Consider the following 288,358-nt stretch of genomic DNA (forward strand, 5'->3'; position numbering starts at 1 on the left):
CAGCCAATTAACTCATTGAACTCATTTGGTTGTGCTGATGGAGCAACGTTGGCCCATTGAACTCATTGGGTTGTGCCGATGGAGCAACATTGGTCCATTGAACTCATTGGGTTGTACGATGGAGCAACGTTGGCCCATTGAACTCATTGGGTTGTGCCGATGGAGCAATGTTGGCCCATTGAACTCATTGGGTTGTGCCGATGGAGCAACGTTGGTCCATTGAACTCATTGGGTTGTGCCGATGGAGCAACGTTGGTCCATTGAACTCATTGGGTTGTACCGATGGAGCAACGTTGGCCCATTGAACTCATTGGGTTGTGCCGATGGAGCAACGTTGGTCCATTGAACTCATTGGGTTGTACCGATGGAACAACGTTGGCCCATTGAACTCATTGGGTTGTGCCGATGGAGCAACATTGGTCCATTGAACTCATTGGGTTGTACCGATGGAGCAACATCCATTGAACTCATTGGGTTGTACCGATGGAGCAACGGCCATTGAACTCATTGGGTTGTGCTGATGGAGCAACGTCCATTGAACTCATTGGGTTGTGCCGATGGAGCAACGTCCATTGATCTCATTGGGTTGTACCGATGGAGCAACATCCCTTGAACTCATTAAGATTTGCTGATGGAGGAACGTCCCTTGAACTCATTGGGATTTGCCGATGGAGGAACGTCCATTACGCCATATATAGGGGGGAATGACAGTTTACTGCAGCCTTGGTTTCTCTTGAGTCTCGTGGAAAGGGTGGAGATTCCCCTCAGGGTTCCAATGGAAGATGGGAGTGATGGGGTCTAATAACGCAATGAGGGAGATGGAGGGCTGAGCCAGGTAGACAGATTGGGAGGAGGATCGGGGATCGGGCCTATGACTGGTCTGAAAATGGGGGATGAAATGTGGGAAATGTTAAGCCATGCTTCAATATTATCCAGATATTAAATCAATATAATGATTGTAATACATATATATCTGCATACATATATAACCATTATGCTACGTGCATTATATTAGCATCCTTGTACTGTGTGGTTTAGATATCAGATATTATCCAAGGGAAAAAAGGAAGGTAATAGCCAGCAGCTCAAGAAACAGGAGATTAAGAAACTGATCTATAAGGAAAGTTATTGTTCTAGATGCCCAAGTAAGGATAAAATGCTTTGCTGCCCAATGACAATAAGCGACCTGACAACCAGGATAATAAAAAGTTCTGTAATTGCCAGTAGGGGAGGTCTCTCCAGACGGCTGAATGCTTATGGATTCTGTGCTGGATCGAATAAAACTTCCTTCTCTGATGAAATACTTTCTGCGACTTGGCTGAAGTTCTGGGGGTTACTCACCCCGTGATTATCAGGACCAGAACAGAAACCAGGGTGAAAATATTGATTTAATTGTTAAGAATAGTGGAGACGCCAGTGAAGGGGGAGATGGAGGTATCTGAGTTAAGGCATCAATGGGCGGCTGAGGGTTGAGTGAGGAGATGAACTGGATACTCTTTGTGGCTATTTGCCCACAATTCATTCTACCGCTGTGTACTGTATATACTCGAGTATAAGCTGATCCGAATATAAGCCGAGGTACCTAATTTTACCTAAGAAAACTGGAAAAACGTATTGACTCGAGTATAAGCCTAGGGTGGGAAATGCAGCCGCTACTGCTAAGTTTCAATAATCAAAATAAATACCAATAAAATGACATTAATTGAGGCATCAGTGGGGTATATGTTATTCAATATTTATTTCAAAGAAAAACAGTAAACTAGCTCTGTAAGCGGAGAAGAGGGTCAACAAAAACAATATGAGTACTACCCTACACTCATTGCGCATTGGCAAACTGGCAGCAGACCCGGTCCCGGAGGGATGTAAGGGGAAATAAGTATTGCTAGTGGAAGCCTAGGCCAGGGCACTGGAGGGTCTGGTTGCGGGGGGCCTAATTTGCACACAAAGGTCAGAGGGTGCTAGTCTAGAGGGACCCATGGCACCCGACTCGAGTATAAGCCGAGGGTGACTTTTTCAGCACATTTTGGGTGCTGAAAAACTAGGCTTATACTCGAGTATATACAGTAATTATTTCTGCTGCTCTTACCCCCTGAATTGGCCATGCCCAAGTGGTTACCAGGCCACATTAGTGTGCCGTTCCAAGGTGCAAAATGGGCAGCCGTTGGGTGCAAGGCCCATCGGACTGGCTAAGGGCAGCCATAAGGTAAGAGGGCTAGGAGCAAACAACACAGACGAGCACTTGTAGGTTGCACTAGAGAAAGGGTTTATGTCAAATGTGTATAAAGCACTAATGGGCACAATGTTTGTAGAGTGAGTAGTGGAAGTAGTAGGGAAGGTAGGGAGAGGTAGATACATGTACTAATGGTGAAGCAAAAGTAGACCTGATGCTTATGGGAAAATTAGGGACTAAAGCACCTACAGTATTTGGCCACAGAAGCAAAACTTTATTGAGTAAATAGGTGATATCAAATAAAAGAAGCCTGGTCCTTACACACAGCTTTGGTTCTGGCATTAAGTAAGTGGCCATCATTCTTAGGTCCAAATACAGGGTGAGGCAGTTTATTTGGGCTTATGGGGGACATAATGAAGAGCTAATGGGAGTTTTCCCAGGCTGGGGCCCAACAGGGCTAGGAGTTAGCTGTGAAAAAGACATTTAACCCTGACATTCAGCCCTTTGAGACGCACGTCTCAACCAACTTTAAAAAGTAACCAAGAAAAATATGGGCGAGACAAAAAAGCCGCCGTAAAAAACGCTCATTGATGCATTTGGAGTAAAAATAAAAAGAAAAATTTGTTGCATGTAAAAAAAAGTCGCAAATGATTATTTGTAAGTTGTAATTATTTAGCTTTTTGTTCAGCAGCTCTTCATTTTTCCATCTGGTTGCTAGGGGCCAATTTAACCTGGCAACCAGGCAGGGGTTTGAAAAAGAGACTGGAATGTGTCAAAATAGGAATGTCTAACGGTCAGTTCACAAACAGTTAATAGAAAGGCATTTCAGAGAGTTCTGTTGGGAGCTATTTGCAAATTGCAGTTATTTTTAGTTTCCCAGAACCAAATATTTTGACAAAATAAAACCCTAAATGGCTCGCTAATCGCTGGTTATCAGGAAAAAGAGAAATTCCTGCTTTCTTAAGCTCAGGATCTATAGAAACATTACATTCCTCATGCCCTGGGTTTCTATGAAAACTACTAACCTTCTGATACCTAATACTGTCCCCCTGTTGGCTTCATTAAAGGGGAAATATTGCGTGAAAAACAAAATTGTGCCAATGAATTGTTTAAATATATAACGAATGGGCAAGGACGCTAGCCCCGCCCATCTGTGCCACTTCCTGCTGCCTCCTTTCCCAGGCTGGGCAGGGTGGGCGGCGGCACTGTAGGATAGGAACCAATCAGCAGCTAGGCTGACCTGATAGGGAACTGAAGCCTGTCTGTGCTTGTGTGACTGCAGGGCTGTGATTGGCTCTCCCCCCTCCTGCTGTGCTTCTGGCAGGGACCGTTAGGACACGCCCACCCCTCATTTGAAACACAGACAGGGACCTGTGAGGATCTATAGGGAGCTCCAATAAAGGAGCTATTTAAACCTCTCCCACCAAAGTGCAAAAGAAATGCAGGAGGGTTCCAAAAGTTCCTTTTACTCCCCAAAAAGGGCCTAGGGTTGCTAACTGGCCAGTATTTCACTAGCCTAGGCAGTCAAATACCAGCCAAGGTCAGGCCCGATCTTTCGACCCTCATCTTGCCCCAAGATCAAACAGACCTCTGAGGAAGTCCCAACAACTTTTACAATGGGGTGGGGCTTACAGGGGGAGGAGGAGCCTGATGGCTACTGTCTGTACTTGTGTGACTGCAGGGCTGTGATTGGCTCTCCCCCTCCTACTGTGCTTCTGGCAGGGACTGTTAGGACACGCCCACCCCTCATGTGAAACCCAGACAGGGACCTGAGAGGATCTATAGGGAGCTCCAATAAAGGGGCAGTTTAAACCTTCCATAAATCTCTACCACCAAAGTGCAAAACAAATGCAGGAGGGTACCAAAAGATCCTTATACTAGGTTCCTTTACTCCCCCAAAAGGACCTAGGGCCAGTATTTCACTAGCCTAGACAGTCAAATACCAGCCATGGTCAGGCCCAGTCCACCTGCATCTTGCCCCAAGATCAAACAGACCTCTGAGGAAGTCCCAACAACTTTTACAATGGGGTGGGGCTTACAGGGGGAGGAGGAGCCTGATAGACATACCTCTCCCTTCTAGATTTGTGCATAGACCCAAAAGAGTCATTTTACACCTGGGAAAAGGGTAAAAAGTATGTTGGGAATTGTAGTCTAGCAACCAAGGCGTAAAGTTTCCTATCCCTTTAAGCACAGATGCCGGTACCATAGGATTTAATTCTACCTATATCCCTTGATGAGAATTCAGCCCCCTCGCCGTCGGATTAAAGCTGCATAACTTTCCTGTGCAGAGAGAGAGAGGCTTATACAAGGGTCACAATAATATTTTTACATTTGATGTGTGTGGCCATAGAAACCAGGGGGATGAATTTACCTGGAGCCTGAGAATTAATCCGGAATGGAGTAGGAGAGAGCCTGCCTCTGTGCAGCGGTGGATGTGTTGTCATGGCAGCTATCGTGTCTGCAAAAAAATATAATTATTCCTATATGACTTGCAGTCCAAAAATATATGATGTGTCGCTTCCGGAGGGAAAAAAAAAATCACATTACAAGTTGTAGCGCAATATGAAGTTTGCACTAATGGTGCATGTTGGGCTGAAAGCCGCAGGTCGGGCAGGTTGTGGGCAGACAGGTTGTGGGCAGGTAGCGGAACTCTGCCAAAGACCCTCACTGTTTGCGAGGTCAACGTCCCACTGTCCCTCTGCTGGTTGCTTATTGGTATACTCATTCCTGCCAAGCCCGGATCTATGGCGAGGCCACAAAGGCCCAGGCCTAGGGCGGCATAAATTTAGGGGCAACATACCGCCCAGCCGCAGGTACAATTTGCTCAATTACGGAGCACTGGGGACAGGACTCGGGGTGGAGAATGGGGGCAGCCTTGTGGTACCCTAAACCCAAATCTGGCGCTGATTCCTGCCCCCTCCAATGAGTTCAGAGGTGGCTGGATGGCCAGGTTGGGAGCAGGGTCAGACTGGGTTGGCAGGACACCGGGAAAAAACCTGGTAGGAGCTTGAACTAGGGTGGGGGGCCTTCAGCTAGCAGCCCCAGTGGGCCTTGGACACCCCAGTCTAACACTGGTCAGGAATAGGGTTGCCACCTTCTAATATTTTTGCCTTTTTTCCCTATTATTAACGTTGGCATCAAGCACCATTTTTACCGGCCAGGCTGGTAAAATATCACCATAGAGCAGGTTAGGGTGGGGGACACACACTTCTATGCCTGTACCACCAACCAGTGTCAGACTGGGACCCCAGGGGCCACCAGAAAACCTTAGACCCTAGGCCCACTCTCCAAACTATTTTTCCTCATTTCTTCACCCAACCTCTTTATTCTCCCAGTCTCTTATTTACATGCTAGCATCTATCCTTCCATCTATTTCTCCTCTTTCTTCCCATTCAGAAATAGGGAATGACCAAGAAATGGGCCAAATGGTCAGGAGCAGGAGGGCCCATCGACACCTGGGCCCACTGAGAGGCCAGTCCGACACTGCCACCATCCCGGCTCTAGATGATGATGCCTTGTTGGACTACAGAGATCTCAAGCTGGAGGAACATGTTTTGCTGCCCTCTTACAATCAAGATATAAAACATATTTTTTTTATTTCTTCCAGCTTTCTTCAATAAAAGTTAACACAACCTGATATTGTGAGTATCCTATTTGCCAAGACCTTGGGGGCATTTACTAGAGCCTGGGATTAAGTGCAAGAACACTATGAAGCACTGGGCTTAGCTGTTCCCTGCATCTTGTGCCGCACAAATCATCCAAATGCCCATAGGTTGATATCTCCATTTCCATAACTCTGACCGGTCAAACTTTTTGGGGGTAGAGGGAAGGGTCAGCCAGTGTTAAAGGAACAGTAGCACAGTTTGCCCCTGTCCCACTGCTCTGCACTGTCATTGCTTTATAGGTAAGATACGTAAGTTTCTAGGCAAGTTACAGAAGTTTAATTGAAGTTATGGAAGTTTTATAGTAAGTTTATTTATATGCAACATAACTTTGTACCCAAATTAAGATTAAAGTTGCACTGGACAACTGTCCCCCATCTTCCCTCCTGATGTTGGCCCTGCTTGTGCCTAAACATTCTACCCCACACTTCTGCCCCCCCAACCTGTTCTGATACCACTCACTGAAGGTCCTTGCATCCATAGATGCTCCTTGTTCTTCCCTATAGTTGCCCCATTGTATCTGTCCTGCCTCCTCTTCTAGACTGAGCACAAGGCGGCCATAATGATGGGGGTCCCTGGAGCCTCCACTACTTCACATTTGCTGAATTCATGATTTCATTGGCTGAGTTCTGTTGAATTCATTGGGTGGCCATAACGTAAAAGTGTAAGAGTTTCAACTCATTCATGTCCAGAATCCTTAACAATATGGCTGATAAAAATGTCGGTGGATATTTATCATTTATCATTATGATATTATACAGAGGAACATACATATATCCACAAATACAGACACAATATGTAGAAATAAGGGAGCCGGCACGTATATTGGTCTCCAAACGTGATGGAACAATGAGTAGAAAGTCCATGTACTCAATAGTGCAAACCTTGTTATCTATTAACAACCATGAAATCTGAGGTTGGAGAATGGAATTGGTTCAGGTCAAGACAAATAATAACATAAACAAATACCCTTCCTGTGTGATCTGGTGCAGAGCAGCTCATTTCCATTACATTATAAACCTTCTTGCTCTGCTTAATCAACTGGTCTCTTCCCATGGAGAATTGAGCCTCTTGATCCTAATCAACATTGCTCCATAACTGATACGTACGGCGCCCACTTGGCATATTTATCAGCCACTTTGGTGGATAAAATTACTCAGTTCCAAGTATGTTTGTACATTCAGAGCCCGTGTAATAACCAGCTAATTAGCCTGGGTTTCTCTTATATTAGTTCATTCACTGCTGAGTAGGTTACCACTGAAAAACGCCAGCGGAGAATATGCCTTATAGTTAGTGATGAGCGAATCTGTTCCGTTTCGGTTAGCCGAAAAATTCGCGAATCTTTCAAAAGATCTGTGCAATGGCAAAAAATTTGTGAAACGGCGAAAATGTCGTGCGACAAAAAAAAAGTTTTCGCTTGCAACTATTCTTTTATCGCCCGGCTATTGTTTAGTCGCCCGTGGCTATTATTTTGTCGCCCGAGGCTATTATTTTGTCGCCCGAAACTATTATTTTGTCGCACGGCTATTATTTCGTCGCCTGCGGCTATTATTTTGTCGCACGGCTATTATTTTGTCGCCTGCGGCTATTATTTTGTCGCGGGGCTATTATTTCGTCACCCGCGGCTATTATTTTGTCGCCCGCGGCTATTATTTCGTTGCCTGCGACTATTCTTTTGTCGCCCGCGGCTATTATTTCGTTGCGCGGCTATTCTTTTGACACCCGCGACTATTCTTTTTTGACGCCTGCGACAATTTTTAGACGTGCGGCAAATTTTTCTGCAGCAATTTTTTTCATCCATTTCGCGAAACAATCACCGCGAAATTCACCGCGAATCCATGCCTGGCGAAACATTTCGCCCATCACTACTTATAGTATCTTAACAAGGTATTGGTGGTACAAACAGGCAACATTTTCACTAAACCAAAACCTACTTGTTAGCTGTTACCCACAATAAAGCTCCAACATCAGAATAGTAAGAAACTAATGATAAATTCATTTTCTACCATTTTTATAAATGAAAAGGGTTGAGGAGACCGTCTCATATGTATGCAAATAAACACAAGGAATTCTGGGAACTAATCCCAAAGAGCATTTGGGATGCATTTGGGTTTATCCTATAGACTAAAGCTAATCCACTAGGGTTTTTAAAGCAGATGCCTGGATAATAATGATTTGTTTGTGAATCTACACTCTTGTCTCTCCCTAAGCTGATCAGAAAACCCTGCACTACACTGATGAGCTCCAAGATGGGCAGAACTGGTCTGTAGTTGGGAATCTGATCAGCTATTATCCTGGCTTCTGCTTTAAAAAACCCACTGGGTCACCTTTAGCCTTCAGGGTAAACCCATGTAAATGGGATTTTCTTGGAGCTCTTTGGGGTTAGTTCCCAGAATTCCTCAAGGACAAACTGTGGGGCTTGATCCCTTGGGTTGGGTTGGGTTGGTGCCAATGCCATTTTGACTCCTAGATATACTTGAAAGCCCAGCTTGAAGGTCAATTAGGATGGTATTCGGGGAGAAGAATTTCTACCTGTTCTATGAGCTAAGGGGGACCATGACCAAAAGTTGGACCTTTACGGTTGGACCTTCAAGTGGGGCTTGAATTATGAAGATCCTGGACGGAAGTCACCCCACTTTCCGTATGTAGTGCTGCCTGTAGTCTATAGAAGCACAACAAGATATGCTGAGAACATGGGTGTCCTCTGGTGTACCCCCAAACTTGAGCATCATTTAATTACATTGTTACTACTTGCAGGCTTGGACTGGAGTACAGGTACGGGACCTGTTATCCAGAATGCTCGGGACCCAGGGCTTTCCAGATAAGGGATCTTTCTGTAATTTGGATCTCCATACCAAAAATTCATTTAAACATAATTTAAACCCAGTAGGATTGTTCTGCTTCCAATAAGGATTAATTATATCTTAGCTGGGATCAAGTACAGGTACTGTTTTATTATTACAGAGAAAAGGGAATCATTTAACCATTAAATAAACCCAATAGGGCTGTTCTGCCCCCAATAAGGGGTAATTATATCTTAGTTGGAATCAAGTACAGGTACTGTTTTATTATTACAGAGAAAAGGGAATCATTTAACCATGAAATAAACCCAATAGGGCTGTTCTGCCCCAATAAGGGGTAATTATATCTTAGTTGGGATCAAGTACAGGTACTGTTTTATTATTACAGAGAAAAGGGGATCATTTAACCATTAAATAAACCCAATAGGGCTGTTCTGCCCCAATAAGGGGTAATTATATCTTAGTTGGGATCAAGTACAGGTACTGTTTTATTATTACAGAGAAAAGGGAATCATTTAACCATTAAATAAACCCAATAGGGCTGTTCTGCCCCCAATAAGGGGTAATTATATCTTAGTTGGGATCAAGTACAGGTACTGTTTTATTATTACCATTTAACCATTGTGGACAAAGTGGACCAATAATATTAACTATATTAATTGTAATAAATAACAGCAAAAAATTCAGTGAAAATAAAACCACATTTTAATGGCTCAAAGATTTTTTCAAAACATAATACAAAACAAATTCAAATATATACTATACCAAACAGTGACAAGGTGCATCCTAGTGCCTCTCGTAACGCGTTTCGCACAAAGTGCTTCATCAGAGGAGGTATTGTGTGTTGATGTCACTTCCCTTTTATACCCAACAGCATCTCCCATATACAGTGTGCAGGGTTGATGCTATACCTTATAGTGAGCATATATTATAACAATTCTTAAAACATACACATTCCAGGGTTTAATTAATAAATTAATTAATTGCCCTTAGTCTCTATTTTATCTGAAATCCAAATTTAAGAAGAAGAAGCCCAAAGCCAATGATTTGGACAGATTCGGCTCCCCATATATTTCATACAAAGCACATTAATTGCCGGAGCACTGTATGCGGTCATTTGCGCCACTTCTCTCCCCTGCGCCGAGTCTCATATCTGCCAAAAAGAAGCCCAAATTGTGCGTTCCTTTCACTGGAGTTGATTATGGCCATTGTGTTGGGACAAAAAAGCAATGTTCTATTGACTTTACTACAGTACTTAAATAGATTGATTAAGCCCCTCCTCCCCGCTGCGCCGCCCGGGATTGTGAAGATGTGTCATTTTAGCCCAAACCGCCGCTATTATCACAAACACAAAGAGCGGCATGTTTTGTATCCTGCTCGCACTAATTCCCAACCAGAGGCAATTTCATCCCATTCTGAGCGCTGAATAATCACAACGTCTCTGGGAGGAAGAATGAAACAGTGGTATTTTTCAAGTGCACTTTATTTTCCTTTGTATAAATGTCCTCGTTTCTGGCGACGCACACAAAAAAATAAATAAAATAAAATGGAATTTCAGCGACGGCCGGTGCATTGTCCGGATAATAATAGTCGAGTGTTGTTCCAAACTCCACTGTGGGTCCAAATAATGTAGCGTTGAATGGCGGAGTGAAGGAACATGGGAGCTGGCATTTAGCGAGTGCCTGGGTGGCTACCAGGTGACTGAGTTCAACAACAGCAATGGCAACTTAATAAACTTCATAAACAAGAGACTTAACATTTAAGCTTTGTGTAAAGGGAAACTATACTCCCAGAATGAATACGTAACCAACAGACAGTTTACATTATATTAAGTGACCTATTAAAGAATCTCCCCAAACTGGAATATATATATCAGTAAATATTGCCCTTTTACATCCTTTCCCTTGAGCCGCCATTTAGTGATGGGCTGTGTGCTCCCTCAGAGATCAGCTGACAGGAAGTGATGCAGCTCTAACTGTAACAGGAAGTAGTGTGGGAGCAAAAGGCAGAACTCTGCCCATTCATTGGCTGATGGGGCCTAGCATGTATGTGTGCCTTGGCTTGTTTGTGTGCACTGTGACTCCTATGATCCCAGGGGGCGGTCTATTTGGATATCCCTCCTACTATCTCCCGATGGTTTGTAGAGTGGAGGCTTTTTTTTAAAGAAACATCAGTATTGCTAATTAGATATAATTGTTGTTTTTTACCCCATGTAACTTTTATTTATAAACATGAGTGAAAAAGACGGCAACATTTCCAACTACCGTTCAACTATTGCTGCCTTGGCTTCTTCCTCGTCCTGACCTAGCACTGACTCTTCTTCCTCTCTTTCCAACATGATATTGGACTCTATCAAAGCTTCATAGATATAATGATCTAGAGCAGTGATCCCCAAGCAGTGGCAACATGTTGCTCACCAACCCCTTTGATGTTGCTCCCAGTTGCCACAAAGTGGCAGCCATTTTGATATTTCTAACTTGGAGACATGTTTTGGAAGCCCAGAGACACAGTTTTACCTCAAGCAGAGCAGATAATAATCCCATAGAAATGAACAGAAAGTGGGTGAATTTTCCTGTGATATCTATAATATAATCTCACAATTGATATATATGCCCTAAGACTTGGGCCCCATCAGTACATGTGGGCACCCCCTACTTGTCCTCTAGCTTGCACTTCATTCATTTTTGCAGAGCACAAACGGAGCCGGGACAGAAGTACTCACTGAATGCCCATTACTGCTCTTGCACTGCTAACTGGGGTCTTTGGAAATGACTCCAGTTGAATTGTCATCATCATATTCACCCCAAATCTCAATCTAGCTGACCTTCTTCCTGGGCTTTCAGGTGTATCTAGGACAGCAAATGGCTATTTTCCTCTTTACTCACCCTACCTGGCCTTCAGGCTGAGTGCCACCTGGCGCTGCTCCAAGCCCTAGAAGTTCCTCAGGCTTTGTGGCCAGGCCCCTTTCAACCAAACCAGACCCAACCAGCCCCATAACTTGGGAGCCACTCCCTCAATTCTCTTTTTAGGGTGTCGTTTATACTTAGCACAAGAGGTCCTCTGCTCACCTTCTTGATATACTTGTTGATACATCTGCAGATATCACTATGTCAGTCATTTCCCATTTCCCAGGCCTGATTGGTAAGTTACAGACATCGTCGCAATCTTCCTAAATGTTCAATTCATCTCTTATACCTGAAATTGATGTTTCCTCCTATTTTCTTGCCATTGAATTAAGACCCACATGGATTATGATTTTGTTTTATTCTCTATGTTCTCAAAGGGTAACTGTAATAACTCAATATCATTGTAAATGACTTTCTGTTTTCAGATGAGAAGGTATTATCTATAATAACAGTGCAGTTGGCTAGGTGCTGAGCAAGGCAGAGGCATGTTTCATAATATATTAGAGTCTGTTGATCCAATGTACAAGCTGTAAGCCTTTTATAAATCAATGAGACTGTGTTATGGTGACTGTTACCCAGGTTTCCCCTGCAGTTGAGGCCATTTACAACATGGAAGCCAGGCTGTAAAGTGCCAAAAATGGACACAATCTGCTGTTTTTGCCCTTTGTTCCCTGCCTTCCAGCCTAGATAAATTGATATCAGCAGTAATGTACTCATAAGGGTCGGATGGAGTAAGGTACATAGGGGTTAAACCTCTGTCCCTCTACCTTACCCACATGGACACATGCCACTATAGGTTCCTATATTGAGGCCTGCCTATGGCTGATGAATAGAGCACTCTGCACCTCCCATCTGATTTTTTAACTCCTCCCCCCAGACAAAATTGTATGAACACTAAAGAGCACACTATAGCCCCACTACTATAGCTATAACTTGGCTATGTCTTGGAAATTCGTAAATGACCTCTTGGTGTTAGTTTTTAACACTACTAATCAGCTCTTCCTCTTCAACAGCTTATCTGCCCATGTATGGGCACCCCGATGGGCCTACCCGACTGATATCTGGCCTAAAATTGGTTGGGTAGATCTCAGGTTTGATTTTCCATTGGACCGGGGTACCACATCGGCTCGCTGATGTGTCCTCAGCCCCACGGCCCCTATGCCCCCGTTGTAATTCTATTGTTAGCCTTATATTGCCCATTGGGCACATTGGGAGAAGATCTGCATGTTTGGTGACTAGTGATGAGCGAATCTGTTCCATTTCGCTTCGCCGAAAAATTTGCGAATCTTTCAAAAGATCCGCGAAACGGCGAAAAATTCGCGAAATGGCGAAAATGTGGTACGGCAAAAAAAAATGTTGCCCGCAGCTATTATTTTGTCGCATGGCTATTATTTTGTCACCCACAGCTATTATTTTGTCGCCTGTGGCTATTATTTTGTCGCACGGCTATTATTTTGTCACCCACGGCTATTATTTTGTCACCCACAGCTATTATTTTGTCGCCCACGGCTATTATTTTGTCGCATGGCTATTATTTTGTCGCCCACAGCTATTATTTTGTCGCCTGCGGCTATTATTTTGTAGCATGGCTATTATTTTGTCACCCACGGCTATTATTTTGTCACCCATGGCCATTATTTTGTCGCCCGTGGCTATTATTTTGTCTAACGGCTATTATTTTGTCGCCCGCGGCTATTATTTCGTCATCTGCGGCTATTCTTTTGACGCCCTTGACTATTCTTTTTTTCCGCTGCAAATTTTTCATCCGTTTTGCCCATCACTATTGGTGACCTCACCAAATGAGCAAATTTTATTGTGTATGGGTATGTTGGCAGGTTCTTCTGGTTAAGTGCCTCGGGCGTGGGAAGGAAATATTGATTCTGAAACCACATGCCCCACATTATTAATTCACTTTGAAAATCAGGGTTTATCTTCAAAATGTTGTTCTTTGCCCTATTTTACTCTCTTTGCATTTGTGTAAGTAAATGAGCCCTTGTATCACTTTCCCTTTGTCCTCTTGACCTGTATCTCAGGGGAATGAATCCGGCTGGTAATGAAGAATTAATTTGTATGTTAGGTTAACCCACTGCATTAAATTAGCACAATATCAGACACAATAGCCATGTTTTGAACCCCAATGCAGTGTGTTTTTCCCCATAATTCCAGCATCAGGGGGAGTTGTACTTACCCTGGCGATACTGCCCCCTTCTGAAGTCTCTTAGCTCCATGGTTCCACTGCCAAATTCTTCATTTTGTCATCGGTGAATATTTTTGCATTAACGGCACAAAATTTCACTGCATAAAAACACCCATAGACGCCAATGCATTCTGTCACCTGTGTGTAATTGTAATAGTGAGCTCCACAAACGCCCCAGTAATGATGAACTAATCTGTCCCGTTTGGCTTCTCTAAAAATGTGAGTGAAATTGCCGAAAGTTTTGCAAAATTGCGAAAATTTTGTGAAACGCGGCTACTCTGCAACTTTTTTGACGCATCTGTGACTTTTTTGACGCAACTTATTTGGGGCGTCTGTGACCTTTTTGACACAACAGCGACCTTTTTGACGTGACTGCGACAGTTTTTTTATGCATTCGCGACTTTTTCCTCACTTGGTGAATTTTTGTGGTGGTGAATTTTCTATCTACAGCAAAAACATTTACCAATGGCGGACTGCGAAATTTCCCAGCGAAGCCATACCTGGTGAAAGATTTCCCTCATTGCTATGCCCCAGTTATTTTTGGTAGTGATAAGCAAATCTGTCCCATTTCGCTTTGCCTAAAAATCGTGAAACTTCATAAAAATACGCACAACGGCGGAAAATTTGCGAAGCGCCATTTGTGACGCACACGACCTTTGTTGAACCCATTTTGCAAAACAATCACAGGCGCCCAAATACGGAATTTCCTTGTGTATCCATGCCTGCCATCTCTAATTCTTAGAAGTGATGAGCGAATTTTTTCCCCAGGTGTGGAGTCGCATTGAATTTCCACATTTCGGCATTTCGCAAATTGTTTTGTGAAACTTCCGTGAAAATTTGCCACGGAAAAATTTGCTGCGTATAAAAAAATGTAGCCGTGTGTCAAATTAGACGCGGTCGCGACACAATTGGGTGCGGTCGTGCCAAATTGGACACGTCAAAATTGGGCGCACTTGCGTCAAAGAAGGGCACGGTTGTGTCAAATTGGACTTGGTCGTGTCAAAAAAGAGCTGGCGACAGGAAAAAAAAAAGATGCAGGCGACAAAAAGATGCAGGCGACAAAAAAGATGCGGGCGACAAAAAAGATGCGGGCGACAAAAAAGATGTGGGTGACAAAAAAGATGCGGGCGACAAAATAAAAACGTGCAACAAATGCATTTAGCAAATTTTTTGTCGTTTTATGAATTTTCTTGCCGTTTCGCAAATTTTATGGCGAAACGGGACAGATTCGCTCATTACTATTACTTAACAATTTTGGGCACAATTGTGGGCAGAGGCTGTGGTGCTCGTTAGCTACAAACAATTAACCAGCAGTTAGCGCCCAACCTGCGGGAGAAAGAGTTAAATAATATCCGTATTTACAGACTGCGGTTTCCACCAAATGAACGTAATAGGATTTTAATATCAGAAGCAAAGAACTCTGATAACAAAGTCTAATTAAATCAAGAGATTGAAATTAGATTGTTGCGAAGGCGCTGAGGAAAATGACTAATGAAGGAATGGAAAGGCTTATTAACCAGGACAAGATGCAGCTTTGTGCAAATGGATTCTCAGCTTGGGAATGTTCCATTCTATCTCCCCCCATAAGCACCGAGCCCTAACTGGGAGTGGGAATGACTGACACGTGTGTGCTCAGCTACATGCGTGTGTAACCGGGTTATTTATCACATACTAATACTCGGTATTGATAAAAGAGCCGGGTTTAATTCAGTTAATATGGGACACGTCTGGTTATATTGACATAAAGGAATACTGTCATGGGAAAACATGTCACACTTTACTGCTGCGCTGCAAGTTGGAGTGATATCCCCCCTCACCCCCAGCAGCCGATCAGCAGAACAATGGGAAGGGAGCAAGATAGCAGCTCCCAGTAGGTATCAGAATAGCACTCAATAGTAAGAAATCCAAGTCCGGCTTGGGACTCCTCCAGTTACATGGGAGTAGGAGAAACAATAGGTTCGCTGAAAGCAGTTCTAATGGGTAGCGCTGGCTGAAAGCTCAGACTCAGGCACACTTTACTGCTGCGCTGCAAGTTGGAGTGATATCCCCCCCCCCCCCAGCAGCCGATCAGCAGAACAATGGGAAGGGAGCAAGATAGCAGCTCCCAGTAGGTATCAGAATAGCACTCAATAGTAAGAAATCCAAGTCCGGCTTGGGACTCCTCCAGTTACATGGGAGTAGGAGAAACAATAGGTTAGCTGAAAGCAGTTCTAATGTGTAGCGCCGGCTCCTTCGGAAAGCTCAGACTCAGGCACACTTTACTGCTGCGCTGCAAGTTGGAGTGATATCAGATCGTGACACTGATTTTGATTCTCTAAATCATGAAAAGAGAGGGAAGTGTAGTCCAGTATTTATGTTTTTAAGGGGTGTTTAGGTCAGACTGTAGCTGACATGACCGGATGAATGGATATAACTGTAGACAAGCTGGGGTGAGATTTGGTAAGAGAGCTTTCCCACTCACTTATTTACTCACTAACATCGCTGCTCCACCCACTTTAGAATTAAGCCCCTCCCCTACCTATTGCCTCTGCATCTCCCGCTAGTTCCAGCCCTACATCTCAATTAGACTTCCAGAGAAGTGGTGAGATAGGAAGGCAGAATATTTTAGTACACAGAAGCCATGGATATGCTCTTAGCTCCCAGAATGCAGAGGAGATCATCTATTATATATGGCAAATGCTATTTCTCAAGAGGCCGAGGATGGTCCGTCGAGGGGGGAAGGGGTTTGGTCGGCCGCCATACTTTCCCTAGGACGAGTGCAAAGAGAGTGACATGACAACAAGTTCACATCCTATTACTGTTCATTATTCATTTATTTATAGCGTGTTTTTTAAACTCAAGCTCTTCTGAATCATTTTCACTCCCGAGCATCCAGTCCTAGCGGGTTCTGTAGGATGTACCGCAAGGAATTTAAAGGGGAAATATTGCTAAAACCTCTCTTTCTGATGGCAACCAATCCCTTTGAGAACATCCCACACAGGGACAATATATTTTGCCTTTTTCCATTGCAAAGGCTGATGTTCTAGATCTACAGCAGGGATCCCCAAAGAGTTGGGGAGCAACACAAGCATGAAAAATGTTCCTGGGGTGCCAAATAAGGGCTGTGATTGGCTATTTGGTAGCCTCTATATGGACTGGCAGCCTATAGGAGACTCTGTTTGGCAGGTCACTGGGTTTTTATTCAACCAAAACTTGCCCCCAAGTCAGGAATTCAAAAATAACTCCCTGGTTTGGGGGCACTGAGAGCAACACCCAAGGGGTTGGGGAGCAACATGTTACCCCTGAGCCACTGGTTGGGGATCACTGCTCTAGAGACTGTGGGGGGAGCCATGTAGGGCCGTCGTCAGGGGGGCACAGGTTGGACAGTCATCCCGTGCTACAGTTTTGACTAGCTCGGGCCCCCTTTAATCAATTACGGGCCCTGTCATCCGTAATGCAATCTGATTGGTCACGCCCCGTGTGTAGGTGTGATGTCAGTACGCACTGGGCGTAACCTTATAAAATGGCTGGTCTCGCTGAAGAGCCCGAAGTTGCCGGAGCCGCTGCCGTCGCAGAAGGAGCCGCCGCAGAAGAAGACAAAGAGCTTTCTGGATATCGGGTTTCCGGATAAGGGATCGTATTAGAATTTTTTAATAAACAAGCAATATCGACTTTCAGGTTCATATTTTCTTCACAATTTGAATGTTTTTGCGCAAAAACACCTACATTCAAACTGAGATTTCTGAAACTTGAATGGTTAAAATATATTAAGAACCAATAAAAAAGCCTGAGAGCCCATTGAAATTAATGAATAAAATGGGAATTTAATGCGTTTAATTTTTTTTTATGGTTTAATCCGATCTCTTTTTTTTTTTTTTGTTATATTCAAATCTGGTAAAATTTTGAGTTATTTGAATTGAAAAAAATCCCCCGTTTGCAAATGAATAAATAACCGAAGATGTGAGTGACATTAGCAATAACATGAGAGGGTCTGGGCCCCCCGTGCTCCTCACTGTCCCGCTATGGCCGAGTGTCTGTGCAATTGACATTTAATGGTTTGTGCCTCCATCCCGCGCTACACATGACTGGCAATGGGAATACGCATACGGGGAAATGCTCATCTGACAATCAGATACGGGTTATTGCTCTGTGCCGGAGCGGCCCCCTAATAGCCCAGTTCTGCCCCGAGCCGCGCACATCACAAGCCTTTCCATTCGCCCCTTTCAGACGTGAACTCGGCTCTTTGAATATATTTTAAGACGTGATTGAGCAGCAGCGACGGAAAGGCAGTGTGACAGTGTATACTTACCCGCTGACTTACCGACTCACATGGTATTTATAGCCCAGAGTTGAGAATTAAATATTAAAACCTAACAAATAACTACACTTTCTACTCTTTAGATTTATACAATCACTTCTAAAATGATATCTATGTATAGAGATTGGCCAGACTGGGGGTAAATGAGTGTAGGACTGGCCAGACCGGGGGTGAGTGAGTGTAGGACTGGCCAGACCGGGGGTGAGTGAGTGTAGGACTGGCCAGACCGGGGGTGAGTGAGTGTAGGACTGGCCAGACCGGGGGTGAGTGAGTGTAGGACAGGCCAGACCGGGGGTAAATGAGTGTAGGACAGGCCAGACCGGGGGTGAGTGAGTGTAGGACAGGCCAGACCGGGGGTGAGTGAGTGTAGGACTGGCCAGACCGGGGGTGAGTGAGTGTAGGACAGGCCAGACCGGGGGTGAGTGAGTGTAGGACAGGCCAGACCGGGGGTGAGTGAGTGTAGGACAGGCCAGACCGGGGGTGAGTGAGTGTAGGACAGGCCAGACCGGGGGTGAGTGAGTGTAGGACAGGCCAGACCGGGGGTGAGTGAGTGTAGGACCGGTCAGACCGGGGGTGAGTGAGTGTAGGACCGGCCAGACCGGGGGTGAGTGAGTGTAGGACCGGTCAGACCGGGGGTGAGTGAGTGTAGGACCGGCCAGACCGGGGGTGAGTGAGTGTAGGACCGGCCAGACCGGGGGTGAGTGAGTGTAGGACTGGCCAGACCGGGGGTGAGTGAGTGTAGGACTGGCCAGACCGGGGGTGAGTGAGTGTAGGACTGGCCAGACCGGGGGTGAGTGAGTGTAGGACAGGCCAGACCGGGGGTGAGTGAGTGTAGGAGGGGCCAGACCGGGGGTGAGTGAGTGTAGGACTGGCCAGACCGGGGGTGAGTGAGTGTAGGACTGGCCAGACCGGGGGTGAGTGAGTGTAGGTGATGCTGATCTGCCCCCTGTTCCCCTCATTAGTGCAGCGATAGTTAATCATTCTATAGTGCAGTTATTTCCAGTTTTTATTCATTTCCATGATATGCTGGGAAATGTAGTCCTGTCAAGCTCCATAGAAAATAGAGGTTTCTTCTTGTGGGAAGTTGCCGTTTATACACACAGAGTCCCTCTTACTAGTGATGAGCGAATCTGTCACGTTTCGTTTTGCCATAAAATTCGCCAAACGGCGAAAAATTCACAAAACGCATTTGTTGCATATTATTATAATATATATTATTATAAGGGATAATGTACCCCCTACTGTAAATGATAAGGATATTAGCAGTCACTGAGGGGTTCTGTGCCCATATAAAGGCACAAGGCTGCAGGCTGAGTTATACAGGGAACTCTGAGTATCACTCATGTATTATAAGGGATAATGTACCCCCTACTGTAAATGATAAGGATATTAGCAGTCACTGAGGGGTTCTGTGCCCATATAAAGGCACAAGGCTGCAGGCTGAGTTATACAGGGAACTCTGAGTATCACTCATGTATTATAAGGGATACTGTACCCCCTACTGTAAATGATAAGGATATTAGCAGTCACTGAGGGGTTCTGTGCCCCCCATATAAAGGCACAAGGCTGCAGGCTGAGTTATACAGGGAACTCTGAGTATCACTCATGTATTATAAGGGATAATGTACCCCCTACTGTAAATGATAAGGATATTAGCAGTCACTGAGGGGTTCTGTGCCCATATAAAGGCACAAGGCTGCAGGCTGAGTTATACAGGGAACTCTGAGTATCACTCATGTATTATAAGGGATAATGTACCCCCTACTGTAAATGATAAGGATGTTAGAAGTGGAGTGAAGAAAAGTCTGGGCAATATACCCCAAACCCCAGCCATGTATACACAGTATTCCGGAATCTTTCTGCCCATAACCACTGCTATTAGTGTAAGTCATTAAGTATTCTTGTTGCTGTATGGATATTTCATTTATTGCTTCATTCATTTTTTCAAAGCTCAGAGGAGCTGAATAATGACTGGAGCAATCATAGCAATTTAGAAGTTAAATTGATTTATACGACTCTAAGCGCCTTTTACTTTGTCTTTACTAGATTTAAATGTATTATTCCTACATAAAGGCCGAACTAATATTCATTGTTATAATTTGTATGCTGGGATGTCTAAATAGATATAAACATTGCTAAACTGCTACAGTAAATAAATAGACTCCCCAAGATTAATGACACAGAAGTGTGATATAAAAGAGAAAATTGAAAGGACAATGGCTGGTATAGTAGGGAGAGATGGTACCTATAGTAGCAGTGGGGGGATAATAGCCTCTGGGAAGGGACTGGGGCTGTGGGATAGCAGGTATAGTAGGGAGAGATGGTGCCTATAGTAGCAGTGGGGGGATAATAGCCTCTGGGAAGGGACTGGGGCTGTGGGATAGCAGGTATAGTAGGGAGAGATGGTGCCTATAGTAGCAATGGGGGGATAATAGCCTCTGGGAAGGGACTGTGGCTGTGGGATAGCAGGTATAGTAGGGAGAGATGGTGCCTATAGTAGCAGTGGGGGGATAATAGCCTCTGGGAAGGGACTGTGGCTGTGGGATAGCAGGTATAGTAGGGAGAGATGGTGCCTATAGTAGCAGTGGGGGGATAATAGCCTCTGGGAAGGGACTGGGGCTGTGGGATAGCAGGTATAGTAGGGAGAGATGGTGCCTATAGTAGCAGTGGGGGGATAATAGCCTCTGGGAAGGGACTGGGGCTGTGGGATAGCAGGTATAGTAGGGAGAGATGGTGCCTATAGTAGCAGTGGGGGGATAATAGCCTCTGGGAAGGGACTGGGGCTGTGGGATAGCAGGTATAGTAGGGAGAGATGGTGCCTATAGTAGCAGTGGGATAATAGCCTCTGGGAAGGGACTGGGGCTGTGGGATAGCAGGTATAGTAGGGAGAGATGGTGCCTATAGTAGCAGTGGGGGGATAATAGCCTCTGGGAAGGGACTGGGGCTGTGGGATAGCAGGTATAGTAGGGAGAGATGGTGCCTATAGTAGCAGTGGGGGGGGGGGGGGATAATAGCCTCTGGGAAGGGACTGGGGCTGTGGGATAGCAGGTATAGTAGGGAGAGATGGTGCCTATAGTAGCAGTGGGGGGGGGGGATAATAGCCTCTGGGAAGGGACTGGGGCTGTGGGATAGCAGGTATAGTAGGGAGAGATGGTGCCTATAGTAGCAGTGGGGGGATAATAGCCTCTGGGAAGGGACTGGGGCTGTGGGATAGTAGGTATAGTAGGGAGAGATGGTGCCTATAGTAGCAGTGGGGGGATAGTAGCCTCAGGTATAGGTGTTTAGCACACGGAACCTGACATACAGTGGCTTGCAAAAGTATTCGGCCCCCTTGAACTTTTCCACATTTTGTCACATTACAGCCACAAACATGAATCCATTTTATTGGAATTCCACGTGACCAATACAAAGTGGGGTACACGGGAGAAGTGGAAGGAAAATCATACATGATTCCAAACATTTTTTACAAATAAATAACTGTAAAGTGGGGTGTGTGTAATTATTCAGCCCCCTGAGTCAATACTTTGTAGAACCCCCTTTTGCTGCAATTCCAGCTGCCAGGCTTTAGGGTATGTCTCTACCAGCTTTGCCCATCTACAGACTGAAATCCTTGCCCATTCTTCTTTGCAAAACAGCTCCAGCTCAGTCAGATTAGATGGACAGCCTTTGGGAACAGCAGTTTCAGATTTTGCCACAAATTCTCCATTGGATTTAGATCTGGGCTGTGACTGGGCCAGTCTAACACATGGATATGTTTGGGTTTAACCCATTGTTGCCCTGGCTTTATGTTTAGGGTCGTTGTCCTGCTGGAAGGTGAACCTCCGCCCCAGTCTCAAGTCTTTTGCAGACTCCAAGAGGTTTTCTTCCAAGATTGCCCTGTATTTGGCTCCATCCATCTTCCCATCAACTCTGAGCAGCTTCCCTGTCCCTGCTGAAGAGAAGCCCCCCCAGAGCATGATGCTGCCCCCCCATATGTGACAGTGGGGATGGTGGGTTCAGAGTGATGTGCAGTGTTAGTTTTCCGCCACACATAGCGTTTTGCATTTTGGCCAAAAAGTTCCATTTTGGTCTCATCTGTCCAGAGCCCCTTCTCCCACATGTTTGCTGCCCCCCCCCCCACATGGCTTGTGGCAAACTGCAAACGGGACTTCTTATGGTTTTCTGTTAACAATGGCTTTCTTCTTGCCACTCTTCCATAAAGGCCAACTAATAGTTGCCCTATGGACAGATTCCCCCCCTGAGCTGTAGATCTCTGCAGCCCCCCCAGAGTCACCATGGGCCTCTTGGCTGCATTTCTGATCAGCGCTTGTTCGGCCTGTGAGTTTAGGGGGGCGGCCGTGCCTTGGTAGGGTTACAGTTGTGCCATACTCCTTCCATTTCTGAATGATCGGTGGAACAGGGCTCCGTGGGATGTTCAAGGCTTTGGAAATCTTTTTGTAGCCTAAGCCTGCTTTATATTTCTCAATAACTTTATCCCTGACCTGTCTGGTGGGTTCTTTGGACTTCATGGTGTTGTTGCTCCCAATATTCTCTTAGCAACCTCTGAGGCCGTCACAGAGCAGCTGTATTTGTACTGACATTAGATTACACACAGGGGCACTCTATTTAGTCCTTAGCACTCATCAGGCAATGTCTATGGGCAACTGACTGCACTCAGACCAAAGGGGGCATCATGTATGATTTTCCTTCCACTTCTCACGTGTACACCACTTTGTATTGGTCTTTCACGTGGAATTCCAATAAAATTGATTCATGTTTGTGGCTGTAATGTGACAAAATGTGGAAAAGTTCAAGGGGGCCGAATACTTTTGCCAGCCACTGTAGTTAGTCTGGGACAGGCTGAATAGAATCCTGTTCCAGTCACATCAGGGCATTACTCCGACACTCAAACCCACGGCTGCTTCTCAGAAATCCATTACCAGGAAATCAGTCCGTCGAGGCACAAATTATAAAACATTCACAGTTTGTTTTTTCTTTTATACTGAATTTACTCAACATTTTATAGCACTTTCCATTCAACTCAAAATGTCACAGCTTCTTCCACGAATACCTTTGTGAATGCTGAGAAATAAGTCCACTTTGCCTTGAAATACCCACTAAGAGCAATTATACTTTAACAGTTACCCTTATATGCACTGGGAGGGGCTAAAGCATTAAAAGTTTCATCATCATTTTTAAAAAGATATTTTTTTTAAATATAGTTCTGGCTCCTTCTGAAAGCTCAGACTCAGGCACACTTTACTGCTGCGCTGCAAGTTGGAGTGATATCCCCCCCCTCACCCCCAGCAGCCGATCAGCAGAACAATGGGAAGGGAGCAAGATAGCAGCTCCCAGTAGGTATCAGAATAGCACTCAATAGTAAGAAATCCAAGTCCGGCTTGGGACTCCTCCAGTTACAGGGGAGTAGGAGAAACAATAGGTTAGCTGAAAGCAGTTCTAATGGGTAGCGCTGGCTGAAAGCTCAGACTCAGTCACACTTTACTGCTGCGCTGCAAGTTGGAGTGATATCCCCCCCTCCCCCCCAGCAGCCGATCAGCAGAACAATGGGAAGGGAGCAAGATAGCAGCTCCCAGTAGGTATCAGAATAGCACTCAATAGTAAGAAATCCAAGTCCGGCTTGGGACTCCTCCAGTTACATGGGAGTAGGGGAAACAATAGGTTAGCTGAAAGCAGTTCTAATGGGTAGCGCTGGCTGAAAGCTCAGACTCAGTCACACTTTACTGCTGCGCTGCAAGTTGGAGTGATATCCCCCCCTCCCCACCAGCAGCCGATCAGCAGAACAATGGGAAGGGAGCAAGATAGCAGCTCCCAGTAGGTATCAGAATAGCACTCAATAGTAAGAAATCCAAGTCCGGCTTGGGACTCCTCCAGTTACATGGGAGTAGGAGAAACAATAGGTTAGCTGAAAGCAGTTCTAATGGGTAGCGCTGGCTGAAAGCTCAGACTCAGTCACACTTTACTGCTGCGCTGCAAGTTGGAGTGATATCCCCCCCCCCCTCACCCCCAGCAGCCGATCAGCAGAACAATGGGAAGGGAGCAAGATAGCAGCTCCCAGTAGGTATCAGAATAGCACTCAATAGTAAGAAATCCAAGTCCGGCTTGGGACTCCTCCAGTTACATGGGAGTAGGAGAAACAATAGGTTAGCTGAAAGCAGTTCTAATGTGTAGCGCTGGCTCCTTCTGAAAGCTCAGACTCCAGTACAAAGTACATTTATTGGTTCAAGAATAATATATTACATTTGTGACATAAAGAGTGTCATTTAGTAATTAAAAACTGCACCATAAAAACCATGACAGAATCCCTTTACTATTTGTATTTATAACTATTTGCCTCTCTCCCAAGACCGAGTCTAATTGGAACTGCTGCCTTGGCTCCGGGGTCAGTGACCCCCAGCAACAGTTGGGTCAGCGCAGTGATCGATGTTCATTAACATTTATAATCTATCACGTTTCTGGGGGCGGCTCAGCTTCTATTCTGGTACTGAAGACTCAGCATTGGTTTCTCGGGTCACTGACACTGGGAACAGAGCAGCGGTTTAAATGTCAGATTGGATATAAAAAAATGCATAATTCATAAACCACCAATGGGAAAGAACGAAGGGGGGCAGCCCCTCATTGTCCTAGAATATCAATGGCTGCCTCATTAGATCAGAAGGAGTAGCCAATGTCAATACAGGTATGGGATCCCTTATCCGGAAACCCCTTATCCAGAAAGTTCCGAATTACGGGAAGGCCGTCTCCCATAGACTCCATTGTAAGCAAATTCTCAATTTTTTAAAAATGATTCCCTTTTTCTCTGTAATAATAAAACAGTACCTGTACTTGATCCCAACTAAGATATAATTACCCCTTATTGGGGGCAGAACAACCCTATTGGGTTTATTTCATGGTTAAATGATTCCCTTTTCTCTGTAATAATAAAACAGTACCTGTACTTGATCCCAACTAAGATATAATTACCCCTTATTGGGGCAGAACAGCCCTATTGGGTTTATTTAATGATTAAATGATTCCCTTTTCTCTGTAATAATAAAACAGTACCTGTACTTGATCCCAACTAAGATATAATTACCCCTTATTGGGGCAGAACAGCCCTATTGGGTTTATTTCATGGTTAAATGATTCCCTTTTCTCTGTAATAATAAAACAGTACCTGTACTTGATCCCAACTAAGATATAATTACCCCTTATTGGGGCAGAACAGCCCTATTGGGTTTATTTCATGGTTAAATGATTCCCTTTTCTCTGTAATAATAAAACAGTACCTGTACTTGATCCCAACTAAGATATAATTACCCCTTATTGGGGGCAGAACAGCCCTATTGGATTTATTTATTGTTTTTTAGCAGACTTAAGTTATGGATCCAAATTACAGAAAGATCCCTTAATCTGGAATACCCCAGGTCCCTAGCATTCTGGATAACAGGTCCCATACCTGGAGTATAAATAACATTTCTAATAGCTTTTATCCATTCACTTAATCCCTTATTTATTTCCATATGGGCGGGTTCGGTATATACAGATATATATTGGCGCAGCCGTACGGACGCGTTGGCATTGCAGTTTTTCCGCGTTTCGTGCATTCATTTACATCCAGATGAAATTTTTATTACACATCATAGAAGTTTATACGCCTGGCTATTCTCATATTGTACGAGGTTCCTTTCCGCACACATTCCCCTCGCCGCCAGGCACGGTTTTTCAATTATTGCCGTATTACAGGGCATACAAAGTCATGTCAATATAAAGCATAACAACATGATTTATTTAACTGACATTCTCGGAAAAAAAAAAGAAGGGGGGTGGGGTGGGGAAATGCATGTTCTGCTGGCTTACATTTATACTATGTGTTCCCATGTTACAGGGAAATGTTCCGGTTATTCCCACTGGTCAGATTTGCATTGTGCTGGATACATTGATATTCAATGCAGTCAACGCGTTTCGCTGGGTTCAAAGGGGGTTTTCAGGATAGGCAGGCTGTAGCTAAAGGCAGTATACAGAATGTAGCCCTTCTCAGGCTGAAATCAGTGTAGGTTGAACATTAATGTGTGGGGGCTCAGAGCAGGGGGGCCCCCCAACCAGACTATATAGCAGACCATGTATCCTGGCATTATCATGGCAGCGCAGCACTATTATCACTTTATTTATATATACAGTGCGTTCCTATCTGTCCCGTTTCGCTTCGCCATAAAAGAAGAACAAGAACATTCGTGAAATGGCGATAAATCCGAAGTCGTTGCGCAACTTTACTGTCGTCCGTGTCTTTTTTCGTTGCCCGCGGCTTTTTTGACGCAACCGCGCCCGGTTTTGACGTGACCGCAACTTTTTTTGACGCACGACAAGTTTTTCCGCTGTAAATTTTCAATGCCGAAAAAATGTGCTCATCACTATTTATGGTTCGATCGATTTCTGACCAAACCTCAAAGGTTTTGGGGCTTATTATCTGGGATTACAAATGTGATCGATGTTTTTGGCCACATAGAAATGACCTGGGTACAGGGGGGAGGGAAGCGCCCCCCCGAAGGTACCAGAGGAGGTAACATGTTGTTCCCGAACCCCTTGGATGTTGCTCTCAGTGGCATTAAAGCAGGGGCTTATTTTTGAATTCCTGGCTTGGGGGCAAGTTATAAAAAACAGCTGTACAACCAAACAGAGCCTTCTGTAGGCTGCCAGTCCACATAGGGGCTACCAAATAGCCAATCACAGCCCCTATTTGGCTCTCCGTTAGTCTTGCATATGGAGCACTGGGGACAGGACACTCCCAGCGCGCCTAGGCTCCAGTGCTCCATATGAAAGCGAAGTTTAAGCATGGCTGGGCCTTGCCCCAAATCCGGGCCTGGAAACTGGAGTACCTAGAGGACACACTGGGTCGGACTGGGCCACTGGGACACCTCGCCAGCGCTTCTCCGGCCAACGCGTTAGACTTATGTGCGCTCAGGGGTTGGGTGGGGGAGGCTCAGAGGGGGTTGGGTGGAGGAGGTTAGGGAGGCTCAGAGGGGGCCTCTGCGAGGGGGGGGGGGTTAGGGGGTGCAGGGGACATGGCCGGTGGGGACACCTGCAGGGTCCCTGGGGCGCTCAGGGGTTGGGTGGGGGACCCTGCGGGGGCTTAGGGAGGTTCAAAGGGGGCCCCTGCGCGGGGGGGGTTAGGGGGTGCAGGGGACACGGCCAGTGGGGGCACCTGCAGGGCCCCTGGGGCACTCAGGGTTTGGGTGGGGGACCCTGCGGGGGGTTAGGGAGGCTCAGAGGGGGCCCCTGCAGGGGGGGGTTAGGGGGTGCAGCGGACATGGCCAGTGGGGGCACCTGCAGGGCCCCTGGGGCGGCAGTAGGCCCTGCACTCTCCAGTCCGACCCTGAGGACACCCACAGACATTGGTAATTCTGCCCCTAAGGGATGTACTAGGATCCTGTTTCATTATAATCTGCAGCTCAATCACTTGGGGGGCCATTTACAAACGGTCATTTCCCCCCCCCCCCGATTCTGTTTAGCTCTAAAAGTAGCAGAAAAAAAGTCTCAAATTTTTCAAAATTTACTATACGTCAAAACAGCTAAAGATCCACTTTTTAGTTTAATAATAAAAAAAAAGGTGTATTTATGTCCGGCGCTGCCCTTGACCTAAATACGCCCCAATATTGTGCGTGGACGTCACTTCTGCAGAGCCCGCACCCCCTCACCCTTCAGCTCTGTCGCTGGGGGTATTTTTTTAATAAAGGGCCGCCTTATTATAAATAGGCCCCCGACAATCAGCTTTGCTATGTGATTTCACTGCTATAAATACGTAACCAATAACAGGGGGTCTTGCTTAATAAAATGATTGATATATAGAAGTTACCAGGTATCGGCATTAGTATGTCTGTGTATGTCACATAATACCCCTCCCAGGCCCCCCGGGGGCATTTATTGCTCATTTCCCCCCCAAATCCTTCATACTGTTAAAATTGCTGTTTCTTTTTAATCTTCAGTGTGGTGGGTTACCATGGCAACTGTATTGACAGATAGAAATGCCGTATTCCAAAGGAATTCAGGCCAAATTTACTAAAGATCATTCTTTATTCTGTTTTGAAGTGTGGCAGATTTTTTTAAAAAAATGGAGGATTGAGGATTGACATGTCTTTTTTTGTCCCCCATGTCTTTTTTGTCGCCCACGTCTTTTTTTGTCCCCCATGTCTTTTTTTTCGCCCACGTCTTTTTTGTCCCCCATGTCTTTTTTTGTCGCCCATGTCTTTTTTTGTCGGCCATCTTTTTTTTGTCAACGTCTTTTTTTGTTGCCCTAGTCTTTTTTGTCCCCCATGTCTTTTTTTGTTGCCCACATCTTTTTTGTCCCCCATGTCTTTTTTGTTGCCCACGTCTTTTTTTGTCCCCCATGTCTTTTTTGTCCCCATGTCTTTTTTGTCGCCCACGTCTTTTTTTGTCCCCCACGTCTTTTTTGTCGCCCACGTCTTTTTTGTCGCCCATGTCTTTTTTTGTCCCCCATGTCTTTTTTGTCGCCCATGTCTTTTTTGTCCCCCATGTCTTTTTTTGTCCCCCATGTCTTTTTGTCACCCATGTCTTTTTTTGTTGCCCATGTCTTTTTTGTCCCCCATGTCTTTTTTGTTGCCCACGTCTTTTTTTGTCCCCCATGTCTTTTTTGTCACCCATGTCTTTTTTTGTCCCCCATGTCTTTTTTGTCGCCCATGTCTTTTTTGTCCCCCATGTCTTTTTTTGTCCCCCATGTCTTTTTGTCACCCATGTCTTTTTTTGTTGCCCATGTCTTTTTTGTCCCCCATGTATTTTTTGTTGCCCACGTCTTTTTTTGTCCCCCATGTCTTTTTTGTCGCCCACGTCTTTTTTTGTCCCCCATGTCTTTTTTGTCGCCCATGTCTTTTTTGTCGCCCATGTCTTTTTTGTCCCCCATGTCTTTTTTTGTCCCCCATGTCTTTTTTGTCGCCCATGTCTTTTTTGTCCCCCATGTCTTTTTTTGTCCCCCATGTCTTTTTTGTCGCCCATGTATTTTTTGTCCCCCATGTCTTTTTTTGTCCCCCATGTCTTTTTGTCACCCATGTCTTTTTTTGTTGCCCATGTCTTTTTTGTCCCCCATGTCTTTTTTGTTGCCCACGTCTTTTTTTGTCCCCCACGTCTTTTTTGTCGCCCACGTCTTTTTTTGTCCCCCATGTCTTTTTTGTCGCCCATGTCTTTTTTGTCCCCCATGTCTTTTTTTGTCCCCCATGTCTTTTTGTCACCCATGTCTTTTTTTGTTGCCCATGTCTTTTTTGTTGCCCACGTCTTTTTTTGTCCCCCATGTCTTTTTTGTCACCCATGTCTTTTTTTGTCGCCCATGTTTTTTTTTGTCCCCCATGTCTTTTTTTGTCACCACGTCTTTTTTTGTCGCCCACGTCTTTTTTTGTCGCCCACGTTTTTTTAGTCACCCATGTCTTTTTTGTTGCCCACGCCTTTTTTTTGTCACCCACGTCTTTTTTTGTCCCCCCATGTCTTTTTTGTCACCCATGTCTTTTTTTATTGCCCACGTCTTTTTTTGTCACCCATGTCTTTTTTGTTGCCCCCGCCTTTTTTTGTCGCCCACGTCTTTTTTGTCCCCCATGTCTTTTTTGTCACACATGTCTTTTTTTGTCCCCCATGTCTTTTTTGTCGCCCACGTCTTTTTTTGTCGCTCACGGTTTTTTTTGTCACCCATGTCTTTTTTGTTGCCCACGCCTTTTTTTGTCCCCCATGTCTTTTTTGTCACCCATGTCTTTTTTTGTTGCCCACGTTTTTTTTTGTCCCCCATGTCTTTTTTGTCACCCATGTCTATTTTTGTCGCCCACGTCTTTTTTGACGCGACACTGCCCAATTTTGACACTCATCACCACTTATGGTTTGATTGATTTCTGATCAAACCTCAAAGGTTTTGGGGCTTATCTGAGATAACAAATGTGATTGATGTTTTCGTTCATATAGAAACGACCTGGGTACAGGCAGCAGCGCCCCCGAAGGTACCAAGGGGGGCAAAAAACTGGTCCTGGTTTTTAAAATGGAAATTCAGCTTTGCTACTGCAGAGAACGCAATTGTGCCCTCTACACTAGCAATGCGGCCCCCGGACCCCCTCTGGCGCTGTAAACGGGGAATTTAAAAAAAAAACCACAAAAACCCAAATTCTGAAACTCAATACTTTTTATAAATAAAATCATCTATACTTGTTATACATTTATTAAAAAATCTGATTGACAGCTCAGATTTTTAATTACAATTACTTTATCTTCCCATTCAGCACTTCCTAGATATCACCTAGATGGCAAATGCATAAGATTTTGGGCGGATACAAAGCTTTGCCTTAATAACAGTGTAGACAAAATGGCGCCGGCCTGCTGGCTGTAAATTCCAGGACTGAAGGGAAAACAATTGAAATAATGTATACAGTGTAAGTAAAGTTTATTTGGCTCTACTAACCTGATAGAAAAGGATTTGGAATTATTTCTTAGGGTGACAGGTCTCCTTTAAGCAACAACAATTGACAATGGAGTTTAAGAATGTAAAAAACATTTAGGTATCATTTGTCATTTAAGTTTAGGGGGTTATTTATGCCGCAACCTTCCAAACAGTTATAGAGTCTGTCTGTGTCCCATAATGCACTGGGTATTGTGCCCCACACGTGTAACTCCCCAGATGGGCAGGAAACCAGCTGCCCCGTGCCCTGACCTGCCCGTAGGTGCGGAACATACCAAAGAGCAATGTAATAAAACTAGAAATTCCAATTGTTACTGGGTAACAGGAAGGAGAGGTTCCGCCCATGGAACCCACAGGCTTTGTATCACTGAGGATTTACTGACATCGCTAGAGCAGACCAACCGAAATAAATCCAGCTGATAGGAACTGGTGCTAAATGAATTTTTAGTTCTGAGCACTGCGAAATCCATTTGTGGCAGAGCAAAGGACAATATATATCTAGAAGATAAAGATAGATAGATAGATAGATAGATAGATAGAAAGATAGATAGATAGATAGATAGATAGATAGATAGATAGATAGATAGAGATAGATAGATAGATAGATAGATATAGATAGATGATAGATATAGATAGATAGCTAGATAGATAGATAGATAGATATAGATAGATGATAGATATAGATAGATAGATAGATAGATAGATAGATAGATAGATAGATAGATGATAGATAGATAGATAGATAGATAGATAGATGATAGATAGATAGATAGATGATAGATAGATAGATAGATAGATAGATAGATAGATAGATAGATGATAGATATAGATAGATAGATAGATAAATAGATGATAGATAGATAGATAGATAGATAGATAGATAGATAGATAGATAGATAGAAAGATAGATAGATAGATAGATGATACATAGATAAACAGATAGACAGATATGATCTGAACAATATCTATCTAAAGCAAAGGACAGATAGAGATAGATAGATAGATAGATCATAGATAGATAGATAGACAGACAGACAGACAGATAGAAATAGATAGATAGATATAGATAGATAGATAAATAGATAGACAGACAAACAGATAGAGATAGATAGATGATAGATAGATAGATAGATAGACAGACAGACAGGCAGACAGACAGACAGCCAGATAGATAGATAGACAGACAGACAGACAGACAGACAGACAGACAGACAGATAGATAGATAGATAGATAGATAGATAGATAGATAGATAGATAGATAGGTCTTCTTTCCACCTACGGGCCGGCGGCAGATCGTACCAGGAACACTTACAGAGAGGAATGTGCTACAGAGAATGATACTGGATGGTTATATTTTCAGGTAATTGAACGGCTGAGAATCGGATGTCGTTGCTCTGAGTGTCCCCCTCCCGGCCCTGTAACTGTTCCTGACAAGCCGCTGCCGACGGCCCCGTACTTATAATAATAAAGGCTGTAGCGCCTCATCGCTTACCGCTCTATTCTTCCCTCTCAGTTTGTATTGAGAACATTCAGCCGAGAGATCCCAGGTCCCATTCCCTGCCGGAGCGGCCTTTATTGGCTCAGGGGCTGCAGCAACCCCCCCCACCACCGCGCCTTATTAACATGGCCACACCTTTTTCCGAAGCAGCCACACCTTTTTCTACACGCCCGCGTGTAGTTATCACTACTAGTGATTTTTTGCCTTTGGAGCAGGGGCGTAACTACAGAGCAAGCAGACCCTGCGGTTGCTGGGGGGCCCGGGAATGTAGGGGGTATTGATGAGCTGTTCCGTTTCGCTTTGCCGCTTTTCAAAAGATCCGCGAAATGGCAAAAAATTTGCAAAACAGCAAAAATGTTGTGCGGCAAAAAAAATTGTCGCCCGCGGCTATTATTTGGTGGTGCAGCTATTCTTTTGACGCCTGCGACTATTCTTTTTTGGCGCGGTCGACAATTTTTGGACGTGCGGCGAATCCATCCCTGGCGAAACATTTTTAATATATCTTGATAGAATAGGTCAACTTATGTTTTGGTGCCCAAAATAGATTTTGCTGTGGGGCCCAGTAACACCTAGTTACACCTCTGCCTTGGAGGGCCACATCCTGCCCATAGGCCTCCGGTTTGACCACCCAGACTCGCTTGAATAAGCCCCACAATAGCTTCTGCCCATTAAATGGATGAAGGAGACACTGCCGTATGGTGAAATATTGATTCAATCCCGCAGGGATTCTCATGGCTTATAGACGCCCCCCAGCGACAGACTAAAGACAAGGGAATAAGCCTCTCTCACTCAGTACCTTGGTTCTGTAGGAAATGGATCACTGGGAGGACAGTAACAGTAACTGCTGGGATGTTCCGGAAGTTTCTGCCAGAGATGAAAGGGAAAGATACAAGAAGGGAGTGAAACAGCCTCGGGCAACGCTCTGTTTGTTGGACACGGTAAAAAAACGAAATGGTTTTGAGGCGACTAAGTAGCGATGAGCACATTATTTAGGCAGGCGAAATTCTGCATTTCCCCATTGGCGAATTTTTTTCAGAAACTGCAGCAAAATTTCGGCAAGACAAAAAAGTGGCTGAGAAAAAAACTGTCGCTGAGACAAAAAATCCACCGCCAAAAAAACGCCCATTGACTTTAATGCAAATTCCGCATTTCACCATTGTACCTCTGTCACTTTATATTGTCTCTGGAACATCTATAGTCACTTGTTGTAGTATTTATAAGGTCGTTGCCTCGGCATCGGTAGTAGCCACTGGCCATGTATCTATCCATCCCAAGAGCAAACCAATGCGTACCCGTATGCCCCACTTTGGCAGCGTTATATAATCTACCTAAGCCGCTGGAAGGGGTAACACAGCAAATGCCTTTTTGGGGGTCTGTGTAATGTATATAATGTATATAATGTATGTAATGTATAAATAAAACTTAAACCTAACCTAAACCTGTCCTTACATGCTGAATCCTAAAATTGTGCATTTAGTGCACCCATACTTGTTAGCCACCCCCAGGGTCCAAAGGCGCAAACATTTTAGTCAACCCAGTGAGACTTTTTAAACAACAATCTGGCCCCATGGTACTTTCATGCAGGGAATGGCAGAACCATGTTTTCTTTACTCCCGGGGTGTCCTTGGAGACAAGAGGGCTGATTCACTAAAGTGCGATACATTTTATTGCACGCTTTTTTGCGTTAAATAAGTCGCGACAATTAGCGCGCGATTCACAACAGTATTACCGCGTGCGTTAAGTCGCATATCGCATGTGCTAATTTTCGCACGACCGCATGCGGTAGTTTTAATGCATGCGTTAATTAGCGCGCAGAAAAGAATACTAACGCATGATTCACAAACAGTAAGATGCGCTAAATATCGCATTAGGCTATTCAAACTTCAGGCAGGCGATAATTATAGAAAAGTACAGTTCATGAACTTTTGGCAATAAAATATGGACTTACAGTGTTATTTATTGAAGTCTGTGTTTCCTCTAGAGTAACGCAGCCGCCAGTTTGCAGCGAAATGGTCATTTTTAATACAGTAATTTTCCGCAAGTATTGGCGTGTATGGCTAACATGCCGAGCGTTTATTCGCATGATTATTTATATGCGGCTAAAAGTGATGAAATGTTTCGCCAGGCATGGATTCGCAGCGAATTTTTGGACGTGCGGCAAATTTTTTCATGCGTTTCCCAAAACAATCTGCCAATGGCAAAACGCATGAAAAAATTTGCCGCAGAAAAATTCGTCGCACGTCCAAAAATTGTCTCAGGCGTCAAAAAATAATAATAATAATAATTTTTGCCGTTTTGCGAATTTTTTGCTAAAGATAAACGGAACAGTTTCGCTCATCACTAGCGGCTACTATTTATAAGCAGCTACCATTTATATGCTACTATTTATATGTGGTGACAATTTATTTGCGGCGACTATACACGGGCGTTGATTAGCGCATGTACCATCAAATACGGAACGAAAATAGTCTTCGCGAGTAAAATAACGCATGCAATATTGCGAATAAATTAGCGCAAGTGTGCTTATAGAGAATTGTGCGTTAAGTCGCGAAAATTTAGACGCAATAAAATTTTTAACGCACGCTATAAATAGCGCACGTTTTAACGCACTTTAGTGAATTAGCCCTAAGATTTCTTCAACCTTTTTCCGCAGGATTGGTTTGGCCAAATCCATGCCTCTGAAGTGCATGAAGTGCACGGTTCTCTTTTGCCTTCCTTATCCTAATTAGTATTTGCAAATTAGGATTCAGTTTCGGTTCGGTATTTGGCCAAATCTTTTGCAAAGGATTCATGGTTTGGCTGGATCCTAAAATTGTGGATTCGGAGCATCCCTACCATGCACCCTGCCCAAGGGACACCCCGGAGCCCAGAAAAAATGCATCTAAGCACCATGATTTTTCTCTGGGGGGTTCTTAGAAGTTGGAACCCCACTTTCTTTGTCCTGTAATCAGGATATTTATGTCCCATATAGTATGTGACTATCTATTCACTAATCTATGGCCGACACTCCATTGTTCCACTAGGCTGTCTCACAGAGTGAGCGTCAGCTCCTTGAGCCGTAATTACCCCGTGATTTCAATTAGGTGTCACGCCACCCGGTCTCGTTAGATATCACTGAGCCTCATCTTTAGAAGAGTTTAAACAGCCATTGGGGGGGGTTGGATTGATGTTGGGTTTCCTTTGGAAATTCGGCTGATCGCTGGCGCCATTGTCCTGATATTTCCTAGGAGAGGATTTAGGAACTCGGTGACAGACGGAATGCATTAGACTTAACATGAAGGATTATGGAGATGTCCCAGAGAGAAAAGAAACCCCAGGCTGTTTGATGGGACTGACACGGGGATATAAAGAGGAGACAGCCATGCATGGAGAAATGGTTCTTGTTCCAGGTGCAGAGAATAAAATGGGGGAAATTACAGCAGAAAGAGCTTTAGTGAGGCCACTGCTTCCTGCTATTCCCTAAAGGGCAAGATCAGCAAGGAGGAGTCTTGGAGGGGGGTATTTAAAGGTATAATTAGGGTATCCGGAACCCCCCTTGATCCCTAAGCTCAAATACCTTGATCTTAAACTTAAGGGAAGATTCAAACATGTGTTGCTTTATGGCACGTTGCAGTAACAATGGAGTTTTGTCTGTTCTTATGATAATTGATCTCATCAATAAAATAGGTCTTTAGGCAAAGACACCAGTGCTAGTACCCCGCCTACTCACCCCAAGGGTAAGAACTGTATGAAAGGAGATCCCCTAAGGATCACTGGCAGGGCGACCATCATGAATAATTCCCTGAGAAGGTTTGGGAGCCTAGTGGAAATGTCCGTGTAACAATTGGTACTGATTAGAAATATCATGGGTCACTGTTTAGACCGCATAGATAGATAGATAGATAGATAGATAGATAGATAGATAGATAGACTCATACAGTATATGGAATCCCTACACTCATACAGTATATGGAATCCCTACACTCATACAGTATATGGAATCCCTACACTCATACAGTATATGGAATCCCTACACTCATACAGTATATGGAATCCCTACACTCATACAGTATATGGAATCCCTACACTCATACAGTATATGGAATCCCTACACTCATACAGTATATGGAATCCCTACACTCATACAGTATATGGAATCCCTACACTCATACAGTATATGGAATCCCTACACTCATACAGTATATGGAATCCCTACACTCATACAGTATATGGAATCCCTACACTCATACAGTATATGGAATCCCTACACTCATACAGTATATGGAATCCCTACACTCATACAGTATATGGAATCCCTACACTCATACAGTATATGGAATCCCTACACTCATACAGTATATGGAATCCCTACACTCATACAGTATATGGAATCCCTACACTCATACAGTATATGGAATCCCTACACTCATACAGTATATGGAATCCCTACACTCATACAGTATATGGAATCCCTACACTCATACAGTATATGGAATCTCTAGACTCTTTCCCGGATTTATAATCTCCCAGTATAAGATATATATTCTCCGTAACACACACAGGGTTAATCAGTAAGTCGGCGCCAGTTTGCCCCACTGCAGGGACTTATAGATCAACCAAAGGGCAATTTGTTGTTAAACAGTCTTTGCCCGGAAAGCATGTTATTCCCGGCGCTATGTTGCCTTTATAGATCTATTGCTTTTAAGGAGGACTCTACAGTAATGCCGGGTATGGTTGCCATGGCGACTCTTTGGTTCACACGGAAATTATGGTTTCATTTTTTTGAGTCTCTCTTGTGATAAATTGCTGTAAACATCAGTGCTGGGACTTATCATGGCCCTTGTAGGAGAGGCGGCGTGAAGCCTCCATAGAGTGTCCAGTAACCCCCCCCCAGCACCGGGGTCTGTAGGAGCTCTACATGGGGGGAACATGGAGTCTATGCAGATACTCAGTATACGGTAGAACCGCAAGTCTACACTTCCCAGGGGACTGCGCCAAAACGGGGTAAATTCTGGGAAATGTTAAAATCCATGGATTGTACAAGTCTAGAGATTCCATATACTGTATGAGTGTAGGGATTCCATATACTGTATGAGTGTAGGGATTCCATATACTGTATGAGTGTAGAGATTCCATATACTGTGTGAGTGTAGGGATTCCATATACTGTATGAGTGTAGAGATTCCATATACTGTATGAGTGTAGGGATTCCATATACTGTATGAGTGTAGAGATTCCATATACTGTATGAGTGTAGGGATTCCATATACTGTGTGAGTGTAGGGATTCCATATACTGTGTGAGTGTAGGGATTCCATATACTGTATGAGTGTAGGGATTCCATATACTGTGTGAGTGTAGGGATTCCATATACTGTATGAGTGTAGGGATTCCATATACTGTATGAGTGTAGAGATTCCATATACTGTATGAGTGTAGAGATTCCATATACTGTATGAGTGTAGAGATTCCATATACTGTATGAGTGTAGAGATTCCATATACTGTATGAGTGTAGAGATTCCATATACTGTATGAGTGTAGGGATTCCATATACTGTATGAGTGTAGGGATTCCATATACTGTATGAGTGTAGGGATTCCATATACTGTATGAGTGTAGAGATTCCATATACTGTATGAGTGTAGAGATTCCATATACTGTATGAGTGTAGGGATTCCATATACTGTATGAGTGTAGAGATTCCATATACTGTATGAGTGTAGAGATTCCATATACTGTATGAGTGTAGGGATTCCATATACTGTGTGAGTGTAGGGATTCCATATACTGTATGAGTGTAGGGATTCCATATACTGTATGAGTGTAGGGATTCCATATACTGTATGAGTGTAGGGATTCCATATACTGTATGAGTGTAGGGATTCCATATACTGTATGAGTGTAGGGATTCCATATACTGTATGAGTGTAGGGATTCCATATACTGTGTGAGTGTAGGGATTCCATATACTGTATGAGTGTAGGGATTCCATATACTGTATGAGTGTAGGGATTCCATATACTGTATGAGTGTAGGGATTCCATATACTGTATGAGTGTAGGGATTCCATATACTGTATGAGTGTAGGGATTCCATATACTGTATGAGTGTAGGGATTCCATATACTGTATGAGTGTAGGGATTCCATATACTGTATGAGTGTAGGGATTCCATATACTGTATGAGTGTAGGGATTCCATATACTGTGTGAGTGTAGAGATTCCATATACTGTATGAGTGTAGGGATTCCATATACTGTATGAGTGTAGGGATTCCATATACTGTATGAGTGTAGGGATTCCATATACTGTATGAGTGTAGGGATTCCATATACTGTATGAGTGTAGGGATTCCATATACCGTATGAGTGTAGGGATTCCATATACTGTATGAGTGTAGGGATTCCATATACTGTGTGAGTGTAGGGATTCCATATACTGTATGAGTGTAGGGATTCCATATACTGTATGAGTGTAGGGATTCCATATACCGTATGAGTGTAGGGATTCCATATACTGTATGAGTGTAGGGATTCCATATACTGTATGAGTGTAGGGATTCCATATACTGTGTGAGTGTAGGGATTCCATATACTGTATGAGTGTAGGGATTCCATATACTGTGTGAGTGTAGGGATTCCATATACTGTATGAGTGTAGAGATTACATATACTGTATGAGTCCTTCTAGACCCATACAGTATATGGAATCCCTACACTCATACAGTATATGGAATCCCTACACTCATACAGTATATGGAATCCCTACACTCATACAGTATATGGAATCCCTACACTCATACAGTATATGGAATCCCTAGAGCATCTGTGCAGGAGGTGAGTCTGCACAACAGATTATTCCTTCAGGGGAACTTTGCTCATTTCACTCCTTATTCCCCTGCAGACTCGCTGGTCTATAAAGTACAGCAGGTGTTCCATTCTGCGTGTGTTACAGTGAGAAGCCAAGGGAGCGAGATGTTAATACGTTCTGACTCTCCCCTGTTAATGTAGCAGGAACGGCACATGGAGACAGTCAGGCAGAAACGTCAGAGCGACATTATCTGATTTACCTGCATCTCATTTTGTGTACCAACAGCCAGGGATTCCCCCAGTTGTATAAAACATCCTAGAGCTACTGCCACCTTCAGGCTGGGGCAACTCCAGGTTCCCATAGTGATCTGCCCCAAGTGGATTTGTTGCGGAATTGCCACAATCTTTGAAAAGTTTCAGCAACATTGCAGACATTTGTGATGCATCTGGCACAATTGCATCACATCCCACCCAATCATGCAAGAATTGAGGGGAAAAAATGATGCATTGTGGGTAGAAAACAGGGCTCATTGCATCCAGAATTGTCCTTCGCACTCACGTATATATTACACACGTATAGGACCCATTATTCCGAATGCTCGGGACCGAGGGTATTCCAGATAAGGGTTCTTTTCATAATTTGGATCTCCATACCTTAAGTCTACTAAAAAATCAAAAAAAATTAATTAAAGCCAATAGGATTGTTTATATCTTAGTTGGGATCAAGTACAGGTACTGTTTTATTATTACAGGTATAGGACCCATTATCCAGAATGCTCGGGACCAAGGGTATTCCGGATAAGGGGTCTTTCCATAATTTGGATCTCCATACCTTAAGTCTACTAAAAAATTAATAAAACATTAATTAAACCCAATAGGATTGTTTTGCATCCAATAAGGATTATTTATATCTTAGTTGGGATAAATTACAAGGTTCTGTTTTATTTCTACATAAAAAAAGGAAATCAGTTTTAAAATTCTGAATTATTTGCTTATAATGGAGTCTATGGGAGACGGGCTTTCCGTAATTCGGAGCTTTCTGGATAACGGGTTTCCGGATAAGGGGTCCGATACCTGTACAGAGAAAAGGGAATCATTTAACCATTAAATAAACCCAATAGGGCTGTTCTGCCCCAATAAGGGGTAATTATATCTTAGTTGGGATCAAGTACAGGTACTGTTTTATTATTACAGAGAAAAGGGAATCATTTAACCATTAAATAAACCCAATAGGGCTGTTCTGCCCCCAATAAGGGGTAATTATATCTTAGTTGGGATCAAGTACAGGTACTGTTTTATTATTACAGAGAAAAGGGAATCATTTAACCATTAAATAAACCCAATAGGGCTGTTCTGCCCCCAATAAGGGGTAATTATATCTTAGTTTGGATCAAGTACAGGTACTGTTTTATTATTACAGAGAAAAAGGAAATCCAGTTTTAAAATTCTGAATTATTTGATTAAAATGGAGTCTATGGGAGACAGGCTGTCCATAATTCGGAGCTTTCTGGATAATGGGTTTATTAGGGACACGCTAAATCACTTTCATCCACATTTATCCTCCGTTTGTCCAAATCCCAAACCGAATGCAAAATTTTCCAATTTCCGTGGTCATGTGGTTTAAAGTCACATGATTTGGGTTTTAATCAATCTTGGATTTCCTCGAATCAGATTCCTGCCCAATAAAGTCTCAGATTTGTCTAACTCCGGGATTGGCCGCATCCCTAATTACAATTTAACGAGTCTGCATAGGATAATTATCCTTCAACAAATCTACCTATATAGAGGGGGGACCAGCACACAAAGGGGATGAGCAGGGGGGTAACTACAGGGGTAACAGACCCTGTGGTTGCAGGGGGGCCCAGGAATTCAGGGGGGGCAATGAAGCCCTAATTAATGAGCAATTCTAATACATCTAGATCCAGATCTAATTGTTAAAATCATCTATTTTATTGTTATTCTTATTTTTTTATTGCTTATCTGTCTTTTCATTTCGGCCTCCGTGCAACTTTCATTCTGACTACTAAACTGCTGCCTGGTTGCTAGGGTGAATTGGACCCTAGCAACCAGACAACCACAGAGTTAGTGCAGATTGTTTAAGAGTAATTCTGCGAGTTGTAGTTTGATAACAGCTGTACATTTGAACATTTCTGATATTGTTAATTTTTTTTACTGCCGTCTTGCCTTGCCCAGGGCCCCTCTCTGATTAACTAGAGCGCAATACGCACCCCATTACCTGCCCAAGGTCATTGATCTGATTGTCATGTCAGCGCTTTACTGCTATTGTGCTCTGTACTATACGTGCCCACAGCATCCATAGGGAAGCAGATTGCCTTTAACCTCTCGTTTCCTATTGTGAAGAACAAAAAGCTTGTTAGATACAGCTGGCAATTATCTTTAAAGGGCCACGGCACACTAACACAGCTAAGATCAAATGTAGGGGCTGTTCCTGCTGAATTGTGCTTAGTACAGGGGAATCCCTATGTGCCATAGTTTTATGGTATCTCTCTGTACAGGCTATGAGCAAACTTAGGGGGCTGTTCCTGCTGAATTGTGCTTAGTACAGGGGAATCCCTATGTGTCATAGTTTTATGGTATCTCTCTGTACAGGCTATGAGCAAACTTAGGGGGCTGTTCCTGCTGAATTGTGCTTAGTACAGGGGAATCCCTATGTGCCATAGTTTTATGGTATCTCTCTGTACAGGCTGTGAGCAAACTTAGGGGGCTGTTCCTGCTGAATTGTGCTTAGTACAGGAGAATCCCTATGTGCCATAGTTTTATGGTATCTCTCTGTACAGGCTATGGGCAAACTTAGGGGGCTGTTCCTGCTGAATTGTGCTTAGTACAGGGGAATCCCTATGTGCCATAGTTTTATGGTATCTCTCTGTACAGGCTAAGATCAAATGTAGGGGCTGTTCCTGCTGAATTGTGCTTAGTACAGGGGAATCCCTATGTGCCATAGTTTTATGGTATCTCTCTGTATAGGCTATGGGCAAACGTAGGGGGCTGTTCCTGCTGAATTGTGCTTAGTACAGGGGAATCCCTATGTGCCATAGTTTTATGGTATCTCTCTGTACAGGCTATGGGCAAACTTAGGGGGCTGTTCCTGCTGAATTGTGCTTAGTACAGGGGAATCCCTATGTGCCATAGTTTTATGGTATCTCTCTGTACAGGCTATGAGCAAACTTAGGGGGCTGTTCCTGCTGAATTGTGCTTAGTACAGGGGAATCCCTATGTGTCATAGTTTTATGGTATCTCTCTGTACAGGCTATGGGCAAACTTAGGGGGCTGTTCCTGCTGAATTGTGCTTAGTACAGGGGAAATTTTTGTTTATTGAGTTCTTGCATCCTAATACAATAAAGCTTAAAATAACATAACAAATAAGCAAAAGCATTAAATAGATTTACATGCAGTAAACATAATTAGCTTATCCATAAAACGTATCCGCTTGCTCTGTGGGCAACTGTACAAATGTTACAAAGCTGATGTATAGTTGCACCTGAGCTATACAACGCTGCTCAATTTCCAACTTTAACTCAACTTCAATGAGCGGCTCAGCCTGGCTGGGGGCCACTCTACTATAAACAACTATATACACAAAACATGGCTCTGACTCCAGGAAGGCAAAAGATTGGGCTACTCACCTAAAACTGTATGAAGCCCCATCAGAAAAATACGACGAAGGCAAAAATCTAAGGGGGGTGAAAAGAACTAGCCCAACACCAAAGAGACATCAGAATTAGCAAGAGACTCACGGTGGGTCAAACTGAATGCCCCTCCACAGACCCTTCCACCTTGCTTCATCCATCCTTTGTCTCTCCAAAGAGCGTATCTTCCCGAGCTCACCCAGTACCATATCCACCACCACTGGACAGGGGAGGACTTCACGCCTGAGAGAAACCTTGCACCGTGTGTTCCAGGTGTAAAAGCGGACAACAGAGCTGACTAAGAAAAGAGTGCCCAAATCATACCCCCTGTGTCGCTTGAATGCCCCATAGGCCCACTCCTGGTAATTACAACCAGAGAGGCAAGGAATGCCCAAGGCAGCAGAGACTTGTTTGTAAACATCTATGTTAAAGGGGCACTGAAGCAAGAAGTGGTCCATCGTTTCCACTTCCCCAGAGCATTCCTCTCGTGGGCAGTCACGGTCATCAGTGCGTCTGTACTTCAGATTCCCATTAACATAGAGCTTCCCGTGGAAGGAGCGCCAGACGACATCCCTGAGCTTCGGGGGAACCCTTGGGGAATTGACTAAAGAGAGCCCTGATCTCAACACCTCGTCTGGACAGTCTTTCAGGGCCAGTGATGCATGAAAGTAGGAACCCAAGACTCTCCTATCGATGTCCCTTCTTGGAGAAGCCCTGATCTCCCCAACAGACACACACCACCGCCTCATCACCTTCAGACTCACGGCAACATAAGGCGGGAGAGGGGCATGAGGAGCACGCACGCTCTTTACCAAGCCGCCTCTCTTCCAACACTCAAGAAAAGGAAGGGCCCAAACTCTGAAGATCTCCACCCACAAAGGAGGCTTCTCCAACAGGAGGTTGTTATAGTTATACTTAATAAAGGTGTTCACGAAGAACACAACGGGGTTCACCATACCGAGACCCCCCTCCTTCCTTTGTAGGTAGGTAATATTTCTTTTGATGAGGTTTGTCTTATTCCCCCATAACAGTTGGAAGAAGAGACCTTTGATCTTAACGTAGAAAGCTTCTGGCAAAAGGCACACATGGCTGAGATACAAAAAGATTGGAATCAGGTAGGTTTTGATAAGATCCACCCTTTCTCTGAGGGTAAATTTCAACCCTTTCCACCGGTTCACCAGAACAGATGCGGTTTCCAACTTGCCCTCCCAAATTTGCTTGGCATAATCGCCATGGCCAAATTCGATACCAAGAATTTTAATTTTGGGCTGGGCCACTGGGAAGACATCCGGAAGATCGAAGGCAGGATCTCCCTTCCCCATCCAGAAAGTTTTGCACTTATTCTGATTAATCAAGGACCCAGAGGCCCTTGAGTAGTCCCTTAGCACCCGTGCCACAGTCTCTGCCTCCTCCCCACTAGACACGACTACTGTGACATCGTCTGCATAAGCGGAGACCTTCAGGGCCCTCCCGGGAGACAGAGGAACCCCTGCTAATGCATCGCACTCTATCCGCCTTATGAGGGGATCAATGGCAAATACATAAAGCAAAGGGCTCAAAGGACAGCCCTGTCGGACCCCAGAAGAAACCCCAAAGCTCTCCCCGGACCAACCATTCACAAGTGGGAAACTCTCGGCCCCTTTATACAAAATCTTTAGCCAATTAACAAATTTACCCGGAAGACCGTACCTGTCAAGGAGCAACCAGAGATACTCGTGGTTTACCCTATCGAAAGCCTTTGACTGATCCAAAGTCAGCAGATACTTACCCCACTCGCAGATCCTGCACCGCTCTAGGACCTCCCGGATGCCAAGGACAGCGGAAAAGGTGCTGCGGCCCTTCACTGTGCAGTGCTGAGAGGGGGAAAGAAGCCTTTCTGCAAAAGGAAAAAGGCGGTTGAACATGACCTTTGCCAGAATCTTTCGGTCTGTATTGAGAAGAGCGATGGGGCGCCAGTTCTCAACCTTAGACTGGTCCAAACCCTTGGAGAGGAGAATAAGAGCTGAGTGTCTCATAGAGGGAGGGAGTAGGCCCTCTTCCAGGGTGCTATTGAATACCTCTGTGAGACGAGGGGCCAGGACATCAACAAACTGTTTATAAAATTCGGCTGTTAAACCGTCAGGCCCTGGAGACTTTTTGAGGCCTAAGCCTTCAATTGCCTTCCTGACCTCCTCAACTCCAATCTCACACTCCAATTCATCAAAAGAAATATTCTCATCTTGCAGAATAGGGGTCTCTTCCAGAAAGGAAGACATACTGGCCCGGGAGAGCCCCTGCCCCTTCAGGAGTTTAGCATAGTAGTTCTTAACAACTCTGAGAATACCAGGGACCGAAGTCTCTAGCACCCCAGCCTCATTTTGTAAGCCGTGTATGGACTTGCGGGAAAACACTTCCCGGCAGTTTTGGTAAGGGTCGGGCGAGTGGTGCTTCCCGTAGTCCCTCTCCAAAACCAGGGAAGAGTACCTGTCATACTGATACTCCTTCATGAGGGCACGGACCCTGGCAACTTCCCCACCTTGGGCCCCATCAGACACCAGTCTGTCTAACTTTCTCCTGAGAGATTGGTAGGCACGATCTTTATCAATTTGTATCTTGTTTGCTAGGCCTCGAAAGAGTCCTGCTGCCCTCTTTTTGACCATCTCCCACCACTCCGCCTTAGTGTTGCACAGATCTAATAAGGATTCCTGAGCCTGAAAGAACTCCCTGAAGGACTGATTTACACACTCCTCCCCCAGGAGGGCCGAATTCAGGCGCCAAAGACCCCTTCCCCTCTGAGGGGACTCTGAAACATTCAAGGACACACTCACCATACAGTGATCGGAGAACTCCACGGCTGTCACCTCAGGAGGAGACACTATGAAGTCCTGTTTAACAAAAAACCTGTCTATCCTACTTCTACATGTTCCTCTATAAAAAGTGAAACCCGTGCGGTCAGGGAAGTGGCGAATGTGCACATCCTCTAGGCCGGCCTGACTAACTATGCTATTCAGGTAAATGCTATCGTAGCCCAGCCGACCTGCGGCACCTCCCCTATCCATAGGCCTAGTCACGGTGTTAAAGTCACCGCCAAAAATTATCGGCCGGGCTGTAAAAAGAAAGGGCTTAATCCTGCTAAACAGGTCCCTCCTCGCCTTTAGGGTCTGAGGACCGTACACATTAATAAGGCGAAGATTCTGCCCATTCAGCAGGACGTCTAAGACCATACATCTGCCCATCTCTACCTCAATCACCCGTTTGACTGTTACCTTACTGGTCTTAAAAAGGACCGCCACTCCGCTGTACATCTCGGCCGCAAGAGACCAGTAAGAAGGACCGTGCACCCATTCCTTCTTGGCCCTATGGAGCACCTGAAGATTGCATAATCTGGTCTCTTGCAAAAATAAAATGTCTGCCTCAACTCGGGAGAGAAAAAAGAAGGCCGTGTCTCTTGCACCTACAGACTTAACGCTCGCGACATTAATGGTCACGACGCGTATCGGAGGGGGAACAGCCATTTACAGGGTGATTAAGATGAGGAGGTTTCCACCCTCCTTTTTACCTTCCTATCATCGTCAGAGCATTCCCTCTTTGCAGAGAGACCAGATGGAAGCTTTTCAGCTTCAGCAGGACTTATGTCCTCAAATTCCGAAGAGGAAGAGTTGGCGTTATCAGACTGGCCAAGCTCCCTGTTTAGCTCCTCCTCCTCCTCCAACTCTGCCCTCTCCCCCCAAGATAAAGGAGCAAATCTGTTTACGGATAAAGGAAAGGGATCAGCCCCCTCCTTTGTATGGGCACCCTCTGCCCTCTCCTCTTTCTTTCTGTGATTCCCCCCACTCGAGTTGGTAGCCTTTTGCTTGGCCAAGGTGGCTTTCTGGGGTTCGCCTACTTTGACCCAATCCCCCAATGTGTTGTTAGCCGCACTAGGCCGCTCAGAAGGGGGGGTCTCCTGAACTACCCTTTGGGACATTAGTGACCGTCCACTAGGTTGTCCTCTCCCCCTTCCCCGTGTTGCCCTAACGGATGTGGAGGACTGCGGGGCTTGGGAAGACTGCGGGGCCCGGGAAGACTGCGGGGCCCGGGAAGACTGCGGGGCCTGGGAAGACTGCGGGGCCCGGGAAGGCTGGGGGCCCTGGGGAGGCTGGGGGCCATGGGAAGGCTGAGATGAATTATGGGGGATGAACGGGGGGTCAGGATCAGGCACAGGCTGAGTTTCCCCAACCACCTGACCCTGTGTGGCCTCGGACTCCAGCACCCCCATTTCCTTGTGGTATTCCTCATCAATGCTTTGCCACGACATAGGACAGGAACCGTACGCATGGCCGAGCTCTCCGCACAAGTTGCACCGGATACTTTTGGGACAGTGCTTTGCCACATGACCTACCCCAAGGCACATGGCGCATTTCAGTACATCGCAACTAATACTGAAATGCCTGGTGGAGCCGCACTTCCAACATTCCCTGGGCTGCCCGGGATAAAAGCAGCAGACTAAATCCCGGCCAATGTATGCGGAGCTGGGGATGTGCTGGGTGACATTGCCTACTGTGCGTAGGCGCACCTTAGCCTGCCAGCCCCCCGTCCATATCCCCCTGTACCCAAAGTCCCTCTCCAGCTCCCCTATCACATCCCCATACCTTCTGAGCCAGATCTTAAGGTCTGCGGGGGGGATGGACTCATTCTCTATTAGAATGGTGACCTTGCAGACCCCCGGCCTAGACACGGGCACTGCCCGAAACCCCTCCCACATCCCTGTGGCATCCCTAAACTTTTCCCAGAATTCATCTAACTCCTGGGGCCTCATGAAGCTGATGGTATAATCTTTGAAAACTTTGTTATGCACAAAACAATAAATATCATTTGCAGTGAAGCCCATATCACAGATCTTATCAATAACATTATTTCCCTCAGGCAAGGGACCCTCCCCCTCCCACTGCAACCGCACCACATTCCTGCGCCTCCCCGAGTCTGCGGGGTAGATCCTCCCACGTCGGGGGTAATTCCCCACTGCAGGTTTGTCACCCACACGCGCCCCACTCACTGCCACCTTCGCCACATTCACACTGCCAGGCACTTTAGCCTTGCCACGGACAATATTAGCAAAGCTTTGGCCACTCACTCCCGCCACCTCATTCGCTGCACTCACACCCGCCGCTGTGGCATTAACTGCACCAGTTGGGTCATTCACCCCTGCACCCACAGCACTTGTACCCACACCCACAGCACTCATACCTGCACCCACAGCACTCGTACCTGCACCCACAGCACTTGTACCCACAGCACTCATACCTGCACCCACAACACTTGTATCTGCACCCACATTCACCTCTTGCACAACAGCATTTGACCCTTGCACAGTTGGACCCGAGCCCCCCAACACTTTCCCCCCACACACATTTACACCCACAGAATTCACATTCCCAGTGCACTCACCAGCCTCAGGCAGTCGCTCACCGATCCCCTCACTGCAGTCACGCCCACGCACACTTGCACCATTGGAAATGGCAGCAGTTGGAATTGCTGAACTACAAGAGTCCGCTGCAGAGTCTTTTGCAGCCGCCTTCTTCCTGCCAGATTTAGGAGCAGGCTTGGTCTTCTTCTTCTTCTTTCCCTTTCGCTGTTCCTCCTGCTGCTCAGCGACTGCAGCTTTGCCTTTATGGTTCCGCTCCGAGTTGTTCCCATCACAACTGGCTTTTTCCTGCTCTGGGAGAGACACAGTAGTGGATGTAGTGGCCTCTGGCTGCTGTGAGATGACACCCTCAGGGCCCGCTAGTTGTTCTGCACCGATATTTGCAGCAGTGTGGCAAACTGATTCCCTTTCAGCCATGTTCTGCGCCGGCTGCCCTACATTCCTCCCAGATGGCAGATTCTCACTTTTCCCTGCTGTAGCCATATTGGCATTTGCTTTGTGTGCCCAACTGGCCAACGCAGCAGGGGCTGACTGCACCCCAACATCCTCAGCTGACTGAGGGGCAGCCTGGGAGACACCCATAGATATAGGCTGATTTTGGGGTGAGGGCAGGACAGGGAAATCAGATTCTGTGTAGACAAAGCTACTTACTTCCAGCTGCTGTTTCTTTTCCTTCGCTTTTACCTTTTCCTTGGGGTCAATATCTTCAATTTCTTCCATAGAAAAGACCATTTTTTGCGGTCTCAGGGAGCAAGGAGACTCCACCTGCCTGATCTCCCTTAGGAGGCCCGGTGTACCTGAGGGGGTACCAGTGGGGGGTACCAGTAGGAGTGCCAGTGGGGATCCCAGGGCTCTTTGGAACTGGCCGGTTTGGCTGGAGGGCCCCAGAGCTTTCAGGCTCCTCATCGCTGGACACCTCTGTAATGGCTCTGCTTCTCAGCGATGCCCTGTATTTTTCCTCCTGGCGTCTCTGCTCCATCTCCCGGAACCGCTCGGCATTATCAAAGGATTCCTTTACCGCGCCGATTCCCTTGCCAAGGAAGTCCAGCTCCCGCTCCAGAGTGCGCTGTTTGTCGCACAGGGCAGCAATCTCTACCTTCTTGCGGGGCCGGGCCAGGCTGTAGGCCTTAGCGCACTCATACCTCTTGGTCTTTATTAGAGATTTCAGAGCCGCAAGCTCAGCCCTTTTCTCCTTAAACTTCTGAATTCCCTTGGCCAGATTTTCCTGGAATCCCGGTTCATGCGGCAGCATGTCAGGGTCAAACCCCGCAACTTGCACTGGGGACTCCGCTTGGGGCCCCTCAGAAACTCCTCCTTCTGCAGAAGCACCCCGAGGCCTAGGTGACTCAGATGAGGCCTGGGGCTTTCCTGGATCAGCATCCCTGGGCGCACCACACCCTCCAGGGCTGCAATTGCTCATGATTGAGCTCAACGAGCACCACACAACCTGCGATCAGCACCCAGCAGCACACACGGTCAGGTGAGCACTAGTGGGCGGTTCCTGCTGAATTGTGCTTAGTACAGGGGAATCCCTATGTGTCATAGTTTTATGGTATCTCTCTGTACAGGCTATGGGCAAACTTAGGGGGCTGTTCCTGCTGAATTGTGCTTAGTACAGGGGAATCCCTATGTGCCATAGTTTTATGGTATCTCTCTGTACAGGCTATGAGCAAACTTACTAACTGTGTTGTCACCACCTCAACCTACTGTCACCCTATTGCCCTGCTGCCCCCATCTGCCTGGGGGGGGGGGGCTGGACACCCCAGTCTGACCCTGCTCTCATCTCCCTGCTTCTACCTGTTTAATTATATATCCTTGTAAAGATGTAGTGGTTAGTAACACATTAGCTGGGCCTATATAGTACAGTGTATCCATTCCCCTTATATTAGTGTCCCCTTGGGAAGGGATGGGACCACCTGCAAGAAGCGTTGGAACATTAGGACTGCAGCAGCCAGTGGGGGGCGACAGGGGGGCCCAAACCGCAGGGTCTGCTGTATTGCAGTCCCTCTCCTACCTTTATTTTTAAATAGTGGCACGGCATGTTGTGTCCTGGGAGGTGCGACATGAGCAGGCTGGGAGGGGGGTGGGAGAGGAGGGACTGTTCACCCTGAGCCCCCTTAAGAGATTTTTTGCAGGGGGGCCCCCAAGTTACACCACTGACAGCAGCCTCAGTGAGGCAGGGATAATGCAGGCCAGACCCTGGGTGGGAGACAGCACTGAAGATAAAGCTTTGTAGCCAGGGTTGGACTGGGGCTGCTGCTGGGCATCCCCTGCACCCCCTAACCCCCTGCAGGGGCCCCCACCCAAAGTCTTTCCCTGAGCGTGTGTAAGTTAAGCGCGTCAAGGGAGGAAAACAGTCGGCCGGGGATCACCGGCAAGGGTTGGGTCTGGGTCGCCGGGGCCCACCGGGTTTTTCCCAGTATCCCGGCTGCCCAGTCCGAATCTGCTTGTAGCTCAAGGTCTCAAGAAGAACCCAAATTAGGGACAATAAGAAGCAAGGGTTTATTCAGTGAGTGGCTATTGGCTCCACCCATATTGGGACCCGAGTGGGTGATGTTCTCTCCGAGTCTATGGGGACTATACCCTCAGCAGGCTGCAATCCCAAGCAACTTGTATGTATGTATGTATGTATGTATGTATGTATGTCTTTATTTATAAAGTGCTACTTATGTACCCAGCGCTGTACAGTAGAATACAGTAATACAAACAGGGGGTTATTAAGATAATAATAGATAAATACAAAGTATAACAATAAATACAAATAAATAAAAGATACAGTTGCAATAAGTTTAGAGTCAAAGACACAAGAGGATGGAGGTCCCTGCCCCGCAGAGCTTACAGTCTATATCCCTTTTCCAATCTACGTTCGTTTAACATTTGAAAATGCTGCTCAGAAATCTCATTGTTACCGAGAGCCCTTTCTGCCTGGCTGCTTATAGTCTGCACTGCTGGTTCTGACTTCAGACAAGAGCCGACCTGCCAATGTCAGCCACGTCGTTTCAAGAGTCGTAACCAGAGAACAGAGTGGGATAAACAGGAAAAGTTGCCCAGAATGACATTTTTGGTGCAAAAAATAAATAAATAAAAAATTAGATTTTGTTTTAGGTATTACTTTGCCTTTAAATTATAAATCTCTGCGGTGCTATGTTCCCACTTCCCACTGACTCATGAGCGGCTGTTGGAGCAAACAGACGAGCCAGAACCCAGAAAACATAGCCCATAGCCCAGAACCCATAGCCTTTAGCCCAGAACCCATAGCCCATAGCCCAGAACCCATAGCCCAGAGCCCAGAACCCATAGCCCATAGCCCAGAACCCATAGCCCATAGCCCAGAACCCATAGCCCAGAACCCATAGCCTTTAGCCCAGAACCCATAGCCCATAGCCCAGAACCCATAGCCCATAGCCCAGAACCCATAGCCCATAGCCCAGAACCCATAGCCCAGAACCCATAGCCCATAGCCCAGAACCCATAGCCCGTAGCCCATAGCCCAGAACCCATAGCCCAGAACCCATAGCCCATAGCCCAGAACCCATAGCCCAGAGCCCATAGCCCAGAACCCATAGCACATACCCCATAGCCCAGAACCCATAGCCCAGAACCCATAGCCCATAGCCCATAGCCCAGAACCCATAGCCCAGAACCCATAGCCCATAGCCCAGAACCCATAGCCCATAGCTGGTGCTGCACAAATGTGAGGTCAGACAAGAGCTGACCTACAGATTTCAGCCACGTCGTTTCAAGAGTCGTAACCAGAGAACAGAGAGGAATAAACAGGAAAAGTTGCCCAGAATGACATTTTTGGTGCAAAAAAAATTTCTGGAGACTCAGTGTTTTAGGTATTACTTTGCCTTTAAATTATAAATCTCTGCGGTGCTATGTTCCCACTTCCCTCTGACTCATGAGCGGCTGGTGGAGCAGAAAGAGGAGCCAGAGCCCAGAACCCATAGCCCATAGCCCAGAACCCATAGCCCATAGCCCAGAACCCATAGCCCATAGCCCAGAACCCATAGCCTATAGCCGGTGCTGCACAAACGTGAGGTCAGACAAGAGCCGACCTACTGATTTCAGCCACATCGTTTCAAGAGTCTTAACTAGAGAATAGAGAGGAATAAACAGTCGTAACCAGGGAACAGAAAGGGATAAACAGGAAAAGTTGTCCAGAATGACATTTTTGGTGCAAAAAAAAAGATTTTGGAGACTCATAGCCCATAGCCCAGAACCCATAGCCCAGAACCCATAGCCCAGAACCCATAGCCCAGAACCCATAGCCGGTGCTGCACAAATCTACGTTCATTTAACATTTGAAAATGCTGCTCAGAAATCTCATTGTTACCGAGAGCCCTTTCTGCCTGGCTGCTTATAGTCTGCACTGCTGGTTCTGACTTCAGACAAGAGCCAACCTACTGATTTCAGCCACGTCGTTTCAAGAGTCGTAACCAGAGAACAGAGAGGGATAAACAGGAAAAGTTGCCCAGAATGACATTTTTGGTGCAAAAAAATAAAAAAATTAGATTTTGGAGGTATTTCTTTGCCTTTAAATTATAAATCTCTGCGGTGCTATGTTCCCACTTCCCTCTGACTCATGAGCGGCTGGTGGAGCAGAAAGACGAGCCAGAACCCAGAACCCATAGCCCATAGCTCAGAACCCATAGCCCATAGCCCAGAACCCATAGCCCAGAACCCATAGCCCAGAACCCATAGCCCAGAACCCATAGCCCAGAACCCATAGCCCAGAACCCATTGCCCATAGCCCAGAACCCATAGCCGGTGCTGCACAAATGTGAGGTCAGACAAGAGCCAACCTACTGATTTCAGCCACATCGTTTCAAGAGTCTTAACCAGAGAATAGAGAGGAATAAACAGGAAAAGTTGCCCAGAATGACATTTTTGGTAAAAAAAAAAGATTTTGGAGACTCATAGCCCATAGCCCAGAACCCATAGCCCAGAACCCATAGCTGGTGCTGCACAAACGTGAGGTCAGACAAGAGCCGACCTACTGATTTCAGCCACGTCGTTTCAAGAGTCATAACCAGAGAACAGAGGGGAATAAACAGGAAAAGTTGCCCAGAATGACATTTTTGGTGCAAAAAAATAAAAAAAATTGATTTTGGAGGTATTACTTTGCCTTTAAATTATAAATCTCTGCGGTGCTATGTTCCCACTTCCCTCTGACTCATGAGTGGCTGGTGGAGCAGAAAGACGAGCCAGAACCCAGAACCCATAGCCCATAGCCCAGAACCCATAGCCCATAGCCCAGAACCCATAGCCCAGAACTCATAGCCCATAGCCCAGAACCCATAGCCCAGAACCCATAGCCCAGAACCCATAGCCCATAGCCCAGAACCCATAGCCCAGAACTCATAGCCCATAGCCCAGAACCCATAGCCCAGAACCCATAGCCCAGAACTCATAGCCCAGAACCCATAGCCCATAGCCCAGAACCCATAGCCCAGAACCCATAGCCCATAGCCCATAGCCCAGAAACCATAGCCCACAGCTGGTGCTGCACAAATGTGAGCAATGGAACAAATCCACTGCATCCATCAGCCCCGGCAGAAGAGCACAGGCAGCACAGCAATTCAGCCTATAGACCCAAACAGGCTGGGGGGGGAGCAGGTTCCTCTCTGGAGTTGTATCTGAATGACTGAGTTTGATTTAAGAGGCTGATTTAAATAATCCAAGCCCATTCCTGCCCTAATTGGCCGAGTGGAGTGGGGGGAATGTGTATAAGGGGGGGCTGAGTGGAAGCGATTGGCTGCATTGCTTTGCCTTTACTGAAGGGTGGTCTTGTGCTGCTGGCAGGATCCGTCAGGTTTCCCCTACGCTATTGTATAGTGAAAAAAGGACCAGCTATTCCCTGTGAGCTCAATTCACACACACACACACTATCCTCCGCTCCCCGGCTCTGCTCCATCTCTCCCCCAGGAGCGGCTGCCGCTGCCGCATTCCCAACTTATGTGAGCAGGGACGTCGGATTTTCTCTTGTGCAAGGGAATTCCTTCAGGAAAGAAATATATATATATTTTTTATTTTTTTGCTCATCTCTCCTTGCGAATAAGGGATTGACCCGCGAGGAATTTTGTGCCGACAGTTGTGCCAGTAGCCTCCTCTGTAAATGCCAACATCAGGACCAAAACTTCTGCTTCTCCGCCTGCTTTGGAACTGAGGGTTTTCGTGGGAGGGGGGCAAGAGACGCTGTAGCCGGATTTGGTAAGTCAAGTGCCGCGTCAAATGTAAGAAAAAAAGTCATTTGCCTTTGCTGCAGATTTGCCCTGATGGCTAGGGCGCCCCCATTGCCGTGCCATCACCTTCTCCCTTGTTTACAAATATCCGCAGAAGCCGCAACCAGACCCCCCCCCACCCCTATTGCATGTGTTGGTGCCCCTGATTATTTGCATTTACCCCCCTTCTTGTAGCCACGGTAACATCAGTGGTGGAAAGGTGCCTATTGAATTGGTGCAGTACTCCGGCACTGGCTTGGGATGAATCTTAAACAGCCCCCCCGTTGAATGCAGCGGCATCCCTTTGCCCCCCTTTCCTTTTAAACCCGCAATTGTTCTATGGATAAAAAAAAAAAAAAAGACTTTGAAAAATGGGTCTGCGTCTCCGCCGAAACCAGCAGCCGCCCAAGGCTGGGGAAAGGGTTAAATTGCCACTCAGTATTCCACTGCAATTGTCTCACTGTAGTAGCCGGATTGTTGATGGGGATCACGTATGGGCTAATGCAATATGGCTGGTGAATATAAAAAAAACAAAACAGGTTTAATTTGCCTTTAGTAAGACTGAAAGAATTTCTGTTTGCCGGATCGGAACGCGGCGCCGGTTATGGCAAGAGATTTGAAAGCAAAGTTGGCAAAATTAGCGTTAATATATATCCAGTTGCATTTGCCAGTTTCTCGTGGGAATGGGGAAACTGATTGAAAAAGGAAAATTCTGTAGGCAAATGTTATTGTCATATAGATATATCTATATAGAGAGATGGTGGTACAGGTATGGGACCTGTTATCCAGAATGCGTGGGACCTGGGGTTTTCCAGATAAGGGATCTTTCGGTAGTTTGGATCGGCATACCTTAAGTCTACTAAAAGATTATTTAACCATTAAATAAACCCAATAGGGCTGTTCTGCCCCAATAAGGGGTAATTATATCTTAGTTGGGATCAAGTACAGGTACTGTTTTATTATTACAGAGAAAAGGGAATCATTTAACCATTAAATAAACCCAATAGGGCTGTTCTGCCCCAATAAGGGGTAATTATATCTTAGTTGGGATCAAGTACAGGTACTGTTTTATTATTACAGAGAAAAGGGAATCATTTAACCATTAAATAAACCCAATAGGGCTGTTCTGCCCCAATAAGGGGTAATTATATCTTAGTTGGGATCAAGTACAGGTACTGTTTTATTATTACAGAGAAAAGGGAATCATTTAACCATTAAATAAACCCAATAGGGCTGTTCTGCCCCCAATAAGGGGTAATTATATCTTAGTTGGGATCAAGTACAGGTACTGTTTTATTATTACAGAGAAAAGGGAATCATTTAACCATGAAATAAACCCAATAGGACTGTTCTGCCCCCAATAAGGGGTAATTATATCTTAGTTGGGATCAAGTACAGGTACTGTTTTATTATTACAGAGAAAAGGGAATCATTTAACCATTAAATAAACCCAATAGGGCTGTTCTGCCCCCAATAAGGGGTAATTATATCTTAGATGGGATCAAGTACAGGTACTGTTTTATTATTACAGAGAAAAGGGAATCATTTAACCATTAAATAAACCCAATAGGGCTGTTCTGCCCCCAATAAGGGGTAATTATATCTTAGTTGGGATCAAGTACAGGTACTGTTTTATTATTACAGAGAAAAGGGAATCATTTAACCATTAAATAAACCCAATAGGGCTGTTCTGCCCCAATAAGGGGTAATTATATCTTAGTTGGGATCAAGTACAGGTACTGTTTTATTATTACAGAGAAAAGGGAATCATTTAACCATTAAATAAACCCAATAGGGCTGTTCTGCCCCCAATAAGGGGTAATTATATCTTAGTTGGGATCAAGTACAGGTACTGTTTTATTATTACAGAGAAAAGGGAATCATTTAACCATTAAATAAACCCAATAGGGCTGTTCTGCCCCAATAAGGGGTAATTATATCTTAGTTGGGATCAAGTACAGGTACTGTTTTATTATTACAGAGAAAAGGGAATCATTTAACCATTAAATAAACCCAATAGGGCTGTTCTGCCCCAATAAGGGGTAATTATATCTTAGTTGGGATCAAGTACAGGTACTGTTTTATTATTACAGAGAAAGGGGAATAATTTAACCATTAACTAAACCCAATAGAGAAAGCCTTTCCGTATTTCAAAACTTTCTGGATAACGGGTTTCCGGATAACGGTTTCCAGACCTGTATATCGTTTAAATTCTAATGAAAAATGTAATAATTGTGGTCAATATTGGCTGTATATGATATACTATCAACAGTTTGGGGGTGAAACGTGCATATATCTGTGTTTCTATGGGGTAAAGGGGGGTTTATCAATGAAATTATTGGAGTATTTTTAAAAAGTTTACTGGCTTGGGGGCTGAATTCTCTGTATATTTTCTCTGGGCACCACTGCAGTGTCAGTACTATATACACATGGGGGTTCTGCCAGGCATGGGCTGCTGTTATATTCCGTTTAACGGGATTGGTCCAATCTAGGCATAGGGATTGAGCCTGAGCTCTATCAGGGAATGCAGCAATTGATCAAGTTCAGTATTTATTATATTTGTGACCTTGGCTTTCGGCATGATCCGGTCACGGGAATGCGACCATTGCTCTCGTGCATTGTATGGGCAAATGTATAGTAATCTGGGATCGACTACTTCCAGTTATTTCCCTACTGCGGGTATGATGGATACGGCTGGGGATTGGGGCCATTGATTATAGCCGTATTGGGGAAGCGGAGCTGAGCGAGGCAACTAAGTTGAAGGGGAGATTCGTAGATGAACCCAATGGGAAGTTCTTAAAGGGGACCTGTCACCTTAAGGAATTATTCCAAATCCTTTTCTATTGTGTTAGTAGAGCAAAATTAACTTTATTTACACTATATAGATTATTTCATTTTTTTTCCCTTCAGTCTTGGAATTTACAGTCACAGCCAGCAGGCCGGCGCCATTTTGTGTGCACTGTTATTAAGGCAAAGTTTTGTATCCCCCCCAAAATCTTGTGCATTTGCCATCTAGGAAGTGCTAAATGGAAAGATAAAGTAATTGTAATTAAAAATCTGAGCTGTCAATCATATATTGCCTGCCCCGCCTCTATGCCTTCGGCATAGAGGCGGGGCAGGGAATATATGATTGACAGCTCAGATTTTTAAATACGTTTATAACAGGTGTGGATGATTTAATTAGAAAAAAAAATTATGTTTCATGTTTAATTAATGTTAATGTTTTATTATACAGCTTTGTATGTGTGGGTAACAGTTCCCCTTTAATATATAAAATATTAGGCTAAAGCTTTGGCTATTTAATTTCAGTGTTCAATAGGGCTGTTCTGCCCCAATAAGGGGTAATTATATCTTAGTTGGGATCAAGTACAGGTACTGTTTTATTATTACAGAGAAAAGGGAATCATTTAACCATTAAATAAACCCAATAGGGCTGTTCTGCCCCAATAAGGGGTAATTATATCTTAGTTGGGATCAAGTACAGGTACTGTTTTATTATTACAGAGAAAAGGGAATCATTTAACCATTAAATAAACCCAATAGGGCTGTTCTGCCCCAATAAGGGGTAATTATATCTTAGTTGGGATCAAGTACAGGTACTGTTTTATTATTACAGAGAAAAGGGAATCATTTAACCATTAAATAAACCCAATAGGGCTGTTCTGCCCCAATAAGGGGTAATTATATCTTAGTTGGGATCAAGTACAGGTACTGTTTTATTATTACAGAGAAAAGGGAATCATTTAACCATTAAATAAACCCAATAGGGCTGTTCTGCCCCAATAAGGGGTAATTATATCTTAGTTGGGATCAAGTACAGGTACTGTTTTATTATTACAGAGAAAAGGGAATCATTTAACCATGAAATAAACCCAATAGGGCTGTTCTGCCCCCAATAAGGGGTAATTATATCTTAGTTGGGATCAAGTACAGGTACTGTTTTATTATTACAGAGAAAAGGGAATCATTTAACCATTAAATAAACCCAATAGGGCTGTTCTGCCCCAATAAGGGGTAATTATATCTTAGTTGGGATCAAGTACAGGTACTGTTTTATTATTACAGAGAAAAGGGAATCATTTAACCATTAAATAAACCCAATAGGGCTGTTCTGCCCCCAATAAGGGGTAATTATATCTTAGTTGGGATCAAGTACAGGTACTGTTTTATTATTACAGAGAAAAGGGAATCATTTAACCATGAAATAAACCCAATAGGGCTGTTCTGCCCCCAATAAGGGGTAATTATATCTTAGTTGGGATCAAGTACAGGTACTGTTTTATTATTACAGAGAAAAGGGAATCATTTAACCATTAAATAAACCCAATAGGGCCGTTCTGCCCCAATAAGGGGTAATTATATCTTAGTTGGGATCAAGTACAGGTACTGTTTTATTATTACAGAGAAAAGGGAATCATTTAACCATTAAATAAACCCAATAGGGCTGTTCTGCCCCAATAAGGGGTAATTATATCTTAGTTGGGATCAAGTACAGGTACTGTTTTATTATTACAGAGAAAAGGGAATCATTTAACCATTAAATAAACCCAATAGGACCGTTCTGCCCCAATAAGGGGTAATTATATCTTAGTTGGGATCAAGTACAGGTACTGTTTTATTATTACAGAGAAAAGGGAATCATTTAACCATTAAATAAACCCAATAGGGCTGTTCTGCCCCAATAAGGGGTAATTATATCTTAGTTGGGATCAAGTACAGGTACTGTTTTATTATTACAGAGAAAAGGGAATCATTTAACCATTAAATAAACCCAATAGGGCTGTTCTGCCCCCAATAAGGGGTAATTATATCTTAGTTGGGATCAAGTACAGGTACTGTTTTATTATTACAGAGAAAAAGGAAATCATTTTTAAAAATTATAATGGAGTCTCTGGGAGACGGCCTCTCCGTAATTCGGAACTTTCTGAATAACAGGTTTCCGGATAAGGGATCCCATATCTGTACTGATGTCCTCTAAACCCACTACACACAGATATATATATATAAACACCCATCCATCACATGGGGCTCACTGGACACTGGGCAAATTAGCACCTGGGCAGTAACCCATAGCAACCAATGAGTTATTAGCTTGTTTTTTTTTCTCTTCAGCTAGCTACAAGTTGAACAATTAACATCCAGTTGCCATAGGTTACTCCCCAGGTTCAAATGAGCCCCAATACATTACACACACATACACCCCCATAGGACTATCCCATAGCCAAGACACTTGCCTTTTGCAGGCATTTATAGATATCCCAGTTAGAATGCAGTAAAACACACACACACACACACATATATATATATATATATATATATACACAGTACATATACAGTAGATATATATATATTTATGTATATATTATACAATGCAGCAACATTTCACCACGTTGTTTTATAGCCGCCGTAATATTTTGCACTGTAATGTAAATGTTTCTTATGATCAGGGCCCCACTGTTTAGTCGTATTGTAAACGCTGGAGCCGCTGGGCTGTGTTTACGCGCCGGGGGGCTGGGGGGCCGGGGGGCCGTGGGCCGTGGGTACAAGCTGACGGGGCTCCGGCGGATTCTTGTCTCCTCTCTGCTTTATGTCTGCACCATGGCAATTGCCTCCTGGCTCCTGGGATGCTGCGGTGGAGGCACGCCAGTGGCTTAGTGCCCGTGTAATGATGTTTCCAATAGTAAAGGTTTATGGGGGTTACATACCCCCCCCCCACACACACACAATATCACTAATACACTTTATTAGTGCCCATAGCAATGCACAGTACATAGAGTTCAGCTTATAATGAAGGCTGGATAATTAGTACGGCACACAGACAGCACGATCAGGCCATGGTATATCCTTTCTCTAAATACCCTTAATTGCCCTCTTTCTACCAAATGCCAACCTGTGTGCAAATGCCACCTTGATTTGCCTTCCTCTACTGACTCTTTCCAGTTTGTAAATGGGGGCATCCAAAAAACGATTATATATTGCTATTGTTACCTTTTATCACTTATCTTTCTATTCAGGCCCTCCTCTGTCGTCTCTCTTTCAAACCATGGCCTGGTTGCTAGGTTAAATTGGACCCTAGAAACCAGATAGCTGCTGAAATTCCAAACTGGAGAGCTGCTGAACAAAAAGCTAAATATTTCAAAAGCAGCAAGTAATAAAAAAAGAAAAGTAGCACTCTCTACATCATATATCTATGTATATCTTTATTTATAAAGTGCTACTTATGTACCCAGCGCTGTACAGTAGAATAGATTAATACAAACAGGGGGTTATTAAGATAATACTAGATAAATACAAAGAACGGGTATAGGACCTGTTATCCAGAATGCTCGGGACCAAGGGTATTCCGGATAAGGGGTATTTCCATAATTTGGATCTCCACACCTTAAGTCTGCTAAAAAATCAATAAAACATTAATTAACCCCAATAAGATTGTTTTGAATCCAGTAAGGATTAATTATATCTTAGTTGGGATCAGTTACAAGGGAATTACAGAGAAAAAGGAAATCGGTTCTAAAATTCTGAATTATATGATTAAAATGGAGTCTATGGGAGACGGGCTTTCAGTAATTCGGAGCTTTCTGGATAACAGGTTTACGGATAAGGGATCCCATGCATGTATAACAATAAATACAAGATACAGTTGCAATAAGTTAAGAGTCAAAGACACAAGAGGATGGCGGTCCCTGCCCCGTAGAGCTTACAATCTAGATAGGTGAACAGCCCCTTTAATATTTGGGTAAGAGGGGTATTGGTAGAGACAGGGGTGCCCACCATCAACCACTTGATCTGTTGAATGCCCCTGCCTGATTCCCCTCGAGCACACAGTGCCCCAGGCCAGGTAGGAGATATATATATATATACAGTATATATATATATATATAATAATAATAATATAGTCAAATGTGTGACTATTAATTGGGGTTATGGGAGTCCTGCCACTAATTTGTTCGGTTGTGGGCTCTTTGCTCCCCCATAACTTTTAGTACGTTGTAGAATGGCCAATTCTAAGCAACTTTTCAATTGGTCTTCATTATTTATGTTTTACAGTTATTGAATTATTTGCTTTCTTCTTCTTCTGCCTCTTTCCAGCTTACAAATGGGGGTCACTGACCCCGGCAGCCAAACTCCTATTGCTCTGTGAGGCTAAAATGTCATTGTTATTGTTACTTTTCATTCAATTATCTTTCTATTCAGCCCCTCTCCTATTCATATTCCAGTCTCTCATCACAACCACTTCCTGGTTGCTATGGTATTTTGGACCCTAGCAACCAGATAACAGCTTATATCCCAAACTGGAGAGCTGCTGAACAAATCGTAAAATAATTAAAAAAACTACAAGTAATAAAAAATGAAGACCAATTGCAAATCGTCTCAGAATATCACTCTCTACGTCATGCTAAAAGTTAACCCCTTTGAAGCTACCCTGGCAATAACGTCCCTCACTGATCCCAGTTAACTCCTGTAATGTCTAAACCAAATACGACTGGGTAAAAGGTGGAAGAAACGTTGCCGTGTAGCAGGTCTTAGTAACGAGGATTGTAGACTCCCTGTGTAGATTTCAGCTGAACACACTGCTCAATTATTCCCAATGGATCTTCGTTAGTTTTCCGCGGGTATAGATCTGTTGTGCTTTATTGCCACTCAATTAAACAGCTGAAAGGATGGAATTGGTCTCCATGCTGGCTCCAGCGGCCGGCCAATCAATGTCCAGCCAATAACTCCCAGTCCCCATGGGATTGAAGCAGTTGGTCGGGGCTCGGTGATAAATATTGGCTTCAATAAATATGCGGCCTGCAATATATTACACTTAATTCAGAACAATATTGATTTTACCAAGTCGCTGCTTTAAATACAGTGTTTTTTGTTATAAACATAATAATATGGGAAGAACATCCCATGAAATGAATCTACCGCCATGAAACCCACCATTACTATATTCCTCAAGGTTGGTCTATTGACTTTAGACACATATCATCTTTTCAAGTGTAAATTTTCTGATATCTGCTCATGTAGCCGACTAATGTCTTCTTGCCTGAGTCGTTTCCCATTTAAGGACCTCGGATGGGTCTAAAGGAAAAGGAAAGGGAGGAGTTACAAAAAGGGTGAATTTTTTTGAAGTTCTCTTTAATGGTAATGTTTGTTCTTCTGGAGATTTTAGCCTTGTAGCATGTTGGTTTAGATCTGAGCTCTATTTTTGAGGTATTTAAGATAAAATGTATTGCTTAAGGCTGGCCTACTGACATTGTTCTGAAATGCCTAAGCTTAAATCTAGTTTAGTCTGGTTTGGTCATTAATTTTACTTATTTACCAGATTGTAATGCGGTGGATTCTTGGGAATGCATGGACAGATGATTGGCCAGTTAGGATACACTCACTTGTTGGTAAATTAGCCAGTATACTGTAGGCCCAGGTCCACTCTATGACCATCACCAGAAGTAATAGCTAAGGCTTGAAAGCTGTTTATGTGATGTCTTCATGAAGTCAGATCCATCTAAAGAACTTATTGTCACTGAGCAACGTTAGTAGCATGGCAGATAGAAAGGCATAGGGCAAAGTGGCTAGGATGTACAGGATAGAATGGTAGATAGAATGGTGTTTTGATTGTTAGAATGCAAGGATATAACAGTGAGAATGTGCAGAGTAAAATTAAGAATTAGTGGCTAAAATGGTAGAAGAGCGTATGATGGAATGCATAGAAATGCAATGTCTAGGACTAATGGGAAAAAAAGGATATCATTTTCAGGATAGAATGGTGCACCATACATGGGCAGATTTCAGCTGCCAATTTGGGTCTTTCAGACCGATTCGGCAGCTTATCTTTCCATGTATGGGGCATTACGATAGGCCTCCCCGACCAATATCTGGTCAAATGTCATCGGGCAGACTTGATTTTTCTGTTGGAACTAGGACCGCATTGGCTTATTGATGTGGCCCTCACTCCAACATTTAATACTCTCTTCATTGTAATGAGATTGTTTGGCCCTAGGGTCCCCTCCTATGGGTGGGTGATATCGGGCAAATATAGGCTAATTCGATCGAATTATAATGGTGGCAATGGCACAGACGGTTTGGGGACTGCATCAATGAGCCGATGCGGACCCGATCCAACGAAATCTTTTAACCTGCCTGATTGATATCTGGCCAATTTCAGGCCAGATATCGGTCGGGCAGGCCCCTCGTTCCTGCCCCTAAACGGGCCGATAAGCTGCCGAATTGGTCCAAGGGACCCATATCGGCAGCTACAATTGGCCCGTGTATGGCCACCTTAAGTGTATAGAATAAACTGAAGAAAAGGTGTTGCATACAATACTGGAAATGTGTGAGCTAGAATGACTGTTTTCTACAGGATAGAATGATGAGCATGACGTATGACGTACAGTATGTGGATGTTAACTGAGTAGATTAATGAGACAGAATGATAAAAATGTTAGACTGATGAAAATGTATGGGACAGAATAATTCAGTGACTGTCACATGATCGTCTTGCCAGTTTAGTGATAACTATAACCCAACCGGTGCCCATGTGATTTAACTCAGAAACCAGATGGAATGAATGATATCATTGGTGGCTGGGGAGGAAATGATTTGCCATGACTGAAGCAGAAAGCTATTATTAATCCGCGTATTTCCTCGAGGACGCGGTCTTAAATTGTAATAAATATCATTGCCTCCCTTCATGGTTAATAGGGAAATCAAATCACAATTAAACACAAATGCCATTGCAGAGGTCAGTCCATCTCGGCAGTGTGTGACCTTGTATAGTACGGATATTGCCAGAACACAATGCCTTCCACTGCAGAACAAAATAATGGCTAAATTATCTCCCTGATTGGACTGTAATAGAATACAATATCCCCAACTTGTCTACATGATACAAATGACTGTTTCTATCCAGTACTGTGGCGTATTGCTTAGAAACCCTCAGTTATGAAGGCGGCGCTATGTAAAAAAGGGCAATTTTTGGACACCAATCGCCGTGTTTTTGTAGATTTAAGACCACAGGGTAGTACATAAATGGACATACCGTATTTTTCGCCCTATAAGACGCTCCGGAATATAAGACGCACCCAATTTTAAAGGAGGGAAAAAAGATTCTGAAGCAAATACTGTAGTAAAATATTTTATATCAACTGTATAAAGTTAATTGTCTCTGGGCTCGCACATAATGAGGCTTCCCCCAGGGCCCCCCCCAAGCATCCTTCAGCTTCCTCAGGGCCCCCCCCAAGTATCCTTCAGCTTCCCCCAGGGCCCCCCCAAGTATCCTTCAGCTTCCCCCAGGGCCCCCCCAAGTATCCTTCAGCTTCCCCCAGGGCCCCCCAAGTATCCTTCAGCTTCCCCCAGGGCCCCCCCAAGTATCCTTCAGCTTCCCCCAGGGCCCCCCCAAGTATCCTTCAGCTTCCCCCAGGGCCCCCCCAAGTATACTTCAGCTTCCCCCAGGGCCCCCCCAAGTATTCTTCAGCTTCCCCCTGGGCCCCCCCAAGTATCCTTCAGCTTCCCCCAGGGCCCCCCAAGTATCCTTCAGCTTCCCCCAGCCCCCCCCCCAAGTATCCTTCAGCTTCCCCCAGGCCCCCCCAAGTATCCTTCAGCTTCCCCCAGGCCCCCCCCAAGTATCCTTCAGCTTCCCCCAGGCCCCCCCCAAGTATCCTTCAGCTTCCCCCAGGCCCCCCAAGTATCCTTCAGCTTCCCCCAGGCCCCCCCCAAGTATCCTTCAGCTTCCCCCAGGCCCCCCCAAGTATCCTTCAGCTTCCCCCAGGCCCCCCCCAAGTATCCTTCAGCTTCCCCCAGGGCCCCCCCAAGTATCCTTCAGCTTCCCCCAGGGCCCCCCCAAGTATCCTTCAGCTTCCCCCAGGGCCCCCCCAAGTATCCTTCAGCTTCCCCCAGGGCCCCCCCAAGTATCCTTCAGCTTCCCCCAGGGCCCCCCCCAAGTATACTTCAGCTTCCCCCAGGGCCCCCCCAAGTATTCTTCAGCTTCCCCCTGGGCCCCCCCAAGTATCCTTCAGCTTCCCCCAGGGCCCCCCAAGTATCCTTCAGCTTCCCCCAGCCCCCCCCCCCCAAGTATCCTTCAGCTTCCCCCAGGCCCCCCCAAGTATCCTTCAGCTTCCCCCAGGCCCCCCCCAAGTATCCTTCAGCTTCCCCCAGGCCCCCCCCAAGTATCCTTCAGCTTCCCCCAGGCCCCCCAAGTATCCTTCAGCTTCCCCCAGGCCCCCCCCAAGTATCCTTCAGCTTCCCCAGGCCCCCCCAAGTATCCTTCAGCTTCCCCCAGGCCCCCCCCAAGTATCCTTCAGCTTCCCCCAGGGCCCCCCCAAGTATCCTTCAGCTTCCCCCAGGCCCCCCAAGTATCCTTCAGCTTCCCCCAGGCCCCCCCCAAGTATCCTTCATCTTCCCCCAGGCCCCCCAAGTATCCTTCAGCTTCCCCCAGGCCCCCCCCAAGTATCCTTCAGCTTCCCCCAGGCCCCCCAAGTATCCTTCAGCTTCCCCCAGGCCCCCCCCAAGTATCCTTCAGCTTCCCCCAGGCCCCCCCAAGTATCCTTCAGCTTCCCCCAGGCCCCCCCCAAGTATCCTTCAGCTTCCCCCAGGCCCCCCCCAAGTATCCTTCAGCTTCCCCCAGGCCCCCCAAGTATCCTTCAGCTTCCCCCAGGCCCCCCCCAAGTATCCTTCAGCTTCCCCCAGGCCCCCCCAAGTGTCCTTCAGCTTCCCCCAGGCCCCCCCAAGTATCCTTCAGCTCCCCCCAGGCCCCCCCCAAGTATCCTTCAGCTTCCCCCAGGGCCTCCAAGCATCCTCCAGCTCCCCCACGGCACCCCCAGCATACTTCAGCTTCCCCCCGGGCCCCCAAGCACCTTCCATTTCCCCCCAGCGGCCTCCGGCTCCCGTGATGCCTTCCTCTCTGTGCTGCGGCTCCCAGCTGCTTCTGTGCTTTTATAAGGTTGCGCCCTGTGTGTGTGACGTCAGTACGCACGGGCGCAACCTTATAAAAGCGAGTATGCAGCAGAGAGCCGCGGCACAGAGAGGAAGACGCATTTGCCGTATAAGACGCACAAACTTTCCCCCCCCAGTTTTGGGGAAGAAAAAGTGCGTCCTATACGGCGAAAAATACGGTAATCGTTGCACTATTTGATACCATGCGTTAAAGGTCCAATGCAGCTTCTCACAGATGCGTCCATCCCATCTCCCATGTAGCCTCGCATAGGAATAAATGAGCCCAGTATTGTAGCCACAGTTCTACTCTTAATTTCTTCTGGATCACTTTATCTGCCCGACGCTCTCCCACAATAAGACAGTAATATATGACCCCCCCAGGCTACAGTTCCTTGATAACTTTATCTTTTCTTGTCCTTGGTGAATTCAGCCTCCCGTTAGCTAATTATCCTCACATCTAGGCTTTTCCAGCAATGCAGCTCTCATACGGTGGTCCTGTTCTCCCATCGCTCAAGGCTTTGTGTGTTTGCCGTCATTGTCTAAATAATTGGACTCTTTTCTTCCTCGACAGTCCAACAAAACCCTAAGAAACGAGAGTTTCCACTATAAGACAATGTCTGATCTTTTCTCCGTCAAGTTTCCTTCAGCCAAACCTTGACAAGCCTCCGAATCTACAGCTGAAAGGCCCTTTCCCCCATTCACTAACCCACAATGGCTGTTTTACCATCTACATTTCTGGTGTAACTAGATATCCACATAAACATTCCAAATAGCGCCACTATCATACGAGCGCCAGAATCTTCTCTCCCACCGTGGTCTCTACTGTGTCCTCCAGCTCTCCTTTCTAATTATCTTCTGTCACTCATTTCACTTTGCTTTCTTCAGCTGCATCGTTTAATTGAAATTCACGGCTCATATGATCTGTTTTTGCCCCCAGCTTCCAATTCTATTGAAATGTTTCTTTTACAATTACATTGCCTTCCTGAAAATTTACCCGGATACTGCCTGAAATAACTTACCTGAACCTTCCAAGCAAGTTTGCATAATGACAACTCTACTTGGCAGGTTCTGGATCCGCTGGGCATGTGTAGAAATGTTTTCCATGGTCAAAACATGACATCAAAGAGTTCTGAAATAAACCTCATTGCTGGGAAGGTTAATGCAAATCTCGTTGGTATTATCTCTGTTGTTTGGGAATCACACAATTTCTATGTATAATAATTGGGGTGGTTGGTAGTGAAGAGAGGACCATAATAGTGCTGAGCCCTTGGTTATGGTGGCTGATCTCACCACTTCACAGGGAAGTTGGGAGAAGGAGAAGAGGACTTGAGAGGGTTGAGTGCAGGTTGGGAAGTACCAGGTTAAGGTTGGGTTGAAAAATTTCTGAACTCCTGCTGATGACTAGTGGGGGGTCAACTGGATACCCCGTGTTTGGAGTGTTACAAAATGTTGCTTTGTGCAAGACCCCGTCAAGTGCCATTAACCTTAAAGTTCTGTGTATGGTTCTGTGTACTGTAATGTTCTCAACTCTATAGCAGTGTCTCTCAGCCAGGGCGGACTCAAGTGGGTTGCCATTACCTCCTGTGGTAGTAGCATTCCTACCTCTTTGTAAAGACTATAATAATTGGCAGTCTCTTCTTCTACTATACCAAATTGGTCAGACAAGCCCCTTATTGGCGTGGTTCAAGTGAGTTGCTTGCTCTTGCTGTGTGGTAGGAGTGTTGAATAGTTCCAATCTTCTCTTGGTCCATATCTAATCCGTCAGGCCAGACTCCTATTGGTAAAGCTGGGTTGCTGGCCCCTGCTATGTGGTAGTAGCATTTCCACTTCTTTGTAAAGCTTAACTTAGTGCCATTCTCCTCCTCTACTATGCAGATTGGCCAGGCCAGCCCCTTAGTGGGGTGACTCCAGTGAATTGCTTGCTTCTGCCATGTAGAAGTGTTAGAAGTGTTTCCAGTTCTTTTAGAATAATGCCAATGTCCTCTTGTTCCATGCCAAATTGGTCAGGCCAGACTTCTATTGATGAGGTTTAAGTGGGTTGCCAGCTACTCTTATGTGGTAGTAGCGTTGCCACTTCTTTGTAAAGCTTATAATAAGTGCCATTCTTCTCTTCTTCTATACCAAATTGGTCACCTCAGCCTTGAACTGGCAAAGTTTGAGTGGGTTGCTTACACCTGCTATGTGGTAGGACAATTGCCATTCCTTTGTAAAGCCTAGAATAGGGGCAATCTCCCCTTCTTCCATAACAAATGGTCAGGCTAGCCTTCTATTGGCAAGGCTTTGCTATGTGTCCTATGTGGGAGGATCATTACCACCTCTTTCTAAAGGCTAGACTGTTGCCGATCTCCTGCTCTTCAATACCAATTTGGCAGGTGAACCTTCTATTTATGAAGTTCAATTGGCTGTTTGGTCTTCAGAAGAGGAAGTAGCATTGCCACTGCTTTGTAAAGTCTATAATAAGTGCCAGTCTCCTCTTCTTCTATACCAAATTGGTCAGCTCAGCCTCAAACTGGCTCAAACGTTGCTTACACCTGCTATGTGGTTGGACAATTGCCACTTCTTTGTAAAGCCTAGAATAGGGGCAATCTCCCCTTCTTCCATACCAAATGGTCAGGCTAGCCTTCTATTGGCAAGACTTTGGTATTTGATCCTCCCACCACTTTGTAAAGGCTAGACTATTTCCGATTTCCTGTTCTTCCATACCAGTTTGGCCAGGTGAACCTCCTGTTGATGAAGTTCAATTGGCTGTTTGGTCTTCATAAGAGGAAGTAGCATTGCCACTGCTTTGTAAAGTCTATAATAAGTGCCAGTCTCCTCTTCTTCTATACCAAATTGGTCAGCTCAGCCTTGAACTGGCAACATTTGAGTGGGTTGCTTACACCTGCTATGTGGTAGGACAATTACCACTTCTTTGTAAAGCCTACAATAGGGGCAATCTCCCCTTCTTCCATACCAACTGGTCAGGTTAGCCTTCTATTGGCAAGTTGTTGTTATTTGTCCTCCTATGTGGGAGGGATCATTGCCACCTCTTTGTAAAGGCTAGACTGTTGCCGATCTCCTGCTCTTCTATCCCAATTTGGCCAGGTGAACCTCTTATTGATGAAGTTCAATTGGCTGTTTGGTCTTCATAAGAGGTAGTAGCATTGCCACTGCTTTGTAAAGTCTATAATAATTGCCATTCTCCTCTTCTTCTATACCAAATTGGTCAGCTCAGCCTTGAACTGGCAACGTTTGAGTGGGTTGCTTACACCTGCTAGGTGGTAGGACAATTACCACTTCTTCGTAAAGCCTAGAATAGGGGCAATATCCCCTTCTTTCATACCAACTGGTCAGGCTAGCCTTCTATTGGCAAGACTTTGTTATGTGTCCTATGTGGGAGGATCATTACCACCTCTTTGTAAAGGCTAGACTATTTCCTATCTCCGGCTCTTCTATACCAATTTGGCCAGGTGAACCTCTTATTGATGAAGTTCAACTGACTGTTTGGTCTTCATAAGAGGTAGCAGCATTGCCACTGCTTTGTAAAGTTTATACTAAGTGCCAGTCTCCTCTTCTTCTACGCTAAGATGGAATATTCCTCCATACTACAGTGATTCTACAAGGGCAAAGTCAAACATAACCGCTCTATGGTACAATCGGCAATTCCCTCACCCCCCCCCCACCTCTTGTTTTAGGTGGCATCATTATCTCTCTTTGTTGTTTCCGACTCCCTAATGCACTTTATGACATAACAAGTGTGTGTGTCTGATGAATAATTGAGAATGTGTGTTTAATATTCATTAATACTAAATGGCTACCCCCTCCACTACGGAATTCATTTGTTAAGTAATGAGCGCGAGCAATCTCTGACAGCCAACGCGGGGTGTTAATGATCGGGGGGGGGGTTTAATCCGAGCTTTTCCCCCGTTGTGTGACATCATTCTGCTTCGTTGCTGCGTTTCTGACTCACGATATTCAGCAAAACTCAAAGTCATTGGTCAGCTTTGTGTGTTGAATTGTTGGAGACTCCGCTCGCGGTTTAATTGCTTTGAGGCCTTGGCAGACATGGGAGAATTGAGGATAGCATGCAATTAGATGAATTCCACACATTTCCGTGTCAGCATTTAGTGCTCTGCTGTTATTATATAATGCGGTTTGTACTGCGCCAGCACTTTCTTCGCTATCTGTTAGGGCTGTAAGGGGACCTTCTGGCTGCAGATGTTCAATAAGATGAGGAGAGAGTATCACTGGTACCTCTAACTAACATTTATCTCGCTTATTGCTAAATATCACGCTATGGAACTGCTAACAGGGCCACCAACAGAAATCAGAGGGCCCCTCACAACAACATTTTCTGGGCCCCCTTCCCCCAGGGCCCCTCATATCAGTACAAAGGACCCACAGACATAAAAAGTATTAGGGCCCCCCTACCACAGTGCCCCCTAACTCTATACTGGCCAGGGCCCCCCTAACTCTATGCTGGTTAGGGCCCTCCTAACTCTATGCTGACCAGGGCCCCCCTAATGCTATACTGGCCAGGGCCCCCCTAACGCTATGCTGGCCAGGGCCCCCCTAACTCTATGCTGGCCAGGGCCCCCCTAATGCTATACTGGCCAGGGCCCCCCTAACGCTATGCTGGCCAGGGCCCCCCTAACTCTATGCTGGCCAGGGCCCCCCTAATGCTATACTGGCCAGGGCCCCCCTAACGCTATGCTGGCCAGGGCCCCCTAACTCTATGCTGGCCAGGGCCCTCCTAACACTATGCTGGCCAGGGCCCCCTAACTCTATGCTGGCCAGGGCCCCCTAACTCTATGCTGGCCAGGGCCCCCCTAATGCTATGCTGGCCAGGGCCCCCCTAACGCTATGCTGGCCAGGGCCTCCCTAACTCTATGCTGGCCAGGGCCCCCTAACTCTATGCTGGCCAGGGCCCCCCTAATGCTATGCTGGCCAGGGCCCCCCTAATGCTATGCTGGCCAGGGCCCCCTAACTCTATGCTGGCCAGGGCCCCCCTAATGCTATGCTGGCCAGGGCCCCCCTAATGCTATGCTGGCCAGGGCCCCCCTAATGCTATGCTGGCCAGGGCCTCCCTAACGCTATGCTGGCCAGGGCTCCCCTAACACTATGCTGGCCAGGGTTCCCCTAACGCTATGCTGGCCAGGGCCCCCCTAACGCTGTGCTGGCCAGGGCCTCCCTAAGGCTATGCTGGCCAGGACTCCCCTAATGTTATGCTGGCCAGGGCCCGTCTAAGGCTATGCTGGTCAGGCCCCCCCCAACTCTATGCTGGCCAGGGCCTCCCTAACGCTATGCTGGCCAGGGCCCCCCTAAGGCTACGCTGGCCAGGGCTCCCCTAACGATATGCTGGCCAGGGCCTCCCTAATGCTATGCTGACCAGGGCCCCCCAAAGGCTATGCTGGCCAGGGCTCCCCTAATGATATGCTGGCCAGGGCCCCCCTAACTCTATGCCGGCCAAGGCCCCCCTAAAGCTATGCTGGCCATGGCCCTAATGATATGCTGGCCAGGGCCCCCCTAACTCTATGCCGGCCAAGGCCCCCCTAAAGCTATGCTGGCCATGGCCCTAATGCTATGCTGGCCAGTGCCCCCAATTGCCACATAGACAGTACCCCCATACACAGTACCCCCATACACAGTACCCCCATACACAGTGCCCCCATAGAGAGTACACCCATTAAAATAAACCATACCAATTTTTTGTTTTTTTCAAGGGGGAAAGCCTCCAGGGAACTTTAAGGGAAACTACACCCCCAGAATGAATACGTAACCAACAGACAGTTTATATCATATTAAGTGGCCTATTAAAGATTCTCCCCAAACTGGAATATATATATCAGTAAATATTGCCCTTTTACATCCTTTCCCTTGAGCCGCCATTTAGTGATGGGCTGTGTGCTCCCTCAGAGATCAGCTGACAGGAAGTGATGCAGCTCTAACTGTAACAGGAAGTAGTGTTCTGATCTTCTGATCGGTCGCCATGGGTAACTAGACATTTTCTCATGTAACATTACCACGAGTCATTCGTAAAGACTTTCCTATTTTATTATGAATACATTTGTTTATGGGGGCAGTAGCCAACAGGGAAACTCCAAGGGTCGGGAAGTCAAACTAATAATGAATATGGACAACCCCACATTAACCCCACATTTGCCTACCACCTTGCAGTAAAGCCAATGAATAAGCTCAAGAACATGTCACAAGAGCCTGGCCTAGGGGGTCTAGTGAGCAATAGAAGACCCCCACCATTGTGCCCTAGGCACGTGCCTCCCCTGCCCTAGTTCCGGCCCTGGGGCATTGCAATGGCTGCAACTCTGGGAAAGGCTTTGCATTGGAAATACATTTCAGCCTTATGATAAATAGCAGGGGGTGAGGAAACCAGACTCACATCTTTCATTCCCTGACAGTGGAGACTAATCACTAAATAAAATATATTGATATCAGAGGGAGCGGGGGGGGGGGGCGAAATGCACATTAGAAAGTCTATGGGAAGCGTGTACCTGATAACATAGTAACACGCAGCCTGGCGTGGGGGTTAACTCTCGCATTGTCTCGCCATGCATAATTTACCATTGCATTTATGTCTCCGAGGCTGAAGGACTCTAACATGACTTTTTCTCCCGCTTGATGCATAAAGTGTATGTAGATGCATGTACTGTAATAACAAGTGTGAGCCTGATGGGATCCTGGGGGGGGCTGTCTGACAGCACATTGGCCAAGTAGTCTCTTAAATGTAAGTGCCCACTTATCAAGGTGACGTGCAATAGAAATCTATGGGGCAAAGAGAGTTCAAGCAAGCCAGCATGACTGGGCCAACAGGGTACCAGGAGAAAACCCGGTGGGTCTCCCTGCCCTCATGGGACACCTTGAGCCAGGCAAGAAAAAAGCATATGGCACTCAGGACTACAAACAAGGGTAATACCCTTTTAAAAGTTTATTGCGGAGGTGCAACGTTTCGGGGCTATGTGACCCCTTTATCAAGCATCACCTTGAGCCAGGACCACTGGCTTACTCCCTCCCTGCTGGCCAGGATATGGGGGCCCCTCTTCTGGGTGGTGTGGTGGAAATTTTTGGGACCCAGGACCACTGGCTTACTCCCTCCCTGCTGGCCAGGATATGGGGGCCCCTCTTCTGGGTGGTGTGGTGGAAATTTTTGGGACCCAGGACCACTGACTTACTCCCTCCCTGCTGGCCAGGATATGGGGGCCCCTCTTCTGGGTGGTGTGGTGGAAATTTTTGGGACCCAGGACCACTGACTTACTCCCTCCCTGCTGGCCAGGATATGGGTCCCCTTTTCTGGGTGGTGTGGTGGAAATTTTTGGGACCCCGGACCATTGGCTTACTCCCTCCCTGCTGGCCAGGATATGGGACCCCTTTTCTGGGTGGTGTGGTGGAATTTTTTGGGACCCCCGGACCACTGGCTTATTCCCTCCCTGCTGGCCAGGATATGGGGGCCCCTCTTCTGGGTGGTGTAATGGAATTTTTTGGGACCCCAGACCACTGGCTTACTCCCTCCCTGCTGGCCACGATATGGGGACCCCTCTTCTGGGTGGTGTGGTGGAAATTTTTGGGACCCAGGACCACTGACTTACTCCCTCCCTGCTGGCCAGGATATGGGGACCCCTCTTCTGGGTGGTGTGGTGGAAATTTTTGGGACCCAGGACCACTGACTTACTCCCTCCCTGCTGGCCAGGATATGGGGTCCCCTCTTCTGGGTGGTGTGGTGGAAATTTTTGGGACCCCGGACCACTGGCTTACTCCCTCCCTGCTGCCCAGGATATGGGGACCCCTCTTCTGGGTGGTGTGGTGGAAATTTTTGGGACCCTGGACCACTGGCTTACTCCCTCCCTGCTGGCCAGGATATGGGACCCCTTTTCTGGGTGGTGTGGTGGAAATTTTTGGGACCCCAGACCACTGGCTTACTCCCTCCCTGCTGCCCAGGATAAGGGACCCCTTTTCTGGGTGGTGGGGTGGAAATTTTTGGGACCCCGGACCACTGGCTTACTCCCTCCCTGCTGCCCAGGATATGGAGACCCCTTTTCTGGGTGGTGTGGTGGAAATTTTTGGGACCCCGGACCACTGGCTTACTCCCTCCCTGCTGCCCAGGATATGGAGACCCCTCTTCTGGGTGGTGTGGTAGAAATTTTTGGGACCCCAGACCACTGGCTTACTCCCTCCTTGCTAGCCAGGATATGGGACCCTTTTTCTGGGTGGTGTGGTGGAAATTTATGGGACCCCGGACCACTGGCTTACTCCCTCCCTGCTGCCCAGGATATGGGGGCCCTCTTCTGGGTGGTGTGGTGGAAATTTTTGGGACCCAGGACCACTGGCTTACTCCCTCCTTGCTAGCCAGGATATGGGACCCTTTTTCTGGGTGGTGTGGTGGAAATGTATGGGACCCTGGACCACTGGCTTACTCTCTCCTTGCTGGCAGGGGTCTTGCTGCAGGACCTCACACTCCCCCTGCTGGCCAGAATCTGAGGGCTCACCTCCCCCCCCCCACCCACCCTACCCGCTAAGATCTATGGGCGTGGGAGGAGAGAGAGGGTAAGCAGCAGGGTGGAAAATTGTGATGGGGTAAGTGGGGGGGGGGGTTGTTAATGGGGTTAAGGCACAAAATGGTGTCCTTTCAAGTGCTATTCATGATACATGATCCTATAGACTAGCACCTTATGCCAAACAGCTCGTTGCCTTCCCTTTATGACCAAGGGGCAAGGTGCTAATTGCAGGGTGCTCAGAGGCAAGGGAGCCCTGGAAGTAATAACTCACATGTTGCTCCTGAACCTCATAAATCCCACTCTGAAGACACTTTGGGTGCTGCACATTGTCATGTTAGACGTAACGGAAGATGCCCCCAATGATGCAAGCAAAACGCCCCCACGTAAGGGGGGTATAACTGACCTTTACATTGAATTCTGTACAATGCCACGGGTAGATTGCCCAGCCATTTCATGTGAAGCGGTTACTCTGGGCTTTCTGGAGCCCAATCACTTTTGGGGCCATTGGCTTCCAAGTTAAAACACATTATCACATTTAGCATGATTTTTTAATAACTAGTGGTCCTCAACATTCTTCCATGTTGTCCTTGTCCTGAGAAAATGCTCTACCATTATCTTCGCTGCAGTATATCAGCAGGAATGTTCCATCTGTAGGTGCCCTATGGGTCCTACCAGCCGAATCCCAAGCTGTTCACTAAAGGTCAAGGCTTCTGAAATGTGGCTGTTATACATATTTATGACCAGGTTGGACATCTCTTTAAATCAATTCATGGTTCACTCTCAAGAGGCCTCAATCCAGATCCAATGAGCTTGATAAAGCATCATAACATGTCCACCTAAATACTGGTCATCTTGACAACATATGGTCTTTCCTCTTTATAGAGGTCAGTACCATCCAAAATACAATGCAGACCCCCCCATGTAAGGCCCTATTCTTCTCAATTCCGGCTTTAGCCTCTGTTTCAAGCATAGATCAAGGTGGCACCAAGGTGATATATGGGTTGGATGTTCTATCTCATCGTCTTGTCCCTCAAGCATTGCTTCCTGTAGACCCCCACGCTCCCATGTAAGTGCATTTGTGTTGCTTTGCCGTATTACAGTACATGCTCTTTGTGTTTCTCATGCATGACTCAATGTAGCTCTCCCTTGTTTACCTCTATGAAAGGCTGAGTATAAGGAGCCCATCACAATGATGAATGTGCTTTACAGGAACATCTTATTGATCAGATTTAATGAGAAGCAGAGCAGGGCCGGGGGATATTAATGGGGGCTAAAAGAGTCGAGGGAAAATGAAAGCTTATTTTCTTTCTGTGTTCAATGGAAAAGCACAGTAGGAGGAGAAGAAGGAGAAAGGGCATTGAAAACCGTGCTGCCATTATGGGCAACAGGAAATTGTATGTTATGGAAAGCAGCCACGCTCTCGTTCCAGCTTGTTTCTGCTCAGAGTCAAACAAGTGCAAACGATGATACACTAAGAGGGGGAAAAATTGCCACTTTACGTACCATATGCAGGGTATTTATGTCTGTACAAATGAGATACAAAATTGTAGGCCTTTTGACAGTAGTCAGATTAGGCAATCCCAGAGCCCAAGTAACTGGAGTCACTGGATTTTGTTGAAGGCCCTAGGGACTAGGACCTGGCCCTCAACTACTAGGTGCCACCAGGTCTTGAGAACGTATGAGAATCCAGAGACTCCCACTGGGTTGTGTGTGGGACTCCATCAACTGGACAGCCCAGACCAGAACCAGATCAAGAACCATAAACTAGAGATCAAGAGACAAACCAATGTCAAGGGAGGAGCTTAGTACTAAAGACAGGACCAGGAGAGAGAGATCAGTGATAAAAATACAAGGGTCAGGATTCGGAGCACCCAGGCTAGAGCAGTGTTGACCTTCAACAGACATAAAGGAACTAAAGAAGCTAAAGATTATATAGGAAATTGCTGATGGGAAATCTAACAGTGGCCAGATAAGTATCAGCTGAGACTAAACCTACCTGAAAACTCAAGCATTGAAGAGAAACCTACTATAGCTCATATAGATAGAGGTAGTGTAGGCTACTCCATAACCTATAGGTCCATAATTTAGATGTGACACACCCTCCCTCTTTGATAGCTGCTAAATAACAACCAGAAAACAACATTGCTGTAGTGGCCAAGGTAGATCTTTGGATGGTGATTAGCAGTTCTTGAGCAGCTAAAGGCTACATACTCCTGTTAGTGCAGATATCTCAAGTACTTTAGAAATAAGTGGGTTAAATAGAACAATGTGTATTTACCCATAAATTATAGTGATTAAACTGTAACAGGATCTAATGCTGCAGTGATGCCTGATCTTGATGGGATTGAGCATCACTAACAGTGGATCCATGGTAGGTATGGGTACCCCTCGTAGGTATGGGCACCCCTGCTATATAGTGTTCTCAATTGGAATGGAAAAGACTGTAGCTCAGTCAACATTGTTTCCCACCCTCATGTGATTAGGTTTCTCTAAAGGAGACACCAGAAACAGCCCAACTGGCCATTGCTATAAGGGGCCCTGATGCCCAACTGGCATAGATGCCCAACTGGCCATTGCTACAAGGGGCCCTGATATCCAACTGGCATAGATGCCCAACTGGCCATTTCTACAAGGGGCCCTGATACCCAACTGGCATAGATGCCCAACTGGCCATTGCTACAAGGGGCCCTGATAATCAACTGGCATAGATGCCCAACTGGCCATTGCTACACGGGGCCCTGATACCCAACTGGCATAGATGTCAAACTGGCCATTGCTACAAGGGGCCCTGATACCCAACTGGCATAGATGCCCAACTGGCCATTGCTACAAGGGGCCCTGATACCCAACTGGTGTAGATATTTCCATTGCACTTTTTCCCATGTTGTAATGGTTTCTGATTGGGAGAACATTAACGCTTCTCCTCGTGTTGAGCCACCGCAGCCGTGGTTTTGGCACTTTGATCGACGGAAGAATGTGAAGTGACAATCAGATGCTATTGTGTCTTGTATTATTGTTTGCTGTTTGAGTAAAACATCATTTGTATGCGTTGCCGACTGTGCGCACACGCGAGCCGAGACAAAAATCCAGTGTGGGAAGTCATTATATCGCGTTCTCCTTATGATTTCCAGGCAGCTATTTATTAAAGGTGACAATTGCACCGTTATTACCCTCAATGCAATCACGTCCATAATGTGTTATTGGAAAATACCAGTAGTCGTTGCTGCCGTGTAATAATAACGCTGGGGATTAGGTACCTCCTGCTGTCATTTATAAGGATAGGAAAGTGAAGCCGTTCCGATGTTCCTGTTGTCAGGAACAGGATGCATATGGATGAGGTTTGTGGAGGAGATGCCTAAAGGGTTGAAACCGGACTTTATCGATGTGGGGGTCACTTTCAATGAAGCTATCCTATCAGATTCAACTGCCTCTAGTGTTACCATGGAAACTGTAACTTCATTGCATTACGTCATCAGAAAACACGTATTGTTGGTTATGGGAGAGGCCAACACTTCCCTCTGCGCTACCCACAATCCCCAATATGACCAGAAGCAAGCACAGAACCGGGGCTGTATTTTGGTCCAGTGCCACCCAAAGAACAGGATCTCAGCCCTTGATCAGTGAGTATGTGCAGAATGACCTGATCACAGAGGTTCCTATGATTTATTAATCACTTTCCTGATATAATGGGAAATACCTAGAACTTTCTTTTTTCCATTGAGCCAGAGGGCAGCAGTTAGGATACCAGTTTCTCCCAGTGTGTGGGACAACCAGGAACACAGCAATAACCCACCTCTATAGGTTCCATACTTGTTGCAGTTGGTGTGGGGGGGTGCCTTTTAATTAAAATGGGCAGTGGCTGTGGCCCTGGAGGGAGATAGATTATCGTAGATGGGGACTTGGATAAGAAGCAAGACCTAGGCCTTAGGCCTAGGGCGCAAGTTTGATAGTCTTGGAGGATTTGTGGTGGTGTTGTTACTGCTGTTACAATAAGCCAAGGTGGTTTGTATATAAGGTGGCCTTCTCTTCCCAGTTGTTGAGTCCAGTGTTCAGTTATTGGATGGGGGTGCAAGTTAAGGTGGCCATACACTTGGTGAGGTTGCCAAGCGAGTGGATCTTCTCCCGATATCCCCATTTACGGGTGGGCGATATTGGGAAAATGCAGGCCCTGGGGCCAAACAATCGGATTATAACGGGAGCAATGGGCGCAGTCGGTTCGGCGACTGCATCGGCTCATTGATGCCTGCATCTGCTCCTGATCCGACTAAATCTTTTAACCTGGCGGATCGATATCTTCCCAATTTCAGGCCAGATATTGGTTGGGCAGGCCCCTCGTTCCTGCCCATACACGGGCTGATAAGCTGCCAAATTGGTCCAAGACCCATATCAGCAGCTACAATAGGCCTGTGTATGGCTACCATGTATGGGAGGGGTACTGCAGATTTAGATGCTGGACTTGTCATGGACACATTCTGGGCTGCTCTAATCTACTGGCCACAAACTCAAGATCTACTGGTACATTGCAACCTAGCTTTCTGGCACCCATGGTTTGAACCCTTTTAACCAGCAACAACCAATCATCAATTAGCTTTTACTAGCCAGTTGCAGTTCGAATACCGAAAGCAAACACCTAGTTGGCTGCCATGAGTTATTATAGAAGGTCTTTGCTTATATATAATACAGATGTACTGTATGTGCTTATTATAGTACTATTTACAATGGAATTCAGCCTATAGCCACATAACCCCATGGCATGTAATATCCGATGTGCCTCCTGCTTCCATACTACATACAGGCTTGTCCTGAAACAGACTCACGGGGCCCCAACTGATTTACAGCTCCAGACCTAACGCTAACTATAATATTTATGATGATGTGCCCTTTGCACTTCAGCATTCCTGCCGGTGCCACAATCAGCCGTTCATTTTTACAGTTACGTAGGCCTCGCTGGGAATAGTTTAGCAGATGAGCCCCCTAGGTCCTTACTTGTGACATCACAGGCAGGTCTAAAGCGATTGGCTAATCTGTTACGTGACGGCTTGAAGGTTCCTCATGGAGAAAGAAGCAAGAGCTGACAGTTAATGTTCCCTCTGGACCGTAGGCTTCTGTTTATATGGAAACTCATTTAGGAAGCTCCAAAATTTGTTGGACCATTTCTGTTAGTGCCCTATTTGCCAAACAATTCGTATTTTTGGACCGATTTCCTTTTAATCTAAAACCTGTCAAGATCATGTAGAAGTCAATTGACAGTTTCTTTGCTTCAAATTTTCTCATTTTTGACTTTGGCTTTGAAAAATTCAGAGTAAAAATTGGAGTAAATCTGCATCTTGGGGACCCATTTACTAAAGCTTGTGGGTTTTTTTTTATCCACAATTCTTATTTTTCTTGAGCAAAAATAAGATTTTTTCATGGGAAGAAGAAAACAACTTGTTTTCTCTAAAACCATAAACGTCAAGTGATTTATCAAAACAGCCTTTTAAAAAAAGCGCAAAAACAACAAAAAAAAAACCCTTTTTCATTTTGTCACACAAATAAAAGCATCGAAAAACCCAGAAAACCTCTAAAACCACAAAACCAGGAAAGATTATTCAATTGAAAAAGGACCCCTGCCATTGACTTCTACGCAATCTCGACAGCTTTTAGATGGAGGATAGTGATGAGCGAATCTGTTCCGTCTTGCTTCGCCGAAAAATTCGCAAATCTTTCAAAAGATCCGCGAAACGGCAAAAATATTTGCGAAACTGCGAAAATGTCGTGCAGCCCACAGCTATTATTTTGTCACACGCGGCTATTATTTTGTTGCACGGCTATTATTTTGTCGCCTGCAGCTATTATTTTGTCGCCCACGGCTATTATTTTGTCGCCCGCGGCTATTATTTTGTTGCGCGGCTATTATTTTGTTGCACGGCTATTATTTCGTTGTGCGGCTATTATTTCGTCGCGCGGCTATTATTTTGTCACCCCCGGCTATTATTTTGTCGCCCGCGGCTATTATTTTGTCGCCCGCGGCTATTATTTTGTTGCGGGGCTATTATTTTGTTGCACGGCTATTATTTTGTCACACGGCTATTATTTCGTCATGCGGCTATTATTTCGTTGCACGGCTATTCTTTTGTCACCCACGGCTATTATTTCGTCGCGCGGCTATTCTTTTGACGCCTGCGACTATTCTTTTTTGATGCCGGCGACAATTTTTGGACATGCGGCAATTTTCCAGGGGTGAATTTTTTCATCCATTTCGCGAAACAATCCACCAATGGCGAAACGCGGAAATTCGCTGCGAATCAATGCCTGCCGACACATTTCGCCCATCACTAATGGAGGATATTAACTTTCGGATTTAAAGCTGGTTTGATGCATAATAAATGGCAAAAAATCACGTATTTTTGTGCAAAAAAAATATGAATAGTGAAAAATAAAAACACCACCTTTAGTAAATTGACCCCAGTGGCCGCGGTCCTTTTTCAACTGGATAATCTTTTTTTAAGCAGTCATAATCTTTCATAACTAGATCTCCTGCGTATCTCCTGTATATGTCCTCCCCCCCAGCAATCCTGCCTTGTGGGCACTATGGGCAGCGTCACACTCTTTGTATGTTTGTTAATCAGATACTCTGAAAGAATGCGAGGAACATGACTGAATTACTGAGAAGGTTTCAGCAGGAACTGCACTCTTTAAAATACAATTTCTGGCTGAAAGTTGACCAGGCTACGTATGGCTATTGGGGGTGGTTTTGTGTGTGTTTTGTCTGCTTTAATTCCTTGATTCTTATCTTTCCTTTTTTTTTTAAGACTGAACATTTCTGAAGATGTTGAAGTTGTATCTTAATATATATCTAAAATCTATTGAAAGATCTGGAAAGCCAACGGTGAATTGGCACAGTCATTTCGTCTACAATGAATTTGCTACTGGGCTTAGTGTTTCTATTGTTTCCGCACCATCTGGTCTTCCTAGTGAGATAAATATATACATGCAAAACTCAGTAGCAACAAGAGCAAAGAAGCAGCACTTTCATGTTGTGTATTTTCCAATTTATTGCCAGCAACATTAACCCCATCCCACTCTGATTCACCAAATCTGGTTCTACTCAGAAGAACCTAAGGGGTTGCGTAAAACGAGGACCTTTCTCTTCTCCTTAGGATGTATTGACTATGCTTATTTCTTGACCTTAAGCTTCTAGCCCTAGATAAAGTAAATAAATAGGCATTCTCTCCAAATCTAGATCTTCAGTCTGGACCCTACAGCAATGGATTAGGCCCAACTGGGGCAGGGAAAAGGCACCGATGTTATTGAACCATATTCTGAGGCTTTTTGCTTTACTATGTTACCACCTTCACAGATATGAAACCAAGGGTAGACTAACCCCTTCCATTGCTTGAGATAGAGCATAACCTGGCCTCGTAGAGCTATATTCCTACTTTGGAGTATCTCCACCACTTAGCGTTATTATTCTCCCCCTTTACTCCCAAGGGGCACTTCATATTGTGAAGCAATTAGGAGAACTACGATTCTAGTGAGATAAATATATACATTATCTTTGCGTAAGATATGATACAAACCATTGTTCCCTGGTATGATTTATCAGAATGAATATCAAAAGGAGTATAGAACATTCTGGTAACTTTGCCCAAGGCTACTTTCAGCAGTGAATGGAGGTTGCTTACTCTTGTGGTGCTCTTCACTGTTTTACAACAATTCATGGAGCACCAGAGGTTCCATGAAGTACCTAGAAGACCTAGTAACTTTGTGAAAGCCACATGGTTCATGCAAAACTCAGTAGCAACAAGAGCAAAGAAGCAGCACTTTCATGTTGTGTATTTTCCAATTTATTGCCAGCAACATTAACCCCATCCCACTCTGATTCACCAAATCTGGTTCTACTCAGAAGAACCTAAGGGGTTGCGTAAAACAAGGACCTTTCTCTTCTCCTTAGGATGTATTGACTATGCTTATTTCTTGACCTTAAGCTTCTAGCCCTAGATAAAGTAAATAAATAGGCATTCTCTCCAAATCTAGATCTTCAGTCTGGACCCTACAGCAATGGATTAGGCCCAACTGGGGCAGGGAAAAGGCACCGATGTTATTGAACCATATTCTGAGGCTTTTTGCTTTACTATGTTACCACCTTCACAGATATGAAACCAAGGGTAGACTAACCCCTTCCATTGCTTGAGATAGAGCATAACCTGGCCTCGTAGAGCTATATTCCTACCTCGGAGTATCTCCACCACTTAGCGTTATTATTCTCCTCCTTTACTCCCAAGGGGCACTTCATATTGTGAAGCAATTAGGAGAACTACGATTCTAGTGAGATAAATATATACATTATCTTTGCGTAAGATATGATACAAACCATTGTTCCCTGGTATGATTTATCAGAATGAATATCAAAAGGAGTATAGAACATTCTGGTAACTTTGCCCAAGGCTACTTTCAGCAGTGAATGGAGCTTGCTTACTCTTGTGGTGCTCTTCACTGTTTTACAACAATTCATGGAGCACCAGAGGTTCCATCAAGTACAGCTCAGTAGACCCAGTAACTTAGTGAATTAATAAGTTACTTTCAAGCCACGTGGTTCATGCAAAACTCAGTAGCAACAAGAGCAAAGAAGCAGCACTTTCATGCCGTGTATCTTCCAATTTATTGCCAGCAACATTAACCCCACAGTAGCTTCCATCCCACTTTGATTCACCAATATCTGGTTCTACTCAGAAGAACCCAAGGGGTTGCGTAAACCGAGGACCTTTCTCTTCTCCTTAGGATGTATTGACTATGCTTATTTCTTGACCTTAAGCTTCTAGCCCTAGATAAAGTAAATAAATAGGCATTCTCTCCAAATCTAGATCTTTAGTCTGGACCCTTTTGATTCACCAATATCTAGTTCTACTGAGAAGAACCCAAGGGGTTGCGTAAACCGAGGACCTTTCTCTTCTCTTTAGGATGTATTGACTATGCTTATTTCTTGACCTTAAGCTTCTAGCCCTAGATAAAGTAAATAAATAGTCATTCTCTCCAAATCTAGATCTTCAGTCTGGACCCTACAGCAATGGATTAGGCCCAACTGGGGTGGGGAGAAGGCACCGATGTTATTGAACCATATTCTGAGGCTTTTTGCTTCACTATATTACCACCTTCACAGATATGAAACCAAGGATAGACTAACCCCTCCTATTGCTAGAGATGGAGCATAACCTGGCCTCGTAGAGCTATATTCCTACCTCGGAGTATCTCCACCACTTAGCATTATTATTCTCTTCCTTTACTCCCAAGGGGCACTGCATATTGTGAAGCAATTAGGAGAACTACGATTCCCTACATTTACATTAATATATTCAAGTAACAAATTCACAGTGATATGCAAACCTTTGCTTACTGCATAATACGCAATTAGGCCGACTAAAGGCCATAATAAAGCAGTCTGGTGTAAAGCACTTACATGTGTGTGTGTGTATAAGCTATAACGCTCACAGATTCATTATGACTTCTCTAATGAACTCTTGGTCCCTGGTGGTTGATACCCAACACCGGCATCTTGGTGAGAAGTTGGAAATTAATTGTTTCAGACTATAGTAGAATCCAGGTAATTAGCTGGGTGAAGGGGTCACATACACTTGTGACGGTCCTTCTGGGGTCTTTAGCACCAATCGGGAATAGATTTATTCTAAGTAAAGAGAAATAGTAGGTCTTTTCTGTTGGAGTAAATCCTCGTGGAACGTTTATTTTTGCTTCTGTTGTTAGAATGTACACATTGAGGGCTAGAGCTTTTATGTACTAACAAACAAGTTGAAAATAATACGGGGATAAATGACTGAACATTTTACGACACACTTATTGCCCGCCCCTCCAGCCAGAAGATCCAGGGACCTCTTTTGTGGGTGCTTCTGCCATAGTCAAGCCTTACCTTCTAGGGTTTGACCAAACTGGACCCAGTTCTACTGTATATCTGGGTTCTAGAACATACAACTATGGGGGCACTGGGTTGCTGTTCACTACACTGCCATAACAAAATGTCAAAATGTATTAGTTACAGGCTTTAGTTGACAAGATGAGCTACCAAATAATTATAGGTCAGGGGTCCCACCCTTTTTATCTGTAAGCTACCGATGGCCTGCCCGACCAATATCTGGCCTGAAATTGGCCAGATCTCGATCGGGCAGGTTAGAAAATCGAGTCGGATAGGGGACCGCATCGGCTCGTTGATGCGGTCCCCGGACCAACTTTTCCTATACCCGTTGTTATAATTTGATAACGACAGGGCCAAACGATTGAATTAGCCTGGATTCTCCCGATATCGCCCACCCGTAGGTGGGGATATCAGGAGAAGATCCGCTCGCAAGAGCACAAGCGAATCTATCCCTACTTGCTTCAAAAGAAACACCTTCCCATAGACAATGCAAGACAAAGACAGGATCAGATAGAAGAAGCAGAGATACAATGGCAGGGAGATAAAGAGAATGAAAAGAGGAGGGAGATTGATAGGAAGAGATTGAGAGAGACATCTACTGGTCTACAAGGAAGGGTCCAATCTCTTACCCACCTTGCCCAGGACTCTCCATATGTAACCTATACATCACCATCTTTCTGGACAGGCATTCGGAAAGGCTGCTGGCTGGTTCTCTAGCAAATAAAGATGCCTAATGGTTAATTACATACAATCTATAGTGGCTGTCACATCTGCACCTAGGTCATACACCTGGTCATACAGCTGGTCAATGTCATCAAGGGGGATAGTAGTCAATCAGAAGCGACAATGCTACATCTAGAATTGATGTTAATGGCATATATCTCTATATTTATACCCATGAATACATTTTATAATTACCCCCCATGCATTTGTAAAATCTGGTGACTTGACATAAATACATATCATGAAGATGTCCCTGGCTCCTGGTTATACCCTGATATATAAAGAGCCACAATACAGATTTTCTAAACGAGATGTTCTTCTGTCGCTTAGCAACTGTAGTTCACGTCCTATAGTAACTGCCGGTGAATGGCAGTTCGCTCTCCATCTGCAGTTTTATCACACAAGGACCTGAGGGCCCACGTCCATCATGCTGAAGCTTGCGGCCATCCCATCCATACCGATGCCGACCAAGCAATACACCATCATGACACTTTAACTGCAAAGGAATTGACTAGGCTGACAAACCCCTTCTTGATCCCAGACAGGCAATACGATTTCCTGCTAATCAATCGGTATTTGATTATTTAAAGCGGTATAACCTTGAGAAACCTTCAGCTGCCAAGATCCTATTTGATAAGTTCATTACATTCACCTACTGACTCGCTAATGCAACCTCCTTATCTGAAGGAGCACCTTGCTTCTGAACGTGTATGAGTTTTATTGTCCCTCAGCCCACAAGTTTGTTCATATACGGTTAGAGATGGGAGAATACATGAGAAATTGGGCGTTGTGTGTCCATGTCTGGCTTTTTCCATTATGTGCCCTACATTTATTCATTGTATTACTCAACTTCCATTATATCATCCCTTCTTCTTGGCAGGGCCACCAAGAAACTCAGGTAGACCACTTCCATTCCTTGTATTTTTTATATTTACCGTGGGGGGGGTGGAGTTACCTGACATCACATGGGACTAATAAAGGATCTCTGTCTTCATTCGGGATATGGTTCTTCTACCTTAGGCAGCCAAAGAGAGGTTCCATATCCAAGACTGCCTTTTGGGGCCCACCCAACAATAATAAAATGGACATTAGGAAATGTATGTTTTTTTTAGGATACTCTCTTCGTTGAGTTATACCGTCCTTTACATGGTAACATAGTAAGTTGAATTGAAAAAAGACGTATGTCCATCACGTTCAACCATACTGCCTATATATAACCTGCCTAACTGCTAGTTGATCCAGAGGAAAGCAAAAACCCCATCTGAAGCCTCTCTAATTTGCCCCAGAGGGGAAAAAATTCCTTCCTGACTCCAAGATGGCAATCGGACCAGTCCCTGGGGCAACTTGTACTAAGAGCTATCCCCCCTACCCCTGTATTCCCTCACTTGTACTGAGAGCTATCCCCCCTACCCCTGTATTCCCTCACTTGTACTGAGAGCTAACCCCCCTACCCCTGTATTCCCTCACTTGTACTGAGAGCTATCCCCCCTACCCCTGTATTCCCTCACTTGTACTGAGAGCTATCCCCCCTACCCCTGTATTCCCTCACTTGTACTGAGAGCTATCTCCCCTACCCCTGTATTCCCTCACTTGTACTGAGAGCTATCCCCCCTACCCCTGTATTCCCTCACTTGTACTGAGAGCTATCCCCCCTACCCCTGTATTCCCTCACTTGTACTGAGAGCTATCCCCCCCTACCCCTGTATTCCCTCACTTGTACTGAGAGCTATCTCCCATACCCCTGTATTCCCTCACTTGTACTGAGAGCTATCCCCCCTACCCCTGTATTCCCTCACTTGTACTGAGAGCTATCCCCCTACCCCTGTATTCCCTCACTTGTACTGAGAGCTATCTCCCCTACCCCTGTATTCCCTCACTTGTACTGAGAGCTATCTCCCCTACCCCTGTATTCCCTCACTTGTACTGAGAGCTATCCCCCATAACCCTGTATTCCCTCACTTGTACTGAGAGCTATCCCCCCTACCCCTGTATTCCCTCACTTGTACTGAGAGCTATCTCCCCTACCCCTGTATTCCCTCACTTGTACTGAGAGCTATCTCCCCTACCCCTGTATTCCCTCACTTGTACTGAGAGCTATCCCCCCCTACCCCTGTATTCCCTCACTTGTACTGAGAGCTATCCCCCCCTACCCCTGTATTCCCTCACTTGTACTGAGAGCTATCCCCCCTACCCCTGTATTCCCTCACTTGTACTGAGAGCTATCCCCCCCTACCCCTGTATTCCCTCACTTGTACTGAGAGCTATCCCCCCTACCCCTGTATTCCCTCACTTGTACTGAGAGCTATCCCCCCTACCCCTGTATTCCCTCACTTGTACTGAGAGCTATCCCCCCTACCCCTGTATTCCCTCACTTGTACTGAGAGCTATCTCCCATACCCCTGTATTCCCTCACTTGTACTGAGAGCTATCTCCCATACCCCTGTATTCCCTCACTTGTACTGAGAGCTATCCCCCCCTACCCCTGTATTCCCTCACTTGTACTGAGAGCTATCCCCCCTACCCCTGTATTCCCTCACTTGTACTGAGAGCTATCTCCCATACCCCTGTATTCCCTCACTTGTACTGAGAGCTATCTCCCATACCCCTGTATTCCCTCACTTGTACTGAGAGCTATCCCCCCTACCCCTGTATTCCCTCACTTGTACTGAGAGCTATCCCCCCTACCCCTGTATTCCCTCACTTGCTAAGAAGCAATCAAGCCCCTTCTCTTAATAACAAAATCTAAATCAATGCGGACACAAGAGCTGTTATATTGTATCCGAGGCTTCTGATTGGTCGCGCTAAACCCATTGCATTAACCTGCCTTGCTCTGTAGCTAATTGCAGGATTTATGAATTTCAGCCAATTTTGGATAAATTAGAAACAACGTTATAATGATCTCCGTCCCCTGCCTTATCTCAAGACATTTCCAATTGTTCCGACATTTAGATAAAAGGTTCATCCATCACTGTGAGACGGAATTTTATCCCTAGCGCCAGTCACATACAATGAACTAAAGATACGAATAAAAGGCCTCCTGTCTTCTCGTTTTTTGACATAATGGCGTTGCTTTACCTGCCGAGGCCTCTGCCATTGGCGAGCGATACTTTATTCTTTAGTTTTTCCATTGTCAAATACCAATAGTTTAAACACAACTTATATAAGAACTTGTAGTGTTTTCTTGCCGCAGAGGGAGTTTGGCCTAGTGGTGAGCGATGGTATTGCGCTTATAGAAGAACTTGTAGTGTTTTCTTGCTGCACAGGGAGTTTGGTCTAGTGGTGAGCGATGGTATTGCGCTTATAGAAGAACTTGTAGTGTTTTCTTGCTGCACAGGGAGTTTGGCCTAGTGGTGAGCGATGGTATTGCGCTTGTATAAGAACTTGTAGTGTTTTCTTGCTGCACAGGGAGTTTGGCCTAGTGGTGAGCGATGGGATTGCGCTTGTATAAGAACTTGTAGTGTTTTCTTGCTGCACAGGGAGTTTGGCCTAGTGGTGAGCGATGGTATTGCGCTTGTATAAGAACTTGTAGTGTTTTCTTGCTGCACAGGGAGTTTGGCCTAGTGGTGAGCGATGGGATTGCGCTTGTATAAGAACTTGTAGTGTTTTCTTGCTGCACAGGGAGTTTGGCCTAGTGGTGAGCGATGGTATTGCGCTTGTATAAGAACTTGTAGTGTTTTCTTGCCGCACAGGGAGTTTGGCCTAGTGGTGAGCGATGGTATTGCGCTTGTATAAGAACTTGTAGTGTTTTCTTGCTGCACAGGGAGTTTGGCCTAGTGGTGAATGATCGTATTGCGCTTATATAAGAACTTGTAGTGTTTTCTTGCCGCACAGGGAGTTTGGCCTAGTGGTGAGTGATGATATTGCGCTTATATAAGAACTTGTAATGTTTTCTTGCCGCACAGGGAGTTTGGCCTAGTGGTGAGCGATGGTATTGCGCTTATATAAGAACTTGTAGGGTTTTCTTGCCACACAGGGAGTTTGGCCTAGTGGTGAGCGATGGTATTGCGCTTATAAAAGAACTTGTAGTGCTTTCTTGCTGCACAGGGAGTTTGGCCTAGTGGTGAGTGATGGTATTGCACTTATGTAAGAGCTTGCAGTGATTTCTTGCTGCACACGGAGTTTGGCCTAGTGGTGAGCGATGGCATTGTGCTTATATAAGAACTTGTAGTGTTTTCTTGATGCACAGGGAGTTTGGCCTAGTGGTGAGCGATGGTATTGCGCTTATAGAAGAACTTGTAGTACTTTCTTGCTGCACAGGGAGTTTGGCCTAGTGGTGAGTGATGGTATTGCGCTTATATAAGAACTTGTAGTGTTTTCTTGTCACACAGGGACAAAAGCTTTTTAATTGTATTTATGGTTTTGCAATGGATCCAAATACAGTGCCACTTAGGTGTTGCAGCTTGGGGCACTGTTAGGGTTGGGTTGTATGAAAATGAGCTATGAATGTTAAAAGATGAATATTTGACATGTTATTGCTTTACCTTTACTACCCATTACTCCTAGCAATTGGAATCTGATCATTATCTCTGTATAAACAAACCCCTTCCTTCCCTTTCCATTACACAAAGCCTCAGCCCAGGGCACCAATAACGGCTTGTTTTCCAATTTATAAACTCAGCAACAGTCAATAGCAGCATAAATCCTGCCCGAATGCCTTTCCCCAGCTCCATGACGTACAGCTAATGGCAACGGATTAATTGCGAGGAATCATTCGATTCTTAGATGACGCCGTGGGTAGTTTTGAACCAGGGATACACTGTTACAACCTATTATAATAAAAAAGGAAGACATTACACATATTCTTGTAAAATGAGTAATCTTCATGAAAACACAGGTCAGATACAATTAAGTATATGATGTAGGAATTTTAAAGGGAATGTTCACCTTTGATCAGTATAATGTAGAGAGTAATATTCCGAGACAATTTGCAATTGGTCTTCATTTTTTATTTTTCCCCTCATTATATGGTCTCATCTCACTTATCACCAATGTTTTTCCTTATTTGCAACATAGGCTATATAATAGAATGAGATGTATCACTGTAGAAAATACAGAAGGCTATAAAGATTAGGAGCAGTAGCGCATTCCTGTGCCCAGTGACAGCCCCATCGCTTCTATGGAAATGTCACCCCGCTAATCCCTCTGACATTCACACTTAGAGCAGCCGGAAGCCTCGAGCTGTTCCCTCTGAGCCTGGCACTAACGAGCTCTAATTACTGATGAAACCAAACTTCATTTAACCTGCTATATAAAAATCTATCTATCATCTATCTATCAATCTATCTATCTATCATCTATCTATCATCTATCTATCTATCTATCTATCTATCTATCTATCTATCTATCTATCTATCTATCTATCTATCTATGTCTTAGATTGTAAGCTCTACAGGGCAGGGACCTCCTTTCTACTGTGTCTCCCTGTGTATTTATACTTATTTATTATAACACTTGTCCTCCCTCCCCTATCTATCTATCTATCTATCTATCAATCTATTTATCTATCTATCTGTCTACCTATCTGTCTATCTATCTATCTATCATCTATCTATCTGTCTACCCATCTATCTATCTATCTGTCTACCCATCTATCTATCTATCTCTGCTATCTATTCTATCTATTTCTCTGTCTGTCTGTCTATTTATCTATCTATCTATCTATCTATCTATCATCTATCCCATCTATCTATCTATCTATCTATCTATCTATCTATCTCTGTATCTATCTATCTATCGCTGTCTATCATCTTTCTCTCTCTCTCTCTCTCTCTCTCTCTCTCTATCTATCCCATCTATATATCTATCTATCTATCTCTGTATCTATCTATCTATCTATCTATCTATCTATCTATCTATCTATCTATCTATCGCTGTCTATCATCTTTCTTTCTCTCTTTTTCTCTCTCTCTCTCTCTCTTTCTCTCTCTCTCTATCTATCTATCTATCCCATCTATCTATCTATCTATCTATCTATCTATCTATCTATCTATCTATCGCTGTCTATCATCTTTCTTTCTCTCTTTTTCTCTCTCTCTCTCTCTCTCTCTATCATCTATCTATCTATCTATCTATCTATCTATCTATCTATCTATCTATCGCTGTCTATCATCTTTCTTTCTCTCTTTTTCTCTCTCTCTCTCTCTTTCTCTCTCTCTCTCTCTCTCTCTATCTATCTATCTATCTATCTATCCCATCTATCTATCTATCTATCTATCTATCTATCTATCTATCTATCTATCTATCTATCGCTGTCTATCATCTTTCTTTCTCTCTTTTTCTCTCTCTCTCTCTCTCTCTCTATCATCTATCTATCTATCTATCTATCTATCTATCTATCTATCTATCGCTGTCTATCATCTTTCTTTCTCTCTTTTTCTCTCTCTCTCTCTCACTCTCTCTCTCTCTCTCTTTCTTTCTCTCTGTATCTATCTATCTATCTATCTATCTATCTATCTATCTATCTATCTATCTATCTATCTATCTATCTATCTATCTATCCCATCTATATATCTATCTATCTATCTCTGTATCTATCTATCTATCTATCTATCTATCTATCTATCTATCTATCTATCTATCTATCATCTATCTATCTATCTATCTATCGCTGTCTATCATCTTTCTTTCTCTCTTTCTCTCTCTCTCTCGCTCTCTCTCTATCTATCTATCTATCTATCTATCTATCTATCTATCTATCTATCTATCCCATCTAAGTATCTATCTCCATGTACCTCTCATATAGCCATAGGCAGAAATATAGACAGATATTACATATATTACATGGATTATGAATGATCTTTATTCAGCACACAGTAGGTTACATGTACCCTGCCCGGCACAGGAAGCCAATGATGGCGCCCCCTGCTGCTGAGGTCTCTCACACTCCCAGTTCAGGCTGAGCCCCCCCTGTTGGTAGGGAAGCAGTAGCGCAGTTGTTTCACCCGACTTCTCCCCATTGTGCTTTGCTCAGAGTCGATGCAGAATTATCCCGTCCAGAGCTCAAACCCTGATCCACATTCTCCTGTGACGGCTGCACACAGATCCTACCCCTCTCACTAGCCCATTGAGCCTTGGTCAGGCATCTTGCACTGAGTTTTGGACTCTGAGCCTTTATATAGAGAGTGGAAATGGTTCTGCGCTCAGCAGCACGGCGCTCAGTGGCGTAAAGAGGCGTTACTGGGCCCCACAGCTAATTCAATTTTGGGCCCCAAAGTTAACCTATTCTATCAAGATATATTAACATTGCTCATTTATTAGGGCCCCTACATTCTCGGGCCCCCCAACAACCGCAGGGTCTGCTCTGTAGCAACCATCGCTTTGTATGTTTCCCATTCGCATTCCTTTAACCAGATAAATGCCGGCGGTGCGCGCCGACTTCCCCTCTGCTATGCGGAGACGCGACTCCCTATTTGTTTTAGTGACAGCGGCGCGAGACGTGTGCGGCATCCAATCGCCGGCCCGGCCAGCCAACCGGCGCGGCTATAAATTACAATGTGAATTAGGGATGATGGGGTTGCCTGGTAACCAGCTACATGGAAACTTAAAAGCCCATGCCAAAACAGAGACGAATGAATGTTGTTTGCATCGTGTTCCCTGCGCGGCAAAGCTCAGGAATGGGAATAATGCATCAATATGCTCTGTTACTGGGGAATGAAGGAATCGGGGGGTTGTGTACATGCCTGTTATAAATAATGAATGAAGTACCCCCTGTTGTAACATATAGGGATATTATAAGCCCCCGAGGAGTTCCTTATAATATATAGTGAATAAAGTACCCCCTATTGTAACATATAGGGATATTATAAGCCCCCGAGGAGTTCCTTATAATATATAGTGAATAAAGTGCCCCCTATTGTAACATATAGGGATATTATAAGCCCCCGAGGAGTTCCTTATAATATATAGTGAATAAAGTTCCCCCTATTGTAACATATAGGGATATTATAAGTCCCCGAGGAGTTCCTTATAATATATAGTGAATAAAGTTCCCCCTATTGTAACATATAGGGATATTATAAGTCCCCGAGGAGTTCCTTATAATATATAGTGAATAAAGTTCCCCCTATTGTAACATATAGGGATATTATAAGCCCCCGAGGAGTTCCTTATAATATATAGTGAATAAAGTGCCCCCTATTGTAACATATAGGGATATTATAAGCCCCCGAGGAGTTCCTTATAATATATAGTGAATAAAGTGCCCCCTATTGTAACATATAGGGATATTATAAGCCCCCGAGGAGTTCCTTATAATATATAGTGAATAAAGTACCCCCTATTGTAACATATAGGGATATTATAAGCCCCCGAGGAGTTCCTTATAATATATAGTGAATAAAGTACCCCCTATTGTAACATATAGGGATATTATAAGCCCCCGAGGAGTTCCTTATAATATATAGTGAATAAAGTGCCCCCTATTGTAACATATAGGGATATTATAAGTCCCCGAGGAGTTCCTTATAATATATAGTGAATAAAGTGCCCCCTATTGTAACATATAGGGATATTATAAGTCCCCGAGGAGTTCCTTATAATATATAGTGAATAAAGTGCCCCCTATTGTAACATATAGGGATATTATAAGCCCCCGAGGAGTTCCTTATAATATATAGTGAATAAAGTGCCCCCTATTGTAACATATAGGGATATTATAAGCCCCCGAGGAGTTCCTTATAATATATAGTGAATAAAGTACCCCCTATTGTAACATATAGGGATATTATAAGCCCCCGAGGAGTTCCTTATAATATATAGTGAATAAAGTACCCACTATTGTAACATATAGGGATATTATAAGTCCCCGAGGAGTTCCTTATAATATATAGTGAATAAAGTGCCCCCTATTGTAACATATAGGGATATTATAAGTCACAGAGGAGTTCCTTATAATATATAGTGAATAAAGTGCCCCCTATTGTAACATATAGGGATATTATAAGTCACAGAGGAGTTCCATGGCCATATAAAAGCACGAGGACAAAAGCTGAGGTTGTGGAACTCCTCGGGGACTTCTAATATCCTTATATTTTACAGCCAAACCCTATTGCTCTGTGAGACTCCAGTTTTATTATTATTGTTACTTTATATTACTTATCTTTCTATTCAGCCCCTCTCCTATTCATATATGAGTCTTCCATTCAAACCACACCCTGGTCGCCAGGGTAATTTAGATCCTAGCAACCAAATAGCTGCTGAAACTCCAAGCTGGAGAGCTGCTGAACAAAAAGTGAAATAATTAAAAAACTACAAATAATAAAAAATGAAGACCAATTGCAAACTGTTTCAGTATATTACTCTTTACATCTTACTGAAAGTCAGCTCAATGGTGGACAACCCCTGTAATGACTAGTGTGGCTTACACTGTTATTTAGTATATTTATGGGAAACACGCGGGGACTGTACAGGGGAATGTGCAAACCGCCTTGTTATTGTCATTCTGTTCTGCTCCTGTTTATAAATTCCATATCGTTCAACTACGTCGTCCATCATTCGCTATTACTGCCCCTCGCCGGCTCCTTTCTGCCTCCCCGTATGTGAAATGACAGGTAAATTGATTACAACATAGAAACGCTGTTTGCGCTTAGTCTGGGAAAGAGGCTCCATATGGAGAGCGTATTTAGGGCGAGGAGACCACACAAACCAGCCGGGAACCGACAAGGGGTAAAAATGTGAATGTGCGAAACGGCAAAAAATGGGCGTTTTTTCCACGGCAGCAGCAACAATTTTTGTCTTGGCGACTTTTTTATCTCAGCGAATTTTTCCGGGGAGAATTTTTCTGCAGTTTTGGGAAAAAAATTGCAGATGGCAAAATGTGGAATTACGCTGCGAATCTGTGCTTGGTGGAAAATTCATGTATCGCTAGTGAAAGCAAAAAGGGGGATTGCATTTTTAAGCTCTATAAGAAGAGATGTCTCCTGGTCTGTATTTAACTGTCTAGCCGCTAAATCACCAGTTAGGGCCGGCACCAATATTACAAGTCCCTCCCCTTTACTTACTTTCTCTGTGATGATTAGCCTTTATAATCACAGGCCCACCTTAGCCCTGCCCATTTCCTCACCCAGTCTGCCCATATCCCCACCCAGTCTGCCCATTTCCCCACCCGGTTGCCCATATCCCCACTCGGTTGCCCATTTCCCCACCCGGTTGCCCATTTCTCCATCGGGTCTTCTCATTTCCCCACCCAGTCTGCCCATTTTCCACCCGGTCTGCCCATTTTACCACCCAGTCTGCCCATTTCCCCACCCAGTCTGCTAATTTCCCCACCAGGTCTGCCCATTTCCCCACCCAGTCTGCCCATTTTGCCACCCGGTCTGCCCATTTTCCCACCCGGTCTGCCCATTTACCCACCCAGTCTGCCCATTTCTCCACCCAGTCTGCCCATTTTACCATCCAATCTGCCCATATCCCCATCCAATCTGCCCATATCCCCACCCAGACCACCCATTTACCAGTCACATTCACCCTTTCCCCACCCAGTCTGCCCATTTGCCCCCCCTTGACTTCATAGCCCCTCCCCAAATGATGTCACTGCCCGCCCCCAGCCTGAAGGCCGGTATTATGCAAAACAACATGCTGGACATTTAGGCCACTGCTGTAATCAGGAAGAAAACAGTAGGCCAAATTTGTCCAAGCTTGTTACCATAGAGGGAGGGAAGCTGCAGAGCTGTATTTTCATGGTGCTTAATGTAATAATATGGTTTGGAACAATCGCCTAAGCACCACCCCCTGTTCCCTAAGCCCCGCCCCTATTCCCTAAGCCCCGCCCCATGTTCCCCTGCTGATCTGGCTGATTACTTTGAGACTTAAATAAAATGTAACAGTAGTTGCCTGTCCTCAGCCTGCCTCCTCCCAATCCCACAATCCCCTGCTGCACACGTGATGCCAATAAGGAACATCCCAATGCAATGCATTGTGGGTGATGTAGTTCCTGCATGCTGTCTGTAAACTGTGGATAAGCTTATGGATAGCGATATTCCCCTTCACCATTGTGAAGGTCTTGTACTCTGGGGCTGGGTACCTTGTTGAGTAGAACAAATGGCTGTAACTACTTGGTGAGAGTAAGTTGGGATGTTATTGAAGGCCTGTAAAATATGAGCCTTGGGTTAGGAAGCCTCTTCTCCATTGCGCTAGTGAGGAGCCACCTGAGAAATAGAGTCACATGTAACAAGTCAACTACACGGAGCGGAAGTGGAAGCAACCCATCAGAGCAACATGGCTTCCAAAAAGCTTTAACAATGGAAGAGTAAACGTGAAGCCCTTAGCCCTTAGTCTATTTGACGATGAAGCTTAATATTTTATAAGCTCAACATGGTATTTCATCCAATGGGGAGCAATGAGTTACCATGACATGTTACTGTTACATTTCTATCTACTTTCCAAATGGAAAAGATCTTTAATTGTACGTGTAGGCGACTGCCTGCCCCCGCCGCTGCCCTCGGCCTAATCCCATTATTTAATGAAACCTCTCCATGGCCCAAGTCTGAGTTTATCCGTCACTTTGCTGGAGATGTCAGTTAATGTCTGAGTAATGAGCAGGGCGAGAGCAGATCGTCTGTCGGATAATTCCACCGCGCCTGTAGGGGACAAGCTGTTTCCCATCCCTCCGTCCCAATCAGGGGGGGAAATCTTCTCTTAAATCCCCTTCCTGGCAGCAAAATGGAGACACGGCCGTTGCAGGGTAATTACATTGCTCATTCCTTCTGTTTGTCTTCATAATGCTGAAGCCCAAGCCCATGCTTTTAAAGGGAAACTTGTATCTTCTGCGGTGTATTTACCCTTTTTAATTTTCATGGTGGAATATAGAGTAGATACGGATACATTAGGCAGCTGGTGATATCTTGGTTCTTCTGCCTGTTATTAAGAAGGGAGCTATTAGGGAGTAGAAATATTCTCTGCAGAATACAATGGATACTGGTGAGGAACCAATCCTAGAGTAGCCCAAACTGGGGCACTACATAATGGTTGTTTTTGGTTAGTTCCAAGGTTTTAGCTTTTTTAAAGCCAACATAAAACCAACCAGACCCATAACTAATAGCTATAACTTTGCTGGAATTACCCCAGGGGCTATAGAGGGGGCATTATAACAAACCCTACATGTCCCTACCATGTATATAAGTCGGGCACATCTCCCCTGCCCAAATCACACCATTTGTATTACATATATCCCCTCTGTTCATCAGCACCATCACATTTTCCTAAAACGTATAGCATGTGCTCTGTACAGTTCATGCAATGAAGAATGCAGGCTTACACAGGCAGAACTTACATGGATAAAAAGTCCAGATTGGACTGTGCCCCGTAAGGGTTAAACTGAGCTCAGGAGAGGAGGTTGGGAGAAAAAAACATGTTTCTCCAGCAGAGTGCACAGTGGAATCATTTAACCATTAAATAAACCCAATAGGGCTGTTCTGCCCCAATAAGGGGTAATTATATCTTAGTTGGGATCAAGTACAGGTACTGTTTTATTATTACAGAGAAAAGGGAATCATTTAACCATTAAATAAACCCAATAGGGCTGTTCTGCCCCAATAAGGGGTAATTATATCTTAGTTGGGATCAAGTACAGGTACTGTTTTATTATTACAGAGAAAAGGGAATCATTTAACCATTAAATAAACCCAATAGGGCTGTTCTGCCCCCAATAAGGGGTAATTATATCTTAGTTGGGATCAAGTACAGGTACTGTTTTATTATTACAGAGAAAAGGGAATCATTTAACCATTAAATAAACCCAATAGGGCTGTTCTGCCCCAATAAGGGGTAATTATATCTTAGTTGGGATCAAGTACAGGTACTGTTTTATTATTACAGAGAAAAGGGAATCATTTAACCATTAAATAAACCCAATAGGGCTGTTCTGCCCCAATAAGGGGTAATTATATCTTAGTTGGGATCAAGTACAGGTACTGTTTTATTATTACAGGGAAAAGGGAATCATTTAACCATTAAATAAACCCAATAGGGCTGTTCTGCCCCCAATAAGGGGTAATTATATCTTAGTTGGGATCAAGTACAGGTATTGTTTTATTATTACAGGGAAAAGGGAATCATTTAACCATGAAATAAACCCAATAGGGCTGTTCTGCCCCCAATAAGGGGTAATTATATCTTAGTTGGGATCAAGTACAGGTACTGTTTTACTATTACAGAGAAAAAGGAAATTATTTTAAAAAATTTGAATTATTTGGTCAGAATGGAGTCTGTGAGAGACGGCCTTCCTGTAATTTGGAGCTTTCTGGATAACGGGTTTACGGATCCCATAACTGTTGTATCCAATATCCATAAGTAGCTTCTGACTGTCAAAACACAGAAGTCTATTTCAAGGACTAAAGAGCAGATGTTACACTACACAAATGGTGATTAGGAGAGAGCCTGTCATGCTGAAAACTAATTACTGATGTTACAGAGGATGTAACTGGAAAGATAATAGATATGTTCCATGCCGTTGTCTTTAAAGGGAAACAGAACCTATTCCTAAGTATGGCTGTCTCCAAAAATGTATCTTTAAGTTATTTGGCCTCATTTATTCGCATATCCTTACATATTAATATAAATGGGAGCTGAACCCTGATTGGTCTAAAGAAAATAACTGTGGGAGGAGTGGGAGGAGTTTCAATATAGCTTATCTTAGTAAAGTCCTTTTTTGTAAAATTACTGTTATTAGTGTGAATTCTAGAACATCTATATTCAATAATATAATGGTAGGATAGGTTTATACTGAAATACCTTAGACAATGAGGGGGGCATTTATATATATATATATATATATATATTATATTATCTATATTTTTTTTTTTAAAACCACAACTTAACTCATTCCATTTATCAAAAGATACGAATGGAAAAAAGACGCAGAAGAAACTTGAATAAAACTTAATGAAATCATCCATACTTGTTATAATTGTATTTAAAAATCTGAGCTGTCAATCATATATTGCCTGCCTCGCCTCTATGCCTTCGGCATAGAGGCGAGGCAGGCAATATATGATTGACAGCTCAGATTTTTAAATACAATTACTTTCACTTTCCATTCAGCACTTCCTAGATATCACCTAGATGGCAAATGCATACAAAGCTTCGGCATAGAGGCGAGGCAGGCAATATATGATTGACAGCTCAGATTTTTAAATACAATTACTTTCACTTTCCATTCAGCACTTCCTAGATATCACCTAGATGGCAAATGCATACAAAGCTTCGGCATAGAGGCGAGGCAGGCAATATATGATTGACAGCTCAGATTTTTAAATACAATTACTTTCACTTTCCATTCAGCACTTCCTAGATATCACCTAGATGGCAAATGCATACAAAGCTTCGGCATAGAGGCGAGGCAGGCAATATATGATTGACAGCTCAGATTTTTAAATACAATTACTTTCACTTTCCATTCAGCACTTCCTAGATATCACCTAGATGGCAAATGCATACAAAGCTTCGGCCTAGAGGCGGGGGAGATAATATATGATTGACAGCTCAGATTTTTTAAATACAGTTACTTTCACTTTCTATTCAGCACTTCCTAGATATCATCTAGATGGCAAATGCATACAAAGCTTCGGCCTAGAGGCGGGGGAGATAATATATGATTGACAGCTCAGATTTTTAAATACAATTACTTTCACTTTCCATTCAGCACTTCCTAGATATCACCTAGATGGCAAATGCATACAAAGCTTCGGCATAGAGGCGAGGCAGGCAATATATGATTGACAGCTCAGATTTTTAAATACAATTACTTTCACTTTCCATTCAGCACTTCCTAGATATCACCTAGATGGCAAATGCATACAAAGCTTTGCCTTAATAACCGTTTACACAAAATGGCGCCGGCCTGCTGGCTGTGACTGTATATTCCAAAACTGAAGGAAAACGAAATTCAATCATTTATACAGTGTAAATAAAGTTCATTTTCCTCTACTAACATGATACAAAAGGATTTGGAATTATTTCCAGGTCCCTTTTAAGTGCAACGAAGCATTGTGGGTAAATAAAATGGCACCTAGTAAATGAGTCTTGTTTAAAACTGCTTTGAGTTTTAACAATCCATTGTGGTCATGACCAACCCCATTGAGGGGCTTCTCAATGCCACTATCATTGTGGCCCAAGAACACACAAGTGCATAGGTGGCACCTAGCCCTGGGAAACACCCAGGGGTTTGATAAACAGAGGTAGGTGACCCAACCGAGCCACCAGACTAAGGCTAGCAGAGTAAAACACAATGCCAAGAGCAGGAGAACCACCTCTATTGTAACTGAGGTTCTGGCCAATAACTGGCCTCTATCTGTAGATGGCCTTATTCCTTATGACCTTGGGGAAGAAGGAGATTTTCCTTTCCTTTTGTGTCCTTGGCTTTTACATCTGCACTAATAAGGTGACAGTTGCCTCCTTAGCACCCGCTTTTTCCCTCGGATACGGCACGTACTCGCGGTCCTGCTAATGAAGTTAGTCTCGTGAACCAGAACCACCGAGAATGTCACCAAGGACATCTTCTGCCCCGGCTCTGGCAATGTTATCTGTCTCTCTCCGTCTCGCTTTCCGAGAGTGCGCCGGAATGGCAGCTTCGGAATTAATGAGATTCTGCACTTGCACCGAGGACATTTCTCCTTCGTTTAAACAAAGTAAATGACAATTTCTGTCGGTTGACAAGAGACTTCATTATATGGAAGCTTAATGGCAGTAGGGGGGTCAATGCAGGGCTTCAGTGCACAGACAGCAGGGAGCTGCCGTTGTATAGACATTGATGCTCTTACTAATTACTATTGTGGGGGTTTTGGCTTTCAGCAATGTTTCCGGGCTGCAGTTTAGTGGGGTTTTGGAAACATATAGTAGATTGAAGGTCTAAAGTAGATTGAGAAAATATAATAGATAAAGCTAAAAAGGCTTTCTATGAAGGTAGAAGGCTATCTAGGAAAGGCTATCTTCATTCAGGTCATGCTATGTGTGTGTAGTGGTGAATCTAAATCAATGCTCCCCAACCAGTGGCTCATAAGTAACAAGTTGCTCACCAACCCCTTGGATGCTGCTCTAAGTGGCCTCAAAGCAGGGAGTTATTTTTGAATTCCAGGCTTGGAGACAAGGTTTAGTTGCATGAAAACTATGAGAACCACCAAACAGAGCCTCCTGTAGGCTGCCCGTTCACATAGAGCAGTGATCCCCAACCAGTGGCTCAGGGGCAACATGTTGCTCCCCAACCCCTTGGGTGTTGCTCCCAGTGCCCCCAAACCAGGGAGTTATTTTTGAATTCCTGACTTGAGGGCAAGTTTTGGTTGAATAAAAACAGGATTTACTACCTGTAAGCTGATAGGGTGCATAGAGGCCCCTAATAGCCAATCACAGCCCTTATTTGGCTCCTCCATGAACTTTTATGGTGCTTGTGTTGCTCCCCAAGTCTTTTTACATTTGACTGTGGCTCCCGAGTAAGAAAGGTTGGGGACCCCTGACATAGGGACTACTACATAGCCAATCACAACCCATATTTAGCACCCACAGGAACATTTTTTTATGCTTGTGTCACTCCCCAAATCTTTTTACATTTGAAAGTGGCATTTGGGTAAAAAAAGAAAAAGGTTGTGGACCTCTGGTCTAAATCAACCTTCACCACTCATCAAAACCAAAGAAACCACTTGGATCAGTATCGGCAATGACTTCTTCTAGATACTTGTAGATACAACATAACAGGATTTCAAACTAAACCAGTGCCATGTTTGTGCTCATACATGTCTGTTTTGTCTGGATCAATTCATTGCTGTTTTCTTCATTTTTTTCATATTTTTAATCAGCTAGAAGTTGGGTAGAAAGTGAGGGGTTGAGGCAACAATCTCAATCTATTGATTCATGTCAAAACGTGAGCGCCATTGTGTGCGTTTGGATGCATTGGTGTAAAGGTACCTGGTGGTCTAGTGGAGTGGTAGGGACGACCACCCCCTCCTGTGTGGGGACACCCAAAGCCTTTCTCTTCATCGTAGGCCAACGTAGGTCTATTCTAGATTGTTCCTAGGTGCTCTCTTAAGGTCCCCATACACAGGCCGATTGTAGCTAGCGATATGGGTCCCTTGGACTGATTCAGCAGCTAATTGGCCAGTGTATGGGCACTACCGATGGGCCTGCCCGACCGATATCTGGCCTGAAATTGGCCAGATATCGATCGGGCAGGTTAAAAAATCTAGTCGGATTGGGGACCGCATCGGCTCATTGATGCGGCCCATGAACCGACTTTGCCTATACTCGTCATTATAAGGACCAAATGATCTAATTAGCCTACATGTTCCCCAATATCGCCCACCCGTAGCGATATCGTAGTGAATCTTCACATGTATGGGGACCTTTAGTCTCTTTCTATGACTACACTTACCATTTTCCCATTCCTCCTGTTACCCGTAGTGGTTCCCTTGCCTGCCCAGGACCCGCACATTGGTTCTCTCAGTTTAAGTCGTGGTGGCATTCGAGTTCCGAAGTCCTCCTCCCGATGAGAAAGGTGCCTGTTATAGGCAGAAATGTGGGCTGTGACTAGAACCTTGGCATCTGTTCTGGGTTTTGGGATACCAGTCATGACAATTGGGCTTAACAGACACAGATGCATTCTGGGTAGAAAACATGGTGAATTGCCTATTAGACATTGCTCTTGACCCCATAAATGACCCCTTTAGAGACCCGGCGACAGTTATAATAAGCATGACCCCCAAATCAATCAATAAGGCTAAATTAATTTGTGTATTTTAATAGAATCTTCCAGCACTGGGTACGTGGTAGTGGTAATAATATCTCCTAATATGATGGAATTAACACCGGCACACCTGGGGCTCTTTGAGTGTTTTGATCACATGATATTGTTATTAGCCAATTACTGGTGAGGTACATTGAAGCCCAGCTTGTATTGGGAACAGACAAGTCATCACAGTCACATTAGGTTTGTATCATGGGAAATGAGAAGGGAAAAATGAAACACTGTCACTCAGCCAAAGCAGTTTGTCCCCCCCCCCCGATGTTATGTTTCATTATCATGAAGCCAAAGTGACACAATGTGTCTATGAAGATTCTCATTCATCCAGGTCATGATATACAGTATCTAGTAGAATTAAGTCTAAAACAACTGGACTTTTCTGAGTTTTTTCCTTGAAAACGTTTCACCGCTCATCCGAGTGGCTTCTTCAGTTCAAATGACTGGTAGAGAATTCCCCGGTATTTAAACTCTTGATGGTAGTACAGTCACAGACATCCAATCACAATGGTTCCATTGAACTTGTTCAGTTAGGTGTTGGCTGAAACTGACAGGTGTAAGAAGGTATGATCCAATCACAATGGTACCAAGATTCTCATTGATGAAGGTGTTAATCCTTCAAAGTACATGACTGGAAGTGTGAACTGTTGTGAAACTGCCGGGGTAAGGATGTCAACGCGCCATTGTATGTTGGTGACAAGCGGTGTCTCAGGCCCCCTCCTCTGTTCAGGGATGGTTTTTCCAGGCTGGCATAAATGGCCTCTTTCACACCTCTTTCAAACCATCTGTCCTCTCGGTCCAAAATATGCACGTTACTGTCCTCAAAAGAGTGACCTTTTTCTTTGAGGTGTAGATAGACCGCGGAGTCTTGTCCTGAGGAGTTTGCCCGCCTATGTTGGGCCATTCTCTTACAGAGAGGTTGTTTTGTCTCCCCAATGTATAAGTCTGAGCACTCTTCACTACACTGGGGGGCATAGACCACATTACTTTTCATGTGCTTGGGTGTTGGGTTTTTCGGGTGCACCAGCTTTTGTCTCAGGGTGTTGCTGGGTTTGAAAAACACAGGAATGCGATGTTTGTTGAAAATTCGCCTAAGTTTTTCCGATGTTCCAGCAACATATGGAATGACTATGTTGTTTCGCCTGCTGTGTTCCTCCCTTCTGTTTGTAGGTCTGGTCTTTCTGTTGGTCTTTGATTTGGTTTTGATGTAGGCCCAGTCTGGGTACCCACAAGTTTTCAGAGCTCCTTTTAGATGTTTATATTCTTTCTCCTTGGCCTCTGCATTGGGTGCCACAGTTTCAGCCCGATGATGTAGAGTCCTAATTACACCCAGTTTATGTTCCAAAGGGTGGTGGGAATCAAACAGCAAGTACTGGTCTGTGTGGGTGGGTTTCCTGTATACTTCAATATCCAGGTCCCTCCCCTCTTTGATAACTATAGCACAGTCCAAAAAAGCCAGTTTGCTGTCTTTCACATCTTCCCTTGTGAACGTGATGTTTTTGTCCACCGAGTTTATGTGTTTGGTGAAGGCTGGAACCTCGCGTTCTTTAATTTTGACCCAGGTGTCATCCACATATCTGAACCAATGACTTGGTGTTGTTCCCTTGAAGGTGTCCAGGGCTTTCTTTTCCACTTCTTCCATGTAAAGGTTCGCTACAATTGGAGACACAGGCGAACCCATGGCACAGCCATGTTTTTGTCTATAGAAAACTTCCTTGTGCTTGAAGTAAGTGGTATTGAGACATAGGTCCAGTAAGGAACAAACTTGTTCTGGGGTCAGCTTTGTTCTGCTGCTGAGGGTGGTGTCTTGTTTCAGCCGTTTCCTCACTGTATCAATTGCCTCGGCAGTGGGTATGCATGTGAACAGAGATGTTACGTCCTACAAACAGAAGGGAGGAACACAGCAGGCGAAACAACATAGTCATCCCATATGTTGCTGGAACATCGGAAAAACTTAGGCGAATTTTCAACAAACATCGCATTCCTGTGTTTTTCAAACCCAGCAACACCCTGAGACAAAAGCTGGTGCACCCGAAAGACCCAACACCCAAGCACATGAAAAGTAATGTGGTCTATGCCCCCCAGTGTAGTGAAGAGTGCTCAGACTTATACATTGGGGAGACAAAACAACCTCTCTGTAAAAGAATGGCCCAACAAAGGCGGGCAAACTCCTCAGGACAAGACTCAGCGGTCTATCTACACCTCAAAGAAAAAGGTCACTCTTTTGAGGACAGTAACGTGCATATTTTGGACCGAGAGGACAGATGGTTTGAAAGAGGTGTGAAAGAGGCCATTTATGCCAACCTGGAAAAACCATCCCTGAACAGAGGAGGAGGCCTGAGACACCGCTTGTCACCAACATACAATGGCGCGTTGACATACTTACCCCGGCAGTTTCACAACAGTTCACACTTCCAGTCATGTACTTTGAAGGATTAACACCTTCATCAATGAGAATCTTGGTACCATTGTGATTGGATCATACCTTCTTACACCTGTCAGTTTCAGCCAACACCTAACTGAACAAGTTCAATGGAACCATTGTGATTGGATGTCTGTGACTCTACTACCATCAAGAGTTTAAATACCGGGGAATTCCCTACCAGTCATTTGAACTGAAGAAGCCACTCGGATGAGTGGTGAAACGTTTTCAAGGAAAAAACTCAGAAAAGTCCAGTTGTTTTAGACTTAATTCTACTAGATACTGTATAAAGTGACATAATGATCTCTGTATGTAAGATGACAAAAAATGATGGGTGAAATGTTTCGGAAGGCATGGATTCGCGGTGAATTTCCGCGTTTCGCCATTGGTGGATTGTTTCATGAAACGGATAAAAACATTCACCATGGAAAAATTTGCTGCGCGTCCAAAAATTGGCGCCAGCATAAAAAAAATTGTCATGGGTGACAAAAGAATAGCCACGCAACAAAAGAATAGTCATGGGCGACAAAAGAATAGCCGCGCGACAAAAGAATAGACAGGCGCGACAAAAAGAATAGCCGCGCGACAAAAAAAATAGTCACGGGCGACAAAAGAATAGCCGTGGGCGACAAAAGAATAGCTGCGCGACAAAAGAATAGACGGGCGCGACAAAAAGAATAGCCGCGCGACAAAAGAATAGTCACAGCCGACAAAAGAATAGTCTCTGGCGACAATTTTTTTTGAAGAGTGACATTTTCGGCGTTTCGCGAATCTTTTGAAAGATTTTTCGGAGAAGCGAAACGGGACAGATTCGCTCATCACTAATAACAAAGTCTCACTGGGGCTTTCTCTTTCCTCTGTAATTATTAGGGATGCACCCACTTTTTTGGGTTCGGCCGAACCCCCGAACCAAATCCGAATCCTAATTAACATATGGTAATTAGGATCGAAAGTGGTTAAAAATGGCTGCGCTGTGAGTAGCATATGCTAATTTATGCTAATTAGGATTCGGATCGGCCCGGGACCGCGGATTTGGCCGAAACCGAATCCTTAAAAAAAACAGGATTCGGTCAAATCCCGAACCGAATCCGGGATTCGGTGCATCCCTAGTAATTATGTTTTGGTCAAAAACTAGGGGGTGCAATGGGACAGTTTAGTGGAGGGTGTGAGACCCCTTTAAAGGGGAAGGAAAGCTGCTGATGTAGTTTCTTCCAAATAGATGATCCACAATAGTGCAAGCTAGAACCCTGTATTTATTCTGTAGAAAGCTTTACCATACCTGAGTAAACAGCCCTAGAAGCTCCCTATGTTTGTTTAAAAGAGAAGGAAAGGCTAATAAAGAGTTAATCCCAAGCTGCAGGCATACCTTCAGTTCTCGCAATAGTGCCCTTAAGTCTCCCCATATTTCTCCCGTTCAGATGATCAGAAGCCGGAAGAAAAAAAGTTCCCATAATGCCTCACTCCTGCACCGAGACCGAGACCAAGTGTACATGCTCAGTTAGTTAGACTATGAGTCTGTATGAGTCTATAGACTATGATTGGCTCAGATCCACATTCCTAAGGGGGTGGGTAGTGAGTTCTTAGCACTCTTGAGGGAGGGGGGAGCAGGAGAGAGGAGAGAGCAGAGAGCTGCGTGTCTCTGGCACATGAATTACAGACAAAGGAAATCTTTTGACAGAGAACTTAGTGCAGCGTTTCTGTGAGTGCTTATGGCTGTATTTACACAGACCTTTCTGATAAAGCTTACTGAGTTTGGAGCAGGAGAAAGGAGGGGGGAGGGAGGGGGAGAGGGAGAGGGAGAGAGGAGAGAACTGAGCAGACTCGTGCCCCAAAGCAGAAGGAGGCCAAAAGGAGAGGAAGTCTGACATAGAAGAACATGTTTACAAAAAACAAGACAAGAAATCCTGTGTTTCTTTTGATAGAGGACTTCTGTGAGTGCTTATGGCTGTATTTACATATACCTTTCTGATAAAGCTTACTGAGTTGTTACCTTTCCTTCTCCTTTAAGATAGCAGCTGCCATTTTAGATTGGTCTGGTGTCACTTCTTGCCTGTTCCTCTGTGCTCTGGGCTCAGATTACAGCAGAGAGGAGATGGGGTTGGAGGGAGAAGGGAGGGGGAGAGAGGATCAAATTGAGCATGTTCAAGCACAAGCCCTGGAAGTTTGAGCTCAGATAAGGAAGTCTAATACCAAAGAACATGTGTACAGAATAGAAGGAAAGAAATCCAATGTTTCTTTTGACAGAGGACTCAGAGCAGCATCTCAGTAAGCGTTTCCTTCTCCTAAGCAATCAAAGGCCTTTAGACCGTTCTCCGGCCAACAAGCAATGCTCTCCGACAACGATTTAGCTTCCCATGGCATTTTTTGCATTGCTATTCCGAATGCAGTTGGCGCTACACAGGGAGAATGAATAATGGATAGAGATGTAGCGCAGGTCTAAAGTCGGACGGCGTCAACGCAATATGTCAATATGTTTAGATGTGTTGCAGTCGCTATTATTTGCCGTCTTGCATGAACACTTACCATTCGCCGAGCTTTCCCAGAGAAAAGAAAAAAAAACACAATATTCCGCAGTTCAGTCCCACTGTCATTTCTCCGTTTCTATTGCTATAATTTACCCGCTATTCCCAGGAACTCACATTTCTTTCCTTTTGTTACACAGGCCGGCACTGAGATCTCAAGCCTTTGTTGAAGAGATAATTTTGTTCTCAGAGAATAAGCGGAGGGTTTATTTCCAGATATAGTGTGTATATGCGCCTCTGTCGGAAATGGCAATTACACTGAGACTCTTTTGGCTTCTGGGTTTCTTGGCTTCTCAGGTGAGTGTTCAATTTTCTTTCCTGTAAAAACATTAAAGATACTGTATAACGTCTTCATGGTTGTAGGGCTATATTGCCTTGTCCTTTAGAAATAAAGTATAGTATCCAACCATCTCTCCCTACTATACCTGCTATCCCACAGCCCCAGTCCCTTCCCAGAGGCTATTATCCCCCCACTGCTACTATAGGCACCATCTCTCCCTACTATACCTGCTATCCCACAGCCCCAGTCCCTTCCCAGAGGCTATTATCCCCCCACTGCTACTATAGGCACCATCTCTCCCTACTATACCTGCTATCCCACAGCCCCAGTCCCTTCCCAGAGGCTATTATCCCCCCACTGCTACTATAGGCACCATCTCTCCCTACTATACCTGCTATCCCACAGCCCCAGTCCCTTCCCAGAGGCTATTATCCCACTGCTACTATAGGCACCATCTCTCCCTACTATACCTGCTATCCCACAGCCCCAGTCCCTTCCCAGAGGCTATTATCCCCCCACTGCTACTATAGGCACCATCTCTCCCTACTATACCTGCTATCCCACAGCCCCAGTCCCTTCCCAGAGGCTATTATCCCCCCACTGCTACTATAGGCACCATCTCTCCCTACTATACCTGCTATCCCACAGCCCCAGTCCCTTCCCAGAGGCTATTATCCCCCCACTGCTACTATAGGTACCATCTCTCCCTACTATACCTGCTATCCCACAGCCCCAGTCCCTTCCCAGAGGCTATTATCCCACTGCTACTATAGGCACCATCTCTCCCTACTATACCTGCTATGCCCCAGCCCCAGTCCCTTCCCAGAGGCTATTATCCCCCCACTGCTACTATAGGCACCATCTCTCCCTACTATACCTGCTATCCCACAGCCCCAGTCCCTTCCCAGAGGCTATTATCCCCCCACTGCTACTATAGGCACCATCTCTCCCTACTATACCTGCTATCCCACAGCCCCAGTCCCTCACTGTACTGTATATATATATATGCTGTGCCTTTATTTTTAATCTACTCATGGGGGTAAAAAATTATTTTAAGAGCCATATTTATCCTGTGTTAGGGATGTTGAGTTTAGGTTGCCAGGTAGAGCTTTACTTTTCTTTCAGATTTGTAGTTTATTCCTATTCTCAGCCTTTATCTGTATTTACTGAATGCTATTTATTCTCCGTGGGCCGTGCTGTTATTCCGTGAGTGCAATGGAAGTAATGCATTTACGCTCCATAGGAACTTTCCGTGAAGGAGATTTCTTTCACATTATAAAAGGCACAAAAGGAAAACAATGAAATCCGTGAGTCGTTACATTGGGAGAGAAGTGAATCCCAAACCCCACTGCAATGCAGGTTTAGCAGCAGCTGTTTATTTGGGAAAGACAGGAGATACCGTGTTTGAGTCGGGCCGAAAATTATATTTCAAGTTGAACTTAATTCTTTAATTACCATTATATTTTTCCCCATGGATCAAAATGATCATTCGGGGAAAATGATCTTCTCCAGCTTCAATATTCGACATTTGATTTAAAGCAGAAATTCAAAGGGAAAGAATAACAATATTGAAAGTGATAATACTGTATATACTCGAGTATAAGCCGAGTTTTTCAGCACCAAAAATGCCCTCGGCTTATACTCGATTCTATGGATTTGAAGATGGCATTCATTGCACCTGCACCCCCCCCCGTGTACGTACGTTTGTGCACTCCCACACACGCTCGCACCCCCCCAGAAACATACATTCGTGCGCTCATGCATGATTAAACCACAGCCATAGAGATTTTAGGGGGCCCTAGATAATTAAAGGGGTATTTCTACCTCTTTCCAGCTTTCAAATGGGGGTCACTGACCCCGGCAGCCAAACCCTATTGCTCTGTGAGGCTCCAGTTTTATTGTTATTGTTACTTTTTATTCCTTATCTTTCTATTCAGCCCCTCCCCTATTCATATTCTCATCTCTCATTTAAACCATTGCCTGCTTGCTAGGGTAAATAAGACCCTAGCAACCAGATTGCTGCTAAAATAATAAATGGACAGCTGCTGGACAAAAAGCTAAATAACTGAAGACCAGTTTCAAATCGTCTCAGAATATCAATGGGAGAACATCGGTGGGTGCTGGGGGCCGCTGTATGTATGTATGTATATCTTTATTTATAAAGTGCTACTTATGTACGCAGCGCTGTACAGTAGAATACATTAATACAAACAGGGGGTTAATAAGATAATAATAGATAAATACAAAGTATAACAATAAATACAGATAAATACAAGATACAGTTGCAATAAGTTAAGCGTCAAAGACACAAGAGGATGGAGGTTCCTGCCCCGTAGAGCTTACAATATAGATGGGGGTTAAGGGTGCAGTGGGGACCCCTGTGGGTGGTGTGGGGGACATGCCTGGTGGGGCACCTTGGGGGGTATGGGGCCCCTGGACCCCCCAGTCCAACCCTGTCTCCAGAAAACCACTGTTACTGTAGGAAGATAGACCTCTTCTTATAAAGTCTTGTTGACTGAAGTCATTGAGACCTGCCTATTGGGATAAGTCCTTGCACGGCCACTAAGGCATTATGGGTTGAAACAGCAAGGAACTTTATCAATAAAATATGGAACCCGGAGTCTATGAAGCTAGAACAGGACAATGAGGCTTGGACAGTATGGTGATGGGTTCCAGATCCTTGTTTTGGAAAGTAGAACTAACATTGTGTGACTGGAAGCAGAGACAGTAGGCAACTAGATAAAGGTTCAGCCAAGACTCTGGGTTTTTTTACAGTTAATAAATGCAGGAAATAGAGAATGGCAATTCCGCCTGAAGAGCTTGAGGTGCAGTATCGCTGTGAGGAGACAATGCCTCGCTGATTGCTGGCATCCGGATCTAACGGAAGCTTTAGCCCATGCACCGTAATGAAAAGATTGCGTCTCCATTCATGAATCCATACAGATTAACACAATGGCAACGGGAATTATTTGATTACACTTGGCATGATATTAAAAAAGAGTGTCATGGAATCAAAAGAGAGAGAGAGGGAGAGAGAGAGGGAAGAGTGAGAGAGGGAAGGGAGAGAGAGAGAGAGAGAGAAAGAGGGAAGGGAGATAGAGGGAAGAGTGAGAGAGGGAAGGGAGAGAGAGAGAGAGGGAAGGGGGAGAGAGAGAGAGGGAAGGGGGAGAGAGAGAGAGGGAAGGGAGAGAGGGAAGAGTGAGAGAGGGAAGAGAGAGAGGGAAGAGTGAGAGAGGGAAGGGAGAGAGAGAGAGAGGGAAGGGAGAGAGAGGGAAGATGGGGAGAGGGAAGGGAGAGAGAGGGAAGGGAGAGAGAGAGAGAGGGAAGGGAGAGAGAGAGAGAGAGAGGGAAGGGAGAGAGAGGGAAGAGTGAGAGAGGGAAGGGAGAGAGAGGGAAGGGAGAGAGAGAGAGAGGGAAGGGAGAGAGAGGGAAGAGTGAGAGAGAGAGAGAGAGGGAAGGGAGAGAGAGAGAGAGGGAAGGGAGAGAGAGAGAGAGAGAGGGAAGGGAGAGAGAGGGAAGAGTGAGAGAGGGAAGGGAGAGAGAGGGAAGGGAGAGAGAGAGAGAGGGAAGGGAGAGAGAGGGAAGGGGGAGAGAGAGAGAGGGAAGGGAGAGAGAGGGAAGGGAGAGAGAGGGAAGAGTGAGAGAGAGAGAGAGGGAAGGGGGAGAGAGGGAAGGGAGAGAGAGGGAAGAGTGAGAGAGAGAGAGAGGGAAGGGGGAGAGAGAGAGAGGGAAGGGAGAGAGAGAGGGAAGGGAGGGCGGAGTGTCTAGATGTTGCACTGAGAAATATTCTGTGCAGAATAATGAAGGTTTAGGAATTCTTATCCCCCCTATCTGACTGCCTTATATATGTACAGGTATGGGACCCATTATCCAGAATGCTTGGGACCTGGGGTTTTCCGAAAAAGGGATCTTTCCATAATTTGGATCTCCATACCTTAAGTCTACAAAACAATTATTTAAACAGTAATTAAACCCAATACGGGCTGTTCTGCCCCAATAAGGGGTAATTATATCTTAGTTGGGATCAAGTACAGGTACTGTTTTATTATTACAGAGAAAAGGGAATCATTTAACCATTAAATAAACCCAATAGGGCTGTTCTGCCCCCAATAAGGGGTAATTATATCTTAGTTGGGATCAAGTACAGGTACTGTTTTATTATTACAGAGAAAAGGGAATCATTTAACCATTAAATAAACCCAATAGGGCTGTTCTGCCCCAATAAGGGGTAATTATATCTTAGTTGGGATCAAGTACAGGTACTGTTTTATTATTACAGAGAAAAGGGGATCATTTAACCATTAAATAAACCCAATAGGGCTGTTCTGCCCCAATAAGGGGTAATTATATCTTAGTTGGGATCAAGTACAGGTACTGTTTTATTATTACAGAGAAAAGGGGATCATTTAACCATTAAATAAACCCAATAGGGCTGTTCTGCCCCAATAAGGGGTAATTATATCTTAGTTGGGATCAAGTACAGGTACTGTTTTATTATTACAGAGAAAAGGGAATCATTTAACCATGAAATAAACCCAATAGGGCTGTTCTGCCCCCAATAAGGGGTAATTATATCTTAGTTGGGGTCAAGTACAGGTACTGTTTTATTATTACAGAGAAAAGGGAATCATTTAACCATGAAATAAACCCAATAGGGCTGTTCTGCCCCCAATACGGGGTAATTATATCTTAGTTGGGATCCACTAACACAAATTTTACCTTCATCCCCTGTAAAAAGATCTATTTACACAGAGAAAAATTACTCATAATAAGATCATTAATAGACCGCTTGACTAATCTATGCTTTTACGTATATAAACACAATCAGATAGCAACCAGTGAGATTTTTGTATGTAAAGGGCCTCTGCTATGATAATGACTTTTTATTTCTAAATGACACTGTTACACAGCAAATAATTCCCTCTGCCATTTAACCTTTTATTCTTCAACCAACAAATGTATTTGTAGCTGTAATATTGGTGTGTAGGCGCCATCTCAGTGCCTTGTGCCTGAGTCTGAGCTTTCAGCCAGCGCTACACATTAGAACTGCTTTCAGCTAACCTATTGTTTCTCCTACTCCCATGTAACTGGAGGAGTCCCAAGCCGGACTTGGATTTCTTACTATTGAGTGCTATTCTGATACCTACTGGGAGCTGCTATCTTGCTCCCTTCCCATTGTTCTGCTGATCGGCTGCTGGGGGGGAGGGGGGGGGATATCACTCCAACTTGCAGCGCAGCAGTAAAGTGTACCTGAGTCTGAGCTTTCAGAAGGAGCCGGCGCTACACATTAGAACTGCTTTCAGCTAACCTATTGTTTCTCCTACTCCCATGTAACTGGAGGAGTCCCAAGCCGGACTTGGATTTCTTACTATTGAGTGCTATTCTGATACCTACTGGGAGCTGCTATCTTGCTCCCTTCCCATTGTTCATTAGCAAATGGCGTTTGTGCCTCGTTAGCAAACAAACTGGGGATGTTCATCAAGTTGTTGACAGATGAGTGTCTGAATGAACTGGAGAACGGAGAAGGAAGAACTTCCATTGCATATGGCAAAGCATTCATCACTACGCACTGACATACAGTATATTATATATATAATGGGCCATTTCTACATTATACACAGTTTGGCCTCAGGATTTGTAGTTCAGTGAGACATTTAGCAGAACGGCTCCATTACTTGGATATTTACAAATTACATTTATAATATCACTTACTGTTTCTTCTAAATTTCCCAGTTTGGCAGCCGCTTCATTTCTAAACCCTCGTGTCTCTTGAAATATTAAAGAGTCCCAGATGTGAGTTTTATAACAAGGAGAAGAGAATACAGTCTAATCCCATGCAGTTTCTGTTTGAGGCTGGAAATTCTCTCTCTTATTTTTTGTTTGTACCAAATGTTGGACTTGGATCATTTATTGTGAAATAAAGTTCATGATTTATGAGTGGAGAGGGTCTAAAAGGTTCTTATCATAGAGCTCCCAACCCATGGGGATGTATAATGTAATGTTCTAGGCAATGGAACCCTCGTAAAAGCACCTAATGTTCTAGGGAGGACACTTTGTTGAGTAGTGATCAGGGTGTGCTCTGATAAACTTCAGTCACACTTTACTGCTGCGCTGCAAGTTGGAGTGATATCCCCCCCCCCTCCCCCCCAGCAGCCGATCAGCAGAACAATGGGAAGGGAGCAAGATAGCAGCTCCCAGTAGGTATCAGAATAGCACTCAATAGTAAGAAATCCAAGTCCGGCTTGGGACTCCTCCAGTTACATGGGAGTAGGAGAAACAATAGGTTAGCTGAAAGCAGGTCTAATGGGTAGCGCTGGCTGAAAGCTCAGACTCAGGCACAAGGCACTGAGATGGCGCCTACACACCAATATTACAGCTACAAATACATTTGTTGGTTCAAGAATAAAAGGTTAAATGGCAGAGGGAATTATTTGCTGTGTAACAGTGTCATTTAGAGATAAAAAGTACCCCATAAACATCATGGCAGTACCTCTTTAAGTATGTGGAACGTTGCCAAGCTCAGACTTCTCCCTGGAATAGGAAACGCTTTTGACGGGAGATTATCACCATTTGCAGATATAGAGGCCAGGTCAATGCAAATAGGTCTCTTAAGGGATCTCTCAGGCATTTAATGAGGACTAGAGGCCATCCCATGAGAGGTAATTTTATCCTTAGCCAAGTTCTTACTCTCAGAGCAGGAGAATGATGGAACTGACTAGCGGGGGAGACTGAGTTAAATACAGTAAATTCATTCTATGGCACCTTGTTAGAATGGGAAACCCAGAACTATAGAAATCAGTAGTGGGGCAGATTCTTTTGTATTAGATTGCGAGAGTAAATGCATTAAAGTCAATGGGGCAGATTTACTAATCCACGAATTCGAATCCTGAATGGGAAAAATTCGGATTGGAAACAAAAATTTCTGAAGATCGTAAATATCCCGAAAATGCTTACGAAAAAAATCGTATTAGTCACGAAAATATCGTATTGGAGACCCGAAGTCATGAAATTTTCGTATCGAACCATTGTAAAGAGCAGTAAAACCTTTCCGAATTTTTCATCCAAGCGTACGAAAAAGTCATGTGGCGTACGAAAAAGTTGTGCGGTGTGCGAAAAAGTTGTGCAGTGTACGAAAAAGTCGTGCGGTGTGCAAAAAAAGTCGTGCAGCGTATGAAAAAGTTGTTCGGTGTGCGAAAAAGTCGTGCGGTGTGCGAAAAAGTCGTGCGGTGTACGAAAAAGTTGTTCAGTGTGCAAAAAAGTCGTGCGGTGTACAAAAAAGTCGTGCGGTGTACGAAAAAGTCGTGCGGTGTACGGAAAAGCCGTGCGGTGTACGAAAAAGTCGTGCGGTGTACGAAAAAGTCGTGCGGCCACCCGAAAAATCTGGCAAGAATACGCTTGGAGCGTTCGTGCTTTTGTAAATGTGCCCCAATGACTGGTTTTTTAACCCCTTCCGATCCTAATCAACATATAATAATTAGGATTCAGATTCGATTCGGCAGAATCCTACTGGGTGGGTTCGGGGGTTCGGTCAAACCCAAAAAAGTGGGTTCGATGCATCCCTATCAGTAATAGATAGTAGATAAATCGATAGATAGAGATAGATATTTTCTTTATATTTGCACAAATGTCTAGATAATTAGAAAAGCAATAGCACATTGCTAAATGGGAAGGTAGGGGGCTGCCCCCCCCCCGCCCCCAGTAGGCCCCACCCCCAGTAGGCCCCGCCCCCACCCAGTATGCGCTGAAATCCATCAGTTTCTGTTACACTGACCCATATAATAAGGTGAAAAATTGAGAGAAAAACAAAACATATTTGCTGATCCCCATTGTCCCTTTCGTGCTGTTTATCCGGCACAAAACCCATTCTGTCTGGAATTGCTGTAAATGGGATCTAATTTACCAGACACAAAACAGAGGCTTGTTGGGAAATTAAGGCTGATTTCATTTTCCCTGATCCAATTGTACTATATATCTGATTGGGCCTTAAAACTCATTTCTAAATCTGGTTCTGCCTTAATCGCGCGGAAAAGCCCGAAGCGAGGAAATTTCCCCCCCAGTTTCATCAATTTCAGAGTCATTTTTCTTTAAAGGTATTTTTGTGGCCCATTATTTATTTATATAAACTCCTAAGAATTTTTTTTATTAACATTTGATCAATGATGTATTTATTAACAGCCATGATAATTTGTTTAAATTTTATGTTATTTTTTATTGAAATTTTTTTTTTCTCTAAAAATTTGAGAATTTAATATTTGAGTATAGGGCAGTATACAGAGCCGGATTTCTAATCCCCGGGTGCCCCGAGGCCGCCCCCCATTCGTTGCAACCCCCCCTCCCCCGCCAGGAGCGTGCATGCGAGAACAGCACCCCATGTGGGGAAGTCTGCAGTCACATACGGAGCTGTGGGGAGAGGTTCCCATTGCTCCGTATGGGAGAAAAATGTAAAGATTTTGGTGCGTTGGGGCAGCATGCAGCCCCCAAATTTGTGCTGCCCTAGGCCTGGGCCTTTGTGGCCTCGCCACAAACCTGTGCCTGGCAGTATAGGGCCACATAGGACAGTATAGGGCGGCATAGGGCAGTATAGGGCAGCATAGGGCAGTAGGGCAGTATAGGACGGCATAGGGCAGTATAGGGCGGCATAGGGCAGTATAGGGCAGCATAGGCAGTATAGGGCAGCATAGGGCAGTATAGGGCAGCATAGGGCAGTATAGGACGGTATAGGGCAGCATAGGGCAGTATAGGGCAGCATAGGGCAGTATAGGGCGGTATAGGGCAGTATATGGCTGTATAGGGCAGCATAGGGCAGCATAGGGCAGTATATGGCAGTATAGGGCAGTATATGGCTGTTTAGGGCAGTATGGGGCAGTATAGGGCTGTATAAGGATGTATAGGGCAGTATGGGGCAGTATATGGCTGTATAGGGCAGTGTAGAGATATTTAGGGCAGTAGAAGGCTGTATAGGGCAGCCTAGGGCTTTATAGGGCTGTATAAGGATGTATAGGGATGTATAGGTCAGTATAGGGCAGCATAGGGCAGCCTAGGACTTTATAGGGCTGTATAAGGTGGTATATGGCTCTATAGGGCTGTATAGGGCAGCATAGGGCAGAATAGGGCTGTATAGGGCAGTATGGGGAAGTATAAGGCAGTATGGGGCAGTATAGGTCTGTATAGGGCAGTATGAGGCAGTATGGGGCAGTATAGGTCTGTATAGGGCAGTATAAGGCAGTATGGGGCAGTATAGGTCTGTATAGGGCAGTATAAGGCAGTATGGGGCAGTATAGGTCTGTATAGGGCAGTAGAAGGCAGTATGGAGAAGTATAAGGCAGTATGGGGCTGTATAGGGCAGTATAAGGCAGTATGGGGCAGTATAGGTCTGTATAGGGCAGTATAAGGCAGTATGGGGCAGTATAGGTCTGTATAGGGCAGTAGAAGGCAGTATGGAGAAGTATAAGGCAGTATGGGGCTGTATAGGGCAGTATAAGGCAGTATGGGGCAGTATAGGTCTGTATAGGGCAGTATAAGGCAGTATGGGGCAGTATAGGTCTGTATAGGGCAGTAGAAGGCAGTATGGAGAAGTATAAGGCAGTATGGGGCTGTATAGGGCAGTATAAGGCTGTATGGGGCAGTATAGGTCTGTATAGGGCAGTAGAAGGCAGTATGGAGAAGTATAAGGCAGTATAGGTCTGTATAGGGCAGTATAAGGCAGTATGGGGCAGTATAGGTCTGTATAGGGCAGTAGAAGGCAGTATGGAGAAGTATAAGGCAGTATGGGGATGTATAGGGCAGTATAAGGCTGTATGGGGCTGTACAGGGCAGTATAGGGCAGTATAGGGATTTATAAGGCTGTATAGGGCAGTATAGGGATTTATAAGGCAGTATAGGGCTGTACAGGGCAGTATGGGGCAGTATAGGGCAGTATAGGGTGCAGTAATATATTACGGAAATATCAGTTGGAGAACATGATTAGCCTCAGCATATAACGAGTTGCTTAATTATATTTAAGCTCGGGCTATTTTTACACAACGTATGGGGATAGTTCCAATGCAGGGATCTAAATTAAATCATCAGCTCAAATTGGACGCACAGACCATCATTTCTGCCCTTTAATGGGCACCTACTTGTTGCGTACATTCTGCTCCGTACGTCTGTTCCTGCGGAGACTGATGTCTCTTCATCCCTAATTACGCTACTAATAAGCATGAATGTTGTCTAATTAATGTGAAAGGCTCTATGTATGGACATTGGGTGATATGGAATTTTCTGAAAAGGAGCTAATTACGGCCGCTCAGGCTGCGGAACTATCCAGTATTAGAGACAGCGGGACCCAAACCACCTGCCATCATGTTAAACCCTGGGCTCTCATAGCGCTCTAATTAGCGACGAGCGAATCTGCCCCGAAACGCAGGTACCTCGTTACTTTTTTGACGCTTGCAGTTACACGAAACAATGGCGAAATGCGAAATTCCAAAACGTGGAAACTCGCTTGGAATCCATGCCTGGTGAAAAAATGTCTCATCACTAGTTCTAATTTATTTGTTCTGCCCCCCCAGCTAAACTTGATCCCAACTAAGATATAATTACCCCTTATTGGGGGCAGAACAGCCCTATTGGGTTTATTTCATGGTTAAATGATTCCCTTTTCTCTGTAATAATAAAACAGTACCTGTACTTGATCCCAACTAAGATATAATTACCCCTTATTGGGGGCAGAACAGCCCTATTGGGTTTATTTCATGGTTAAATGATTCCCTTTTCTCTGTAATAATAAAACAGTACCTGTACTTGATCCCAACTAAGATATAATTACCCCTTATTGGGGCAGAACAGCCCTATTGGGTTTATTTAATGGTTAAATGATTCCCTTTTCTCTGTAATAATAAAACAGTACCTGTACTTGATCCCAACTAAGATATAATTACCCCTTATTGGGGCAGAACAGCCCTATTGGGTTTATTTAATGGTTAAATGATTCCCTTTTCTCTGTAATAATAAAACAGTACCTGTACTTGATCCCAACTAAGATATAATTACCCCTTATTGGGGGCAGAACAGCCCTATTGGGTTTATTTCATGGTTAAATGATTCCCTTTTCTCTGTAATAATAAAACAGTACCTGTACTTGATCCCAACTAAGATATAATTACCCCTTATTGGGGGCAGAACAGCCCTATTGGGTTTATTTAATGGTTAAATGATTCCCTTTTCTCTGTAATAATAAAACAGTACCTGTACTTGATCCCAGTCCGACCCTGTATATAACAAACTTTGCACCTTATATATATTCCCCTAAGAATTGGAAATCTATAAGGTATTTGTTTAGCCGCTTCCCAGTTTGGTACCTACGCTCTCTAGTTGCTAAGGCAATGGAATCTTTCTTTTTTTAATTCTAGGTACTAATACTAAGGCAAAAGCATAAATAAATAAGCAAATAACCCATTGCTAAAATAATTAAAATCGTTCCATCTGTAACATATTTAATTTATTTAATCATTATTATTTTTTTTAATTAAAAAAAATCAAATTCTAATAAATTCTAATAAAGTAAATAAATGATCCAACCAAGACAATGTGACGGGGAGCTGCTCACAGTACATATTCTTGGGTGTAATTATGCTGATATCTTAGACTTGAAATACTAATAAACGACTTAACTGAAGGTCATTTCATATATTAATGTATAAATCGCTGTTTAAATCATCACTTGGGCTCCCCGCTTGGCATGTTCCAGACAGCAGGGGGTTAATTTGTTGAATATTATGTGTATTATGCTCTATTTCATTATAAAACAATATTATATACACTGAACAGTCACAATATCAATCTCTCTCTCTCTCTCTCTCTCTCTCTCTGTATATATATATATATATTTATATATATTCTGTGAATGTATATATATGCACATACACACACACATTTGTATATAAGCCCAGATATTTCATAATATCTTTGTATCTATATACATTTATACTATATATATATATATATATATATATATATATATAATATCTATAACCTATTGTTACCCTACAACAGACTTATCACAATGTGAGTTCAGAGCTTAATACATAAAAACTCCCCCACGTTCTATTCATTCCTATGGGATTTTGAGAAGTCTTTTTTATCAAATGGCGGTTTCTAATTTCCACCCTAAAAATCCTAAAAATCCCATAGGAATGAATAGAAAATGGGGGAGTTTTTATGTATCATGCTATAAACTCGCACCCCAGTGACGAGTAAATCTGTAAATCCGTACAATTCGTGAAACTACAAGAAAATCCGCGAAACAACAAAAAAAAATCAGTGAAACACGTTTGTTGCGCAACTTTTTTGTCGCCCGCGTCTTTTTTTTTTTTTTTTTTTGCCCGCATCTTTTTTTACGCAACCGCACCTATATTGCCATTGCCTTGCCCATTTTGCAACTTTTTTTGACACACAACAAATTTTTCCCCACCAAATTTTCGTCAAACAGTTCGCAAATGGGGAAAGTGCAGAAATTTGCGGAAACGTCTCAATTTATCTTTCAAGAAAGTTTGATGATATCACAATAATGGTAAAAACACAGATTGACACAATGGGGCAGATTTACGAACGGACCGAAAGCGTCCGAACGCTTTTTTTTTTCGTAATGATCGGTATTTTTGCGACTTTTTCGTCACCGTTGCGACTTTTTCATATGTCCAGCGATTTTTTCGTCCTGGTTACGACTTTATCGTATATTTTCCGCGATTTTTTTGTCGCCGTCGTGAGAAAATCGGATTGGTTTTTTCCGCCGTTTATAATTGCTCAATATGAAAAAATCGTGACGGCGACAAAAAAAATCACGCAAAATACGAAAAACACGTGACGGCGATGAAAAAGTCGCAAAATTTTAGTTTCCATTGCGAATTTTTTCCCATTCGGGATTCGGATTCGTGGATTAGTAAATGTGCCCCATAGATTCCTTGTTGAAGTCCATGTTTTATTAATACCCTAGAGAAGACTGTTATTAATGCCTAGATAAGGTGCTAAAAGAGGGAAAAAACAAAGTATTTTCAGAGAGAGAGTTAATGATAGGATTGGACAGGGGGGTGCAGGACCCACCGGGGTTGCCATCCTATAGGCCCCTACCTGATCCCCTCCCCCGAGTGCCTGTAAATCTGCAGACCAAGGAGCTATGGTGGGGATTGGGCACTGGGACCCACTGGTTTTTTCCTAGTGCCCCGCCCAGTCTGACCCTGGTTAATGATGTCACAATGTTGGTTAATGTCACAATAACATTTAAAACAAACTCCTTTTGCTTACAGCAGTTGCCATTCTTTTAACATCTAAGGGGAAGCCCATTGTAAGGCAGTGATCAGAAACCCACTCTTCCCTCCAAGACCAATATAAGAAAATTAGTGCCCCATAATTAGTGATGGGCGAAATATTTTGCCAGGCATGGATTTGCAGCGAATTTCTGCGTTTCGGCATTGGCGGATTGTTTCGTGAAGCGGATGAAAAAATATGCTGTGGAAAAATTAGCTGCACATCCAAAAATTGATGCCCGCGTCAAAAGAATAGTTGCGCGTCAAAAAAGAATAGTTGCGCGTCAAAAAAGAATAGTCGCGCGACAAAAGAATAGCCACAGGCGACAAAAGAATAGCCACGGGCGACAAAAGAATAGCCGGGGACAAAAGAATAGCCTCGCGACAAAAGAATAGCCGGGCGACAAAAGAATAGCCGGGTGACAAAAGAATAGCCTTGCGAGAAAAGAATAGCTGGGTGAAAAAAGAATAGCCGGGGGCGACAAAAGAATAGCCTCGCGACAAAAGAATAGCCTCGGGTGACAAAAGAATAGCCACGGGCGACAAAAGAATAGCCTCGGGTGACAAAAGAATAGCCGCAGGTGACAAAAGAATAGCCGCAGGCGACAATTTTTTTGACGCGCAACATTTTTGCAGTTTCTCTAATCTTTTGAAAGATTCACTACCCATGATATATTATGGGTCCTGAGATTTCCCATTGTATAGATCAATAACTGGAATTATTATAGAAAATGACAATTATTTTTTATTAGAAAGAAGTACCAAGCGGCTCTAATGGCCCCACCTGATTATCTCCAGAAGCTTCCGCGCTACATGCAGCCACAAGAGGAGACAAGGGGCAGTCCTTTATCCCGACTATTCCATCCGTTTAATAAAAATCCATTTTAGAATCAGAACATCTGAATGAATCAGGGCTCCTTTCACAAATGTATATGATTTTGTCTCGTCGGAAAGTAATAAAAAGAAATGACTAAATCACTTTAAAAAAAAAAAGGGTTCAATTGTTCTTTCATTTCGGCTAAGAGCCTGAAAAATGACGGTAATTTAGAGCACTTCATACAATATTAAAGGATAAAGCTTGAAGTCACTCGGAATCACGGGGAAGAAGCCGAGTGCATGACACATTTTGACACCGCGCCTTTGTGGTGCTCACACACATACACACAACATTGCACAGCAGAGACATCCTTCCACAACTCCATCAATGAGACATAAACTACTTGTCGTTGGGATATGTTGAAAATGTCAGCAGTGCTCGCTGGGGCAAATCTAAAGTGTCAACCCAAAAAAATTGCTTTTCTCCAACCCCATTTTACTTACACCAAATAGTGATGAGCGAATCTGTCCCGTTTTGCTTCTCCGAAAAATTTGCAAATCTTACAAAAGATTCGCAAAAGATTCGCAAAACAGCTATTCTTTTGTCACCCGTGGCTATTCTTTTGTCAACCGCGGCTATTCTTTTGTCAACCGCGGCTATTCTTTTGTCAACCGTGGCTATTCTTTTGTCACGTGGCTATCATTTTGTCGCCGGCGGCTATTATTTTGTCGTGCGGCTATTATTTTGTAGCCCGCAGCTATTATTTTGTCGCCCGCGGCTATTCTTTTCACGCGGACGACAATTTTTTCCGCGAATCCATGCCTGGCGAAACATTTCGTCCATCACTAACACCAAACTCTTCAGTAATGGCTGCTACATTCTTGAGGGTGGAGCTGCTATAAAATTCATGGCGGAAGAGGTGTCAACGGTTAACACAGGTAACATACATAGTAACAAAGTAAGTTAGGTTGAAAAAAGATGTACGTCCATCAAGTTCAACCATACTGCCTATATATAACCTGCCTAACTACTAGTTGGTCCAGAGGAAGGCAAAAACCCCATCTGAAGCCTCTCTAATTTGCCTCAGAGGGGAAAAAAAATCCTTTCTGACTCCAAGATGGCAATCGGACCAGTCCCTGGATCAACTTGTAGAGCTATCTCCCATAACCCTGTATTCCCTCACTTGCTAAGAAACCATCCAGTCTCTTCTTAAAGCTATATAAAGTATCAACCGGGAAGGAAATAGGGGGCAGGAACAAGGTTGGGGGTTGGTTTCAGCACATTAGAATAGAGCCAAACTAGTAGTAGTTTTAAGCTTGTATCTGTTGAGGAAAGCATCAACGAAGCATATCAGGTAAGTTCCCAATGGTCCTCTTCACCCCTGGACCCCATAGCAACTCCAGGTTCTTCTCCCCATATTGTAACATTAGAATAGAGCCAACCTAGTAGTATACAGTTTAATGGTAGAGAAGTTTTAAGCTTGTATCTGTTGAGGAACACATCAAAGAAGAATATCAGGTAAGTTCCCAATGGTCCTCTTCACCCATGAACCTCATAGCAGCTCCAGGTTCTTCTCCCCATACATTCCTGGAAAATTGATACTGCCATTTTGTTAAATGCAGGCAGCACTTATAACTGGATAAGCCCAGAGATCTGTAGTGGTATAGCAGTCTATTATTGTGTCCTAAGACTTTGTAAGGTACAATATAAAGACAACAACAAAGTTTGCTTAACCCTTTAAGTGCCAGCCGAATTCGTCATTTCGGTTCCCCCCAGTGCCAGACGTTTTTTAAGCATTTTGTACTCATTCACTTTAACAATGTTTTTTGGTAGGAAAACCTCCACGAAACTAGGGAAATTATATATCGTTTTTTTCGTCACTAATTGGGCTTCGACATACATACCAAATTTTATAACTTTTCTGGAGATATGATGTGTATTTTGGGTGAAATATGTAAAAAAAAAATAAAATTATGAAAAATTTCTGTATATTTTGAGGTTTTTTCCATAGAAAAGTTAATTTTACTCACTTTTTTTATTGTTTGTAAAAGCCCTGATACTCCCAATTCCAACGATACCAAATATGTGGTGGTACCCCACAGTTCCTGTCCAGAAGTAACCCCCAAACTAAGGCAATACTTAGTACAATATCACACCAGAACAAAGCAGAAAAGCGCTTGTAACAGTTAATGCAGCATAACTTATATGTAAATCTAAAATATCCCCTCATGTTTGGTATCTTTAGAAACTACAGACCTTCAGGTTTCTAGGTGCAATGTAGTTTTCACTCAAAAGCCAAATACCTTTTGTCAGTGCATTGTGAAATTTGGAACTTTTTATGACATTTTTTTTTTTTTCTAAAACGTAAACTTGGACGCATGATCAAATGTGGATTTGACAAAAAAAAATCTCATAAAAATTTTCTAGCAAAGGCATATTTGAAAGACAAACTTCTCCTGAATAAAATGATGCCCCATATGTATGGGTGCACATAAAGACATGGGCACCAAACACTCCAAAGCAGGGGCAATGCACAAGGGCAATTACAGCTAAAAATGTGGGGGCTGCGCTCTATGTGCACTTCCTGCAGTTTTTCAGTGTTAACCCCCCCTACCTGTGAAATAACCCCCACAAACTATATATTTCTGAAAAGTGCACACCTTCAGCTATTCAGAGACGCCACTCTCCTCTTTCTACATGGAAAATTGTGGCCGCAGTCCCTTGCAGAAGTTAGCGCTTTGGTCAGAAATCAAGGAAAAACCAGATACAAACCTAGATTTCTCCCCAAAATCTCCATGGCAACTACCAAAAACTTACTAACCATCAATCTGCAAGTTCCCCTGAATAAAACGATACCCCATATGTATGGGTGCACATAAAGACGTGGCCACCAAATGCCCCCAAACAGGGGCAATGCATAAGGGCAATTTCAGTTGAAATTTTGGGGGCTGCGCTCTATGTGCACTACCTGCAGTTTTTCAGTGTTAACCCCCCCTACCTGTGAAATAACCCCCACAAACTATATATTTCTGAAAAGTGCACACCTTCAGCTATTCAGAGACACCACTCTTCTCTTTCTACATGGAAAATTGTGGCCGCAGTCCCTTGCAGAAGTCAGCGCTTTGGTCAGAAATCAAGGAAAAACCAGATAAAAAACCTAGATTTCTCCCCAAAATCTCCATGGCAACTACCAAAAACTTACTAACCATCAATCTGCAAGTTCCCCTGAATAAAACGATACCCCATATGTATGGGTGCACATAAAGACGTGGCCACCAAATGCCCCAAAACAGGGGCAATGCATAAGGGCAATTTCAGTTGAAATTTTGGGGGCTGCGCTCTATGTGCACTACCTGCAGTTTTTCAGTGTTAACCCCCCCTACCTGTGAGATAACCCCCACAATCTATATATTTACGAAATGTGCACACCTTCAGCTATTCAGAGACACCACTCTTCTCTTTCTACATGGAAAATTGTGGCCGCAGTCCCTTGCAGAAGTTAGCGCTTTGGTCAGAAATCAAGGAAAAACTAGATACAAACCTAGATTTCTCCCCAAAATCTCCATGGCAACTACCAAAAACTTACTAACCATCAATCTGCAAGTTCCCCTGAATAAAACGATACCTCATATGTATGGGTGCACATAAAGACGTGGCCACCAAATGCCCCAAAACAGGGGCAATGCATAAGGGGAATTTCAGTTGAAATTTTGGGGGCTGCGCTCTATGTGCACTACCTGCAGTTTTTCAGTGATAACCCCCCCTACCTGTGAGATACCCCCACAATCTATATATTTACGAAAAGTGCACACCTTCAGCTATTCAGAGACACCACTCTTCTCTTTCTACATGGAAAATTGTGGCCGCAGTCCCTTGCAGAAGTCAGCGCTTTGGTCAGAAATCAAGGAAAAACCAGATACAACCCTAGATTTTGGTCAGAAATCAAGGAAAAACCAGATAAAAACCTAGATTTCTCCCCAAAATCTCCATGGCAACTACCAAAAACTTACTAAACCTCAATTTGCAAGTTCCCCTGAATAAAACGATACCCCATATGTATGGGTGCACATAAAGACGTGGCCACCAAATGCCCCCAAACAGGGGCAATGCATAAGGGGGGGCTGTGCTCTATCTGCAGTTATTTAGTCTAAACACCCCCATACCTGTGAAATAACCCCCGCAAACTATATATTTCTGAAAAGTGCACACCTTCAGCTATTCAGAGACGCCACTCTCCTCTTTCTACATGGAAAATTGTGGCCGCAGTCCCTTGCAGAAGTTAGCGCTTTGGTCAGAAATCAAGGAAAAACCAGATACAAACCTAGATTTCTCCCCAAAATCTCCATGGCAACTACCAAAAACTTACTAACCATCAATCTGCAAGTTCCCCTGAATAAAACGATACCCCATATGTATGGGTGCACATAAAGACGTGGCCACCAAATGCCCCCAAACAGGGGCAATGCATAAGGGCAATTTCAGTTGAAATTTTGGGGGCTGCGCTCTATGTGCACTACCTGCAGTTTTTCAGTGTTAACCCCCCCTACCTGTGAGATAACCCCCACAATCTATATATTTACGAAAAGTGCACACCTTCAGCTATTCAGAGACGCCACTCTTCTCTTTCTACATGGAAAATTGTGGCCGCAGTCCCTTGCAGAAGTCAGCGCTTTGGTCAGAAATCAAGGAAAAACCAGATACAACCCTAGATTTTGGTCAGAAATCAAGGAAAAACCAGATAAAAACCCTAGATTTCTCCCCAAAATCTCCATGGCAACTACCAAAAACTTACTAAACCTCAATTTGCAAGTTCCCCTGAATAAAACGATACCCCATATGTATGGGTGCACATAAAGACGTGGCCACCAAATGCCCCCAAACAGGGGCAATGCATAAGGGGGGGCTGTGCTCTATCTGCAGTTATTTAGTCTAAACACCCCCATACCTGTGAAATAACCCCCGCAAACTATATATTTCTGAAAAGTGCACACCTTCAGCTATTCAGAGACGCCACTCTCCTCTTTCTACATGGAAAATTGTGGCCGCAGTCCCTTGCAGAAGTTAGCGCTTTGGTCAGAAATCAAGGAAAAACCAGATACAAACCTAGATTTCTCCCCAAAATCTCCATGGCAACTACCAAAAACTTACTAACCATCAATCTGCAAGTTCCCCTGAATAAAACGATACCCCATATGTATGGGTGCACATAAAGACGTGGCCACCAAATGCCCCCAAACAGGGGCAATGCATAAGGGCAATTTCAGTTGAAATTTTGGGGGCTGCGCTCTATGTGCACTACCTGCAGTTTTTCAGTGTTAACCCCCCCTACCTGTGAGATAACCCCCACAATCTATATATTTACGAAAAGTGCACACCTTCAGCTATTCAGAGACGCCACTCTTCTCTTTCTACATGGAAAATTGTGGCCGTAGTCCCTTGCAGAAGTCAGCGCTTTGGTCAGAAATCAAGGAAAAACCAGATACAAACCTAGATTTTGGTCAGAAATCAAGGAAAAACCAGATAAAAAACCTAGATTTCTCCCCAAAATCTCCATGGCAACTACCAAAAACTTACTAAACCTCAATTTGCAAGTTCCCCTGAATAAAACGATACCCCATATGTATGGGTGCACATAAAGACGTGGCCACCAAATGCCCCCAAACAGGGGCAATGCATAAGGGCAATTTCAGTTGAAATTTTGGGGGCTGCGCTCTATGTGCACTACCTGCAGTTTTTCAGTGTTAACCCCCCCTACCTGTGAGATAACCCCCACAATCTATATATTTACGAAAAGTGCACACCTTCAGCTATTCAGAGACGCCACTCTTCTCTTTCTACATGGAAAATTGTGGCCGCAGTCCCTTGCAGAAGTCAGCGCTTTGGTCAGAAATCAAGGAAAAACCAGATACAAACCTAGATTTCTCCCCAAAATCTCCATGGCAACTACCAAAAACTTACTAACCATCAATCTGCAAGTTCCCCTGAATAAAACGATACCCCATATGTATGGGTGCACATAAAGACGTGGCCACCAAATGCCCCCAAACAGGGGCAATGCATAAGGGCAATTTCAGTTGAAATTTTGGGGGCTGCGCTCTATGTGCACTACCTGCAGTTTTTCAGTGTTAACCCCCCCTACCTGTGAGATAACCCCCACAATCTATATATTTACGAAAAGTTCACACCTTCAGCTATTCAGAGACGCCACTCTTCTCTTTCTACATGGAAAATTGTGGCCGCAGTCCCTTGCAGAAGTCAGCGCTTTGGTCAGAAATCAAGGAAAAACCAGATAAAAAAACCTAGATTTCTCCCCAAAATCTCCATGGCAACTACCAAAAACTTACTAACCATCAATCTGCAAGTTCCCCTGAATAAAACGATACCTATGTCTGGTTGCACATAAGTACATGGCCGCCAAACCTGAAAATGCATAATATTGGGGCTGCACTCTATGCACCCCTTTTTTTTTGCCTGCACCCGAATGAATGGGATACGCTCGGGTGCAGGCACATGTAGCCGATATACGCATGAAAACGCGTGAGAATGCAAAGTCTCGCGTTTTCATGCGTATATCGGCTACACGTGCCTGCACCCGAGCGTATCCCATTCATTCGGGTGCAGGAACAAGTAGCAGGCGTAGGGCTGAATTTTCGGCAAGCGTTTTTCCACTTGCTGAAAAAATCAGCCCTACGCCTCGTGTGGCATCAGCCTAACCCTTGGCAATAGAAACTACCAGAACAATCTTAGCACCTCTGGACCTTTCTAGAACAACTGAAATCAAATGGAATAAAACCACTAAAAGCAATCAAAGAACAATAGTTGCAATGAAATCGGTAAGAGCCCTGGATCCACCAATGTCACTGCAAAAGCAACCTTTTTGGGGGCACTAAACACACAATAAAGAACAATGCAAAGATAAAACACCGTAAAATCCAATAAAACCACCTAAACCAACAGAAGAACAATAATTGCAATGAAATCGGTGGTCAGAGCCCTGGATCCACCAACGTCACTGCAAATTCAGCACCAAATAGCAATAAAAAAAGTTACAGTGCAATAGAATAATTCAAAAACAGAAATCAATTATGAAAATGCCAAAAAAAACACTAAAATGCAACCAAATAAATCAGATAATTATAGAGCAAGATCAGAAATAAAGTTTTAGTAAAAAAAAAGACTGCCAAAGAAAGCAAAGACAGAAAGAAAAGAAAAGAAAGAAAGAAAAAAAAAAAAAAAAAAAAAAAAAAAAGTGTAAGTGTAAGTGTGTGTGTAAGTGTCTGTGTGTGCTTGGGAAAGTTGTAAATAAGTGTGTATGTGTACAAAAGTGTAATAATGACAAAGATAGAAGAAAAAATGCAAAAAAAAAAAAAAAAAATTTTTTTAGACAGTTGAGATAGAAATAAGCAAAATAAACAGTGGTAGAGAGTTGTAGTTCAGCTTACCCAAGGCAGGCAGACGATCAGGGGCGATCAGGGGCGATCAATCCAGCAGGAAGGCAGCAGGGGAGCTCCATCTTGTCCCAAGTGCGCAGCAGGAGTGAGGGAGCCGACAGTAGGCGGCGCTATTTAAAGGGACAGCAGTGGACACGTCATCAACGCGTGTCCACTGCTGTCATTGGCTGGCGACGCGATCGGTGCGGCTGGGGGACCCGGATCGGTAAGTATGTCTTCATTGCTCGTTGCCTAGGGGGATCTGAGGGGTTTACAAGCGCTGCGCTGCTTTAAAAGCGAGCGCAGCGCTTGTAAACCCGACAGTGCCATTGGACGTAGATTCTACGTCCCATGGCACTTTGGTCCCTTGGTACCTGGGACGTAGAATCTACGTCCCTTGGCACTTAAAGGGTTAATCCTTCCCATTCTTGTAGCTCTTGTAGACCAAGATTTTAAAAAGGAAACCTTTTCAATCAATTTTCTTCTACACAGAGATGTAAATATGAATTGATCCGCATGTGATGGTCTTCACTGCTTAAATACCCCCAGGCTTCAAATAGGAATAGGCAATAAAAGCAACTCTGTGCTTAGTGATTGGATAATTCTACCAGGAGATGCCTCCTCACTCCCTCTTTGTTTTACAGGTTGGGGCAATGCATCCTTACTGCATAATTAAGAAGGAGGAAGAAGCTTGTTTGGAAAAAATTCAGAGATATGAAATTGAAATGTGGAACGACACACAACCTGGTGAGTAGCTCTGTCCTCATATAGTCTGCAGAGATAAAAGAATGACACTTTTGCCAAGTGCCAACTTCCTACTTAGTTGCATTGAGTCTTCTCAGTGGGAAATGAGCCTAAAGTTTGCCCAGAGAAGACACAAAGGCCTGTATGTTTTTGGAGTGTTGGAGGAAACAGGAATACCTGAAGGAAACCCACACAGACATGGGGAGAACATACAAACTCACTTACAGATATGGCCCTGGCTCAGGACCCCCGTTCTACAAGGCAGTAATACCAATTGGCCACCAGTTAGCAAATAAAAACCCTTTTGAGAGGAGCCAATGCCCACAATGGGTGTTCAGAACTCATTCTGGGCTTCATGGGGGGCCTTTTTGACAAACCACCTTGTGATCCTGTTAGAATCCAAGTAGTAGATGTCATACCTGGTCTATGGAAATTTGTTTATCAACTGGGTAGTGACTGAGGTTGAACCTTCTTCCACTAAGACCCACTTATTCCAGTGATTAATAAGTGATTGATTGGCTTAGCTGCTAGCCTTAATGGGAGGCCATTTTGACAAACCACCTTGTGAACCCAATAGAACCCAAGTAATTGATGTCATACCTGGTCTATAGAAATTTGTTTATCAACTGGGGTTGAACCTTCTTCCTCTGAGATCCACTTATTCCAGTGGTTAATAAGTGATTGATTGGCTTAGCTGCTAGCCTTCATGGGAGGCCATTTTGACAGACCACCTTGTGATCCCAATAGAACCCAAGTAATAGATGTCACACCTGGTCTATAGAACTTTGCTTATAAACTGGGTTGAACCTTCTTCCTCTGAGATCCACTTATTCCAGTGATTAATAAGTGATTGATTCGCTTAGCTTCAAGCCTTCATGGGAGGCCATTTTGACAAACCACCTTGTGATCCCAATAGAACCCACGTAAAAGATGTCACACCTGGTCTATAGAAACTTGTTTATCAACTGGGGTTGAACCTTCTTTCTCTGAGACCCACTTATTCCAGTGGTTAATCAGTGATTGATTGACTTAGCTGCTAGCCTTCATGGGAGGTCATTTTTACGAACCGTCTTGTGATCCCATCAGAACCCAAGTAATAGATGTCACACCTGGTCTATGGAAGTTTGTTTATCAACTAGGGTTGAACCTTCTTCCTCTGAGATCCACTTATTCCAGTGGTTAATAAGTGATTGATTGCCTTACAGTAGCTGCCAGCCTTCATGGGAGGCCATTTTGATAAACCACCTTGTGATCCCGTTAGAACGCAAGTTATAGATGTCACACCTGGTCTATGGAAATTTGTTTATCAACTGGGGTTGAACCTTCTTCCTCTGAGATCTATTTATTTCATTGGTTAATAAGTGATTAATTGGCTTAGCTGCTACTCTATGATAAAGGCATGTTCCTTAGTATGCACTGATCAAGGGTCATAGTAGCATTAGGACTGATCAAGGGTCCTAGAAGCATTAGGACAGCAAGAAACTGATAATCAAACATAACACAAACCTTAAAGATAGTAAACGCAATCTGAAACATAAAACCCATCCCATTGCCAATCAGATATCAGTTTGCAATGGTGTTCATAGTGGTTTTATAGACTAACTGCCTACAAGGTCATATAGGATCTCCTTTAGACTGTACGTTTCAACTTTAACCTTCTTTTAACTTGTCTGGGAACCTTGTGGAACGTGAACATTCCCCCAGCTATAAAACAGCAAAATCTTCATTAGTAATCGGAAAATTCTGTGTGGCTTTATGTCTGTTATAGCCCGTGGGCTGAGCACCAATGAATGATGGAAGCATACAGATATTATACAATAAGTGCCCCCTGGGAAGGAGATGACAGTTAATCAGCATCTTTCTAAATATGAATGCGTGTTCCTGCATATGACCCTTATCCTTATTGTAAACCAGAGGGAGATTATCTAAGATATAACCGTTGGCAGAGGATAATTTCATTACAGTCTTCTCATTAACATTAAATGGCAGGAGCTGAGGGAAAAGAAATGGATTCCAACACTTACGTTGCACGTTCATATCACCATTCTACTAATGGGAGCTGCCTTTCTTAATAGAAAAAGATACTCTGTGGGAAAAGTAGACACAAAAAACCCCAAAATCCTTATTGACTTCAACATGTTTCGGAAATTTTTCGACGGGACAGATTTACGCATCAGTAGTTCAGACGCCGCCAAGCAGTAACACAGTGCTGAGAATCACTGAGCAAAATGGCAGCCGATGTTGTCCCCCTATGTAAATTCGGAGTAACCACGACAATTTCCGATGTTCTAAAATGTCACGAAAATGCTTTTATCGGTCATACGAAAATATTGTAATTGCGCTCCGAAAGTCACAATTTGTGATGAGCGAATCTGTCCTGTTTCGCTTCACCATAAAAATTCGCGAAACGGCAAAAAAATTCGCGAAATGATGAAAAATATGCTAAACGCATTTGTCGCGCGATTCTTTTTGTCGCCCGCGTCTTTTTTGTTGCCTGCATTTTTTTTTGTCGCCTGTGCTTTTTTGACATGACTGAACCCTTTTATGACGCAACTGTGCCCAATTTGATGTGACCGCGGCCAATTTTACATGCAACGGAATTTTTTTACGTACGGCGAATTTTTCCGTGGCTAATTTTCACTGAAGTTTCGACGGGACAGATTTGCGCTCAGTAGTTCATAAGCAGTAACACAGTGCTGGGAATCACTGAGCAAAATGGCAGCCGATTTTGTCCCCCTATGTAAATTCGGAGTAACCACGACAATTTCCGATGTTCTAAAATGTCACGAAAATGCTTTTATCGGTCATACGAAAATATTGTAATTGCGCTCCGAAAGTCACAATTTGTGATGAGCGAATCTGTCCTGTTTCGCTTCACCATAAAAATTCGCGAAACGGCAAAAAAATTCGCGAAATGATGAAAAATATGCTAAACGCATTTGTCGCGCGATTCTTTTTGTCGCCCGCGTCTTTTTTGTTGCCTGCATTTTTTTTTGTCGCCTGTGCTTTTTTGACATGACTGAACCCTTTTATGACGCAACTGTGCCCAATTTGATGTGACCGCGGCCAATTTTACATGCAACGGAATTTTTTTACGTACGGCGAATTTTTCCGTGGCTAATTTTCACTGAAGTTTCGACGGGACAGATTTGCGCTCAGTAGTTCATAAGCAGTAACACAGTGCTGGGAATCACTGAGCAAAATGGCAGCCGATTTTGTCCCCCTATGTAAATTCGGAGTAACCACGACAATTTCCGATGTTCTAAAATGTCACGAAAATGCTTTTATCGGTCGTACGAAAATATTGTAATTGCGCTCCGAAAGTCACAATTTGTGATGAGCGAATCTGTCCTGTTTCGCTTCACCATAAAAATTCGCGAAACGGCAAAAAAATTCGCGAAATGATGAAAATATGCTAAACGCATTTGTCGCGCGATTCTTTTTGTCGCCCGCATCTTTTTTGTTGCCTGCATTTTTTTTTGTCGCCTGTGCTTTTTTGACGTGACTGAACCCTTTTATGACGCAACTGTGCCCAATTTGATGTGACCGCGGCCAATTTTACATGCAACGGAATTTTTTTACGTACGGCGAATTTTTCCGTGGCTAATTTTCACTGAAGTTTCGACGGGACAGATTTGCGCTCAGTAGTTCATAAGCAGTAACACAGTGCTGGGAATCACTGAGCAAAATGGCAGCCGATTTTGTCCCCCTATGTAAATTCGGAGTAACCACGACAATTTCCGATGTTCTAAAATGTCACGAAAATGCTTTTATCGGTCGTACGAAAATATTGTAATTGCGCTCCGAAAGTCACAATTTGTGATGAGCGAATCTGTCCTGTTTCGCTTCACCATAAAAATTCGCGAAACGGCAAAAAAATTCGCGAAATGATGAAAAATATGCTAAACGCATTTGTCGCGCGATTCTTTTTGTCGCCCGCATCTTTTTTGTTGCCTGCATTTTTTTTTGTCGCCTGTGCTTTTTTGACGTGACTGAACCCTTTTATGACGCAACTGTGCCCAATTTGATGTGACCGCGGCCAATTTTACATGCAACGGAATTTTTTTACGTACGGCGAATTTTTCCGTGGCTAATTTTCACTGAAGTTTCGACGGGACAGATTTGCGCTCAGTAGTTCATAAGCAGTAACACAGTGCTGGGAATCACTGAGCAAAATGGCAGCCGATTTTGTCCCCCTATGTAAATTCGGAGTAACCACGATAATTTCCGATGTTCTAAAATGTCACGAAAATGCTTTTATCGGTCGTACGAAAATATTGTAATTGCGCTCCAAAAGTCACAATTTGTGATGAGCGAATCTGTCCTGTTTCGCTTCACCATAAAAATTCGCGAAACGGCAAAAAAATTCGCGAAATGATGAAAAATATGCTAAACGCATTTGTCGCGCGATTCTTTTTGTCGCCCGCGTCTTTTTTGTTGCCTGCATTTTTTTTTGTCGCCTGTGCTTTTTTGACATGACTGAACCCTTTTATGACGCAACTGTGCCCAATTTGATGTGACCGCGGCCAATTTTACATGCAACGGAATTTTTTTACGTACGGCGAAATTTTCCGTGGCTAATTTTCACTGAAGTTTCGCAAAACAATCCTCCAATGGCGAAATCCCTATTTGGAAGCCTTCCATAGGATTCAATGGCACTCGACAGACCCAACCTGGCCAAAAGAGAGTCCTGATGAAAGTTTAACCAAAGCTTTAATTTATGCCAAAATGTTCGTAGTCTTTGCGCAAAGTATGATTTTTTCATGGAACTTTAACGAAAACCACAAAAAGGTTTTCGCATACACTCCGAAATGTTCTATAAGTTACAAAAAATACAAATTTATCTCATAAATAGTGATGAGCGAATCTGTCCCATTTCACTTCACCGAAAAATTTGCGAATCTTTCAAAAGATTTGCGAAACAGCGGAAAATTCCCGAAACAGCGAAAATGTCGAGCGTCAGAAAAATTGTCGCCCACGGCTATTCTTTCGTTCATGCGGCTATCATTATGTCGCCCACGGCTATTGTTTTGTCGCGTGGATATTATTTTGTTGCCCGCAGCTATTCTTTTGGACGCGTGGTGAATTTTTCCGCAGTTAATTTTTTTATCCGTTTCGCGAAACAATCCGCCAATGGCGAAACGTGGAAATTCGCAGCGAATTCGTGTTTGGCGAAACATTTCACCCATCACTACTCATAAATGCTTAATCGGTTTTTAGTAAATGGGACCCATAGTGACGAGCGAATATGTCCCATTTCGCTTTGCCAAAAAACTGCTGAAAAATGTGTGAAATGGCGGTAAATTAGCGAAATTGGCGCATGTGACTTTTTTTGATGCAACTGCAACTTTTTCCTCACTCGGGAAATTTTTGTTGCGCCGAATTTTTTTGCATAAAAAGTTAGCCAATGGCGAAATACGGAATTTCGCAGCGAATCCACGCCTGCTGACAAAATGTGCTCATTACTAGCTAAACAGATTCCTATTATAAAAATATTTATTTTTATTATTATTATTATTATTATATTATTATAGATCCTACAGATGGAGCAACGTCCAAATCTTCCCTGAACATCTCTCTGAAAATAAATGGAATTTTCTATAAACTCTACAAATCTGGTTTGTGTCGAATCCCCTGTTGTGCCCGGAGTCCGCCCAAGCCGGTTACTTGCATCCCCACCCCGCGGTTTCTAGTCCAACCACATCAGTTATTTTTACGGCATTATCTACAGCCTGTTTAATTAAGAACGAAGCGCGGCGCATTATTCCCACTGATACCTGCAGAAGGGGAATCTATAAATAATAATAAAAGCAGGAGCCCGTTGATGGATTTCTGGCAAATTTCTATCAGCGGAAATAAATCTGTGTGTGATTACGCACTATGCCATGGCTCACAAACACCTGTAATTTGGGGAAAAAAAACGCTGACAAATTACCTGCATGGATCATTAGACTCTCAACATTAATGTGTTGTCTATAAACAGCCGCAGCGGGGGCAGAAGGCGCCAGTTGTTTGTAGGGACACGTGAGAATAAGGCGACACCTGAGCCCCCCAGGATATCAGTCCAATCTCATTGCTCCTTAGGGCTGGAGAGTTTCATTAGGTGTTTTGGGGGATTGGTGTCCCCCTACTTAGTGTCCCCCTACTTAGTGTAGTGTAGTTACAACCTTCTTGGGTACTGGCCCCAGAAGGAAAGGGGCTGGAGTAAGGCTTGCCTGGCCTTTACTTGCCCATCTGTTTGCAGCTGCACCGGGTGTCCGGCATGGTGGACAGCCCATTCACTCCTGTGGAGTTCTGGCAAGCATTCCCGTAGAGTTGGCAATTTGAATGACAAGTTATTGTGTTACTGATTAGTGATGGGCGAAATGTTTTGCCAGGCATGGATTTGCAGCGAATTTCCGCGTTTCGCCATTGGCAGATTGTTTCGCGAAATGGATGAAAACATTTGCCGCGGAAAAATTTGCTGCACGTCAAAAAATTGGCGCCAGCGTCAAAAAAGAATAGTCGTGGGCGTCAAAAGAATAGCTGCACGACTAAATAATAGCTGGGGGCGACAAAATAATAGCCGCGCAACAAAATAATATCCGCGGACAAAATAATAGCCACTGGTGACAAAATAATAACCGCGCGACAAAAAAATAGCTGCGCAACAAAATAATAGCCGCAGTTGACAAAATAACAGCTGCAGGCGACAAAATAATAGCCACGCGACAAAATAATAGCAGCGGGCGACAAAATAATAGCTGCGCAACAAAATAATAGCCGCGGGTGACAAAATAACAGCCGCGGGCAACAAAATAATAGCCACGCGACAACATAATAGCTGCGGGCGACAATTTTTTTTGCCACACGACATTCTCGCTGTTTCGTGGATCTTTTGAAAGATTCGAGAATTTTTCAGCGAAGCGATATGGAACAGATTTGCTCATCACTATTACTGATCCATGTGTTCATAAAGCTGTGGCCTTTCTATTACCACCCTGGGCCTCAGTGTGTTTATGTTAGAGGAAATTTTAAGTAGTTGGGAACCAGTTGGTTTGGTTATGTTAATTTGGTATGACCATTGACCCTGGTCAATGTAAAGGACAGCTAGGCACAGCTCAATGTAGGGGGATGCAAAGAGGGGTGACTAACCTAGATCCTACCCATAGAGAGGCGCCACAGAGCCGTCATTGTAGGGTAGACTTTAGTTTGGGACAGACACAAAAGTGTTGGAAGGTAACTTGCATTCCCCTACAGAAATATACATTTTTCCCAGGTTAGAATTCCTGTGTCACTGTGAGTGCTTGCTTCCATCAGATGATCCAAATGTAGAGGCAGATAGTTGTCTCCTTTGGTACCGTGTACACGCCTGGAACCAATTTCTTGCAAGGCGTTAGTGTGCGCTTCTCTGCCTTATCGCTAAGATCAAGTGTATCTGTTCTTGAAATGAGTGGGCCATAAATGGAAACTATGTGCACTTTATACTCAAGAACTTTATCAGTACATGCTCCTTCACACCCAGACCATTCAGTAGTGGGAGTAATAGAAATTAGTGATGAGCGAATCTGTTCTGTTTTGCTTCGGCAAAAAATTCGCGAATCTTTCAAAAGATCTGCGAAAGGACGAAAAATTCGCGAAATGGCGAAAATGTTGTGCGACAAAAAAAATTGTCGCCTGTGGCTTTTATTTTGTCACACAGCTATTCTTTTGTGGCCCGCGGCTATTATTTTGTCGCCCGCAGCTATTATTTTGTTGCCTGCGGCTTTTATTTTGTCGCCCGCGGCTATTCTTTTGTCGCTCGGCTATTATTTTGTCGCCCACGGCTATTATTTAGTCGCACAGCTATTCTTTTGTTGCCCGCGGCTATTATTTTGTCGCCCGCGAGTCGCGACTATTATTTTGTCACACGGCTATTCTTTTGTCACCCGCGGCTAATATTTTGTTGCGCAGCTATTCTTTTGACGCCCGCGACTATTCTTTTTTAACGCCGGTGACAATTTTTGGACGTGCGGTGAATTTCTCCACGGCGAATGTTTTCATCTGTTTCGCGAAACAATCCGCCAATGGCGAAATGTGGCAATTCACCGCGAATCCATGCCTGGCAAAATATTTCGCCCATCACTAATAGAAATGTTACCAGCTGAAAGGCTGGGGCGGTTACACTGTCAATTTTAATTATTTTACTTATTTATTGACACTTCTGTTTTGTCACTTTTCACCTTTTATTTTGGCCATTAGGCTCCTTCCCCCCTAAAACCTGGGCCTCTGCTCTTTGAGCTTCTGCGAAGAGACCGAGGAACAGGGAACCCCCTAGCCTTGAGGCGAAGGGCATCCAAAGATTCTGCTGCTTCGTACCTTTTGGCCTGGTGGAGAGGATACCCAGACCCAGACTGTTTTAATTCTAAGGATCTAGTAGGATCTAGTGCAATAGACACTCATGAACAAATGTCCAGGGGGGGATGAGTGGCCATTTGGCTCCTTCCCCCCTAAAAGCCCCGCTGTGGGCACATAAGACTGGAGACCCTTTCTTGGATGAACAGATGCCTCTACTCTTTGAGCTTCGGTGAAGAGAGCAAGGAACAGGGAACCCCCTAGCCTTGAGGCGAAGGGGATCCAAAGATTCTCCTGCTTCGTGCCTTTTGGCCTGGTGGAGAGGAAACTCTGACCAAGACTGTTTTAATTCTAAGGATCTAGTGCAATAGACACTCATGAACAAATGTCCAGGGGGGAATGAGTGGCCATTAGGCTCCTTCCCCACTAAAACCCTGGCCCCGCTGTGAGCACATATAAGACTGGCGACCATTTCTTGGATAAACACGCCTCTACTCTTTGAGCTTCTGCGAAGAGAGCGAGGAAAAGAGAAACCCCTAGCCTTGAGGCAAAGGGGATCCAAAGATTCTGCTGCTTCGTGCCTTTTGGCCTGGTGGAGAGGATACCCAGATTCTTCCTTTTTTAAGGAGTGTATATGTTTTAATTCTAAGGATCTAGTGCAATAGACACTCATGAACAAATGTCCAGGGGGGGATGAGTGGCCATTAGGCTCCGTCCCCCCTAAAACCCTGGCCCCGCTGTGGGCACATATAAGACTGGAGACCCTTTCTTGGATTAACAGACGCCTTTAGTCTTTGAGCTTCGGTGAAGAGAGTAAGGAAAATAGAAACCCCTAGGGGATCCAAAGGGGATCCAAAGATTCTGCTGCTTCGTGCCTATTGGCCTGGTGGGGTGTCATTGCACCCTTGCACTTTCCTTATGTTTCATGCACTGCTCTTTGCACTGGATGATTTAGATTTTTTGAAGCACATTCCGGCTTCAAAAAATAAGAAAAAAAAAGACAAACAACAACAAAAAAAATAGTGTGCAACTGGTGTTAAGGGGCTTTGGCTGGATTGGTGTTTGGTTTACTGGACACACGTCGGTTGGGTGTGTAGCTACTATACTGTAGATATATTACTGTATATAAAGCAGAATGTAGATATATTACAGCATATCTGATATTCTGCACAGTATATTGTAACTGTGGGGGACTTTTTTTTTTTGTAAAATGTCAAATCCTTCCCTTTCTCTGCAAACATGTCGGAGCTGGTAATGTAATGTACAAAGACATGTCAGCTTAGTATAAAGACTTGTCATATTAGAGTTTTTTTTCCCAGTTTTTAATTTTCTCCATTATCTGCTTTTAAGCACAAATATATATTCACGCAGCGGCGCAGAGTGAATCTCCCTCGGCTCGTTGTGTTTACAGGAGCGGAATAGCAAAAAACGCTCAGTATCGGACCAAATAGGACAACTATCGGGGTTGGGTTGAGAACGGCCAAAAGGAGCAAGAGATGCTGGCAAAGCCTCAGACCAAGGAGACCACCCATTTGACCCCCCATACCAGTCATTATGGTGTCTGATTGGCAATAAGGAATCCTGAAAGCTTGGGCAATAAGAAATATTAATATTTGTCAAGTTGACCGATCAATTGGATTGGCCATAGGATGAGGTCCTACTCCTGTATGTTTCCTACGGGAAACATACAGGAGTCCCAGTCTAAACTTTCCTTGTCTGAGAATCATCTTATGACTATGAGGGGCCAGCAGGGGGCATGGTCTGTAAGTCATTAAATGTATATTAATATATTAATAGTAATAGTAATATGATCAGGCAAAAACGTCCGGTCCAGGCAAAGACCAAGAAAGCAGCACAGAATGAGTAGATGTTCTCCATGAACAAACATCAACATCTCTGAACAGAGAGATAGATATGATAGATATTTCCTTGTAATATACATAATTAACCTTTTAAGGTTTAGTCCCTCTGTCATGTGATCATATCCCATAACATGGAAACCCATAGCATTCTCAGGTCATTGGAAGACAAGGAACTATTTACTTATATACATGGGAAAATGACACTATCCTTTCCATCAGTTTACAGATAAAGGCAAATCTTCCAAGGGATCTAACAGCCTACAATCCAAGCTTTGTTATCCAGCCCATAAATACATCCTAGCGGGGCCATTTATCAGTCAGCAAATTTGTACCTGGGCAGTTACCCATGACAACCAATCAATAGTGTTGAGCGAATCTGTCCCATTTCGCTTCGCTATAAAATTTGCGAAAAATTTGCAAAACACTTTTGTCTCAATTTTTTTTGTGGCCCGCTTTTTTTTTGTCGTCTGTGTCTTTTTGTTTTTTGTCGACCGCCCTTTGTTGATGCAACCGCGCCCTTTTTCTGACACGCCCACGCCCAATTTGATGCGACCGTGCCTTTTTTTACACGACCGCGCCCAATTTTTTTTTCAGAACGACACATTTTTCCGCTGCAATTTTCACAGAAGTTTCACGAAACAATTCACGAAATGCGGAAATTCGCTGCGAATCCATGCCTGGCGAAAAAATTCGCTCATCACTACCAATCAAGCTTTTGTTTTCATGGGTTTTCTATGGGTTACTGGCCAGGTGCAAATTTGCCCAGGGCCCATGTGTGTCTTTTTGCCCCATAAAGTTATTAAAGAATATAATTTGTCCCTGAGCTTGTAGAACCAGAAAACCAGACGGTCCAACTACATTATAACCCATTAAGGGACAAAAAAAACCAAAATCCATTTTCCTTTAGTAAAAAAAATGCTCCGACCCAGGGAAAATGTCAATCCCAGTGCAGGGCCACCATTTTGCTTTCCCAGTTATCCCTTGGATAGACTTAGTTTTGCACATGTGCAGTAACATTAAGTCTATATATTTTGCTCTACTGCAAATAAAGTCCAACCAATAAAGAACCAAGCAAGATGGCGGTGTTGGTTACATTGGAACATTTACCAGGCCGGTAGCTTTTCTTTCTTACTGGGTGTGTCTAACATATTAGAACCCCCCCTGAATTTGGGTTTCCTTGTCCTTTACTCTATTTAATGTCTTCTGAGGTTGGGAGAGTAAGTAATGTAGCATATAGAAATGGCTTTAGCTCGAAGAGAGGAAACAATTCTCAGTTTGAACTGTAGTGGAAATCATGGTGCACGTTGTTGGCATCTAGAGCTTCTGTGTATCTGTATTTATGGATGAATATGTACATTTAAAAGAAAATCTAAGTTCTACCAACTAAAGAAAAGTGATGAGCGAATCTATTCCATTGTGCTTGGCCAAAAAATTTGGGAATCTTTCAAAAGATCCGCGAAACGGCGAAAATGACGAGCGGCAAAAAAAATTGTCGCCCGCGGCTATTATTTTGTCACTCGTGGCTATTATTTTGTCGCCCGCGGCTATTATTTTGTCACTCGTGGCTATTATTTTGTCGCCCGCGGCTATTATTTTGTCGCACAGCTATTATTTTGTCACCCGCGGCTATTACTTTGTCGCCCGCGGCTATTATTTTGTTGCACGGCTATTATTTTGTCGCCCGCGGCTATTATTTTGTCGCGCGGCTATTATTTTGTTGCCTGCGACTATTCTTTTTTGACAATTTTTGGATGTGCGCCGAATTTTTCCGTGGCAAATTTTTTTATCCGTTTCGCAAAACAATCTGCCAATGGCGAAATGTGGAAATTCGCCGCAAATCCATGCCTGCCGAAACATTTCTCCCATCACTACTAAAGACTAATCTAAATGCTCCTGCAGCAGCCTCTTGCTTTATGCACCATTCTACATAGGAGCTGGATTCTCAGGCTGAAGTCCCCTGCACCTTGATGTGCCATTAATGGGACCGGGGGACGGAAGCCAACAAATAGCTGCTTTGATTTCCAATTCGTTGGCTGAATTCTGCGGCCGCGCTTCTATTAATTGCTCAGCTGGAGTTTAACACTATCAGCCTCCACTTTCCATTCACTACAGTCAAGTATTTTTCTTCAAAGAATGTTTGATGAGCAGCGAACGCTCTCTCCCATCCCCAGCCGCACACTGACTGACTAAAGTAGGAAAATGCCGAGCGGCCACCGCTCTCTCTTTCTTTAAGATGCTAACCTGCATGACAGCTCGACGAGTCTTTGTTAGATCCAAACATCAAGAAGAACTGACCCAGAACTCACACGTTTCTCTCTATTTTCAGGTAAAACGGTGTCTCGGTGCAGTAACTCATCGGCACAACTTGCTGAGACTCCACATCTCGCACCAATTTCTTTCTAGAATTCAACATTAAAGTGATCTTTTAGGATGAATGAAATTACGTGGGCCAATCAAAGCTGCTACTGGAAGCTTATTGGCTGCCTGTGGGCCAAGCAGGTTAGGTTGAGGAACATAATGGCTCAATGATACCATCCTCACCCCAATGGCCTGAATTTATAATCTTTTTGCCAAACGATCAGATCGGCCAGTTTTGTCCAGTTTCACGTGGACGTATTGGGACCTCGCCAAATGAGCGGATTGTTAGGTGTATTGCCAGGATAATGTATGGTTTTCTTTCATTCTTCCTCTCTCTTTCTCTCTTTACCCTCACATATAAAATACTGTCTCTGTTGGGTAAATAGCAACTAGAAATCAGATTAGCCTCTGTATTTCAACTCTTTTCTCCCTATTCCTCCCGTTAGGCAAGTGGTTCCCAAATTTGGGGCTGGCCATCCTAGGTGGGGCTCAGACTATATACCAACTGGGGTGTCATTGTGTTGTTAGAAGTGCAAGTTATATCCCCCCCCCCCTCACCCCCAGCAGCCGATCAGCAGAACAATGGGAAGGGAGCAAGATAGCAGCTCCCAGTAGGTATCAGAATAGCACTCAATAGTAAGAAATCCAAGTCTGGCTTGGGACTCCTCCAGTTACATGGGAGTAGGAGAAACAATAGGTTAGCTGAAAGCAGGTCTAATGTGTAGCGCTGGCTGAAAGCTCAGACTCAGGCACAAGGCACTGAGATGGCGCCTACACACCAATATTACAGCTACAAATACATTTGTTGGTTCAAGAATAAAAGGTTAAATGGCAGAGGGAACTATTTGTGTCATTTAGAAATAAAAAATCATGGCAGTCTCTCCTTAATACAAAGAAAATGAACGGGAGGGAAAACACAGTAACAAGGAGGAGGAAGCCTCCGTCAGTATCAGGGCAGACAATCCATCAGCCAAACATATTTCAGGAAGGATCTAAATATAGGAGACATTTTTCAATGCAAAATCCAACATTTAACACCGACCCGGCCGCGCATCCATCACGGAGATGACAACATTGGTGTAAATACGCAGCGACGATGAAACAGGATTTATCCTTCTGCACCAGTGGCGACGCAGGGAAACTTGTCACTTTAATGGATCCCGTCGAGTGACTGGAATTAATAGCCCAGCCCGGGAGCAAAGGACTAAACTAATTTTTTTTTTCTTGGATTTACGCTTCAGACTCAAGGAATTCAGTGCCTTGTTTTAAATGTTATCAAACCCGAACGGGAAAGGTGTTCAGGGAAGAAAGTAGGCACAACTTACCCTTGAAGTTGGGTGAAATAACGGCCAATGAGAAAAGTCTGCTAGGCCAATGAGTATACAGTATCTGCAATTGCAAGGCAAATTTCCCTAAGCCCTGCCCCTGTTCCATAAGTCCCACCCCCTGTTCACTAAGCCCCACCCCCTGTTCCCCAAGCCCCGCTCTCTGTTCCCTAAGCCCCACCCCCTGTTCCTCAAGCCGCGCTCTCTATTCCCTAAGCCCACCCCCTGTTCCATAAGCCCCACCCCCTGTTCACTAAGCCAAACCCCCTGTTCCCCAAGCCCCAGTCTCTGTTCCCTAAGCCCCACCCCCTGTTCCTCAAGCCGCGCTCTCTATTCCCTAAGCCCACCCCCTGTTCCATAAGCCCCACCCCCTGTTCACTAAGCCAAACCCCCTGTTCCCCAAGCCCCAGTCTCTGTTCCCTAAGCCCCACCCCCTGTTCCTCAAGCCCCGCTCTCTGTTCCCTAAGCCCACCCCCTGTTCCATAAGCCCACCCCCTGTTCCATAAGCCCCACCCCCTGTTCCATAAGCCCCACCCCCTATTCCCCATATGATCTGGTTGACTACTTTGTGACTCAAATACAATGTAGACAATGTAGACAATGTTGACAAATACAATGTAGACAATGTAGACAGTAGTCACCTGTCCTCAGCCTGCCTCCTCCCAATCCCACAATCCCCTGCTGCACACGTGATGCCAATAAGGAAAGGAACATCCCAGTGCAATGCATTGTGGGTGATGTAGTTCCTGCATGCTGTCTGTAAGCTGTGGGGAAGTTGTTACAATTTGTAACATCAGTGTTTTAGTCCCTCCTCCCCTGCCAGGATTTCCAATGATGCAGAAAGAGTAGAACAGTTTTGCAGCTGGATTTCAGCATATAAACATGGGATTTATTCCTACTGTTTGAAGGAACAGATTACAGAGATAGGGATATTATGGGTTTCTATGTTGTGTGGGGCTCTTTAACAATTTTAGATGCTCTTTAAAATATTCTGAGATAGGAGAAAGTATGGAAGGGGCAGCACCAAGTATTGCTCATGTTCCAGGGTCTCGGGGAGTCGCTTAACCCCCCCGCCTGTATTTTCTGGGCCCAGGCTTAATGAGACAGCTAACATTACTTCCCCTCTTCTCCATGGAATAACAGAACTCTAAACTCTGACTCCTATATGACACTCTAATTACACAGACTGTCTGGGAGTCGTATATCACGGCAGCGGCTGTCACTTGGCTGAGGCATTAGCCCAGCATGGTTCCAATTATCCTGCTTGTGATTGGGGGAAAGCACGTGTTAGAGCACTGGGAGTGACAGGGGTTAGTTACCGCTACATATGGGGATTGATGGGTGGGGGGGTAATTAGGCAATAATGAAAGGAGGGGGTGGCAATACGTGGGCAACGGTGATCAAAATAAAATGAAATGCGCTTTTACATTGAATTTGTGGGCAGAAATGCAGTTGGTTAGAATCTTCATTTTAATATTTTGCAGCGAATGGGGTGGTTATGTTATAGAATGGGCAATTCTTAGCAACTTTTCAATTGGTCTTCATTTTTTATTTTGTATAGTTCATTAACTATTTGCCTTCCTCTTCTAACATTTTCCAGCTTTCAAATGGGGGTCGCTGACCCCAGAAGCCAAAATCTATTGTTCTATTGTTATCATTGCTTTTTATTACTTATCTTTCTATCCCAGCCCTCTCCTATTCGTATTTCGGTCTCTCTTTCAACCCACAGCCTGGTTGCTAAGGCAAACCAGGCCCTAGCAACCAGATAGCTGCTGGGCAAAAAGCTAAATAATTTAAAATCTACAAATAATAATAAAGGAAGACCAATTGCAAACTATCTCTACTTAATAAAGTAAACATTCTGATTAACTAGTTAAGTTCTACTATAGGTAAATATGACTTGCAGGTCAGCGAGAGTTTTAACAGATCCCTGCAGCACCTATCCCCAGTTAATGATGCAATGTATTTAGCCTATCGTATTTTACTGTGCTATTGCAACCAATAATTGCTATGGTTGCTATGGGTTACTATACCTGAAACAAAATTTTATGCCCTTGTTGGTTTTTAACTAGATAATTTGACAAAATGTATTCAGATCAAACAGGTCAAACCTTACTCTGCTGTCAGCCCAGGGTTCAGTTGTCTCTCCGCCATAGTAAAATCAGGGTGCCCGGTGCAATAAATAGGCATCATCTGCCATGTCCCCTGCCCTGTAGGTAGAAAAATAGCCCCAGGCAGCAGTGCTGTATTGATGAGGGGCAGTCTGGGGGGGCATGTAGGTTCATCCTTCCCATCTGCTCTCCCTTCCATAACCTATAGGCCTAGGGTTGCCATCTGTCCGGTTTTGACATGGACAGTTTTCGGAAGGCTGTCTGAGATTGACGTGGCAATTGGACAATCACCCCCTGCAATGTCATAGTCCCGCCCACATCATGCCACTGTCCCACCCAGTGATGTCTCGATCTGCCCCCCTGTCCGGAATTAGCCACCGCAAAAGGTGGCAACCCTATGTGGGTCATACAAGTCACAAATTGGCACAGCATAGCCCTGCCCCTGTGACATCATAGCCCCCGCCCTAGCAACATCATAGTCCCACCCACGTGATGTCACTGTTCACACCAGTGACTTCTCAATCCAACCCCCTTCCTGGAATTAGCAAAAGGTGGGCAACCCTATGAGGGTCATTGGGGCCAACAAGTCGCCAACTGGCACATCATAGCTCTGCCCCTGTGACATCATAGTCCCACTTTGCAATGTCATATCCCTGCCCAGGTGATGTCACTGTGCCGCCCAGTGACATCTCGATCCACCCCCCCCTGCCTGTAGTTAGACAATGTGAAAGATGGCAACCCTATGTTGGTCATTGGGGCCTACAAGTCGCCAATTAGCACATCATAGCCCAACCCCTGCAATACCATAGCCCCGCCTATGTGATGTCACTGCCTCACCCAGTTACATCTCGATACATCCCCCTGGCCAGAGTTAACCACCGCAAAAGGTGGCAACCCTATGTGGGCCATTGGGACCTGCAAGTCGCCAATTGGCACATCATAGCCCCACCCCTGCAATGTCATAGACCCGCCTATGTGATGTCACTGCCCCTCCCATGCCCGGAGTTCACCACAGTAAAAGATGGCACCCCTATGTGGGTCATTGATCTTATAATGGTGATATCGTTATCTTTCCTGGGAAATACGTACAAGCCGGAAACATTCATTGTGTTATTTTTTTTTTTCATCAACCAAGGACAGATGTTCTTTGGAACTCTTGGGGGTCGGTGAGGGATGAGGGCAGACTGTTTGGGGACTCGCGGAGAATAAAATAAGTGCTCCACGCGGCATTCCTGTCACCGTATTCGATTTATGTGAGCGCTTTCCATAATTACAGAACTAGAGGGAACGAGGGACACATCGATGTATAAACAACGGGAACAGAACGGGGGCTGAGAGCCTCACAAATTTATTCCCCAGTAGCGATGGAACCCGTCAGTGTGCGCATTTACTGGCTGCTTCTGCAATGGATTTGATCTGCCGAGTACCATTGAGGCCTATGGAGGCTTTAGAATAGTAGAGGAATAGTGACAGTGTCATTGACACATTTTCAAGGGGAAGTCAATCACCTGATTGTTCTCTATTTCACCCAGTTTCAAGGGGAAATTAATCCCATCATTGTTCTCTATTTCATCCAGTTTCAAGGGGAAATTAATCCCATCATTGTTTTCTATTTCATCCAGTTTCAAGGGGAAATTAATCCCATCATTGTTTTCCACTTCACCCAGTTTCAAGTGAAGCTTAAACACATTATTGTTTTCCAAGAACGAGCGCCAGTGCTCCTAAAATGGCCGCTGGAGCACTTCCTGTTTGGGAATGAATAAAGAGGATTTATGGAAACAAACGTTCATTTAAACTCGAATTCTTCATGCGTTCCCCAATGAAACTCGCCTGCGGCACGCCGGAGGGGAGGGAGACCGGCAGATCACAGGAGCACCCTGGGGAGTTTGGGTCTTGGCCGCCGGGGCCCACCGTATTTTTTACAGCCCAGTCCGACGCTGTACAGATGTGGGGCCATAAGTAGTGATGAGCGAATCTGTCTGGTTTCGGCAAAAAAATTGCGGAACGACAGGAAAATTCACGAAACTGCAAAAAATCTGGAGTGGAACTTTTTTTTGACGCGATCGCGCCCAGTTATACATGACTGCACCCAATTAGACGTGACTGCTAGTGATGAGCGAATCTTTTCCGTTTCGCCAAGAATTCGCAAACCTTTCAAAAGATCCGCGAAACGGCAAAAAATTTGCGAAAGGGCGAAAATGTTGTGCGGCAAAAAAAATTGTCGCCCGCGAATATTCTTTTGTCACCCGCAGCTATTATTTTGTCGCCCGCGGCTATTATTTCGTTGCGCGGCTATTCTTTTGACGCCCGCAACTATTCTTTTTTGACGCCGGCAACAATTTTTGGACGTGCAGCGAATTTTTCCACGGCAAATTTTTTCATCCGTTTTGCAAAACAATCCGCCAATGGCGAAACGCGGAAATTCCCTGCGAATCCATGCCTGGTGAAACATTTCGCCCATCGTTTTTTGACGTGACCGTGACTTTTTTTTTGACACGCAATGAATTTTTCAGCATCGAATTTTCGCTGAAGTTTCGCAAATAAATTCGCCAAATTGGTTGCGAATCCATGGCTGGCGAAAAAAAATTTGCTCATCGCTACCCATAAGTCCTCTCTCAGAGGGTTTTCCCATACAGCTGAGTTGTGTGCTGCAGTATCAAGGGATAGACATGGGGGCTATTATCCGCAATGCTTGGGACCTTCCTAATCTTTTCATAATTTAGACTATTAAAAAACATATAAACCTTAAACAACTCACTTTAGGCTGTTTATAAAGCTATAAAAGCCATACAGTGGTACCCACATATGTTGGTGTAGATGTGCTACATCCCAATATCTTCCTTACCCCCATGTGTAATAAAAGGCACTAAGTCTACCTGGTAGCAGTAACCCATAGCAACCAAAAGATGTTTGCTTTTAAACAGGGGACCAGTAAATTCTACCAGCTGATTGGTTGCTATGGGTTACTGCTTCTGGGCAAACTTAGTGCCTTTTATTACATAACTGCATATGTTTATGGGTCATTATGTTGACCTTTTATGACTGTATTCTCCCCAGCTTGATCTACCAACAAGATTCTCAGGCCAATTTCTATGGACATCAAAGACAACACCCCCATCAACATAGCTGTTCAGGTCATGTAGAAGTCAATGGGAGATGCCTTAGGCGAATTGTATCAGAACCAGAATTTTTTTGGAGTTCTTGTATGGAATTTTCCGTGGATAACTAGAAAGCACAGTCTGTTTTGCAATGAAATAGCGGAAAGGGGAGATGGAGGCGTTGGTCTTAATGTGAAAATCGACGTAAATATCAGCAGTGGAAAGAGAAGAAAGTGATGGGAACATATGTGTAACTATAGAAACCAGGAAGAAGGCTGCTTTTCAGTAGGACTCGTTTATAGGCCCCTATAATAAGCATTAGAGGAGGGAATATAATAACACTCGGGGGATGGGGGGGCAGGGGATGATGGGGAGAAGCTGCTGCACTCGAATAGGACTATTGTGAATTTTTGTTGTGGCAGTTTTGCCAAAAAATGAGCCAATGTCGAAACCCATAATTTCACAGCAAATTCCATTCGCTCATCACTAATGGTGATAAATCTGCCCCTTTGTCTCCCATGAACCCCCTCCCCTGCATAAAATCAAATGCAAAGCCCATTCTAAAATGCGATATCGATTTTATGGTACTTTCTTTATTAATGAAATCAAAAACTCACTTTTATAAAAGAAAAAGTCACGGCCGGGTAAAAAAAAAGTCAAAACAGTTGTGGTTGCCTCCAAAAAAAATCTGCCTCTATCAGTTTTTTAATTCATGACATAACTTCCTAGGTAGAAATGAGCTGCGGTGATTTTTTTTTGGTGAAACCGCTACAAAAATTTGGCGCTACAAAAAATTCGCTAGTGGGGGCCCAGACCCGATCCCTGTTGTATTTCCCTTGGCTGCCGATGTCCTCCCCTTATGTGTTTCACTTACGTCCGCTCAGGGGAGGATGTCGGGCGGGGGGCCCCTACAGGGGGTTAGGGGGCGCGCAGGGGCCCCTAGAGGGGGTTGGGGGGGTAGCGTGCGGGGGACCCCTACAGGGGGTTAGGGGGTGCGGCGGGAGCCCTGTGGGGGGTGCTGGTGATGTGGCTGGCAGGGGCACCTTGGGGGGTGTGGGGGAGTTAAAAAAGTTGCCATTGCATCAAAAAGGCAAAAGAAATGGGATTTCAAACCACTCTGAAACTTGCCAGGTGTTTAGAACGTTTTCCAATAGGAGCGATGTATATATGTCTTTGTAAGCAACGCTTGTTGCCATGGCAGCTGAAGCGGTTCAGCCTCTCCCACCGCCATTATATTTTGGGTATAAATCAGTCATAGATGTCTCTATGGTTCCAACTAATCCTCTCGCCATACAGTATCTGTCTCTAACTAAGATATAATTACCCCTTATTGGGGGCAGAACAGCCCTATTGGGTTTATTTCATGGTTAAATGATTCCCTTTTCTCTGTAATAATAAAACAGTACCTGTACTTGATCCCAACTAAGATATAATTACCCCTTATTGGGGCAGAACAGCCCTATTGGGTTTATTTCATGGTTAAATGATTCCCTTTTCTCTGTAATAATAAAACAGTACCTGTACTTGATCCCAACTAAGATATAATTACCCCTTATTGGGGCAGAACAGCCCTATTGGGTTTATTTAATGGTTAAATGATTCCCTTTTCTCTGTAATAATAAAACAGTACCTGTACTTGATCCCAACTAAGATATAATTGCCCCTTATTGGGGCAGAACAGCCCTATTGGGTTTATTTCATGGTTAAATGATCCCCTTTTCTCTGTAATAATAAAACAGTACCTGTACTTGATCCCAACTAAGATATAATTACCCCTTATTGGGGGCAGAACAGCCCTATTGGGTTTATTAAATGGTTAAATGATTCCCTTTTCTCTGTAATAATAAAACAGTACCTGTACTTGATCCCAACTAAGATATAATTACCCCTTATTGGGGCAGAACAGCCCTATTGGGTTTATTTAATGGTTAAATGATTCCCTTTTCTCTGTAATAATAAAACAGTACCTGTACTTGATCCCAACTAAGATATAATTACCCCTTATTGGGGCAGAACAGCCCTATTGGGTTTATTTAATGGTTAAATGATTCCCTTTTCTCTGTAATAATAAAACAATCTATATATGTTTAGCGGCATTGGTATAATGTTCCAAACATGACACAGTATCTGTATTTGCAGGATGCCCCGGTATGTGGGATAACATTACGTGCTGGATGCCGGCCGAAGTGGGCAAAGTGGTATCTATCCGATGCCCGGCGCTGTTCAGCATGCTCGGCTCAGAAGATGGTAAGTGGCCATGTTTGTTACTGGCAATAGCTGCAATATTGGCTCTGTGTCAGGGTTATGAGCACATAAAGGGGCAGAATTGTGCTTTGTACAGGGAAATCTAATATAATGTGAGGCTAATATCCTTATCATTTACAGTAGGGGGTACATTATCCCTTATAATACATGAGTGATACTCAGAGTTCCTTGTATAACTCAGCCTGCAGCCTTGTGCCTTTATATGGGCACAGAACCCCTCAGTGACTGCTAATATCCTTATCATTTACAGTAGGGGGTACATTATCCCTTATAATACATGAGTGATACTCAGAGTTCCCTGTATAACTCAGCCTGCAGCCTTGTGTCTTTATATGGGCACAGAACCCCTCAGTGACTGCTAATATCCTTATCATTTACAGTAGGGGGTACATTATCCCTTATAATACATGAGTGATACTCAGAGTTCCCTGTATAACTCCCTGCAGCCTTGTGCCTTTATATGGGCACAGAACCCCTCAGTGACTGCTAATATCCTTATCATTTACAGTAGGGGGTACATTACCCCTTATAATACATGAGTGATACTCAGAGTTCCCTGTATAACTCAGCCTGCAGCCTTGTGCCTTTATATGGGCACAGAACCCCTCAGTGACTGCTAATATCCTTATCATTTACAGTAGGGGGTACATTATCCCTTATAATACATGAGTGATACTCAGAGTTCCCTGTATAACTCAGCCTGCAGCCTTGTGCCTTTATATGGGCACAGAACCCCTCAGTGACTGCTAATATCCTTATCATTTACAGTAGGGGGTACATTATCCCTTATAATACATGAGTGATACTCAGAGTTCCCTGTATAACTCAGCCTGCAGCCTTGTGCCTTTATATGGGCACAGAACCCCTCAGTGACTGCTAATATCCTTATCATTTACAGTAGGGGGTACATTATCCCTTATAATACATGAGTGATACTCAGAGTTCCCTGTATAACTCAGCCTGCAGCCTTGTGCCTTTATATGGGCACAGAACCCCTCAGTGACTGCTAATATCCTTATCATTTACAGTAGGGGGTACATTATCCCTTATAATACATGAGTGATACTCAGAGTTCCCTGTATAACATGTTTGGTTGAAACATAAGAGTTAAATCCTGTCGATATGAGAGAAGAAATAAAAGAATTGGCTTACTGGAGAATTACAGTGATTAGAGAAACAGTGTTGCCATGGTAACCTGTGCCATTAAAATTACAAAGAGCAAAGCCTGCGGCAAATACCCCAGAGATGTGGGCAAGTGATTCCCAGGTATGCGGGGTGGGTTTGCGCCGCGGTTACACGGAATTCCGGCGTTGGCGGGCGCGGACGTCAGATGGACGCTGTCAGGCTCGGTAATTAAAAACATAAACATGTGACTGAGAAATTGGAACCAGGGAAATATTTAGAAGATCTGAGATTTGCAGGATTTCAGCAGAATTTTATAAACATTTACAGCCCAGATGTGTAACTGAGGATTTCCATGCAACGTGCCTTCATTAACCTCTCCTGCTCGTTAAAGGGGAAGCTAACCATGACATTATAGTTTAGTTTCATCTCTGCTGCCTTGTTGCTATTGTAGTTACCCCTTGGTTACCAGATAACCATTTATGTTCCAAGCCTGAGACCGGCAGAACGAAAAATAATAAATAGTAGAATAGTAGAGGAATAGTCAGCGTCAGCCTGACCATGACACATTTTCAAGGGGAAGTTAATCCCCTCATTGTTTTCTGTGTCATCCAGTTTCAATGGTAAATTAACCCCATCATTATTTTCTGTTTCACCCAGTTTCAAGGGGAAGTTAATCCCATCATCGTTTTCTACGTCACCCAGTTTCAAGTGAAACATAAACACATTATTGTTTTCCAAGAATGAGCGCCAATGCTCCTAAAATGGCCGCTGGAGCACTTCCTGTGACATTTTATAAATACAACAATGATCGAATTTAATTTGAATTGATACCGTGTCGAGTTTATACGACTTTCAAGGCCAGAAAAAAAACAAATTTTAGTGAATCAGCCACTTAATGTTGGACATAGTCAAGTAGAGAGGGCTCATAGGGCTCCTTAATGCCCCCCACCCCACTGGGAATGCAGTGCTGACACCCCCCATTGTGTATGAGCGGAACCCTGTGACGGTGCCGAGGCGGCACTCAGCATATTCCGTGTATACACTGATATCACAAAGAACACAAACACGGAACTATTTTCTTTGTGGGGTGCCATTGTGCCCAATCTCTCTCTCTATAGAACGACAGGTTTCTTTCTGCCCGGAAGATGCTGAGAGCCCAACTGTGCAACAGAATGCCTGGGAAACACAACGGGAAAATGTCAGCTCCCTTGTTGTTCCATTGCGGCTGTACTTTCCGCCTCTGCACCAGATGCCGGGGCTCACCTCGGGCCCTCGACAATGAAACCATAAAGGGCCGGGAGACTGCGCTTTATAAATCACTCAAGGGAACGCGATGCAACTCCATAAATAGTCATTCCTACATTTCTCATTCCAGCCAGAATGTCAGACTCACAGGCGTCGAACCAGTGTGGTTCCGTTCCCTACTGGCTGAGCATGCTGGGAAATGTATTTTACATCAACAACAACAGGGCTGCAAGTTTGACCTTTCTGCGTTTATTGAGGCAGCCTGTGCCAGCTCCATGTGCCTCACACTCCATGCTGTGTTGCCAGTGCCCATTATAACACTAAGCAGGGTTGCCTTTTCTATAAAAAACATATCTTTTTCAACTATTAAAGGGGAACTTCACCCAAAAACAACTCAAGCTTTTTGAAAAGTAAACACACTTTGCAATATACATCAGTTAAACAATCTGCAGCCTTTCCATGATGTTTAATGTAATAATATGGTTTGGAACAGTGTTTTAGTCCCTCCTCCCCTGCCAGGATTTCCAATGATGCAGAAAGAGTAGAACTGTTTTGCAGTTGGATTTCAGCCTATAAACATGGGATTTATTCCTACTGTTTAAAGGAACAGATTACAGGGATAGAGATATTAGGGGTTTCTGGGTTGTGTGGGGTTCAGAAGCCAGAGTTCCCCTTTAATAACATTGGCATCAAGCATTATTCAGGTCTGTCAGGCTGCTGCCTTGTGTTACAGTGTTTCAGGGGTCAGTCTCCCCCAGCGAGTCAGGTCTGTCAGGCTGCTGCCTTGTGTTACAGTGTTTCAGGGGTCAGTCTCCCCCAGCGAGTCAGGTCTGTCAGGCTGCTGCCTTGTGTTACACTGTTTCAGGGGTCAGTCTCCCCCAGCGAGTCAGGTCTGTCAGGCTGCTGCCTTGTGTTACAGTGTTTCAGGGGTCAGTCTCCCCCAGCGAGTCAGGTCTGTCAGGCTGCTGCCTTGTGTTACAGTGTTTCAGGGGTCAGTCTCCCCCCAGCGAGTCAGGTCTGTCAGGCTGCTGCCTTGTGTTTACAGTGTTTCAGGGGTCAGTCTCCCCCAGCGAGTCAGGTCTGTCAGGCTGCTGCCTTGTGTTACACTGTTTCAGGGGTCAGTCTCCCCCAGCGAGTCAGGTCTGTCAGGCTGCTGCCTTGTGTTACAGTGTTTCAGGGGTCAGTCTCCCCCAGCGAGTCCGGTCTGTCAGGCTGCTGCCTTGTGTTACAGTGTTTCAGGGGTCAGTCTCCCCCAGCGAGTCAGGTCTGTCAGGCTGCTGCCTTGTGTTACACTGTTTCAGGGGTCAGTCTCCCCAGTGAGTCAGGTCTGTCAGGCTGCTGCCTTGTGTTACATTGTTTCAGGGGTCAGTCTCCCCCAGCGAGTCAGGTTTGTCAGGCTGCTGCCTTGTGTTACACTGTTTCAGGGGTCAGTCTCTCCCAGTGAGTCAGGTCTGTCAGGCTGCTGCCTTGTGTTACACTGTTTCAGGGGTCAGTCTCTCCCAGTGAGTCAGGTCTGTCAGGCTGCTGCCTTGTGTTACAGTGTTTCAGGGGTCAGTCTCCCCCAGCGAGTCAGGTCTGTCAGGCTGCTGCCTTGTGTTACATTGTTTCAGGGGTCAGTCTCCCCCAGCGAGTCAGGTCTGTCAGGCTGCTGCCTTGTGTTACACTGTTTCAGGGGTCGGTCTCCCCCAGCGAGTCAGGTCTCTCAGGCTGCTGCCTTGTGTTACACTGTTTCAGTCAGAGCCCCCAGGGCAGGGAATAGAGAGGGACAGACACTGCTTCTAATAGCAATTTTATATACAAATAAGTCAAAAACCATTGCAAATTTGTAATGAATGTATATCGCAAAGTTGCTTAGAATTATGTTTTCTTTATTAGGCAAAAATATATATATTTTGGGTTGACTTGTCCTTAAGAACAAGACGTAGATTTATCCCTAAGGCAGGGTGTTTGGAGGCTGCAACATCAGGGGAATTGTATGGAACAAGAGGCACAAGCCCCCCCGCAGAGAAGCCCCCGCAGAGACGCCCCACACTCCAACAGGAACGATCATTTTGAAATGTGAAAGTGCTTTCCTGGCAGTAGGAGAAGCTTTTGTTGGAGTGTCTCTCAAACACGAGGATCCTCTCATTCTCTCCAGCCGGAAAGGAACTTCACATAATCTTAGGGGCTTAAAGCTTGAATTTACAAGACACGGCTGGAAAATGGAGGGACGCGTAAGTCTTAGCGATATTTGTCTCGGCGATTAAAGGGCAACCGGTCCAGCACATCCATAGGCATGAGTAGGCCCAACTAGCTAGGGGCAAGTAAATGTGGCTTCCATATAAACGTAACAGGTAATATATACAACTAATAGACATATTTATAGTGGGGTTGCCACTTGGCCGGTACCATCCTAGCCAATACAACACTTGCCAAGGCCTAAATTTGCAATATACTTAAGATTAACCCCTGGGATGCCCCCAATTCTCCCAGGAACCACCTCAATCTGCCTAGATCTCACCTTATTTCTACCTGGATGCGTTTTATTACCCTCCCTCCAGTAGTTGGCAATGTCATAGCTCCACCCATTTTACATCATCGTCCCCTCCCCACCTGCCAGTTAGAACTAGATAGGCGGCAACCCTAATTTAGAGATGCATAAATGTCATTCCCATGATACTTTGCAACCCTTTCCAATGCTTTTCTATTAACTAAAGGGGTGCACTGAGAGCCAGTGAGATCTTTAGATATATGAATGTGGCAGCAAGTGTGGTCTCACTAAAGTGTAAGTCTAAATGAATTAGCCATATTCTTCATTTCCCAGGGTTCCACAGCCGTGTGACCTGTGCTCTGATAAACTTCAGGCACACTTTACTGCTGCGCTGCAAGTTGGAGTGATATCTCCCCCTCCCCCCCAGCAGCCGATCAGCAGAACAATGGGAAGGGAGCAAGATAGCAGCTCCCAGTAGGTATCAGAATAGCACTCAATAGTAAGAAATCCAAGTCCGGCTTGGGACTACTCCAGTTACATGGGAGTAGGAGAAACAATAGGTTAGCTGAAAGCAGTTCTAATGTGTAGCACTGGCTGAAAGCTCAGACTCAGGCACAAGGCACTGAGATGACGCCTACACACCAATATTACAGCTACAAATACATTTGTTGGTACAAGAATAAAAGGTTAAATGGCAGAGGGAATTATTTGCTGTGTAACAGTGTCATTTAGAGATAAAAAGTGCCCCATAAACATCATGGCCGGATCCCCATAAACACCCGCTACTGTTCAGTGGAATTTCAGGCAATGTTAGACACAAGGCAAGTCCATTTCTTCTGTTTTAAAAAGGCTTTCACTGTATAAATAAATGATGGTAATGATAAGCTGTGCCGGAACGACATGCACTGTTATACTTCATACTTCATCCAAGCGTAAGCTCTGGAGTCGCTGCCGTCCCATTCCGTATTATATGGTAACTACACAGGGTCAGACTGTCCGTGTGTCCTAAACAAGCCGTCTGTGTGTATGTTACATAGACAGAATTTACTTTTACTCCTAAACAAGATGGATGCTGGAAACTGCTCGATGGTAGATCTAAAGTGATGCCCTGAGAACATCAGTTCTAGCCCAAGAGCAGACGCTTCTTATCCCGGGAATTTACAACTAACATGGCGCCGGTATCTGACACAATGTCGCCATCTAGTGGTGAAATGTGAATAACGAGGTGGTTTTGATATAAACACATAAGACCCTATAAGGCAAAATGGGTGAGACTTGGGGTTTTCTAGATAAGACATATTTCTGTAATTTGTAGCAACCATGTCTTAAGGTAACTAAAGATTTAAAAAAAATTTAAAACACAGAAACCCCTAATATCCATATCCCTGTAATCTGTTCCGTCAAACAGTAGGAATAAATCCCATGTTTATATGCTGAAATCCAGCTGCAAAACTGTTCTACTCTTTCTGCATCATTGGAAATCCTGGCAGGGGAGGAGGGACTAAAACACTGATGTTACAGATTGGTACAACTTCCCCACAGCTTACAGACAGCAGGCAGGAACTACATCACCCACAATGCATTGCACTGGGATGTTCCTTTCCTTATTGACATCACGTGTGCAGCAGGGGATTGTGGGATTGGGAGGAGGCAGGCTGAGGGGAGGCGACTACTGTTACATTTTATTTGAGTCACAAAGTAGTCAGCCAGATCAGCAGGGGGTGGGGCTTAGGGAACAGGGGGTGGGGCTTAGGGAACAGGGGTGGGGCTTAGGGAACAGGGGCGGGGCTTAGGGAACTGTTCCAAACCATATTATTACATTAAAGATCATGAAAAGGCTGCAGATTGTTTAATTGATGTATATTGCAAAGTTGCTTGAAATTGTGTTTACTTTTCAAAAAGCTTAAGTTGTTTGGGGTGAAGTTCCCCTTTAAACATCACTTTTAATTCACCTGGTAAGTGATGATTTGTGGTAAATGTTCAATGGCTAAAAAGTCAGTCTGCAGTCCATTAAGGATGATGATGAGTATGGTACCTACCCTTTTAATGATACAATTTATTTCTTTCTTTTGTAGAAATGGACTTTGTTGATAGAAGCCTGGGTAAGAACACATGGCAACTGTATTATTGTTTTTTCTATTTTGACTACTATGTGTAAAAACCATGGCATTGCTATGCCCAGCCCCTTTACTCCACCATCAGGTTAGGCCTGGATTTGCGGGTAGTTACGGCGGCCTCTGGGTCCAAGAATTCTATATCAACTTTCCTAGCAGCTGCTATTGGTGCCATCAGTAGACTAGAAAGAAGATGGACGTCTTCAAAGTGCTGGGAACAAATATGTTATGGTGGGCTGTAATACCTCAGGATGGGGGCGCGTTGGTTGCTGCACACTTGTTTTGTGGATATAGTTGTAAATGCCCCGGGGCACTTTAGCTTTGTGGCACCTCTGAGATGTCACAGTGGCATAATATTTTATATAGATTAAAGTGTTGTTTTAGCTCTTATGTAGAAGGTACTGTAGAGGCCATTTGGAAAATCCTTACTGTGAATCATCTCTATTCCCATGAAGCAATAAACTCTGTAACAGGTGTAGGCTTATGGTAAATTAGCCCTTCTATTGCCCCAAGCTTCACTGTATTTTACCCAGGATGAGACTGTATCCTTCAGGGGTGAACCCTCGCTTGATATGGAGGCCAGGTAGATGTGTGTTGTATTTCTCAATAAATGGGCCTGCTCAGGTAGAGACTTCACAAAAATGGCCTCCAGCCTCATGGCTCTCAGCCTTTTATACCACAGTGCCACCTTATGGCCAAACTGTGGAACTGCACAAAAGGTCATGCTATGACCCAGGAACAGGGACTTACTTCCCATTACATTAAGGACCCTTCATAGCTGTCCAAATACTAGGGGACCACAGAGTTAGAAAAGGTACAATTTACCAGTTCCCTACACAGGCTAACATGCATTTATTGTCCATTCACATTTCTCCAAAACAAGCTAAATATGTTTTATGCTTTCTACTGTATAGGCTGGGCTCCAGAGAACCTTGAGGAGCAACAATCAGGTAAAATGCTATGTTATGTCTATGTGACCTTTAAACTATTTAAACACTACATATGAGATGTTTGTTAGACTCATTTCCAAACCTTAGAAAACCTCCGAATCTCACAATGGTTTAAACCAAGTTCCATACCAGCAGAACATCAACCAGCAGAACATCAAGTTGCCTTAACTATCTCAAACCCACTTGGTCTCATCTCATTATATCTATGTGACCATTAAAAGATATTTAGACACTACATATAAGATGTTTGTTAGACTCATTTCCAAACCTTAGAAAACCTCCAAATCTCACAATGGTTTCAACCAAGTTCCATACCAGCAGAACATCAACCAGCAGAACATCAAGTTGCCTTGACTATCTCAAACCCACTTGGCCTCATCTCATTATATCTATGTGACCTTTAAAATATATTTAGACACTACATATAAGATGTTTGTTAGACTCATTTCCAAACCTCGGGAAACCTCCAGATCTCACAATGGTTTCAACCAAGTTCCATACCAGCAGAACATCAACCAGCAGAACATCAAGTTGCCTTGATTATCTCAAACCCACTTGGTCTCATCTCATTTTTGTATGAAATCCAGAGCAAGATATGACATACAGTTCATAAATATTACCCCTTTGTGGATATTATGTTTGCCCCATGTCTAGTAACCAACCAGCCAACAGGAGGCAATTATTGTTTCAGAACAAACTACCCTATTGGTGGGGGTAACTAGACCTGGAGCAAACTTTGTGTTTATTATACCATTACCCTCTCAAAATCTTCCTTTCCCACCACCTTCTACTGACTGCTACATGTTTTATACAGCTGGAATAATCACCAGGAACTGCACAGAGAATGGCTGGACGGACCATTTTCCTCATTACTCGGAGGCCTGTGACTTTGATATCAATGAAACGGGACCAGACCAGGTAAGAAACAAAAAAAGGTGAAAACTTCTTTCTTGTTCATAAAAAAACCTTTTCTCCTCTCATGTATTACTGCCATGGTGTCAGAATGGAGACTACTTGAGACCCCAAAAACTCACCTTCTGTGATCATCATGCAAAGTTCAGCCCTAAAAATGAGGGTAGTCCCTCAGCTTCCATTGTAATAGGGCTCAGTGGGGGTCTCTAAGCTCAATGCCATGGGGCTGATATGGGCAAATCATTGCATTGCGGCTTCACAATAAGTCAGACACTATTGCCCCCAATGAATGTTTTAGACAAGCGCACTTGTGCAATTTAGCAACTATCTTTTTTTGTAATGAATCACCATTGGTATACAAGGGCCTCCCCATTCCAGCTAACATTAGTGGTGCACCAGAGGCATCAGTCAATGCGCTCCATCTGTACTTGATATTATGGCGTTATTTACTCTCGTATTGATTCATGTCTTGTCTCGTAGGATACCTACTACCTGTCTGTAAAGGCTCTCTACACCGTGGGGTACAGCACCTCCCTCGTTGCACTTACGACAGCAATGGTAATTCTCTGCCGATTCAGGTAAATAATATATTACCATAGCTTACAATAAGTTAATACTACCCCTGTCAACCAAAACCCAGCCTTAGACTAAACCTCCACAACTTATGGCCTACTGTGCCTCCTTGCGCCTAAGCCCCTTATTTTAAAATCCCCCAAATTACTATGCGCAGCCCCCCAGAATAACATACCTTTCCCTGCATGCAAACGTATTGTGTTTCTTTATTACAAGCAGCTGACTTGCAGCTCTTTTACTCACTTCCTTGTCTAGCATGATGCTCCACCTCCTTTTGCTTTGTGAGCCCTCCTTTTCTCGCCCATGAATACCTCAAAGAGATGCCTGCTGGGTATGTTCACTGGCTCTGCTCCAATTAAAATCAATCAGGCGTGCACAGGAGGCACCTCCTTGAGCAGAGACAAAAGGAGGGCTCAGAGAGCAGAAGGAGGTGGAGCTTCACACTAGACAAGGAAGTCAGTAAAAGAGCTGCAGTTAAACTGGCTGTAGTAGCGAAATAACTACTAATGCTTTATCTCCCTGACATGCAAGTGTTTCCCATTTATATTTTAGTCTGAAATAATATATTTTTTTTCCTCATTCCAGAAAGCTTCACTGCACAAGGAACTTCATCCACATGAACCTATTCGTCTCATTCATTCTGCGGGCGATATCCGTATTCATTAAGGACGAAGTGCTCTACGCCGAGCAAGACAGCAACCACTGTCATCTCTCAACCGTAAGGAGGACTTATGGCAGATATGATTCCAATTAAAGACGCAGGCAGCGCTGCCTAACGAGCTCAGATTAGATTGGATCTGGTCTTTGTCTCTCATTTCCCATTAGATAGAAGTGACATCTCTTTATATTGCTAAACTGGATGGGTTTGGGAATACAGTGATAGCAGAGAATGCATAACTGTTTACCTCCATGTAGCAAATATATAGGAAATATTATATATCTTGCTGTAAATTATATAGGGAGTAATGTACCCCCAGCTGTAAATTATAAGGATATTAGAAATCACAGTGACCTATTAAAGAATCTCCCCAAACTGGAATATATATATCAGTAAATATTGCCCTTTTACATCCTTTCCCTTAAACCGCCATTTAGTGATGGGCTGGGTGCTCCCTCAGAGATCAGCTGACAGGAAGTGATGCAGCTCTAACTGTAACAGGAAGTAGTGTGGGAGCAAAAGACAGAACTCTGCCCATTCATTGGCTGATGGGGCCTAGCATGTATGTGTGCCTTGGCTTGTTTGTGTGCACTGTGACTCCTAGGATCCCAGGGGGCGGCCCTTAGTACCTAAAATGGCAGTTTCCTATTTAGGATTACCCAATGGCACATACTGCTAAAGTATATTTATATGAAAATGGTTTATTTAGATGAAGCAGGGTTTTACATATGAGCTGTTTATGTAATATATTTTATAGAGACCCACATTGTTTGGGGGGATAGTTTTCCTTTAAGATGAAGGATTACACATACAGGAGCTTGTACCCTCGGCGGATCATGCTTATGGTTTATTCCAGTAAATGGACCAATGAGGTGCAAGTATGGTCTTTAGGGAGACACTTATTTATGTTGAGCCACAAGGCTTTGAGTGCAGCAGATATAACAGAACATTCTTAGCCTACATGAGTGATATTCACTATGTGACTCCGCAAAATTCTCTGTTGGTTGATGATCTCCAACAGGAGCTTGTACCCTCAGCAGATCATGCTTATGGTTTATTCCAGTAAATGGACCAATGAGGTGCAAGTATGGTCTTTTGGGAGACACTTATTTACATGTCGACAGAACATTCTTAGCCTACATCAGTGATATTCAGTATGTGACTCCCCCAAATTCTTTGTTGGCTGATGATCTCCAACAGGAGCTTGGACCCTCAAAAGATCATGCTTATGGTTTTTTCCAGTAAATGGACCAATGAGGTGCAAGTATGGTCTTTTGGGAGAGACTTATTTACATGTCGAGCCACAAGGCTTTCAGTGCAGCAGATATAACAGAACATTCTTAGCCTACATGAGTGATATTCACTATGTGACTCCCCCAAATTCTTTGTTGGTTGATGATCTCCAATAGGGTGGTCCATCTGTCACCAACTGTTAAAAAGTGGTGGTAAGACTGTCTCTCTAATGTAACTCCTTATAATAAAGAAGTCATGAGTCCATTCAGTTCAGAGAGTGGTCATCGGACTAGTTATTGAGCCAAAATGGCAAGTTACCCACAAATCCTCAAAAAGACTATGGTTATGGGATGGTTCCGAATATTTCTACTCATCGTACTTCATTCTTTGCTTGTTCTTTCAGGTGGAATGCAAAGTCGTGATGGTGTTTTTCCACTACTGTGTCATGTCCAACTATTTCTGGCTTTTTATCGAAGGGCTTTATCTCTTTACACTCCTCGTGGAGACCTTCTTTCCAGAAAGGAGATACTTTTATTGGTACACCATAATTGGGTGGGGTAAGTGTCTTCTTTATTTGTTTGTTTGTTTAATCTTCATCATTGGTAGAAACAAGTATCTACCATATATAACAAAAGGGGTAAAGGTTTCCCAGACTTAAGGTCCCCATACACGGGCCGATTATAGCTGCCGATATGGGTCCCTTGGACCGATTCGGCAGCTTATCGGCCCGTGTAGGGGCAGAACCGAGGGGCCTGGCCGACTGATATCTGGCATGAAATTTGCCAGATATCAATCGGGCAGGTTAGAAAATCCAGTCGGATCGGGGACCGCATCGGCTCGTTGATGCGGCCCCCGAACCGACTGCCCCATTGCCGCGTGCAGAATTCGATTGTTTGGCCCCAGGAATTCGCCTACATGCCTCCCCGATATCGCCACCCGTAGGTGGGGATATCGGGTGAAGATCCGCTCGCTTGGCGACATCGCCAAGTGAGCGCATCTGCTCGTGTATGGTCAGCTTTAATAACCCATACCCACCAATGAGATGTTTCCTTTTAAACACATGACCATTCAATGCTACCTGCTGGTTGGTTGATATAGATCAGGGGTGGGCAAACTTTTTCCATCAGCAATCGACCAATGACTCCTCCCCCAAGATGCAGCATACGTACGCATTCACACCACAATTCCGCATCCCCCGGCTTCGTCACGGTCCACCAGAAATCCACGGGGGATCTACTGGTGGACCACGATCGACTTCTTGGCCACCCCTGCTATAGAGGAACATGTCTCACCCTAGGTGTTATTTTCTCTTGAAATGAACACTTAAACAATTGACTAAAGGATGAATCACACACTTTTAGAGCATTCTCTATCATTGCTATGATGATTTCATTGGCATCATCTCGATGACTTCATTGATTTTCATCAACCTCAACATATATAATTAACACATCTCCTCTCATTATATATGCATTGGAAGATTATGGTTGCACTACTGTATGATGGTCTCAGTCAGAGTTGGACTGGGGAGTCCGGGGCCCATTAGGGCTGCCACCTCAGGGCCCAACCAGGTTGTCCACCCCAGTCATAAGGTCACCACCAAGTTCTCCAAAGAGTTCACAATGCCGCAACCCCCCTTGCCCATCGCACATACTTTGTAATCTCCCATGCAGAATTGACCTGGGGGGAGGTCAGAGGGGAGCAGGTCTGGGTTGGCAGGGCCCAGTGGCCCTGTCTGACGTTGGTTCCAGTAGGCACCACTAAAGCTAGGGAATGGACACATCCAGTTGTCCAATCAATGGGTATTGACACTTGTGGTTTCTGTGTTTCCCCTTTATCCCAGAATAGTGATGAGCGAATCTGTCCCGTTTTGCTTCGCCATAAAATTTGCGAAACGGCAAGAAAATTCGTGAAACGGCAAAAAATTCACGAAACGCATTTGTTGCACAATTTTTTTTGTCGCCTACGTCTATTTTTTGTCACCCTCGTCTATTTATTTGTCGCCCACGTCTATTTTTTGTCACCTGCGTCTATTTTTTTTGTCACCCACATCTATTTTTTGTCGCCCGCGTCTATTTTTTTTGGCCCCCGCATCTATTTTTTGACGCCCGTGCTTTTTTGCCATGGTCGTGCCCAATTTTGGCACAACCGCGCCTTTTTTTACACAACCGTGCCCTTTTTTGGCGTGATCGTGCCCAATTTGACGCGGTCACGCCCTTTTTTGATGTGCCACAAAAAAAAATCTGTGCGACAAATTTTTCCACAGCGAATTTTCACTGAAGTTTCGCACAACATTTCGGCAATGACAAAATGCAGAAATTCACTGCGAGTCCATGCCTGGCGAAAAAATTCGCTCATCACTATCGCAGAATACTACATATCTACACAGCCAATCAACACCGTGTTATGTGTTGCAAGTTATTATATTCCTAGCTAGAAGGATTACATATAACAGTATTTAATATAGTGGGGCTCATTAATAACACTGAGCCCATTTGCCAATGGGCAGTAACCAATAACCACCAATCAGAGATTGTCTTTTTTTCAGTCAGCTGCAGGTAGAACAAAAAAAAAAACACAATTTCATTGGTTGCCATGGGTTACTGCCCATGGGCAAATGTGTCCAGAATCGATAAATGAGCCCCGGTATGTTTTAAATGACTTTAATCTAGGGTAGCCTAATAAATAATTCAAATTAATAAGCATGCACCATGTGACTGGAGTGGAATATTAATTACGAGGTACTCATCAAAAGGAAGGATCCTGCCTCAGTGGATTTATTCTGCTCCAGTAGGGCCGTATTTGCATATCAAAGTGCCGTCTTTATGTGAACTGCGCTCCTTTCTCGAGAATTCCCCCTGATGCACTTAGTGCACTTCATACGCACTGCGCCCAATTCCCTTTCCTTCACGTCTCTTTGAAAGTGCAGCTCCGCCTGGCGTGCATTTTCTGCAGTTTTTTTTCCGGTAATTTGAGCAACTTTTTCGGACGAATTTTACACGACAAAATCGTATTTATCGAGTAGGAAAGTTTCGGATCCATTCAAACTTCGGTATGGTGACTTTCCTTGGGCCGGGTTGGATCTGCAGAGTGCCATTGAGCCCTATGGGAGACTTTCCTTGGGCCGGGTTGGAGCTGCAGAGTGCCATTGAGCCCTATGGGAGACTTTCCTTGGGCCGGGTTGGAGCTGCAGAGTGCCATTGAGCCCTATGGGAGACTTTCCTTGGGCCGGGTTGGAGCTGCAGAGTGCCATTGAGCCCTATGGGTGACTTTCCTTGGGCCGGGTTGGAGCTGCAGAGTGCCATTGAGCCCTATGGGAGGCTTTCCTTGGGCCGGGTTGGAGCTGCAGAGTGCCATTGAGCCCTATGGGAGACTTTCCTTGGGCCGGGTTGGAGCTGCCGAGTGCCATTGAGCCCTATGGGAGGCTTTCCTTGGGCCGGGTTGGAGCTGCAGAGTGCCATTGAGCCCTATGGGAGACTTTCCTTGGGCCGGGTTGGAGCTGCAGAGTGCCATTGAGCCCTATGGGAGACTTTCCTTGGGCCAGGTTGGAGCTGCAGAGTGCCATTGAGCCCTATGGGAGACTTTCCTTGGGCCGGGTTGGAGCTGCAGAGTGCCATTGAGCCCTATGGGAGGCTTTCCTTGGGCCGGGTTGGAGCTGCAGAGTGCCATTGAGTCCTATGGGAGACTTTCCTTGGGCCGGGTTGGAGCTGCAGAGTGCCATTGAGCCCTATGGGAGACTTTCCTTGGGCCAGGTTGGAGCTGTAGAGTGCCATTGATCCCTATGGGAGACTTTCCTTGGGCCAGGTTGGAGCTGCAGAGTGCCATTGAGCCCTATGGGAGACTTTCCTTGGGCCGGGTTGGAGCTGCAGAGTGCCATTGAGCCCTATGGGAGGCTTTCCTTGGGCCGGGTTGGAGCTGCAGAGTGCCATTGAGCCCTATGGGAGACTTTCCTTGGGCCGGGTTGGAGCTGCAGAGTGCCATTGAGCCCTATGGGAGGCTTTCCTTGGGCCGGGTTGGAGCTGCAGAGTGCCATTGAGCCCTATGGGAGACTTTCCTTGGGCCGGGTTGGAGCTGCAGAGTGCCATTGAGCCCTATGGGAGACTTTCCTTGGGCCAGGTTGGAGCTGCAGAGTGCCATTGAGCCCTATGGGAGACTTTCCTTGGGTCAGGTTGGAGCTGCAGAGTGCCATTGAGCCCTATGGGAGACTTTCCTTGGGCCGGGTTGGAGCTGCAGAGTGCCATTGAGCCCTATGGGAGGCTTTCCTTGGGCCGGGTTGGAGCTGCAGAGTGCCATTAAGCCCTATGGGAGATTTTCCTTGGGCCAGGTTGGGTGTGGTCATATCATATCGGGCACGGTTTTGTCAAATTGGGCATTGTTGTGTCAAAAAAGGGCGTGGTCATATCATATCGGGCGCGGTTTTGTCAAATTGGGCATTGTCGTGTCAAAAAAAGGACATGTTCGTTTCAAAAAAGCAAAAAAAATGAACACAGACGACAAATAAAAAATCATGCAACAAATGCATTTCGCTAATTTTATGGAACGGGGCAGATTCGCTCATCACTATTGCTGGGAACATGTAGAAGTCAATGGCAGGTTTCCCTTTCTTGAAAGATCCTTCTCTTTGTAGGTTTGGGATTTGCAATTACAGTTTTTGTGCGACATTTTTTGGGGGGCATTTTTTGGGGGCACCAATTCAAAAAAGTTGCTGTTTCTGTGACTTTTTCAGTTTTTTTATTTTTTTGAGTTTTAATAACTCTGCCCCTAGAACTGTTGTCATTCCAACTCTGAGAATTTTAGCCACAATGGGTCCCGATTTTCCTTAAGAAAAAACCTTGAAGACCAATTGAAGTTGTTCCGCCATTCCTACTGTGGGCATCAATGATATGAGCCCCAACGTCCCCCACTCCATAAAGTTACCTTGTGATTAGACCTACTGCATAGGTTTAACCTCTGGATTCTCTGGATTAACAGTTTATTTCAGGCTGTAAGTAACTACTATTTGTAGTAGGACAGGGAAGCATGAGTGGGGGATCGGCTAAGGCCTTGGGCCGGAACCAGGGCACCTATAATGGGAAGCAGAATATTTATATTTATATTTTTTCCTATATACAAGTTCTCATACATAGTTACAATTATTGCCAATGGTTACTTGCCCTTTAACCTTGGGTTTCCATGCTGGGGTTTCCAACGTTGCTGAAGCTCTAACTTGCGTTGTGATGCCCTTGATGGACATTCCCTATTTGGCCGGTTATTGGCACAGGTTTTAAAACTGGCTCAGTGCCCGGTGCCCTTTCCCACCAACCCGTGTGTTGGAGCCGGAACAAGAAAAACAAACATTCATATAAATGTGTCTAAATTCGGCTTTCGACCATTTTTGAAAATGATAAAAAGTAAAAAAAAAAACCAAATATAATATAATAACGATGGGATTGCTGAAGAGTCTGTCATTGTTTATAGAAACCGCTGATCTGCCCTCGCTCACATGAATTGGCCCTTTTGTGACATTTTGCTCCCATACGGAGCAATGGGGTTGGGTCTGGGCTGCTAGGGCCCATTCGGGGCCCACCAGGTTTTTTCCCGGTGTTCTAGTGGCCCAGTTTGACCCTGTGGGAAACCAAAGAACCCAGAAACATAAATTCAGTGGTATCAGCAGTAGTGATGAGCAAATCTGTTCCATTTCACTTCGCCATAAAATTCGAAATGGCGAAAAATACATAAAATACGCTTGTCACCCGCATCTCTTTTTGTCACCCACGTGACTGCGCCTATTTTGGCGTGACCATGCCCATTTTGCTGTGACTGCGCCCATTTTGAAGCGACCGCGACTTTTTTCTGGCGCACAACAAATTTTTCCACTGCAAATTTTCACGGAAGCTTTGCGAAACAATTCGCCAATGGCAAAATGCGTAAATTCGCTGCAAATCCATGCCTGGTGAAAAAATTCCCTCATCGCTAAACAGAAGTACAATCCCTGTTGGTGCTCTTCCACCGGCAGGCAGGGCCGGAACTAGGGGTAGGCAGAAGAGGCAGCTGCCTAGGGCGCAATGATTGGGGGGCGCCAGAAGCCTCTCCTGCCTACCCCTAGTCATTGCCTCCGCCGCTTGTCATTAGTGGCAGAGGCAATGACCGATCTAATCGCCCCTCCCGCGGGGAGGTGGGCGGAGTTGGCAGACCGGGTTGCCTAGGGCGCCCGGACGGCTTGGCCTGCCCCTGCCAGCAGGTGTCCCTCCCCTGACGCGTTTCACTTGCGCACGTCAGGCAGTGGCTGGGGCCCCTATTGGGGGGGGGTTAGGGGGTGCGGCGGGGGCCCCTGCAGGGGAAGCAGTCTGCAGGGACACCTTGGGGGGTTTGGGGCCCCAGTGGGCCCTTCACCCCCCAATCCAATCCTGCTTTCCCATGTGTTTATGGACTAGAAACCCCATCAAAGACTTTAGCCTATAGTGAAAATACTCCTCCTGAAACTCCTTCTTAACTCAAAACAATTAATAACGATAATTGCTTATCCTACAACAAAGCTGCGGTTTCGCTGATTCAACAGTCTATAAAAATTCATCATTTAATTAGGAAATAATGAAGCTAAATTTGCTCGGAATCCAGGGTTGATTATCTTGACACCTGGCTCGTTATAGCTGGGAATTTCTGTTTCTCCAATTGCAGATCTGATTATTCCAAAACATTTTTAGACAGTTAATAGAACGTGTAACCTATTTTTAGTCCCCCTCTCGTTTTTCCGTGATTATTGGTTCTTATCCGACACAGGAAGCTGCTCGTGTAGTAACAAAGGGCTGGAATTTTCTATCCGGCGTAACGGACAGACATGAATGTGGTTTGTGCTTCTAGGATTAAAAACAATATAACAAATATAACACTATGGAGGTTATTCATAGTGATGAGCGACAAAAAAGATGCAGACGACAAAAAAAAAATCACGTGACAAATACATTTCTCTCATTTTTCGTTGTTTCGCGAATTTTCTTGCAGTTACGCGAATTTTATGGCGAAGCAAAACCGTGAAAAATTAGCAAAACGCATTTGTCGCGTGAATTTTTTGTCGTCTACGTCTTTTTTGTCGCTCGCATCTATTGTTTGTCGCTCGCGCTATTTTTTGGACGCAACCACACCCAATTTTTTTTTGTTGCTTGTGTTTTTTTGATGTGACTTTGCCTATTTTGCCGTGACTGCGGCCAGTTTGTTGCGACCGTGTCTATTTTGACGCGACCGCACCCAATTTGACGCAGCTGCAACTTTTTTGACTCGCAACAAATTTTTCCTCTGAGAGGATGTTTCAAAACAATTCACCAATGGTAAAATTTGGAAATTTGCTGTGGATCCATGCCTGGCGAAAAAATGATCTCATCCCAAGTTGAGATCCCAGGGCATGGATTCGTAGCGAATTTCTGCATTTTGACATTTTTCACGAAACACCAGTGAAAATTGTCATAAAAAAATTAGTTGTGCGTCAAAAAAAAATGTTAAAGTAGGCGTGGTCACATCAAAATGGACACATAAAAAAAGGGGGTTTTCACCTCTCACAGGCATTTTGTGCTTCTGCAATACCGTAACAAGATGTCAAAATGGGGTGGAGCTTAATGGTGTTATTAAGGTGTGGTCAAATGAGTCTGGAACATATGGGTAGTGAAATGAATGATGTGCTTAACTTTTTATACTGTTTATTTGGGGATCACAAAGTATTTCCTTCTGTTGAATGCAGGTACTCCCCTGATTTGTGTGACCATATGGGCAGTTCTGAGACTTCACTTTGATGATGTGGGGTAAGTATTGGATGATATTGCTGATGGCATTGACCTCACCTAAGTAGTTATGGGCGAAATGTTTTGCCAGACATGGATTTGTAGCAAATTTCCACGTTTCTTCATTGGCAGATTTTTTCACAAAATGGGCCACAAAATTTGACGCGTGACCAAAAATTCTCATCCATGGCAGAAAAATCGTTGCGTGTAAAACAATTTTTTTGCCCGTGTAAAAAAAAAAATGAGTCTGGAACATATGGGTGTCAACAAAAATGAGTCTGGAACATATGAGTGTCAAAAAAATGAGTCTGGAACATATGAGTGTCAAAAAAATGAGTCTGGAACATATGGGTGTCAACAAAAATGAGTCTGGAACATATGGGTGTAAAAAAATTAGTCTGGAACATATGGGTGTAAAAAAAATGATGCACGTGACAATTTTTTTTTTAATGTGGGACATTTTCACCATTTCACCAATTTTTTGCCGTTTTGCAAATCTTTTGGAAGGAACAAGAAATAATTGAGAGTACGGGTAGAACTACCGATGCCTCAGCAATTGCAGATTGTTTGGAGCCTAATAGTGATAAGCGAATCTGTCATATTTCTCTACGGTGAAAAATCTGCGGGGGGTGAAAATGTTGTGTGTCAAAAGAATTTTGTGCGGGACAATTTTTTTTGACACAGATGACAATTTTTTTTCGCGTGGCAAATTTTTCCACAGAGAATTTCGTCGCCCGTTTCACTAAAAAATCTCGAATCCAAGTCACTTTTTTTTCTGTGACTTTTTTTGACGCGTGACAAATTTTTTCCCACCGGATTTGCACTGAAGTTTCGCAAATGGCAAAATGCGAAAATTCGCTCTTCACTAGTCGAGTACCATTGAGGCCTATGGAGGGTTAGAATAGTAGAGGAATAGAATAGTCAGTGACAGCCTGTCCTTGGCACATTTTCAAGGGGAAGTTAATCCCATCATTGTTTTCAGTTTCACCCAGCTTCAAGGGGAAGTTAACCCCCTCTTTGTTTTCTATTTCACGTGGTTTCAAGGGAAAGTTAATCCCCCCATTGTTTTCTATTTCACCCAGATTGAAGTGAAACATAAACAAATTATTGTTTTCCAAGAATAAGTGCCAATGCTCCTAAAATGGCTGCTGGAGCACTTCCTGTTTGGGAATAATAAAGGGGATTCATGGAGACGAACGCCTATTTCAACTCAAATTTTTCGAGTTTTAAGAATACAGTACTTTCAACTCGAAAAATTCGGGATTTTCCAATGTAAACTTGAAATTCTCGTACATACGATTCAAGCATTCTCGTGACATTTTTTAAATACAGCAATGATTGAGTTTAATTTAAATTTAAACTATGTCGAGTTTATACGACTTTCAAGGACATAAAAAAACGAATTTTCGTAAATGTGCCCCTATTTATGTCATCTCCAGAATTGATTTTTTGATGGAAATTTAACAGGTTTTCCTCATCCGCTTTTTCTCGTAGATGCTGGGACATGAATGATAACTTTGCTCTGTGGTGGGTGATTAAGGGTCCAGTTATTGGATCAATAATGGTATGTTGGATATCAATACTATCAATATATATTAAATACAATTCAAGTTATACTAATATTTTATTTATACCCCGTAATTAATATAATTAAGTACCCATACCCCATATTTTGTCTTTTTACAATGTCCCAAATGTTTATACATCCAAGATTTGGCCTTTTTCGGCAGGTTACGGATTCAGCCTAACCCACGCTCCTGGCCGAACCGAATCGAAATCCTAAAAGTCACATGACTTTTTGTCATGAAAACACAAAAGTTGAAAATGAAACCCTTCCAAACCCTAATTAGCAGATGCTAATTATGGTTCGGTATTTACCCAAATCCTTTATGAAGGATTCGGAGGTTCATCCGAATCCGAAAAAGTGGATTCGGTGCATCTCTATTAGTAATATCTACCCACAGTAACCAATGATTGCAATGACAACATTTTAAAATCTATAGGGCAGATTTATCAATATTTGAATTTGGGTTTTTATGACAATTCAGGGTTTCATGGCAAAAGTTGCAAATTCGAAAGTTTGAAACTCTATTTTCTTTTTTAATTTATTAACCGCAAAACGTAGAAAAACTCAAATTGAAAATTTAGCATGTAAAAGTTGGTGAATTCATGTAAAAGACAATTGTAGTTGTACTTTTTTAATTAATTTGTGTACTAATGTACTAATTTAAATTTTAAGGTTTTTGTTTGTTTAAGATTTATTCAAAATTTGGCAGCTTTGTTGAAAATGAAGAGTAGAAATTGATTTTGCTGTGTTTGAGGGGTTTCCCCCCCACATTTTTTAAGCAGTAGTTATCAGGGATTAAGATTTTTCTAGTGCATATTTGACATTTTTTAGTTTTTTTTAAAAAAAGATTGAAGTTTCAAATATTAAAATTTTTATAAATCTGTCTCTAACTGTATAAAACCCATATTCTGCTGTGTTTGAGCTTTTTATTTTCCACATTTTTTTAAGCAATAAAGTTATCAGCGATTAAGATTTTTCTAGCGCATATTGGACATTTTTGAAAATTTTTTTTTAATTGAAGTTTCGAAAATTTTAATTTTTATAAATCTGTCTCTAACTGTATAAAACCCATATTTTTCTGTGTTTGAGGTTTATATTTTCCACATTTTTAAGCAATAAAGTTATCAGGGATAAAGATTTTTCTAGTGCATATTTGACATTTTTAGTTTTTTTTTAAAATTGAAGTTTCGAAAATTCTAATTTTTATAAATCTATCTCTAACTGTATAAAACCCATATTTTTCTGTGTTTGAGGTTTATATTTTCCACATTTTTAAGCAATAAAGTTATCAGGGATAAAGATTTTTCTAGTGCATATTTGACATTTTTAGTTTTTTTTTAAAATTGAAGTTTCGAAAATTCTAATTTTTATAAATCTATCTCTAACTGTATAAAACCCATATTTTTCTGTGTTTGAGGTTTATATTTTCCACATTTTTAAGCAATAAAGTTATCAGGGATAAAGATTTTTCTAGTGCATATTTGACATTTTTAGTTTTTTTTTAAAATTGAAGTTTCGAAAATTCTAATTTTTATAAATCTGTCTCTAACTGTATAAAACCCATATTTTGCTGTGTTTGAGGTTTATATTTTCCACATTTTTTAAGCAATAACGTTATCAGGGATAAAGATTTTTCTAGTGCATATCTGACATTTTTAGGTTTTTTTTTTTTTTAAATTGAAGTTTTGAAAATTCTAATTTTTATAAATCTGTCTCTAACTGTATAAAACCCATATTTTGCTGTGTTTAAAGTTTTTATTTTCCACATTTTTTAAGCAATAAAGTTATCAGGGATAAAGATTTTTCTAGTGCATATCTGACATTTTTAGGGTTTTTTTTTTTTAAATTGAAGTTTCGAAAATTCTAATTTTTATAAATCTGTCTCTAACTGTATAAAACCCATATTTTGCTGTGTTTAAAGTTTTTATTTTCCACATTTTTAAGCAATAAAGTTATCAGGGATAAAGATTTTTCTAGTGCATATTTGACATTTTTAGTTTTTTTTTAAAATTGAAGTTTCGAAAATTCTAATTTTTATAAATCTGTCTCTAACTGTATAAAACCCATATTTTTCTGTGTTTGAGGTTTATATTTTCCACATTTTTAAGCAATAAAGTTATCAGGGATAAAGATTTTTCTAGTGCATATTTGACATTTTTAGTTTTTTTTTAAAATTGAAGTTTCGAAAATTCTAATTTTTATAAATCTATCTCTAACTGTATAAAACCCATATTTTTCTGTGTTTGAGGTTTATATTTTCCACATTTTTAAGCAATAAAGTTATCAGGGATAAAGATTTTTCTAGTGCATATTTGACATTTTTAGTTTTTTTTTAAAATTGAAGTTTCGAAAATTCTAATTTTTATAAATCTATCTCTAACTGTATAAAACCCATATTTTTCTGTGTTTGAGGTTTATATTTTCCACATTTTTAAGCAATAAAGTTATCAGGGATAAAGATTTTTCTAGTGCATATTTGACATTTTTAGTTTTTTTTTAAAATTGAAGTTTCGAAAATTCTAATTTTTATAAATCTGTCTCTAACTGTATAAAACCCATATTTTGCTGTGTTTGAGGTTTATATTTTCCACATTTTTTAAGCAATAACGTTATCAGGGATAAAGATTTTTCTAGTGCATATCTGACATTTTTAGGTTTTTTTTTTTTTTTAAATTGAAGTTTTGAAAATTCTAATTTTTATAAATCTGTCTCTAACTGTATAAAACCCATATTTTGCTGTGTTTAAAGTTTTTATTTTCCACATTTTTTAAGCAATAAAGTTATCAGGGATAAAGATTTTTCTAGTGCATATCTGACATTTTTAGGGTTTTTTTTTTTTAAATTGAAGTTTTGAAAATTCTAATTTTTATAAATCTGTCTCTAACTGTATAAAACCCATATTTTGCTGTGTTTAAAGTTTTTATTTTCCACATTTTTTAAGCAATAAAGTTATCAGGGATTAAGATTTTTCTAGTGTATATTTGACATTTTTGAATTTTTATTTTTTAAATTGAATTTTCGAAAATTATAATTTTGATACATTTTTGCTAAGTCTTTCAGAGTTTGTCGTTCTTTTACCTACAGATAAACTTTGTGCTGTTTGTGGGAATCATCATCATTCTTGTTCAGAAGCTTCAGTCCCCGGACATTGGCGGCAACGAGTCCAGTATATATTTGTAAGTATCACTTAAAAAAATATATAAAAAATATAATAAAATAAAACACAAAAGTGCCCAGTGCAGGTATATACTGCAATATTAATACATATGACAATGTGCTATTATATTTAATAATGATTTTATTTCCTTTGAAAACAATATATTTTTGAAACTTTATAACTTTGCAAACTACAAATAAGTAGGAATGGGTTTATTGTAAAGACGTAACTAGAAAACGATTTCCATATTATCATAATAACGACCTATTTACTGTTATTTCTTATAATAAGTAACTTTGCATTTAGCGATTGTATGTAGTTTGGCATTTGGATGCTAAGGCTGATTACTCTAGCAACCAGAATATCAATGTTATTCTTGGTGAGATTTGCTGAAAATTTTCATAAATCTGAGCTAGACCTTCAGGATTAGTGATGGGTAGTGATGAGCGAATTTTTTTGCCATACATTTGGGGGCACATTTACTAATCCACGAACGCTCCAAATGCGTCCGAATGCATTTTTTTTGTAATGATCGGTATTTTTGCAGCTTTTTCTTCATTGTTGTGAGTTTTTTGTATTTTCCGCAACTTTTTCGTCGCCGTCGCAAATTTTTCGTATATTTTCCGCAACTTTTTCGTCAAAAGTTTCCTATTCATTCAAGCTTCGGTATGGTGACTTTCCTTGGGCCAGGTTGGAGCTGCAGAGTGCCATTTATTCCTAAGGGAGGCTTCCAAAATCATGCAAAGTCGGAAAGGTTTTTCCACCATTTCCGATCGTTCAATATGAAAAAGTTGCGACGGCGACGAAATAGTCACGTAAAATACGAAAAAATCACGACGGCAATGAAAAAGTCACAAAAAGACAAAAAAGTTGCAAAATTTTCGATCCAATCTGAATTTTTTCCATTCGGGATTCGAATTCGTGGATTAGTAAATGTGCCCCATGGATTAGCAGCGAATTTCCGCATTTCGTCATTGGCGAATTGTTTTGTGAAACTTCTGTGAAAATTCACCGCAGATTTTGTTTTGTTGCGGGTCAAATTGGCTGCATAAAAAAAGGCACAGTCGCGTCAAAAAAGTCGCGGTCGCTTTAAAAAAAGGTGCGGGCTACAAAAAAAAAAGATGCGGGCTACAAAATATAGACACAGGCGACAAAAAAAGATGTGAACAACAAAAAAATAGTGCGACAAATGCATTTCGCTAATTTTTCGCCGTTTCGCTCATGACTAGTGATGGGCAAAATTTTTTGGCAGACATGGATTCACAACCAAATTTCTACGTTTTGCCATTGCCGGATTTTTTCGCAAAATGGGTGCAAAAAATTAACCAAAACAATGTCGGCCACGTCAAATTAAATTGTCTTTTTTTATGTGCGCAACAGTTTTTTGATGTGAAATAAATTAGTTGTGCACGTCATTTTTTTAACACACACATCAAACAAATGTCGTGCTCGTTAAAAATTTACGATATTTTTTTATGCGGGCAATATTTTTTTGAAGTGTACTACAATTGACTTAATATGCAATCATTTTTTTTGCATTGTGTGTCAATTATTTTGCCGCAATTTGTTTCGATGTGCGTCATTTATGCCGTTTCGCGAATTGTTTCAAAGATTCAGTCATTTTTCGCAGAAGAAAAACGGGACAGATTCGCTCATCGCTATTCAGGATGAATTTTGTTTTACAGAATCCAACCCCATGTTTATATGTGCCGCCATTTAGTGAAATTTTGGGATTACTTAATAATTAAATATATTATATTTTAGTAGTCTGATGTAGTCGTACGTAGTGATGAGCAAATTTTTTTCGCCAGGCACGGATTTGATGTGAATTCCCGCATTTTGCCATTGGCGAATTGTTTTGCGGTTCGCAGAAAAATTAATAGACGTGGTCGCCGCAAATTTCGTGCCTAAGGGGGCACTTAGCCAGACCGTGGCAGTTAAATAAATCAGTGTCTAGAAGTAGTAATAATGCTGCAACAAAATAGGATACACTATGGGGGTTATTTATCAAAAAATAAGTTGGCGTTTTTCTGGATTCGATTTGTCGCTTTTTTCATCCGATTGTATTTTTTTCTTAGTCTCAACAATATACTGTACATACATTTGTACAGATAGTCGTATGTAACAGCAGTGTTTTTCACAAACAGGGAACGCATTCAATGGGCAAACTTGTCTTTTCTGTGAACACTAATGTAACCCTTTCTTGGCATGATTCTGCAAATGTTGGATTGAGCTTAGTCCCCTGAGCCCCCTTTGCAATAGTGTAAGGATACTGGGAAACTGGGATTAACAGCGCAGTGCCGCCACCTAGTGGACAGTGAGGAGAGAACACCTCAGGGGAAATTCCACTAGGAAAATAATTACCACGCACTTTGCCGCAAGGATAACTTGAAATAAAGTAAAGAACAACTATATGGGTAACTGAGTATCCTGCCCTGGGGAACCTTTGCAGTCTATCCACTCGCGCAGGATCAGAAAGGGGGGATAGGGCCCACCGGTGCTCCTGCCCCAGGGGTCCTGCAGGTGCCCCTGCCAGCCGCATCCCCTAACCCCCCCACAGCGGACCCCCTAACCCCCCGGCAGGGTCCCCCAACCGACATCCTCCCTGAGTACATACATTTAATGCATCAGGGGAGGAACGGTCGGGTAAGGGGAGCGTCAGCAAGGGTCAGGTCTGGGCCGCCAGGGCCCACTAGGGTTGAGGCCCACCGGGATGAACCTGCAATCCCGACACAGTCCCGGCTCCAAAATTAGGCACGCCTCCTCTCCCCCAACAGTGCACTGGGGCATCCAGCCAATCGGGTTTCTTCCCAGTCTGTAGCCGGGCGGGATGATGTCACAGACAGAGATACAGGGGAAAGAGTTCTCTGACCCCATACACTAACATTAGGGCTGGAAGCTCCACCCTTCTGTATTAGGGTAACGTGTCCGGAATGTCTTTATCCAAAGGTGAAGAAAGGAATTAGGAAGTGGAATTCTGTGTGAAAGTCAATTTAATGAAGTATTCTGCTTGAACAGTCAACATTTTTGTAAGGGTGTTTGGGTGAACTTTGGGTCATGTGATCACCTTGAAACCCAAGGGGCAGAGTTTGTAAAGGCAAAGAGACACATGACTCCTCCCCCACGTTTTATTTCTATTTGGTGGTTGGGGGATGGGTGTTAGAAAATTGTCTGTTAATCATGTTTTTTTTTAATGTCATATTTTTATTTAAAAAAAAATAAATAAATAGTATAACACAATGTAATACATTTTTTGATTACCCACAATTTCTTTTTTTTTAATTACCTTTCTTAACCTAATTAGTATTCTCATTATGATTCAGTATTCAGCAGAATACTTTACAAAGGATTCGGGGCGTTTGGACAAATCCAAAAAAGTGGATTCGGGGGGCACCCCTAATTTCTTTATAATTAGTGATGAGCGATTTTTTTTTGCCAGGCATGGATTCGCAGCGACCATTGGTGAGTTGTTTCGCAAAACTTTTGGCGAAACTTGGCGTGCGTCACAAAATTCCATTGCGCGCCATATTGGGTGCGGTTGCGTCAGAATTGGACATGATTGCATCAAAATTGGGTGCGGTCACATTAAAAAAGGGCGTGGTGGCATCAAAACTGGGCGCAGCTGTGTCAAAAAAGGGCGGGCAAAAGAAATTGTGCGACAAATGCGTTTCTAGAATTTTTTGCCACTTTGCAAATTTTCTTTTTCGGGACAGATTCGCTCATCACTATTTATAATTAAATATAACATGTAAAATATATTTCATGATAAATTTGAATTAAAAATGAGATAATTCATTAATATTTACAAATCACATTCAGATAAGGGTCCGGCACTTAAAGTGATACCTCATCCGTCACACATTATGCGGAATCACCTACGCAATGGGGACATGTTCTACTAAGCAAAATATCTGTTTTACAAATTAAAAAAAAATAGTAGAGTCATTGTTTTATATTATGAAATCCGTTTCCGTCACAAAATGGAACTTTTTTGGTGAAACAAAACTTTCAAAATATTTCAGAATAAAAGTATCACTTCCCCTTAGTTGCAGTATATTCAAGGGAAAGACTTCTCCAGAAAATGTTGTGTATCATGAAAAAAAGAAACTCATTTAACTTATCATTGGGGCTCATTTACCAACACTGGGCAAGTGTTGCCCATGGGTAGTGATGGACGAATCTGTCCCATTTCGCTTTGCTGACAAAATTTGCAAAAAAATTGCGGAATGGGAAAAAGGGAAAAAATTGTGGCACACGTCATTTGTTTGACGCAGATGTAAAAAATGACACACATAAAAAAACGCGTGCAACAATTTTTTTGACGTGCTTCATTTTTTTTAGGGGAGAACAATTTTTTTAAGCGCACAACAATTTTTTTTATGCAGGCAGCTATTTTTTTAATGCATGTAACAATATTTTTTTATGCATGCAAAAATTTTTTATGCGGGCACCAAGTTTTTTTAAGCGCACAACATTTTTTTTTATTCGGGCAACTTTTTTTATGCACAGAACAATTTTTTTTGTGTGCACAACAATTTTTTTACTGCAGGCCACAATTTTTTTTTATGCACGCAACAATTTTTTTTATGCATGCAACAATTTTTTTTATTCAGGCAACATTTTTTTTTATGTGCACAACAATTTTTTTCTGCGGCCCACAATTTTTTTATGCGGGCAACAATATTTTTTATTCGGGCATCTTTTTTTAATGTGCACAACAATTTTTTTAATACGGGCCACAATTTTTTTAATACGGGCCACAATTTTTTTATGTTGGCCACAATTTTTTTTATGCGGGCAACAATCTTTTTATGCGGGCAACAATTTTTTTTATTCGGGCAACAATTTTTTTTATGTGCACAACAATTTTTTTATGTGCACAACAATTTTTTATTTGGGCATCATTTTTTTATGTGCACAACAATTTTTTTTAATACGGGCCACAATTTTTTTTATGTGGGCAACAATTTTTTTTTATTCGGGCAACAATTTTTTTATGTGCACAACAATTTTTTTATGCAGCCCACAATTTTCTTATGCAGGCAACAATTTTTTTAAGCACACAACAATTTTTTTTATTCGGGCATCATTTTTTTTATGTGCACAACAATCTTTTTAATACGGGCCACAATTTTTTTTATGCTGGCCACAATTTTTTTTTATGCACGCAACAATTTTTTTTTATTCGGGCATCATTTTTTTTATGTGCACAACAATCTTTTTAATACGGGCCACAATTTTTTTTATGCTGGCCACAATTTTTTTTTATGCACGCAACAATTTTTTTTATGCATGCAACAATTTTTTTTATTCAGGCAACATTTTTTTTTATGTGCACAACAATTTTTTTCTGCGGCCCACAATTTTTTTATGCGGGCAACAATATTTTTTATTCGGGCATCTTTTTTTAATGTGCACAACAATTTTTTTAATATGGGCCACAATTTTTTTATGCTGGCCACAATTTTTTTTATGCGGGCAACAATTTTTTATGCGGGCAACAATTTTTTTTATTCGGGCAACAATTTTTTTTATGGGCACAACAATTTTTTTATGTGCACAACAATTTTTTATTTGGGCATCATTTTTTTATGTGCACAACAATTTTTTTTAATACGGGCCACAATTTTTTTTATGTGGGCAACAATTTTTTTTTATTCGGGCAACAATTTTTTTATGTGCACAACAATTTTTTTATGCAGCCCACAATTTTCTTATGCAGGCAACAATTTTTTTAAGCACACAACAATTTTTTTTATTCGGGCATCATTTTTTTATGTGCACAACAATCTTTTTAATACGGGCCACAATTTTTTTATGCTGGCCACAATTTTTTTTATGCGGGCAACAATTTTTTTATGCGGGCAACAATTTTTTTTATTCGGGCAACAATTTTTTTTATGGGCACAACAATTTTTTTATGTGCACAACAATTTTTAATTTGGGCATCATTTTTTTATGTGCACAACAATTTTTTTTAATACGGGCCACAATTTTTTTTATGTGGGCAACAATTTTTTTTTATTCGGGCAACAATTTTTTTATGTGCACAACAATTTTTTTATGCAGCCCACAATTTTCTTATGCAGGCAACAATTTTTTTAAGCACACAACAATTTTTTTTATTCGGGCATCATTTTTTTTATGTGCACAACAATCTTTTTAATACGGGCCACAATTTTTTTATGCTGGCCACAATTTTTTTTATGCGGGCAACAATTTTTTTATGCGGGCAACAATTTTTTTTATTCGGGCAACAATTTTTTTTATGGGCACAACAATTTTTTTATGTGCACAACAATTTTTTATTTGGGCATCATTTTTTTATGTGCACAACAATTTTTTTAATACGGGCCACAATTTTTTTTATGCTGGCCACAATTTTTTTTTATGCACGCAACAATTTTTTTTTATTCGGGCATCATTTTTTTTATGTGCACAACAATTTTTTTTAATGCGCACAACAATATTTTTTAGGCGCACAACAATTTTTTAAATTGCATAACAATTTTTTTATTTGGGCATCTTTTTTATGCGCAGAAATTTATATTATGTGCACAACAACTTTTTTTATGCGCGCAACAATATTTTTTATGTGCACAACAATATTTTGTTGTGCAGCTAATGTTTCCGGCCGTTTCGTGAAATAATCTGCCAATGGCGAAACGCAGAAATTTACTGTTAATCCATGTCTGGCAAATTATTTTTCCCATCACTACCCATGGGCAGTAACCCATGGCTACCAATCGGTAATTTGCTTTTTTCAGCCAGCTGCAGGTAGAACAATGAATGCAACAATTTGATTGGTTGCCATGGGTTACTTTCCATTGGCAATTCTGCCCAGTGTTGATAAATGACCCCCATTGTCTTCTTTATCTCCTGTAAAATAAGGGAAGGTTTTAGTTAAACGTATTGGTCATTAAATATACATGTCTTACTTAGTCAATTCCACTTATGACTATTACATGTAGAGGAATGGACAATTCTAGAGAACGACCATAGCTCTATAAAATGTTCTTAAATATGTAAGAAAACCAACTCAGCCAGTTGCTGATTGTGTAAGTTCCTCTCAACAATGATCCAGGCCATGTTGAAATATCTGGATAGAATTGAATATATCGACCTTGACCTGGGTTCCCATCCGTTACATGTCTAGTTGTCCTACACCCCTTCTATGTCCGTTGATGATGATAAGATAACGCTCTCTTTTCCGTCTCCTCGAGTGCGTTTCTCATGAATTTGAATGTTCATTGTGTTTTGAGATTTCCATTCTGTGCTTTTGTCCTTGTACCTTGTGTTGAATAGATGCCTGCCCAGCTCATACAAAGCTGACAAATGCTAATCTTGTCATGTTCAGCAGCTGCTTTCAGAAATGCTTCTGTAAGACTAAGAGGGCTAACGAGCACTCTTTCAAGATGTCAGAACTGTCCATCATTACACTGTAAGTGTGCACAACCCTGTGGCATTTCTGTGTTTGTGAAGCATGACTCCAATGATACCTGTTCTAGATATATATCCAGCCCAGATAGTCCTACTGCATGACAAATTGATGTTCTATGTGTCTGTAACAATGTCATAACTATGTCCCACAGCAGTGGACTGAGATGGCCGGGGCCACCAGAAAACCCTGGACCTTAAACTCCTCCTCTCCTCCTTCAAACTCTTTATTCTCCTTGTCTCTTCTCTACATACTTTACTCTATTCTTCCATCCATCAAGCTTCCTTGTTCCCATGCAGAAATAAGGAATGACCAAGAAACTGGCCAAATAGAAGCAAGAGGGCCCACTGACACCTGGGCCCACCGGGAGTTTTCCTGGTATCCTGGTGGACCAGTCCGACACTGCCCACCAATAGTGATGACCGAATCTGTCCCGTTTGGCTTCGCCATAAAATTTGCAAAACGGCTAGAAAATTGGTGAAACGGCTAGAAATTGGTCAAAACATTTGCGAAACGCAGTTGTTGTGTGATTTTTTTGTTGCCTGCGTCTTTTTTTGTCGCCCCCTTGTTTTAATTTGTCGCCTGCAACTGTTTTTGACACCCGATTTTGACGCAACTGTGCTCATTTTTTATGCAACCATGCCCAATTTGACGTGACCACAGCTTTTATTCCAGCGGATTTTTCCACGGCGATTTTTAACATAAGTTTCACAAAATAATTCGCCAATGGCGAAATGCGGAAATTCGCTGTGAAGCCTGGCAAAATAATTTGCTCATCACTAGTGATGAGCGAATCTGTCACGTTTCGCTTCGCCATAAAATTTGCGAAACGGCAAGAAAATTCGCAAAACAGCGAAATATTAGCGGCATGCATTTGTTTTGCTTTTTTGATGCGACCGCACCTTTTTTTTTAAACAACCACGCCTTTTTTACACAACCACGCCTTTTTTTTTTACACGGCCACGCCGGTTTTTATGCGACTGCTCCCAAATTGTCAATTTTTCCGCTGCGAATTTTCGCAGAAGTTTTGCGAAACAATTCGCCAATGGCGAAATGCGGAAATTCGCTGTGAATCCATGCCTGGCGAAAAAATTTGCTCATCACTACTCATCACTACCCACCAATGAAATTCCAAAAATGCAACTCTCTAGATAGTGGCTAATTAAAGTTTATAGGTAGCGATGAGCGAATCGCTGTTGCCTTCGTCAAAAAAATGCACACGTCAAAAAAAAGAATGTTTTGCCGCTTGTCTATTTCTTTAGATGTGTGACGTTTTTTTGCCACGGTGACAATTTTTTTTTTTTACCGTTTCGATGATTTTTCTGTGTTTTTACAGATCTTTTCAAAGATTTGAAAATTTTTTGGCAACCCAAAATGGTACAAACTCGCTGCAAATACATGCTGAATTATTTCACTCATCGCTATATACAGGTATTGATGAATGAATTTTTTCACCGGACATGGATTCGCAGTTAATTTCCGCGTTTGGCCATTTGCAAAACTTTCACGAAACTTCGGCCCAGAAAAATTTAGTTGCGTAAAAAAATTGCGTTTGCATCAAACTGGGCGCAGTCACAGCAAAATAGGTGCAGTCGTGGCAAAAAAAGACACAGGCAACAAAAAAAGTCCTGGGTGACAAAAAAGTTGCATGGCAAACGCGTTTCGCTGATTTTCCGCCGTTTCCGGAATTTCCTGTCGTTTCTCGAATTTTTCGACAAAGCAAAACGGGACAAATTCGCTCATCACTATTTATAGGCAGTGTCATCAATTCATTGACTTGTTCTTCCCCTAGAGCGCTAAATATAGCAGGTTCAATTGTTTTTGATAAATACATAAATAAATATAAAAAATATAAAAAATATTATTAACTAATTAGGATATTTTAGTAGATACAATGAAATAATGATGTACATATAGGATTTGCTATAGGACATGAAAAAAAAAATGAAAGGAGAAAAAAATAAGCAAAAATGTAAAACATATATATATGTGTGTGTTTGTTTAATGTTACAGGGCCACTTAAGTCACCAAAAATATTAAACAGGAATATTTCCCAATTTTACATCATACTCGATAATAAAGTGCCTAACAACTTTGTATTTTTTATTGTAGACATTTTATGGTAACGCTTGGCAAACATACAGTAAAATACCCCCATAATGGCCTACTGTACCCGCAGTGGCAATTGCCCTCCACAGACACGTTTGATGGACAGATGGGGCAGCCAACCAGCACTATATTTTGTAGAAAACAGACTCAGATCACTCCACCCCCACAGCCGATAAGCACTTATTGAGGCCATTTTACCATGTCCACCCTTACTTTCTCCATTAACATTTCTCCATAGCCCTAACATTGGTCTATCTCTGACTCTGGAAAATTCTAGCTGTTTACCAAATACGTGCAGACTCCAGAAAGATGCAAAAAAATCCCAAGCTCTGAGAACAGCTCCTTTCAGATTTCCTTTAGCTCCACCCGGCCCCATTTATCAGGGCAGCTTCTCCCAAGCCCGGGGCCCTTCCTCAGTCCATCTAGTTCCTCTAGTTATTGCTTCCATGCCTTTCTCTGGTGCCAGAACCTCCTGGGCACACACTATACGATTATTTGCCTTGAGGGGAGCCTTGTTATTTTTAAAGATGTTTTGAGCCATGGCCCCCCCCCCCCACCCCAGAGCTCTGGAGATGAGCTTGTAACCAGGCATCCCCATGCTCAGCCTGGATTCAGTCTAGTAATTTCCTCCTTGTATCTGCCAGAATGCTATCAGGTTATCCTTATGGTGCTACTCCCTGATGCCCATCAGAATTTGAAGACCCCTCCATGATTACATACCTTGTACCTTGGCAATGACCCCCCACCCCAGAGCTCTGGAGATGAGCTTGTAACCAGGCATCCCAATGCTCAGCCTGGATTCAGTCTAGTAATTTCCTCCGTGTATCTGCCAGTATACTTCCTGGTTATCCTTATGGTGCTACTCCCTGATGCCCATCAGAATTTGAAGACCCCTCCATGCTTACATACCTCCCTTGTGACCTTGGCCTTCTGACCCTTGCAGTCTTGCTCATGGTTCCTCACTTTACTCCTGGCTACAGACATGGTGCTTCCAGTCCATGGAACATTAGCTCCCCTAGAGGGCCTGGAGCAGTGCTTGGAGGGCTTTGTCTGAAGGCCACTTTGGCCTCCTTCAATATATCCAAAAAGTCCAATAAAGTGGGATTTAGGGTAAAAGCTTATTTGCTGGAACTATTTTTGAACTGATGATCCTGCAGTGTTTTCTAATATCTCTTGCTATAAGCCAATAGAAGCCCTCGCTAAAAGACCAACCTTCAATGGGTGCTTGAACCAAAGAAGTCCAGCAACTGTTGCTATAGAGGAATCCTTTAGGGAAAACAGTTTTCAAACTTGAGTTATAAGGATTTATTAGTTATCGTTACTATCATTGGTTGATGGGACACACTACTACTAAACTTTGATCCGTAGACACATTTCAGTCAGAAGACCCCCCACCAATGATGAACAAATTTTTTCATCAGGCATGGATTTGCAGCGAATTTCCGCATCTCGCCATTTTCACTTCCGTGAAAATTCGCCGCTGAAAAATTAGTTGCACAGAATGTTCTTTTTGTCAAGCATGGGCAACAAAAAAAATAGATGCAGGCGACAAAAAAGACGTGGGTGACAAAAAAAATTGCGCAACAAATGCGCTTCGCAAATTTTTCACCATTTCGCCAATTTTCTTGCCGTTTCGCAAATTTTTGGCGAAGCGTAACGGGTCAGATTCGCTCATCACTAGCCCCCACCACTGACTGAAAGTTGGCATTTTAATTTTTGTTTATAATAAATCCATTATATTTTTACATATATATAACACAACTGGTGCAGATTTATCAACATTCAAATTCAAGTTTTTGCCACAAATTGAGTTTTCAACAGCAAAAATTGTGGATCTGAGTTTCTGAAATTCAAATTTTTTATATTAAGTAAAAAAAAAACCCGTAAAAACGTGAAAATAAAAATTTGGCGACTTAAAATTCATGTAGAAGTCAATGTAAGTTGTATTAGTGAAACTGAAGCTGTTGTTCCATTCAAGTTTTCAAGATTAATTCAAATTGGGTGAAATGTAATTTTGGGTGGAATGTAATTTTTTGCACCCAGTTTGACAAGGCCGCGCCTATTTTGACGTGACAGCGCCCAATTTGACAAGACTCCGCCTATTTTGATGTGACTGCACCCAATTTGACAAGACTCCACCTATTTTGATGTGACTGCACCCAATTTGACAAGACTCCACCTATTTTGATGTGACTGCGCCCAATTTGACAAGACTCCGCCTATTTTGACGTGACTGCACCCAATTTGACAAGACTCCACCTATTTTGATGTGACTGCGCCTAATTTGACAAGACTCCACCTATTTTGACGTGACTGCGCCCAATTTGACAAGGCTCCACCTATTTTGATGTTACTGCACCCAATTTGACAAGACTCCGCCTATTTTTACGTGACTGCACCCAATTTGACAAGACTCCGCCTATTTTGACGTGACTGCACCCAATTTGACAAGACTCTGCCTATTTTTACGTGACTGCGCGCAATTTGACAAGACTCCGCCTATTTTTACGTGACTGCGCCCAATTTGACAAGACTCCGCCTATTTTGACGTGACTGCACCCAATTTGACAAGACTCCACCTATTTTGACGTGACTGCGCCCAATTTGACAAGACTGCACCCAACTTGACAAGACCGCGCTTATTTTGACGTAACTGCGCCCAATTTGACAAGACTCTGCCTATTTTTACGTGACTGAGCACATTTGAAAAGACTGCCTATTTTGACGTGATTGCACCCAATTTGACAAGACTTCGCCTATTTTTATGTGACTGCACCCAATTTGACAAGACTGCACCCAATTTGACAAGATCGTGCTTATTTTGAAGTGACTTCACCCAATTTGACAAGACTGCGCCTATTTTGACGTGATTGCACCCAATTTGAAAAGACTGCGCCTATTTTGATGCAACCGCTACTATTTTTGACACATGCCAGTTTTTTTTGTGGTGGATTTTCCCAGAAGTTTCGCGAAACAATTCGCCAATGCCGAAATGCGGAAATTCACTGTGAATCCGTGCCTGGCAAAAAAATTTGCGCATCACTATTGATTTCCTAAAAACGTGAAGAAAACCTAAAACGTGGCACAATCGCAATCATTCTCAATCAAGAAAATGTCAAAACTCTTGGCGGCTTTTAGATGCCAAATTATTACATTCGAGTTTTTTAGCGATTAATAAATCGCAAACATTCGAGTTTTGGGAGCTCTAATTCAAATTTGTGAATTTTTGTGCAAAAAGCTCAAATCGCGGTTGAAAATTTGAACGTTGAGAAATCTGTCCCTAAAAATTGTTGCTGAATTTAAAAAGATATTTAATAGGGAATATTTATTTTGACCTCTGATAGCAAGAACTGCAAGGTTGGTGGGTTCAAGGCAGCCCTTGGAATATATCATATATATATCAATAATCATTATAATGTTATTTCGTTGGATTGAAGAATGTTTTATTGTACAATAAATGCAAAGCAAATAACTCAAAGGTATTCTATTTAATTATATGGTATCTGCATTTTACTAATGGCGTTTGAAATGGTTTATTTAACCCTTTTCATCCCAACATTAGAAGTATTTTGTTGGCATGGGAAGTGACAACCTACTAATGACTGTAGTACAGGTATGGGATCCGTTATCCAGAAAGCTCCAAATTCTGGAAAGCCCATTTCTCATAGACTCCATTTTAATCAAATAATTCAAAATTTTAAAAATGATTCCCTTTTCTCTGTAATAATAAAACAGTACCTGTACTTGATCCCAACTAAGATATAATTACCCCTTATTGGGGCAGAACAGTCCTATTGGGTTTATTTAATGGTTAAATGATTCCCTTTTCTCTGTAATAATAAAACAGTACCTGTACTTGATCCCAACTAAGATATAATTACCCCTTATTGGGGGCAGAACAGCCCTATTGGGTTTATTTAATGGTTAAATGATTCCCTTTTCTCTGTAATAATAAAACAGTACCTGTACTTGATCCCAACTAAGATATAATTACCCCTTATTGGGGCAGAACAGCCCTATTGGGTTTATTTAATGGTTAAATGATTCCCTTTTCTCTGTAATAATAAAACAGTACCTGTCCTTGATCCCAACTAAGATATAATTACCCCTTATTGGGGGCAGAACAGTCCTATTGGGTTTATTTAATGGTTAAATGATTCCCTTTTCTCTGTAATAATAAAACAGTACCTGTACTTGATCCCAACTAAGATATAATTACCCCTTATTGGGGGCAGAACAGTCCTATTGGGTTTATTTAATGGTTAAATGATTCCCTTTTCTCTGTAATAATAAAACAGTACCTGTACTTGATCCCAACTAAGATATAATTACCCCTTATTGGGGCAGAACAGCCCTATTGGGTTTATTTAATGGTTAAATGATTCCCTTTTCTCTGTAATAATAAAACAGTACCTGTACTTGATCCCAACTAAGATATAATTACCCCTTATTGGGGCAGAACAGCCCTATTGGGTTTATTTAATGGTTAAATGATTCCCTTTTCTCTGTAATAATAAAACAGTACCTGTACTTGATCCCAACTAAGATATAATTACCCCTTATTGGGGCAGAACAGCCCTATTGGGTTTATTTCATGGTTAAATGATTCCCTTTTCTCTGTAATAATAAAACAGTACCTGTACTTGATCCCAACTAAGATATAATTACCCCTTATTGGGGCAGAACAGCCCTATTGGGTTTATTTAATGGTTAAATGATTCCCTTTTCTCTGTAATAATAAAACAGTACCTGTACTTGATCCCAACTAAGATATAATTACCCCTTATTGGGGGCAGAACAGTCCTATTGGGTTTATTTAATGGTTAAATGATTCCCTTTTCTCTGTAATAATAAAACAGTACCTGTACTTGATCCCAACTAAGATATAATTACCCCTTATTGGGGGCAGAACAGCCCTATTGGGTTTATTTCATGGTTAAATGATTCCCTTTTCTCTGTAATAATAAAACAGTACCTGTACTTGATCCCAACTAAGATATAATTACCCCTTATTGGGGGCAGAACAGCCCTATTGGGTTTAATTAATGTTTTAATGATTTATTAGTAGACTTAAGGTATGGAGATCCAAATTATGGAAAGACCCCTTGTCCCGAGTATTCTGGATAACAGGTCCTATACCTGTACTTCCCACATTTCTGGATTTAAGGTTACAGTTAGAGATGTAGCGAACCTCGCCAAAAAAGTTCGCGAACCCGTTCGCAAACTTTCGGCAAAGAGTGCGAACGTTCGCGAACTTTGCGAACCCCATAGACTTCAATGGGAAGGTGAACTTTAAAACCTAGAAAAGCCATTTCTGGCCAGAAAACTGATTTTAAAGTTGTTTAAAGGGTGCCACGACCTGGACAGTGGCATGCAGGAGGGGGATCAAGGGCAAAAATTTCTCTGAAAATTACGTTGTTGACACAGCGTTGCGTTTTGTGCTGTAAAGGGCAGAAATCACACTACATTCCTAAACTTATGTAATAAACTGCTTTAAAACGTCCGGCGTCTACATGCCAATCAAGTCGTGTAAAGGTTACAGCCGGTTCACACGCAAAGACAAAACGCCGCGTTTTGCAACGAAAAAAAAACGCAAAAAGCTTTAATGATACTGTCAAGTGAGCGAATAATAGTTTTTATTGTTGCTTGTCACCTCCAGGACGTTCGTCCTGTCGGTGGGAATATTTCTGTAGTGGTGTGTTTAGCAGTCACCGTGCTTGTGCGCACGTGCACGGTCAGGCAGAGGCAATTCAATGTCAGTGAAGTGAACCAAAAAACACTGATTCTGCAGTGTGGGCCCAGTTTTGTCCTACCTTTTTGATCACCTGTGGTGACCATAAAAGATACGATTTTGCCGCTGTTGCAGAACCCTGAAAAATGAGGAATGTGTACATTCCTGAAAAATTATGGTTTTTTTGTTGCAGCCACTGAAGCACAGAGGACAGAAAAAATATGGCATATAAATGCTGAAAATATTTGTTTTTTTGTTGTCGCAGCCACTGAAGCACAGAGGCCAGAAAAACTCAGGATTTACCTGTCTGAAAAGTTTGGCTTAAAATTAAACCAGTAGGGTTTGCACCCTTGTTTGTACGATGGCGGAGGAGGACGCTAAAGGACAGCTGTGTGTGGAGTCATGTGGCGTCATGTGGCGTGCAGAGAAGGACAGCTGCATGGGCAGTCAGAACAAGTCTTCCGGCGTGCAGTAACCCTCCGAGATCCATGCCTCATTCATTTTAATAAAGGTCAGGTAATCAACACTTTTGTGACCTAGGCGAGTTCTCTTCTCAGTTACAATCCCTCCTGCTGCACTGAAGGTCCTTTCTGAGAGCACACTTGAGGCGGGGCAAGACAAGAGGTTTATGGCAAATTGTGACAGCTCTGGACACAGATCAAGCCTGCGCACCCAGTAGTCCAGGGGTTCATCGCTCCTCAGAGTGTCAATATCTGCAGTTAATGCCAGGTAGTCCGCTACCTGCCGGTCGAGGCGTTCTCTGAGGGTGGATCCAGAAGGGTTCTGGCGCTGCCTTGGACAGAAAAAACTTTGCATGTCTGACGTTACAGAGTGGCCAAAGTGCATTGTCCTTGCAGGTGTGCTCGTGGGAGGATTACCGGCACCTCTGCCCCTGGAATGTGGAGTGACATCACCCTTAAAAGCATTGTACAACATGTTTTGCAGGCTGGTTTGGAAATGCAGCATCCTTTCAGGCTTGTGGTACGTTGGTAACATTTCTGCCACTTTATGCTTGTAACGAGGGTCTAGTAGCGTTGCCACCCAGTACAGGTCCTTCTCCTTAAGCCTCTTGATACGGGGGTCCTTCAACAGGCATGACAGCATGAAAGACCCCATTCTCACAAGGTTTGATGCAGAGGTATCCATCTCCCCTTCCTCGTTATCAAGGACTACGTCATCCACCACGGTCTCCTCCCCCCAGCCACGTACAAGACCAGGGGTCCCCAAAAGGTGACCACAAGCCCCCTGGGAAGCCTGCTCCTGCTGGTCTTCCTCCTCCACAAAGCCACCTTCCTCCTCTGACTCCACTTCTGACACTTCTCCCTGCATTGCAGCAGGTGCCTGGGCTCGTTCTGGTGATTCCGCCCACAAATCGTACTCTTCTGCTCCTGGTCATGCTGGTCTATGGCCTCATCTGTCACTCGTCGCACAGCACGCTCCAGGAAGAACACAAAGGGTACTAGGTCGCTGATGGTGCCTTCAGTGCGACTAACCATATTTGTGACCTCGTCAAAAGGGCGCATGAGCCTGCAGGCATCGCGCATAAGCACCCAGTAATGGGGGAAAAAAATCCCCAGCTCTGCAGATCCAGTCCTACCACCCAGTTCAAACAGGTATTCATTGACGGCTCTTTGTTGTTGCAGCAGACGTTCAAACATGAGGAGCGTTGAATTCCAGCGAGTCTTGCTGTCACAAATTAAACGCCTGACTGGCAAGTTGTGCCGCCGCTGAATGTCAGCAAGGCATGCCATGGCTGTGTAGGAACGTCTGAAATGGCCAGACACCTTCCTGGACTGCCTGAGAATGTCCTGCAATCCTGGGTACTTCGAGACAAAACGTTGGACTATTAAATTTAGAACATGTGCCATGCAGGGCACATGTGTTAAATTGCCCAGTCTAAGTGCTGCCAACAGATTGCTTCCATTGTCACACACCACTTTTCCGATCCTCAGTTGGTGTGGGGTCAGCCACCGATCGGCCTGTGAGTGCAGAGATGACAGGAGTGCAGATCCAGTATGGTTTTTGCTTTCCAGGCATGTCATGCCCAAGACAGCATGACAACGGCGTACCTGGCACATCGAATAGCCTATGGGGAGCTGGGGGTGCACAGGTGTGGAGGAGGACACAGCAGCAGAGGAGGAAGAAGCCGAGGAAGAAGCCAAGTTAGAAGACGAGTTAGAGAGCGAAGGAGGAGTAGAGGTGGTGGCAGACCCGCATGCAACCCGTGGCGGTGACACCAACTCCACTGTTGTTGAACCACGCATTCCCTGCTTCCCAGCCATAACCAGATTCACCCAGTGGGCAGTGTAGGTGACATACCTGCCCTGACCATGCTTGGAGGACCATGTGTCAGTAGTCATATGGACCTTTGCCCCAACACTAAATGACAGAGATTCGGTGACTTGGCTCTGCACATGCTGGTACAGGTGTGGTATTCCCTTCTGGGAAAAAAAATTGCGGCTGGGTACCTTCCACTGCGGTGTCCCAATTGCTACAAATTTGTGGAAGGCCTCAGAGTCCACCAGCTGGTATGGTAAAAGCTGGCGGGCTAAGAGCACAGACAAGCCAGCTGTCAGACGCCGGGCAAGGGGGTGACTCGGAGGCATTGGCTTCTTACGCTCAAACATGGCCCTCACAGAAACTTGGCTGGGGGCAGATGAGCAGGAACTGGTGGTCAAGGTGGAAGGCGGAGTGGAGGGTGGTTGAGACGGGTCAAGGACAGCAGAGGTAGAGCAGTAAGATGCTGGACCAGAAGGAGGGTGGCTTTGAGTTTGGCTGCTGCCTTTGAGGTGTTGCTCCCATAGTGCTTTGTGTTTGGCGTTCATGTGCCTTCGCATAGCAGTTGTACCTATGTGGGTGTTGGGCTTCCCAAGACTCAGTTTCTGACTGCACTCATTGCAAATTACAGCGCTTTTGTCAGAGGCACAAACATTAAAAAAATGCCACACTGCTGAGCCTTTTGATGCGGGCTTTCTAGCGGTAACAGTAGAAGCTGGCGGGTGCGTTGGCTGGCTGACCACAGGTGCTGATTCATGTTGTTGCCCTACTGTTCCCTGGGAGCTGTCCCTGCTTCTTCTAAGTCTTATCCTCCTCCTGCCTCTCTGACTCTCCGTCTCTCCATCTGAACTATCCTCCTCTTGCTCTCTTCTTGTGGGCACCCACAAAACATCAAGCTCCTCATCATCATTCTCCTCAGATGCATCAATTTCTTCTGACAGCTCACAGAAGACAGCAGCAGCGGGGACCTCATCACACCTTATGTCCATCTCTGTTGTGTTGCCTGCCTGAGTTATGATATCTGGTGTAACGTCCTCATCTCCTTCATCTTCTGGCAATAATGGTTGCGCATCACTCAGTTCAACAAACTCATGAGTAAATAACTCCTCTGACTCCAGTGAAGAAGGGGCGGTGGTGGTGGAGGAAGTGGTAGGTGGGGTGTCCTTAGCAGAGGAGGATGAGGATGTTGTGGCAAAGTTTGAAACGGTAGAGGATGGGGTGTGCTGTGTAAGCCAGTCAACTACCTCTTCAGCATTTTGGGAGTTCAGGGTAAGTGCCTTCGGAACACTGGGCAATTTCCTAGGGCCACAGGATATCATAGCAGCACGGCCCCTAGTGCCTCTGCGTGGTGGCCTGCCTTTGCCTGGCATTTTTTTTATTTTTACAAAACAACAACAACTTTTGTGATGTTTCTGGACACGGAATTATTATTGTTATTTAGACAAATTGTGAAAAAGCTCACACAGCTAGGTGGCACTTGGTTGAAGACACCGGGCAACAAGGCCTGCAAGGGCAACATATACAGTAGTGGATACGGAATATATTATTGCTGGTGGAAAAACGTCACTCAGGTGATTTTATTGCAATGCAATGTCACTATGTGTAACGTGTTTGGTGCACTACTATGAGCAGCACGCCTGTCTCCAACACACACAGACGGAGCTGCAGCAGTCAGCAGATGAGATCAGCAGGACAGCTGCCCACAGCAGCTACATACAGAGCAGTAGAAAGTAGATTACTAGCCAGAAAACCTACTTAAACTCTCCCTCAAATCAATACACAGCTCCTCTCCCCACACAAATACAGAGCAGTAGAAAGTAGATTACTATTCAGAAATCCTACTTAAACTCTGCCTCAAATCAATGCACAGCTCCTCTCCCCTCACAAATACAGAGCAGTAGAAAGTAGATTACTAGCCAGAAATCCTACTTAAACTCTCCCTCAAATGAATGCACAGCTCCTCTCCCCACACAAATACAGAGCAGTAGTAGATTACTAGCCAGAAAACCTACTTAAACTCTCCCTCAAATCAATGCACAGCTCTCTCCCTGCACTATCGCTTCAAGCACACAGAGGCAGAATGTAAAATGGCTGCTGGGCTTCGGTTTATATATGGAAGGAAGTGGTCCGGGGGTGGTCCAGGAGGGAGAGCTGCCTGATTGGCTGCCATGTATCTGCTGGTCTGGGGTGAGAGGTCAAAATTTGGCGCCAGCTAAGGCCCGATCTACGCGCGAATTAGTTAGTTTACAGACCCACTGGGTCAGCACAGGCCCTACATACCTATTGTACATTACTGAGCTTTGGGTCAGGGGACAGGAAACCTTGTTGTTAAATATAAATGTGTTTATGGTCCCATAGCTGCAATGTATATAAGAATTGTATGGGAATTTACTCATTTCTAAATGGGGAGATTTGATTGTTGCACAAATAACGCTGTATAAATCATAACTAGTGATGGTCGCGGCAAAATAGGCACAGTCGCATCAATATGGGAGTGGCCGTGTCAAAATAGGCACGGGACAGGTTTGCTCATTACTAGTTATAACTATTTAATAATATTTGGGGTGATGTTAAAATATTTGATGATTTGTAAAATCAATGTTATTGATAAAGTGTAAAGGAGAGCTAGAGTCTTAAACAGAATGTGGGTAGAAATGCTGTATATTATATACTGACTACGGTAGCAGCCCAGGGGTTCAGCAGCCCTATAACAGTAATGATCCAGGCCTTTAAAGTTGCCCCCAGCGGCTCCCCATCTTGGATCTGGTTAGGCCATTTAATGTGTGCCAGTGGCACTGCACGTGCTCAGTGAGCTCTGGGCTGCTGGGAATCGTCAAAACATTAACAGAAAGTGAGGGTTATCTGCCATAGAAGCTGTCAATCAACATAAAAGATAATGGGGGCTACTGGGGGCATCTTTAGATACACAGATTTTTACTGCTCTAGTTTAGTGATGGGAGAAATAGTTTGCCAGTAGTGATGAGTGAATTTTTTTGGGCAGGCATGGATTCACAGCGAATTTTCGTATTTTGCCATTGGCGAATTGTTTTGCGAAACGTAAAAAAAAAAATCATTGCACATCAAATTTGGCACGGTCGCATAAAAAAAGTGCGGGCGTAAAAAAAAAACCGCTGGCGTCAAAAAAATTGAGCCACAAATGCATTTTGTGAATTTTTCACCGTTTCGTGAATTTTTCACCGTTTCGTGAATTTTCTTGCCGTTTTGAGAATTCTGTGGCAAGGCGAAACGGAACATATTCCCTCATCACTATTCACCAGGCATGGATTCGTGGTGAATGTCCGTGTTTCGCCATTGGTGGATTATTTTGCGAAACAGGCGACAAAATTCACAGTTGAAAAATTTGGCACAACAATTTTTTGTTGCACACCAAATTTTTACGCAGTGAATTTTATCGCCATATTGCGGAACAATCTGCCAATGGCGAAACGTGGACCTTCGCCGCAAATCCATGCCTGGCGAATTTAAAAAATGATGCGCGTCAAAAAAATGACATGCAACAATTTTTTTGACGCGCAACATTTTTGCCAATCCGCTGATTTTTTACAAATTTTTCGCTGAAGCCAATCAGGACAGATTTGTCCATCACTTACTCTAGTTATGCCATTGACTTGTTCAAGTAAAGATGTCCAGACCTCAAGCTGTAGCATTCGTTACCTTTATTAAGCTTTAGTTCTCCTTTAAACACATGATATGAACATTTTTAGCCAATAAGAATGAGTCACAACCATGATATCCCTTTCCGTGACAGGAGGTTGGCTCGCTCTACCCTGCTGCTCATCCCGCTGTTTGGAATTCACTATACCGTATTCGCCTTCTCCCCGGAAAATGTCAGCAAGCGAGAGAGACTTGTGTTTGAATTGGGTCTCGGCTCATTTCAGGTAAGTGAATTGCGAGGGTCCCATTCAAACCTGAACCCCTATTGCTTATTGGCTGTATTTGGGTTCCAGGATTCCCCTTAAATATATATTTTATCTTTCTTACCTAGGGTTTTGTTGTGGCAATTCTGTATTGCTTCCTGAATGGAGAGGTAAGATATGTTATTATTATTATTATTTGATCCCAACTAAGATATAATTACCCCTTATTGGGGGCAGAACAGCCCTATTGGGTTTATTTAATGGTTAAATGATTCCCTTTTCTCTGTAATAATAAAACAGTACCTGTACTTGATCCCAACTAAGATATAATTACCCCTTATTGGGGCAGAACAGCCCTATTGGGTTTATTTAATGGTTAAATGATTCCCTTTTCTCTGTAATAATAAAACAGTACCTGTACTTGATCCCAACTAAGATATAATTACCCCTTATTGGGGCAGAACAGCCCTATTGGGTTTATTTAATGGTTAAATGATTCCCTTTTCTCTGTAATAATAAAACAGTACCTGTACTTGATCCCAACTAAGATATAATTACCCCTTATTGGGGGCAGAACAGCCCTATTGGGTTTATTTAATGGTTAAATGATTCCCTTTTCTCTGTAATAATAAAACAGTACCTGTACTTGATCCCAACTAAGATATAATTACCCCTTATTGGGGCAGAACAGCCCTATTGGGTTTATTTAATGGTTAAATGATTCCCTTTTCTCTGTAATAATAAAACAGTACCTGTACTTGATCCCAACTAAGATATAATTACCCCTTATTGGGGGCAGAACAGCCCTATTGGGTTTATTTAATGGTTAAATGATTCCCTTTTCTCTGTAATAATAAAACAGTACCTGTACTTGATCCCAACTAAGATATAATTACCCCTTATTGAGCCAAAACAATCCTATTGGGTTTAATTACTATTTAAATATTTTTTTTAGAGATCCAAATTACAGAAAGATAATGGGTCTGATACGTGTAGTAGTATTATTATTTTTATTATTAATAAATTAAATTGTGAAATGCACCCAATTTTTTTCTGATCTATAAGTAGATTGGATTTTACTAAATTTCATCATATCCCCCTTAAGCGCCCCTTCCCCAGTATAAACAAACCCAACTGGGCCAGTCTTTCCCCATAACTGAGACTTTCGATGCCTTCCGAATTATTTCGCCCATTACTACTTGTTCACAAATAATTCTGGCCGGCAGGCTAACACTGGGGGTGCAGGGCCCACCCAAGGGAAAACCACTTTACAATCTATATATTAAATGAAATAAATAAAATTTGAATAAATATATTCAAATTACAAAAATGTTTGCAAAAAATGTATCAAAAATCAAATTTGGTGAAAAAATGTGAACACAAATATTTTGAATGAATACAACCTTTCCCCCATTAAATTGTGTCCTCTATTTGGTTCCAAATTTTTATTAGAGTCAGAGTCAAAAGTAACAAATTTTGTTTAAATTCCCCCCCCGCTTGTGTTTTTTTTGTTAAACTCAAATTTTGATAAATAAGCCGCCTCCTCTTTAGTGTGACCCTTTTTGAATAGAAATAGCTTTATTTATTAAAGATTTCAAAAGAAATGATGTGATTTTAAAAAATTCAAAATTCCATTTTATCTATTTAGAAATGTATTCAAAGGAGAAGGAAAGGCATTTTGGCATTTTATTGCAAATATATTAGCCACAATAGTGTCACCTAGAACACACCTAGAACACTATATTTATTCTGCAGAAAGATTTACCATACCAGCCCTAGAAGCTCCCTCCGTTTGTTTAAGATAGTAGCTGCCATTTTAGCTTGGTCTTCACAGCTTCCTGCTGCAGTTATAGCCATTGGAAGTTCAGATCGCACATTCTTAAGGGAGGGGGGAGTGAGTTCTTATGCATTCTTATGGGAGGAGGGAGCAGGAGAAGGGAGGGGAAGAGGAGAAAACTGAGTAGACTTGTGCCCCAAACCTGAAGGAGCCCTAAAGGAGAGGAAGTATGATACCGAAGAACATGTTTACAAAAAAGGAGGCAAGACATACTGTGTTTCTTTTGATAGAGGACTGTGTTTCTTTTGTGAGTGCTTATGGCTGTATCCAGGATAAAATGAAAAAACAGCAGCACTCCGGAAATGTTGTAGAAAAAAGTGACTTTACTCAAGTGCACTTGAGTAAAGTCACTTTTTTCTACAACATTTCCGGAGTGCTGCTGTTTTTTCATTTTATCCTGGATATTGTTTTACCCTGGCTGAGGGTTCAGCTTGCACCTGGGGCTACAACTAGCCGGTTTGTCCATTGTGTAGCACACCTTAATCAATTTGCTTATGGCTGTAGTTACATAGACCTTTCTGATAAAGCTTACTTAGTTTGGAGCAGGAGAAGGGAGGGGGAGAGGGAGAAAGGAGAGAACTGAGCAGACTCATGCCCCAAACATGAAAGAGCCCTAAAGGAGAGGAAGTCTGATACCGAAGAACATGTTTACAAAAAAGGAGGCAAGAAATACTGTGTTTCTTTTGATAGAGGACTGTGTTTCTTTTGTGAGTGTTTATGGCTGTATTTACATAGGCCTTTCTGCTAAAGCTTACTTAGTTTGGAGCAGGAGAAGGGAGGGGGAGAGGGAGAGAACTGAGCAGACTTGTGTCCCGAACCAGAAGGAGAGGAAGTCTGATACTGGAGAACATGTTTACAAAAAAGGAGACAAGACATCCTGTGTTTCTTTTGATAGAGGACTTATGTGAGTGCTTATGGCTGTATTTACATAGACCTTTCTGATAAAGCTTACTTAGTTTTTACCTTTCCTTCTCCTTTAAAGTGTCACAAAAAATTGCTTTCAATCTGAACCTTTACGATGTAAATGGAATTGAAATATTTGTACATGTGTATGTCCTGTTACTTATATGTCTACCGTTCCATTACAGCAAAGTACATAAAAAATGACCTTTTAAAGTTTCTCCCTAAAGGTGCAATCAGAAATAAAGAGGAAATGGAGGAGTTGGAAAGTCAACCGGTACTTTGCTGTGGATTTCAAACACCGCCATCCGTCTCTGGCGAGCAGCGGAGTGAACGGAGGGACACAACTGTCCATTCTGAGCAAGAGCAGCTCACAGATTCGGATGTCCAGCATAAACGCAGAGAACCTGGGGACATGAGTCCTCAAACCGTCTAACCATATCCCAAGATTGAGTTCCGTTTTATCCCTTTTTCCTTTAGTTTTAACATTTTACTTTTCATTCCAAAATGAGCAGTAGGGCAAAAAAAAAAAATGGACAACCCAACGATGAGAAGCTGAGGGGTAGAAAAGTAACAATGTTTGTGAAAGAGGGCATTCATTTTCCAAGTATTCCACGAAAGGAGCCATTTTATGCCAGTCATTCCCCTACCTCCATTGCTGGTATTATCAGTCGGGGTTGGTAGTCAGCCACGATGTCTCAGACTGGTAGTCGCGGTCTAATATCAATGTAAATATTCTCCTCTTCAAGTTGATAGGCACAGTCACTAGAGAGAAGCTTATGTGCCATAACAAAGTGTGGCCGTCACTCGACGTGTATTATAGCTTGGTAGAAAAAAAAACAAAAAAAGTAATGTTTGTTTGCCTTGTCTTTCTATATGTGGCACTAGATGTGTAGTAGATATTTTATTATTAGGGAAGAACTTTTTTTATTTCTACTTTGTAAATAAATTGAAAAATGTGAAGTAAGTGACTTAACATAGAACATGCATAGATTGCACTGATTACTTTAGTGGATGCAGGGTCGTACAGATGGAACGTTGGGTACAGGTATGGGATCTATTATACAGAAAGCTCGAGACCTGGGGGGGGGTTGAGATAAGGGGGGTCTTACCATAATGTGGAACACCACGCCTTAAACCGACATATAGATGGTAAAAAGGATTCAATGGAATTTCGATGTAAATCGATGAAAATTGGAGATGACTTTGTCTGAGAGATAGTTTTGCTGTATTTCTGGATGACTAGATACTAGATTCCCATACCTGTAGTCTATAAATATAATGTGGGTGTTCTGGTACTATGGTAAGATAGCCTCAGACCAACCTGCAGCCCCAAGCTGTTTTCGGATGATGGCAGTTATTTCCTGCAACAGCTTGAGGGATACAAGGTGGACAATCTAAACATAGTCACCTCCTTCAATGTCTTGAGGGACCAACCTGTAGCCCCAAACTGTTTTCAGATGATGTCAGTTATCTCCTCCAATAGCTTGAGGAATACAAGGTGGACAATCTAAACATAGTCATCTCCTCCAATGGCTTGAGGAACTAACCTGTAGCCCCAAACTGTTTTTAGATGATGCCAGTTATCTCCTCCAATAGCTTGAGGAATACAAGGTGGACAATCTAAACATAGTTGTCTCCTTCAAAGGCTTGAGGGACCAACCTGTAGCCCCAAGCTGTTTTCAGATGATGGCAGTTATCTCCTCTAACAGCTTGAGGAATAAAGGTGGACAGTCTAAACATAGTCATCTCCTCCAATGGCTTGAGGGACCATCCTGTAGCCCCAAGCTGTTTTCAGATGATGTCAGTTATCTCCCCCCACAGCTTGAGGAATATAAGGTGGACAATCTAAACATAGTCATCTCCCCCAACAGATTGAGGGACCATCCTGTAGCCCCAAACTGTTTTTAGATGATGCCAGTTATCTCCTCCAATAGCTTGAGGAATACAAGGTGGACAATCTAAACATAGTCATCTCCTCCAGCGCCTTGAGGGACCATCCTGTAGCCCCAAACTGTTTTCAGATGATGTCAGTAATTTTCTCCAACAGCTTGAGGAATACAAGGTGGACAATCTAAACATAGTTGTCTCCTTCAAAGGCTTGAGGGACCAACCTGTAGCCCCAAGATGTTTTCAGATGATGCCAGTTATCTCCTCCAACAGCTTGAGGAATACAAGGTGGACAATATAAACATAGTCATCTCCTCCAACTGCTTGAGGAACTAACCTCTAGCCCCAAGCTGTTTTCAGATGATGGCAGTTATCTCCTCTAACAGCTTGCAGAATACAAGGTGGACAATCTAAACATAGTCATTTCCTCCAATGGCTTGAGGGACCATCCTGTAGCCCCAAGCTGTTTTCAGATGATGTCAGTTATCTCCTCCAACAGCTTGCAGAATACAAGGTGGACAATCTAAACATAGTCATTTCCTCCAATGGCTTGAGGGACCATCCTGTAGCCCCAAGCTGTTTTCAGATGATGTCAGTTATCTCCTCCAACAGCTTGAGGAATACAAGGTGGACAATCTAAACATAGTCATCTACTCCAACGGCTTGAGGGACCATCCTGTAGCCCCAAGCTGTTTTCAGATGATGTCAGTTATCTCCTCCAACAGCTTGAGGAATACAAGGTGGACAATCTAAACATAGTCATCTACTCCAACGGCTTGAGGGACCATCCTGTAGCCCCAAGCTATTTTCAGATGATGTCAGTTGTCTTCTCCAACAGCTTGAGGAATACAAGGTGGACATTCTAAACATAGTCATCTGCTCCAACGGCTTGAGGGACCAACCTGTAGATCCAAGCTGTTTTCTGATGATGGCAGTTATCTCCTCTAACAGCTTGCGGAATACAAGCTGGAAATATAAACATAGTCATCTCCTCCAGCGGCTTGAGGGACCATCCTGTAGCCCCAAGCTGTTTTCAGATGATGTCAGTTATCTCCTCCAACAGCTTGATGAATACAAGGTGGACAATCTAAACATAGTCATCTCCTCCAACGGCTTGAGGGACCATCCTGTAGCCCCAAGCTGTTTTCAGATGATGGCAGTTATCTTCTCCAACAGCTTGAGGAATACAAGGTGGACAATCAAAACATAGTCCCCTCCTCCAACGGCTTGAGGGACCATCCTGTAGCCCCAAGCTATTTTCAGATGATGGCAGTTATATTCTCCAACAGCTTGAGGAATACAAGGTGGACAATCTAAACATAGTCATCTCCTCCAACGGCTTGAGGAATTAACCTGTAGCCCCAATTTATTTTTAGATGATGCCAGTTATCTCCTCCAATAGCTTGAGGAATACAAGGTGGACAATCTAAACATTGTCATCTCCTCCAGCGGCTTGAGGGACCATCCTGTAGCCCCAAACTGTTCTCAGATGATGTCAGTTATTTTCTCCAACAGCTTGAGGAATACAAGGTGAACAATCTAAACATAGTTGTCTCCTTCAAAGGCTTGAGGGACCAACCTGTAGCCCCAAGCTGTTTTCAAATGATGGCAGTTATCTCCTCCCACAGCTTGAGGAACACAAGGTGGACAATCTAAACATAGTCATCTCCTCCAACGGTTTGAGGGACCATCCTGTAGCCCCAAGCTGTTTTCAGATGATGTCAGTTATCACCTACCACAGCTTGAGGAATACAAGGTGGACAATCTAAACATAGTCATCTCCCCCAACGGCTTGAGGAACCAACCTGTAGCCCCAAACTTTTCTCAGATGATGTCAGTTATTTTCTCCAACAGCTTGAGGAATACAAGGTGGACAATCTAAACATAGTTGTCTCCTTCAAAGGCTTGAGGAACCAACCTCCAGCCCCAAGCTGTTTTCATATGATGGCAGTTATCTCCTCCAACAGCTTGAGGAATACAAGGTGGACAATCTAAACATAGTCATCTCCTCCAATGGTTTGAGGAACACAAGGTGGACAATCCAAATGTTCCACTATATCGTCATGAAGATCTCATGGACAATATTAAGGCACCAGCCTTCACGGTGTGATATTGGGACACTGGAGCACTTCACAGCAACAGCGAACAGAAAAAAAAAACTATATTGCCAATTAATATTTTTTCACAAATATAAACAATTAAGACGGAAATGCCTATTTTCTGACAGTTCTATAACTTTGCCTTGTTATTCAGAGTCACAGCCAGTACATATTTTCTTATGTCCAACCGCGATGATGTCAATGTTACACTTTATACAATGCAGAAGGGTCATTTTAACAATAGCCTAGTTATAAATTCAGATACAGAAGAACAGAAGAAAGAACACTGGAGATGTCTATAGATATATATATTTTAGTTTATTTTTAGTGAGAATTTAACACGGTATTTGAAAATATCGACATTTTACGAAGTATCTGCCGATCAGTGGGTGATGCGATAAATGGTCTATGCTCTTTGTTCCTTGAATGTAAAACATTACAAATACCCATTGCCGTATTTTTGTACATGTGACGGGACCAAGGCAACTCAAGCAGAAATGCAGAAAATGTATATAAATGGGGAATGTAAAGAGTACCGGTCGCCATTTGTGCTCCGACTGGGAACGAAAGGGATTGTGATACGTATCGTGCCATAACATGTGTTACTGAGCCATTTTGATTGTCGTCCAGTAATATTTTATGTGTTATAAATACTTTTTTTGGCTGTTTTTATTGTACTATATATTATGTGTGATGCTAATCTCGTGGCTACGTTTTTTTGTACATGTTATCGGATAACCGACATTTTCTTTCTCAAAAACCGACTTCTGAGTTTAGTAAAAAGAATAATGACATTCAGATTTTTTTGCAGTGAATTCTTAACTCGATTTCTATGGCGGGGGGGTAACATGAAGGGACGCATTTACTAAGCCATTTTGAGATAAAGTCGGGTTCTTTCTTACTTCTAGATAATGTTGAGGTTTACCAATGGATTTCTTCGCTATTGTTCCCCGAAAAAAATTTTGTCAAAAGAAAATTTGATCTGTCAAGTACCATTGAGTCCTTTGGAGGCTTAGAACAGTAGAGGAAGAGAATAGTCAGTGACAGCCTGTCCTTGAACTTTCAGAAGAAGATTAATCCCCTCAGAGAAGTTAATTAATCAGCAAAAATTTCAATGGAATAAAAACCACAACATTTATTGGCTCAAATAAATAAAACAAAAACTAACATATAAATCATACTATAACAAAAACGACAGGTGCATCCCAGTGCCTCATACCACCCACTCTCCTAACGCGTTTTGCGCTGTATGGCGCTTCATCAGAGGAGGACCTCCTCCTCAAGTTTTCAAGGAGAAGTTAATCCCCTCATTGTTTTCTATTTCACAAGTTTTCAAGGAGAAGTTAATCCCCTCATCGTTTTCTATTTCACAAGTTTTCAAGGAGAAGTTAATCCCCTTATTGTTTTCTATTTCATCCAGCTTCAATGGGAAGTTAATTCCCTCATTGTTTTCTATTTCACAAGTTTTCAAGGAGAAAATAATCCCATCATTGTTTTCTATTTCACAAGTTTTAAAGGAGAAGTTAATCCCCTCATTGTTTTTTATTTCATCCAGCTTCAGAGAGAAGTTAATCCCCTCATTGTTTTCTATTTCACCCAGTTTCAAAGGGAAGTTAATTCCATCATTGTTTTCTATTTCACAAGTTTTCAAGGAGAAGTTAATCCCCTCATTGTTTTTTATTTCATCCAGCTTCAGAGAGAAGTTAATCCCCTCATTGTTTTCTATTTCACCCAGTTTCAAAGGGAAGTTAATCCCCTCATTGTTTTCTATTTCACCCAGTTTCAAAGGGAAGTTAATTCCATCATTGTTTTCTATTTCACCCAGTTTCAAAGGGAAGTTAATTCCATCATTGTTTTCTATTTCACAAGTTTTCAAGGAGAAGTTTATCCCCTCATTGTTTTTTATTTCATCCAGCTTCAGAGAGAAGTTAATCATAGTTACATAGTTACATAGTTACATAGTTACATAGGGTTGAAAAAAGACCAGTGTCCATCAAGTTCAACCCATCCAAGTAAACCCAGCACACCTAACCCACACCTACCAATCTATACACTCACATACATAAACTATAAATACAACCACTAGTACTAACTGTAGATATTAGTATCACAATAGCCTTGAATATTCTGATTGATCAAGAACTCATCCAGGCCCCTCTTAAAGGCATTAACAGAATCTGCCATTACCACATCACTAGGAAGGGCATTCCACAACCTCACTGCCCTCACCGTGAAAAACCACCTACGCTGCTTCAAATGGAAGCTCCTTTCCTCTAATCTAAAGGGGTGACCTCTCATTGTTTTCTATTTCACCCAGTTTTAATGTGAAGTTAATCCCCTCATTGTTCTCTATTTCACACAGTTTCAATGGGAAGTTAATCCCCTCATTGTTCTCTATTTCACCCAGTTTCAAGGAGAAGTTAATCCCCTCATTGTTCTCTATTTCACACAGTTTCAATAGGAAGTTAATCCCCTCATTGTTCTCTATTTCACACAGTTTCAATGGGAAGTTAATCCCCTCATTGTTCTCTATTTCACACAGTTTCAATGGGAAGTTAATCCCATCATTGTTCTCTATTTCACCCAGTTTCAAGGAGAAGTTAATCCCATCATTGTTTTCTATTTCACCCAGTTTCAATGGGAAGTTAATCCCCTCATTGTTCTCTATTTCACCCAGTTTCAATGTGAAGTTAATCCCATCATTGTTTTCTATTTCACCCAGTTTCAAAGGGAAGTTAATCCCCTCATTGTTCTCTATTTCACCCAGTTTCAATGTGAAGTTAATCCCCTCATTGTTTTCTATTTCACCCAGTTTCAAAGGGAAGTTAATCCCCTCATTGTTTTCTATTTCACCCAGTTTCAAAGGGAAGTTAATCCCCTCATTGTTTTCTATTTCACCCAGTTTCAATGTGAAGTTACAAGTTTTCAAGGAGAAGTTAATCCCCTCATTGTTTTTTTATTTCATCCAGCTTCAGAGAGAAGTTTATCCCCTCATTATTTTCTATTTCACAAGTTTTCAAGGAGAAGTTTATCCCCTCATTGTTTTTTTATTTCATCCAGCTTCAGAGAGAAGTTAATCCCCTCATTGTTTTCTATTTCACCCAGTTTCAATGTGAAGTTAATCCCCTCATTGTTTTCTATTTCACCCAGTTTCAATAGGAAGTTAATCCCCTCATTGTTTTCTATTTCACCCAGTTTCAAGGGGAAGTTAATCCCCTCATTGTTTTCTATTTCACCCAGTTTCAATAGGAAGTTAATCCCCTCATTGTTTTCTATTTCACCCAGTTTCAATGTGAAGTTAATCCCCTCATTGTTCTCTATTTCACACAGTTTCAATGGGAAGTTAATCCCATCATTGTTTTCTATTTCACCCAGTTTCAATAGGAAGTTAATCCCCTCATTGTTTTCTATTTCACCCAGTTTCAATGTGAAGTTAATCCCCTCATTGTTTTCTATTTCACACAGTTTCAATGGGAAGTTAATCCCATCATTGTTTTCTATTTCACCCAGTTTCAATGTGAATGTTTCATTGTTTTTTATTTCATCCAGCTTCAGAGAGAAGTTAATCCTCTCATTGTTTTCTATTTCACCCAGTTTCATCATTGTTTTCTATTTCACAAGTTTTCAAGGAGAAGTTAATCCCCTCATTGTTTTTTATTTCATCCAGCTTCAGAGAGAGAAGATAATCCCCTCATTGTTTTCTATTTCACCCAGCTTCAGAGAGAAGTTAATCCCCCTCATTGTTTTCTATTTCACCCAGTTTCAATGGGAAGTTAATCCCCTCATTGTTTTCTATTTCACCCAGTTTCAATGGGAAGTTAATCCCATCATTGTTTTCTATTTCACCCAGTTTCAAAGGGAAATGAATTCCCTCATTGTCTTCTATTTCATCCAGTTTCAATGGGAAGTTAATCCCATCATTGTTTTTCTATTTCACCCAGTTTCAAAGGGAAATTAATCCCCTCATTGTTTTCTATTTCATCCAGTTTCAATGTGAAGTTAATCCCCTCATTGTTTTCTATTTCACCCAGTTTCAATGGGAAGTTAATCCTATCATTGTTTTCTATTTCACCCAGTTTCAATGTGAAATTAATCCCATCATTGTTTTCTATTTCATCCAGTTTCAAGGGGAAGTTAATCCTATCATTGTTTTCTATTTCACCCAGTTTCAATGGGAAGTTAATCCTATCATTGTTTTCTATTTCACCCAGTTTCAATGTGAAATTAATCCCATCATTGTTTTCTATTTCATCCAGATTCAATGGGAAGTTAATTCCCTCATTGTTTTCTATTTCACAAGTTTTCAATGTGAAGTTAATCCCATCATTGTTTTCTATTTCATCCAGATTCAATGGGAAGTTAATCCCATCATTGTTTTCTATTTCATCCAGTTTCAAGGAGAAGTTAATCCCCTCATTGTTTTCTATTTCACCCAGTTTCAAGGGGAAGTTAATCCCATCATTGTTTTCTATTTCACCCAGTTTCAAGGGTAAGTTAATCCACTCATTGTTTTCTATTTCACCCAGTTTCAATGGGAAGTTAATCCCCTCATTGTTTTCTATTTCACCCAGTTTCAAGGGGAAGTTAATCCCATCATTGTTTTCTATTTCACCCAGTTTCAATGTGAAGTTAATCCCCTCATTGTTTTCTATTTCATCCAGTTTCAAGGGGAAATTAATCCCCTCATTGTTTTCTATTTCACCCAGTTTCAATGTGAGGTTAATCCCCTCATTGTTTTCTATTTCATCCAGTTTCAAGGGGAAGTTAATCCCCTCATTGTTTTCTATTTCATCCAGTTTCAAGGGGAAGTTAATTCCCTCATTGTTTTCTATTTCACAAGTTTTCAAGGAGAAGTTAATCCACTAATTGTTTTCTATTTCACCCAGTTTCAAGGGGAAGTTAATCCCATCATTGTTTTCTATTTCACCCAGTTTCAAGTGTAAGTTAAACCCAAGAATGAGTGCCAGTACTCCTAAAATGGCTGCTGGAGCAATTCCTGACTGGGAAAAATATACAAATCTTAGTAAATGTGCCCCTAAATATGCAAATGTGTGAAGATATGTTTGCCACTTCCTTGTCCCTATTTGTATATAAGACAGTGGCAAAATGGTTGACTGTAGATGAAAGCTGAATTCCTACTGTAATGAAGAGATAAGTCATCTGGTTGAGATCACTTTTAAGTTCACAGGTGATAATATTATTAGGGGTAGAGTGAAAGAAGATCTATAGACTTTGGGGGTCCTTGATCAACATTCAAATCCAAGTTTTTACCAAAAAAGGGACCGGTTTATTAGCTCACGGCCCATTAGTTAATAGAGCTTCTCCAGCAGAATCCTGCATTGTAATCTGTTTTTCCCATGGGGCTAGCCATATTCTTCATTTCCCAGGGTGCCACAGCCATGTGACCTGTGCTCTGATAAACTTCACTGACACTTTACTGCTGCGCTGCAAGTTGGAGTGATATCCCCCCCCCCCTCACCCCCAGCAGCCAATCAGCAGAACAATGGGAAGGGAGCAAGATAGCAGCTCCCAGTAGGTATCAGAATAGCACTCAATAGTAAGAAATCCAAGTCCGGCTTGGGACTCCTCCAGTTACATGGGAGTAGGAGAAACAATAGGTTAGCTGAAAGCAGTTCTAATGTGTAGCGCTGGCTCCTTCTGAAAGCTCAGACTCAGGCACACTTTACTGCTGCGCTGCAAGTTGGAGTGATATCCCCCCCCCCTCACCCCCAGCAGCCGATCAGCAGAACAATGGGAAGGGAGCAAGATAGCAGCTCCCAGTAGGTATCAGAATAGCACTCAATAGTAAGAAATCCAAGTCCGGCTTGGGACTCCTCCAGTTACATGGGAGTAGGAGAAACAATAGGTTAGCTGAAAGCAGTTCTAATGTGTAGCGCTGGCTGAAAGCTCAGACTCAGGCACACTTTACTGCTGCGCTGGAAGTTGGAGTGATATCCCCCCCCCCTCACCCCCAGCAGCCGATCAGCAGAACAATGGGAAGGGAGCAAGATAGCAGCTCCCAGTAGGTATCAGAATAGCACTCAATAGTAAGAAATCCAAGTCCGGCTTGGGACTCCTCCAGTTACATGGGAGTAGGAGAAACAATAGGTTAGCTGAAAGCAGTTCTAATGTGTAGCGCTGGCTCATTATATGGCACAGGAATCAGACATGGGGATAAAGGGACAGACTTGTTCAGTGCTGGGAAACTGTGCTTATTGCTCCCAACTCCAATTGCAGGAACAGAGAACAGGGAGCCGGATTTACTCACATCAGCTGGGATTCTCATTGGTGGATTTCTTGCATGTTAATGCAGCCACTGGCCCTGGGGATTTGGGGGAAAGTGTTGGAAATATTTTATTGCACAATATTGCCTCAACCTTCATTATATGTAAAAATTTTCCGGGATTTGTAGACCAGCAACAGCTGAGTAAAGTCTGGTTGAGCCGCGCAGTCACTGGGGGGGGGGGGGGGGGTCATACATAAACAATGGGCAAATTTGCACTTGGCCAGCAACCAATCAGATGATCGCTTTCAGTGTTCAACCTGCTGCTGGCTGGAAAAAGCTAACCCCTGATTGGTTGCTATGGGTTATTGTGCAGTGAAATTTGTTTAAGAGTTTATAAATGAGCCCCACTGTCTCCTCCTCAATTTAAGGGTTCCTACCCAACCCCCTTACCCCCTGGAGAGTCAATATGCCTTCTCCCACAGGTAGGTCTATTTCCAAGTGCAGAAAAATCTTTCTAAACTGGAATATATATATCAGTAAATATTGCCCTTTTACATCCTTTTCCTTGAGCCGCCATTTAGTGATGGGCTGTGTGCTCCCTCAGAGATCAGCTGACAGGAAGTGATGCAGCTCTAACTGTAACAGGAAGTAGTGTGGGAGCAAAAGGCAGAACTCTGCCCATTCATTGGCTGATGGGGCCTAGCATGTATGTGTGCCTTGGCTTGTTTGTGTGCACTGTGACTCCTATGATCCCAGGGGGCGGCCCTTAGTACCTAAAATGGCAGTTTCCTATTTAGGATTACCCAATGGCACATACTGCTAAAGTATATTTATATGAAAATGGTTTATTTAGATGGAGCAGGGTTTTACATATGAGCTGTTTATGTGATATATTTGTATAGAGACCCACATTGTTTGGGGGAATAGTTTCCCTTTAAGGTTAATACAGTCACCCACATCCAATCACAATGATTCCACTGATCTGATTCAGGCAGGTGTTACTGACACTCATAGACGTATGAATCCAGTCCCGATGATCCCATGATTCTCATTGAGGCGAAACAACATAGCCTTCCCGTATATGTCTGGAATTGCCGAGAAATTTGTATCAAATGTAGGGATCCCAAGATTTGGGCCCCTTAGGCTGGGTTCCCCTTTAGACCAGAGGGTGGCCTTGTGGGATATGGACACCTAAGGGTGGTCCTAGCTGTTTGTGTGTGTAAAGAGAGTTTCCTATGTTATTCAGCAGCAACCACTAGGTGGCAGTGTGCTGCAGTATAAAAAGGGATGACACACACACTGTGTAGGTCTTTAGCTACAGGCTCCAGTTATAGAGTTGAGACAGACCTGTTATAGTCACTCTAGGAGTGAGAGGATAGACAGAGTATCTAGTAAGGGCAGTCTGAAGCCCATCCGAGGAGATTATTGAGGTTATGATGGGGGGAGCCCTAAGAGAGGGTCTCTTGGTGTGAGTACCGGGGAGAGGCCTAAGAGAGGGTCTCTTGGCGGGAGTACCGGGGGGAGCCCTAAGAGAGGGTCTCTTGGCGGTAGTACCAGGGAGAGTCCTAAGAGAGGTTCTCTTGGCGGTAGTACCAGGGAGAGTCCTAAGAGAGGGTCTCTTGGCGGGAGTACCAGGGGGAGCCCTAAGAGAGGGTCTCTTGGCGGTAGTACCAGGGAGAGTCCTAAGAGAGGGTCTCTTGGCGGGAGTACTGGGGGGAGCCCTAAGAGAGGGTTTCTTGGTGGGAGTACCAGGGAGAGTCCTAAGAGAGGGTCTCTTGGCGGTAGTACCAGGGAGAGTCCTAAGAGAGGGTCTCTTGGCGGGAGTACCGGGGGGAGCCCTAAGAGAGGGTCTCTTGGCGGTAGTACCAGGGAGAGTCCTAAGAGAGGGTCTCTTGGCGGGAGTACCGGGGAGTTGGCCTAAGCGAGAGGGTCTCCTAGAGGAAGTAAGGGGAGAGATACCTGAACCTACATATCATATTACTGGATACTGTGTGGATACAATAAAGAAGTTATTTGGTTAATCAGCAACTTCCAGTCTCCTGGTCAATTCCTCTGCAAGTGGATCCGCAACTGCCTGGTAAGCACCCACCCCAAGGGGGGAAAGGTCCCGGGAGTTGCAGGGAGTCCATCCCACTGCACAGATTTTGCGGGGGCACAGGGCTCCTGTAGCGCCACACGCAGGTAAATGTGTGTTAGGAGTCAAGCAGTAGCAGAAGAGGGCTACACAAACATCACATTCCTGTGGGTTTTTAAACCATCCAACACCCTGAGACCAAAGCAGCTTCACCCGAAACACAGGAAAAGTAATGTGAGCCCCCAGATCTATAGATTGGGGAGACTAAACCACTGGCCAGTAAGCGAATGGCCCAGAATAGGAGGGTAACTCCTCAGGCCAAAACTCAATAGTCTAAATCTACTTCTAGAGGGAAAGGGAAACGCCTGTGAGGGCAGTGACGTACTTTGGACCAAGAAGACCATCATCTATAGCAGCGGTTCTCAACCTGTGGGTCGGGACCCCTTTGGGGGTCGAACGACCCTTTCACAGGGGTTGCCTAAGACCATGGGAAAACACATATTTCCGATGGTCTTGGGAATAATTTCATGGTTGGGGGTCACCACAACATGAGGAACTGTATTAAAGGGTCGCGCATTAGGAAGGTTGAGAACCACTGATCTATAGGAAAGAGGTGTGAATGAGGCCCTTAATGCCAAACTGGAACAACCATCCCTAAACAGAAGTGGGGGGGGCTACGACACAGCAACATACAGTGCCATTTTGACATCCTCCCCCCGACAGTGGGGGTGGTTCATCCTGAAGTTAATTTTTAGTATGTAATAAAACAGCCCATACTAAGCAACTTTTCCATTGGTCTTTGCATCGTTTTTGAATTATTTTCCTTCTTGTTCTGCCTCTTTGCAGCTTTCAAATGGGGGTCACTGACCCCGGCAGCCAAAACCTATTGCTCTGAGAGGCTCCAGTTTTATTGTTATTGTTACTTTTTATTCCTTATCTTTCTATTCAGCCCCTCCCCTATTCATATTCCCATCTCTCATTGCCACTCCGCCTTAGCAACTCCCTGGGTGCTACAGTACTTTGGACCTTAGCAACCGGATAGCTGCTGAAATTTCCAAACTAGAGAGCTGCAGAACAAAAAGTAAAATAATTCAAAAGACACAAATAATAAAAAAAATGAAGACCAATTGCAAATTGTTTTGTGAAACTTCTGCGAAAATTCGTGGTGGAAAAACCTATTCTGACCCTTTTGGATTTTTTACGCTGTTTGCAACAGTTCGAAAAAGGTTTTGGAGCAACAACTTGAAAAATTCAAGTTTTTTGCGGCTTTTTCTGGCTCTGACCTTTCCTATCAGATTCTTTTTTAGTAAATTATAGTGTTTTATAGAGTTTTAGTAAACGTGTCCCTTGTTCAGCATATTATAAATACGCTTCCACAAATCCCATAGGAATGAATAGAACGTGGGTGAGTTTTTATGTATAAGTTCTAAATTCACATTTTGGAAAAATCTGCCCCCAAATACATTTCCAAGTAAAAAATAGTTTGTTACTAAAAATGATGCCAAAATTACTAATTGGTCTATAAACTGATTACACAAAGCAAATGGTATTTCCTATTATGTGGTTATTTATGTCTGACCATTAGGTGGCACCCTTTACCCATTTATATTAATACAGGGATTTGCCTCCCCGTGCAACCAAGCACTGGTGCACAATGAGCAGTTTGCCACTAGATGGAGCTGCAGAGCTGTTGGTTGGAAAATGATTCCAAGTGACGCTTTCTGTACCGCGTTACCCAGCTGAAACAGTTATATTATTATTATTATTATTATTATTATTATTATTATTATTAACATGTATTTATAAAGTGCCAACATATTCCTCAGAGCTTACAATTATGGGGTAAAACCTTTGATATGGAACATGAGAAAAGTGGGGTAAAGGGGATATCGTTATTGGCAATACAACGAGGATCACAGAAAGCTTTTAGTCTCTTTTTCAAAGCTGATTACGAAGAAGCCACGATGGTTCTGATATTTCCTTTGATAACAAAGATTTTAAAGCCCCCCCCAGGCTGTGTTTGAGGCTATTTCAGTACTTACCTACTGCTGTGTCCAATGTTTTATTATAAACCGGCCCTGAGTGGTCCTTTTACTGAGGCTTTGACCAGTTTCTCCAACATAAATGCCTCCTGTTGGAAATGCCTCCTAATTGCACTGACCACATTGTAGGACGTTCAAGCGCGGTGCCCGTGGATATTGTATTCCTCTAGGAATTGGCACTTTATTGGAGAAGAGGATGGGTGGGCACGCCTTGCATCTCTTACTTCTACATGGGTGGGTTCCATTGCTTGCTGGGTCCTGAATGGGAACTTTTTATAATATGTCTCCTCAAGTTTGGAGGTTGGCTAAATGCCAGAAGAGGTGGATCTTTCCTGAGGGCCTTTAGGTGTGGGTTGTAGGTTGTGACCAAATTGTATGAGACTCATTGGCTTCCATAAGGTGCCCCTCATTAAAACAATTATTCTAATGCATTGGCCGAGTGTAAGAACAGGAGCCAATTAGAATGATTATGAGCTGTAATGAGCAGTAGAACATTCTAAGGCTAATTTTGTTGGCCCTACTTGGCTCACCTTCTCAGAACATCGGTTACACTGAGCCCCTTACACCCAATGAGGGCCACACTACACATCAAAGACAATCGGGCTCATTTATCAACATTGGACAATTTTTGTCCAAGGGCAGTAACCCATTTTAGGCCACACCCACTTTGGCAGACACGCCCCAATAAACCACTCCCCATTTTACAGATACACCCTCAGTAAATATATAGATCAATGTAGTGGCAATTCCATGTATAATACCCCCAAAACTCATAGCGGGATAAATACAGCGCCAATTCCATGTATAATACCCCAGAACCCACAGCAGGATAAATACAGTGCCAATTCCATGTATAATACCCCAGAACCCACAGCAGGATAAATACTGTGCCAATTCCATGTATAATACCCCAGAACCCACAGCAGGATAAATACAGTGCCAATTCCATGTATAATACCCCAGAACCCACAGCAGGATAAATACAGTGCCAATTCCATGTATAATACCCCAGAACCCACAGCAGGATAAATACAGTGCCAATTCCATGTATAATACCCCAGAACCCACAGCAGGATAAATACAGTGCCAATTCCATGTATAATACCCCAGAACCCACAGCAGGATAAATACAGTGGCAATTCCATGTATAATACTCCAGAACCCACAGCAGGATAAATACAGTGGCAATTCCATGTATAATACTCCAGAACCCACAGCAGGATAAATACAGTGCCAATTCCATGTATAATACCCCAGAACCCACAGCAGGATAAATACAGCGCCAATTCCATGTATAATACCCCAGAACCCACAGCAGGATAAATACAGTGGCAATTCCATGTATAATACTCCAGAACCCACAGCAGGATAAATACAGTGCCAATTCCATGTATAATACCCCAGAACCCACAGCAGGATAAATACAGCGCCAATTCCATGTATAATACCCCAGAACCCACAGCAGGATAAATACAGTGCCAATTCCATGTATAATACCCCAGAACCCACAGCAGATAAATACAGTGCCAATTCCATGTATAATACCCCAGAACCCACAGCAGGATAAATACAGAGCCAATTCCATGTATAATACCCCAGAACCCACAGCAGGATAAATACAGTGCCAATTCCATGTATAATACCCCAGAACCCACAGCAGGATAAATACAGTGCCAATTCCATGTATAATACCCCAGAACCCACAGCAGGATAAATACAGCGCCAATTCCATGTATAATACCCCAGAACCCACAGCAGGATAAATACAGTGCCAATTCCATGTATAATACCATATCCTGAAATTGTGGACTTGGTGCGTCCCTGGACTTTATTAATAATAACGATAAAAAATAATATTAATAATACTAATAATACCAAGGATCAGAAACTAGAGGCATTCTGGGCACCAGTTTGAAGGCTCACCACTAGATGGAAGGATTTGCTTAGTAACTGCTCGGCTACCAGTTGAATAATGTTGATGTTATTTATTCCCCGTTACTTGTTTACTCCCCACTTGTCCTTAGGCAGCGCTGTTAACACCGAGGATTCAGCAATGTTCTCCATAATGAGTATCCAGATATTACAGCAGTTTATGTCGCACTTTCATGGAAGACAGAGGGGCACATTATATTATTATATCACTAAAGGAAGGCAGAGAAACAAACACTAGAACAAGGAAAGAAATAAAGACCAGCTATTGGCTGTCTCTGCTCGTTAAGGGTAAGTAGAAGCGTGGGTTGTGCGGCCAATTAGTAGGGTAATTAAGAAGGTGCCTGATACCCCTCCCATGGTGCTGCCATAGCGACAAAGAAATGGCAGAGATGTGACATTTTTCCAATAGTAACAAAAGCAGCAACAAATCCTTCTTGGGGTAACAAAAGGCCGTTCCAAAGTCCCATAAAAAGTCTGTCCCCTGTCTGAAGAAAACGTAGATCTGAAGTGTAGTCAGGGTCGGACTGGGGGGTGCAGGGCCCCCCTGCTGGAGCCCCCGCCGGCCACGTCCCCCGCACCCCCTAACCTCCCGCAGGGGACCCTACACCCCCTAACCTCCCTAACCCCCCACAAGGTCCCCCACCCAATGTCACCCCTGAGCACACATAAGTTTAATACGGGGAGGAAAGGTTGGCCTGGGGGGCGCCGGCAAGGGTCGGGTCTGGGCCCAGTCCAGCCCTGAGTGCAGTCCTATCTTGTATCTCTGAAGTCCGACTCCCCAAGTTCTTTTTGGGGTGTTTTTTATGCCCCTGTTGCCCTGCCTCCTAGCAAGTCCCCATTGTTACTATGCAGGTGTGTGTAGATGTATTGGATTATCTTCCCCTTTTCGGCTCTGCCCATAGATCATTTGATATCCTGGCAGGGGAGGAGGGACTAAAGCACTAATGATACAAATTGTAAAAACTTCCCCACAGCTTACAGACAGCATGCAGGAACTACTATTTTGAATATAACTTCCATGGCTTCTCCTCCCTTCCTATCAGATCTGTTCCATCAGGACCTTTGGGCTGAAATACAGAGTCATTCATACACTCATTCCGGCCAGGGGCTTATTGCTCAAATAGCTGGAATGATGGTCACCTTTTCACTTGCTTCTTAAAAAATCAAAAGTGACAACTGGATCCCTTAAGCACACACACGGCCTTGGCACAAATGGAGTTAACTGCCCTCCCCCCCCCGCCCCGTGGTTAGTTATTTCCCTATATACAGTAAGTGCCCAGGCAGCTTTGGGGAACTCCACTGAGCTTTTCTGATTAAATCCTTGACAAGGTTGAAAAAACACTAATGTTACTGAGGTGAAGGCACTCTAATAGCCCAGAGAGTGTCATAAAATGGACGCGGGGGCATTTGGGTAATAAGTTATATGGACAATGCGCTATAAAATCTGCTTTCCACTAGATGAAAACATCACTGGGAAAATGAAAACGTGAAAATCCCGCTTTCAATCCTGCGCTCTTCATAAACCGCTAAAGAAATCAAGGCCAAGAGAGCTCTTCCGTTTGCAAAAATGATTCCTTTTTTAGAAAGCTTTTTGGGTATGGGTCATAGAGATCCTAGTGCTTGGCCAGTCCCGTTATACCTAGGGGCTTCTAATATAAATAAATCTTAAGCAACTGGACTTGCTAAGTATTCACTCAAGACGTTGAAGACGTTTCCCTACTCAACGGAGCAGCTTCTTCAGTTCAACTGACTGGTATGGGAAGCCCTCAGCATATAGACTCTTCCACCAATCCAATCACAATGGCACTTTGTAACTCTTCCACTAATCCAATCACAATGGCACTTTGTAACTCTTCCACTAATCCAATCACAATGGCACTTTGTGAGTTTCAGATGTCACCTCTCTGAAGAGTTACAGAGTAACTGGTAATAAGTCCAGTTGCTTTAGATTATTTATACTAGATATACCATGACCTGGATGAATGAAAACCTTCATAGTCACCTAGGGGCTTATTAATCGGTTTTCGAGTTTTGGAATTCAAGTTTGTTTTTCTAAATCTAATAAACTCACGTATTGAACTTTCATTTATTAATAAGGAAATCTTGTTCAAATAAAAAAGTTTATGAGCTCTAAAAAATTCCAGTTTGGCTTGACTTTGCCTAGGACAACTCCCATTGACTTCTATAGAAACTCGCAAGCTTTTAGATGGTGAATTACATTTGAGTTTTTGGGTTTTTTGCACTTAATAATTACCAAATATTCCAGTTTTGGAACCAAAACTTGAATTCGAGTTTTTTAAACGCAAATAAAAATAATAATCAAACTCGACCACTTATAAATTAACCCCTAGAATATAGCTGTGGGGCAAAAAACGTCGGATGTGGCAAAAAACGTCGTGGTCGCATAAAAATGGCTGTGGGGGTAAAAAAAAAAACGTGCTCCAAACCTGTTTCACAAATTTTTCACCAATTCACGAATTTTGCTGTCGTTTCGCAAATTTTGCGGTGAAGCAAAACAGGACAGATTCGCTCATCACTAATTGAGATCCTTAGGGCAAACAGTCTGAAACATTGGAACAGCATTATAATCAGCAGATTTAAGATGGCGGCATTCTGCCTTCACATTGCTATGATAAATGTTGAATACCCAAGTTGGAATACGGACGCAATGGAGTTTTTTTTGCCATCATTTTCTCAAATCGAGGCAAAAAACCCGGCCTCAAGAATATTCCCCTAAGAGTTGTCAACTTCGGTAAAGACTTTGACACGTTTTCTAAAACCACCGCCCCTTTGAAAGTACTGAACTGGCACATCAGATCCTACAGAAGGTCATAACGTTGGCTAGAAGTTGAAAGATACATGAATAAAGGGATAATCACATTATTTATGAAGGGAACCTGTCACAAGTCTGATCTATGCACTCGGTTATGATAACTAAATGACAAGGTCTTCCCTGGGGATCTTTACTTTTTGATCAAAAATAGATTAAAGAAGACTTCAGAATCTTCAGAATCCAAACAGGTTACATAAAGGGTATCTAAACCTTCTATAAGTCAGCTGCTCCCCCCGCCAGTTGTCAAAAGTACTTGACCAAAAACCTGATGCAATATGATTTATAAATGAGAATTCTGCAGCCCACAGGTTAACATGCCCTTTAAAAGTCTTTCTTTTGCATCACCTGGTGCTCCAAACATGCTCCAATGAGAGTCCCCCCTTCTGAGTTATCTCATGTTGATATATAATATTTGCTCTATTTAGCTTTAGAAGGGGGTCATATGAAGTTGTTTACTAAATACGGACCATTATATTCAATAATTATTGAGTAATTTCCCTTTTGGGCATTAATTACTGCTCTCTGCTTGTTTTTGGACTGGCCCACCAGGATACTAGTAACTCTGGGAATAAGTGCCAATGGCGCCTCCTGGTTCGAACCATTTGGTCTATTTCATGGTCAGTGCCTATTTTTGTTTGTCAACAAAAAGGCTAAAGAGGTGGAAGAATAGATCATAACATGGAAAGAGAAGAGACCAAAAGAATAAAGAGATTGAGTGAGGACAGGAGCAAAAATAGTTTGGAGAGTGGAGAGCGGTCTAAAGCAGGGGTGGCCAGACCTTTTTTAACGGCGATTGACGAATGACTGGGGCTGCATCATGTACGTACGCATTCCGCATCCCTGGCTTCATCGCATTCCACCAGAAATCAACGGGGGATCGACTGGTGGACCAGGATCGACATATTGGCCACCCCTGGTCTAAGGTTTTCTCTTGGGCATCCCAGTCTGACACTGTCTGTAGTATAGGCTGCCTTTAAAGGGGATGTAAACCCAATCATAACACTGTCCCACCACGCCCCCTAGTTTGGCTATAGAAGTTTTTGAAAAACGTAATTACAGATGTAAGGAAGCTCACCAATGAGAATTCTACTGACCCCAATCTCATTATTAAGTGCAAGAGGAGTGACCAATGAGAATGCTGATCCCCAGAACTATTTCAGGCATCTTTCTGTTATCTTACAAATAGAGATAATTATGTCATTTTTTTTTCTACATTATATTACACTCAAATCAGACATGGGGATAAAGGGACAGACTTGTTCAGTGCTGGGAAACTGTGCTTATTGCTCCCAACTCCAATTGCTGGAACAGGGAACAAGGAGTCAGGTTTATGCAGATCAGCTGGGATTCTCATTGGAGGATTTCTTGCATGTTAATGCAACCACTTTAGTTTGGAGAGTGGATCTAAGGTTTTCTCATGGGCACTAGTGATGAGCGAATCTGTTCCGTTTCGCTTCCCGGAAAAATTCACGAATCTTTCAAAAGATCCGCGAAACAGCGAAAATGTCGTGCAGCAAAAAAAATTGTCGCCCGCGGCTCTTATTTTGTCGCATGGCTATTATTTTGTCTCCCGCGGATCTTATTTTGTTGCGCAGCTATTATTTTGTCACCCGCGGCTATTATTTTGTCGCGTGGCTATTATTATTTTGTCGCCCGCGGCTATTATTTAGTTGCGCGGCTATTATTTTTTCACGCGGCTATTCTTTTGACACCCGCGACTATTCTTTTTTGATGCCGGCGACAGTTTTTGGACGTGCGGCGAATTTTTCCGCGGCGAATTTTTTCATCCGTTTCGCAAAACAATCCGCCAATGGCGATACGTGGAAATTCGCTGCGAATCCATGCCTGGCGAAACATTTCGCCCATCACTAATGGGCACCAAAATCTCATTATAAATGCAAGAGAAGTGACCAATGAGAATGCTGATTCCCAGAACTAGTTCAGGCATCTTGCTGTTATCTTACATATAGAGATGCTTATATCATTTTTTTTTCTTTATTATATTACACTCAAATCAGACATGGGGATAAAGGGACAGACTTGTTCACTGCTGGGAAACTGTGCTTATTGCTCCCAACTCCGATTGCTGGAACAGGGAACAAGGAGTCAGGTTTATGCAGATCAGCTGGGATTCTCATTGGAGGATTTCTTGCATGTTAATGCAACCACTTTAGTTTGGAGAGTGGATCCGTGGTCTAAGGCAGTGCTGTCCAACTTCTGTTGTACCGAGGGCCGGAATTTTTCCGACCTACGTGGTGGAGGGCCGATAATGGAAGCCAGTTTTGACCACTCCCCTTTTTGAAACTGCACCCACTTGAAACCAAACCCATGTTATCACATGACCATACCCATTTTAATGGTTCTAGTACATCAAAAACCTGCCATACTCTGCCTGCCCTACCCTGCCTGTGTGTGCCATACTCTGCCTGCCCTACCCTGCCTTTGTGTGTGCCATACTCTGCCTTCCCTACCCTGCCTGTGTGTGCCATACTCTGCCTGCCCTACCCTGCCTGCGTGCCATACTTTCACTGTGTGTGCCATACTTGGCCTGTGTGTGCCATACTCTGCCTGCCCTACTCTGCCTGTGTGTGCCATACTCTGCCTTCCCTACCCAGCCTGTGTGTGCCATTCTTGGCTGGTTTGTGCCAAACTTGGCCTGTGTGTGCCATACTCTGCCTGCCCTACCCTGCCTGTGTGTGCCATACTCTGCCTGCCTATGCTGTATGGCACACACAGGCAGCCTACAGTGACATAATGCTGGCACTGCTCCTACAGTCTGCACAATAACTATATATTAAAAAACTTTTTAATTGCAGTACCACCTCAGTATATGTTCTTTTTGTAGTATGCAGGGATTATTTGTGGGTTTCTACTGCTCCTGAGGTGTGAACAGGGGAACAATGGGGGTGATTACAGCCTGAGCCTGAGGTGTGAACACTGCAGGGGGAAAACAATGCAGGGATTAAAAGGTGTGAACAACACAGGGGATTACATATTTAAACAATACAGAGGGATTACAGCCTGAAACTGAGGTGAGAACCATGCAGGGGGGGCAGTTAATCACAGTACTGATACCATTTAAAGCTTACACAAGAGTAAGCCATCAAAGCAGCCAGACAGGTGGGGGGCCACACAGAGGGGGGTCGCGGGCCGCATGCGGCCCGCGGGCCGCCAGTTGGACAGCGCTGGTCTAAGGTTTTCTCATGGGCACCAAAATCTCATTATAAATGCAAGAGAAGTGACCAATGAGAATGCTGATTCCCAGAACTATTTCAGGCATCTCCCTGTTATCTTACATATAGAGATGATTATATCATTTTTTTTTCTTTATTATATTACACTCAAATCAGACTTGGGGATAAAGGGACAGACTTGTTCAGTGCTGGGAAACTTGGTTTAATGCTCCCAACTCCAATTGCAGGAACAGAGAACAGGGAGTCAGGTTTATGCAGATCAGCTGGGATTCTCATTGGAGGATTTCTTGCATTTTAATGAAGCCGCTGGCCCTGGGGATTTGGGGGATTTTCAGATAAGCTGCTGTTACATAGAGAACCCATTAAAAGAAGCGAGTAACCAGTGATATCACGGAAGGCACATAGTTCTTGCTCCCTCTCCCTTTCCCGTTATCAGTGCCGCGCTCTAATTTTAGCCGCAGTGTGATAAACACTTTAGAGCAATGCACAAGTACATATCCATTTATAGGCAGCCGTAAGCGCAGATAATATCCTATGCCCAATACTGGGAAACGAGCAGGAGGAGGAGAGATTGTGTTAATGGCGACGTGCGCCACCAGCGTTCTTCTTCAATTGCCCTTTATTGTCAGTAAATGATAAACAATAGGAAGGAGCTGACTCTTCCCATTGACGGCACTAAGGCCTTTGGGATCCAACTGGCAGCCTTTCAGACACTCATTTCATTTCTCCATTAATGCATCTACAAAGGTAATTCGATAAGCAACAAATCTAAATAGTCCATTTGCCGTCGGCTCCCCGGAGAGCAGGACGGTGACTCACTCGCGCGCTCTCGTGACAATAACTTGGCATCTCGTTCAGTCAATAACAATAATAACATTACAGTAAGTAAACCTTTTTTTTTAATAGGCTCTTCTAAAACTTGATTTTTGCCTCCCCCCCACAAATAGAGGGAGAGGAGATGGCAAAAGTAATAACCTAATTAGAGATGCGAGAGAATCCGCCAATGAAAATGCTTCTGTCCAGTACTTGCTGTTATTTGACATAAGGAGATTACTGTGGCACTTGGCTTTATGATATTGTACTGGAATCGGACATTGATGGGGGGGGCATACTACTGTTTAGTTAGAAAAACTGTGTTTAATGCTTCCGGCTCCAGTTGCAGGTACAGAGAACATGGAGCCAGATTTATGCAGATTAGCTGGGATTTTTTAAAATGTGACCCTGGAGAGAGAATTTGTTTTTTATTATTATAACATTAATATTACATTCAGGGTTGGACTGGGGGATGCAGGGCCCACCAGGGCTACCTTCCCAGGGGCCCCGCAGAGGCCACGTCTCCTGACATGCACAGTCCCCCGACACGCCCCCCTAACCCTCCACAGGGGCCCCCTCTCGACGTCCTCCCCTGAGTTCACATAAGTGAAACGCGTCCTGCCTTCCTTCCTTCCTTCATTACTTCCTCCCACCTTCCTTCTTTCCTTCTACCTTCTGTTCCTCCTCCCACCTTCCTTTCTTACTCCTTCCTTCTGTCTTTCCTTACTTTCTCCCTTCATTACTTCCTCCCACCTTGCTTCCTTCTACCTTCTGTTCCTCCTCCCACCTTCCTTCCTGCCTTCTGTCCTTCCTTCCTTTGTTCGTTACTTTATTACTTCCTCCCACCTTCTGTCCTTCCTCCCACCTTCCTTCTTTCCTCCTACCTTCTGTCCTTCCTTCCTTCCACCCTCCCTCCCTTCCTTCCTTCCTCCCACCTTCATTCCTACTTCCTACCTTCTGTTCTTCCTTCCTTCATTACTTCCTCCCACCTTCCTTCCGTCTACCTTCTGTTCCTCCTCCCACCTTCCTTCCTTCCTCCTGCCTTTTGTCCTTCGTTCATTACTTTATTACTTCCTCCCACCTTCTGTCCTTCCTCCCACCTTCCTTCCTTCCTCCCATCTTCTGTCCTTCCTCCCACCTTCCTTCTTTCCTCCTACCTTCTGTCCTTCCTTCCTTCCACCCTCCCTCCCTTCCTTCCTTCCTTCCTTCCTTCCTTCCTCCCACCTTCTGTCCTTCCTCCTACCTTCTGTCCTTCCTTCCTTCCTTCCACCCTCCCTCCCTTCCTTCCTTCCTTCCTCCCACCTTCTGTCCTTCCTTCCTTCCTCCTACCTTCTGTCCTTCCTTCCTTCCACCCTCCCTCCCTTCCTTCCTTCCTTCCTCCCACCTTCTGTCCTTCCTTCCTTCCTCCTACCATCTGTCCTTCCTTCCACCCTCCCTCCCTTCCTTCCTACCTCCTACCTTCTGTACTTCCTTCCTTCATTACTTCCTCCCACCTTCCTTCCTTCTACCTTCTGTTCCTCCTCCCACATTCCTTCTTTCCTCCTACCTTCTGTCCTTCCTTCCTTCCTTCCTTCCTTCCTCCTACCTTCTGTCCTTCCTTCCTTCCTTCCTTCCTTCCACCCTCCCTCCCTTCCTTCCTCCCACCTTCTGTCCTTCCTTCCTCCCACCTTCATTCCTACCTCCTACCTTCTGTTCTTCCTTCCTTCATTACTTCCTCCCACCTTCCTTCCTTCTACCTTCTGTTCCTCCTCCCACCTTCCTTCCTTCCTCCTGCCTTTTGTCCTTCCTTCCTTCGTTCATTACTTTATTACTTCCTCCCACCTTCTGTCCTTCCTCCCACCTTCCTTCCTTCCTCCCATCTTCTGTCCTTCCTCCCACCTTCCTTCTTTCCTCCTACCTTCTGTCCTTCCACCCTCCCTCCCTTCCTTCCTCCCACCTTCCTTCCTTCCTCCCATCTTCTGTCCTTCCTCCCACCTTCCTTCTTTCCTCCTACCTTCTGTCCTTCCTTCCACCCTCCCTCCCTTCCTTCCTCCCACCTTCTGTCCTTCCTTCCTTCCACCCTCCCTCCCTTCCTTCCTCCCACCTTCTGTCCTTCCTTCCTTCCTTCCACCCTCCCTTCCTTCCTTCCTTCCTTCCTACCTCCTACCTTCTGTTCTTCCTTCCTTCATTACTTCCTCCCACCTTCCTTCCTTCTACCTTCTGTTCCTCCTCCCACCTTCCTTCCTTCCCACCTTCCATCCTTTCATGTAGAAATAGTTGAGATAAAGAGTTAAATAACAACAGTGTGTTGGTTGGAGTACATTTGTACTTTTACTTTCAAAGTATTAGATGTGAAAGCCTAAAAAGAGGGATTAGAGCGAGACACTTCTCCCTATAAAGCGGAATTAAAGCCCCGGCGGTGGAACAGAATGTACGCCGTTGATATGTAAATTGCTGAGTTATGCTCCGTTTCATGTAGAGAAAGAAAAATACATTTTTTTCTTTACTTCATTAAAAGAAGAGAGAGGGAAACCTTGAAAAGGTCAGAAGAGAAGATGAAAGGTTTCCTTTCAGCTATGTGTTTCCATTGTGCCCGACTGATGTTCAGCAGGTTAAAAAAGCCTCTTGAAAAATAATAGCAATCTCCCCATAACTGCCTCCATGTAAATTGTGCCACGCCGAATCAGCAGCCCCTTTATTCCTGTCTGGGGCAGCGGCTAATGTTTCTCTGCAGGGTTATATGAAAGTACAAACCAACTCATTCACCTCTGGAACAGAAATAGAAACCATTTAAATGGATTCTGTTGTGGTTTTTATGGTATCATTTTAATTACTATATTACACTGTTCACGTTGCAAATAATTGATTCTACTATCTAAAATGATTCTTGAATCTATAAATGTATATTTCTCAGCTGTAATATTGGTGTGTAGGCGCCATCTCAGTGCATTGTGCCTGAGTCTGAGCTTTCAGCCAGCGCTACCCATTAGAACTGCTTTCAGCTAACCTATTGTTTCTCCTACTCCCATGTAACTGGAGGAGTCCCAAGCCGGACTTGGATTTCTTACTACTGAGTGCTATTCTGATACCTACTGGGAGCTGCTATCTTGCTCCCTTCCCATTGTTCTGCTGATCGGCTGCTGGGGGGGAGGGGGGGATATCACTCCAACTTGCAGCGCAGCAGTAAAGTGTGCCTGAGTCTGAGCTTTCAGCCAGCGCTACCCATTAGAACTGCTTTCAGCTAACCTATTGTTTCTCCTACTCCCATGTAACTGGAGGAGTCCCAAGCCGGACTTGGATTTCTTACTATTGAGTGCTATTCTGATACCTACTGGGAGCTGCTATCTTGCTCCCTTCCCATTGTTCTGCTGATTGGCTGCTGGGGGTGAGGGGTGGGGGATATCACTCCAACTTGCAGCGCAGCAGTAAAGTGTGCCTGAGTCTGAGCTTTCAGCCAGCGCTACACATTAGACCTGCTTTCAGTTAACCTATTGTTTCTCCTACTCCCATGTAACTGGAGGAGTCCCAAGCCGGACTTGGATTTCTTACTATTGAGTGCTATTCTGATACCTACTGGGAGCTGCTATCTTGCTCCCTTCCCATTGTTCTGCTGATCGGCTGCTGGGGGGGAGGGGTGGGGGGGTATCACTCCAACTTGCAGCGCAGCAGTAAAGTGTGCCTGAGTCTGAGCTTTCAGCCAGCGCTACACATTAGAACTGATTTCAGCTAACCTATTGTTTCTCCTACTCCCATGTAACTGGAGGAGTCCCAAGCCGGACTTGGATTTCTTACTATTGAGTGCTATTCTGATACCTACTGGGAGCTGCTATCTTGCTCCCTTCCCATCGTTCTGCTGATCGGCTGCTTGGGGTGAGGGGGGGAAATCACTCCAACTTGCAGCGCAGCAGTAAAGTGTGCCTGAGTCTGAGCTTTCAGCCAGCGCTACACATTAGAACTGATTTCAGCTAACCTATTGTTTCTCCTACTCCCATGTAACTGGAGGAGTCCCAAGCCGGACTTGGATTTCTTACTATTGAGTGCTATTCTGATACCTACTGGGAGCTGCTATCTTGCTCCCTTCCCATTGTTCTGCTGATCGGCTGCTGGGGGTGAGGGGGGGGGATATCAGTCCAACTTGCAGCGCAGCAGTAAAGTGTGCCTGAGTCTAAGCTTTCAGAAGGAGCCAGCGCTACACATTAGAACTGCTTTCAGCTAACCTATTGTTTCTCCTACTCCCATGTAACTGGAGGAGTCCCAAGCCGGACTGGTTTTGCAATACAGGTGCCAGGGAGTTATTATCTTGCTACCTGCCCATTGTTCTGCTGATTAGCTGCTGTGGGGGGGGGGGGGGCTTTGGGTGGGAAGAGGGGGTACGATATCACTCCAACTTGCAGTGCAGCAGTTAATTGTGAATGAAGTTTATTAGAGCACAAGTCACATGACTAAGGAAACCTGGGAAACTAAGGTTATGTCTGGCTTCATGTCAAATTTCAAAATTAACACACGGGAGAAAATGAAGTCAGTGAAAAGTCTTGAGATGTTGCTCTGTTTAGAACTGACCAGAGAAACATCAGAGGACTCTTCTCTGATCACTAACTTCATTTTCTGAGCAGAGCAGCATCACAAGACTTTCCACCTCTCATTTACTTTATTTTCTACTGACTGTGTCCATTATTTTCTAGTAGATTTCAGTTATGGAGATTCAAATTAGGGAAGGATCACTTACATGTATCTGGATAACCCTAAGTACCAAGTTTTCTGGATAACAGGTCCCATACCTGTACTACATAGTGCATTGGGTGCTCTGGCACTACTGTGTTATGGATTATTACTGACATGCAAGCTAGGGGCCCATCTGGGGCTGTCTGTGCTGCCCAACCTGTGCCCCTCCTGCTTTGAGTGCCCATACATAAAGAGAAACAACTCTTTCCTTTTACTGTGCCTATGGGCACTACAAGCAAAGTGCATAGGTGCAAGATGAAATATTATAGTCTCCAGAATTAGACCAAGCAACTGCAGGGGCCCATGAATCTCCTCAAGGGGACCCAACACCCCCCGTTGGAGCCCCCGCCACCCACTTGACCCCGCTTGAGACTGGCAGCCTAGGGGAGCACCCAAGCAGGGATCAGATCTGGGCCCACCAGGCCCCCACCAGTTGTCCAAGTCCAATCCAGGGGAGTACTCATCAGGGATCGGATTTGGGCCCACCAGGCCCCCCACCGGTTGGCCAAGTCCAACCCTGAGCTTGGCTAACTGGTGGGGGGCCTGGTGGGCCTAGATCCGATCCCTGCTGGGTGCTCCCCTGGGCCGCCAGTCTCAAGCGGGGTCAAGTAGATGACAGGGGGCTCCAACGGGGGGTGTTGGGGCCCTTTGAGGTGATTCATGGGCCCCTGCAGTTGCTTGGTCTAATCCTGGAGACTAAAATATTTCATCTTGCACCTATGCAATTTGCTTGTAATGCCCATAGGCACAGTATAAGGAAAGAGTTGTTGAAGCCCCCATCACCCACGGATCTGGGCCCACCAGGCCCCCCCACCGGCTGGCCAAGTCCAACCCTGAGCAACTGTAGGCAATAATGAAATACCTGGAACGGAATCACATTTCCGGGGCTGAGACTCTAATTGAATTCACTGACTCGTAATCAGCGTAGAGTCATTTTGCTAATGCACACCGTATAAATAATCGCCCGGAGGTTTTAATTGCTACTTGCAGAGTCAGCAAATTTCACCAAGGGCAAGAATTATTTCACACTTTATCTTTCGCGAGTTGGACGCGGTTTCGTGATTCAGTTGCCCACTTATTCATTTAATGTTCCTGTATTTGTCACAAGCTCATTATTCAAGTATAAGGCTCTCGCTATGGGAGTTTGCTGGACTCAAGAGAAGAAGAATAACGGCCAGGAGACGGCTTTGTGCCATTAATCAAAGTGTGGTGCCAAGCCAGGTATGATCTAGAGATGGTCGTGTCCTATCGACACACAACAGTGTCCCTCTGATTGGGTTATTGTTAGTGATGAGCGAATCTGTCCCGTTTCGCTTCGCTGAAAATTTTGAATCTTCAAATCTTTTGAAAGATTTGCGAAACAGCAAAAATGTTGCGCGTCAAAAAAAAATTGTCGCCCGAGACTATTCTTTTGTCGCCCGAGACTATTCTATTGTCGTCCGAGACTATTCTATTGTCGCCTGAGACTATTCTTTTGTCAAGCGGCTATTCTTTTATTGCCCGCGGCTATTCTTTTCTCACCCGCGGCTATTCTTTTGTCCCCCGAGACTATTCTTTTGTCCCCCGAGACTATTCTTTTGTCGCCCGAGACTATTCTATTGTCGTCCGAGACTATTCTATTGTCGCCTGAGACTATTTTTTTGTCAAGCGGCTATTCTTTTATTGCCCGCGGCTATTCTTTTCTCACCCGCGGCTATTCTTTTGTCCCCCGAGACTATTCTTTTGTCCCCCGAGACTATTCTTTTGTCGCCCGAGACTATTCTTTTGTCGCCCGAGACTATTCTATTGTCGTCCGAGACTATTCTATTGTCGCCTGAGACTATTCTTTTGTCACGCGGCTATTCTTTTATTGCCCGCGGCTATTCTTTTCTCACCCGCGGCTATTCTTTTGTCCCCCGAGACTATTCTTTTGTCCCCCGAGACTATTCTTTTGTCGCCCGCGGCTATTCTTTTGTCGCCCAAGACCATTCTTTTGTTGTCCGAGACTATTCTTTTATTGCCCGAGACTATTTGTTTGTCGCCCGAGACTATTCTTTTGTCGCCCGTGGCTATTCTTTTGACACCTGCGACTACTCTTTTTTGAAGTGCGACTATTCTTTTGACACGGGCGACAATTTTTGGATGTGCGCCGAATTGTTCCACTGCAAATTTTTTCATCTGCTTTGTGAAACAATCCACCAATGGCGAAGCGCGGAAATCCGCCGGGAATCCATGCCGGGCAAAACATTTCGCCCATCACTAGTTATTGTGATCCTTGGTTGTTAGCTACTTTGTGTGTTCCTATGTTGCTGCAAGTACATAGTTGAAGTTCCTTTGTGCTCAATCATCTAGAATTTGATGCACTAATGTTATGGCAGATAAAGGCTCATAAAGGTAGTTCCATCTTGGTCAAAGAGCAGTCATAATGGACTTGGGTCAGCATTTCAGGTCAACAGAGGATTATGGACAAATAACAAATGTTTGCATACAGAGAAGTGGTAGTTATGGGTGTCTGTAAATAGGGGCAAGGGGGTGCACTTGCTGTTAACCCACCTTGCTCTGCTCGTCCTCAGTTCTTCTCAGCTTCCTGCCCCTTGAGAAAAAAAGATAAGATACCTTGTTCATGGGGTCTATGTTCCCCAGCTTCGCTGACAGGATTGTTTCTTTAGGGCACTTTCTTTACAGGGACCATGATGTCCCAGCAGATGGAACCAATGGAGAGGAGCCATGGTTTCTGGGTATTATACTGAACTTGAACAGTAATTGATTATAACTCCCCTGGGCAAATAGGACAAACTGCCCCACCCTGGTATCTAGGTTACAGGTGTCTAGACTTAGAAAATAGAGAGAAAATCAGGTTAGTATGGGAGATTCCAACTCCCCTTGGGGGAATTTAATCCCATGGGGTCCTACACCTATTGAGTTTACATGGATTAGGCCAGAGTAAGCTATGGTGATGAGTGAATATTTTCGGCAGGCATTTTTCGCCAGCAAATGTCGCCATTGGCGAATCACTTCACAAAACTTCAGTGGAAAATCGGGGCAGAAAAATTTGTTGTACGACAAAAAAAAAAAAAAACAGCCACGGTCGTTTCAAAATGACGCGAGCAACAAAAAAGTCACGACAAACGCGTTTCGCAGCTTTTTCGCTGTTTCACAATTTTTTTTTGTCGCAGCTACACAGGACAGATTCACTCATCACTAGTAAGCTACACTGTTATTTAATGGTAGGTAGAGTCCTGGATGGAACCAATATTATAGACATGACCCGACCCTGACCCGCGGCCCTCAACCCGGACCCACAACCCCCATTTTTACTCACTTTGACCTGCTACCTGCCCAGCAACTAACGATGAGCAAAATTTTTCGCCAGGCACGGATTCACTGCAGAATTCACGGGGCTGATTCGCTCATCACAACCCGATTCGCGACCCGCTGGCCACCATTAAACAGGAAGTGCTGTTGCTGCAAACCAAAAGTGGCATCATCAGAAGTGGGCGGGGTAGAAGAAAACGGTTAAGATGTTTAAACGAGTAAAATATAGGTAATATAATATAAAATAAGAAATATGGATAAGATCTGCAACCCAACTTGCAACCCACCGACCAGGGTCGGACTGGGCCGCGGGGACACCGGGAAAAATCCCCATGGGCCCCAGCGGCCCAGATCCGACCCTTGCCGGTGCTCCCCCTGCCTGACTGTTCCTACCCTAACGCATTAAATTTACGCGCTCGGGGGAGGACGTCCAGTGGGGGGGCCTCTGCGGGGGGAGGGGGGGTTAGGGGACGCGGCCGGTGGGGGCACCTGAAGGGCTCCTGGGGCGGGAGCACCGGTGGTCCCTTCACCCCCTAGTTCGACCCTGCCACCGACCCGCATCTATACCCGGTACCGTGGGTACCCGACCCGCTGTGGGAGGTGCTAAAGTGATGAATCAGTGAAGGTCCAAGATAAAAGTGAAGTATATCAAAGGAATATCATGCTTATTTCTGATTAATTGGATGAAGGATTAATTGCTGACCCAATGTATACATCCCCCTATTCCCTTTCTTAGAAAGAATGAGCATACTGTATTTAATTACTTATCCACATTGGCAGATATGAATGCACAGGGATGATCCCATTTACAGAGAAAGCGAGCGTATTAATATTCTAGCGCAAACAGGAAACAAGATAAATTGGCCCAACATTTATTACTCTTTCCATTTCACATTTTATAGCACAGTCATTATTTACTTGTTAGCCGCGTCGGCGGGATATACGGGCGCTTAATCACTCAAAGGAGAACAATTAAGGACGTGTTTCGGGACGTAAAGTTGGGGAATTGGAGCCTAAAATAAATGTAGGTTTTATGGAAATACACTAATATCTGTTATTTTGTAGCTGAATGACTTATTAACGGGGAAGCGAACCCAAATATAGACGTTTGCATAATAAAAGGGAGGTGGAAAGGTTTAATCCCTTGGGGTGCCAATGTTAATGAAGAGAGATTGTCAAGGGTTAAAGGATTCTGGGAGCTGCAGTCCGGCCACAGTTGCACTATTATTGCTCTATATAATCTCTCCCAGCCTGAGGCTCCTCCCTTCTGATGCCTGACATACCTATTGGTAAGCAGCATTCTGATTGGTGAATTCTCTCGCATGTATAATCAAGTTGGTTTCAATTGCTTTAGAGAACTAGGGGGCACAGTTGGACAGTTTTATGGAGAGTTTTGATCCCCTTTAAAGAGGTCAGAGTAACTATATGGCTAGTGATGGGTGAAATGTTTCGCCAGGCATGGATACGCAGCGAATTTCCGCGTTCTGCCATTGGCGGATTGTTTCGCGAAACGGATGAAAAAATTTGCCACGGAAAAATTCGGCACACGTCCAAAAATTGTCACCCGCGTCAAAATAATAGTCGCGGGGGACAAAATGATAGCCGCGGGCGACGAAATAATAGCTGCACGACAAAAGAATAGCCGCGGGCGACAAAATAATAGGCGCGCGACAAAATAATAGCCGCCCGACGAAAGAATAGCCACGGGCGACAACTTTTTTGACGTGCAACATTTTCGCCGGTTCTCGAATTTTCTGCCGTTTCGCGAATCTTTTGAAAGATTCGCAAATTTTTCGGCGAAACGAAACGGGACAGATTCGCTCATCAGTATATATGGCTGTTTGGGATGTTGTTGTATATGAATGAGTCCTTGGCAGCCCCGGGTTAAACATAGAAAGCTCTGCTGTTATAATAATAGTGATAATGATACTTTATTAAATATATGCCTGCTTTTTGCAGAGAGCAGATGATTTTAATAAAGGGAATTAATAACACAAATTCAGCGCTGAATCGGCAGCCTGTAATCACTTCATAGGTCGAACAGCCAAAGTCATTGAGATTGGCTGAATGAGCTCTCTAATTAGCCTTAAATACATTTCATTAGGTATTAGTATACAGCAAATGTTTATTTAGATTACAAGGCACGGATTAATGCTGCCTACAATGACTGAAAAGCAAACGAATGGAAAGGCATTAGTGTAATTATATGAAAAAAATGTATTCACAAGGCTAGTGAATGTCCTATATGTCCCTATATGTTCCTATTTATTTTGGGACTGGCCCCCGGGGGGGAACTTGGTGCAGTAGATGTTCAGCCAGATGGTCAATAGGGGTGAAAATTGGAAAAGTGGTCATCTGCTCTAGATGCAAGCCCATCTTAAAGACTAGTCAGAGTGAGAATTGGGAAGAATGGTCCTCTGCTCCCCTAGATACACCTGAAAGCTTAGCCTGAAGACTAGTTACAGGGTGAAAATTGGGGAGAATGGTCATCTGCTCTCCTAGATACATCTGAAAGCTTAGCTTGAAGACTAGTTACAGTGAGAAATGGGGAGAACGGTCATCTGCTCCCTTAGATACATCTGAAAGCTTAGCTTGAAGACTAGTTACAGGGTGAAAATTGGGGAGAATGGTCATCTGCTCTCCTAGATACATCTGAAAGCTTAGCTTGAAGACTAGTTACAGTGAGAAATGGGGAGAACGGTCATAAGGTTAATGATCAAATTGAGGAATATTGGCCTAGAACATAATATTTGTAATTGGATAGAGAACTGGCTGAAGGATAGAGTACAAAGAGTGGTGGTAAATGGAACATTTTCTAATTGGACCAGTGTGGTTAGTGGGTACCGCAGGGGTCAGTCCTTGGGCCTTTGCTTTTTAACTTGTTTATTAATGACCTGGAGGTGGGCATAGACAGTACTGTTTCTATTTTTGCTGATGACACAAAATTGTGCAAAACTATAAGTTCCATGCAGGATGTGCCGCTTTGCAGAGCGATTTGACAAAATTGGAAAACTGGGCAGCAAACTGGAAAATGAGGTTCAATGTTGACAAGTGCAAAGTTATGCACTTTGGTAGAAATAATATAAACGAGAACTATCTACTGAATGGTAGTGTGTTGGGGGGATCCTTAATGGAGAAGGATCTAGGGGTTTTTGTAGATCACAAGTTGTCTAATGCCAGGCAGTGTCATTCTGTGGCTACTAAAGCAAATAAAGTGCTGTCTTGTATAAAAAGGGCATTGACTCAAGGGATGAGAACATAATTTTGCCCCTTTATAGGTCCCTGGTAAGGCCTCACCTTGAGTATGCAGTGCAGTTTTGGGCTCCAGTCCTTAAGAAGGATATTAATGAGCTGGAGAGAGTGCAGAGACTGCAACTAAACTGGTAAAGGGGATGGAAGGGTTAAACTATGAGGTGAGACTGTCGAGGTTGGAGTTGTTTTCTCTGGAAAAGAGGCGCTTGCGAGGGGACATGATTACTCTGTACAAGTACATTAGAGGGGATTATAGGCAGTTGGGGGATGTTCTTTTTTCCCATAAAAACAATCAGCGCACCAGAGGTCACCCCTTTAGATTAGAGGAACAGAGCTTCCATTTGAAGCAGCGTAGGTGGTTTTTCACGGTGAGGGCAGTGAGGTTGGGGAATGCCCTTCCTAGTGATGTGGTAATGGCAGATTCTGTAAATGCCTATAAGAGGAGCCTGGATGAGTTTTTGAACAAGCAGAATATCCAAGGCTATTGTGATACTAATATCTACAGTTAGTATTACTGGTTGTATATATAGTTTATATATGTGAGTGTATAGATTGGTTAGTATAGGTTGTGTGCTGGGTTTACTCGGATGGGTTGAACTTGATGGACAATGGTCTTTTTTCAACCCTATGTAACTATGTAACTATGTAACTATGTAACTATCTGCTCCCCTAGATACACCTGAAAGCTTCACTTGAAGACTAGTCAGAGTGAGAATTGGGGAGAATGGTCATCTGCTCCTCTAGATACACCAGAAAGCTTAGCTTGAAGACTAGTTAGGGTGAAAATTGGGGAGAATGGTCATCTGCTCCTCTAGATACACCTGAAAGCTTACCTTGAAGACTAGTTAGGGTGAGAATTGGGGAGAACATTCATCTGCTCCCCTAGATACACCGAAAAGCTTAGCCTGAAGACTAGTTAGGGGAGAATTGGGGAGAATGGTCATCTTCTCCCCTAGATACACCTGAAAGCTTAGCTTGAAGACTAGTTAGGGTGAGAATTGGGGAGAATAGTCATCTGCTCACCTAGATACACCTGAAAGCTTAGCCTGAAGACTAGTTAGGGTGAAAATTGGGGAGAACAGTCATCTGCTGCCATAGATACACCTGAAATCCCATCTTGAGGACTAGTTAGTGTGAAAATTGGGGAGAATGGTCACCTGCTCTCCTAGATACACCTGAAATCCCATCTTGAAGACTAGTTAGTGTAATAATTGGGAACAATGATCATCTGCTCTCCTAGATACACCTGAAATACCATCTTGAAGACTAGCTAGGATAGTAATTGGAAACAATGATCATCTGCACTCCTAGATACACCTGAAATCCCATCTTGAAGACTAGTTAGGGTAATAATTGGGAACAATGATCATCTGCTCTCCTAGATACACCTGAAATCCCATCTAGAAGACTAGTTTGGGTAATAATTGGGAACATAGTTACATAGTTAAATAGGGTTGAAAAAAGACCAGAGTCCATCAAGTTCAACCCATCCAAGTAAACCCAGCACACACAACCCACACCTACCAATCTATACACTCACAGTGATCATCTGCCCTGCTAGATACAACTAAAAATGCAACCTGAAGGTCTGTTAGGCTGAAAATTGGGGAGAATCGTCATCTTCTCTCCTAGATAAACCTGAAAGCTTAGCCTGAAGACTACAGTAGTTAGGGTGAGAATTGGGGAGAATCGTCATCTGCTCTCCTAGATACACCTGAAAGCTTAGCTTGAGGACTAGTTAGGGTGAAAATTGGGGAGAATGGTCACCTGCTCTCCTAGATACACCTGAAAACTTAGCTTGAAGACTAGCTAGGATAGTAATTGGGAACAATGATCATCTGCTCTCCTAGAGACCTGAAATCCCATCTTGAAGACTAGTTAGGGTAATAATTGGGAACAATGATCATCTGCCCTGCTAGATACAACTAAAAATGCAACCTGAAGGTCTGTTAGGATGAAAATTGGGGAGAATCGTCATCCTCTCTCCTAGATACACCTGAAAGCTTAGCCTGAAGACTACAGTAGTTAGGGTGAGAATTGGGGAGAATGGTCATCTGCTCTTCTAGATAAACCTGAAAGCTTAGCTTGAAAACTAGTTAGGGTGAAAATTGGGGAGAATGGTCATCTGCTCCCCTAGATACACCTGAAAGCTTAGCCTGAAGATTAGTTCAGGTGAGAATTGGGGAGAACGGTCATCTGCTCCCCTAGATACACCTGAAAGCTTAGCTTGAAGACTAGTTAGGGTGAGAATTGGGGAGAACGGTCATCTGCTCCCCTAGATCAGCGGTTCTCAACCTGTGGGTCGGGACCCCTTTGGGGGTTGAACGACCCTTTCACAGGGGTCACCTAAGACCATCGGAAAACACATATTTCTGATGGTTTTAGGAATAATATTATGTTTAGGGGTCACCACAATATAAGGAACTGTATTAAAGGGTCGTGGCATTAGGAAGGTTGAGAACCACTGCCCTAGATACACCTGAAAGCTTAGTCTGAAGACTAGTTAGGGTAAGAATTGGGAAGAACGGTCATCTGCTCCCCTAGATACACCTGAAATCCCATCTTGAAGACTAGTTAGGGTGATAATTGGGAAGAATGACCATCTGCTCCCCTAGATACAACTGAAAACTAACCTGAAGGTCTGTTAGGATGAAAATTGTGAAGAATGCTCATCTTCTCTCCTACACTCTCATACACTTAAAAGTCTGGTCTAAAGTTAAACTTGGGTGAGATTTGAGTTGAATAGGTATTTACTGTACTGTAGATATTCTTGGAATAATGACTAGATGGCTGATACACCAATTGTTTTCTATCATTGTGCCAATTTCATGTGCAAAGGCAGGTTTAACATGTAAGGAGTGGCCTGGCAGCCAATGGGTGGACCTTCAAAAAGTGCTTGAAATTAAAATGTCCAATGGTATAGTAGGATAAACCAATACACTGGTGTGGTTATCAGAGCTACAGTACTAATAAGAAAAGTCACAATAGGAAGTAAAAAGAAAAAATAGAAGAAGCCCTACTCATAGCAGATTGCAGAGCAGGGAGAGTAGGAAGGTGAATATTTGGACAAGGGACAGCTAAATGCCACTGACCCTACTGATCTGCCCACAGTCCTTTGGCATCACTATGAGAAGATGTGACCCCAAGCATTCCTGCCTTGGCCAATAACACCAATATAATATTTATTCCAGTATGACCAATGGGTGCTGGAACTTGATCGATTTGCTTACCAACCCCAAAGTGTGAGAAGATGTAGTGAATGCACAAAAATGGCTTCGGGATCAATAAATCTCAATGGCCCAGGCTGTTCAAGACATTCCCTGCTCACTTGGCATCATATCATTCTACTGCTAATTTAACAGACTCAGCCACTAAAATGTTTCTACATCTTCCATTATAATTAAGAAGAACGTATTTCCTCTAGGACCTGCCATGAACACAAAAGTGCAGAACTGACTTTAGATTGATTGTTTGTGTTTCTTACTTTTGCCAAGTATTTACTTTATCCATTTTGTTAAATTTATTCTGCCCCAAACATGTTTTCCCACAAAATTTACAGCGACGGATTGGAATTAATTTCTCTATATAAAAAAATGCCAACTACAAGTGGCGGAACACGGAGCAGGCCAAAGGCAAATTGGCAAAGTCATTCCGTCACTGCCAACTGGAGTTTGTGTTGTCAGTGGGTAATAAGGGCAAAGTATGGATAATTCTCTCCTTGCTAAGAATAAATTGGCATTGTTTATAATGGCAGGCAGAATTGGGGCTCTGCCAGGGAGCCATTAGGCTTTCGGAAAATCAAAACATTTCCAAATGATATGTAGAATCAGGTTGGACTTAAATTTGTTATGAACTTTTATTTTGTTACTGTGCGCCATTTCAGATTTTTTTTTTTGGGATTGTATTTGTCAGGCAACAGTCTGGCCTCTCCTTTGTGCATCTCCATATTATTCAGAGGGTCTGGGACGTCTGGCCAAGAAGCCCAAGTTATTCATAGAGGCAGAGAATCTCTGTGACTATTTGTCCAACTGTATTTGGAATCTCCCATCCCAACTTTACCTTTTCTTTTTCTACTTGCCCTATGAAATGGCACATCTAGTCATAGAAAAACCTTGTTTTATCACCCTGGGAGCTGGAGTTGCAAGTGGGGAGCACAACCAATAGTAGGATTAGATGTTGGTGGTGGTGGGCTTGTGGAAGAACAAGGGACATCATTGTCACTTCCATCTTTCTCCAGATCCTTCTGTAAGATAGAAAAAACTAATATATTGGAGTCTTTCCCTTTCCAAATATAATGCTACTATTTTATGTGTTTGGACTTCAGTCGGAGGAACTAGGCTGTAGGGGGCATATGCTTATTTCCACCTCACTTCAAATAAGTGGAGCTTATTTAGTCACCGACTGGATACCACTTGTTGGCCTCCAGGCAAGCAATCAGATCAAGGAGGGTCTGATGAATATCAAGGTGATTTTCAACCAGATGTTGGTCAGGAAGGTTGATCAGCAGGTCCCATATACGGCTGATAAAATGCCAGCTCAGTCTGGGCAGGAAGAGAGGAAAGTTTAAAAGGGTGGAGGGCACAATAGAAAAAAATGAGTGGTGGAGGGACAGAGGAAACTAATGATAAAGAAATAAAGCGAGAATAGACAAGAGCAGACAAATGTGGATTACATTAGTAAAAGAGAAAAGCAATAAGGAGAATGTACTGGTATGTGCTGGTAACCTTAGCAATGAAAAAGAGGAGATGGGGAACTATGGATACAAGGGAAGGTCAGGGGAAATTTCTGGAGAGTAAAGCGGAGATTATAAAAGATATAAAAAGAGCAGATAAACTGGTATTGGGGTCAAAAGAAGAGCAAAGTAAAGGAGGAGGGAAGAGGAGATGTTTCTGAGAACAATGGAAAGGGAATAGGAAAAGACCGAGATAGTTGGTTTAGATGGAATTAGTGTGTGCAGGTAGAGCGTTATTAGGCACAGACCCCCAGGCACAGAGCCGGCACAGGGGGAACAGCAAGGAAATGTGTGTTGTACAGTATATAAGCGGCATTCTGCCAGGAGCTTTGTTTGCAGTCATTGGATTTTTACATTTGGTTTAGAGGAGAAATGTTTGGAACAAGCAAATCAGCAAATAATGGGTGAGCTTAATTACAATGACAACCATGGCAATCAAATGAACTGCAACTTAAATGCCAATTTACAGGACACGGATAGCCTGAAAATGAGAGAAAGCGTGTGATAATGATGTGTTTCTGCTTTTATCCACATTCAGAAATCTCTATCATTGATCATAATTGTGCCTGAGTTTGGGGTGATTGTTATTTATGTACATTTGTGCCGAGAGACTTTATTGATGGATTGTGGTCTAATCCTAGTATTAATTTGGATTCATAATACGGTTTTGTCTTGGGACAATGCAACACAAGTGGTGTCTTTGGGTGCTTCAACGTGCACAGCAATACAACATGGGGTGTCTTTGGGTGCTTCAACGTGCACGGCAATACAACATGGGGTGTCTTTGGGTGCTTCAACGTGCACAGCAATACAACATGGGGTGTCTTTGGGTGCTTCAACGTGCACGGCAATACAACATGGGGTGTCTTTGGGTACTTCAACGTGCACAGCAATGCAACATGGGGTGTCTCTGGGTACTTCACCGTGCACGGCAATGCAACATGGGGTGTCTCTGGGTACTTCACCGTGCACGGCAATGCAACATGGGATGTCTCTGGGTACTTCACCGTGCACGGCAATGCAACATGGGGTGTCTCTGGGTACTTCACCGTGCACGGCAATGCAACATGGGGTGTCTTTGGGTACTTCAACATGCACAGCAATACAACATGGGGTGTCTCTGGGTACTTCAACATGCACAGCAATGCAACATAGGGTGTCTTTGGGTACTTCAACATGCACAGCAATGCAACATGGGGTGTCTTTGGGTGCTTCAACGTGCACGGCAATGCAACATGGGGTGTCTCTGGGTACTTTAACATGCACGGCAATGCAACATGGGGTGTCTTTGGGTATTTCAACATGCACAGCAATGCAACATGGGGTGTCTCTGGGTACTTCAACATGCACAGCAATGCAACATGGGGTGTCTTTGGGTGCTTCAACGTGCACAGCAATGCAACATGGGGTGTCTTTGGGTGCTTCAACATGCACAGCAATGCAACATGGGGTGTCTTTGGGTGCTTCAACGTGCACAGCAATGCAACATGGGGTGTCTTTGGGTGCTTCAACATGCACAGCAATGCAACATGGGTGTCTTTGGGTACTTCAACATGCACGGCAATGCAACATGGGGTGTCTTTGGGTACTTCAACATGCATAGCAATGCAACATGGGGTGTCTTTGGGTACTTCAACGTGCACGGCAATGCAACATGGGGTGTCTTTGGGTACTTCAACATGCATAGCAATGCAACATGGGGTGTCTTTGGGTACTTCAACGTGCACAGCAATGCAACATGGGGTGTCTCTGGGTACTTCAACGTGCACAGCAATGCAACATGGGGTGTCTCTGGGTACTTCACCGTGCATGGCAATGCAACATGGGGTGTCTCTGGGTACTTCACCGTGCACAGCAATGCAACATGGGATGTCTCTGGGTACTTCACCGTGCACGGCAATGCAACATGGGGTGTCTCTGGGTACTTCACCGTGCACGGCAATGCAACAAGGGGTGTCTTTGGGTATTTCAACATGCACGGCAATACAACATGGGGTGTCTTTGGGTATTTCAACATGCACGGCAATACAACATGGGGTGTCTTTGGGTACTTCAACATGCACAGCAATGCAACATGGGGTGTCTTTGGGTACTTCAACATGCACAGCAATGCAACATGGGGTGTCTTTGGGTACTTCAACATGCACAGCAATACAACATGGGGTGTCTTTGGGTACTTCAACATGCACAGCAATACAACATGGGGTGTCTTTGGGTGCTTCAACATGCACAGCAATACAACATGGGGTGTCTTTGGGTGCTTCAACGTGCACGGCAATGCAACATGGGGTTTCTCTGGGTACTTTAACATGCACGGCAATGCAACATGGGGTGTCTTTGGGTATTTCAACATGCACAGCAATGCAACATGGGGTGTCTCTGGGTACTTCAACATGCACGGCAATGTAACATGGGGTGTCTCTGGGTGCTTCAGCGTGCACGGCAATGTAACATGGGGTGTCTCTGGGTGCTTCAGCGTACACGGCAATGCAACATGGGGTGTCTTTGGGTACTTCAACGTGCACAGCAATGCAACATGGGGTGTCTTTGGGTACTTCAACGTGCACAACAATGCAACATGGGGTGTCTTTGGGTACTTCAACATGCACGGCAATGTAACATGGGGTGTCTCTGGGTACGTCAACCTTGGCAGTGCCATAAGGGTTGTTTTTGTGATAGCTTGACACACATGACAATGCCACATAGGGGTGTCCTTGGGTACTTAAACAAGACAACAATGGCATCACCCCCCATTTGCTATTGGTTGGTGCAAGTCAGACGCCCCAAGGCCACCCCCCAACCCCACGCATGCACGGCCATTTAAACACATACAGAGCAGTGGGGAGAGGTCCCTATTGCTCTGTATGGGAGCAAAATTTTAAAATTTCATTGGGGCGGGGTGGCATACCGCCCCTAAATTTTTGCCACCCTAGGCCCAGGCCTCTGTGGCCTCCAGCAAATCCGGGCCTGTTTATACCCCACCCCCATTATCTATTCTTAATATTCTTTCTTTACTAATGTTTAGGGTTGCTTCAAATCCAGGATTTGGTTCAGTATTCGCCCGATTCCCTATACAATGGATACAATGGATTCGGAAGTTTTTGCCGAATCTGAAAAACTGGATTTGGTGCATCCCTACTAATTATTAACATTATTATTAATATTTATTTATAAAGCGCCAACATATCCCGCAGCGCTGCTATGTTACATTCTTGTAGGTTTTCCATTTTCCTAACCTTTTTTCACCCCATTTCTGTTTCATTTTCTTTTGCCTTCCTTCCTGATATCTTGTGCTTTGTCTTCATTGGTGGTTTTGATATATTGTGAAGCTTTACCGTGTAAATGCATCAGTATGGAGGAGGAGGAGGAGGCGGCGGTCACAGAAGAATCTAAAGCATAGGGTTAGCAGTTCTTAAACAACATTTTCAGATAAAAATTCTCTGCAGAATGATACATGTATTTATCAAATCTCATATTTACTTAAATAGGGAAAAGTCAAATGTTCAAAAGCGAAGGAAAAAAAAAATCAGTATGTGGCCGACAGTTTTCTAACTGATCCAGCCTTTCTAATGCAAACTGACACTGTTAATGTATCCTAATACGCAGAAAATACAGCTATTATATGGAACATTTATGACCAAGTCACAGCTGCAACCAGAGGTACCTTTTTTTATTTTTAAATCAGCATTGTTTTTGAAAAAAGTGAATAAATATGAATCCGGCTCATAATGAAAATGATAGAAAATGAGAGGGTACTAGAAGATCTGTAAAATTCAACATTAAATGTAATTCAAATATATGTAACAATGACTTCTATTGGCTTTGTAAGGAGTAGGAAATAGTAATATATGAAAATAGTGGTATTTCCAGTTCATTCACCAAGTGGCGCTATAAGGTAAGTGAACTCTTGGGGGGGGGGGGTAAAAAAAGCCTTGAGCAAAGGGCCACTTACTCTTTGACTGATGAGAAGAAATGATAGATGTCAGGGAACCTGAGATACCAAGAGCAGGGAACAGATAGGGTACATAGTGCTAGGTTACATTTGGAAGCTCATCTTAGGTGGTGAGAGCTAATGGTAGGCCAGCTAGTTAAGCATCTGTGGCTCCAACAAGGAGATAGAGAAGGGCCAGCACCTCAGCGGTACCTCGACAGATAGGATACTTAATGGAAGAGGAAACTAGATCAAGTAGATTTTAGTACAGGTATCGGATAAGGCCATCTCCCATAGACTCCATTTGAATCAAACAATTCACATTTTTAAAAATGGTTTCCTTTTTCTCTCTAATAATAAAACAGTACCTGTACTTGATCCCAACTAAGATATAATTACCCCTTATTGGGGGCAGAACAGCCCTATTGGGTTTATTTAATGGTTAAATGATTCCCTTTTCTCTGTAATAATAAAACAGTACCTGTACTTGATCCCAACTAAGATATAATTACCCCTTATTGGGGCAGAACAGCCCTATTGGGTTTATTTAATGGTTAAATGATTCCCTTTTCTCTGTAATAATAAAACAGTACTTGTACTTGATCCCAACTAAGATATAATTACCCCTTATTGGGGGCAGAACAGCCCTATTGGGTTTATTTAATGGTTAAATGATTCCCTTTTCTCTGTAATAATAAAACAGTACCTGTACTTGATCCCAACTAAGATATAATTACCCCTTATTGGGGCAGAACAGCCCTATTGGGTTTATTTCATGGTTAAATGATTCCCTTTTCTCTGTAATAATAAAACAGTACCTGTACTTGATCCCAACTAAGATATAATTACCCCTTATTGGGGCAGAACAGCCCTATTGGGTTTATTTAATGGTTAAATGATTCCCTTTTCTCTGTAATAATAAAACAGTACCTGTACTTGATCCCAACTAAGATATAATTACCCCTTATTGGGGCAGAACAGCCCTATTGGGTTTATTTCATGGTTAAATGATTCCCTTTTCTCTGTAATAATAAAACAGTACCTGTACTTGATCCCAACTAAGATATAATTACCCCTTATTGGGGTAGAACAGCCCTATTGGGTTTATTTAATGGTTAAATGATTCCCTTTTCTCTGTAATAATAAAACAGTACCTGTACTTGATCCCAACTAAGATATAATTACCCCTTATTGGGGTAGAACAGCCCTATTGGGTTTATTTAATGGTTAAATGATTCCCTTTTCTCTGTAATAATAAAACAGTACCTGTACTTGATCCCAACTAAGATATAATTACCCCTTATTGGGGCAGAACAGCCCTATTGGGTTTATTTCATGGTTAAATGATTCCCTTTTCTCTGTAATAATAAAACAGTACCTGTACTTGATCCCAACTAAGATATAATTACCCCTTATTGGGGTAGAACAGCCCTATTGGGTTTATTTAATGGTTAAATGATTCCCTTTTCTCTGTAATAATAAAACAGTACCTGTACTTGATCCCAACTAAGATATAATTACCCCTTATTGGGGGCAGAACAGCCCTATTGGGTTTATTTAATGGTTAAATGATTCCCTTTTCTCTGTAATAATAAAACAGTACCTGTACTTGATCCCAACTAAGATATAATTACCCCTTATTGGGGCAGAACAGCCCTATTGGGTTTATTTAATGGTTAAATGATTCCCTTTTCTCTGTAATAATAAAACAGTACCTGTACTGAGTACCTGGATACCGTATGTGTTTAGCTTGGAGTCGGGTATTTTGCCAATGAAAAGCCCCTCTAGTTCATTGCTGCCACTGAGAGTGATAAATACACCAGATACTCAGAGGGATCATTATCTGGGGTTGCAGAGTCTGTAAATAGGTGTTTAGTACATTCCACAGACGTACATACCAAAGTAGTGAGAATAGTGCATGGAACTCCATAAATCACTGGCTTGGAAGCCGCTGCAGAGCTGAGCCGGTGAGGGATGATCGGTGTCACACCGTGTTAATTAAACTGTCAACAAAATGTTGTATCAATGGAAGAATTGTTTGAGGGAAAACACAGGAGGTGTTATGGATAAACAGACCCAGGGCTGGGGATTTTGTGTATGAAACCCCCTGTAACGGGCGTTGGCCATGGAGCTCACAACCTTAGATACTTGTGCTTGGAATTCTGGGTAACAGGGGTAGGTCCATCTCTCTGCTCAACTTCACAAGATCACAAGAAAGTATAATCAGTTCAATCAGTGTTAAATATGGATGAGATAATAGTTGTAGAGCCAACTGTCCAGCAAGTCCAACCCTTCTGTATGGACAATCCCCAGCCTTTCCACCGTCACCATGAATTTTATCCTCCGTAAATATAGGGTTCTTCCTGCAGTCAGTATATATTCAAGGGAGGAGTATAATTGAAATTTAACACTTCTTGGAATACCAGTGAGGATCCAATCTGAGGAGCCAACAGGTGACTCTTGGTCCAGAGTCCTTGACTTCTGTAACTATTGATTTCATAGTAACATAGTAAGTTGGGTTGAAAAAAGACATACATCCATCAAGTTCAACTTTAATGCCTATATATAACCTGCCTAACTACTAGTTGCCCCAGAGGAAGGCAAAATACCCCATCTGAAGCCTCTCTAATTTGCCGCAGGGGGGAAAAAATTCCTTCCTGACTCCAAGATGGCAATCGGACCAGTCCCTGGATCAACTTGTACCCATACCCCTGTATTCCCTCACTTGTACTGAGAGCTATCCCCCCTACCCCTGTATTCCCTCACTTGTACTGAGAGCTATCTCCCATAACCCTGTATTCCCTCACTTGTACTGAGAGCTATCCCCCCTACCCCTGTATTCCCTCACTTGTACTGAGAGCTATCTCCCCTACCCCTGTATTCCCTCACTTGTACTGAGAGCTATCTCCCATACCCCTGTATTCCCTCACTTGTACTGAGAGCTATCCCCCCTACCCCTGTATTCCCTCACTTGTACTGAGAGCTATCCCCCCTACCCCTGTATTCCCTCACTTGTACTGAGAGCTATCCCCCTACCCCTGTATTCCCTCACTTGTACTGAGAGCTATCCCCCCTACCCCTGTATTCCCTCACTTGTACTGAGAGCTATCCCCCCTACCCCTGTATTCCCTCACTTGTACTGAGAGCTATCCCCCCCTACCCCTGTATTCCCTCACTTGTACTGAGAGCTATCTCCCCTACCCCTGTATTCCCTCACTTGTACTGAGAGCTATCTCCCCTACCCCTGTATTCCCTCACTTGTACTGAGAGCTATCCCCCCTACCCCTGTATTCCCTCACTTGTACTGAGAGTTATCTCCCATACCCCTGTATTCCCTCACTTGTACTGAGAGCTATCCCCCATACCCCTGTATTCCCTCACTTGTACTGAGAGCTATCCCCCCTACCCCTGTATTCCCTCACTTGTACTGAGAGCTATCCCCCCTACCCCTGTATTCCCTCACTTGTACTGAGAGCTATCCCCCCTACCCCTGTATTCCCTCACTTGTACTGAGAGCTATCCCCCCTACCCCTGTATTCCCTCACTTGTACTGAGAGCTATCTCCCATACCCCTGTATTCCCTCACTTGTACTGAGAGCTATCTCCCCTACCCCTGTATTCCCTCACTTGTACTGAGAGCTATCTCCCCTACCCCTGTATTCCCTCACTTGTACTGAGAGCTATCCCCCCTACCCCTGTATTCCCTCACTTGTACTGAGAGCTATCCCCCCTACCCCTGTATTCCCTCACTTGTACTGAGAGCTATCTCCCCTACCCCTGTATTCCCTCACTTGTACTGAGAGCTATCCCCCCTACCCCTGTATTCCCTCACTTGTACTGAGAGCTATCCCCCCTACCCCTGTATTCCCTCACTTGTACTGAGAGCTATCTCCCCTACCCCTGTATTCCCTCACTTGTACTGAGAGCTATCTCCCCTACCCCTGTATTCCCTCACTTGTACTGAGAGCTATCCCCCCTACCCCTGTATTCCCTCACTTGTACTGAGAGCTATCTCCCCTACCCCTGTATTCCCTCACTTGTACTGAGAGCTATCTCCCATAACCCTGTATTCCCTCACTTGTACTGAGAGCTATCCCCCCTACCCCTGTATTCCCTCACTTGTACTGAGAGCTATCCCCCCCTACCCCTGTATTCCCTCACTTGTACTGAGAGCTATCCCCCCTACCCCTGTATTCCCTCACTTGTACTGAGAGCTATCCCCCCTACCCCTGTATTCCCTCACTTGTACTGAGAGCTATCTCCCCTACCCCTGTATTCCCTCACTTGTACTGAGAGCTATCTCCCCTACCCCTGTATTCCCTCACTTGTACTGAGAGCTATCTCCCCTACCCCTGTATTCCCTCACTTGTACTGAGAGCTATCTCCCCTACCCCTGTATTCCCTCACTTGTACTGAGAGCTATCTCCCCTACCCCTGTATTCCCTCACTTGTACTGAGAGCTATCTCCCATACCCCTGTATTCCCTCACTTGTACTGAGAGCTATCCCCCATACCCCTGTATTCCCTCACTTGTACTGAGAGCTATCCCCCCTACCCCTGTATTCCCTCACTTGTACTGAGAGCTATCTCCCTACCCCTGTATTCCCTCACTTGTACTGAGAGCTATCCCCCCTACCCCTGTATTCCCTCACTTGTACTGAGAGCTATCCCCCCTACCCCTGTATTCCCTCACTTGTACTGAGAGCTATCTCCCCTACCCCTGTATTCCCTCACTTGTACTGAGAGCTATCCCCCCTACCCCTGTATTCCCTCACTTGTACTGAGAGCTATCTCCCCTACCCCTGTATTCCCTCACTTGTACTGAGAGCTATCCCCCCTACCCCTGTATTCCCTCACTTGTACTGAGAGCTATCTCCCCTACCCCTGTATTCCCTCACTTGTACTGAGAGCTATCCCCCTACCCCTGTATTCCCTCACTTGTACTGAGAGCTATCCCCCCTACCCCTGTATTCCCTCACTTGTACTGAGAGCTATCTCCCCTACCCCTGTATTCCCTCACTTGTACTGAGAGCTATCTCCCCTACCCCTGTATTCCCTCACTTGTACTGAGAGCTATCTCCCCTACCCCTGTATTCCCTCACTTGTACTGAGAGCTATCTCCCATACCCCTGTATTCCCTCACTTGTACTGAGAGCTATCTCCCATACCCCTGTATTCCCTCACTTGTACTGAGAGCTATCTCCCATACCCCTGTATTCCCTCACTTGTACTGAGAGCTATCTCCCCTACCCCTGTATTCCCTCACTTGTACTGAGAGCTATCCCCCGTACCCCTGTATTCCCTCACTTGTACTGAGAGCTATCTCCCATACCCCTGTATTCCCTCACTTGTACTGAGAGCTATCCCCCCTACCCCTGTATTCCCTCACTTGTACTGAGAGCTATCCCCCCTACCCCTGTATTCCCTCACTTGTACTGAGAGCTATCTCCCCTACCCTGTATTCCCTCACTTGTACTGAGAGCTATCCCCCCTACCCCTGTATTCCCTCACTTGTACTGAGAGCTATCTCCCCTACCCCTGTATTCCCTCACTTGTACTGAGAGCTATCTCCCATACCCCTGTATTCCCTCACTTGTACTGAGAGCTATCTCCCCTACCCCTGTATTCCCTCACTTGTACTGAGAGCTATCTCCCATACCCCTGTATTCCCTCACTTGTACTGAGAGCTATACCCCTACCCCTGTATTCCCTCACTTGTACTGAGAGCTATACCCCTACCCCTGTATTCCCTCACTTGTACTGAGAGCTATACCCCTACCCCTGTATTCCCTCACTTGTACTGAGAGCTATACCCCTACCCCTGTATTCCCTCACTTGTACTGAGAGCTATCTCCCATACCCCTGTATTCCCTCACTTGTACTGAGAGCTATCCCCCCTACCCCTGTATTCCCTCACTTGTACTGAGAGCTATCTCCCCTACCCCTGTATTCCCTCACTTGTACTGAGAGCTATCCCCCCTACCCCTGTATTCCCTCACTTGTACTGAGAGCTATCCCCCCTACCCCTGTATTCCCTCACTTGTACTGAGAGCTATCTCCCCTACCCCTGTATTCCCTCACTTGTACTGAGAGCTATCCCCCCTACCCCTGTATTCCCTCACTTGTACTGAGAGCTATCCCCCCTACCCCTGTATTCCCTCACTTGTACTGAGAGCTATCTCCCCTACCCCTGTATTCCCTCACTTGTACTGAGAGCTATCTCCCCTACCCCTGTATTCCCTCACTTGTACTGAGAGCTATCTCCCCTACCCCTGTATTCCCTCACTTGTACTGAGAGCTATCTCCCATACCCCTGTATTCCCTCACTTGTACTGAGAGCTATCTCCCCTACCCCTGTATTCCCTCACTTGTACTGAGAGCTATCTCCCATACCCCTGTATTCCCTCACTTGTACTGAGAGCTATCTCCCATACCCCTGTATTCCCTCACTTGTACTGAGAGCTATCCCCCCTACCCCTGTATTCCCTCACTTGTACTGAGAGCTATCTCCCATACCCCTGTATTCCCTCACTTGTACTGAGAGCTATCTCCCCTACCCCTGTATTCCCTCACTTGTACTGAGAGCTATCCCCCCTACCCCTGTATTCCCTCACTTGTACTGAGAGCTATCCCCCCTACCCCTGTATTCCCTCACTTGTACTGAGAGCTATCTCCCATACCCCTGTATTCCCTCACTTGTACTGAGAGCTATCTCCCATACCCCTGTATTCCCTCACTTGTACTGAGAGCTATCTCCCCTACCCCTGTATTCCCTCACTTGTACTGAGAGCTATCTCCCCTACCCCTGTATTCCCTCACTTGCTAAGAAGCCATCCAGCCCCTTCTTGTACCTATATAATGTATCAGCCAGCACGACTGATTCGGGGAGGGAATCCCACAACCTCACAGCTCTCACAGTAACAAACCCTTTCCCAATATTCAGCTGGAACCTCCTTTCTTCTAATCGGAGTGGGTGCCCTTGTTTCTGCTGGAAGGCCCTACTGGTAAATAAAACATTAGAAAGGTTATTATATGATCCCCTTATATATTTATACATAGTTATCATATCCCCCCTTAAGCGCCTCTTCTCCAGTGTAAACAAACCCAACTTGGCCAGTCTTTCCCCATAGCTGAGACTTCCCATACCCTTTACCAGCTTAGTTGCCCTTCTCTGGACCCTCTCTAACTCAGTAATGTCCCGTTTGAGTTTCTGTTCTTCTTTACGTAGGACTCTCAATGCAAGTTTTTTGCCAATGCTGAAATGTGGAGCTTTGCAGCAAATCCATTTCACTCATCGCTAGCCTTGACCTCAACCCAACTGAAGGCGGGCAGGGTCGGACTGGGGGGTGCAGGGCCCACCGGGGCTCCCACCCCAGGGGCCCTGCAGGTGACCCGCCGGCCGCATCCCCCTAACCCCTTCCCCCCCTCCCCTGAGGCATAAGTTTAACGCGCCAGGGGAGGAGCGGTCGGTAGGGGGAACGCCGGCAAGGGTTGGGTCTGGGCCACCGGGGCCCACCAGGATTTTACCCGGTGTCCCAGCGGCCCAGTCCGACCCTGCCTATGAGATGCATTGGAGCTCTGACTGTGAGCCAGGCCTTGTCCCCAGTATCAGTAACCAACCTGTAATGAATAGAAGCAAATCCCTCCATCGCTGTCCCTACATCTAGTGGGAACCTTCCTAGAAGCAACAAAAAAAAGAACCTATTAAGAGAGAAGGAAAGGGTACTAAATATAATATTTGCCAAACGCGGCTATTGAGCAACTTTTTTGATGCAAGTGACTTTTTGACGTACGCAACTTTTCTTTTCATGGGCGAACTGCCCATGAAAAGAAAAGTTGCGTACGTCAAAAAGTCACTTGCATCAAAAAAGTTGCTCAAAAATTAGCTGTAAAAAAAATGAACTATTTTTTTTACAGCTAATTTTTGTGTCCGTTTGGCAAAAAAAGGGTGCGGTTGGATCAAATCGGGCGCCGTTGTGTCAAAAAAAGGGCGCAGCCGCGTAAAAAAGCGCAGGCGACAAAAAAATATATGTGGGCGACAATAAATGCATTTCGCAAATTTTGCAACTTTTTTTGCAACTTTTTGTTTTGACATGCGCAACTTTTCTATTGATGCCCAGCTAATTTTTTTTATTTTTTAATGTGCCTGACAAAAAATCCCACTCATCCATATTAGAGAGTATTTGCGAGCGCTTTTGTGCGCTGAGAAATGAACGTGCTTGTGTCTGGGGGGCGGAGCTTTGCGCGTGGGCATTTAGCCCCGCCTTTATTAAATATACATATCCAAAATGGTGGCCGCAAAGGAAAAGAAGCATAGAAATCTTTAAAAGCGAACTGCGGGAGATAGAAACGCTAATAAAAAAAGATCAAGTAAGGGCAAGGGAGGTCTTTCTATTGGAGGTCTGAAGCTGAACCCTTTGCTTCCCCTTTAATCCCCTTGGTTTGGGAATGAGATGTTGGACAGGCAGTTGTCCATATACTTTTCCCATATAGTGTATATCTATTAAAACCAATAATATAAGTAGAATTCTGTGTAAATTCAGATTCTGACTTCTGAACGGCGTCTTTGCATTTTAAAAATGACATAACTGCGAGGCAAAGTCATCGCCCTTCATTCAATATTCAGCCTTCGGGGTCAGACGGGTTTTATTTCTCGAAGTTCAGATCTGACTGTTCCGTTCTGCTTCTGACACGGGGGCTTTTAGTGTTTCAGAAAGGTTGCATTTGCAATTTTATTGTCTATAGCCGCGGCGACAGAGTGCGCTCCTGATAAATTCAGCATTTCTCCCCACAAAATGCGTTGTGCGTGGGCTGGCAGTTTGTACAGCTGCTTTGTAAGAGCATTTATTCCCACTTTGTTATTAAGTCCAGCTCTAAAATTCCGTTTGCAGAAAAATGTTTGCAGGGTCGGACTGGAGGTTGCAGGTCCCACTGGGGCTCATGCCCCAGGGGCCCTGCCGGTGCCCCCACCGGTCGCGTCCCCTAAACCCCCCCACAGGGTCCCCCCCTAAACCCCCGCACAGGGTCCCCCACCTGACATCCTCCCCAGGCGCACATAAATTTAACACATCAGGGGAGGAACAGTCGGGCAGGGGGAGTGCCGGCAAACGTCGGGTCTAGGCCCACTAGGGTCGGGGCCCACCGGCGGCTCCAACCCTGAATGTTTGTACGGAATCGGCACAGAGGTTTCATTTTCAGACAATTTCAGGTTAATCCTTTAGATACGTCTCCACTAGTGATGAGCCAATCTGTCCCATTTTGCCATAAAATTTGCAAAACGGCAAGAAAATTTGCGAAACACCAAAACATTTGCAAAACTCATTTCCCGTGCATTTTTTTGTCATCCATGCTTTTTTTTGACGCGACTGCGCCCAATTTGACATGCAACAAATTTTCACGGAAGTTTTGCAAAACAATTCACCATAGATGTTCTGTATATTGACCAGGGTGGGACTGGGCCGGCAGGGCACGGGGAAAAAAACCCTGTGGGCCCCATGGTCCCTGAAGACCCAGGCCTGTACCCCCTGTGGGTATCGGGGCTCCCACTCTTATCGCGGCTGCAAGGGGGAAGTGTGGGATTTGATGGGAAGGGAAGGGGGGTGCAGCTGCTCGTAACTGGTTGTGGGGCCCCGGCCACCCCAGTCCAACACTGTTAACTCTGTATATTAAAGGGCACCTATCACCAATATATTGTTGGGGAACACCAGAGGTGCCGGACAATAGAGCCCACACTCCGGATAGGGGAAACTATCGTTTTTTTAGGGATGCACCAAACCCAGTTTTTTGCGTTCGGCCGAACCCCCGAATCCATCCCAAAGGATTCTGGCGAATACCGAGCCAAAAAGTTGTAAAAGTTGCCGCACGTGTAATGCATAGTGATGAGCGAATCTGTTCCGTTTCGCCGAAAAATTTGCGAATCTTTAAAAAGATCCGCGAAACGGCGAAAAATTCGCGAAACGGCGAAAATGTTGTGCGACCAAAAAAATTTGTCGCCCGCGGCTATTATTTTGTCACGCGGCTATTGTTTCGTCGCCCGCGGCTATTGTTTCGTCGCCCGCGGCTATTATTTTGTCACGCGGCTATTGTTTCGTTGCCCGCAGCTATTATTTTGTCGCGCGGCTATTGTTTCGTTGCCCGCAGCTATTATTTTGTCGCGCGGCTATTATTTCGTCGCCCGCGGCTATTATTTTGTCACGCGGCTATTGTTTTGTCGCCCGCGGCTATTGTTTTGTCGCCCGCGGCTATTATTTTGTCGCGCGGCTATTGTTTCGTCACCCGCGGCTATTGTTTCGTCGCCCGCGGCTATTGTTTCGTCGCCCGCGGCTATTATTTTGTCGCACGGCTATTGTTTCGTCGCCCGCGGCTATTATTTTGTTGCGCGGCTATTGTTTCGTTGCCCGCAGCTATTATTTTGTCGCGCGGCTATTATTTCGTCGCCCGCGGCTATTATTTTGTCACGCGGCTATTGTTTTGTCGCCCGCGGCTATTGTTTCGTCGCCCGCGGCTATTATTTTGTCGCGCTGCTATTGTGTCGTCACCCGCGGCTATTGTTTCGTCGCCCGCGGCTATTGTTCCGTCGCCCGCGGCTATTATTTTGTCGCGCGGCTATTGTTTCGCCACCCGAGGCTATTATTTTGTCGCACGGGTATTGTTTCGTCGCACGCGGCTATCATTTTGTCGTGCGGCTATTATTTCGTTGCACGGCTATTCTTTTGACGCCCGCGACAATTCTTTTTTCATGCCAGCGACAATTTTTGGACGTGCGGCGAATTTTTCCGCTGCTAATTTTTTCATCCGTTTCGCGCAACAATTCACCAATGGCGAACGCGGAAATTTGCTGCGAATCCATGCCTGACGAAACATTTCGCCCATCACTAGTAACGCATAGTGATGAGTGATTTTTTTCGCCAGGCATGGATTCGCAGCGAATTGCCGCATTTCGCCATTTGAATTGTTGCACGAAACGTCTGTTGTGCATCAAAAAATGTCAACATACATCAAATTGGGCGCGGTTTCGTCAAAAATGGGTGCGGTCGCGGCAAAAAAAAGACGCAGGCGGTCAAAAACGACAAAAAAAATCATGCTACATGGTGGAAGCGGCCATGTTGGTTGGCGCCCATGCACATAATAAGTGATTAGACCCATTCATATTCCAGTCTTTCATTTCACCCACTGTCTGGTTGCTAAGGTAAAGAAGACCATAGCAACCGGATAGCTACTGACAACTGGAGAGCTACTGAACAAAAAAAGCTAAATAACTGAAAAACCACAACAAATAAATAAAAAAAAGAAGACCAAATGCAAATTGTCTGAGAATATCAATGTCTTCATGTAGCCCATTGAAATAGAATTGAATTCTTGGCTTCGGGAAAACAGAATTGCCTGTGTCTAAAGCACCAAGTGTTGCGGGAAATGAAGTTGATATTGAAATAAAAATGACATCAAAATAGTGAAATGCGACGGCGGCCCCATTGCTCTGACATTTGCAGTCATTTTAGCCAATTTTCTTTCTTTTTCCTTAGCCTCCCATAGGAAATAACGACTGTCTCCGGGTCTGGGAGGGATTTGCATCAAAGTTTTCTTCGAAAAGTCGGTCAATATTCTTTCTAAATAGAGATTAGATGAAAAGGTCAGAATGAAAATGTTTTTCCAGGTATGAAGTATTTTTGTTAAGGAAAGAGTTTTATTTACTTATAGTCGGTAGGAACAGTTTTCTTTTTGCCGCTAGGGTGATTTTGTTAAAGGGAAACTTCACCCCCAGAATGAATACGTAACCAACAGACAGTTTATATCATATTAAGGGGCCTATTAAAGGATCTCCCCAAACTGGAATATATATATATCAGTAAATATTGCCCTTTTACATCCTTTCCCTTGAGCCGCCATTTAGTGATGGGCTGTGTGCTCCCTCAGAGATCAGCTGACAGGAAGTGATGCAGCTCTAACTGTAACAGGAAGTAGTGTGGGAGCAAAAGGCAGAACTCTGCCCATTCATTGGCTGATGGGGCCTAGCATGTATGTGTGCCTTGGCTTGTTTGTGTGCACTGTGACTCCTATGATCCCAGGGGGCGGCCCTTAGTACCTAAAATGGCAGTTTCCTATTTAGGATTACCCAATGGCACATACTACTAAAGTATATTTATATGAAAATGGTTTATTTAACCAAGAGGTTTATCCCACCAGCCATACGCTCACCGCTTTGCAGGACTTGGGGTGTAACTGGAGTCACTGGATTCCCACAATTTTTCGCCAGGTTTGGCTTCGCTGCAAAATTCTACTTTTGGCCATTCTCTGGTTTCTTCGCAAAATGGGTGCAAAAATTCACTGTGGAAAAAAAATTGGCAAATAAGGAAAAAGTTGCGGTCAAGTTAAAAAAAAGTCACAGTAGCGTCAAAATACTTGTGGTTGCGCCAAAAAAGTCTCGGTCATGAAAAAAAACAATCACGCACATCCAAAAAAGTTGTGCGGTAACCGTTTTTCACTAATTTTTGGGACAGAAAATCCCTGGTTCTAGATTAGCTCAAAATGTATTTTCAGGTTCTTCTGGGCCAAATTAAGTTATATATAGCGATGAGCGAATTTTTTTGCCAGGCATGGATTCCCATCGAATTTCCGCATTTCGGTATTGGCGGGTTGTTTTGCAAAACTTCCGTGAAAAATCGGTGTGGAAAAATTTGCTGCGCGTCCAAAAATGTTGCGCATCAAAATTGGCCAATTGGGCACGGTCGTTTCAAAATGGGCGCAGCCGCGTCAAAATTGGGCATGGTAGCATAAAAAAAAAGGCGCGGTCGTGTCAAATCGGGCGCGGTCGTGTAAAAAAGTGCGGGCAATGAAAAAGACGTGGGCGACAAAAAATCGCGCGACAAATGCGTTTCGCGAATTTTGTTGCAAATTTTATGACGCAGCGAAACGGGACAGATTTGCTTATTACTAGTTATATAGAATATATATATATATATAGTATAACAGTGATCCCCAACCAGTGGCTCGGGGGTAACATGTTGCTCCCCAACCCCTTGGATGTTGCTCTCAGTGCCCCCAAACCAGGGGGTTATTTTTGAATTCCTGACTTGGGGGCAAGTTTTGGTTGAATAAAAACAAGATTTCCTACCAAATAAAGCCCCCTGTAAGCTGATAGGGTGCATAGAGGCCCCTAATAGCCAATCACAGCCCTTATTTGGCTCCTCCATGAACTTTTATGGTGCTTGTGTTGCTCCCCAAGTCTTTTTACATTTGACTGTGGCTCCCGAGTAAGAAAGGTTGGGGGTCCTTGATCTTTATTATCCCCTGTGTATGTTAATAGAGAGAATGTGCCCATTCTGTATTTCTGTTTGTGCGGTTGGGTTTCAGCAAGAGTCAAGACTACATTGAGAAAGAGATGTGTATTATGACATATACAATAGGTACAAATACAACCAAAGAAATTAGGCCAAATATTATTGACCCACTAGAAACGTATTGTTGCTGGAAGGTGACAGTAGAACTGGTACAATGCGCAGCTGATCCCACAACATGTTCAGCCTCACAATAGAAGGGAGCGGGGTTAATGGCGAGGGAAACAGCTGCGTTGGATAAGAAAGGATGGAGACCCGCACTGTGTGGCTGGAAAGTGCTCTCAGTTTCCACTTGAAGAGAATGAAAGCTCTGCCTCCGCTACGACACATGAAATGGAAGAAGCATTTGCAAGATGACAAACAGAACCGCCATTGTGCGTTAATGGGAATACAGCGTTTTGGGTGTCATTTTCAATCACCTTGAAAACGTAGAGGGAGACAAGCTAACAAGAGCTAAGAAAACACCATGTATTGCACTTCTGTGCCGAAAACATGAAAATGGAAGCCATGTTGGCTTTATAAAAGATCATCCAGATAAACCTCAACTGCTTTCAGCTAACCTATTGTTTCTCCTACTCCCATGTAACTGGAGGAGTCCCAAGCCGGACTTGGATTTCTTACTATTGAGTGCTATTCTGATACCTACTGGGAGCTGCTATCTTGCTCCCTTCCCATTGTTCTGCTGATCGGCTGCTGGGGGTGAGGGGGGGATATCACTCCAACTTGCAGCGCAGCAGTAAAGTGTGCCTGAGTCTGAGCTTTCAGCCAGCGCTACACATTAGAACTGCTTTCAGCTAACCTATTGTTTCTCCTACTCCCATGTAACTGGAGGAGTCCCAAGCCGGACTTGGATTTCTTACTATTGAGTGCTATTCTGATACCTACTGGGAGCTGCTATCTTGCTCCCTTCCCATTGTTCTGCTGATCGGCTGCTGGGGGGGAGGGGGGGGGATATCACTCCAACTTGCAGCGCAGCAGTAAAGTGTGCCTGAGTCTGAGCTTTCAGCCAGCGCTACACATTAGAACTGCTTTCAGCTAACTTATTGTTTCTCCTACTCCCATGTAACTGGAGGAGTCCCAAGCCGGACTTGGATTTCTTACTATTGAGTGCTATTCTGATACCTACTGGGAGCTGCTATCTTGCTCCCTTCCCATTGTTCTGCTGATCGGCTGCTGGGGGGGAGGGGGGGGATATCACTCCAACTTGCAGCGCAGCAGTAAAGTGTGCCTGAGTCTGAGCTTTCAGCCAGCGCTACACATTAGAACTGCTTTCAGCTAACCTATTGTTTCTCCTACTCCCATGTAACTGGAGGAGTCCCAAGCCGGACTTGGATTTCTTACTATTGAGTGCTATTCTGATACCTACTGGGAGCTGCTATCTTGCTCCCTTCCCATTGTTCTGCTGATCTGCTGCTGGGGGGGAGGGGGGGGGATATCACTCCAACTTGCAGCGCAGCAGTAAAGTGTGCCTGAGTCTGAGCTTTCAGCCAGCGCTACACATTAGAACTGCTTTAAGCTAACCTATTGTTTCTCCTACTCCCATGTAACTGGAGGAGTCCCAAGCCGGACTTGGATTTCTTACTATTGAGTGCTATTCTGATAGCTACTGGGAGCTGCTATCTTCCCATTGTTCTGCTGATCGGCTGCTGGGGGTGAGGGGGGGGATATCACTCCAACTTGCAGCGCAGCAGTAAAGTGTGAGTCTATGGGGAAGTTGTTACAATTTGTAACATCAGTGGTTTAGTCCCTCCTCCCCTGCCAGGATTTCCAATGATGCAGAAAGAGTAGAACAGTTTTGCAGCTGGATTTCAGCATATAAAAATAGTATTTATTCTTAGTGTTTGAAGGAACAGATTACAGGGATGGGGATATTAGGGGTTTCTGGGTTGTTGTGTTGTGTTGTTTTGGTTCAGAAGGCAGAGTTCCCCTTTAATAAAACTACAGTGACTTTCTCTGTTTGTTACAGTATTCCATCTGAGAAGACCTTTCCGTAGATAAAACCCAGCGGGGGGGAGATATAGTGAGCTCTGCAATAAATGTTACAAGCACCATCGCTGTGATCTGAAAATCAATTCAAAATTCTCGAAAGCTGTTTAAACGGAGCAAAACTGAAGCCCCATTCTTTGTGAGGCCCTTGATGAAAGCAGAGAGCCCCGATACTGCATTATATGGCATTTGCTATATCCGATAAGATCCTTCTCACTTCACTGTAAGTATACCATGGCTTTCACAGTAATACGGAATTACTATATTGAACTATATCAGTATAATTTAAAGAAGGATATTTTATATATATATACTGCCGAAACGTCAGTTCTAGTTATATTCTTGAAATAAATTTTTTGTTTGATATAAGTCCTGTGTGGAGCGGCCTGTTCGTTACAGATTGTTATATATATAATATTCCTGTTGCTGGGTTTTCCCTAGCTTTAGTTTTTTCATTATTTGCCTCTTTCCAGCTTTCAAATGGGGGTCAAACTATTGCTCTGTGAGGCTCCAGTTTTATTGTTATTGTTACTTTTTATTACTTATCTTTCTATTCAGCCCCTCCCCTATTCGAACAGGTATCGGACCCCTTATCCAGAAACCCATTATCCAGAAAGTTCCGAATTACGGGAAGGCCATCTCCCATAGACTCCATTTTAATCAAATAATTCACATTTTTAAAAATGATTCCCTTTATCTCTGTAATAATAAAACAGTACCTGTACTTGATCCCAACTAAGATATAATTACCCCTTATTGGGGGCAGAACAGTCCTATTGGGTTTATTTCATGGTTAAATGATTCCCTTTTCTCTGTAATAATAAAACAGTACCTGCACTTGATCCCAACTAAGATATAATTACCCCTTATTGGGGCAGAACAGCCCTATTGGGTTTATTTAATGGTTAAATGATTCCCTTTTCTCTGTAATAATAAAACAGTACCTGTACTTGATCCCAACTAAGATATAATTACCCCTTATTGGGGGCAGAACAGCCCTATTGGGTTTATTTAATGGTTAAATGATTCCCTTTTCTCTGTAATAATAAAACAGTACCTGTACTTGATCCCAACTAAGATATAATTACCCCTTATTGGGGGCAGAACAGCCCTATTGGGTTTATTTCATGGTTAAATGATTCCCTTTTCTCTGTAATAATAAAACAGTACCTGTACTTGATCCCAACTAAGATATAATTACCCCTTATTGGGGGCAGAACAGCCCTATTGGGTTTATTTAATGGTTAAATGATTCCCTTTTCTCTGTAATAATAAAACAGTACCTGTACTTGATCCCAACTAAGATATAATTACCCCTTATTGGGGGCAGAACAGCCCTATTGGGTTAATTTAATGGTTAAATGATTCCCTTTTCCCTGTAATAACACAACATACGAATAGACAGAAGCAAATACCCCCCCCCAATCTGCTTTAGCCCACCCCAAGAAGGAGGAAGCCATTTTTGTTTAGGGCAACTGCCAATAGGCCGTGTTCCCCTGGATTCTTTTTAATAACACACTTTAATCTCTTTGCTTCACTAAATCTTCATTATGGTCTTGGCCTTTAGTCCTGCAATGAGCCATGAAACTATCTTTAGAGCGGTGATATCCCGCTGTTTGATCCGGCTAATGGCGTCTCAGTCTGATGGCGAATAATATTACACATTCTTATATTAAATACTGATTTTAATTTACCTGACTGACGGCTCATCACTAGATTTCAGCTTCTCGCTGGTTAGGGAGGCAATTTAATCTTACACGGCTCTCAGTCTCCATTTTTAGAATACATTTTAGCTCAGCATGAATGCTTAGATTCATCAGGAGAAGTATCGCTTTTCCCGTAAGGTGACACTGTGTTTTCATCACTATGTTCCTTCCGGGAGAAATGTCTTAAAATGTTTCTTATTATAGCAGCCCAGAGACATGATTAGCACTCTCAAATGTAGAAAGCTATCTTTTTTTTTATCAAGTTGAGAATACTTTGTTCTTTGTCTACACATTAGAACTGCTTTCAGCTAACCTATTGTTTCTCCTACTCCCATGTAACTGGAGGAGTCCAAAGCCGGACTTGGATTTCTTACTATTGAGTGCTATTCTGATACCTACTGGGAGCTGCTATCTTGCTCCCTTCCCATTGTTCTGCTGATCGGCTGCTGGGGGTGAGGGGGGGGGGGAATATCACTCCAACTTGCAGCGCAGCAGTAAAGTGTGCCTGAGTCTGAGCTTTCAGCCAGCGCTACCCATTAGAACTGCTTTCAGCTAACCTATTGTTTCTCCTACTCCCATGTAACTGGAGGAGTCCCAAGCCGGACTTGGATTTCTTACTATTGAGTGCTATTCTGATACCTACTGGGAGCTGCTATCTTGCTCCCTTCCATTGTTCTGCTGATTGGCTGCTGGGGGTGAGGGGGGGGGGGATATCACTCCAACTTGCAGCGCAGCAGTAAAGTGTGCCTGAGTCTGAGCTTTCAGCCAGCGCTACACATTAGAACTGCTTTCAGCTAACCTATTGTTTCTCCTACTCCCATGTAACTGGAGGAGTCCCAAGCTGGACTTGGATTTCTTACTATTGAGTGCTATTCTGATACCTACTGGGAGCTGCTATCTTGCTCCCTTCCCATTGTTCTGCTGATCGGCTGCTGGGGGTGAGGGGGGGGGGGATATCACTCCAACTTGCAGCGCAGCAGTAAAGTGTGCCTGAGTCTGAGCTTTCAGCCAGTGCTACACATTAGAACTGCTTTCAGCTTACCTATTGTTTCTCCTACTCCCATGTAACTGGAGGAGTCCCAAGCCGGACTTGGATTTCTTACTATTGAGTGCTATTCTGATACCTACTGGGAGCTGCTATCTTGCTCCCTTCCCATTGTTTATTGAAGAAACTTCTGAATAAAATGAAGTAACGTTACAGCATGATGGGTGTTTGAGCTCCTCTGGGTGCCATTAATTCACACTGGGGCTTCTGAGCTCAATGTGTTCATGGGTAAATTAACCTTCCTGTTTATTTTAATTCCTATGTCAGTCATTTGCAGTTTATTTAGATAATATTCCCCATCACTTGTCATCTCCGTGCTGCGACTAAATTGTTTGTAATTATGTCTGTTTTTAAAATAGACTCAACCGGTGTCATATAATCCTGACTAATGGGAAAATGGAGGCTTTTCACTAAGCGGAACCGAGGGAGGAACTAACGAACATATGTTGGACCGTGTATAATTATTTGTATAACGGAATAATAATATTGCTTTATGGAACCCTCTCCGGAATGTCTGTCAAACATGTATTAGCCTCATGGAGAATGATAACGCCGCAGACTAAACTGGTAAATGGAGCTTTGGTGCCATTGAGGAGAAATATTATTACTTCATGCTGGGATCTACCAAATAATAAATCCTTTTTCTTACCTTACCAGACAGGGGTCCCCAACCTTTCTTACTCATAACCCACAGTCAAATGTAAAAAGACTTGGAGAGCAACACAAGCTCCATAAAAGTTCATGGAGGAGCCAAATAAGGGCTGTGATTGGCTATTAGGGGCCTCTATGCACCGTATCAGCTTACAGGGGGCTTTATTTGGTAGGAAATCTTGTTTTTATTCAACCAAAACTTGAGGAATTTCAAAATAACTCCCTGGTTTGGGGGCACTGAGAGCAACACCCAAGGGGTTGGGGAGCAACATGTTGCCCGAGCCACTGGTTGGGGATCACTGATCTGTACATTGGCACCGGGCACCTCCTGGCTCTCTAGCAGGGAACAAGATGGGCTCCCTCTGATCAGTTGGGGCTCTAGGCCTTTCCTCCTGGCCGAGTTCCACACAGGATGAAGATAAAGTCTGATCTTCTCCACGGTCTCTTTCACACTGGTTCTGCATGGATCTTCAGCTGGGGATCCTTTATAACCTACTGGCCCAAGGCACACCCTGGATCCTCCTCTTATCCCAGAGGTGCACTGGGGCTCCCAGCCAATTGGATTATTCCTCTGCCTGTAACTGGGCTGAATTATGTCACAGGCAGAACAGGGGGAGGGGTTCCCTGATTCCCTATCTTTTTTTATTATGCCAAAATCTGACCAGTTGTGCACCATCAATAGGTCTGTTTTTGAATTAATTTTTCCAAAAATTATTTTATATATTTCTTACTTACTTCCACCCCCCCATGTAATCTGCCCTCAAAGTCTGCACCAAGATTACTGCTTGTCGTAGCATCCTTTGCCACAAACAGCTGCTGGCTGGTCAAAACGCTCTTCTCTATCAGAAGTTGCTGCCTATTAATGTAAATGAGAAATACACTGTGTATGGCAAGCAGCTGGGGTCATTCACCAACAGCCATGTTTTGCACTGTTGATCACTCGTCTTCCTCCATAGACCATAGACTCACTCTCCATGGGCCATAGACTCACTCTCCATAGGCCACAGACTCATTCTCCATGTGCCATAGACCCACTCTCCCTAGGCCATAGACTCACTCTCCATAGGCCATAGACTCACTCTCCATAGGCCATAGACTCACTCTCCCTAGGCCATAGACTCACTCTCCATAGGCCATAGACTCACTCTCCATAGGCCATAGACTCACTCTCTATGGGCCATAGACTCACTCTCCATAGGCCATAGACTCACTCTCCATAGGCCATAGATTCACTCTCTATGGGCCATAGACTCACTCTCCATGGGCCATAGAGTCACTCTCCAAGGGCCATAGACTCACTCTCCATAGGCCATAGACCCACTCTCCCTAGGCCATAGACTCACTCTCCATAGGCCATAGACTCACTCTCCATAGGCCATAGACTCACTCTCCATAGGCCATAGACTCACTCTCCATGGGACATAGACTCACTCTCCATGGGCCATAGAGTCACTCTCCAAGGGCCATAGACTCACTCTCCATGGGCCATAGACTCACTCTCCATGAGCCATAGACTCACTCTCTATGGGCCATAAACTCACTCTCCATAGGCCATAGACTCACTCTCCATGGGCCATAGACTCACTCTCCATGAGCCATAGACTCACTCTCCATGACCAATAGATTCACTCTCCATGAGCCATAGACTCACTCTCCATGAGCCATAGACTCACTCTCCATGACCAATAGATTCACTCTCCATGAGCCATAGACTCACTCTCTATGGGCCATAGACTCACTCTCCATGGGCCATTGACTCACTCTCCATAGGCTATAGACTCACTCTCCATAGGCCATAGACTCACTCTCCATGGGCTATAGACTCACTCTCCATAGGCCATAGACTCACTCTCCATGGGCCATAGACTCACTCTCCAAGGGCCATAGACTCACTCTCCATGGGCCATAGACTCACTCTCCATGGGCCACAGATTCACTCTCCATAGGCCATATACTCACTCTCCATGGGCCACAGATTCACTCTCCATAGACCATATACTCACTCTCCATGGGACACAGATTCACTCTCCATAGGCCATATACTTACTCTCTATGGGCCATAGACTCACTCTCCATGGGCCACAGATTCACTGTTCATAGGCCATAGACTCCAAAAACCCATTTAAACCAGCCCAACACATGCTTGGTTCCATGTAAACATGAAGATTCAACCATGGAGGGAAGACATTCTAGGGTTCAGAATTTACTGTACTGTACCAATAAATGAATCCTGTAGGACACCTGGGCAAAGAAAGTATAAAGAAGACATGTACTTGTCCTTTAGGACTCTCTTGTGATAAGTGATCAACTCTACAGAAGATGAAACCTAAACTTCTACTCCCCAACTCAATATGAACCTCATTTTCAACACTTAACCCTCTTTTCATAGGGGGCTGTTAGGAAACATCCTATCTCATGAATCAGTTTTACCCTAGGAGTCTGACTTCTTCCCAAAACACGTTTATGCCAATATCCCATGGTGACACCAGGGCAGGTTTGAGCAGCTATATCCCTATCATAGGAGGCCTCAAATGTTGGAAGAAAAAGAAGCAAGTAGGGCACTGGTCAGACCTACAAGAGTGTGAAAGTCTTGAGTCAATTACTTCTACTACCAGCCAACCAGTTGTTTTCTCTCTTTTGTAAAGGTCTTTATAACCATGGTGTTTGGGTCAACTTCCCCTTTAACCTGCTTACTCTTTAAAAACTGCTCTTTTTACTAAACACCCCAATTCTTATTCAGGCACAGATGATGACATCCCTACCTAACAAAGCTGTAAGGGCGTATACGTGGCTTCTCAATGACACAGTTTGGCTCGTATTCCTGTTGGACACCGGGATTCTCTTTGAGACTGAGATTTGAGAAAAAAAGTTATTTTCTTACATAGTTTGGCTCAAGTTTTTCTCATTATTCCACTACAGCCCTTTGTCATGACAGTGGGGAATATTGTGTTCTTTTCCGTATAAATTGTTCACACTCTGGTTGAACTAAACTCGCAGTATTACACTTTATATTAATTAGAGTGAATGTAGGCTGTGTTTAATTATGGCTGTGCCGGAGTACAGAATGGGCCTATGAGCTATTTAATTAAGGGCAGGTATTAATTTTATTAATTTCTGTCATTCGTCTGTTCCACATTCATCACTATCGATAGACGCCTAGCAATGATATACTGTATATTATATAAAGGGGGTGTTCTCCTATGAGTTAACTTTTAGTATGATATACTGTAGGGAGTAATATTCTGAGACAATTTGCAATTGGTCTTCATTTTTTATTATTTGTAGTTTTTTTTTATATTTCAGTTCAGCAGCTCTCCAGCTTGGAGTTTCAGCAGCTATCTGGTTGCTAGGGTCCAAATTACCTTAGCAACCAGGATGTGGTTTGAATGGAAGACTGGTATATGAATAGGAGAGGGGCTTGAACAGGAAAATAAGTACTGTTTTATTATTACAGAGAAAAGGGAATCATTTAACCATTAAATAAACCCAATAGGGCTGTTCTGCCCCAATAAGGGGTAATTATATCTTAGTTGGGATCAAGTACAGGTACTGTTTTATTATTACAGAGAAAAGGGAATCATTTAACCATTAAATAAACCCAATAGGGCTGTTCTGCCCCAATAAGGGGTAATTATATCTTAGTTGGGATCAAGTACAGGTACTGTTTTATTATTACAGAGAAAAGGGAATCATTTAACCATTAAATAAACCCAATAGGGCTGTTCTGCCCCAATAAGGGGTAATTATATCTTAGTTGGGATCAAGTACAGGTACTGTTTTATTATTACGGAGAAAAGGGAATCATTTAACCATTAAATAAACCCAATAGGGCTGTTCTGCCCCAATAAGGGGTAATTATATCTTAGTTGGGATCAAGTACAGGTACTGTTTTATTATTACAGAGAAAAGGGAATCATTTAACCATTAAATAAACCCAATAGGGCTGTTCTGCCCCAATAAGGGGTAATTATAACTTAGTTGGGATCAAGTACAGGTACTGTTTTATTATTACAGAGAAAAGGGAATCATTTAACCATGAAATAAACCCAATAGGGCTGTTCTGCCCCAATAAGGGGTAATTATATCTTAGTTGGGATCAAGTACAGGTACTGTTTTATTATTACAGAGAAAAGGGAATCATTTAACCATGAAATAAACCCAATAGAGCTGTTCTGCCCCCAATAAGGGGTAATTATATCTTAGTTGGGATCAAGTACAGGTACTGTTTTATTATTACAGAGAAAAGGGAATCATTTAACCATTAAATAAACCCAATAGGGCTGTTCTGCCCCAATAAGGGGTAATTATATCTTAGTTGGGATCAAGTACAGGTATTGTTTTATTATTACAGAGAAAAGGGAATCATTTAACCATGAAATAAACCCAATAGGGCTGTTCTGCCCCCAATAAGGGGTAATTATATCTTAGTTGGGATCAAGTACAGGTACTGTTTTATTATTACAGAGAAAAGGGAATCATTTAACCATTAAATAAACCCAATAGGGCTGTTCTGCCCCCAATAAGGGGTAATTATATCTTAGTTGGGATCAAGTACAGGTACTGTTTTATTATTACAGAGAAAAAGGGAACATTTTTAATATTAATTCGGAACTTTCTGAATAACGGGTTTCCAGATCCCATATCAGTACTAGAGCTCAGATCCCTGTATCTAACACTGCGCCGAGGTGTTCTACCAACGCTAAATCTTAATTAACCTCCAAGAAAGACGTTTCAATGATTATTTTTCAGTTTAGTGACTTTTCTCTCACCTCGTTAATTCGCTGAATCATTCTGACCTTTTCTTAAAAAAAACACTTTATTGTGTTACATTAAATTTGTTTTTTTTTTTTTTGTTAATTTGAGCTCTAATTGAATTGTCTTTTCAACATTCTTTAACGGCGAAGCTTTGAAAGGAGCCCATTCATGAAGGCAACATGGAGTCCAAATTAGTCGCTGGCAAGAACCCCTTGAATCCCAGTCAGAGTGTGACTCAAATCCTTCCCTGAAGTTGAATAGATGTTCTTGGTACGGCACCAAGTGTCGCCATTGTTATGAGCGGAGTCCGGGGGACCGTTTCTCACAAGCTTCATGTCATGTACAAACGCGCGGCCCTTTATTAATCCCAGGGTGTTCTTTGTACCTTCTTACATCAGGGATTTAAATGTGTTAACAGACGGGGGGGAGAAAGGTGCGGAAGACAATTACTCGGCGTTGACCTAAATAGGATTTGCTGTTCTCTTCTGACTCCATCCAAAGGGAACCGAGGGCAAGCTGCTGTTATCCAGGGAAAGTAACCAAGTTGCCGAGTGATATTTTCTATTGTTTTTTCGAAAATGTTCACAAAATAGTGATAAACAGGACAAGGTATTAAAGGGAAACTACACCCCCAGAATGAATACATAACCAACAGACAGTTTATATTATATTAAGTGACCTATTAAAGATCTGGTGTATATATATATATATATCAGTAAATATTGCCCTTTTACATCCTTTCCCTTGAGCCGCCATTTTGTGATGGGCTGTATGCTCCCTCAGAGATCAGCTGACAGGAAGTGATGCAGCTCTCACTGTAACAGGAAGTATTGTCCAAAACTAGAATATATATATCAGTAAATACAGATACCGGGCCAGTCTACTCTCCACAGGGAGGCCATGCTGGTTGGTGGTCCTTAGCTTCCCCACCCTCGGCTGAGGTGGGCTATACGGGTGGACACCATATTTTTACCTGATATCTCCTCTGTACGAGTATTGCTATAACCCTGTGGATCATTGTCTTGGACAATAAACAAGATACATTCTGGTTTACCATAAAAGAACCTTCTGGCGCTCATTTGTTACTCTGCACTGCACACAGCTACAGTGAGTTGTAGTTGCACTACACCCTAGCTCCGTTGGTCACTTCCATATAGCGAAGGCCCATCCTGAAGGATTGAGTCACATGTACCCCATGCTCTAAACCTATACTAGCCGTGTTTTGGCCTGATTACAGCCAAAAAGGGGTTACAGTAATAATGGGTGGGGCTTAAATAGGCAGTTGAAATAATCAGAAGGGGTGTCCACATACTTCTAACTGGATTGTACAGTGATACAGGTATGGGACCCATTACAGGTACCGTTTGATTATTACAGAGAAAAGGGAATCATTTAACCATGAAATAAACCCAATAGGGCTGTTCTGCCCCAATAAGGGGTAATTATATCTTAGTTGGGATCAAGTACAGGTACTGTTTTATTATTACAGAGAAAAGGGAATCATTTAACCATTAAATAAACCCAATAGGGCTGTTCTGCCCCAATAAGGGGTAATTATATCTTAGTTGGGATCAAGTACAGGTACTGTTTTATTATTACAGAGAAAAGGGAATCATTTAACCATTAAATAAACCCAGTAGGGCTGTTCTGCCCCCAATAAGGGGTAATTATATCTTAGTTGGGATCAAGTACAGGTACTGTTTTATTATTAAAGAGAAAAGGGAATCATTTAACCATTAAATAAACCCAATAGGGCTGTTCTGCCCCCAATAAGGGGTAATTATATCTTAGTTGGGATCAAGTACAGGTACTGTTTTATTATTACAGAGAAAAGGGAATCATTTAACCATTAAATAAACCCAATAGGGCTGTTCTGCCCCAATAAGGGGTAATTATATCTTAGTTGGGATCAAGTACAGGTACTGTTTTATTATTACAGAGAAAAGGGAATCATTTAACCATTAAATAAACCCAATAGGACTGTTCTGCCCCAATAAGGGGTAATTATATCTTAGTTGGGATCAAGTACAGGTACTGTTTTATTATTACAGGGGTGCGATACCTGTAGTAACAACTTTATTCAGACCAAAACCTTAGATGTACATCAATGTACGGTTAAAGAACACAGGACACATCATTGGGACATGTCTCCGCCTCCCATTACACGCCCTATAAATATTAATGACGGGCTCGAGTCAATCATACATTTTACATAATTCAGTGTTACATTTAATGCACAGGTACCGCGGGTCAGTCAGTGCAATATGTTCTCAATCCTACTTCAAATTATCCATAAATATTAATACAGCTCCCTGCCGGGGTCAGGTTTGTCAGTGTTAGGATTGTGTGTGAGTTATAATGGCTAATCGCTGGAGGTGATGCTCAGTCAGAACTCAGAGATTTGGGTTTTGTATGATCAAAATAATTGAAACGTGTTGCCTTGTGTAATTGGCTGGCAAATTAAAGGGGATCTGTCACACTAAGAAATAATTCCAAGTCCTTTTGTATCATGTTAGTAAAGCCAAATAAACGTTATATACACTGTATAAACGATTACATTTCTTTTTCCTTCAGTCTTGGAGTTTACAGTCACAGCCAGCAGGCAGCCGCCATTTTGTGTGCACTGTTATTAAGGCAAAGCTTTGTATCCGCCCAAAATCTTATACATTTGGCATCTAGGTGATATCTAGGAAGTGCTGAATGGAAAGTTAAAGTAATTGTATCAAAAATCTGATCTGTCAATCATATATTGCCTGCCCCGCCTCTATGCCGCAGGCATAGAGGCGGGGCAGGCAATATATGATTGACAGATCAGATTTTTTATACATTTATAATGATATGGATGATTTAATAAAAAAAAGAATTCAGGTTTCATGTGTTTTCTGTAGTGATGAGCGAATCTGTCCCGTTTCACTTCGCCATAAAATTCGCAAAATGGCAAAAAATTTGTGAAACGCATTTGTCACGCGATTTTTTTTTTGTTGTTGCGCTTTTTTTTGTCACCTGCATCTATTTTTTTCCTGCCCGCGTCTATTTTTTTGTTGCCTGCGCTTTTTTGACGTGACCACATCCTTTTTTTGACGGGACCGCAGGCAATTTGCGTGCGACGAGAAAAAAATTCTGCGTGGCGAATTTTCACAAAAGTTTTGCAAAACAAGTCGCCAATGGCTGCGAATCCATGCCTGGGGAAAAAAATTCGCTCATCACTAGTTTTCTGTAATAAAGGCAATGGGGAGCCATTTTGGATTAATTAGTAGTAACAAGCGAAATTTCCAAATTTTGCCATTGGCAGTTTTTTTTTTGCGAAACTGAAATTCGCATTAAAAAAAAATTTGCGGAGTGAGGAATAAGACACAGTCCTGCCAAATGTCGCAGCCGTGTCAAAAATAGTTGCGCGCATCAAAAAGTCCGGTAGCCGAGTTTCGTGAATTTTTCGCCGTTTTGTGAATTTTCGTGCAATTTGCGCAAATTTTTCACCGAATTGAAATGGCTCATCACTATTGATTCGGTGTTTGTCCTGATCCACTAAAACTTACAGCCGGCAAGGAACCTGAAACTGACCAATGGGATTATTGAAATGGTGATTTTTACTAGGAAATGCCCCCTGCCATGCAGACTAGCAGTGCCGCTATCAGGGGGGCACAGGGGGGACAGTCGTCGTAGGTCCGGTCTATTCTCGCTTAAAAGGGGGGCCAGGCCGGCCATGATACAGTTTTGCCCTGTCATTGGTGGTCAGCGGGCAATCCGATTGGTTGCGCCCCGTGCGTACTGACGTCACACGTACACACTGGGCGCAACCTTATAAAAGGGAGGAGCCACAGGACGGAGCCGGAGGACGCAGGCGAAGGATTCAGGGGGAACCAGAGGACACAGGATGGAGTGAGAGGAAGCAGTGGGGGAGCAGGAAGCAGAGGGGCGTGGTCCATAGTATGGGGACACTGGGGGAGGACTACCAATGTTTTTGGGGGCCCTGGGCTGGCACCAATGCAAAACTTAACCCCTAGCTACCAATGGTTTAGGGGGGCCCTGGCCGCCAATGTTTTAGGGGGGCCTGGCTACCAATGTCTGTGTGTCCTTTGTACTGATGGGAGGGGTCACTGAGGGAGGGGCCATTGAGGGCATTGGAAGAGGGGGGGGCAGAAAATTTTGTTGTGAGGGGCCCTGTGGTTTCTGATGGGGGCCCTACAGACTAGAGAAAGCATCTAGTAGAAGAGAAGGAAAGGCCAAAGTTTAAGCCAATGGAAAAAGTTAATGGTACCCGGAGGATCCCAGCAGCCCAAGTGCAAGCAATAACCTTATGTGAGTAATGGTAAGTTATGTGATTAAAGGGGATATAAACCCAGTCATGCTGCTGTTCCGCTGCACCCCCTAGTTTTGCTATAGAAGTTGTCAAAAAACATAATTATAAATGCAAGAAAATTCACCAATGAGAATTCTACTGATAAAAAAACTTTATCTTACATATAGAGATAATGATGTCATTTTCCCATCATTATATGGCACAGGAATCAGACATGGGGATAAAGGGACAGACTTGTTCAGTGCTGGGAAACTGTGCAGTTTGTGCAGTTGCATTCATCTTGGCGAATCACAACCGCATTAGGCGCACCCTTGCTTTGTGAGAAGAACACTGCATTGTGGGGAAAAAACATGGCAACTGTGCTTGAAATTGTACTTTGCTCGCTGCACTTACAGACATAAATGAGCCCTGATGTCTCAATAATTAACAAAAGGGTTAATTATTAGGGATGACCTAATCAACCCGGGACAGTTTTTTCACCAGCGCCAATTTGGTTCTAGAATATCTTCATACATTTTGTTTTGCTTGGAAAGAAACAAACACTTTTTTTGCTCATATATCTCAGTTATAGTGATTGACATATCAGTAAATAAATGAGCAATGTATGGAGCAATACATCCATTATCCCAGATTACTCGAGAGGCAGGGAAATAGATATTGTAGGAGTCAGTTGGGTAATGTGGGAGTTCAAGCACATTGATTGGCTGAGTCAAAAAAACTTCGTCATGTGTAAATAAACGTCAATGTGCTAATGCATGCTGGATCCGTGCTAGTGCATGCTGGGATCCGTGCTAGTGCATGCTGGATCCGTGCTAGTGCATGCTGGGATCCGTGCTAGTGCATGCTGGGATCCGTGCTAATGCATGCTGGATCCGTGCTAATGCATGCTGGATCCGTGCTAATGCATGCTGGGATCCGTGCTAGTGCATGCTGGGATCCGTGCTAGTGCATGCTGGGATCCGTGCTAGTGCATGCTGGGATCCGTGCTAGTGCATGCTGGGATCCGTGCTAATGCATGCTGGATCCGTGCTAATGCATGCTGGGATCCGTGCTAGTGCATGCTGGATCCGTGCTAATGCATGCTGGATCTGTGCTAATGCATGCTGGATCTGTGCTAATGCATGCTGGGATCCGTGCTAGTGCATGCTGGATCTGTGCTAATGCATGCTGGGATCCGTGCTAATGCATGCTGGGATCCGTGCTAGTGCATGCTGGGATCCGTGCTAATGCATGCTGGATCCGTGCTAGTGCATGCTGGGATCCGTGCTAATGCATGCTGGGATCCGTGCTAATGCATGCTGGGATCCGTGCTAGTGCATGCTGGATCCGTGCTAATGCATGCTGGGATCCGTGCTAGTGCATGCTGGGATCCGTGCTAGTGCATGCTGGGATCCGTGCTAATGCATGCTGGGATCCGTGCTAGTGCATGCTGGATCTGTGCTAATGCATGCTGGATCTGTGCTAATGCATGCTGGATCCGTGCTAATGCATGCTGGGATCTGTGCTAGTGCATGCTGGATCTGTGCTAATGCATGCTGGATCTGTGCTAATGCATGCTGGATCCGTGCTAATGCATGCTGGGATCCGTGCTAATGCATGCTGGGATCCGTGCTAATGCATGCTGGATCCGTGCTAATGCATGCTGGATCCGTGCTAATGCATGCTGGATCCGTGCTAATGCATGCTGGGATCCGTGCTAATGCATGCTGGGATCCGTGCTAATGCATGCTGGGATCCGTGCTAGTGCATGCTGGATCCGTGCTAATGCATGCTGGATCCGTGCTAATGCATGCTGGGATCCGTGCTAGTGCATGCTGGGATCCGTGCTAGTGCATGCTGGGATCCGTGCTAGTGCATGCTGGGATCCGTGCTAGTGCATGCTGGGATCCGTGCTAGTGCATGCTGGATCCGTGCTAATGCATGCTGGGATCCGTGCTAATGCATGCTGGGATCCGTGCTAGTGCATGCTGGATCTGTGCTAATGCATGCTGGATCTGTGCTAATGCATGCTGGATCCGTGCTAATGCATGCTGGGATCTGTGCTAGTGCATGCTGGATCCGTGCTAATGCATGCTGGATCTGTGCTAATGCATGCTGGATCTGTGCTAGTGCATGCTGGATCCGTGCTAATGCATGCTGGATCTGTGCTAATGCATGCTGGATCTGTGCTAATGCATGCTGGATCTGTGCTAATGCATGCTGGATCCGTGCTAGTGCATGCTGGATCCGTGCTAGTGCATGCTGGATCCGTGCTAATGCATGCTGGATCCGTGCTAGTGCATGCTGGATCCGTGCTAGTGCATGCTGGATCCGTGCTAATGCATGCTGGATCTGTGCTAGTGCATGCTGGATCTGTGCTAGTGCATGCTGGATCCGTGCTAATGCATGCTGGATCTGTGCTAATGCATGCTGGATCCGTGCTAATGCATGCTGGGATCCGTGCTAATGCATGCTGGGATCCGTGCTAATGCATGCTGGATCCGTGCTAGTGCATGCTGGATCCGTGCTAATGCATGCTGGATCCGTGCTAATGCATGCTGGATCCGTGCTAATGCATGCTGGATCCGTGCTAATGCATGCTGGGATCCGTGCTAATGCATGCTGGGATCCGTGCTAATGCATGCTGGGATCCGTGCTAATGCATGCTGGATCCGTGCTAATGCATGCTGGATCCGTGCTAGTGCATGCTGGATCCGTGCTAATGCATGCTGGATCCGTGCTAATGCATGCTGGGATCCGTGCTAATGCATGCTGGATCCGTGCTAGTGCATGCTGGATCCGTGCTAGTGCATGCTGGGATCCGTGCTAGTGCATGCTGGATCCGTGCTAGTGCATGCTGGATCCGTGCTAGTGCATGCTGGATCCGTGCTAATGCATGCTGGATCTGTGCTAATGCATGCTGGGATCCATGCTAATGCATGCTGGGATCCGTGCTAATGCATGCTGGATCTGTGCTAATGCATGCTGGGATCTGTGCTAGTGCATGCTGGGATCTGTGCTAGTGCATGCTGGGATCCGTGCTAGTGCATGCTGGGATCCGTGCTAGTGCATGCTGGGATCCGTGCTAGTGCATGCTGGGATCCGTGCTAATGCATGCTGGATCCGTGCTAGTGCATGCTGGGATCTGTGCTAATGCATGCTGGATCTGTTCTAATGCATGCTGGGATCCGTGCTAGTGCATGCAGGAATCTGTGCTAATGCATGCTGGGATCTGTTCTAATGCATGCTGGGATCTAGTCCAGTGACAAGTAAAGGTGGCCATACACGGGCATGGATTTGCAGTGAAATTCAGTATTTTGCCATTGGCGAATTTTTTCTCGAAATGGGACAAATAAAACTTGCGAGTCAGGAAAAAGCTGCAATTGCGTAAATAAAGTTGCATTGTGTCAAAAAAAGCAGAGGCCACATCAAAAAAGTTGTGGTCACTTTAAAAAAAATAAAAATAAAGCAGCGGTCATGTCAACAAAGTCACCTCATAAAAGCAGCGGTGGCGTAAAAAAAAAAGTTGCGCTCACATAAAAAAGCAGCGGTCACTTATAAAAAAGTCGAGGTCACGTCAACAAAAGCAGCGGCCCTGTCAAAAAAGTTGGGGTCACGTCAAATACGTTGCAGTTGCACCAAAAGAGACGCCGTCACATGAAAAAAAAAGTGGTGCGGTAGCCACGTTTCACAAATTCTTAACCATAGCCCCACACAGTGATGTCATAGCCCACCTCTTCCCCGCCCTTGTGATGTCACGGCACACCTCTTCCCTGCCACTGTGATGTCACAGCCCCACCTCTTCTCTGCCCCTGTGATGTCATAGCCCACCTCTTCACCGCCCCTTTGATGTCACAGCCCACCTTTTCCCCACCCCTGTGATGTCACGGCCCACCTCTTCCCCGCCCCTGTGATGTCACGGCCCACCTCTTCCCCGCCCCTGTGATGTCACGGCCCCCCTCTTCCCCGCCCCTGTGATGTCACGGCCCCACCTCTTGTCTGCCCCTGTGATGTCACGGCCCCCCTCTTCCCCGCCCCTGTGATGTCACGGCCCCACCTCTTGTCTGCCCCTGTGATGTCACGGCCCACCTCTTCCCCGCCCCTGTGATGTCACGGCCCACCTCTTCCCCGCCCCTGTGATGTCACGGCCCCCCTCTTCCCCACCCCTGTGATGTCACGGCCCCACCTCTTGTCTGCCCCTGTGATGTCCCGGCCCACCTCTTCCCCGCCCCTGTGATGTCACGGCCCACCTCTTCCCCGCCCCTGTGATGTCACGGCCCCACCTCTTCTCCGCCCCTGTGATGTCACGGCCCACCTCTTGTCTGCCCCTGTGATGTCACGGCCCACCTCTTCCCCGCCCCTGTGATGTCACGGCCCACCTCTTCCCCGCCCCTGTGATGTCACGGCCCCCCTCTTCCCCGCCCCTGTGATGTCACGGCCCCACCTCTTGTCTGCCCCTGTGATGTCACGGCCCACCTCTTCCCCGCCCCTGTGATGTCACGGCCCACCTCTTCCCCGCCCCTGTGATGTCACGGCCCACCTCTTCCCCGCCCCTGTGATGTCACGGCCCCACCTCTTGTCTGCCCCTGTGATGTCACGGCCCACCTCTTCCCCGCCCCTGTGATGTCACGGCCCACCTCTTCCCCACCCCTGTGATGTCACGGCCCCACCTCTTGTCTGCCCCTGTGATGTCACGGCCCACCTCTTCCTCGCCCCTGTGATGTCATGGCCCCACCTCTTGTCTGCCCCTGTGGCAGCACTGCCCCGCGACAAACGCTGATGGAACCCTACCATACACGGGCAGATAATCGGCCAAAATCCGTCTTTAGTCAGCTGACAGGCTGTATTTATGATTTCCAGTTCATATTCATCATCATGGATCGGTCCCTTTTAACATTCAACTACCACAAGTTAAACCAATGAGACGGGAGCTAAGGGAATCAGATGCATTTCACAAACTCATTAAAGTAAATGGGGGGGAAAACATGGAAATTGGTTCATTAATCACAGTTGAGCAACACGTCCCGTACGGATGAGCGCGGAAACGGTTTAATCAGCATCAATTGATTCGCAAATCTGTCTGAATCGATAACGTTTTAATTTTACCTGATCTATTTATTTACCTCTCTATCCATCATTTCCGTGAATCCTGTGCCGCAGATAAACAGGCAGCCGAGCCCCGGAGCCGCCATTACGCTGATTGGGTTCAGCCATTTATTAGCGTTGAAGGAACAGATCCACCGTAGGCTGCTATAGCTACACGGCACAATGAACTTGCATGCAATAGTAAGTAATGTGGGGCTTCATTGTCTCCAAATATCACTGTGGCCACTAGGGGCGATGCTGCTATAGTGAAATATGGAACCTCACATTAATTCATGATAATACAAAACTAAAAAGAATTAAATTGTCCCCCATAGGGAATGGGCCTTTTTGTCAAGAAGCGGCGGCCCTTACTAGGTGTTGAGGTCTGGACCAAGGAGGAAACTGCATACTGAAAGTCCAGTCCACTGTATCTAAAGGGTTAAAATAGCTCAAAGTAGTATTAAGGCAACATATCAGGGCAGGCAGCAATTAACGTGGTCAGAATCAACGCCAGGAGCCAGGATATCAACTCAAAATAGCCAATAGACACACCCAGAAACTCACAGAGTAAGACCTATATTGGGGCATTGAACCAGGGTCTTTGGCGCAGGGCTGGAACTAGTTCTGGGCCCTTTCCCCCCCACCACATCACCCCCCTCTAGCGGCCCTGGCAACCCCACATCTGTGCACTTTTTCAAATTCCATGTAACCCTTTCTTGGCACACTCCCATAATACAGGATCACACCCTGCTATTGTTACTGGCAGCTCCTTCACCTTCTCTACTTCTCCGGATCTACAGTAGCTGGATGCTATAACCTCTGCTGGCCCACCCTGTGGATTTGGCTCCAAACCCTGTCTCTCTGGACTGCATGCGTACGCGACGCAGCGTACATACGCATTCAGGCAGCACTTCCGCATCCCCAGCTTGATCGCGGTCCACCAGAAATCCACGGGGGATCGACTGGTGGACGAGAATCAATGTATTGGCCACCCCTGCTCTAGAGAGTATCTATGTCTCCATCTTGCTTGTGTCACCAACCACACCTCATACAACCCCTTCTCTATACAAAAACAATTTGCATTCCCCACCTTTTTATTTTTTTTATTAAGGACCAATTCTCAAATTTCCCATTTATTTCCTTTGGCCGTGAATGCCTCCAGCTTAATCCCACTAAACCGGATTCTCCCTTCGCTCTTTCTTTATAAATTAATTACAATACATTTATGCACCGGCACAGTATGAAATGCGTTGGGCGCCGAGAAGATGATATAATCCTACAAGATGTTTCTTTGATTACAATGAAGTGAAAGCCTCCATGTTAATAGACATAGAAGATGCATACAGTCTTCCGGCACGATCGTGTCTAATGAAGATGTATACCTCCCTGAGTGTGAGCCAGTAACGGCGCCGCGCGCCTCATTACATGTTCCTGCAGAGAAGGGGCTCCTACAAACAAAAGGTCACGCAGCGCAAGATTGATAGGACTTGATGGAATTACAATTCTTACAGATTGCTCCGTATGGTGTAGAACATTGTTCTGTATGCCAACATTCTACTACTTCTGAAGTCTTATATCATACAGTTTCTAGATAGTATCCTGGAGAAATGCTTGAATTTGACATCATGTGGGAATGGGAACTGTGCATCTCCAGGGTAGCCATTGGCCCACTACTCATGTTGAACTGGGTTAGCAGTTGGTCTGCTTTCTCCCCTCAAATTGACCAGAACTATTGTTTTAATATATATAGATGATCATGTAGACCAGAGAGAATAGTCTTTCTCTGTATCATCAGCATTAGTGTGTGTCTGATCGCTTCTGGGCCTTTTGGCTACGATCAAGTGTAGTATTGAAAGAGAAACACTTGGTCCTCTGGCCATTAGGTTGGCAAATGGAAGCTTGATGAAAGCAGAGGAGCTGTGTTCCCATAAGGGAGAGTGCCTGACTTAGTTTTAGTCAGGGGCTTTGCACATGTACCTTCTGCCTAATCATGCTTCAATTCCTTTGCCCCAGCCATTATACAGGGGGGTGGGAAGTTTTTTTTCCTTTTTCTTTCCAGCAGCCAGCTGGAGCCTTGCCTTTGTGTTTGATTTGTGCACCCTGGATGGGTGTCATAGTCCTTTGGGCTTGACCCCAGGCCAAGACTTACATCCTCAAGGAAGCTTCAGCAGAATCCAGGATAGACAAGGACTCCCCCTAGCTGCAAGGTGAAGGGGAGCTCACCATAGCTTCGGCGAAGGTGGACCTACCCGGCCATGCTGTTCGTTGGCTGGTGTCTTGGACACATGACCATCGGAGCCCATGCCTTCAGGTAGGACTCACAGGTGATAATGCAATATCATTAGTGTGTGTCTGGACTGTAGCCACTCATAGACTAATGTTTCCAATGATCCGAGCAAGAGTGATGTGCTGGTGAACCACCATTGCCTGCTCATCTGTAGTCAGATGTGCTGTATGGGTATCAGAAAGTCAGCAAATCATGTCCTACCATTATGTCAGGTATCAGGCAAAGGGTTATGGTTCTCATCATCATCATCACTTTTTGTCTATTTAACTTCTTCATAAAGGTCACCATCAAGACAACAGAAGATCAGGGTTCATAGGACTACCCTGAAGAGTCAAACAATACACCGCATAGACCCATTTATGCCCAAAATACCATTTAAACTTATCTTATATATAAATACAAGCGGTGCCATGTTTATTCACCCAAAGTCTTATCAAAGTCCCAGTTTTTCTATTGTTTTGAAAGGGCCGTAAATACTTCCAACTCCAGTTGAGGGTACAAACAACATGGAGGATCCTCCTCTATTCACTGGATCGCTGACCCTGAGGATCTGGAGAGAAGTTTTGTTGCTTTGAGAATCCAACCCTGATGTTCCTGGTCTACAGCACCCAGCATGCTTTGGGTTTAAGCCTCAATAATATGTTGAAGTACTCTGGAATATGTTGGGTTGAAGTATGGTTGAGTCATTTTTTGTTTAGAGTAGTGCGAAACTGTATTTTGAATAATATATCATATACAGGTATTGGATCCCTTATCCGAATGTTATCCAGAAATTACGGAATGCCGTCTCACATAGACTCCATTTTAATCAAATAATTCAGAATTTTAAAACTAATTTCCTTTTTCTCTGTAATAATAAAACAGTACCTGTACTTGATCCCAACTAAGATATAATTACCCCTTATTGGGGCAGAACAGCCCTATTGGGTTTATTTAATGGTTAAATGATTCCCTTTTCTCTGTAATAATAAAACAGTACCTGTACTTGATCCCAACTAAGATATAATTACCCCTTATTGGGGGCAGAACAGCCCTATTGGGTTTATTTAATGGTTAAATGATTCCCTTTTCTCTGTAATAATAAAACAGTACCTGTACTTGATCCCAACTAAGATATAATTACCCCTTATTGGGGGCAGAACAGCCCTATTGGGTTTATTTAATGGTTAAATGATTCCCTTTTCGGTGTAATAATAAAACAGTACCTGTACTTGATCCCAACTAAGATATAATTACCCCTTATTGGGGCAGAACAGCCCTATTGGGTTTATTTAATGGTTAAATGATTCCCTTTTCTCTGTAATAATAAAACAGTACCTGTACTTGATCCCAGCTAAGAAATAATTACCCCTTATTGGGGCAGAACAGCCCTATTGGGTTTATTTAATGGTTAAATGATTCCCTTTTCTCTGTAATAATAAAACAGTACCTGTACTTGATCCCAACTAAGATATAATTACCCCTTATTGGGGGCAGAACAGCCCTATTGGGTTTATTTAATGGTTAAATGATTCCCTTTTCGGTGTAATAATAAAACAGTACCTGTACTTGATCCCAGCTAAGATATAATTACCCCTTATTGGGGCAGAACAGCCCTATTGGGTTTATTTAATGGTTAAATGATTCCCTTTTCTCTGTAATAATAAAACAGTACCTGTACTTGATCCCAACTAAGATATAATTACCCCTTATTGGGGCAGAACAGCCCTATTGGGTTTATTTCATGGTTAAATGATTCCCTTTTCTCTGTAATAATAAAACAGTACCTGTACTAGATCCCAACTAAGATATAATTACCCCTTATTGGGGCAGAACAGCCCTATTGGGTTTATTTCATGGTTAAATGATTCCCTTTTCTCTGTAATAATAAAACAGTACCTGTACTTGATCCCAACTAAGATATAATTACCCCTTATTGGGGCAGAACAGCCCTATTGGGTTTATTTAATGGTTAAATGATTCCCTTTTCTCTGTAATAATAAAACAGTACCTGTACTTGATCCCAACTAAGATATAATTACCCCTTATTGGGGGCAGAACAGCCCTATTGGGTATATTTCATGGTTAAATGATTCCCTTTTCTCTGTAATAATAAAACAGTACCTGTACTTGATCCCAACTAAGATATAATTACCCCTTATTGGGGCAGAACAGCCCTATTGGGTTTATTTAATGGTTAAATGATTCCCTTTTCTCTGTAATAATAAAACAGTACCTGTACTTGATCCCAGCTAAGATATAATTACCCCTTATTGGGGCAGAACAGCCCTATTGGGTTTATTTAATGGTTAAATGATTCCCTTTTCGGTGTAATAATAAAACAGTACCTGTACTTGATCCCAGCTAAGATATAATTACCCCTTATTGGGGCAGAACAGCCCTATTGGGTTTATTTAATGGTTAAATGATTCCCTTTTCTCTGTAATAATAAAACAGTACCTGTACTTGATCCCAACTAAGATATAATTACCCCTTATTGGGGCAGAACAGCCCTATTGGGTTTATTTCATGGTTAAATGATTCCCTTTTCTCTGTAATAATAAAACAGTACCTGTACTAGATCCCAACTAAGATATAATTACCCCTTATTGGGGCAGAACAGCCCTATTGGGTTTATTTCATGGTTAAATGATTCCCTTTTCTCTGTAATAATAAAACAGTACCTGTACTTGATCCCAACTAAGATATAATTACCCCTTATTGGGGCAGAACAGCCCTATTGGGTTTATTTAATGGTTAAATGATTCCCTTTTCTCTGTAATAATAAAACAGTACCTGTACTTGATCCCAACTAAGATATAATTACCCCTTATTGGGGCAGAACAGCCCTATTGGGTATATTTCATGGTTAAATGATTCCCTTTTCTCTGTAATAATAAAACAGTACCTGTACTTGATCCCAACTAAGATATAATTACCCCTTATTGGGGCAGAACAGCCCTATTGGGTTTATTTAATGGTTAAATGATTCCCTTTTCTCTGTAATAATAAAACAGTACCTGTACTTGATCCCAACTAAGATATAATTACCCCTTATTGGGGGCAGAACAGCCCTATTGGGTTTATTTAATGGTTAAATGATTCCCTTTTCTCTGTAATAATAAAACAGTACCTGTACTTGATCCCAACTAAGATATAATTACCCCTTATTGGGGCAGAACAGCCCTATTGGGTTTATTTCATGGTTAAATGATTCCCTTTTCTCTGTAATAATAAAACAGTACCTGTACTTGATCCCAACTAAGATATAATTACCCCTTATTGGGGCAGAACAGCCCTATTGGGTTTATTTCATGTTTAAATGATTCCCCTTTCTCTGTAATAATAAAACAGTACCTGTACTTGATCCCAACTAAGATATAATTACCCCTTATTGGGGCAGAACAGCCCTATTGGGTTTATTTCATGGTTAAATGATTCCCTTTTCTCTGTAATAATAAAACAGTACCTGTACTTGATCCCAACTAAGATATAATTACCCCTTATTGGGGCAGAACAGCCCTATTGGGTTTATTTCATGTTTAAATGATTCCCCTTTCTCTGTAATAATAAAACAGTACCTGTACTTGATCCCAACTAAGATATAATTACCCCTTATTGGGGCAGAACAGCCCTATTGGGTTTATTTCATGTTTAAATGATTCCCCTTTCTCTGTAATAATAAAACAGTACCTGTACTTGATCCCAACTAAGATATAATTACCCCTTATTGGGGGCAGAACAATCCCATAGGGTTTAATTAATGTTTTATTGATTCTTTAACAGACTTAAGAGATCCAAATTATGGAAAGACTTCTTATCTGGAATACCCTTGGTCCTGAGCATTCTGGATAACGGGTCCTATACTTGTATTGTATTTATATGCAATAATCTGTAACTTTCCATGGCTTTTCCTTCTAGAAGCCTCTTTCACTTTACATTTGAACTCCATAGAACTCTGAAGAGCATATCGTGGACTCATTGTCTTCCTCTCGGGTTGCTGAAGGGCAATTCCAATAAATGCCACGTATCATATAATTAGATGGAAGCAGCAGCTGGTTGATATTAATTAAATTCCAGCAGAACAAAGGAATTATATAAACGAATATCTACATTCCAACAGCGGAACAAAGTAATGTCCGAATGTCCGCGTCTCCCGGTTGCGCCTGGACTGATTGAAAAGGATCGAGCGTTGCGGACAATTACGTTTTCTATTAGCGATGATATAAATAGGGGCGTAACGAGTGTGTAATTAAAACTTTCATCCGGTGATTGTCATTGTAAGACTGGGGACACCAATGGACATGGTTATCGTCTCCTAACGCCGCTGAGATTACCAAAGGTGAGAAATAATTGGAACTTAACCTTCAAGGACGGCTTCTCAACGAGGCTAACGCGGGATTTATAATTAGGTTATAACGGATCCGCTACTCGTGACTATGACATATAGAAAAGTCTTTGGAGGAAATTTGAGTCCATTAAAGCCGGCGGAGGATCATACGAGGAGCTCGGGGAATCGTGGAGAATAAATTGGTTCAGCGTTGACTTCACTCGTTAAATTGGCTTTACTGCCCATAGAGCTTGACCAGACGTTTTCAATCATATATTATAATTATACACGGGGTTTTATTTAATATATTCAGAGTGGTGGAATCACTGTTGCTGACGCCTTCTTAGGCCACTTCTACGGGGGTTGACGGTAAAGATCTTTCCTCCCTGGATCTGGAAGCCCCTAGAGATATTATATCAAAGCTTTTTTGTAGGCAATTGTGGCAATATGTATTGATTAAAAATCTACAGCCGTTTCATGATGTTTAATGTAATAATATGGTTTGGAACAGTCCCCTAAGCCCCGCCCCTGTTCCCTAAGCCTGCCCATGTTGCCCTGCTGATCTGGCTGACTACTTTGTGACTCAAATACACTGTAACGGTGTTAATGAAATTCAACTCACAATTAAAAAAATGTTTTCCCTTTTCTCTGTAATAATAAAACAGTACCTGTACTTGATCCCAACTAAGATATAATTACCCCTTATTGGGGCAGAACAGCCCTATTGGGTTTATTTAATGGTTAAATGATTCCCTTTTCTTTGTAATAATAAAACAGTACCTGTACTTGATCCCAACTAAGATATAATTACCCCTTATTGGGGGCAGAACAGCCCTATTGGGTTTATTTAATGGTTAAATGATTCCCTTTTCTCTGTAATAATAAAACAGTACCTGTACTTGATCCCAACTAAGATATAATTACCCCTTATTGGGGGCAGAACAGCCCTATTGGGTTTATTTAATGGTTAAATGATTCCCTTTTCTCTGTAATAATAAAACAGTACCTGTACTTGATCCCAACTAAGATATAATTACCCCTTATTGGGGGCAGAACAGCCCTATTGGGTTTATTTCATGGTTAAATGATTCCCTTTTCTCTGTAATAATAAAACAGTACCTGTACTTGATCCCAACTAAGATATAATTACCCCTTATTGGGGGCAGAACAGCCCTATTGGGTTTATTTCATGGTTAAATGATTCCCTTTTCTCTGTAATAATAAAACAGTACCTGTACTTGATCCCAACTAAGATATAATTACCCCTTATTGGGGCAGAACAGCCCTATTGGGTTTATTTAATGGTTAAATGATTCCCTTTTCTCTGTAATAATAAAACAGTACCTGTACTTGATCCCAACTAAGATATAATTACCCCTTATTGGGGCAGAACAGCCCTATTGGGTTTATTTAATGGTTAAATGATTCCCTTTTCTCTGTAATAATAAAACAGTACCTGTACTTGATCCCAACTAAGATATATAGGTGATATCTAGGAAGTGCTGAATGGAAAGTAAAAGTAATTGTAATTAAAAATCTTAGCTGTCAATCATATATTGCCTGCCCCGCCTCTATGCCTCCGGCATAGAGGCGGGGCAGGCAATGTATGATTGACAGCTCAGATTTTTAAATACATTTATAACAGGTGTGAAAATGGGCAAACAAGCAGTTTATAGAATGATGGAAAATAAACTGTAATATAAAAATGTGAAACAAACAAAACCGTCTAAAATTCTTCCCATTGTCATTAAATGGCGGTTAATATTTCCAGGGTTTGAAGGACAATAGCCCCTCAGGCATAAATTTCACAGCAGGTAATGCTTTCTCGTTATCGTGTTTGCCCGGAACACTTTCTGATCAATTGTTGTAGAAAAATATACAAAAACATAAACAGCTTGTCGGGAATTGGCTTCAATCGCTTTTATGTATTTTACTATGAACGTATCCCGCCGCTTTGCCTTTAGCCGCCACTTTCATATCAGGCAAAGGCCCAGATGTGTCAGCGCTGTAAATACAACACAGACACTAAAACAAAATGGCAACCAATAGAAATAACCCACTCGTCTGTATTAAAGGGGAACTGTCCCCCTTAAGAAATCATTCCAAATCCTTTTCTATCATGTTAGTAGAGCAAAATCAACTTTTCATAAACTTTATAAAGGTTATCGTTTTTTTCCCCTTTAGTCTTGGAGTTAACATTTACAGCAAGCAGGCCGGCGCCATTTTGTGGGCACTGTTATTTAGTATGTTATAGAATGGCCAAGTCTAAGGGGCTGATTTACTAACCCACGAACGGGTCGAAATGAGTCCGATTGCGTTTTTTTCGTAAAGATCGGTATTTTGCGATTTTTTCGTATTTTTTGCGATTTTTTCGGCGTCTTTACGAATTTTTCGTTACCAATACGATTTTTGCGTAAAAACGCGAGTTTTTCGTAGCCATTACGGAAGTTGCGTAAAATCTTGCGATTTTTCGTAGCGTTAAAACTTGCGCAAAAAGTTGCGCTTTTTTCGTAGCGTTAAAACTTACGCGAAACTTCGCACCTTTTAAGTTTTAACGCTACGAAAAAGGCGCAACTTTTCGCGTAAGTTTTAACGCTACGGAAAAATCGCAAGATTTTACGCAACTTTCGTAAAGGCTACGAAAAACTCGCGTTTTTACGCAAAAATCGTATTGGTAACGAAAAATTCGTAAAGACGCCGAAAAAATCGCAAAACATGCGAAAAAGTCGCAAAATGTTCGTTTTCAAGTCGGAACTTTTCCAATTCGAGTCGGATTCGTGGGTTAGTAAATCAGCCCCTAAGCCTTCTTCTTCTAACTCTTTGCTTCTTTCAAATAGGGGCAGGGTCGGACTGGTGGGCCCCGCACCCCCACAGAGGCTCCCACCATGGCCCCCATAACCCCCTGCATGGGCCCCCACCAACCGCCCGACGTACTCCCCTGAGTGAGTGTAAGTGAAACGCGTCAGTGGAGGACATCAGCGGCCAGGGAAGCGCCAACAGGGATCGGGTCTGGCCCATCAGGTTTTTTTTTTCCGGGTGTCTTGGTGGCCCAGTCCGACCTTGAATAGGGGGTCACTGACCCCAGAAGCCAAAAACTATTACTCCAGTTTATTGTTATTGTTACATTATAACACATTTTTCTGTTCGGGTCCTCTACTATAATTAAATAAGTCCCTCATTCGAACCACTCCCCGGTTGCTAAGGTAATTTGGACCCTAGCAACCAGCTAGATGCTGAATCTCCAAGCTGGAGAGCTGCTGAACAAAAACTGAAATAATTAAAAAAATACTACAAATAATCAAAAATGAAGACCAATTGCAAATTGTCTCAGAATATTACTCTGTACATTATACTAAAATGTAACTCAAATGTGAACAACCCCAAAGTCGTGTGTAGGCTCTAGAATAGGGGACCCGATGCCCATGCCTGTGCACAGACTTTACAATTATGGACCTTGAGGAGGGAGGGTGAATGTTAGAAGGGCAGTGACACCTAGGAAGTGCTAAATGGAAAGTGAAAGTATGCCTCAGACATAGAGGCGGGGCAGGCAATATATGATTGACAGCTCAGATTTGTATAAATACATTTATAACAGGTATGGATGATTTCATCAAAAGAAAATTAGGTTTCGTGTTTAATTTGTAAAGGACTTTTAGGGGGAGATTTACTAATCCCCAAACGGTCCGAAGGCGTCCGAATGCATTTTTTCGTAATGATCTGTATTTGTGCGACTTTTTCATTGCCGTCGCGACTTTTTCACATGCCCCGTGATTTATTCATCGCCGCCGCGACTTTTTCGTCTATTTTCCGCAACTTTTTCGTCGCTGACGCGAAAAAATCGGATTGGTTTGTCCGTTGTTTACTATCGCTCAACACGAAAAAATCGCGACGGCGACTAAATAGTCACGCAAAATACGATAAAGTCGCGACGGCAACTAAAAAGTTGCGACAAATACGAAAAAAACGCGACGGCGGCGAAAAAGTCGCAAAATTTTCGTTTCCAATACGATTTTTTCCCTTTCGGGATTTGGATTCGTGGATTAGCAAATCGGCCCCTTACTATACAGCTTTTTATATGTGGGTAACAGGTCCCCTTTAGTTTATATCGTAAAGTGACCTATTAAAGAATCTCCCCAAACTGGAATATATATATCAGTAAATATTGCCCTTTTACATCCTTACCCTTGAGCCGCCATTTAGTGATGGGCTGTGTGCTCCCTCAGAGATCAGCTGACAGGAAGTGATGCAGCTCTAACTGTAACAGGAAGTAGTGTTGGAGCAAAAGACAGAACTCTGCCCATTCATTGGCTGATGGGGCCTAGCATGTATGTGTGCCTTGGCTTGTTTGTGTGCACTGTGACTCCTATGATCCCAGGGGGCGGCCCTAAGTACCTAAAATGGCAGTTTCCTATTTAGGATTACCCAATGGCACATACTGCTAAAAAGTTGTGTATTTTATTGTCCTTTTTATGTAATTGTGCCCCTCGTCCACCATCATTTATTGGCATTATTTTACGCCACTTGGCACTACCCCATCCGCGTGTTTATTTGTTGGAGCTGCTGGAAATGAAGGGAGGTTTGGAGTTACATAGTTACATAGTTACATAGGGTTGAAAAAAGACCAGTGTCCATCAAGTTCAACCCATCCAAGTAAACCCAGCACACCTAACCCACACCTACCAATCTATACACTCACATACATAAACTATAAGTGAAATAACAACGATGGTTTGAGGCTGATTTAGCCCTGATAGGAACCTTCATAAAACACAAGAATGACGGCCTTTGTCAGGCTGCTTAAGCGGCGGAACATAATAAACAGTAAAAAAAAATAAAAAAACAACCCGTCCACATTTACAGACTTGGAGATTGCATTTCCCTCTCAATCATTCTCTTCATCTCTCAGGATGTTCGTCATTTTAATACCTGCCGATTCCTCCTTCTGCCCGATGTCGGGGGTTTCGGCTGCGCATGTAACTGTCAGCCGCTCGGTGCGGAATGGAGATTAATGAACCCGAGGCTTTTCTGCTTCAACTTCTGTATTTTGCAAAAAAAAAAAGTGCAATCGGCATAAAGAAGATTTATTTTTCAAGTCGGCCATATTGATTTAGGTAGCTTTCAGAAAGAGCCAGCACTACACATTAGAACTGCTTTCAGCTAACCTATTGTTTCTCCTACTCCCATGTAACTGGAGGAGTCCCAAGCTGGACTTGGATTTCTTACTATTGAGTGCTATTCTGATACCTACTGGGAGCTGCTATCTTGCTCCCTTCCCATTGTTCTGCTGATTGGCTGCTGGGGAGGAGGGGGGATATCACTCCAACTTGCAGCGCAGCAGTAAAGTGTGCCTGAGTCTGAGCTTTCAGCCAGCGCTACACATTAGAACTGCTTTCAGCTAACCTATTGTTTCTCCTACTCCCATGTAACTGGAGGAGTCCCAAGCCGGACTTGGATTTCTTACTATTGAGTGCTATTCTGATACCTACTGGGAGCTGCTATCTTGCTCCCTTCCCATTGTTCTGCTGATCGGCTGCTGGGGGGGAGGGGGGGGGGATATCACTCCAACTTGCAGCGCAGCAGTAAAGTGTGCCTGAGTCTGAGCTTTCAGCCAGCGCTACACATTAGAACTGCTTTCAGCTAACCTATTGTTTCTCCTACTCCCATGTAACTGGAGGAGTCCCAAGCCGGACTTGGATTTCTTACTATTGAGTGCTATTCTGATACCTACTGGGAGCTGCTACCTTGCTCCCTTCCCATTGTTCTGCTGATCGGCTGCTGGGGAGGAGGGGGGATATCACTCCAACTTGCAGCGCAGCAGTAAAGTGTGCCTGAGTCTGAGCTTTCAGCCAGCGCTACACATTAGAACTGCTTTCAGCTAACCTATTGCTTCTCCTACTCCCATGTAATGTTTCTAGGATTACTGATGCTGAATCCCATTTTCGCGCAACTGATAATACATGTTCTATAAATGAGTGGATTTGGCAGTTTTTGGGGCTCTTTTGATTGTTGCCCTACTTTTTATTGCAGTATTTCCTTATTTTATTCTTAAGATCATCATGTGTCGAGCTGGAAGGAGTGCAGAGATGGGAGACCATGTGAGTAAAAGGAGTGGAAGAATTAGGGGCACATTTATGAACGTTGGAGCCTTCGGGCTGGAGTATTCCTATCCCAAAACCACACGGGAGTTCCCAAACGCTTGCGTGATTTATTAATAAAAAGAAAGGGTTAATTAGTGAAATGACTGCATATGTACAAACTCACACAGGTCTCTCTGCCCATTATCTCAGCAGAAGCGGCATCGGCAGGTCTCCCATCCCTGATTGATTTTTCCAGTCGGACTGGTTTGTAGCAACTTAATCCTCCAGCACCGAGATGGGACGTACAGTTATTTATTTGTTCAGTTCCACTC

The 288,358-nt window shown here is 43.7% G+C and overlaps 1 protein-coding gene across 4 annotated transcripts; it reads left to right on the forward strand.

Annotated features, from left to right (window-relative positions):
- Nucleotides 1-53,564: 53,564 nt before the first annotated feature.
- Nucleotides 53,565-204,286, forward strand: adcyap1r1 (adenylate cyclase activating polypeptide 1 (pituitary) receptor type I). 4 transcript variants are annotated; one of them, XM_031903469.1, is made up of 17 exons: nt 53,565-53,982; nt 107,829-107,985; nt 130,143-130,245; nt 151,449-151,556; nt 158,490-158,516; nt 159,443-159,478; nt 160,293-160,396; nt 160,871-160,968; nt 161,549-161,681; nt 163,258-163,411; nt 170,566-170,626; nt 172,100-172,169; nt 175,257-175,348; nt 182,687-182,770; nt 196,654-196,783; nt 196,891-196,932; nt 199,717-204,286. In XM_031903469.1, the coding sequence occupies exons 2-17, from the start codon at nt 107,935-107,937 to the stop codon at nt 199,933-199,935; spliced, it is 1,512 nt and encodes a 503-aa protein (XP_031759329.1). In that variant the 5' UTR covers nt 53,565-53,982; nt 107,829-107,934; the 3' UTR covers nt 199,936-204,286.
- Nucleotides 204,287-288,358: the final 84,072 nt, after the last annotated feature.

Source organism: Xenopus tropicalis, chromosome 6 (genome assembly GCF_000004195.4).
Source record: "Xenopus tropicalis strain Nigerian chromosome 6, UCB_Xtro_10.0, whole genome shotgun sequence".
Classification (NCBI taxonomy): domain Eukaryota; kingdom Metazoa; phylum Chordata; class Amphibia; order Anura; family Pipidae; genus Xenopus; species Xenopus tropicalis.

Coding starts and splice junctions, on each gene's coding strand:
- adcyap1r1 (XM_031903469.1), top strand. CDS start 107,935: ATGGCAATTACACTGAGACTCTTTTGGCTTCTGGGTTTCTTGGCTTCT. Junction 159,479..160,292: donor CCTTGAGGAGCAACAATCAG/GTAAAATGCTAT, acceptor TGTTTTATACAG/CTGGAATAATCACCAGGAAC. Junction 172,170..175,256: donor CAGTTATTGGATCAATAATG/GTATGTTGGATA, acceptor TTTTACCTACAG/ATAAACTTTGTGCTGTTTGT.